Source organism: Chrysemys picta, chromosome 12 (assembly GCF_011386835.1).
Source record: "Chrysemys picta bellii isolate R12L10 chromosome 12, ASM1138683v2, whole genome shotgun sequence".
Lineage (NCBI taxonomy): Eukaryota > Metazoa > Chordata > Testudines > Emydidae > Chrysemys > Chrysemys picta.
In genome coordinates, this window is record NC_088802.1 from 40,704,021 (window position 1) to 40,984,749 (window position 280,729).

A 280,729-nucleotide genomic window follows, 5' to 3' on the forward strand; every position below is an offset into this window, starting at 1 on the left:
AGGGAGCACAAAGGGTGATTCCCAACCGCTGGGCCACGCACCCCTCCTGCCATGTCAGGCTTTGGGGGGGACTTGCTCTTCAGGCTCCCTCCCCAATCTCCAGAGAATGGTGGGGGTGGGGCACACCTGCCACTCAACTCGCAGCCAGTTGTGCCCACTCCAACCTACCAGGGGTCAAGCTGCTCCACAGCCCAGTCTCAGAGGGGCAGCCCACGCTCCCTGGTGGTGCAGAATGTCTCCAACTCAATGGGAGATTGTAGGGCTGCTGGCCTGTCTCCCCAGCCCCCAGAGGACTAACACCTCTCCCACAGGCTGTCTCGGGGCAGGATTTTAATTCAAAACTAAAACCTCACAAAGTAACACAAAACAAAGCTCTTACCCTGAGCAGCCCCAGCTGCAGAGGTCTTTCCTCTGCCCCTTTGCTCCAGGGTCGGGCACCAGCCTCTCTCCTAGAGCTCCCCTTCCAGCAGCTCTCTCAGACCTTTCTGGAACACACCTGACCCCTTCCCAGCTGGGTCTGATAATGGAACAGGGCTGACTGGCCCCAGGCCCCCAGCCCCTTAAAGGGGCAGAGCACCCCGTTTTGGGGATGGTGAGGACTGGCTGCTACAGCCAAGGCCTTCGTCTGGGAAACTAGTACAGCTGCATGAAGAGATGGGGACCCACTTGGTGGGGGGCTCAGCTCCCTCCCTTAGAACGTCCCTCTTTGGCCCCAGCTGTGAACGGGTTGATCCCTGCACACTCTGTTCTGGCACGTGACTGCCACAACATCAACACCCCCCAGAGCTACCTCACAGGGACGCTTGTCTCTGGTGCTTGATGTCATGCTCAGAATCCCCCCCCCCACACACACACACACTTCCACGGGACAGGGCTCCCAAGCTCTTACGAGTGCTAGTGGTGGGAATAGAATAAGAGACGTGCACCCGTTGGCATGTGTAGAACGCCTCCCCATCCCCCTCCCCCTTCCAAAGGCTGGACGGTGGATTGGACTGATAGAATCAAAGGCATCTTCCTAGATGTGTCTGGCACTGGAGCCTTCCAAGATCTGTCACCCCCACGTAAGTATTTCTAAGGAGATTGTTCCAAATAACTCCTCAGGAAGGACCGGTGGTTGTTTTGCTGCTTTAATTTGATAAAAAATATAAATAAATAAACCAGGACGTTAAAAGAGGATGAAACCCAAACCCAAAGGCTGCTGGTGCCTTGTCCTACTGAAGCGGCTCTGGGCTCCTCTGAAGTCCAGGTGGGCTTGGGTGTGGAAGGAGATGTGTCTCAAGAAAAAAAAATCCAACATGAGCAGATGGTCAGTCCCGGACGTTTGACTGGCAGACAAAACAACCGACAGAGTCTGACATCCAAAGTCTCGACATGAGTTTCCAAGAAGAGGAGGCTGTCCTGTCCTTCTTGGGTATTGCAGAAGCTTTGAGAAAAAGCTACTTGTTGCATGTGGCATGTCACAACACACGCTCTCCGGACTCCGGGAGCAGGGGGTGGAATCACAAGCAGTCCCTGCACAGAGCCACTTGTCCTTTCCGGTAATCGCGACATGGGCAGAGGCGCCGGTACTTGGTGCTGTAGCCTGCGCAGCTGTACAGCAGCGGTTCCTTCTGGAGGTAGCACTCCTGCACGTTTTCAGCCAGTGCTGGGTAGAGGTGGCTCATCTCAGACTCCGCGCTGTCACAGGCAATGCGAAGCCTGGGAAACAAATACCCCAAATTGAATTTTGCTGTGTCCATCTCTGCACCTGCTCGTCAGTGGGTTTCACGTTGGATCAGAATATGAGTTTAGGGAGGGCTGCTACATCTCTGGGGGAGATTTTAACATTGTTCTGTTTATAGAACATCCCTACTTCAAACATCACTGCAGACCTGTCCCTTGCCCACAAGAACACTAAGCTTAAGTGACGTATGATTCGCATAGTAAGTGCTTGGACTACATGTGTCCTGAGCAACCTGAGATCTGTGTGACCCATGCAGCCCAGACGTGAAACCTGTGAGATCACCCCAACCTATGTGTGCAATCCTCATGACCCAACCAAACCCCACATGGAATCCAAGTGACTGGCACAAGGACATATAATAGGCTCTCTGGGCCACACTGCACTTTCAGAGGGCCACATGCGGTTCCCACTGATTTCAATGGGAGCTGCTCCCATGCATCTGAGAGATTCTAGGCACTTGTGTGATACACATGAGGCGCATGTATCAGATCCTTGTGTGGGTTATTGTGAGAGGAGATTGGTCATAGGACAGGGATAGGCCAGTGGGATGGGACACCCCCCCATCCTGCTGACAGCAAGCTAACAACAGTCTCTGCACTCAGGCAGTGCCGAGTAGGCGCACCTGCAGAGCATGCCCTACCTGGAGAAAGGCAGCTTAACAAGTGAAGCTGGTCATAGAGCAGCAGGTGAGTTTCCCAAGAGGAGAGGCTGATAGAGACAGCTAGGGAGCCCAGTAGCCACGGGAGCCGCACCTGGCTAGTGACTTGTGCTCGCTTTCCCCCCTGCCTTGTTTAGGGCAGACAGACATTGCAGCCCTGAGTGGTGCTCTGGACGTCTGTTCTTCTCTGGTCCAGCTACAGGACACTGACGGAGCCGCACCAGGGACTGGAGGTAACTGGACTCAGAAAGGACCCTGAGCTCACCACCCCTGGGGAACCGCGAGCTTAACCAGGAGGGAAGGTTCCAGAGGGGACCCAGGGGCAAGAAACACAAAGAGACAATGGCCAAACCCAGGCTGAGAGCTTCTTGGAGTAGCACTAGAGGGAGAAATGGACTGGATGGGAAGTGAGATTGTCTTGCTTCCTCCAATCTGTAGGTAGAGCTAGAATGCTGGGGTCTCCTCTGGTCAGCAGCAGAATGCCCCTGGGTATCTCTGCGTGCCCAATGGCTCTGCCTAATAAACTCCGAGCTGAACTACTGACTCTGAATGAGCGATTTCATTCTGAAGGGGGGCGGGACGGAGCGGAGTGAGTGGAATCTGCGCTCCTGCTCTAATTTATCATATCAAAATGTCACCAGGACTCAAATTGCCTGCCTGACCGGCGTGACAAAAATGGCAATGCCTGCATTTTAATTGTCCACCATGCAGCATGGAATTGGGAGGCAGATTTATGCTCTATTAAAAACTTCACAGCCTGTGTGTTCAAAATGGAGTGTTATAGAGAAAGGTATAAAAGTGGGAGCGGGGGGGGAGGAGAGGGAAAGGTGTCTGAAAACTCCAAGATTTGTTTTGAAGCAGGAGCCCATTCGGCACAATTCATGCAAGTGACACAAATAGAGCAGTCTGTGCATGTCGGGTTGTGTGCAAAGGGCACTGCAATAGACCACAGGGAGGTACAGCCAGGGGAGCTGAGTTTGCAAGCCTGCAGAAAGGAGCACTGGGAGAACAGAACAACCTCGCCTTTCAGAAGGTCAATGAGGGAGTGTTGCCTAGCAGTTAGAATAAGGGCTTGCGAGACAGGATACCTGGGTTCTGTTTTTGGCTCTGCTACTGGCTCGGTGTGCAGCCTGGGGTGAGCTATGTGGGGTCAGATTCTCCGAGGAGCTCAGCGCCTGGCTGCTTCCATTGTGACATCTGGGGCAAGAATCGCCAAGGAGCTCAGCACCCACCACACCCGCCACATGCTGAGCACTCTCAGAACTTAGCTGAGCCATGTCTGCCCAGTGTGGCACTCTGTCCCCTTCTAGCGCTGACCAGGCCAACCAGCACTTGATGAGCCTGCTATGGTCTCGGCTAAGAAAGGGGCAGCTTTTAGCGTAGACAGTACAGGCTCATGTATAAAGATCCCGAGGTCCCAGGTTTGATCCGTGCTGCCGACAACCCATCCAAGGGGTCAGCATTATGCTTAAATTGGAGATGAGCCTGAGTGAGGCAGCTGATCTTTTCTGACTGTTCTGGCCTTACGTCCTAATTTTCAGAGATGCTTAGCACCCACGGCTGTCACTGAGGTTAGCTGGCCCTGGCCTGTGCAGCTCTGCCAATCAGACCCTTAACCGCTCTGTGCCTCAGTTTACCCATCTGTAATACAGGGATAATAATGTTGCCTTACGATAGAGGAGTGCTTTGAGGCATAAGGAAAGCATTGTAGGGGCCCTTACATAGGGGTGCTATAGCAGGGCAATGGATTATTATCACCCCATCATGCAGAGGGGCAAGGCAAAGGTGCGAGAGTCATACTCACTGGAGAAACACGTCCTTCTTGTTGAGAAACTCAAAGAATGTCGGCTCGCAGACCAGCCTGTGCTCCTGACAGGTCTCAGTGCAGGCTTGCCCAGCCTCAGACACCCACACCTGCATGGAGCTCACGGGAGGCCAGACATGGGGGGTGCTGCTGGCGTTGTACGACCACACAAGGTGAGTGGCATTTGGCGACAGGGTGAATAGGCTTGGAGAGCTTGGCATAGCATGGCCGTTGGGCTTCACTGGCAGAGGAGGAGAAGCTCCAGCACAGAAATCCTAGCAGGGCAGAAAAGGACAGGTCAGAGAGTGCCCCGCGGGATGGAAACGGTTAAACATCAGGCCGGTCTGAAGGGAAACACTTTCTAGGTTGCAGCTGGGGGTAGCTCTGCTGCCTTGGGCTCGGGTCCCTTCCACCAGCTAGAAGGTAACACCCGAGGGCCTCCCCAGGCAGTAGCTAGGGCTGCTGAATATATGATTCAGACTCCATTACTGACTCCTGCCCTGGCCTGGTGGACCTTCCCAGCAGCAGAGAGATCAAAGGGCTCTTCCCGCACTGCCGAGCTTTACGAGCGAAGGATCTTGGATCAGAGGCTGTTTCTGCTCTGGCTCTCCCAGGTTCCAGTGCAACCTCTCGCTAGGAGCCAGCTTACAGGGGGCCCAAGGAGCCCATGCAGCAAGGAAGAATGTTCCCTGGGGAGCCCAGCCTCTAGGGATTTGCTCTGATAGACACCCAAAGCCCTGCTTAGGATCTGGAAATAAACTAGGGTCTCAGCGATGAGCAGCCCCCTATTTCCCCTGGTTTTTGGGTGGCAGGGCTCCATACAGGGTATCTCTCTCCTTGTCACCAGGATGTACTGATAACTGCAAAGGAACATATCCCTGCAGATACGGAGCGACTTCTCACTCATCTCAACCCAGACAAGCGGTGTGCAGGGCTGCTAAGGTACCACAACTACAAGCACCACCTCGCTTCCCAGCGTCTGTTCAGGAAAGTCCCAAAGCTGCAGTTGGTGGGTTCCACCAGAGGATTAGGTAGAAGCATCCATGGCTCCTGCCAGTACCATGCCGGGCTCCAGCCAGAGCCACTGGTCCTTGACTTTCATGAGTCCTAAATCCCCTCTCAGATTCAGACAGCCACCAATAGTCCCTGGGGCTGTGGGCCCTGTCACTGGCTAGCTGGCTGTGTCCTGAGCCACCAGCGAATACGTATGCCTGACAGCTACAGTTGCCAGGTGTCTGGTTTTTGACTGGAATGCCCAGTCGAAAAGGGACCCTGGCGGCTCCGGTCAGCACTGCTGACTGGGCTGCTAAAAGTCCAGTTCGTGGCATAGCAGGGCTAAGGCAGGATCCCTGCCTGCCCTGGCTCTGTGTGGCTCTTGGAAGCAGCGACATGTCCCTCCAACTCCGGGGCAGCCAGGGGGCTCCGTGTGCTGCCCCCGCCCCAAGTGCCGGCTCCACAGTTCCCATGGTTGGGAACCATGGCCAATGGGAGCTGCAGGGGCAGCGCCTGTGGGCGGAGGCAGTGTGCAGAGACACCTGGCCGCACCTCCACCTAGGAGCCAGAGGGACATGTCACTGCTTCCAGGAGCCACCTGAGGTGAGTGTCATCCGGAGCCCGAACCCTGAACCCTCTCCCACTCCTCCAGCCCTGAGCCCCCTCCTGCATCCAAACTCCTGCCTGAAGCCCACACCCCGAACTGCTTCCTGCACCCCAACTCCCTGCCCCAGCCTGGAGCCCCCTCCCACACAAACCCCTCATTTTTGGCCCACCCCAAGCCTGCACCCTCAGCCAGAACCCACATCCATTCCTGCACCCCAACCCTCTGCCCCAGCCCAGTGAAAATGAGCAAGGGTGAGGGACAGCGAGCAAAGGAGGGAGGGGGGATGGAGTGAGCAGGGGCAGGGCCTCAGATAAGGGGTGGGGAAGGGGCGGGGCCTCATGGAAGAAGTGGGGCAGGGCGTGGGGCAGAAGTGTTCCGTTTTCAGCAATCAGAAAGTTGGCAACCCTACTGACAGCACACACAATAATCACTGGCTGCAGAGTCATCCAGGGGAGGTCGCTGGTGCTTTCAGACCTTGGGATTAAGATGGGATAGAGATCCTGGAATGCTTTGAATGAAGTGGTTTAGCAGCAACTGCTCCTCTCAGACAGGTCTTGGGCCTTGACCTACACGGTGACAATGCAACTCCCCATGCAGCCCTGCCAAGAGCTCACAGGCTGTGAACCTTGGCAGTGAGGGGATCTCAGAGGGTTCCCCCGGGTCTGCAGGAAAGGGGAGGGGTTCACAGGAGTTTCCTCTCTCCCCCTGTGTTTTGTTCTGGGATTCAGGTTTCACTGAGCTCTATTAGTCTGGTTTAGAATGAAACTACTAACCCTTCCCTGGAATCAGGGGCTGAGGAGACTCACTGCAACCCACCACAACTGTCCCCTGGGTCAATCCAGTCCCCCCACAACTCCCTCCCTCCCCAGCCAGGTCACTCCAAACCTCGGGGCCCTGGCTGGCTGAAAAGTGTTGTGACCCTCCGTGTCCCCTTTAAGGAACCTGCAGTTTGTTGCACATCTTTAAATACCGCCTGCTGGCCAGGATGCCTGGCTGGCTGCTTCCCCCAAGAGATGAAGTGGGAAGCCCAGTGGGGTGGGAGAGCGGTCACGGACCTGGTGCTGAATGTAAGCGTGAATCCGCTCCAGCATCCCCTCGCAGGTGTATTCATAGGGTACGTAAGGGTCCACCTGTGGAAAGGAAACAATAGGACATAGTCACAAGCAGGGAAAGACCCCTCCCTTCCCCTTGGCTTAGGGCGCTCAGCTGCCCACCACTTACAAAGCCAGCCACGATGCCTGCGGGAGGAGGAAAGTTACTGGGAGCTTGTACTCACAGACCAGTTTTCCTAATGGCTTTTCATGTTTCCTTGCACAGCAAGACCTCCTGAAACCCATTTCCAGGCCCATCTTCACTGGTGGGAGCAGCTAATGTCGGGTGTAAGGTGGGCACACAAGCACCAACCAGTGCTCCAAAGAGACGGCTTCCTGCATTGCTGCCTGCTCTGAAGTCTCCACCGGGCTGACTCCAGAAGCAGCGCGGCTGGCTCCCAGCAGGGGACAGCAGCAGTGTGGATAGGGTTATGCTCCAGTACTAATTAATCCATTCTTAATAATCGTTCACACTTTGCGCTAGAGCCCTGTGGGACCCAGAACTTCTGTTTCCTGGGACGTTCCACAATTGCAATATTTGTTTTAGTTCTGAATCAGAATGAAAAAAAGAATTTCCTGAGAAACAACATTTTCAACATTTTTTTTTTGTTTTAAGTCAATCAAAACAAAATGTTTCAATGTTGACTGTTTTATATTATTATTATCTAATATAAAATAAAATAAATTTTGGAAAGTCCTTAAAAAACCCAGAACGTTCCGTTCCAATAAGGAGCAATTGAAATTTAGTTGAAATCAACATGCTTCCGCAGAAAGTTTAGATGAGACGAATCAGTAGTTTCTAGCAGGAAAACATCCCACTGGAAAATTGCTGACCGGCTTTATTTTGCACGTCTCTAGCCCCTTCCACCCAAGCATCTTTTTCTGGGAGCGGGGTGCACCATTGGAGCAATCTGCTATCTGAATAGGCCTTGTCTCAAGTCTGCTACCCCGCCAAAGTTTTCTTGGGCACTTTCAGGGATGCTGGTGATCATCATGTTGGACCTGTCAGAAATGCCAACAGACACATGCAGCCATCTGCTACCAGGAGGCATGTGGATGGAGTAGGAATGTGAAAGATGGGAGCCCCAACAACAGACGGGCTCAGCAAAACAAATGGCTCTTCGTGAAACTCCCCCGTTCCTTTCTTTCCCCTCATTCTAGGAGATCAGAGCTCAGAATGTGGCAATTAAGAATCAAAGCAAAGCCTGGAGATTACACGTATGTGGAGTCCTCCCCACTCTCAGCAAAAGCCCCTAACCTTGGACAAAGCCTATGCTCTTTCAGAAGAGTGTGTACGGCTCTGAGCATAGTCTTGAACAAAAGATGTTGCGGATGGGAGCTTTTGAAGAGCTGATTAGTAATCAATAGCAGCATAATGGATTCCTAAATTTTGTGACACTGTAACGGTGAATGATCTTAACGATCTCATGCTACCTTGTGCTCCCCTACTGTCTGTCTGGTGTACCCGCCTGTTGTCTCTTAGCGTATACTTAGGCAGTAAGCATTTTTGGGTCAGGCTGACTTTTTGTCATATGTATGTACAGCACTTAGGATGATGGAGCCCTGCTCCCTGGAGGGGGCTCCAGGTGCTACCACAACCACCATTACAATATTTGGAGCTGCTCAAAGTTTGTGTCACAAAAATGGCCTTGATAAAGAAACAAAGACTGTCGACAATATCAAGATGTGCCATTTCTTGCAAAAAAAAAATATTTTTTTTTGTGTGTGTTTACCAAAACTTGCATTTTCTTACTGAAAACCGGGTTTTCAAACAGTTTGGGTTAAACACAGGATGGAAAACGTCCTGGGACGTGGGCTCATCTCAAACACTGCTCGGGTGCAAAAGTACCAGCAGGCTTCTCAAATGACCTGAGGAGCACACAAAAGTCTGGCTAGAAGACGAAACCTTTAAAGAGCCACCAAGAGCTGGATAGCCACGAGGAGAGAGACCAGGGTGCCAGCATTACAGAGCATAGGGCCTGGCCTATATGGGAGAGTGCTAACCTTGTAAGAAAGGGGACTGGGGAGACTGGGATATTCCCAGGATTGTAAGAGCAGAGTGACTGGAAAGACCGAGATCTTTAGAGCATTACATAGCACAGCAATGCGGCTATATAGTAAAATACAGGAAACTTGGGGCAGTGGGGTGATACTTTTAGAAAGGAAAGTGCATTCCCTGGGCCGGTACCTCCACATTAATCCAGACCTGCAATAACTGACATATTCTGTTATATTAGCACCACCCCCATCCAAACACCGTTGGCCACGTTTTTTTAAAGTGGGTGACAGGTGCTCAAGAACTTGGGCCTGTTTGGGTCCAATGGGTGTGCATAGAAATGTTGCCAGTTATCTGTGTTGTACATGGAATGAGTCTGGCAGGTCTCAGCCCAGTTCCTAGTGCACTGTGTCTATGTGACAAAAACCACCACAGCTGTCAGCACTAATCCAACACCTTTGCGGGCAGTCTGAGCAGGGGGGCTAAGGATTCCCTGGGCCTGGAGTCTAAAGCCATCCACCAGTATGGGTGAGGCACATTGACATGGCCTGGAGTCTAAAGCCATCCAGCAGCCTGCAGGTCCCACGTGAGGCACAGTGACATGGATCAGAGCGGAGAAACTTGCATGGCTGCTGTCCATGCCACGTAGGACTTCCAGCTCCAATGCTGTCAATGCAGCATCTCTCCCCAGCAGTAAATTCACAGGAAAACAATTCAATCTCATTTCCCTAGCACTGAATAGGGGCTGCACCTCAACAAAATGACCCCCTGCAGTGGCCTAGCACAAAGTGTTGGGGATGGGGGGGGAAATCCATGGAAACATTGAAACAATTTCAGATGCATTCAAATGCCATCCACCCCCACTGCAGCCTGAGACACCATCAGGTACATCCCTGTCCTTTTTGAAAGGGTCTGTCAGCTTAGGTTGCTCAGTGCTTCATGGAACAGGACCCCCCGTCAATGTCAGTTCAGGGTGCTCGGGGCCTTTGGGGATTTTTAGCCCAGTCTTTTTATTGCTACTGGCAAATATTCTGGGCAGGACCCCGCCCTCTCCATCATCGATGCCCAGAGGAGTTGGGGAAACAGGGAGATTATTCTCTACTGCAGAGGTTTTCTACCTTTTTTTCATTTGCAGACCCTTCAAAAATGTTGAATGGAGGTGCAGCCCCCTTTGGAAATCTTAGACAGTCTTTGGATCCCCAGGGGTGTGCGGACCACAGGTTCAAAACCACTGCTCTATGGTAATGACCACCTTTCACAGACTCCTTAGACATATTTCAGAGTAGCAGCCGTGTTAGTCTGTATCCGCAAAAAGAACAGGAGTACTTGTGGCACCTTAGAGACTAACAAATTTATTTGAGCATAAGCTTTCGTGGGCTCAGGGCCGGCTCTGGCTTTTTTGCCGCCCCAGGCAAAAAAGCAGCCGGCGGGTCCCCCTCCCCCGCCCCACGGGGGGAGGGCGGCCGGAGCCCTGGGAGGAGGGCGGCGAGCCCTGGCCGGGGCTCCGCTCTCCCCGCCGGCGGCCAGAGCGCAGGGGGCAGGGCGGCGAGAGGGCGGCGAGCCCCAGCCAGGGCTCGCTGCTCTCCCCCCGGCGGGGCGCCGGGGGGAGGGCGGCCAGAGCGCCGGGGGGAGGGCGGCGAGCCCGGCTGCGGCCCCGCTCTCCCTGGGGGCCGGAGCGCCACGCCGCCCCCCTCCAGGTGCCGCCCCAAGCACAAACTTGGTGGGCTGGTGCCTGGAGCCGGCCCTGCGTGGGCTACAGCCCACTTCTTCGGTTGCATCCGAAGAAGTGGGCTGTAGCCCACGAAAGCTTATGCTCAAATAAATTTGTTAGTCTCTAAGGTGCCACAAGTACTCCTGTTCTTTTTCCTTAGACATAGTTTGCAGACGCCCAGGAGTCTGCAGGCCACAGGTTGAAAAACCACTGCTCTACTGCATAAGCCACAGAGCAGGATCTCCACCTAGGGTTCAAGACAGCTCTAGGGACAAACTAGTGTGCTAGGCACAGCACCATGGCCCGAGGGGGTATGATCTGCCAGCTAGGGAGTGGGCTCAACCCATTATTAAATAATGTTTTGTAGTCAACTCTCCAGACTGGCAGCAGCTGAGCGCTGCCCTGCAAAGAAACCCACAGTGTGACGTTATTGACGTGAACTGTGACCGTAGAGATCATTGTTGCAACCAAGGTCCTGTAGTGGCACCAAATCTTGTACAAAGGAGGTCAAATAAGGTGTCTATAAAAAGGTTATGATTTGCTGGTTATGATTATGCTATCTGTATGCATGTATCATTTTTGTATTTAAAGTATTGGCTCTGTACTGTCTGTATTTAAACTTGTGCTATGCTTCGGGATGACACCCCAGACAATTTGGCACCAGCACTGCCTAGCCTGCTTGATGGCCCATTTAAGACCATCAGCCATACAACTGACCCATGAGAAAAGGCAGATACACCTTATGACTCAGCAAGGCATGCAGGGACATGCCTATGGAGAGAACTCTCAGGTTTCCAAGCCATGTGCAGGGCAGCTTGTGTGTGAAACAAAAGAAGCACAGGCCACATGGCAAGAGACTATAAAAGGCAGCTTCATCTTCTCCATCCTCTCTATCTTCGTTACAGTGGCATAGTCGGCGAAGCGGCCTCTGGCGGCAGGGCCGGCTCCAGGCACCAGCCCAGCAAGCTTGTGCTTGGGGCGGCACCTGGAGGGGGGCGGCGCGGCGCTCTGGCTCCGGCCACCGGGGTGAGTGGAGCCGCAGTGGGCTCACCACCCTTCCCCGGTGCTCTGGCCGCTGGGGAGAGCGGGGCCGCGACTGGGCTCGCCGCCCTCCCCGCGGCGCTCTGGCCGCTGGGGAGAGTGGAGCCGCAGCAGGCTCGCCGCCCTCCCCCAGCGCTCTGGCCGCCGGGGAGAGCGGAGCCCCGGCCAGGCTCTCCGCCCTCCTCCCGGCGCTCCGGCCGCCAGTGGAGCCGCGGCAGGCTCAGCACCCTCCCCCCGGCGCTCCGGCCGGTTGGGGAGAGCGGCCTGCGGCCGGGCTCGGTGCCCTCTCCTGCTGCGCTGGAGGGGCAGGGGGTGGGGGGAGGCTTTTTTGCCTGGGGCGGCAAAAAAGCCAGAGCCGGCCCTGTCTGGCGGGACACTACTGAGAGTATCAATTCAGGACAAATTGCTTAGAGTAGGGTAGTCACAGCCCAAGGCTGGGGGTCTGTACGGGGAGATTTTGGCAAACCAGTAAAGTGTCTGAAACCACTATGGCTTATTGTTAAAGCAACCTATTAAGCAGTCTCAGCTTGACCAAGGCAGGAGGGGAGGGCGTTTGGGGTGCCACAGAAAGGGCAGCTTGACCCCGCATCCTTCCTGATAAGAATTGTGTTGAAATTGCTGATACATGCATTTTAAAAGAGCAGGATGTGCCCCAGGAATGTCTATTGGGGTCTCAAGGCTGCAAACTCTGGAAAAACCCACACCTGGTTAATCAATAATCAGAAGGAACCTCTTGCTTGACCATTGAAACTGCTTACTTAACAAGTTTTCTTTAAGGGACATGTCACTCTATTACTAGTGTATAAATAAGGGGGAAAAGTTTGAGGTAGTTGGACTCATTTGGGGACTCTTTTGGACTCTTTTTGGACTTGCCCCCTGGATACATCTTGTGGTCCCCACCGACAGACGGAAGATTTGGCCATCAGAAGCCTGCCGCTGTGTCACTCGAGAGCCACACTCAGCTTTGGTCATTATCAAGGGTTGGGGGTGTTTTACTAATCTGTTGCGGACGTGTGTAAGTGCTTGAGACTAAGTAAAGTTTAGCTTTAAGTGAAAGCACTCTCGTGTTGTCCTGTTTGTGCCAGCCATCTATCGGTCAGAAGGCCGTGTCTCCCCTGATTTATTTCCTGATACCACCTCGCACAGAGTAAAAGTTACCAAGAGCTTTGGGTTGAAAGAACCCCAGGTAACAGGTAAGGCACGCCAAACCAGCCAAATAGAGAGGACTTCGGTTTTACCTCACTGGCTAACCAGAAGTCCTACAAGCAACTCCCTCAGATACTCCAGTTCCCTTGTATCACCACCAGCACCACTCCTTATGGGGATGAATGGTTATGAAAACCAATATCCCAGTAAAAGAAAAAAGGTTCCCCTGATTCCAAAGACCAAGTCCCAGACCCACAAATCATGCTGTTGCCAATCCTTTAGAATCTAAAATCTAAAGGTTTCTTCATATAAAGAAAGAAAGATAGATGAGAGCTAAAATTGGTCAAAGTAATCAATTACATACAGCAATGGCAAAGTTCTTGCTTCAGGCTTGTAGCAGTGATGGAATAAACTGCAGGCTCAAATCAAGTCTCTGGAGTACATCCACAGCTTGGATGGGTCATTCAGTCCTTTGTTCAGAGCTTCAGTGTAGCAAAGTTCCTCCAGAGGTAAGAATCAGGATTGAAGACAAAATGGAGAAGATGAAGCTGCCTTTTATACAGCTGCCATTCGACCTGTGCTTCTTTTGTTTCACACACAAGCTGCCCAGCACATGGCTTGGAAGCCTGAGAGTTCTCTCCATGGGCATGTCCCTGCCTGCCTTGCTGAGTCATAAGGTGTATCTGCCTTCTCTCAATGGGTCAGTTGTATGGCTGATGGTCCTTAATGGGCCATCGAGCAGGCTAGGCAGTGCTGATGCCAAATTGTCTGGGGTGTCAGCCAGAAGCATAGCACAAGTTTGAAATACAGACAGTACAGAGCCAATACTTATAACTTTAAATACAAAAATAATACATGCATACAGATAGCATAATCATAACCAGCAAACCATAACCTTTTCATAGACACCTTACTTGACCTCCTTTGTACAAGATTTGGTGCCACAACAGGACTTTGGTTGCAACAATGATCTCTGCGGTCACAGTTCATGTCAATAACGTCACACACAGCAGGAAATTTCAACAGGAAACAAGGCCCGCTGCCAATAAAGTATTCAATCCAACCTAGAGACTCCGAGCCCATCCAGCCCACTCACCTGCCATCTCCCAATACAAACGCCTCCTCCAGCAGCCAGGCTAGCACTGTGTAGGGACAGGGTTTCCTGCTGAGTTAGTGACCAGGGCTGAGTGGGACAGAACTCCTGAAGGTAATAATCCATTGATGGCAGAGCTAAGCTTGATGGGTCCAGGTCTGGTGTTGGGGTCAAGAGCAGAGTCTAGCAGCAGGAACTCTGATTGGCTCTGTTCTCCAGACCATTGCAGACATGCTTCATTATAGGGTCCAGTGTGCCATTAGTGCTGATGAGGAAGGGATTAAGGCGGTAGGTGGGACGCAGAGAGAGACACCAAGGAGCACCAGTGAAACATCTCAAAAGGTGAATAATCTTTGCGTCTTGTTTCCAGTTTTGCAGGCAATACATCATTTCCCCTCTGCTCCCCCCGCCCCTTCACCAAGCCCCACAGGGGGAAAATGCCTAATGGAGTCTCAATGGATATTTAACATTTGGAGCTTAAGCTTTATTGCACCACAAAAGACACGCTGTATGTAAAACAGGGCTTCTGCTGAGACCGATTAGCATTTAAATGGAAGCTATGATTAGCTATAAAAGTGAGCAGGGCTAAAGAAATAGCGGGTGGGAGAGAGCAGGAGGCTCTAGACATTAGGGCACACGGGAATAAAGGGTTTGCCGTGCAACTTTGGAATGAGACCAGGCGCCATGAAATTACTGAACAACGATAGCCCGGCAGCTGGCACCTTGCCCGCCTCACCGTGATTAATGCAGTCAACAGCACAGACACTTGAACCTGCTTTGCTGAACTTCCCATATTGCATTGAATCCCACTTTGTCCCACTGAGTCACTTTTCTCATTATCCCTCAGTTCTTCATCTGCTGTGGCTTGCGGTTTGACATCTTCCTGTTTGTTTTCTGGCCCTGATTAGCATGGCCCTAAACCCCACCAGCCCCCACAGCAGCTTGGCCTGTCTCTGCCTAAAATCCAAAGGGACGGCATCTAATAGTTATCATTAGCGGCAGATTATGCATGACAGAACACATTGATGGAGAAGTCACAGATGCGCAGCGCATCATGTTGCACCATCCCCTGGGATGTCCCAGAGGTCACCAAGGCGCTGGGCCTAGGAATGACTACAATAAAGCATGGCTTTATATTTTAACTGGGAGCAGACTAATGGATGAGAGAAGTGGCCGTCTCTTGTGGAGAGGAAGGGACAGGAAGAATGGAGTCCCATTGGCTCTCAAATGAGGTCACAGTGGTGCTGAGAGGCTCCACGCTTCGTGCTGATGGAAATATTTCTTTTGAAACATTTTTTTAATGAAACATTTTCATTTTCCTTAAAAACGGTCAGAAACCATTTCCCAACAAGCTCCACCCATACTCTGGCCAAGATCCATCTTCCTAAGACCCCCGGCCCCCAGACCATAAGCAGCCTGTGTTTTAAAGCCATCTCTGCAATTTTTTACTTTCTCTGGTTTGTGACGCTTTCACCTGGGGCTGGAAAGATCATTTCTCTCTCTGCTGATATTCAGTGGTATATGTGGTGGCAGAGTATGTTTTTTCTTTACAATGTTCAATGGTGGTTAGAGCTGGTGAAAGGTGCCACAGCCCAGGAGCAGGAGGGCCTCTGTCTACATGTGCCAAGTTGGAGGCAGCATCAGCTTCCCCTGTACCCTCCTCTGCCAATGTGCCTCAACCCTGACTTAGAGGAAGCTCCTCTAGGAGCAAGAAGGAAGTTCAGTCTTCATGGTCAGTTTAGCCCTTTGTCTCTCTGGGGGAGATGACCAATTTAAGTGCCGTTTTGGAGTGGACATTTTGTGACAAAGACAGGTGCCTCATATGAATTGGGCTGCGACCCACCAAACATTCATTTCACCCAGGCCACTGAACAGGTCAGTTATTACTGATCTGGGGCCAGGTTTGAATGGGTGATCCAGAGATTTAAATAAAAAGACTCTCCTCTCCCATTACTGATTCTCTGAACAAGCCAGTGCCCTTGTTTGGTGATTCTGATGGAGTGGAAGCAAACTTTGCTTTAGTCTTGTTCATACATCACGCAGCACAATAGCAATGGTGCTTCGAAACTACAGTGACAGGCACACTGTAGAAAACATCATTGTGAGATGTATTAGCAGGAGTGTTGTAAGCAAGACAAGAGAAGTAATTTTGCCGCTCTACTCCATGCTGATTAGGTCTCAGCTGGAGTATTGTGTCCAGTTCTGGGCACCATATTTCAGGAAATATGTGGATAGGTTGGAGAAAGTCCAGAAAAGAGCAACAAAAATGATTAAAGGTCTAAAAAACATGACCTTTGAGGGAAGATTGAAAAAACTGGGTTTGTTTAGTCTGGAGAAGAGAAGACTGAGAGGGGACATGATAATAGTTTTCAAGTACATAAAAGGTTGATACAAGGAGAAGGGAGAAAAATTGTTCTCCTTAACCTCTGAGGATAGGACAAGAAACAATGGGCTTAAATTGTAGCAAGTGTGGTTTAGGTTGGACATTAGGAGAAACTTACTGTCAGGGCAGGTAAGCACTCAAACAAATTACCTAGGGAGATTGTGGAATCTCCATCATTGGAGGTTTTTAAGAGCAGGTTAGACAAATACCTGTCAGGGAAGGTCTAGATAATACTTAGTCCTGCCATGAGTGCAGGGGACTGGACTAGATGACCTCCTGAGATCCCTTCCAGTTCTATGATTCTATGATTAGGGATAGATAGATAGATAGATAGATAGATAGATAGATAGATAGATAGATAGATAGATAGATAGATAGATCATTAGAGTAATGGAGATGGGAATTAACAAGTTAGGGATGGCCCAGGTAATTCAAAAGCTGTGGAACAAAGAGATTCCATGAGTCAATTCTCTCCGACTATGCATACCTAATCCTAATAAGCAGAAAACATTCAGCCACCTAGATTTTGGGTTTTTGTAGTCAGTCTAATACCAAGGGCTGTGAAGCAGGAAGAGGCTTTTGGCAGAGTGTGGATGCTGGGATGAAGCAAATGTATTTTCAGCAGCTCTGAGTCGGTGTGATTTCTGACACACCGCCCCCGTATTCTGTCTGCTATTTATACACAGCATTCAGCTTCTTCTCTCTGGATAGGCACTATCATTTAAATGAATGGCATATTTTTATCATGGATTATGAAACACTGCTGTCCTTATGGAGGATTCTTTCTACTTCCACTTTTAATCAGTAGAGTATTGGCAGAGGATTGATGTAGAGCCATTCCTGTTTCCTTGAACAGTTACTCTTACATCCTGAAATTTACAACTACCCACTCGAAAATCACAGCCACTGCCCAAAACGTACAACTGTCCACCACTTATGTTAATGTATTTCTTGCTTTGTGCACAAGTACCCTAATCGCAGTTCTCTCTCTCATAACCTTTCTTTAATGGTTGCTCAGATACTACAGTGATGAGGATAGATAGATTCATTCTTCACACATGGGTGATGCTGCTTGCTAACTCCCTTGTAGGGTAGGCAATGATGAGCAACATGCAACCCTTACAATGCTGCAAACTTATTCCTGAAAGGACGTACTTCCTGGAAGGAACTTTCAGCCCTGGACATTCTGATTTTCTGGAGCTCATAGGCCATTCCTGACTGTGACCCAAATAGCATCCCATTGCCAGAGGGCTAGAAGCTGCCTGGCAACTAGCAGTGAGTCTCAGCTGGCCTGACCAGCTTAGTGTATCATCCCAACTCACTGTTGTCATAATCTGTATCTAAATGGTGTCATGTAAAGTATCTTATGCGAACTGGTAATGCACGGGTCATTAATACTATGGTGTGGTGCATATGTAGGGGTGATATATGAAAAATTATAAATATGTGCTGGAAATATGTTCTTAAAATGTGGTTGGCAGGAAAGGCTTAAATCCCCCCACTCTAGACAAAGGAATGTGGTATCCCCCCTGCTTGAATGTGCCTCCAATGTAGGTTGAGCAAAGACACACAATAAAGGTACATTTACATAAAAGGTAAACAAAGCCACCAAACGAGGGAGTGGGGGAGATAACCACTTAACTATCTGGACTGCAAAAATTAACATGGCATCATTTCCCTGCTGGACACGGCAAGCTGAGCCCCCCAGAGGGCTTCCTGATGTTGAAAACAAAGATAAACTTTGATGATATAAGCATGGAGAAAAAAGTTATTTTGGTCTCCTTCAGCTGAAGAGAAAAAAAAAAACCTAGTGCTTCGAGCTCTGTGTTAGATCCTGGCTAAGAACTGGTCAGCCATGCTGGAAAAGCAACTGGGGTGAGAAAACTACTTGGAACAAAAGACTCTAGTTTGTTAAGGTAGGTTTTAGTCTTAGAAGCACATTTTTATCTTCATTTGTTTGTAACCATTTCTATCCCAATTCCTTCTATTTGGTATCACTTCAATAGCTGTTCTTTCTTAATAAAGGTAATCTTGTTTTATCACACAACCATCTCAGAGTAGTGTTTCAAACTGAAAGGTAAAATCCTCAGTCTCTTTAAAGGAGCAACAAAGCAGGCTGCTGGTGTGTCAGAGCTCTGAGCTAAAGTGCACAGCACAGAAGCACCCAAGGTTACAGGGCAGGCAGTGACACAACCCCTTATTGGTCTGGGTGAACCCCCAAAGCATCACACTGACCCAGTCTTCCAGAGGGGTATTGCCTCAGTGGGTAAAAATGGGATGGCGGGGGAGATGCAGCAGGGTACTTGTGCAGTACTCCTCCCCTGGCTCTGATGCATCTCTCCAGAGCTGGACTCACCTACAGTAAATAGTTCTAAACTAAGAGACGCCTACATTATTTTTTTCTGAAAATGCTGTTCCTTCATTTCACCAACAGTAAATCTCAGAATTATTTGTCTCCTTTTGAAGTACTTATCAAACCAAAACTCAAAAGGCTCAGCCTGGAGAGAAGATACCTCTAAGCAACTTCCTGCCATAAATATCTCAGCGAGACTGGAAATTACACCCATTATATCTAATTACAGGTGTGCGCGGTAATCAGTTTCGACATAATGACAGGCGCTGATCCTGCCTATGAATTATTGAGCTCGCCCTGGTTTGACTTGGGAACTTGGATAAAAGGATTTGATGGGCGCTTCTGAGAGTTTTTAAATAGTAGTTCCTTTCTCAGAGCAAATTGCAATTGTCTGTTTCACTCTCTACCGGCAGAATGCTGTGAATTGTTCTCTATTTTGCCTAACACAGATTTAAGGGGAGGCAGATTTTTCCCCCCCTTTTAATCCTGGCAGTGCCAAGGAAGTTCAGTTTATTCCTATTAATTATTTGTATTACGGCAGCACCAGAGATGCCCCCAACAAGATCAGGGCCTCGTTGTGTGAGGCACTGTATAGACAGTCCCTGCCTCCAAAATCTCAGCACCTAAAAGAGAGGTTGTAACAGGTGGATGAAGCAAGCCTGTGGTAGTTTAGGGGCAGGGAGAAGGTGGGTAACACATTATCCCGCTCCTTTTTCATGTATCCTCAGTAAGGTATTGAGAAGGGTAATGGATTATTAATGGGATACAGAACCTTGTACTGTAGGTTGATAGTTGGAATCTGTCCAGGCTAATTCTGGCTAGTTGTTTGGTGGCCTTGTTAAGGGAGTTGGATAGTTTTTCATCCCAGATCCCAGTGACATCTGTCCACATCACACACAAAAAAATCACCATGGGAACTAAATGGTACCTTTGGTGTCAGTCCCCACCAAGAGGCAAAGGCTTAAAAGGGCCTGGAGGTGGTTCCTCTGTCTCAGAACTGCAGCACAGTGTTCAGGCTAGCTGGCCCTGCAGCGGCCAGCGCAGTATGCTTGCTGCAATCGGTGCAGCAGGAATTCTCATTGATTTCCTCCTGGGGATCTCAGATGCTGCATGGTTCCTCCACGCCCCACGAGGGCACAATTTAGCCCTAAGTCTCTACTCCAGACAGCAGGGAGGGGAAGGAAAGTGACACACTAAAGCTGACTCAGCCTAAGTGGACAGGAGGTCACAATGAACGTGACTGTGAACCTGTTGGCTAACCCTGCCCTTCCTACACTTCAGCGAGCCTAGTCGAAGGCTATGGGACTACAAGGGTGTAACTTGAGGCAGAATCTGGCCCAATGAGGGCTGCACCTAGAGTCTTCTCCTCCTTCACAGGGAACCTGTCACTCTCGTGGCAGCCAATGTTCCTGTTGTCACCAACAGCGTGGCTGTCAACAGGATTCCAGGCCTGTCGGATATTAATTAAACAATTATCTTCAAGAAATTGGCACTCTGCTGCGGTCCAAGCCACACAATCCGAATTAGAAGCAGAAGGGGAAAAAAAGACAGGGAGTGAGTGCAAACAAGCCCGCAGAAAGATGGATAACATACGGGACACCAGAGCTGGTGCGGAGGGGATGAGTGTTTCGATCACAGAGTTAAGCGTGAGCAGAGAAGATGTGGTGGCGATGGGAGACGGAGGAGGTGGGCATGTGAGCAGCGGTGATGGTGAACAATCAGAACAGCAGTAGGAAAGGAGGAAATGCAATGGGCAGGGAAACATTGCCCTCACAGGTTTCAGAGTAGCAGCCGTGTTAGTCTGTATCCGTAAAAAGAACAGGAGTACTTGTGGCACCTTAGAGACTAACAAATTTATTAGAGCATAAGCTTTCGTGGACTACAGCCCACTTCTTATGCATCCGAAGAAGTGGGCTGTAGTCCACGAAAGCTTATGCTCTAATAAATTTGTTAGTCTCTAAGGTGCCACAAGTACTCCTGTTCTTTTTACTGCCCTCACAGAACATCTCTCCCCAGAGGTAAAAGTAACTTTAAGGACGTATCAGCACTCTGGAGTCCTGAGCAGGGCGTGGCCTCAACCAGAAGAGGTGGGGCCTTTCAAGATTTAAAGGCCCTGGGGCTCCAGCTCTGGCTTGGAACCCCAGGGCCTTTAAATCACCCCGGAGCTACCAGCTGCAGAGGCTCCCCACAGTGGCAGGGGCTCCAGGCCCTTTAAATCCCCGCGGGAGCGTTGCCACCACTACCCCAGGGCGGCAGGGCTCGGGTGGGGATATAAAGGGCCTGGAGCTCCTGCCACTGTGGGGAGCCCTGGGCCCTTTAAATCCCTGCCCAAGCCTGGCTGCCAGAGCCCCGGGGCTAGGATGACCAGATGTCCTGATTTTATAGGGACAGTCCCGATTCTGGAGTCTTTTTCTTATATAGGCTCCTATTACCCCCCTCCCTCTGTCCCGATTTTTCACATTTGCTGTCTGGTCAGCCTACCCGGGGCTCTGGCGGTGATTTAAAGGGCCTGAGGCTCCTCGCAGGGGCCGGAACTCTGGGCCCTTTAAATCACTGCTGCAGAAGCCGGTCCACTCCCGCAGGGTGTAGTTTCACCTCTGTCTCTACCCCAGTCCAGGCCTTGCTTCCCACTGCCAGGCAGGGAACAGATGGTGAAGTGTTAACAGAAGAGGCATCAAAAATCACCAGCAAGAGTTACTGTGACAGGGGGCAGGAGAGTCTAAGGAGGGAATAAGATTTCTTAGCTCTGCTTGGGATGAGATGCAAATCTGCTCAGCTATAAAGAAGGATGAGGATGAAGAGAGAAGACAGAGATCTGAGTGTAGCAGAGAGAGCCTAGAGCATTAGGCCTGCTGCAAGACGTGAGGCCTGAACTGTGAACCAAAGTCAGGGCATGTATTAAAGCAAATGCCTGTAAGTTCAGTGTCTTGGTACCGGTACTGCTGGCACTGCTAAAACGCACCGAATATGTAAACACATTCCAGCAGGCTTGCACAAGCACACCCCAATCTAGCACAAGATAAGATGGTTTGACAGAAGTGATGAACAGAGATATTTTGTCAGAAACATCAGGAGTAAAGTATCCAGACAGAAGTGGTGAATAGGAATATTTTGTCTGAAACAACAGGAGAAAGGAATGAGGGGAGGTAGCAAACATGCCATGAAACACGGAAGCTGCCACGTCGGTTGTTTAGCCCAGATTGTTTGTCTCAGTGTATAAATCTTGGGATACCTCGCCTTAAACCTTTGTCCGGCCTAAGGGGCAGCAGAAAGACCTGCTGCTGACTGAGCTGGTCCATTGTGACGGGCATACATGTTTTAGTAGCTACAACCACTGAGCAGGGGTGCTAATACAGTGCTTAGTCGACAATAAACCCGGCTGAGCACCTTCGCCACCGAACCGAGTCTGTGGTTTTTCTGGGCAGTTCTGTCGAGGTCCACTTAGCCAGCCACATATACAGAGCTGGGACAGCACGCAGCAAGAAGTCCCAGGCAAGCCAGACTGACAACACCGAGGAGGTCCTAGAACCAAATCCCCATTGACGTTCACTGGACACATGACCTGCCCTGGTGTTTGGGGGCAAGGGTCTCTCCGTTTCCCCATTAGCGAATGGACTATAAGGCAGGGAAAGGTAGGTGCAGCATGGATGGAAGTAACCCATGCAATGAGTCTGTGAATCTAGCGCATGCTTAGATGGCCGAGGTAGTGAGTCCCTCAGAATAAATCCATCTTTAAAGATTTTTACTGCAGTAGTGAGGTGTGAGTGTGTGAAAAGGTCATACGGAGACTCGTGGCTGGGACTCTCTGGGAAACCTCGCCAGGGATGTGACCGAGCCAACCCTACCTGCAGCGCATGACCTGAGAAGAGGAAGAGGTGGTGCTCCATGCTGAATGAGGAGTCACCAATTGCCTGATGTGCATGTCCAGTGTTGGCCAGGATGGTTTTAGAGAACAGCTGTGTGGGGTGGCTTAGGGATCATTTGTGGAGCCCTGTCTCCAGCTTGCTAGCGGTACTTTGAAATGTAACCCACTGCAGCCACCGCGGAAACAAGCCACCTGACAGGCAATCAACAGCTGTGGGCCAGAACTGGTGCAGAGCAGCAGCTGTGTTGCATCCTTCCTGACCCTACCCATGCTAGACGAACTGGATTCTAAACTCTCACCAGCCTAGAGTGAGCCAGATTGTCAGAAGAGCTCTGCGCCCAGTGTGCCCCCGGCGTGCTGAGCTCTGTTCCACTGGTGGGTGCCGAGCTCTCTTGAAAGCCTGCACACCTCCAGTGCTCCACCGGGTCCATCACCACACTTCAGTGGTGCAGCACAACTCCCCTTGCTTTGTGGGGCTGTACCCCCAGCACCAACAACCTACAGTCACACCGCCCTGGTTTCACCCCACTCTGCAACAGCACAGCACCTCCCTCACTCACCTTCGCTGCACAGGATGCAGTGGTGTGCCCGGGCTCATGGGAACAGAAGACAGGAGCCCCAACTCATCTCTGTGCAAGTGCGGAGCCCAGTGCAAGGACACTGCCCCCCTCCCGCCCCGATCCTGGGGCTGCTGGCAGCCCGTTCAGCACCTGGCACAGGCTGGGCAGCTCTGATTTATACGGCTACTGTGGGCTTTGCAGCAGCTGGGAAACAGCTGGGGTTTAGAATTTTCCCAGCCACGATTCCCCCATTCCTGGCACAGGCCTCCCCAGTGCACCTCGGAACGTCCCCTTTGCTGGGGGTGCTTGCCAGTGAGTGCAGAGTGAATGGAACCAGCCCCAGGACCCCTGGGGTGGGGGATGTGCAATTGCTTTGCACTGAAGCTGCAAAGGGGCAGCAGAGCAATGCAATGGTGAATGGAGCCCGCCGTTGTCAGACGGAGCATTTAGAATCCCAGGCAGGTACCTGAGGAATAAATGTAGAGATGGGATTTCTCTGCGGTGGGCTGAGTCTCCGAGAGGAATCGCAGCACCAAAGGGAATATTAAATCTCTCACTCAAAATAATAAGAATAAAAATCCAAACATCATCAGACAAATAAATAGAAAATAACACAATTGCCTAACAGCGTGTAACAGCAGACGGGGGAGATTTTAACCAGCTATTTTCACTGCAATGCTTAATATGCCACTCTCCCAAGCATAGCCTGAAATATATAATTTTTCATTATATTCCTGTATGTTTGACTTTAATATAATGAAGCCTTCTCCCTTCACTACACAAGAATATTGGCTCTATTATATTGCTTATCTGGGAACTATTTTTGACAATGTAAAAGCTGAAGCCCAAGAAAATGACCGCCAATGAAAACCTCTTTCCTTTTCTTCCCTCTAAACTCCATGTAACAGCTGTAATTCATCACCAGGACAATTCTTCCAGTGTCACATTTCCTGGTGGGCTGTAATTTGTCTCCCTGCTTTTTGCTCTCTTTTTGGCTACCTGTGACTGCCCACTGATTTGCTCGCCTGAGTTTATGGTGTTTGACGCCTCCTCTATTTGAGTTTTTATTATAAATAGGTCAGGAATCCTTAGTAACAATAAGCCCTGGGGAAAACAAGAAATTGCTAAGGATGGAACACAAAAAGGGCATCCATGACTTGTTACAGATGCTTCTGAATGCTGCAGTGCTGAGCCTGGAAGAAGGGGATGGGATTTTCCTTCTGAAACTTGAAAGTGAACACAACTTGCCTGAGATGGGGCTTTGTCACAAACTGAGCCAAGGCTCAAACTAAAATTCAAACACCTGTCCAGAGAACAAAGGTCCATTTTCCAGCAAATCTACACTACATCATGGCTTTGGAATGAGGTTGCCATCTGAATCTCAAATAATTTATTTGGGGGGGGGGAGTGTACATGCATCGCCACACGCACAAAAAATCCAGCTGTCACCAGGACTTCATCCTAGGGTTTGGCTACTAAATGACCAACACAGTAGGTGTCCTTCTAGAATGATGCTGCATAAGTTTTTCCTGTAATGTTCTGGCACCATGGATTGCCTTATTTACTTCCATGAGAGAACTTGTCGGCAGCAGCTACACTTAAGTGTGATTGGTCATAGAGAGACTCAGGCAGCGAGAACAAACTTTACTGGTGATATGCTAGATATCTAAAAAGAACTCAGTCACATATAACATTTCTTCAAGACTTAGCTCCAATACATTCAGCTAAACCAGGGGTAGGCAACCTATGGCACGCGTGCTGAAGGCGGCACGTGAACTGATTTTCACTGGCACTCACACTGCCACCGGTCCGGGAGGCTCTGCATTTTAATTTAATTTTAAATGAAGCTTCTTAAACATTTTAAAAACCTTATTTACTTTACATACAACAATAGTTGAGTTATATATTATAGACTTATAGAAAGAGACCTTTTAAAAACGTTAAAATGTATTGCTGGCATTTAAATTAGAGTGAATAAATGAAGACTCGGCACACCACTTCTGAAAGGTTGCCGACCCCTGAGCTAAACAGATCTAATAGCACTATCAGAAATAGTGCCATCTGGTGACCTTCAATAATCTTACACTCCTGTAGAGCAACGGTGACACCAGAGTGATGTTGCAGGAGTGGAGATGGCTATATTTCTATCTCAAGCCTATAGATTGAGATGGCTAAGTCATCCAAAACAAGTCAGGAAGAAACCGCTTGGATTTTGCAGTGAAAATAATCTGGCAATAAATTGTGTCCTGATAAATGATGGTGTGTGAATACAAGCTGGCTAATGGAGAGACTTGCGGCTAAAAAATACATTCCACACTTTCCTAATATTGCCACTCCATGTCAACAATTGCTGTGGTTGCTCCACGGATGTTATTCAACCATGAATGGGAGGGGAGGTAGCCTGAGTAATCATGAGTGGAAGGGAGGAACCAACAAGAAAAACTCTGTGGTAAAATGTGGTCCACACTTCAAATGTTTGTGAACCCCTCAGACAGACAGACAGGATCCGCTAGGTCAGGGGTTTTCACCTCTTCCATAGGATCCCACCATGTTCATGGCCCTAGAAACAGACCATCCTTGAGTGCACACCAGAATCTTTCATGCTAAGTCTCATGACGCTTCCATACATGTATCATGGCAACAGGGTGCATCTGTCGTCTCAGGAGATGCCCGGGACTGAGCTAATCCTTCAGTGAGACACCAGAGACAGGGCATGGGGGCATCCTGTGGCTTCTTGAGTTCGTCCAGACACTTTCTAGAGAAACCCTTGGAGTTGTGAGACAGCTACCCTAAGCCACCCACTCTCTTTCTTCTCCCGCTCTTTCCCCCACGGGATTTTGTTTTCTCTTCCTGCTGCAGCGAACATTATTTTAAAAACAAAATACCAGGGGAAATCTTGCAGCAAAAACCCATAATAAGGCTTTTATGCTAGGTCAATTTTTAGGCCTAATTGCCTTGACAGCATCTCTAATAAACCAGCCCTTAAAAAAAACAAAAAGAAGAAGTCGTCGCTGTGAGTTACTTTACATTCTCGCCCTGTTCCCAGAGAGTTTATAGAACATCTTTTAAAAGGAGCTCTAACCTGGTAAGGGATTAGCCCAAGAAGACACCTCCCAGTGGAAAAAAGCTAACAAGTCTCCTCCAGAGTCATGGCACGTTTTTAATAAAATTGTGACAGCTGAGCTGTAGTTTTTACTCTTTTAAAGCAAATTCAGTTCAATTCAACACTCACCGAGGACAGAGGAGTCTTGCAATGAGCTCTGGATCAGACCCTCAGTGCTGGTGAAAGACTGATAGCACCCTGATAGCCCTGAAGGTCTCTCTCAACGGAACAGATTCGGGTCAAGTCATGTCAGGACAAGCTTACCCATAATGCCTTGCCAATGTGCCTCACTCCAGTGACAGGGGTGGTCTCAGAGCACAAGCTCCAGCCTGAGCAGGAACAACTACACCAGGGGTAGTCAATAGGTGGACCGTGGGCCAAATCCGGATCAGCAGACACTTTTGAACAGGCTCCGAAATCTTTATATTTACTTATTATTATCATTGTTTTTATTATTATTTTCCCTGGAGTCTGGATCTTGACTCTACCTTGACCAAGAAATTTGGACCTTAAAAAATAATTGACTACCTCTAATCTACACTGATATTTGTAGCCCTGTAATGCGAGCCTCATGAGCTCGTGTCAGTTGATCCCGACTGTGCGACTTGCTGCCACAGGGGTATTTTTGCAGGGTAGAAGTATCCTTAGGAATTCAGGAGCCTAAATCCCATTGGCTTCCAGTGAGACGTAGGCTCCTAAGTGCCTAACCCACATTTGAAAATGGGCCTTAGACTCCTAAGTCTCTTAGGTACTCCTGAAAATGTTGCCCAGAATCTTTATCTTAAATGAATGTGTGTGCATGTGTGTTGGGATTCCAATGAGCCCAGCAAAAGCCTTTTATGAGAAACCTTTGTGTACCCAAAACTTCTCCCACAGTCACCTGCTACCGGACCAAATCCCATTTTCATTTACACCAATGGCAATCCAGAGTCACTCTGCTGACTTCACTGAAGTTCCTTCAGATTTACAGCGGTATAAATGAGAGGAGAAGTGGGCCTGGCTTTGAAGCAAAGATAAGTACACCTCTACCTCAATATAACGCTGTCCTCGGGAGCCAAAAAATCTTACCATGTTATAGGTGAAACCGCGTTATATTGAACTTGCTTCGATCCACCAGAGTGTGCAGCCCCCTCTCCCCCCCCGGAGCACTGCTTTACTGCATTATATCCGAATTCGTGTTATATCGGGTCGCGTTATATCGAGGTAGAGGTGTAACGTATTCATCTGTTTGAAGAGATTGTATTGTGTGAGCAGCACAAGGCTTTTGTCTTTCTTCTTTGTTCTCCCTTGCAGAGCTGGGAGTCAGTTTAATACTCATTAAGGTGAGAGACGAAGAGCACTAGTTTACACTTTCTTCAAACAGTTCTGCCAACGGACTCAAGCCCTGACCTGCAGCACCAACTGCTATTCCAATCTGAGGCCATGTGCCTCTCCGCCAATATCTGAATCCCTCCCCTGCAGCACCATCTGCTTGTCAAGTCTTGGGTCCCACACAGCTCTGCCACTCCATGTCAATCCTAAGCCATGGCACCATGGGCCTATCCTGGTCTTGAGCTTCCCTCAAGCAGAAACTGAGGCCAGAACAGGCAGTGGTTCTGTAATACACACTAGGATGAAAGACTAATAAACTCAATGTGACTTTACTGGTGATTGGCATTCATGGGCCTGATTCTGTGTTGTCCCGCACCTTGTGTCGTCATTTACTCCAGTGCAAAATAGGTGCCCAATCAGGATGGCAGCATTTTACACCCACCAGGCACTGGAGTAAATAACTGCACACAGTGCTGGGCACCAGAGAATCCATGTTTCAAAAGGTGAAAGGCTAATGCATTCATCCCCTCTGGCAACTGATTGAGTGGGCCCAAAAAGGAGAGAATAGACATTGTTCCATTTTAGTTCTGGAGAGAGGTGGAGCTCCTGGCATTGCTGGGTGAGATCTGATTACTTTTTTTTTTTTTTTTTGACACCCGTAGTTTTTTGCTGATTTTACACGGCTGATGGAAAGACGTGACCTCCATAATCCATCATGTAACACGCAAAGGATCTGACGCATGTGCCCTTTAAACACCAGCTCGGCAGCTGAGACTCTCTCTCTCCGGGAACATTTCACCAGCGCAGATGGAACAGAGTCGGTCAACGCCGCTCACTTCAGTTTTTGTCGACAGCTGACAGGAAGCCCAGCGGCAGGGACATAATTATTGAAAATTTAATTTTAATTGAGATGCACCTAATGACAAATAATTGTATATGGTGGTTTGTTACATTCTTTGCAATATTTTGGAGGAGGAGAGATGAGACGAGATCAAAACAAACTACAGCTTGCAAGTGCCCGTAACAGACACCAGAGATCCCACACCTAACAAACTGCTGTCATACGGGGACAGCTCAGGTATGAGCGCTAATAGTGTCACAGAGTCAGCCGGTTGTCAGCTCTGGTGCTCTGCTGCCTTTCAAAGAAATGCCACTTGGGAGCGCTATCCTTCAAGGAAGAGCACTGAATACATGGCAGCGCCTGGTGGTGCTGTCTGGCAAGCAGATGGTTTATCAAGTTCCCAGGGGCACTGGAACATCAGTCTGTTAGATGTTCTATCATCTAGAGCCACAACAAAAGATTCGTTTCTATTCCCTAGAGAAGCCAGACCCAGGCCCTTCCCCTATACTTAGAGACAAGCCCCAGTGGCATTTCCTACTGGCTACTTTAGATGGCACACGATCTTCTCTCTTTCTCTCCATGCCCATCTCATTTTTGCTATCCCTTGTTCAGTCTTTCCTCACACAGTAAAAACAACATGCCACTGAGCATCAGGAAAATCACAAAGGTCCTTCTTCATTTATCTATGCCCTCTTCTTTAGTGACCCTCCACTCCCAATCTTTATTCAGGTCTAATTTGATGGAACTCCAAAGAGAAACTTCGGAACTGGAATTAATATGCAAACTGGACACCATCAAATTAGGCCTGAATAAAGACTGGGAGTGGATGGGTCACTACAAAAACTAATTTCCCCGTGCTGATACTCACACCTTCTTGTCAACTGTTTGAAATGGGCCACCTTGATTACATTGGCCTCATTAGCACTACAAAAGTGATTTTTCCCCTCCCTTGGTATTCACCCCTTCTTGTCAACTGTTGAGAATAGCCCACTTCCACCTTAATTGAATTGGCTCATTAGCACTGACCCCCTACTTGGTAAGTTTCAGAGTAGCAGCCGTGTTAGTCTGTATCCGCAAAAAGAACAGGAGTACTTGTGACACCTTAGAGACTAACAAATTTATTAGAGCATAAGCTTTCGTGGACTACAGAAGTGGGCTGTAGTCCACAAAAGCTTATGCTCTAATAAATTTGTTAGTCTCTAAGGTTCCACAAGTACTCCTGTTCTACTTGGTAAGGCAACTCCCATCTTTTCATGTGCTGTATATTTATACCTGCCTACTGTATTTTCCACTCCATGTATCTGATGAAATGGGTTTTAGCCCATGAAAGCTTATGCCCAAATAAATTTGTTAGTCTCTAAGATGCCACAAGGACTCCTCATTGTTTTTACACCCAAGGAGTGTTACTGAATTAGGAATTTAAACAGTTTGAGATTTAGGGATATTTTTTAAACTGGTCATTCACTTTCTAGTGAGCGATTTCCCCTGGGGGGATGGACGGGGCTATGGAGATGGCTATGCACTACAGAACCAGTCCCCAGATCAATTGCACTCATGCTGAGTAACAATTAAAGAGTGTTGCCATCTGATGGCTGTGATGGGAGAAGTGGGGAGGGGCTCTCAATACTCCCCGTGATGGTGTGGATCAGCCTGACTGATAGCAGCTTCACCGAGGAAGCAAGGCGGAATGGGCCAAAGAAACTGAACAGATCTGGGCTGAGGAATATTGGCAGGGGAGCTCTACACGGCAGCACAGCTTGCTCTCTGGATGGAGGACTTGGATCTCTGCTGCTCTCAATCTGACATGAACACTACCAATTCACTCAAAAAAAAAAAAAAAAAAAAAGAACCCTTGAAGAATCTAGCAAATTCCCTGACTCCTGGTAGTCTGAGTCAGACGCAGGCCATTTTTTATTAAGATGCTATTTTGTGGCGTATGTTTTTGTAACAACAGGGACACCTTATTCTTCCCAAAGCAAATTGTGAGCAAAACGGAGATCAGCACTTTTCTCCCCTCCAGAAAAATTGACTTTAATAATTTGGACAACTTGAAAGGCTCCTGCCGCTGGGGAGGTAAATATTCATGACGGATACGTTTTAAAAGTCTTTGAGAAGTCGGCTCACGCAGCAGTTGCTGCATTTTTCAAAAGGCTTTTTTTTTGCTGAATTTCTTCAGCTCTTCATATTTAAGAGGGGGGATTTGAGGCTTTTCCTATTAAATTGTTAAATGCAAATAATAATAATTAATCATTAAATGCAATGCAGCAGAGGAACGGTAGGTAAAATGACCTGTAGCTTTTGCACACTTACATGGGGAGATACAGGGCACACAAAAAAAATACTACCTGCTTAAAGAGACAGGGTTGGCAGTTCCAGATGCTTGCTGTGGAATATCCCAGCACTGGGAAGGAGGATGCAGGGTGAGAAAATTGCATCCTGGTTAAATGAGTGGGTTTAACTTGCTGGCTGATGGGGAGTGGGATGTTGATGGAGAGTTGAACAGGGAACATTACTGGAGAAATTTTCAGAGAGTTCAGCTTCCATGCAGGAACCTACGTGCCAGATTTTCAAGTGCTTAGAGCCCAGCAGCTGAGGTTGTTCCATCAACTTACTTAGAGGTCTACATAGGAATTGAGCTCTTGGGAAATCTGGCCCCATAGAAGCGAAGCTTTGGTGGGTGAAACTCAAGAGGTGTGGAGGTTTGCTCCAGGTAAGTTACTACAGAGCCCAAGCTATCCATACCTGCTGGGCCGGATTCTGATCTCAGTTACACTAGTGTAACTCCATTGAATGGGGTCTTCAAAAGAGCCTAAGCAACTCAGGAGCACCAATCCCATTGAAAGCCAAGAGAAGTAGCCTCCTGTCCTGAGACACTGGGATTTCTGGCTTGCGTGTGTAAATAATTTCAGAGAGATGACTAGCCACTAATGCTGGGACAGTCACAGAGGGACACGTGGGCTGCTAACAACTGCTTGTTCTTGACTCCTGCAAATCCAGCCCTCTGTTCTCTCCATCTCAGCAACAGATGAGCTTATCTCAGTGTTTCAGTGAATTCTGCCAGCAATTACCTTGGTCCTCATGATGGTTTTGATAGCGGCTTCAAACTCCTCTGAGTTATTGTAGTCCACCGTCCACACATGAGGCTTCCCTATGAAGTCCTCCACATAGGGGTGTTGGGAGGACACCTGAAAAAGGAAACAAAAAATGAACTATGTGGCATTCCCTGCAGGAGGAGCTGTGGCCACACGCAGTGACCTCCCTGCAGCTAGGCAATGCGAAAGGTGAGCTGATGGCAGCAGGAACAGTGGTGAGAGCCAAAGGTGGCTACTAAAACCATTGCATGCAGAGATGGACCCAAAGTGGAACCTTTAATTCAAACCCACCTGCTCTCAGCCTTTAGGCTGATATTTTCAAACTGCCTAATGGTTTTGGATGCCTAAATCCCATGAAAATTAAATTTGCAAAACTAAAGCTGAGCATTCCTGTTTTCAGTGAGGACTCTTCCCCTCACATTTCCAGGTGTGGGGATTGCGTCCCATCGGCAGCCATTTTTCCTTCCTGTAGATCAATCTTCTTTCCTCTCCACCCCATGCATTTCTCCTTCATTTAAGCCTTTGCCGTCTGTCGTTCAGCCTCATTGGCATTGCTGCAAGGCAGCCAACAAGCACAGGTCGTGTCTTAGGAAGCAGGGCAAAGGGTGGAAGTTGAAGCCAGACTTTCAAAGAGGTGCACAGGTCAAATGAAAGAGTCCTGATGCAGAGAAGAGACATTTTCTAAACAGAAAGGAGGATGAAAACTGGCACTGGTTACAAAGGGGCTTTGAACCCAAGGAGGATGTGGAAAAGAGCATTTTATATAATGAGCATTATGCTTTGCCAGACGTGATCATGCTCCCCCAGCCCTTTGCCAGGGGAGAGGGAGACATAGTATCCTTTAGAGGTGGGGGAACTTGCACACAGATTGAGTTTTATTTTTGTTTTTTTTTGCCAAATGGCCTTAGGTGAAATTCTCCCCTCTGCAGAGGCGCCAGTGAAATCCCACGAAGCCCATAGGCTTACTGGGTGTCTAGTCCTTGGGCTGGCCTTCTTCCTGGGGGAACAGAGTTCGCCATTTGTGGGGGGTTTTGCATGTTTCAGCTGCTTTCCGGAGGGGGGCTGGCTTTCTAATCCACTCATGGCGCTGCTTACGCAGCCGCGCTGTGAATTGAAGCCTAGCTACTAACGCAAAGAAGCCGCAGTGGAGGCTTCTTCCCAGCAGGCTAAAGACTCTGCCCCTTGCCAGTTGCAGGTTGCAATGCAAAGCGAACCTCTGGGTCACAGCATTTCCCAAAGATGCAGAGCCGAAGTAAACCTGGCAGTGCATTGAGAAGAAGACAGCATCAGCTGAACCAAAGAGCAGGACCATCCATCGAGCAAACCAACGGACCCAACCCATTCTCCTAACATATTGGCCAATCAGCTGGGCTAAAACACAAAACCAAACCAAATATCTACCCTAAAGACCTTCAACTTTCCCATGATCTCAGCCCTCTCCAGAAGGCTGAGTTACGTATAAATAAAGAGGATGGTAATTAATTATCCCTCTCTTCTTTGCTGTCATCAGCACACTTCTCTCTAGTGAGAGCAGCTAAGGATGGCAGGCTCGGCTATTTTAATGACACAAATTGAAAGAAGGAGCAGCAGGAATGATTCCAACACCTTCCATCTCACACACAAACACACCCACGCACCATGCACACTCTCCGTAGTGGTCGCTCTGTTCACAGCTTTGCCAAGTCGCTGAGTGCGAACTGGGGCCCTCACAACACAACCTGCCTTACGCTAACATCAGCAAAACACAAAGAGTACGCGGGAGGAGAATTAATTCTACAGGAGCTAATTACAGCGGCCCTGCACTGCCTCTGCCTCTTGCCAAGACGAATGGCATGCAAGCGTACAGCCACCACACTGTAATGATGACAAACGGGCTGGCTGCCAAGGCAACGGAAGCACCCAACTGCCTGGAGAAGAGTGGCTGCAGAAGATGCAATCCAGTCTGAGAGCCAGTGGAAGGGGGGGCTATCCAGGGTGGGGCAGGATAGAGGACACTTTAGGGCGGATTCTAACTCACTTGGTAAGGAACAGCCTCAGACTGAAACAGAAGCTGAGAACGAGGTCCTTGATGTGGCCACCGGAGGGGCTTTCTCAGCGGGGATGTGGGAATTTACACTGCATTATCCACTTTATTAATAATACAAGGTTCAATTTTCTCAACCCTTTAACTTTTAAAGAGCTCCCGCTGCACTCAGATTAAATTCATAGCCAGTGGCAGGCCCAGGAGGGGAGTTTGCAAAAAAAAAAAAAAAAAAAAATCAGTCCTGTTTTAGAAAACCACAACCAGGAACAATTCAAGTTCAGATCCCAATTTATCTGGGAGCCTACAACCCCAGGTTTGGGAATGGGAGGGTCAGGCTGCAGTCTGTCTCTGGGGTAACCAATTGGGACATGGTTTGGGATTTTTGCAAAAGCCTCATTGGTCAGGTTTTGTTTTGCAGAGCTGAAATTCAAACCCAGGTCTCATTTTATCCATCTTCTCCAGGTCTGGAGAGGGGAGGAATCAGATTGGGAGGGCAAGATTGTGATCCCACCCACAGCTAACCACACCCCTGAACTGTGGGGAAAGTTTGCATCCAGAGCCTGATTTTTTCAGCTAGTCCACCCCTTTGGTTTGAATCCAAAAGCAAATGCCATGGCTCAGGCCAACCTGCAAAATTCTCATCACACAACATTGCAGAACCACTTGCCTCTCTTGATGTAGGCTTCCCCCTGAAGAATTCGTGATTGAGGGAGCTGTGTGGCGGATTGAAACGAGACTGCAGGAAAACACACCCATTGGCTATCGCTTCCAAAGGGGCAGGACCTTCATAGGGGAATCCAAATCCGATGAAAAGCTGCAGGAGGCAAAACCACGAACCCTGATGAGCTTGAGTGAAGAACACCATCGCTCAGACCCATTGCAATCTCATGCATCAGCAGCTCTGACTCTCCAGTTCACTAATCTGAACTGTCTCTCTGGTGCTCAGCTCTGCAGACCTGCAGGCTGATCTAACTGAACTCTAGGGCCAGGTCTACACTACCCCCCTAATTCGAACTAAGGTACGCAACTTCAGCTACGTGAATAACGTAGCTGAAGTTCGAAGTACCTTAGTTCGAACTTACCTTGGTCCACACTCGGCAGGCAGGCTCCCCCGTCGACTCCGCGGTACTCCTCTCGCCGAGCTGGAGTACCGCAGTCGACGGCGAGCACTTCCGGGTTCGACTTATCGCGTCCAGACTAGACGCGATAAGTCGAACCCAGAAGTTCGATTGCCAGCCGCCGAACTAGCGGGTAAGTGTAGCCAAGGCCTAGGTGAAGCTCTTTGTAGTTCAATTCACAATAGCTTAAATGTGTTATAAAGTTCTCCCCAAAATGATGTCTTTATCAAAGCTAAATTGTACACAGTACACCTTCACCCCTTAGTTTATAACAGAGACCATGTCATTAACATCAACAGAAGTTGTACCTCCTTATATCATGCTTGTATTCGTCCTACTGTTTCCACGTTGAAAGCTGCTGGCTTGCTAGATATCTAATCAGAATCATGCCTAAAATCATGCCCGTAGCAGCCATAGGTGGAACAGCAGCAACATGCCCGAGCTTCTCATGTCTATAGACCTGGTTTTATTTCCTGGTAACAGGATGAAGTGAGTTTGGGTATTTAGTGTGCCAGTGGGCGTTGTTGGCAGTCCTTACTCAGGAAAAGCCAAGGGCTGGAATATAATAGGGGGGTTGCATGCCAGTGGGTTGGCAGTGCTGGGAGTGGTCTGGGAAGTATGCACTTTGCCTGACTCTAGCAAGTGCTATGGTGCTGGGCTCAGGTTGCGACATCAGTACTGAGCATTTCAGGACCTAGTTATGCTGCTAATCAATCTCTCCACAGACCCCAGGCTCCTGGACAGAGCTAAGCAAATAGTGACCAACGTGTTCTGTGAACATTCAGTGGAACCCAACAGCAAACTTTGGTGTGACAATGGATGTGATATAATTCACATTTACTTTCCACAAATGCTCAATCTCACAAGCTCTAGTAGCGCAACTGCTTGCAAAAAACAAATTTGAACCCCAAAGTATGAATATTTCCCAAGAGACCGTTCCAAATAGTATATTCAATTGTCAAATTTAAAATCCAAAATTTGCACCATCTTTGGATAGTCACGTGGTATGGTTTCTCTTCTCTGATTGGATGTAATTAATCAACAGAAGGCAAACTACCAATCCAACAATCAATTTTACCGTTCGAAATTGGGGCTGTGTAAGCTGGTTTCTCAAGTCGTTTACCTGAGTTCTAGCTATGTAAATCACATGAGTTAGTTACATATGTCAGAATAAAAGTTGTGTATCCGGTTGTAATATTCAGAGTTTGAATAACCTGCAGACTAAGAGTTATTTGCTGAATAAATTAGTGAATGATTTTGAATAACAAATAGACTTGAGAACGTTGTGAACTGACCATGGACAATTATTAAAAAGGGGAAATTAATCAGATAAATTCGCTGTTGCGATTTGCTCAGCTCAGCTCCTGCATAATTACTGCAGTTGATGTGGCCTGCAAGCAAGGGCTTCAGTAGCACTAGCCTCAGCCTCCTCCAGCTAAAAGAGCTTCAGCTAATGAATTACACTTCTCAAGGTCCGCCTCCCCAGCAGCTGGTTATTTTATGGAGGAGTAACGTTGGACTTTGTCAGAAATCCACGTGAAAGGGCCACACCCCTATTTTAAGTACCTTGGCTTTTCTCAGAAGCTGCTGGAACTCGTGCTGTGGCAGAAGGCCATGGTTCTTGACAAAGGCTGGGACCTCCGGAGGACGCTGGGTTTCATAATAAACAGTGCCGTGGATCTCCATGTACTTGTTAAGGATGGCCAGGAACTTTTCTTTGCCCTGGGGGAGGAAAGCGAAGAAAATCAGCTGCATGTTAGCCCCAAAAGAGACGTATTTGATTCCCAAATGCCAAAATAAAGGGGTATTTCCTTATTCTGATCTCACCATCCTAGTGCCTTTAAGGGTACGTCTCCACTGCAGTGTCGGCCCAAGGTTCAAATTCAGGCTCAAGCCTAACTCTCTTTTTGTCTTCACACAAATCACGCTGCCCCAAGGTCCCAGGATCCACAGGACTGGAGGGTCTGAGCCAGAGTCAAGCTGGAACCCAGGGTTCCAGCCCTATTGCTTTGCAGTTCAAATGTGGCCCTGCTGCATTTGTGCTCTGGGAGTCTGCCAAAAATATCCCACAATCCCATGGGCTGACTTTCTTTGTTCTCCGGACAATCAAATTTGGTGGACAGTCAAGTTTTCCTGCACTGACCCATGAACAAAGAGCTGGAGCGGCAACATTTTGGGAGGGTGTTAGGAAGTCTGGAATATGGTTGGTTGGACTCAGGTCTGCGTATTGCAGTGTGGACACTGGAGCCCCGAGCTTCGGCGCAGGTTGGAAGATTCTTAACCTAGCATTGACACTCAGTGTCGAAGCTCAAGCCCTGGGTTCTCTAACGTCTAACCCAGGGTTTGCTGACTTGAATTCCACTTTACACTGCAGTGTAAATCCAGGGTAGACATACACTAAACGACCTCCTCTCTAGCAGCGAGGGAGTCTTTATGTACAGGAACTCGTTATTCAGTGTTCAGAGGGGTAGCCGTGTAAGTCTGTATCAGCAAAAACAACGAGGAGTCCTTGTGGCACCTTAGACACTAACAAATTTATTTGGGCATAAGCTTTCGTGGGCTAAAACCCACTTCATCAGATGCATGGAGTGAAAAAAACAGTACATGTGCTATAATGCACTCCATGCATCTGACGAAGTGGGTTCTAGCCCACGAAAGCTTATGCCCAAATAAATGTGTTAGTCTCTAAGGTGCAACAAGGACTCCTCACTGTTTTTACTGTTATTCAGTGGAACTCAATCTGCAGGGCAGGAGACCCTCTACAGGGCAGGCAGACTTTTAGGACTCCTGGACTGTAAATCAATTTCACTCTCGTTTAATCCCACTGAATGATGCGGGGTTGCTCCTCTTTGACATGGGTATGAGTAAGTTCAAAATCAGTTCCCTGAATCAGATGCAACATACCTGGGCTTTGGATATAGTCAGCCCCACAAAGAGAGTCTGCCTAAGAAATGTCATACTAGAACAGACAAATGGTCTGTCCAGGCCAATACCCTGGCCCTGACATTAACCAGTGGAAGCCACAAACCCTCTATAATGCAACCTCAGGTTACAATACTGCAACAGTGGCAAGTGGTGGGGAGAGTGTATGTTCCTGACCTCATCCAACGATCAGTTTATACACTGAAGCATGGAGGCTGAGATCCCTTAAAATTTGTATCCCCCTTGTGCAAATGCAAGTGCTATTATTCATATAAACACCTAATCCTCTGAAAAAAATCATAAGATAATTGCCTTAATAAACTACCACATCAGTGAGTTCCACAGGTTAACCATGTTTAAAAAAAATAAAATAAAATAAAATAAAATAAAAGTATAGTCCCGGCTGTATACAAACTATTCATCTTTCTTCCCAGGACCCTCTCCTTCTCCTCCCCTGTAGAATGGCTAACAGAAACAGATAGATTGGATGGAGAGTCATGTAGAAACAAAGGTGTTATCCATGTGAAATGCGTCATTGACCAGAAAGCTCAACTAGTTCTTTCTCCTTCACTGAAGTTATTTCAGCAAGACCAAGCAGACAGGCACTTTCTGTTACTGCTGCACCCTATGACCCAAGCGACAGCCACTCAGCTACAGAATGGCGTTCGTTTTCCATCTACATACATTCATGGCAAAAATGCAAAACTTCAGCATGTTTTATTTTTTAGAAGAGTGGGGGGATGGTATGAGGCTGATTAATCCTAGAGCTCATTTGATGTTACCCTTTAAGGATTGCATATAGCTGTTAAGGACTTCATTATCGCTTTATCAAACTAATAGCCCTGCAGATCAATACAGCACCATACAAGAATTCCAAGCATGGATTTCACTGAGATTATCTTCCCTGCTAGCAACAACAAAAGAGAAACAGCTTTCCCTTTGAATTTAGCTGTGATCAGCACTACACTCGGCATCTCTCTCTCCCCCTACTTATTTCCCTCTCCAGGCTCTTTACAAGCCTTGGGAGGAAAAACAACTTCTCAGCGGCATTAAAAGAAGAAAATAAGGCACAATCTACCTGATTGGAGGGCAGAGATGAAGGCGGCTGTGAAGGGCTGACGAATGTGGAAAGCAGGCCGCACAATGCGGCTGTTCCAATCCACAGAACCCCAGACATGCTCTGCTGATTAACCCACCTGACCTGGGGGCTCGGGGATTTAATGGAAAAGAGGCCATTTATTCACCCCCACTGTCAGAAGCAGCCTCATGGCTGTCAGTTGTATTCAGCTGAAAAGGCAGCTACGTGGGCATGGGAATGTGTTCTTCCCCCAGCCACAGTCTAATCCTGTGTGTTCCCACAGACATGGACTTTTACTGAGAGAGGAATGTGGGCCTCTGAGTTTGGATTGGGGTTGGCTAGGGGCTTGGGCTCAGGCCCATCTCCCTTTCTATCCATCTGGCACTCATCCGTGTCTCTTCTCTTTGGGGGGGGTCTCTGCTTTACACCACACTTTGCCCTATCTCTCTCCCTCCCAGGCCCACACTGTTGCCATCTGGCACACGGGTGGGACCCTCCTTGGTGGGGTTTGGACTCCATACCGAACCGGCAGCTGGAGAGAGGCCAAATCCTTTCTCCCCTTATTGTGCCCTCCCTGCCATCCTTGACGCAAGTTTCCCACCACCCCCATTCTCCTCCACAATGCTGCTGCAGAATGGCCAGCAAGGGGTACTGTTAAGTAACACAGAGCCCAGCTCACCACCCCACTCACTCCCTGTCTGAGAGCTGACAGCTGCCTCCCCTCCAAAGCTCCGACGCTCTGGTATTTCAGGGAAGGACAGAGGATGTGTGGGATTCAGTCTCTCCTCCTTCTGTCCCTACTGGTCCCTGAGGCAGCTTCCCTTTCTCTGTGCGTCTCTCTCTCTCTGGCTATGGACTTCTTCTCTCCAACTCTACATCCTAGATACTTCCCCCATCTTTCATTCTCAGTAGATTCCCCCATTCTTCATCCTCTGTTCTGGCCCCACTAGCCCTGTGTGTGGCATGAAGGACGCATGCAGCTCAGCAGCCATTGTCCTTTAGTTCCAATTCCAAAGCTCTATTGAGGCAAAACTCTCTGATATGAAGTCAGGGCATGTTATTCCCCAGGTAAGCCAGTGAGGCCCAAAGGGAACCCTCCGCATTCTATGAACTTCTGCCTCTCTCCTAGGGAGCAGGTCTCAGTGTTGCAGACAGATGGAAAAGCGTTGTCTCTCTATCCACCCATTGCAGAACGCTTCCCGTGCTGTAAGGGCTAAACAGCAGGCCCAGCTCAATACGCTGCCTGCTCTCTGCTGGCAAGTTTATCATTCTCACCAGGCACAGATCAATTGAACGTCAGGTATTTAGAATCCTCATGCCTTGCAATGTGAACAATGAGCAACACAAAAAGGCGTATTTACCAACATTGGAATAGCTGGGGCTGAGGTGTGATAAACAACAGAAGCCTAACAAGGAAGGAGCTGTATGTGTGAGTGCTACGTTTTATAAAGGACACTGTCTTTTTGTATGCAGCCAAACGGGACAGCACAATTCAGCTGACAGCTGACTGAATGAAGAGCAAGTTTCTAAGCCCAGCTCTGGTGACCTTGGGCAAGTCAGTTCCTCTCAGGGTGACTCAGTTTCCCCATCTGTAAAAGGGGGGTAAAAGTTATCTAAGGATTAGTAGCTGTAGTGTTCATGAAAGGGAGAGTCTGATAGCATTCGCAAAAGCCAGCTGTAGTATAGGCAGCTGTTGGTCATGTTCTCCCTCCAACAGTTCCTGGACTCTAACACCCCACGCTGCCCTGGCGGAGATCTCTAGGAGCAGAGTGCTAATCATACAAGGGGCTCTGCTGAGATCATCAAACTTGTCTGGACCTAATCAGAACCGGAATGCACCTGGCCTGACGTAAAGGACTAATGCACTATACCACTGCACCAGAAAGCCTCTTCCATGCAGTATTGCGTTATTGTTTACTGAGCACCAACAATGCACTCGGCTCTCTATAATACATAAAATAATGGGCCAGATGCACATTGACACCAGCTGAGGATCTAGCCCAACAGCCATCCCTGCCCCACAGAGCTTATAGTTGAACAGACGGAAGCCAGGATGCCCTGGAGAATCCAGGGACAGCCAGTACTTAGCAACTATGAGCCAATTCCTGCTTGCCTTACGTGAGCCCACTTCAGCAAAGCATTCAAGCATGTACGTAAGCCCCTCGCTATTCAGCAAAGCACTTGAGCATGTTCTTAGCATTAGGCATGAGTGTAAGTGCTTTGTTGAGAAGGGAGGGACTGCTGAACTGGGGCCACTAGTGGTCTCACTGTTTGCAATACTCCTATGACTAAAGTAAACAGGATTTGGTCCTACTTGACAGGAGAGAGCACACTCCATGTCTGGCTAGCACAAGAGTCTTCTGAAGAGTTTTGGTTATTAAAATATCTCTTAGTGTATGTTTTTAAAGCTTCTACAAAATACCCCTTGAGATTTACTACATTGTACAGCCCCTCTCCTGTGCACTTTTACATTAAATGTCAGAGCAGAGTTTAAAAACAATGACACATGGGGAGTGGGGTTATTCCAGAATCTGGGAATCAGAGGCATCTGAGAAAAGCAATTTTCACATTGAAATCTAGTGGTGGCGGAGGGCAGGTCTACACTACCACCTACGTCGATCTAACTTACCTCGCTCAGGGGTGTGAAAAAGACACACACCCCCCCCCGAGTGATGCAAGTTACAGCGACCCAAGTGCTGCCTACACTGGTGCTAAGTTGGCAGGAGATGCTCTCCTGCCAACATAGCTTCCACCTCTCGCGGAGGTGGAGTAATCGTGCCGACAGGAGAGCGCTCTCCCGGCGGCACACAGTGTCTTCAGCAGACGTTCTACAGCAGTGCAACTGCATCAGTGCAGCTGCGCCAGTGTAGACTTGCCCTGGGTCTCAAAATGTTATGAGTTCAGGTTTGGATGAAATAAGCACGCAGATGCTTATCTGCAGCTTAATCCAAATGATCTGAACTGCTTTGGCTGACAAAACTGAGCTGGAAATCGGATGTATATGGGCTTTCTTCCTTATTAGTGCTTCTGCTCCTGGTGCTTGATGGAAGCTAGAAGTTCAGAGGAACAACAACGAGGAAGGGTGGGAAGTTAATCAAATGTTTCTGAACTTCAAAAAGATTCTGTTTGAGAGATTGTATTTGATCCTGGGCTTATCAGTACTTGGCTTGTCTGCAGGGCCGGCTCTAGGCACCAGCAAAACAAGCTGGTGCTTGGGGCGGCACATTTTTAGGGGCGGCATGGCCGGCGCCAGAATGCTGCCCCTAAAAATGTGCCCTGGCCGCCCTAGCTCACCTCCGCTGCTGCTGCCGCTCGCGCGCCGCTGCTCCCCCTCCCTCCCAGGCTCTCAAACCTGGGAGGGAGGGGGAGATCCTGAGAGGCCACGGCGTGCGAAACAGCTGATTCGCGCGCCGCTGCTCCCCCTCCCTCCCAGGCTTGAAAGCCTGGGAGGGAGGGGGAGACTCCGAGTGGCCGCGGCGCGGGCACCGCTTCTCCCCCTCCCTCCCTCCTAGGCTTGAGAGCCTGGGGGGAGGAGGCAGGGCAGGGGAGCAGGGCTGGGGATTTGTGGAAGGGGCGGAGTTGAGGCGGGGCTGGGGGTGGGGTAATTAAAAAATTGGGGGGGCTGCCAAAATTGTTTTTGGTTGGGGCGGCAAAAATCCTAGAGCCGGCCCTGCTTGTGTGCAGGACATAAATGCTACAACTCAAGAGTAATACTTTGCGTTTATATTGCATTGTTCAACTCTAGACCTCAGGGGCACTTTACAAGGCAGGGCATCATTAGTCTCATGTTATAGATGGGGGAATGAGGCACAGAAAGGGGGTCTGGCTTGTCCAATGTCACACAGAATGTTTAATGTCAAATCCAGGTCTCCTGAGTCCCACCCATCTCCAGCTCCTTGGACCACACGGACTCTACCCTACCTACCCAGTGCTAGATTGTACAGCCCTTACCCAAGCTGCTGAGTATGACAGGCAGCCATCATCTTGGCCAACACACTGGGAATTGAACCGGGAGCCTCTGGAACTGCTGCTAAAGCACCAGAGTCAGCAGCTTGTAACAACGCCTATCTTCTGTCGATCAGCACAGAGGGGGGCTTGTCACACATACCCACTGGGTTACCTGAGTACTTGCTAATTTAGTGTAAATGAGAATCAGGCCCATTGACTTAAACTCACCACACAGGCGCACAATAGGTTGTCACTTAGAGTGGTGGGTGTAAAAGCTAACCAAACCACAACAGGAGTCCTTTACACCCATTTTGCACAGGTGTGAGGAACTACTCAAGATGCAGGACTGTGAAGAATCAGGAGGCAGGTATTTCTACCACGAGACATCACATCTGCCCAATCCTGACTGGTAACTAGGGGTGGTGGACCAAGCAACTGGTCCTGATCCGCCTCACAGACTGGGGGTTCTGGAATCCAGAGTTTGGATCCAGGCCCCTTTCTCCTGGGAAGCAAATTGACAGGGTGCTATTCCATGGACCTTTTACTGCAGCTGGTTCCCGACAGTGAAAGAGTTTTTAATAACATTTATTTAAAAATCCGTAAGAAGCAAAGAGGAGTGAGACCATGAGAAATCAATGTGGCCCACAGAATGAGGTGAGTGTTGGAATCACTCACTGTGAGGGAGGGTGTTAGTAGCCACGAATATTTCTGTGCCAAAAAAAGATTAAGTCAAAGAGCTGTCATTTACGGGGGGCGGGGAAGCCTAGCCATCAGCAAAAGGTCTCCTTACTGCAAGATTGGGCAGCAAGACAGAAAGCATGTGCTGGGTAACTTCTTGATACATGTAATTGTTGCAGGGATTTATATACCTGCGCTGCAATTGTGTGTTTTGAAAGGAGGGTTTGTTGCAGAGATATGCTGCTCTGTGGAACGCAGACTGCAGCACCCAGAACAGGCTGCGAGGACAGATTCAGTGGCGCTGGTAATAGAAAGGGTGGGCATGGGAAAGAAGGGAACCCAGCACCGTATCAGACTATAAACACCCACTGGTAGCAGTGCAGGTTTAACCTACAGACAATGCGAGCTCAATTGCAGATATACATTTTCTATTGATAATTTATATTTAGTCTGAAATGCACCATTAAATAAAGGAATAGAGTAGAGTAATACAATACCTGCAACTGGAACATCCCAGGGAGGTGCATGGAAGAAAAAAATCAAGAGAGGGTGACAATTAGCTCCTGCTTATGGATAATGGAAGCAAAAGCATTGAGCATGCTCCAGATAAAAGAGTGTGGAGCTCAGGCCACCCCCAATAACCAACACCACTGCTGGCTACACAAGAGACGGTAGGGCTGTTTTCTTTTAAGAGGGTGTGCCTGCTGAGCAGGGTTACAGCGGTGCTATTCGTCTCTCTAGCGATGAGGTGGTGTTGGAACAGGAAGTCAGTTGTCTGGCTCAGGGACGGAGTAGTGGAAAAGAGTTTTGCACCTACAGGCTCATATCTGACCCATGTCTGTGGTGACTAAAAGTTGCTGCCAGCTGATGACGAGAGGCAGTGTGGTTCGGTGGCTAGTGCCCTGGACTAGTACTTAGGAAACCTGAATTCTATTCCTGCCTGAGCCCGACCTGCTACGTGACCTTGCACAAGTAACTTCCCCTCTCTCTTTTCTCCTTCATCTGCCTTGTCCATTTAGATTGTAAGCTCTTTGGGGAAGAGACTGGCTCTGACTCTGTGCACTGTGTCCTGTTTGGGGCCTCTGCATGTGATTAAAATACAAATGCTAACAAGAAAGATATACCACCGCTAGATGGTCTCAGTTCAGCTCCTAAACAGCGAGTGTCCAGACCTTATGGTCCCATGGTTGGAAGCTGAGCCACTTCATAAGATGCCTGGGATACCCATTCTGTTTCAATTTGGCTCACTCACTGGAGCATATCAATGGGTCCATCTAGGCCAGTATCCTGCTGCTGACAGGGGCCAGTGCCAGCTGTCTGAAAAGAAGGTGCAAGAAACCCTGCAGTGCAGGTGGCCAGGGGATAAACTGCCCACATAGGAAGTTTCAGACAATAGGCTGCTCTCCCAAGGGAAGTGGTGGAAGCCCCATTGCTGGGACTCTTGAAAGTGGACTGGACAAGTCACTAGGGGATATAATCCAGGGAATAATCCTACATGGGCCAGTGGGAGGGATGAATTAAATGGCCAATTAGGACTTTTTTAAGCACTGATTTCTAGGAGTCTATGCACATTAGCCCAGATTCTGGTCCCTTTGAAGCCAATGGCAAAACTTTGGCTATTTGTGGCTATTTGTTTGTTACTGTGGACTGACCATGTCGCTGCAGGCACCCACCTTCCAGATGCTGGCTTCCTTCCCGTACACCACTGCCATGTTGCTTGCTTTGTTGGACTTAATGAACTGCCGCTCGGTCTCGTTGAGCTCCTCGGACACAAAGCCCATGAAGGAGTTGTCGGGAGTGTGAGCTACAGAAACCAAGGGGAAAAGAAACACGGGTTTGGCTCTTGCTAGCGCACTGAGGGGGTCTTCCAGAGGCCACTATCTGTCCTCCCAAAGCCTCAGCAACATGCAGCCTTTCCCCATTGAGGTCATTTATACTGAAGAATGAAACAGTTACCAGAGTCCACCGATGAGATGAAAACATTTCCAGGCCCTATTCCACGTAGCTGGGAGTTTAACTATTGAGCTGAGCCCTGGTGTCATGGAGGCACCGGGGATCACTGGGCTGAAATTCACCCTGTTTCTCCGTGACGGTCACAGGTAAATCCTAGGCTGGATCCAGGATTCCCCTTTGCCTCCTCCACCGTCCTATCTGGTAACAGTCTGTGTGCGTCCCAATCCCTGCTGAGCACCTTAACTGTGCGCTCAGCCCTCAGTGCTTCCCTCTCTGCAGAGAGACAGGGGGTGGGGGTGGGGGTGGGTGTGGAGGAGCTGCCTTCAGATGTGCTTCGCAGGGGAATGTGGGGTAGGGCTAATTAGTGCAAGGAAGAGTGGAGGTGTTTGGAACCAGTCGAAGGCGCAGGCCATGAGGCTTGGATTATTCCGTGGCACTGAGGCATTTTGAGTCAAGGAAAGAGACTCTGAAAGGTTCCTTGCATTAAAAAAAAGAAGAAAGAGGGAAAAAAGCAAACAGGAGCTATTAAAATATATGAGCTGTGAACTGCCTGCAGGTCTCTTTAAAATATAAGTTGCTTTTTAGGCTGCCAAATAGATTATATCAAGCCAGGGGGAAAAAATATTTGAGTCACAAAGCGTGTGATCGGTCACCAGGTTTACTGCCGACAAGTAAGGCTCCTTTCCACTTGGCAGATTATTGGATAAATCTGAAGCCCCAGCCCTTTCTCTAAAATCCTGCCTAGCCTTCTCCAGAGAGGCGACTCTCCCTCTGAAAATAAATTCTGTATTTGAAAAAAATATCCCTTGCGTTTCACCTCCCCACCCAACTCTCTCTTTGCTCCTTATCTCCACAGGCTTTTTTTCACTCTCTTCCCCTACTCGGATCAAGGCTGCTCTCTCCTGCATGCAAGGGGCACAATTGGGCAGCTGATTTCAAATCTTCCCTCCCCCTGGCATAACGCTGGTAAATCCCACCTGTGGTATGATGGGCCTTGCCGGCACGGTGGGCTCAATATGGGGAAGGGCATGGGACCTGTTTACACCTCCCTTTGAGAACGAGGCATGAAGCCCACCCAGCCTGAGGGCAGGATGTTCTTGTGGTTAAAGCACTAGCCTAGGGCTCTAGAGATTTGGGTTCCAGTCCTGGCTCTGCAGCTGGTTCCTGGGGTGAGTTGCTTCATCTTGCTGTGCCTCAGTTCCCCCTCTGTAAAATGGGGATAATCATCCTCCCTTTGTCTATTAAAGTGTGAGGCCTTCAGGGTAAGTGTGTGTATAGTGCCTAGCACAACAGGTCCCGGATCTCAATAGCAGCCTCTAGGTGTGCAGCCTAGGGGACTGAGCCCTAGACTGGAATTCAGGAGATGTTGGTTCTAATCCCAGTTCTGCTGCTGGGTAACCTTGGGCAAGTCCTTTCTTGTGCCTCAGTTTCCCCATCTATTAAATGGGGGATAATGCTACTGCCCTCCTTTGTAAACCGCTTTAAGAGCTACAGATGAAAAGCACGGGATAAGAGCTAGGTACTAATTATTGGGCAGAGAAAGAAGTCCATGTCCCTGCCGCTGGGCTGATCCAACTCCCCTTTCACGTTAGCCTGGGTCACCCAAACATGGCCCAGGTACAGCAGCTCCCTCAGCCTGCTGCTTTGTTTGCCATAATATCAAATTCCTTCTTCCCAGCATTCTCTCCCCTGGCTTTTGTTTTCTAGCCATAAAATCCCCCCGCTGCTGCAGGACGGATGATTGGTTTGCTCAGACAGCTCCCTGCAGAATCCCTGGGACTGAAAAATGGCCATGGCCGAGCAAAGTCCTTCACTCCCAAAAAACCTACGGGAGGAGGGGAATTGCTGGGGCAGATTGAGAACATAATTAGCAAAACAGTGGGAGTGGGACAGTAAAGTATTAAAGCTCATTAAAGTAACAGAGCCCATTAAGCAGGAGTTTCCTTGGAGCACATTGTCAAGGTTAGGGTCAGATGGAAGCAGCATGCATCCCACCCAGCATGCTTTGGAAAACAGCTTTGGGCTGTGGTGCAACATGGTAATAAGCCTAGTATCTCTTTTGTGTCCCAGGCTTGGTAGAGTGGGAAGGGGTGTTATTTTCTGGCTACATCCCACGTTAGGAGTCCTGTATATCTCCCGTAAGACTCAGAGGCCTCTCAAACATCTCCCCCTACTTTAATCCTACCAGCCTCAAGGGCACTTGATATTGCCGCCTCCATAGCTCTAGATGAGAAGGACTAGATGGGACTCCCTTGAGATCTTGTCAATGCACAGCTCAGCTGGCCAGAGGGCACACGGGTGGGCCATGTGAGATGCTCACCTCCCCTGCTTGCACAACATTTCCCAGCCGCTGCTGGCAGAGGGGGTAGGGGGAAGCCATAGGCCAGGGGACTGAGATGCAAACCCAGGACTGCTCCTGAGAAGCTGCTTACAAATGGAAATGGAAGGCCCATCCCTTCGTCAGTGCCAATTGGGTGTGAAAATGCACTCTTTTCAAGTGAACTGGACACATGTGAGCCTGCAGCTTGTGGCAACGGATAGAGGGAACAAGAGTGAACCTGAGTTTGTGGGATCTGAGCAAATCAAAGTCTGTTTTCTTTCCACTGCAGTTGCTTTGGGAGGGGGCGGTGACAGCGGTGACATGGGCAGTGGACTGGCAGAGTAATTCAGATACATCCGAGAACCTATTTGTGCTTTTTGTGCATTGGCCTTGGCCTGCAATGATAATCTAGTGATCAAGAAATAGAGCCAGGTAAAAAAATAAAAAAATTGGCAAATAGTAAATTTGCCAAAAAATACATTTTTGGCAGCACCGGAACTTTATGCAAATTCAGGTTGAAGTTGTCAAATACTTTTGGCCAAAAAAACCCTGAAAACAAAAAATTTTGAAAATGTCAAAATGTTTCTTTTTGAAAATGTTTGGAATCGAAATTCAAAGTATTTAATTTGTCCGGCACACATTTTTTTCTTTGTTTTTCATTTTGGTGAAAAACAATCAGCTTCGATTTGAAACTAAGCACATTTTTTTCCAGTTTGACCTCTGAACCACCAGATCAATTATTTGCTCAGCTCTCTCACCCAATCTGCAAATACAAAACAAATAAAACCCCATTAGAAACAATTACCAAACAAGGGATCACTTACGAAACATAGTCATGAACTGCTTGGGATTCAGGTTCCAGTACCCCCAGTTTGTCCGGTAGCCATGCAGAGTGGCATACTCCTCAAGGTTGTAGGCTGGCTCTGTCCCAAAGGTATCAATGACCCGAACGCGACACCTGCCCAGGCAAGAGAGCAAAGGGCAATGGTTATATTCTGCTCCCAGTCTGCAAACAAAGAGCATCAAGCCACAAGCTACAGGTTCGCCCTCTAGCATCAGCAGGCCAAGGAGAGGCTGTTAGTGCTGCTGAGGGCTTGAGCAGATGCTCATTGAGTGGAATGACTGCTTTGAGAGAGATCTGAGAGTCCTAGAATCCAGCCTGTGCAGGGACAGTCCCTCACATCAGTGCCCAATTACTGGTTTGAGCATCCGTGCAGCAAGTAGCATTATGTGCTCAAATGCATGTCCCATGGGACAATAGAGAGGCCAAGCCAGTGCCGTGTGTTTGAATATCAAGGGCCAAAGGCTTTGGTGAAGTGTACTGCCTTACCGCCTAAAAGCTGGAGGCCTGGGAAAAGACGACAATGCCGTCAATGCTGACAGCTGAGACAGATTTAGGGACTGTTAGTGCAAGTGCCAGTGGATTAATTACAATGGCTACAGCTGGGTGTGATGCAGATGGGCACCGAATAAGTTTTGCCTAAGCAGCTTCACCAATACAGGCCAATGATGATCAGCAACCTCTGCTCCTCCAGTCCTGGTCCCATACACTTCTGCCAATAGACTTTGATTGGCAATACTCCCCTACGCTCTGTTGTGGCGTTTAGCAATACCCCTGAGCTAGGGACAGTGCTGACCTGCACTGTCTCAGTGCAAGCACCAGGAGGCATTGCACCTCACCTGGCAGGCAGCAGAAGCACCCCTGGAACTGCACCCCTTCAGAGTATGCAGCTTATTCTCTCTACTGCTCAGTCACCTTTTGGGCAGTCGTGGGCAGTCACAGTAGCCAGTGGCTACTTGGAAGTAACTGGATGGCAGGATCACTGATTGGCCAATGAGAATTTGGCCTGATGATGTAATTTTTCCATCTTGAACGAGTGCCTTTGTTGTCTGAGTATATTGCTATGTGGACAGAGTGCTATGAAAAACAACAAATGGGCATTATCCCTCTGACTCAAGGAGCTGGATTAGGCTTCTTCACTAAAGCAGCTGTTTGTTCTTACAATTTACTCCAGAGATAGCCTGTGGAACTCATTGCCACCAGATAGTAATGTGGCAAAGAGCATTTTTAAAGAAGATTCAGTATTTTTATGAATAATAAGAATATTTGCACTTGGGACAAAAATTATAATGGGTAGAAACATGCTTCAGGACATAAACTAACCATTAATAGCCTGAGGCAGGAAGAAATGTCACCATAGGGATGGTATTGAACAACTGTCTATCCAGAGGGTTTTACACCTCCTGCAGTATCTGGTGTTGGCCACTGTCAGAGACGATACCAGACTAGATGACTATGGGTCTGGTCCGCTATTGTATTTCCTAGGTGTATAACTCAGTAATAAATTTGTTAGTCTCTAAGGTGCCACAAGTACTCCTGTTCTTTTAACTCAGTAACTATTGCTCTAAACACAACATGCTTAGGAACCTCTGGCATTAGCTATTGTCTGAAAAGGATGACAGATTAGATGGATGGTCAGTCTGTTCTGGCCTGGCAGTTCCTTTATCTCAGCAAATCTGGGATTCAAACCCAGGTCTTGCCATTAGTAATGCATAACGTTACCATTAGGCCAACAGAGAACTGGCATTGGGCATCCGCCTTAGATCAAAAGGGGAAACTGGAAGCAAAGCACTAGTCGAATATTCAGCATAAAGGGGGGAAAAGTATCCTAAGTGTCACCTCTGGAAAGGAAGAGATTCACTGCTCCCTGTTGCGCAGGCTTTACACCCACCCAACGTTTGGGAAAGCTATTATCTATCTCCAGGAGACATTTTAATGCTTTTCCAAATATCCCAGGAATGCGGAGGTAGGCATTACATGGCAAGAGGGAGGAAGAAAAGAGAACGTGGAAAGAGAGAGGAGAAAAAGCAAGTGGCACGCACAAAGCAAATGCATTTGTAATAAAAACAATAACACCGCCTGTCATCTTCCCCTCTAATAAAATTGTGTAGGATAGTGGAAGGGATGGGCGAAAATGTAATAAATAGCAGAACTATCAGTGCTAAATTAAATCACATACTTTGCAGGCTGCTGATGTACCACGGGGATGGTGACATTTGTCTCTCTCAATGGTAAAGAGGAAGGGAGGAAATGGGCTGTGGGGGGGAGGAGGAGGTTGTCTTTCTTGCAAATACAAAGAGATCTCTCTGTCCTGTTATGATGGTGGCAGATCCCACCTACAGCGTGCAAACATACTAGTTACACACATACTTCTCCCAAGGGTGTTTGCTTTCCCATTGGAGAACCTTAGAATGAGTTCTGATCTCAAGACAGTGGCAGGTGAGGTTGTGCTCCCTCCTTCCCGGGCATGTTCTGACAGCTGCTGGGAAGGTCTCTGGGCAATTTACCAGCTGTCATGCACATAAACAAGGCTGGAAACAAAAGGCTGAATTCCTCCTCCTTATGTGCTGGAGATTTATGGGGGGGCTCATTGGTAGGGGAAGGGAAAGGCTGCAAGGTCAGGGGAGTTTCAGCAGGTCTTGCCATGATAAAGAAAAGACAGAGCAAAGAGAGAGAGAGAGAGAGAGAGAGACAATTGCTCAGTGCTGCAAACATTTCCCCTCTGGGAATTTGGGTTCAAATCCTGGATGGGGTCAGATTTATCTTAAAAGGTGTCTCTTCCGAGTCTGTGTCTACACCCTGTGTAAAACTACCACCAATTTAGGCACAGAACAGCCTCATTAGGTTGAAGGACCGGAAGAGTTTAGGACTGGAATAGCACGGGGTGCTGCAATCAGGACTGAGGTGCACAGGCAGAGTTGGACTGGACTGGAGCAGCACAGGAGGGGGAGGGCTGGAGCAGTGCAGGGTGAGGTGCATTGGCAAAGCTGTGTGATGAAATTTGCAAAATCCCAGGCCACAACATGCCTTCCTCTAGGCAGAACTATTTGCCCCTCGTTTTCATTAGCGCTAGCGTCATTTGCTATTTAAAAGTAGAAGCAGAGAGGAAGAGAGTGATTTTTTTCTTACCTGTATTTCTTAAAGGAGAGCCCCATGTGTTGCTTCATTTGCTGGAGGCCATGGTAATCAGTATAAATGAGGTCAAAGGGCAAAGGGACAGTCAAGGGACAATTGCCACGTCCCGGAGGCACCCCTAAATTACTGAAGAGAAGGATTGATCAGCCATACAATATAAGCCCTTTCACCTGCCATAGCCCCATTTCCCTGCCATGCGATTTAAAAGTGCCATCAACTGGCTCCTTCCCGGATGTCTTGAACTCTGCTTTAATCACATGTTGTCACTGGGGCCCCGCATGGCCTCTCCCCCATGATTCCTACTAGTCCATCTCCCCAACTCGTTGCATGGGCAGAGCTGACTCTTAGGGTGTCCTCTGGTAAGCGGAAGCCTGGGATTTGCATTTACTGTGCGACAATGACACCGTTTCAGGGATGCATCAGCTGCATGTGTCCAGAGAAGCAGGGCAGGGAGTCTGGTAAGCATTGGGGGTGCGGGTGGGGGAATAAGTTACTGCCTGCTTATACATCCTACAAATCTCATTCCTGGGGCAGGGAAAGAGGAAGCAAAGAGAAGTCTGATCTGTGTTACTGAAATCATCACAGGGGGTGAAACTGCCCTCTGTCCAGAGGCCTATGCCCAATTTCAGTCCCACTTTAACTCTAGTTTGGGGGCTTAAGAAGGAGAGCCTTATGCTGGTGCAATGTCACCCTGTCATTCAGTAACTAGAGCTGGCCCATCTGGTGAAAAATTTAGAGATTTCGGGGGAGAGGGGAATGAAAAATTCATCCCAAATTGGGACAAAAAGCCAAAATTTTGAATCTTTTCTGGAAATGAAATTCCCATTTTTTTTGTTTGTTTTGGGTCCATCAAAACATTTTGTTTAAATTTTGTATCTTTTTAATTTTCTAATTTTTAAAAACTACAGAATAACATCAACTTTGAAAGGAAAAGTCATTTCAAATTGAAAAATGAAAACTTTTTGTTCCAAAAATGTGAAATCAGGACACTTCACTTAAAACAAAAAACAAAAAAACCAAAAAACCACATTTTTTTCTAAACAAAATTTAATCTAAATCAATAATGAATTTTGAAAAATATTCAAAGGTTTCAGAGTAGCAGCTGTGTTAGTCTGTATCCGCAAAAAGAAGAACAGGAGGACTTGTGGCACCTTAGAGACTAACAAATTTATTAGAGCATAAGCTTTCGTGGACTGCATCCGAAGAAGTGGGCTGTAGTCCACGAAAGCTTATGCTCTAATAAATTTGTTAGTCTCTAAGGTGCCACAAGTCCTCCTGTTCTTCTTTTTGTGAAAAATATTCAGTTTTGTCAAAACAGCATATTCTGATGGAGAACTCATGACAAAAATTTTCTGACCAGTTCTCTTATTAACAGCCATAGGAGGGTGACCTTTGTAGGCCCACATGGAGGGAGGCTGGACTATAGGCCATCTCTTCTCCCTCCTCTCCTCTTCTTTTGTATGGCTTGTATGCTGGGGACACTGGTGCCTCTACTACCCCAGGGTTTGTGCCTGGCCCCTGTAGGGAGAAGGATCCTTGGTGCAAGAATCCCAAATATGATCTGGCTTGCTTCTATAAACCAATCTAAAAGGCAAGTTGGTCTGGTATCATCCTGGAGCACCGTCTCTCACTGAGCAATGCTTAGGCCATGTCTACCATATCCAGGCTAGTGTAGTGCCATAGTGTAAACGCTTCCTATAGCAAAGGAAGGGGTTTTTCGATTGCTATAGCTAATCCACCTCTCCAAATGGTGGTATCTGGGTCAACGGAAACATTCTTCCATTGACCTAGCCACGTCTACACCAGAGGTTAGGTTATTCTGTTCGTGGGTATGACTTTTTCACCCCTGAGCACCACAACTATGTCAAGCTAACTTTTAAGTGTAGACCTGAAGCGTAGAATGAATTAATGAAGGACCACTCCAAAGCCAGCAAAAACAAGGATTTTCAATTTAAGGTGACTTAGCTGCACATAAATGCTTGCAACGGCTTCATTGCTCTTGTCACAAAGAATATAAGTGTTAGCTCGGTGTAGAACAGAAAGGGTCATCTGCGGATAGAACAGGCTCTAGTTTTATCACTTGTAATTTAGGTTCACTTCTATGGGCAATTTTCCACTAAGTGGCTGATCGGGGAGATGACAGGAATAGAAAGACTCTCGTCTCTGAGAGCCATCCCAAGAAGATACATAAATAAAGCAAGAAGCAGAGGCTCAGACACCAAATTTGGAGCATTATATTGGCCTGCAAGAGCTTTCCCGACCCTCCGGTACATACCTGCCAATCTAGCATCACAGTCCATAGGCTCAAAATTAAACTGGTGAAGGAGAGCCAACCCCAAAATCCTGACACGCCATTCAAAGGCACTAAGATAAATGAAAAGCTTGGGGCTAATCTATAAGGGATGTCAGATGTTTCAGATATGTGTGCACACGAGATCTCTCCACTTATCTAACCTGTGTGATGGGAACTTAAATGGGTGTTCAGATTAGTTACATTCCGATAACACTGAAGAGGAGGCATGGTCCGCTGGTTAAGAGACTGCTCTCACTTATGTTGTTCAGAGGCTAGCCCCCTGGTCTAGGGCTTAAGAGACCTGGATTCTAATCTTAGCTTTGCCACTGACCTGATGGATGATTTGGGGCAAGTCACTTCACCTCTCTCTGTCTTGTCTAATTAAACTATGCAATTTGCCGCACGGACTCTCTCTCATGTGCCTGGTACAACATGTGCCCTTCCTTCCACTGCAATACTAGAACCTTACCCCAGCCAACGTCCCTGAAGATGAGGGACCTACTCATGGAATAAAACACTGTTTAACACCAGGGTAGCACAATCTGGCCTACCGCAGGAGACTGAAAGTTAGGACTCCTGGGTTCCATTCCCAGCTCTGTCACTGGCTTCTTCAGTCTTTTAACCTCTTGTGTCTCCATTACCCCTAACTTAAAAAGGGTATAATATGAACTATAGCTCTGAAGGGTGTGGTGAGGAGTAATTAAAGTCCGTAAAGTTCTTTGAGATCCTTGGATGAAAAGTGTTCTCTAGAGCGGAGCTGAATTTAAAGGAAGAAATCCAGATCTGCAGACAATTTGAAGTTTAATTTGGATGGACAGCCACAGATTTGGGGAAAGAATTGCTTCTCTAGTCCTATTGTTTGTATTAGTGCCTCCGTTAAAGACACAGGAGCAGATTCTCCATTGTCCTGCGCACTGCATAGTCATTTATACCAATCCCAAGAGGGGGACAACCATTACCATTCCAATTACGGGTGTTTCACACCCCCACTGCACTGGTGCAAAAGGCACAGACCAATGGAGCTCCCGGTCCAGACATTCAGATGTACACAGAAATCAGGAGGGTGAAAATATATCCCTTCTAGGACACTGCACTATGAGTGAGGGGAGCTGGAATCTGTGTGACATGTTATTAACTTCACCTCACTCAGTCTCAATTTCCCATCTCTCAAATAGGGACAATAATCATTCCCTTTAAAGAAGGTGGGTGGAAGAAAAAAATCCATAAACCTTTGAGAGGTGTTCAGACCCTCCTGTGATGGACGCTCTACAAGGACCTAGTGAGCCAGAGAGTGGTAAAATTGGGACAATGACACTTACCCTTCTTTGTAAACTGCTTTGAGATCCTCAGATGAAAAGCACAGTAAATGCTAAGTCTGATTATTAGAATGAGCATTACTGCTATATAAGTGCAAAGAATTATTAGATTGCAACTTCTCTACATCTCTATCATTATACATTAAAAAACCGATTGGACTGTGACAAATGGAAATAATCAGCGCTATCATGGAGGAAAGACATAAAGGTTATCGGTATCAAAGAGCAGCAAGATAACATTTAATCTCCCTGTTTCCAGAATTGCGGCTATAATTCAGTACTTGCTTCAACAGGCAGCTCCATGACCTACAATATACGGGAGCTGAATCCACTGAGGATTACATAAACCGCAATTGATAATTAAGTGTAAATAACACAAAATCATGCAGCTCTCTGCTAACAAAGAAAGATCCACATTTCTAAATCAATACTTGAAAAGAAAAATACACGTTATGGGGTATATTGTGCTACACTTAGTCACAGGGGTGAGCACATCCTGGCAGACGCTGTCGCATTGAAGTCACCACTTTGTCCCCCACACGGGTAAGGGTTACAACTCTAGCTCTATACCAATTTTTAGCTGTCATGTTGTCCAGTTGTTGTTCTTCTAAAAGGCAGCACCTTCCTCTTTGGGGGCTTGGTGGAGATATTTCTGATTGACACTGGTGTGTGTGAAGGCAGAATCAGGCCCTTTTCTCTCTTCCATGGTGAAACGCACCCTTGTGCAGAGAGCCAAGACAAAAACTATGCGCCACTTAAGTCCTCGAAATATATTCATAGGTCTTTAAGACCAGAAGAGACGATTAGATCATCTAGCCTGGTTTCCAGGGCTTTAGTGGGTTTTAACTGCTGTTTGGTCCTCATTAGAGTTGATCAAAAAAATCAACCCCTTCACCCAAAATGCAAACCCCAACCCCTTCCTCCCCCTCCCAAAACCCAGCCATTATTTAGTTTCTAACTGAAACTGAATTAGTTCTTTTTTTTTTGTTGGGGAAAAGAAGCCCCCGCCCCAAAGACTTTGTTTGGGTAGAACGAAACATTTAGAATGCCCATTCAAAATGCCACTTCCATCCATTTGAAATGGATCATTTCGACGTTTCTCCACATGCTGTTTCGACATTTGCGAACTGTTGGTTTTGGGGGAAGCGGGGGTGACTGCAGCTGAAACTATTTGCCAAATTCAGCCCGAGCTCATGAATTGGTTTGGTGCCCCCCAAAAAACTGGATTTTTGGTGAATTAACTGTTCATCTAAAAATAACGGCCTGGCTCTAGCCCTCAGAGTGGCCCTCTGCTCTGGAGTGAATTTTTAAGCACGCCGATCGGGTAAAAAGGTGGGACATTTTCTTCAGTGCAGCTGATTTCCTGTTGGACATGACACCACAATGAAGCTCTCATCACAATACATGCGAGATGGGGTGAAGGAAGATCAGACACTAACTAGCCTCCACGACTGCTTGACAAGTACGACATCCTCTGCACAAGGCTCTGTTCTTAAACACTGTCCTCAAGATGATGTCCAGGCACCATGGCTCCAAACCCTGCTGAAGCATTAGCTGCCCCCTCAGTAAGCACGTGTCTTTGCATGACACAGAGTGGGCCAGCTCCTCAGCTAGCGCAAATCAGCAAACTCCACTGACTTTAATAGAGCTAAAGGCAGTGATTCTGCTTAAGATAAAAGCTTTTTATCAGATGGCTGTGCCCATTTGTCTCTCACGGGAGTGGATATCCCCAAACTTGAGGAGATATCTCAGTTCATAAATCCATGGAGTTTAAAGCCAGAAGGGACCATTAGATCATCTCGTCTCACCTCCTGTATTTCTCAGGACATTAAATTCCACCCAGGTACCCCTGTATTGAGCCCAATAACTTGGCTTGGACTAAAGCATAATTTGTGTTTGGCTAAAGCGTCTCTTCCAGTCTTGATCTGAACATCACTTGGTCATTTATTCCAATGGTTAAATCACCCTCCTTGGTAAACATTGGTGCCTTATTTCTAACCTGAATTTGTTTGGCTTCAGCCTCCGTCATTCTGCCTTTCTCTGCTAGATTAAAGAGCCCTCTAGTACCCAGGATTTTCTTCCCATGAAGGTACTTACACACTGTAATTAAACTGCCTCTCAAACTTCTTTCTGATAAGCTAAACAGATTGAGATTCTTAAGTCTCTCGCTGTATGGTGTTCCCTCCAGCCCTTGATCGGTTTTGTGGCTCTTTTCTGCACCCTCTCCAATTTTTCAACCCCCACAACTGGGCACAATATTCCAGTGTTGGTCTCACCAATGCCATACACACAGGTAAACTAACCTCCCTGCTCCTACTCATTACATCCGAGAATCACCTTCACCCTTTTGGCACCAGCATCACACTGGGAGCTCAGGATGAGTTACTTCTCCACTGTGATTCCTAAATCCTGCCAGTCACTGCTTTCCAGGCTACAGTCCCCCAGTCTGTAGGCATGGCCGGCATTTCTTATTTCTAAATGTATAAACGTGCTTTTGACTGTATTAAAACACATTTTGTTTGAATGGGCCCAGATTACTAAGTGCTGCACCTTGCTCTGGATGACTTCCCACGCCTCATCATTATTTAACACTGCCAATGTGTGTGTTTATCCACAAGTTTTCTGAGCACTAATTTTACATTTACTTCTAGCCGACTGGTGAAACTGTTGAATAGGGTTGGGCCCCCCGGAACCCCACTAGAGACATGCCCCTTCGATGATGATTCCCCAGTGATGACGGCTACCTTTTGAGGTTCATCCGTTGGCCGGTTCTTAGTCTATTTAATGGGTGCTTTATTGATACTGTATAGTGCTGATTTTCTAATCAGAATGTTGTGCAGTGCTAAATCAAACCCTTATAAAAGTGTAAGAATTTAATATTAAAGAATATAAAAGTCTATGCATTTACCTGTACCATCCAAACTTGTAATTGCATCAGTTTGTACTCTCATCAAAGAACAAAAGGTTTGACAAGACCTGTTTTCTATAAAACTATGATTACTTGCATTAATTATATTCCTTTCCTTTCTTAATTGAATCCTGTATCCGTTTTTCCATTAGCGTGCCTGGGACTGATGACAGACTAACTGGCCTATAGTTACTCAGGTCATACCACTTGCTCCTTTTGAATTTTGGCAGCCCGCTAGTACTCTTATGGAATTTACTTGGTATTCCAAGATTTATTAAAAATTAACATCAGCAGGTCACATTGAATGCAATGAAGCTCATGATCACTGGTCCCTAGGCAACCACCAACTTCCAGTCCAGTGATTAATTCATCTTTATCCATCACCATGAGATCCCAAACACTGTTATCCTGTGTTGGGTGCAATACCTTTTGTGTTAGAAAATTATCATCTGTAATTTAATAAACCCCTCCACACACACACACACACACACACACACACACTATAGACAGGTGCATAAGGAGTAACATCCCATTTTCCAGTTTGCTCGGCAGTCTGTAATAGACCATTACCAGTACCCTCCCTCTGGGCTTTGCTAGTTAGCACATTGATCCATGTGCATTAAAGAGCCTGTAGTGCTGACTCTAAAACAGGGCACGGTGTATATAATAATGAATAATCCCTCTCTCTGACTTTGCATTTTTCATGAGTAGATCCCAAAGGGTTTTACAAAGAAGGCCAGTAACATTATCCCTGTTTTACAGAGGGGAAAACTGAGGCACAGAGAGAGAAAATGACTGACCCAAGATCACCCAGAAGGCTAATGACAGAGCTAGCAATAGGACACAGGTCTCCTGAATCACAGTCCAGTGCTTTACCCACCCCTGCCCACCCTCTACCCTCTCCATCCTTGCTAAACAGGTTATAACCAGTGAGTTTAACATTCCAATCATGCAACTTCAGTCTGCACCTTCAAGTTATTTTTTTTATCCCTCCTTATTTAAACATTCTCTATTCAAGCTTTCATCATTTGCCAGTTAAGTCAACTAATTTTCTGCTAAACCCAATTTCACTCATGGTTGGAGTGAAATCTCCGCAAATTTTTCCTCATGCCGTGTACTACTGACGGCGCTTGAAATTATGCAAATAAAATTGATGAACACAAATGCCTTTTTCTCCGACAGCTTAGCCGAGAGATTGGTTTTAAAAAAAACCCGTTGATCCCCATATTCAGAACCACTTCTAAGAAACGGAATCTCACAAATAAACAATTGCCTGACGGAATCTGCTTTTGCTTGAGCTCCTTGTAAACCCCCTTGGCAGCTACCAAGCTCTGAGGATGACGTGGTTATGATTTCTCTGGCATGCACATTTGTATTGCCACAACTTCAGAGATTAGCACATTAGTGACGGCCAAGTTCGGCTCTGGTTTTGTTGATTAAATAAAGGATAATGCAGACAAACACTGAGGTTGTTTCCCCTTTAATTAAGCCCGTTAAAAGAATCATGTTCACCTATAGAGCTGTTCCTTTCTAGCTGCTCTTAGACATCTGCCTCTAACAGCTGTGCATACTCCAGAATAAATCTACAGCAGGTTCTTGTCCTGCTATTTTCCCCTTATAGGTAATTTAATCAGCCGAGGGATTTAGTCCCTTGCCAGAGGCCCTCAGAATTCAGATTACCACAGGTTATCTTCACATCCCATTGACCTATTTTCAAATTAACCCACGCTTTGCTTCCAAGTGATTGCTCCCCATACTGAAAGGGCCAGAATCAAATTGATCCTGGGGGTCCCTTCTGCAAGCCAGACCAATATTCTATATCATATTTAATTTCATCACTACTGCTGGCCTCTGTTCTCAGCAGCAGGCGGGCGTGCAGGAGGGGAGGTGGAGAAAGGGCTCTGCATGCCAGCAAGATGGGACACAGTCCAACAAGAAGCTTCCCCCTTAGGGATGGATAAAGCCAGTTCCCTCCCCCCTGCTGAGGCCCTGATTAAAGCAGCACTGGTGTGCGCATGAGGGGGTGAAGAGAGCCCACACACAGGGAGACTGCCTCCCCTACCCACAATTGCACCGCCTCTGCCCCAGCACGCAGGAGCATTTGGGAGGAAGATTGGGAGGGGCAAGGCTGGGGGATCCAGGACTAGATGCATCCAGTGTCCATGATGGCAAAGAGACATCCTGATGTCCTGGGGCTGCAGTGATATTTCTGCATCCCTGCTCTGGCTCCTACAGAGCTCTCCAGGATACACTCCAGTTAGTCAGACTGGGTGAAACTCACCCCTGTAAAAATGGCGAATATGAGGCTTAGGCCTCATTGAAGTCCCATTAGAACTTAAGTGGGACTTAAGAGGGACACAGGTCTTGTAGTGTGAATGTCACCCCCTGCAGTCTGATACAAATTTGCCTTAGATGGAAAATAGCTGGGGCCGCGTCCTCAGCTGGTGTCCACAGCTCTAAGAAAATCACTGGAGTTGCACTGATTTGCACCAGCTGAGACTCTGGCCCATTGTTTCTAGGTTGTAGGCTGAGATTTTTAAAGCCACCTAAGGAATCTGGATGTTCAGGTCCCCATAAATACCAATAGGAATTGGGCATGCAAATCCCCTGCATGACTTTGAAAATCTCAGCCTGGATCTCCGACATAAAATGAGCTGGAGATTTTGAGTTTATTTCCAGGCAAAGTCTCTGAACCTGTTAAATGGCTTTGCCCCCATCCTCTCCTGCCAGAGCTGAAGGAGCACATACTCCTCTCCTCAGAGTCCAGGAGAAGCATGTCAGTTTCATCTTGGCATTCGCCAGCATGAAGGGGCAGTTCCTGGGGGAGCATGGTCACTGAACTGCAAAGGTGAGCAAGGGGGTTTCTATCCCATTGGCTTAATAAGGAATGCAACAGATTTCAACAGACCCAGAGAGACTGAAATGGGCATCTTACCAGAGGGCACCATGGGGTATAATATTACCATCTAGCGGCTGGATTCTCCTCTCACACCAGTGTAAATCAGAAGTGATTCCACTGACATCAAGGGAGGCACACAGATGGAAAATTGCTGCAAGTGAGAGGGGAATCCGCCCCAAAGATTCATTTCTCATTTTTTAATGTTTGTCTGTGTTTGAAAAACTTCATCTGCATCTCCCCATCCCACCACCCCAATTCTCTTAGGCTCAAGACCTTTAGGAAGGTACGAAATTCAGAAACATGCTCCCAGCTGTAGGCCATGGCTTTTTCACGGGCGTGATCACTAGAGCAGTGGTTCTCAACCGGGGGTACGCATACTCCTGGGGTTACATTGAGGTCTTCCAGGGGGTCCATCAACTCATCTAGATATTTGCCTAGTTTTGCAACAGGCGACATAAAAAGTCTGTAACGAAGTCAGTACTAACTAAAATTTCATACAATGACTTGTTTATACTGCTCTATAGACTATACACTGAAAAGTAAGTACAATATTTATATTCCAATTGATTTTATAATCATATAGTAAAACTGAGAAAGTGAGCAATTTTTCAGTAATAGTGGGCTGTGACACTTCTGTATTTTTATGTCTGATTTTGTAAGCAAATATTTTTAAGTGAGGTGAGACTCGGGGACACGCAAGACAAATCAGACTCATGAAATGTGTTCAGTAGTCTGAAAAGTTTCAGAACCACTGCACTAGAGAACAGTGAGTGGAGCACATCACAGTAACTCTAACCAATGGATAAAAGGCACGCCGGGTTAACTTAAATGGCACATCTCGTGTTTTCTGCAAAACTAGTCACAATCCATTTGAACTGGAGTTTGCCAGCATAAATATCCCCACTGTGTGGTCTTTTGATCCCAGCTCTATGATTGCTGCTAAAAAGGTCATTATGAACTTGAGGGTTGTTTTTTTTTAATGCCTGGTACCTTGCTTATTTTTAAAGCAATCCACATAACAAAAGCATCTCCATGCACCACCAGTGTTTTAACTCCTTCTTAGCCTGTGATAAATCCTGTCCCCCACACACTGGCAAAGAGACAAAGTGAGGGAGTAATTGATTCATTCATTTCCCTGGTTTAAGGAAAAAACTGTTCTCTCAAAGCTAGAGCCAATGATGGAAGAATCATCCCTGGACAAACAAACTCATATTCAGCGCCACCTGCTGGAAGCAGTTAGACTTTGTTCCTGGAAAATATAGAGCCAAAGTAAGGCTTGAGCTGGGATTACTCACCTGAGTAATGAGAGCCCTACCAAGTACGTGGATAGCCCAGTCTCCAGTTCATCTTGTGTCCTTTGAAAGGGGGCTGCAGCTGCTGTAGGGGAATCACCTCCCCAGGAGAGTGTTATGAGAAGACTGACACTTGGTGCAACCTGCAGCATTGCAAAGGCCGTGTTTTTCTGAGCTGCAGGGATAAGCGGTGTCTGGCAGAGATGAATAATTTAGCAGCATGCTGGGAGTGGGGTAAACACCACCAGAATTAGGGAAAACCCAGCCCTCCTTTCCTTTTGGTGGCAGAATTTTTAACAAGGGGCTCCCACGCCAGCTGCCTCTAACACACCTGATTTCTCTAAGTCTTTGATACCAGAAATAGTCACCTCATTGGCATGCTTCCATTCCCACTGCTATATGCCAACTTAGCAAAGGTTGCTGTGTGTGAGAGAAAAGAACCTGTGCTCAGATGCTGAATGGTGTTTGACGAACATGAAGACTGCTCTTTGTATAGAAGATGTACCCCATGCAATCACTATATAAACAACATGATAATTATATAATAAGACTCTTATCACTTTTATAGGCAGAGGTTTTTGCAGCTGCCAAGGACCCAGTTAGTGAGCTAGCATTTGGTACAAAATAAACATATTTCATGAAGAAGTGCAATTTAACAGCTCAATGATTCCCGCTAATTCAGGCTCCTCCCTCTCTTATGGAATGAAACCACAAAGGTGGAAGGAATAACTCCTTTTTATTATTGACAATGGCAAGACTGTTTATCTGCATTCCTTGGGTGGGAGCTGTCAATAAATCTACCTAGCTACCTAGTCACAGAAACAGAGAGGCCTCTCTAATTATAGGAAACAGCTTTTGCAATTATCCTAGCCTGCAGGGCTTTCATTTTGATGTATACGCTCTTCATTTTGGAAATATGTCATTGTGGCTCTGTTGACATGTGGCCTACACAATGAAAACAGCTGTATCTGGCCAGGAAAGGGAGCAGCGATATCCCTGAAGGAGCCACGGAGGTTATCACAATGTGCCATTGTGTGATAAGATTATCTCTGAATAATACTGCTATGGCAATTCAGCACTGGCAAGTGGACAGCTCTGCGAATGGAGACAGTTTAGGGCCGGACTCTCACGGGTGTAACTCAGGAGTCAATGGAGCTATGCTGACTTACACCAGCTGAAGAGCTGGGCCTTAGGGTGAAATGCAGCCCTGCACAGAGAGTCACACAGTTGGATTTCTCCCATAACTTTGTGCTACTCTTTTATGGTTCGCATATAACTCCCCCTTCTATTATACCCCCAACTCTAATCATGCCGAGAGCAAGCTCTGTAGCACTTCCAGGGCAAGTAACCCAAACATCTGGAAGTCAGACAGACAATGGAGATCCTTTCAGAGAAGGATATGCAGATGTTCTGGCTACCCCAGCCAGTGGCAGAAATGGAATATACCGCACCCTCTGGCTCACTGGGACAGTTCCCTGGAACTGAGTCATAGACACTGCTCACGTGCTCAAAACCTTTTGACCTCACTGCAGTTAACCACTTAAATACTGATCTGCTCTGTGGTGCAAAGCACTGAACACATAAATGCAATCCTTCCACCCGACCAGGGGTCTTCTGCAGGGGCCAGCATACTCCCTACAGATTCCCATTCTTCTCTGCACTTGCCTGAGAGTTACCCTGCTCGAGGGCCTCCCAGAGGAGCCAACCTGCTTTCTAGATCTATATCTCCTCTTCCTCCCCACCTCTTCCCCTTTGATCTCCTTCCTGCCAGAGTTTCCCTGTCCTGGAAACTCTCTCCCCATCTGGGCTACTTGGCAGGATTTTATAATCACCTGATCAGTCTCCACTGAGAGGTACTGAGCAGTCACAGGCGAGTTGGGCCCTCCTCCCCTTAAAGGGCCAGCCACCCCAGGACATACCCTTGAGTCATTTAGGCATGTTTGGAAATCTCACAGACAACTCCAAACTCTTTTAGGTTAAAAGCTACATTTCCAACCATCCACTTCTTTTTTTCCTATTGTGGAAATAGCCATCTTAACCCTATGGTCCCCATTCCCTGTAGCACTTGGCTGTCCCATTCTACCACTCTTCCCTTGAGGACGAGACCCATAAAACTCACGAGCCATGCCGGAAAGGAAAGCAAATGAAGTCAGCACCCGTGTGAATCCTTTCCTGCTAGCACAGGATACCAAGGAATCATGGGCGCTAAACGGAATGCAGTGAGTGAGTCTGGAGGAGGAAGAGAGAGGCATGCTACGCACATCCAGCAATTATTTCAGAGGTTGGCCGGGAGGCGTGCAGCATGAAAGCTAGGCTTGAAAAACATTACTTGCAACTTACCAACATGCACTCACAAGCCGCCTCATTAACAAGCAAACTGGGCTTTTCAGAAGGAATCGCCCTTCTCCTCACCCCCACCCAGCAGTCACACACCCAATGGGCCTGATTCTTATCTCCACGAAGTCTCCAGAGCAATGTAAAGGCTTCAGTAACAACGAGAATCAGGCCCATTCTTCGCTCTTACGCTCTTCTGCATGGCCCAGTTTGTTTCCGTCTTGGCTCCATCTGAAGACGTTACCAGAAGCGCCCGTGTCCCCTTCTGACAGCTTTACATACACAAGATGCAAGTTATGGGGAAGGAAACTTGTGACTAATTGATTTGGCTTGATGCTTTCGCTTTTGTTCCTGGGAGCTGCAAATTATGGCTGATGTTATAATACGTCTAACAACCGCCCTATAAGCCACCGGATAATTATGCATGTTTCGCCTCCTGCCTGTCAGGATGCATAAGAGGTAAGCTAAGAAATTCAATGAGAAATGCAAAGGAGGGGAAAAGAGAAACACCTGCATATAATTGAAGTACAGGAGGAAAAGTAGCCTCTGCTAAGAGTGAGCAGCATGATTCAAGGATCTGGAGGAGCTATATGTGAAAAAAATGAGCCCTTTTTTTTTATTTGTATTTCAGTAGCACCTTGAGGCCTCTGCCAAGATCAGGGCCCCACAGCGCTAGGTGCTGTACAAACACACAGTAAGAAACAGTCCCTGCCCCAAAGAGCTTATGGCTTAAAGAAACAAGGCATATCTAAAAGATACACTCTAGCTTCAGCAGGAATTAATTCAGGAAAGCCTTAGTGCCTGTGTTGTAACAGGAAGTCAGACTAGAAAGATCACAGTGGTTCCTTCTGGCCCTTTAATCTAGGAAAGCAAACAAAGGGTGTGAGGGGAAACAGAAGCCCAGAGAGATGAAGTGACTTGCCTGTGGTCACATAGCAGGCCAATAGCAAAGCCAGGAATAGGACCACGTCTCTTGGCACCCAGCAAAGTGCCCTTTCCATTAGACTATGCCGTCTCTCTTATGAGATGGCTGATTGCGTCATCTGGGACCCGATCCCATTTCTATGGAGGTCAACAGAAAGTCTCTCATTGACTTTAGTGGGAGCCGGATCTGGCTCCTGGAGCTGGCGGGTTCACAGGTATTTCAACGATCACCAGTTTAGTTGTGAAAATATCTGAGAATCCCAGGAGTTATATGGCTTTTAGCACAAATTAATATTTGTCCAAAAATTCACGGGGCAGGGCATTTTTCTAGGTTAGTCACCATTCGCTAGTCACCATCCATTATTCTCCTCTTCAGAGTGTTACCCAGTCAGGAACCAGCCGCAATACCCCATCACTAAATTGGCCATTCACATCCCATTAAGGTCCTGATTCTGTGATCTGATCTGTGTGCGTGGACTCTGGTATCTGTTCATTGACTTCAGTGGGACTCCACATGGGTGCTATGGTCCTCCGGCATGGATCAGATCAAAATACTAACCCTTGGAGCAAGGGAGGGAATTGTGCCTCAGAGGGGTGACTCTGAGTCCCAATGTGGCTCCGGGGCTACTCCTGGGATGGTACAGTCTGTACACCCCCTTACCCACAGCTGTGCCTAAAAACCCAACTGAGCCCCACAATTATTTATTAGTATCATGTATTATTAACCCTAAGTATTCTATTCAGCTTCCCATTGCCTGTATCAGCAAAGGCTTTTCTAAGCATTCCTCAGATCCTCCACACAGCCCAGAACAGAAGTAACAGCGGGGAAGTTTCTAGAAAGAGCTAGAAAACACAGAAATGGCTCGCTGGCTCCACTCAATCCAGTGGTTTTCTCTTGGCTTTTACATGTGACAGGAGGGAAGATTTCTCAAACTCCCTGCTACACAATGCCAGCCCTGCAGCAAATTAAGAGAGGGGCAGGAAAAATTATTCTTTTCAAAGCCGCTGCTCAGAGAAGCTGCTTGCAACAGCAGAGTCCAGCATCAGCTCGAGCGGACTTGGCGGCACCAGAAAATTAAGTCCTGGCAGAGAAAACGACTGCCAAAGGGGAGGGGTTCCCCCTCCTGGTGGGGATGATGACAAGGAGAACTAACTGCTCTGCATGGACTGGAGATAAATTATAACGTGCAGACACAGGCTTCTCTCGGCCATTGCCCTGGACTAGGAGAGGGTACGTTGTTCTCCCACCAGGGACACTCACAGTAGTTACCCTAGCTGAGCCAGCACGCTATGGGCTGAGTCTCAGGCGATGCTGTGCCCCTGCAAGAGGGAAGGGGTCTGCAGCGCACATTAGTCCTCCTCTCTTTGCCTATCAAAGTTTTTGTGGTGCGGAGGAGCATTCCAGTGGCCTCTGTCCCCTGCCACACAGAGGTATGGAGCTTGGAGATCCCTGACCCAGGTCAGGTGAGGGGCAGCAGGCACTAAACGTCAGTCTCTTTGCAGCCCTCCTTGGCTGCAGGGAGCTCTACTGCCCATGCCTCTTTCCCCGGCATGGGGGTACGCCTGTGTCTCTCTGCTGGGTAAGTGTTGTATCCGACCCCTGGCCCCGGGGCAGATCCTGACTCTGATCTCTCCTTCCCTCACACAGGTGCTGTTGCCATATCTGGGAGGTTTTTTCTCTGTAACATCTCCAGTGTCCATCCCTCCCACCCCCAGTGCCAATGCCCCTGGCCAAGCTCCAATCTCCCCTCGCCTCTACAACTGCAGCCTTCTCCCCCCTGTCCTCCCAGACCTCCCTCCCGCCCCGCTTTCGAAATGCTGCTGGGAAAACCACCTGCTTTGCTTGCTGCTTGGGCCCTGTCCTGCCCTTCCACCGATCCCTTCCCCGGCTTCCTCCCTGCTCCTCCTCAACTCCGTTGAGGCAATCTGCACCCACAGCACACATGCCTGGAGCAGCCCCCGTGCATTGACAGCCCCTGGGTGTTGTGAAGGGTGTGCAGGGGGGAAAGGTTCCTTGTGATCGCACATGCATAAACCCTGCGCACAAGACACACTGTGCACAACCTAGCCCTTAGCTTGAAGCATTTCTGGATAGAGGCCTTGTCATGATCCCGCCTTCATACCTGTCTGCAATGCACTTCGTGCAGTGTGGGCACTAGACAAAGAACCAGCAGTTTAATTAACTGACACGAGTAGAAATCATTCATTATAATGCTAATTAATACATTGCTTCCTGAGAAGGCTCAGCCTGCACCTTGGCTCCTAACTAACAGCATGAAACTGCCTCTCTAGACCCCTCTGGATTTTACATGAATAACCCATTCCCAAGGACAGCAATTATCTGTGTCCTTTCGGCCCATCGGACGTGGGTAAGGAATTGTCCTGGGCAAACAGCACTCTGCAGGGAGCCAGTGTCTGGAACCCTGCTGGCTCCCACGTGTGCAGTCCCCTGCACGTGATGTGCCAGACTCGAACTGACAGGGATTGTGCCTGCAGTGCTGTTCTTAGAGCACCCTCTGCTGGAGGAGCCATCCAGTGGCATTTACACTTGCCTTGGAATATATGCCCTGAATGTCCAGGCCAGAGGAGAGAAGCTGTGCTGGTTTCCGATATTGGAAAGGGGAGACCAAAAGGTGACAAGCTTAGGCAACAAATCAGTCTCAGGAGGAAGATAAGGCATGCAGGTCAAGATGAAGTTCCTTTTTGACTTGGCTGCCCCACAATAAAATCCATTCAGAGGCAGCAGTCCCAGTTCCAAGCTGTATTTTACCGCAGAGAAAAAAGGGTACGCACTTTTGCAGCCAGAATCATAGAATCATAGAATATCAGGGTTGGAGGGGACCTCAGGAGGTCATCTAGTCCAACCCCCTGCTCAATTCCCAACTAAATCATCCCAGCCAGGGCTTTGTCAAGCCTGACCTTAAAAACCTCTAAGGAAGGAGATTCTACCACCTCCCTAGGTAACCCATTCCAGTGCTTCACCACCCTCCTAGTGAAATTTTTTTTTCTAATATCCAACCTAAACCTCCCCCACTGCAACTTGAGATCATTACTTCTTGTTCTGTCATCAGGTTTCACTGAGAACATTCTAGATCCATCCTCTTTGGAACCCCCTTTCAGGTAGTTGAAAGCAGCTATCAAATCCCCCCTCATTCTTCTCTTTTGCAGACTAAACAATCCCAGTTCCCTCAGCCTCTCCTCATAAGTCATGTGTTCCAGCCCCCTAATCATTTTTGTTGCCCTCCGCTGGACTCTTTCCAATTTTTCCACATCCTTCTTGTAGTGTGGGGCTCAAAACTGGACACAGTATTCCAGATGAGGCCTCACCAATGTCGAATAGAGGGGAATGATCACGTCCCTCGATCTGTTGTCAATGCCCCTACTTATACAGCCCAAAATGCCATTAGCCTTCTTGGCAACAAGGGCACACTGTTGACTCATATCCAGCTTCTCGTCCACTGTAACCCCTAGGTCCTTTTCTGCAGAACTGCTGCCTAGCCATTCGGTCCTTAGTCTGTAACAGTGAATGGGATTCTTCCGTCCTAAGTGCAGAACTCTGCACTTGTCCTTGTTGAACCTCATCAGGTTTCTTTTGGCCCAATCCTCTAATTTGTCTAGGTCCCTCTGTAGCCTATCCCTACCCTCCAGCATATCTACCAATCCTCCCAGTTTAGTGTCATCTGCAAACTTGCTGAGAGTGCAGTCCACGCCATCCTCCAGATCATTAATGAAGATATTGAACAAAACCGGCCCCAGGACCAACCCTTGGGGCACTCCACTTGAAACCGGCTGCCAACTAGACATGGAGCCGTTGATCACTACCCGTTGAGCCCGACGATCTAGCCAGCTTTCTGTCCACCGTACAGTCCATTCATCCAGCCCATACTTCTTTAACTTGCTGACAAGAATACAGGAGCTCTGTGCTCCCAAGCCCAGCTGAGATGGGGAACCACGGCCTGGCTGACTGGTAGCTGTTCTTCACAGCTTCATTCAGAGGAGTCTCAGGGGAGGCACTAGAGTCAGTTTAGAACAGGGGATTTTGTCAGTGCTAATGGATGTTGAAGCCACCAGGCTCTGTAGAATGGCAAAAAATGATGGATTACGATGCCCGCTGCTCTGTCTGAGTCCCCCGCTGATGAAAACAAACTTCTTGTAAACCCCGCCAGGACTCAGCTCGCTGTTTCTTGTCATTACCCATAAGAGCAAGCTCTTCATTACAAAAAAAAATTGGCATTAACTTCAATCACTCTTGAGTATACAGATATTCTTTAGGAGGATGATTTAGCACAGCACAGAGTGCGCCTGATAACCTGAAGATTTTGTGATCTGTGCATGCTGCTTTGAAAAGCCGCTGGGCTTTGCAGGACTATTATTTTGTTAAGCTAATTAGTCGGGAGCTAATTCTGTTCGTTAATTCTGAATGCTACATTTTTTCTACCCCTTCGCCCTGCCCCAATAAACTTTTCACCATGGATTGGTTCTGCAGTGGATGCTGGCTTAGCGCCAGGGCCAGCGCAACCCATTAAGCGACCTAGGCAGTCGCCTAGGGTGCTACATTTTGGAGGGCAGCGACCGCGGGGGTATTTCAGATGCGGGACCTTCCACCACCTCTGTGGGGGGCGGCATTTTGGGGCGGGACCTTCCACCGCCTAGGGTGGCAGAAAAGCTGGCGGCGCTCCTGCTTAGCGCTGCCCACACACTAATCAGTCAATGGAGTGACTTTGGGGGTTGCTTGTTTTTGTCTCTTTTCTTTGCATCACCCCTGCCTTCATCATATATTCACTGTCATTCACCCAGTGAGTCCAGGCCACTTTGTAGGGGGAAACATTGAGATGTTCTACAGAGCGGTTCTCCAAAGGGCCAGCTGATGACGCAGCTGCATCAGTGGTGATTAGAGCTGGGCGAATAATTGATTTTCTGGTGCGGTGGCACTTCCAAAAAAAAATCGGGGGGAAAAATTGAAGATTGAATCTGAAACTTTTTGGAATTTTCAGTGAATTGAAAAAAGGTGGTGCCGGGTCTGGCTCCCAAGTGGGAAACTGAAACCTGCGTCTCCCAGCATCCAGGTGAGTGCCCTAATCGATGGACGATAAGCGCAGGGGAAGTGGGACGGAGCACAATAGCACCCCCCTCCACTCCCTCTTGTGGCCGTTTTGTGAATGGCCAAAACTATTTGTGTCAAACTCACGCATGGTTTTGGGTCAACAGAAACTGCATTCCTCATCGAATAAATGATTTGTGTGAAAAATTTCACCCAGCTCCAGTGGTGAAATATGTATAATGCTAGAACCCCTTGCCCCTCCCCAGCCCTGTTTGCAAAGATCACATTTCCCCCTTGCCAATAAACATGCATTACTAACAAATGAATGATTAACACTGAGACAGGGTGGCTCAAGAGAATGTCTCAGAGCAGAAGATCAACTAATCCTTGCAAAATGAATGGATCCTAGATATAAAGTTGTGAGGCCCCATCACTTGAGTAATTTGAAATTATACTGCACAAAGCCCTATATAATGTACTTCAGTGAACAATCTGACATTTGTGGAGGGCCCAAGCTACATGAACAAATAGCTCTTTTCCATCTCTAATGTCCACTGGCCTGATTTTAGAAGACACTTCAGTCACTCAGTGCCGCTGACAATCCAGAAGACCCACTGAGTGAAATCTGGTGGGCCCAATTCTTGTTTACACTATGGCCTCTTTCTGCCACTCTGGCATAAATGGCATTTGCTTTTTAAGGCCTCTTAAAAGAGAATGAGGCCTGGCATGCTCAGAAGACATTTCTGGTGCTGTCACAGGTCTCCGTTCCCATCACCCCAATCCAGGGCTTGTCCAAAGAGGTCGCCCAGTGCTTTGAAGCAGTAACTCTGACCTGGCAGTGTTGTGTGGTGGGCTTGTGAAGTTTGCAGCCTACTCTGTGTCTTTGGTTTGCCAGCTCTTTGCCATGCTGGTGTTCCTCACCCCCCTCCATGTCGAACATGCCTCTCGCCGACTCATGATGAGTCCAGAAGGGCAATTCTACTACCAAACGGGGCTACAGAAGTGAATGCAATATCTTTGGGGCCTTTCTACATGGAAGCTGGGGGCGAAAGGTTGATGTTATTGCCCAGACATGGAACTGACTCGGCCAACATCTGGGTTATGGAGTCTGAATAGTGCAGTAACAGTGGAAAACTTCCAGATGTGGGATTTCAAAACTGCTCGGCATTGGTCTAACTCTGCTCCCATCCAAGTCAGCGGGAGCCTTACAGTGGTTTCCGATGGGAGAGTGTAATAAGGCTTTTGAAAATCCCACCCACACAGCTCCAGAAGGAGTCTTATCCACACCTCCAGAGTTCCCGCTCTGACACATTGTGTTGCTCTGCAGAAAGGACCTGATCCTGTACCCACCAATGGCAATGGCAAATAACCCAGGGGCTTCCATGGGAGCAGGATCCAACTTGAAGTTGCAGCTGAGAGGCTGACCAATGAGGGGTTGATTCATAAGAACGGCCATACTGGGTCAGACCAATGCTTCATCTAGACCAATATCCTGTCTTCTGACAGTGGCTAGTACCAGGTGCTTCAGAGGGAATGAACAGAACAGGGCAATTATCAAGTGATTCATCCCATCATCTAGTCCCAGTGTCTGGCAGGCAGAGATTTAGGGACATATGGAACATATAGTTGCATCCCTGATACATCTTGGCTAATAGCCATTGATGGACCTATCCTCCCTGAACTTGTCTAATTCTTTTTTGAACCCAGTTATACTTTTAACCGATAAAACATCCCCTGGTAATGAGTTCCACAGGTTGACTGCATTGTGTGAAGAAGTACTTCCTTATGTTTGTGTTAAACCTGTGCCTATTAATTGCATTGGATGACCCCTGGTTCTTGTATTTTGTGAATGGGTAAATAACACTTCTCTATTCACTTTCTCCACACCAGTCGTGATTTTATAGACCTCTAACATATCCTCCCTTAGTCGTCTCTTTTCTAAGCTGAACAGTCCTTTTACATCTCTCCTCATATGGAAGCTGTTCCATACTTCTAATAATTTTATTGCCCTTTTCTGTACCTTTTCCAATTCTAATATACCTTTTTTGAGATTGAGGCAACCAGAACTGCATGCAGTAATTAAGATATGGGCCTACCATGGCTTTATCTAGTGGCATTATGATATTTTCTGTCTTATTATCTATCCCTTTCCTAATGATTCCTAACATTCTGTTAGCTTCTTTGACTGCCGCCGCACATTGAGCAGATGTTTTCAGGGAACTATCTACAATGAGTGCAACAGCTAATTTAGATCCTTCATTTTGTATGTATAGTTGGAATTACATTTTCCAATGTACATTACTCTGCTTTTATCAACATTGAATTTCCTCTGCCATTTTCTTGCCAACCCTGTTTTGTGAGGTCCTTTGTAACACTTTGCAATCAGCTTTAGACTTAACTAGCTTGAGTAATTTTTTATTGTCGGCAAACTTTGCCACCTCACTGTTTACCCCTTTATGACTATACTGAACTGCACGGGTCCCAGTACAGATCCTTGGGGGACCCCCTCTTTACCTCTTTCCACTGTGAAAACTGACCATTTATTCCTATCCTTTGTTTCCTATCGTTTAACCAGTTGCTGATCCATGAGAGGTCCTCTTATCCCAGGACCACCTACTTTCCTTTGAGCCTTTAGTGAGGGATCTTGTCAAAGATTTTCTGAAAGTTCAAATAAACTATATCCACTAGATCACCTCTGTCCACGTTTGTTGACCTCCCCTCAAAGAATTTTAATAGATTGGTGAGGCATGATTTCCCTTTACAAAAGCCTGTTGACACTTCCCCAATTTATCATGTTCATCTATCTGTCCGATAATCCTGTTCTTTACTATAGTTTCAACCAATATGCCTGGTACTGAAGTTAAGCTTACTGACCTGTAATTGCCAGGATCTGCTCTGGAGCCTTTTTTAAAAATCAGCATTACATTAGCTATTCACCAGTCATCTGGTACAGAGGCTGACTTAAGCAATGGGTTACATACCACAGTTAGTAGTTCTTCAATTTCATGTTTGAGCTCCTTCAGAACTCTTGGGTGAATACCATCTGCTCCTGGTGACTTATTACTGTTTAATTTATCAATTTGTTCCAAAACCTCTTCTACTGACATCTCAATCTTGGACAGTTCCTCAGATTTGTCACCTAAAAAGAATGGCTCAGGTGCGGGGATCTCCCCCATAACTTCTGCAGTGAAGACTGATGCAAAGAATTCATTTAGCTTCTCCGCAACAGCCTTCTCTTCCTTGCGTGCTCCTTTAGCACCTCGATCATCCAGTGGCCCCACTGACTGTTTGGCAGACTTCCTGCTTCTCATGTACTTAAAAATTCTTTTCAAAGATTCTTTTGCAGCTGTTCACCTTGCTTTGCCCTTGAGCTTCTTGTGCTATTTTTGACAGCTCACACCAGCTGCCGTGCTTTCCTCCTTCAGCAGGAAGAAGGGAAGGAAGGAAGGAATGGGCTTAACGAGCATGGAGCTACTGCCTTTAAAACAATGCCAGTAAAGTCACTGGAGACGCAAACTGGAACTGAAATGTCCATGGCACAGTGGGAGGAGCAAGCCGGCCTGCAGCACACCTGCATCCGCTCTAATATCGACTATTCTGGGGGCTTTGTTCGGAAAGATTCTAACTGTGAATGAAATCTGAGTCTGAAACAACCAAAGGGGGACTATGCTGTGTTCTCCTGGGCCAGACCCCTGGTGAGCTTCACCTCCCAGGGCCTCCCAAGAGGTCCGGCCAGAATCTTTCCCTAGCATGAGGTTAATTCAGAAACCATAAAAGGCCTCATTCACCTCTCCTTTACACTAATTTTACACCGAAGTAACTCAACCAGCTTCAGTGGAGTTACTCCTGATTTACACAAGTATGATTTACTCCTGGACCATAGTCTCTCTGCTCTACACACCTCAGTCCACTAACCCCCGCTGTCCTCTCCCACTGTCTGAAGGACATGATGCAGAGCTGGTGCTTGAAGGAGAAGTGGCTAGCTCCTGGGGGTGAACCTGGAGCAAGCCTGGGCCTCATACATAACCAGACTCACAAGCGTGACCCTTGGACAGAGGCTGGCTCCTCTGCCCAGTGCAGGTGGAGGACAGGGGAAAGTGAGAGAAGGGGAGCTGCTGGCATGGCAGGGAGCTGCTCCCCAAGAACCACAGGGACTGATGATTAGTGCTAGGGTAATACAGGGGGCAGATCTTCAACTGGTATAACTGGCGTGGAGCAATGGGAGGTAAAGCTCACAGGAGTCTGACCCAGGAGTGTACAGGAAAGTGCCCTTTTGGTTTATTCCATTGGAGCTATGACCATTTACACCAGTTGAGGATCTGCCTCTGGATGTCTCCAGCCTTGTCTACATTGGGGAGTTCAACCACTGGTGCCCAGTCTAGGGTTGCCAACTCTCCAGGATTGTCCTGGAGTCTCTAGGAATTAACGATTAATCTTTCATTAAAAACTATGTCATGCGATGAAACCTCCAGGAATACATCCAACCACAACTGGCAACCCTAGACCAGTTATGGTGCAATTGTATCAGTGGAAGGCCCTAGTGTAAACTATTATAAGCCAGGATTTGCAATGCAGCTGCTCACCCCTGCTGGAAGCCAGGATGAACTGTACTAGTGCAAACCATGGCTTTGCTTGTCTGCACTAAGGGTTTACAGTGCTGAAATCAGGGTGAATTCCCAGGCAAGGCCTAAGTCAGCACATGTAGCGTCATGCTCTGCAGAGTCTTTCATCCGACAATCTCACAAATCTTCACTGAGCCTCACGATGCCCATGTGAGGGAGGTAGAGAGTACTACAGCCATTTTACATATGGGGAAACAGAGGCACAAAGAGCTGGAAGCAAATGGCGCAAGATAACACAATACGTCTGTGATAGCTGAGAATAGAACCCTGGGGCCCTGACTCCTCATCCTCCAGACTACACCGCTTTCCAGGAGAGTGGCAGGGTACGACAGAGAGACCTGAATGTGAGGACAATGGGAAAACAAAGTGAAGCGTCTGGCTGCTACAGACATTTCTATGGGATCTCACACAGCAATCCCAACAGCCACAGCCTAATGGTTCAAACTAATCCTTGGACACCTGGAGGTACAGCCGTCCCCTGTTCGCAAACAACAGCCCATCAGACAATGCCAGCCTGCTCCCAGGGGGACTCCCGCTCTACTGTCTGGGACCATTTCTTTGGGCATCAACATGGTGCTTACCTCTGCAGCTCTTTCAAAGAAACCGTGACTTTCAGGCTGTGTCCCAGAACGAAGAGGGCAGCTAAGATATCTGCCCATTGGACCATCTCGCCCAGAGGTCCCCCCTTCAGCACCCTGGGGCTGAAAACATCCCCTGACTCTTCTGTCAGGAAGCCGATGTGAATCAAGATCTAGAGAGAGAAGGAGAGAGGATGATGCTCTTGTGGCCCAGGCAACATGGAATGTGGCTGTGTAGTCAGCACTCAGACATGAGGACGGTGTGTAACAGAAACTACGCAGGGAGCCAAACTCTAAGGTCCTCACTTGGGTTTTACTCAGTCTTCACCCAGGCAAAACTCTCAGGCTGATTCTTCCAAACTTGGGTGCCCAACTAAATCCATGTTTTGGCATCAAAGCAAGAAGCCTGCTCTTCAGAGGTGGCCAGCTCCTGCTGCCCGCATAGACTTCAATGGGCATTGTGGGTGCTCAGCACCAGCTGGGATCAGGACCATTGACTACAGTGGGAGTTTTGCCTGAGTGATGAATGAGAACGTGCTTCAGCATTTAGCCCATGGACTTTAGGATCGGTGAGTGACTTACACAAGGAACAAGAAGCCTTGGCATTGTCTGTCTCTACGCTCAGCCTAGTGCAGGTGGCTGGAATGCTGATCTAGTCTGCACTTCCCCATGAATGACACCTATCACCGTCTCCCCAGCAATCTCCAAAGGCACAAGCAGTATGTGGCTACCGAATCCATACCAGCCACTCAGTCTGGCTTTCAGCTCAGCAGAAGCTGGGGGCTGAGGTGTTCTGAAGGTAGTTAGGAGGCTTGCACATGATCCGCTAAGGCCAACCAAACTCATTTCCCCAACGGACACAGGCTAGACGTGAAGGGGATTTCCGTACACTAAAGTGCCCTTTCCCACTCACCCTGAACAGCCTCCAGTTTACTGCTCTACAGTTAGTGCAACTGGTTTTGGAGGCAAATGCAAAGGACTCGTCAGCCCACGACTAATTCTCCCTATGTTCATCTTTCACCTGTTTTTGATCCCTCCGTCTGCCCTTCAGTTTCTGCGCCAGGCTTTGGGTGGCCAGAAGCCACTGTGAGGCCAAGTGCCGGACTCTCTTCTTCATGAAGATCAAGGATTCCTTGCCACTCCCGATCAGCTCAAGGAGGTAAGAGAGGTTGCTCCGAAAAGCTGCCTAGGAAAAAAAAGAGAGTCTGCTTTTTAGGCTATGTCTACATGACGAGCCGGGGTGTGATTCCCCTGCTCGTGTATTCATTTAACCTCTCATCATGCTAGTGCTAGGAGAAATAGCAGTGTAGCCACAATAGTACGGATAGCAGCAGTGAAGGCACAGCTGAGCTGTGCTGAGTACAACCCCGTCTGAAACTGGCCTGGCTGGCTCCTTTCCTGGAGCAAGTACAGTCATCCTTTCGCTGATCTGTCCGAAACACATGGGCAAGGTGATCTGAATAGTAAGGGAAGGTCAGCCCTTAAGTGTTACACAGAAGGAACTGCACCCTTGATTGGCATCAGCTCCCCACTTTGGCTGTGTCAGAAGAGAGTCAGAGAGAAGAACAGACTTGCAGAACTGGAATGGGTCTTGGGCCCTGCAGGGAGCGAAGTGAGATTAGAGGAGCCCAGTAGGAGAGCAAGAGAAGAGTCTCAACTTCAGGACAGTCCTGCTTTAGGTGGGAGCCTAGGCCGCCCAGCCTACGGCTAAGTGGGACTTCTTTTTGGGCCATACAGTCTCCTCCAGAAGTGTCCATGGAACCCTGGAAGTAAACGGAAACTCCATTCCTGAAATTACAGAGCCATGTTGACAGCTGAGAGCTCCAATATCTTCAGGTGAAAGATTTGGCAGGTGAAGCATTTAAAATCTCCCATAGGGATTATGCCAGAGCAAAACCTCAGTGTTCCCCATCCCATTAACCGACTGGGGTCTCCTGATTATCTGCTGGCTCCCCCAAGGATAAATAAACTCTTTCCCTGGCACTGCAGGCTACAGAAACTTACATCCATGCATGGAAACATCTCTAAGTGGGCAGCAGTTGATCACTGGTGCCACTGACCAAGTGCACTCAGGAGAACACAGGTCAGTGTAAGAGGACTATGCTAGTCTCAGCTTTTACTGTAGTGGTGCTACTGCCCTACTATGATGGTGGAAGAATGGCTAGTGTTAAGGTTAGAGATAAATGCATGTGCTTGGGGTTTACAGTGCCACAGTTTCACCCAAACAAATGCTAACCGATCTCCAGTCTGACATGGACATAGACGCCATCCGTAATACAAGGCTCTTTGCACTGATAGAACCTCTAATACAGATTTTCTTTAGGCACCGTTTGTAGCTCGTGACCTTTCTCTATCTCTTGCCTGGAGACGTTGAATCCAGCAGCCCATAGAAGAATAAAGGAGGGTGCTGGACTGGCACACAGACCCTCACTGCCCTTACCTGCACTCTGGGCGGTGGCTTTGAGGATGGCATGGCTGCCGTCTGATTTCTCCAAGGCAGCGGAGGACAAAACCACTCAACTTCGCTGAGGTAGATGAGGAACGAGCATTCTGTGCCGTCCACGCCGAAAAATGCATAGCAGGGGTCGGACGTCCACCTGGCCCTCATCCACTGCAAGACAGGCAAAGACACAGATTAGCGGGGCGAGCTCTGCAAACCCCACTGCTGGAGAACTATGCTTCGGGCATCTTGTGCAGAAATCTAAGGATGTTCACTAGGTGGCCACTGTGAACCCTGTCACATGCAACCTTCCAGACCTTTCTACATGGAACCTCGGGGGCAGGGGGAATAAAATGGAAGGAAACACACAAAGACTTATACTTCCCACATCAAACAGCACTACTGGCTCACTTCCAAACATGGGCACCACAGAAGGATACACATTTGACCTAGGATTATTAGCCTCCACAGTAAACCTAGGTTCACACAAACACAACTGCTTTGTAACCAGCTTTGCCATGAAAATATAAGCGGGAAAGTAGTGTTAGCATAGAGGCCTCAGGTTCTATTTCTGTTCCATCTGCTTTCTTCTATCTACATTACAAAAGATCCCATAGCACTTTTCCATGTGAGTAGGAGTTTGTCACACTATTCTTGGCCATAACTTGTGCAGCTGGCTTATCCCTATAGTGTAAGTTTCCAGGAACATGTGGCTTGCTAAGGAATTATATATATTTATATATGGAGATATACTTATCTCATAGAGCTGGAAGGGACCTTGAAAGTCATCGAGTTCAACCCCCTTCCTTCACTAGCAGGACCAAATACTGTCCCTGACAATTTTTTTTTTTTTGCCCCAGATCCCTAAATGGCCCCCTCAAGGATTGAACTCACAACCCTGGGTTTAGCAGGCCAATGCTCAAACCATTGAGCTATCCCGCCTCCTAAATCATTCCTTAAAATGTAAATTTATTTAACTATCAGAGTGTAATACTTTGTCCTACCCGCAGGGGTAACGTATAGGACCACCCTTCTAGCACTAGGACTGGCTGAAAAACAAGAATTCTGTTTTGTGAAAAATATCAAGGTTTTGACATTTGTTATCGTTCCACATCGGAATGAAAAATTAGACCTTTCAAAATGTTTCATAAAAACCCACAAGAGACCTAGATCCGAATAGCCAATACCCCAGTGTTTAGGGCACTCAGTGGGAAGTGGGAAGCCCAAGTTTAAGTCCCTGGTCTGTCTTGTCTCTACTTTTAACCAGAAATTTCATCCTGGATCTGAGAAACCTTCCCAACAAAAGTTGCAATGAAAACAATACGCTTCCACGAAAGTTTCAGTTTTGACCAAAAAAAAGTTTTGTCAAAAAAATCCCATCCAGCTCTTATTAACGCATCATCAGTGATGCATAGTATAGAAGGATTGAATGTTACCGTTGTGCATATGTATAAAACATTGCCTTTCCAGTGGTATTACTGACATAATAGGCCAGAGCCTTAGCTGGTGCAAATCAGTGTAGATCCATGGAGAAAGCCACCTATTTGAAATCAATGAATCTATGCTGAGTTACGCCAGCTGAGGATCTGGGCCGTGGTCTTTACAGAGTGTTTGGTCAGGACCTCCTCAGCCATCACATTGGGAAAATAAAGATCGAACACAGAGAATTTGAACTGACACTGCCTTCTTGATTTGAGGTTACACTCAGCTTTGGCCGGAATACCTGAGGTCTCCAGTGATGCAACCACCAATGCCTGGAACAAGGGGCGAGGAAATTCAAAATAATGATATACCATGGTACCTCCTTCTTCCTGACCAACTTCCTGAACTGACCTCCAGGTTTCATAAACTCTGGGAGAATGGGGAGCCGAGAAGACAGAGATCTACTAGACTTCCCAAAGAGTGATTTTGCATGGAAGAGAATACACGTAGGACCTCAGCGCATATCTCTCATCCTCTAGAATTTGCTTGTGCCAGCCTCTTTCTAAATTTAGCTACAAAAACGAATCCACGCAGGAGACAGGTCTCCGTGCCCAATATTTAAAACTCACCAATCATCCAGACAGGAGATCGCATTACTGCTTTTGGCAATTAAATTACACTCAAAATTTAACCAAGGCATGGAAGAAGATGGAAGAAAACGATGGTTAGCACAGGGAGAAGGGATAATGTAACTGTGCTATCCTATTAATAAGCTCTTTAATATTTTTTCACGTGGACTCAGCAAGGCATCATTTTAAGTGAAGTCTGAAGTAGGAGGCTGGGCGAGCTTTTAATTAGTTCGTGTAAAGTTACTGTCTTCCAAAGCAGCATCCTGCCCCAGGCCAAATGCCAAAGCTACGCTCAGGTGCAGAGAGCAAGCGGTGTTAAGAGTTGAGACCAGTGTCACATTGCCTTAGTGAGATACAATGTCCTTTGTGATGCCTACATTATTTCCCAGACCCTCGATAATGCTCCAGATTTAAAAAAAATAAATACATGTGATGGTTCTTTCCCTTACATGGCTTCATGCTTAAATAATTCACCGAGAAATAAAGGCAGGGCCATATTAATCATGGAAACCCAGTGGACTGTAGACAAAGGATGCCCATCTCTTTGTCCACCCTCAATGAGTTGCTTTGTTCTGCGCTCTCCCTCCACAGCACACGCACCACGTGATCTGCTGCCTGATCCTCTAGTGCACTCTGAATGGGAGCATTATGTTCTCTCCTGTGTGAAGGGTAACCGAACCAGATATAAGTTTACACAATGAGAGAGAGAGAGAGAGAGAGAATTTTACTTGGTTTTAAAGAGATCAGCAGACATTTCCTAAACCATCCACCCTTTGGATTGCTGCTTCTCCAGTTTTACCCTGGCAATTGCTTTGCACAGTTGCCGACTTTCACCCGGTAAATAAGCACCCCGACTTTCATAATAAGCCCAAAATCAAGCTAATCCCATTTCAAAACAAGCCAATCCCTAAGAACCCCAACACTCCATGTGACTAGATTCTCCTGGCGTGCAGTCTGGGACTGTGGTGGGCCCGCTGTGCACCCCTGACTCCCCCCTTGCCCCTGCTTGCCGGGAGCCAATCAAAAAAAAGAAGCAACAAGCTACAAGCAACAAGCCAAAAACTAGCCAACAAGCAACTCAAGTGAATTAAGCCAAAAACAAGCCCAATTTCTGCATTTTTTCCCATGGGTTTAGCATGTCTGTTGCTTTGTTGCCATTGGCAATGGCTTCCGTCCAACCATTTTTTTGCCCCAACCATTAAGATCTATTTTTAGAGGAGCACAGTGGGGGGAAAAATTAACTCACCAGGCCCTGAAGTACAATAGAAGACTCTGCTCTCCATAGCATTATGAAAATCTCTACTTAGAAGGGAAAGAGGTACCATGCCCATTGGTATTTGGTGATCTGATCCCAGGAAGAGGGGTCACAATTTTATTCATAAAAATGGGGATTAACCCAGTCTGCACCTAATGGGAAAGAAGATCTCTATCCCTTCCTGGCTGGCGTTGGGTAAGAGGGTTGTTAGGATGGAAATGGCATCTCTCGCAGTCCTTGGCTTTCTTCTGACCATAGGAAACCACCTCAAAATCAGTTTCGGTGTGTCTGACTCACCTCCACTTTTCCAGAGCAGTCAGGGTATTTGGGGTCCCTGGGCACCTCACACTGGTCCCGTCTGCCTTCTATCACTGTGGAAAGAGAATTCAGATACAGGGAGAAGTAGAAAACTTTTAGAATAGTGGAAACTCTAGAACTTGGGGGGCAGGACACTAATCTGTGGTCAAGGTTTGCCATTCAGTTTTCACCACCCAAAAATCAATCCTTCTGACTTGATGCAATTGAGCAGCTGCTAGTGGTGCATGTGACAAAGGAACAAGCCTCCTCTAAAACACCCTGCCAGCTTGAATGAGCCTGAGTGAAACCTGTGGAGTAGGGAAATATGCACATGCTGTTATACCCGTGGATAGAATCACTGGAATTTATTGGAACACTGCAAGTACCAGCTCCAGCACAGAGACAGAACTGAACATCCTGCTAAAACCCCCAGATCAGATACAACAACATAAAAACATAGAAGACAAAAACTTAACATTGAGATAAGGATACAGCACCACCTATTGGTGGAGGTGCCTTACAATACCCATTTTCCAGAGAGGGAAACTGAGGCACAGAGTAGTAAAGTGACTTGCTCATGGTCACACAGGAAGTGTAGTAGGAGCCAGGAGTCCTGACTTTCAGTCCCTACTCTAAATGCTAGATCACATTTCCCTTATATTGGCTTTTTTTTTTTTTTTTTTTTTTTTGGTTTGGGTTGATGCTTCTGTTGGCTTGTATTTCTCCTGTTCTTTTAGCCCAAATTCCAGGGCATTTTCTAGAGGGGGGAGCAACTCCAGTTCCAGATCCAACCTCTGATCACTCCCTGTACAGTCTTTTAATAATCTGTAAATAGGCTTCTGTATCTAAAGCCGTACTTGACAGCCTTCCAGGCACAAACTGTAAAATTGCAACGAACAGTCCCACTGAGCAGTCAAATATAGAGCTCGCCCCTGGGGCGAGTGCTGCCAACACGTTCAGGTCAATCTGTGCTCTCAGAATAGTTTACACACACACAGAGTAGGAGTTCTGAAACAGGCACTGACAAACAACACAGAGTGGGTGTAAAGCACCAGATCTCCAGTGGGACACATGCACTCTAGCAACCTGCCTAGAGAGAGGCCACCCAACTAACTAATGGTGTTATTAGTCCAGGATCTATTTTAACTACAGGTGGGCCCAAAGAAGCTATGTGCACTCTCTTTAGGCTTTGGGCTCAGGGTTTGGGTTCAAGGCACAATTGGGGCTGACGTCCGGGTTTGTAGCTTATGCTGCCAAAATCTTCCAAACTGTTCTTGCAAGATTTAAGCCCCAAGTGGTAGAACTCCTGCAAGAATTGATCTTGGGGAATTTCTGACATCTTGAATTACAGAAGTCTTATGAGACAAGCTGTTCTCATATTTCAGCACTATCTGAAGTAGAAATTCGGCCCCTTCTGGTTTTGGATACAACAATCTATCTATCAAGGTTTTTATACTGACACCCCTCACTGCAGGTCACTGAGGACCTATGCACCGCTACAGGCTGGGGATTGACTGGCTAAGCAGCAGTTCTGCAGAAAAGGACCTGGGGATTACAGTGGATGAGAAGCTGGATATGAGTCAGCAGTGTGCCCTCGTTGCCAAGAAGGCCAATGGCATATTGGGCTGTATTAGTAGGAGCATTGCCAGCAGATCGAGGGAAGTGATTATTCCCCTCTATACGGCACTGGTGAGGCCACATCTGGAGTATTGCATCCAGTTTTGGGCCCCCCCACTACAGAAAGGATGTGGACAAATTGGAGAGAGTCCAGAGGAGGGCAACGAAAATGATCAGGGGACTGGGCCACATGACTTACGAGGAGATGCTGAGGGAACTGGGCTTGTTCAGTCTGCAGAAGAGAAGAGTGAGTGGGGATTTGATAGCAGCCTTCAACTACCTGAAGAGGGGGTTCCAAAGAGGATGGAGCTCAGCTCTTCTCAGTGGTGGCAGATGACAGAACAAGGAGCAATGGTCTCAAGTTGCAGTGTTGGAGGTCTAGGTTGGATATTAGGAAACACTATTTCACTAGGAGGGTGGTGAAGCACTGGAATGGGTCACCTAAGGAGGTGGTGGAATTTCCATCCTTAGAGGTTTTTAAGGCCCACTTGACAAAGCCCTCGCTAGGATGATTTAGTTGGGGTTGGTCCTGCTTTGAGCAGGGGGTTGGACTAGATGACCTCCTGAGGTCTCTTCCAACCCTAATATTCTATGATTCTATGACTTTCCAAATATTTAAAATACACAACAGTAATCTCCTTTTTTTCCTTCCCCAGTAGGTAGGAATAAAATGCTTGATGGGGGAAGTGGGGGTACTTATAATGTGAAGGTTAGACTGAATCTGAGTTTGGTATTTAATTCTGAGTGTGATTAGATCCTTGGTCATTCCTACCCCTTGTGGAACTGAATTTCACAGACTAGGTTTTGCTCCTCTGAAGTTCTGTCTCCTGCATGCTCAAGTCTCCCCCTATTGGGTGATTCAGTAGACTGTCATTGTTGTGAGAGACCATGGCCTCTTATATACTGATTCCCTTCCCAGAATTCCTTGCTGTAAGCCTGTAAAGCCTACAAAGCCTACAGATCTCATCAGCCCTGGGAACTACAACTCCCAGAATTCCTCAAACCAGGGCCTAATTCAGGAACAGGGCAGAGCTGGACCTGAATCCCTTCTAAAAGGGCCACCTAACTTTTTGGGTATGTCTACACTATGAGCTAGGGGTGTGCTTCCCAGCTCGCACACACATACTCACACTAGTTCTTATCTGAGCTAGCGGTAGCCCAGGCAGCAGAGGCATGGCCTACTGCCCCAAAGAGGTACCCGCAGAGTTCATGTGCGTTTGTACTTGGGGCGACTAGCTTGAGCCATTGCTGCTGCAGCCCGTGGTACCGCAGCTGCACCGTTATTTTTAGTGTGCTGACTCGATGAGAGCTGGTGCACGTATGTGTAAATGAGCTGGGAGTCACACCCCTCTAGCTCCGACTGTAGACGTACTGCTAGATAGATGATTTTGGTGTTGCGAGCGCCTGTTAATTAGGAAGTCGACAGAGATGGCTAACTCATTTTTCACTGAGCAGCTATCAGATGGTAACAAGTTTCAGTCATTACTGACCTGGATCAAATTCGGACTGCCATCCATTATTGATAAGCCAAAGAGTAAAGAGAAGAAACAAGACGGGGATGCAATAAGATATGTACAACGTGCTCCAATTGTTTTCTTTAACATGCTGCCAATACCCAAGCAGTTACTCACGCTGTTAATGTTAAATAAGGTCTCTGCTGCCCCTGTTCATTAGGAATCCTGGCTCCACAATACAGATGGGCATTAAACATTGATATTAGGACATGAACGGACAATATTTTACTGCCTCATCTACACCTCTCCTGGTGTCAGGGGGCCAGGCGGGGCTGTTCGGAGTATTGAGCTTCCACGGCTGGAGGAAGAAATATTAGCAGGATGATAAATATTTCATACTCTGGGGACGGGCTGAGTGCAGGCTGAGGAAGCCAGCACTGCTTTGCTCGTGCCCATCACATTAATCTTGGGTTTTTTTTAATCAAGCGCATTTGCAATTTCTAAAGATCTGGCATCGAGTCAGCAAGGCAACGGCTCCAGCTTCAAGGGAAGACAAAGGGGCGACAGTGTGACATGCAGTGATCCTAGCTTGCTTTGTTAAAAGGTGTTTATTGAGAAGATCACTGCAACACCCAGGCAGATCATCACGCTTCTAGGGAAAGCTCCTTCCTCATCCTCTCTCTCTGCTCCTTCCTGCTCTAGAAGCTCTTTTGAGCTCCACCCCGTGGAGCTGAGCAGCGTGGGGGAGCAGGACTGTGCAGCCTCTCTTGCCAGCCCTACTACCACCAAACAGTTCAGCCAGCTGGGCTTCAGGTGCTTCCATTCATTCAGATTGCTGCCCGCACCAGCTGCAGATGAAAGACCCAGTGGATGTTCTGATTGAAATCCTCAGCTGGCTCCACTTGGCCAACTAGGGTTTGGAACAGAAGTACAAGCCAGGTCTCTTTGGCTACGGGTTCCTGGTGATATCAGTTCTCCAGAAGAAACCAAGACCAACTGGGGAGTTCTAGGGGTGCCAACTGGAATTTGCACTGTGGCAGGAAAGAGGGAGAGAGCTAAAGAAAGGAAGAAGGGGAAAAAAAGGAATGAATGGGCAAGGCTTAAAAAGAGGAATGTAAGTGCTCACCCTCAGATACAAGACAAGGGTTTTGTATTGTGTCTACTGGGGATTATTGTCTTAGGTAGATTAATATTAAATAAATGTATTATAGCTGCCTGATTAAAAATGTCAATAAACGGCACTGGGAGCACAATAATACACTCAGGATGTGCATTTGCCAGCCAATGTACACACTCCAGGAGCGCGCTGTGGTATAAATTGCAGCAGAGTGCCTTAGCACACCCGGGGGCACGTAAATGGGTTTATGAACATGCACCATGCTGTGTGTTAATGCTTACTTAGAAAACGGCTTTGCAATTCCGAATATCGGTGTGACAAGCCGCCATCTTGGTCAACACCCCGGGGATTGAATCAGGAACCTCCGAAGCTGAAAGCATAAACTGCTACAGCTTGGGCTAACATGTCAAGGCTTGCTAATGGGGACTGTAACAGACTCGTTTCCTCTGAAGAACAGGCCGAGAGGGGAACACGCTCACCAGCAGTTTAGATCAGCTGTAGAACATAGTGCTTTATTCATTAATCCCCAAAGTCTCTTAGGCAGGGGCGGCTCTATGTTTTTTGCCGCCCCAAGCACGGCAGTCAGGCAGCCTTCGGTGGCATACCTGCGGGCGGTCCGCTGGCCAGGCGGATTCGGCGGCATTTCTGCTGCCGAATTGCCACCGAAGCTGCAGGACCAGCGGCTCTCCCGCAGGCACGCCGCCAAAGGCTGCCTGACTGCCACCCTCACGGTGACTGGCACGCTGCCCCCTACGGCTTGCCGCCCCAGGCACGCGCTTGCTGCGCTGGTGCCTGGAGCCGCCCCTGCTCTTAGGCTCTATCCTAGTCTAGTATTCCCATGTACAGGTGGGAAAACTGAAACAGAGAGGTTAAATGACTTATCCAAGGGCACCCAATAAGTCCAATTGGCTGTCAGAGGAGTGATACCGCACCCACATCTGTAGCACCCAGTAAATGATGGATTTTTTCTTATTTTTGCTAGATGTGAGCTAACCATCTCAGATAAAATAACCCCCCACCATCACCACCACCACCACTGATCTTTGGTCCAAAATGTGAATTGAACCAAAGTGAATAATTTGGGAGATTTGAAATATTCTGATGTGTTTCCTCCATGTTTTTCCTTTTTTCTGTGCCTCTGCATTTCCGACTTTTGGCCAGGCCCAGATCCAGATCAAGCTATGCCCAAATCCCACAAGACAGAGTGTTCCACTTGGGGTCAGGAGATGTTGGCTCAGAGGATCAATACTAGGAGAGACAGTAGTTTAATTCTGAATCAGCTCACTAGTAATTGAAAGCAACCAGTGCTCAGTTGACACCATATAACTGTGCTAGGCAATACACAAGATAGAGCTATCTAGCAGCTGTTCAGAAAGTGAGAAATGAGTTGGGGGTCTCAGTCCAGTCCCCCCTGGACAGGTATCCACTACACCAATTACTGCCCTCTAGCATAAAAGATAAGGCCAAGATTTTTAAAAGTGCCTCAGGTTTCAGAGTGGTAGCCGTGTTAGTCTGTATCAGCAGAAAGAACAGGAGTACTTGTGGCACCTTAGAGAGTAACAAATTTATTTGAGCATAAGCTTTCGTGGACTAAAGCCCACTTCATCAGATGCATGCAGTGGAAAATACACTAGGAAGATATATATATATATACACAGAGAACATGAAAAAATGGGTGTTGCCATACCAACTCTAATGATACTAATTGATTAAGGTGGGCTATTATCAGCAAGAGAAAAGAAACTTTTGTAGTGATAATCAGGATGGCCCATTTCACACAGTTGACAAGAAGGTGTGAGTAACAGTAGGGGAGGAATTAACATGGGGAAATAGTTTTTAGTTTGTGTAATGACTCATCCACTGCCAGTCTTTATTCAGGCCTAATTTAATTGTGTCCAGTTTGCAAATTAATACTAGTTCTGCAGTTTCTCATTGGAGTCTGTTTTTGAAGTTTTTTTGTTGAATAATTGTGACTTTTAGGTCTGTAATTGAGTGACCAGGGAGGCTGAAGTGCTCTCCGACTGGTTTTTGAAGGTTATAATTCTTGACATCTGATTTGTGTCCATTTATTCTTTTGCGTAGAGACTGTCCGGTTTGGCCAATGTACACGGCAGAGGGGCATTGCTGGCACACGATGGTATAGATCACATTGGTAGATGTGCAGGTGAACGAGCCTCTGATAGTGTGGCTGATGTGATTAGGTCCTATGATAGTGTCTCCTGAATAGATAAGTGCCTCCGTTTTTGAGACACATTAAAGCTTCTGCTTTCTGAAAATCTGGCCCCTTTAAAAGTTATTTCAAGTTGGGCCTCCAAAAAGTGAGAGACCCAAAGTCACTATTCCCTTTGGAAACCCATAGCCCACGTCTCAACTGAACTATGCAGACTGAACGCCTCTTCCAGACCTAGCTCCGGTCTCGCCAGGTGAGGGTTGAGGCACATTGATGATGCAATAGGTGCATTCAGCATTGCTCTGGCCAATGGCGCTCCTACTCTGGAAATCCCTGCATTTCACTAGCACTACATTCACACTGAGCCAGACAGAAGTAGTAGCAGGAAACTTGTCAAACAGCCCATTTTCCTAAGATATCCAACCTAATTTTGCAGACACAAGTGATTTGGGTAACTTCAGCTCAGCATCCAAATTCCTGGGTCCGTATCCAAACCTATTGTGGTTGGCTTGTTTCTGCAACATCTGTACAGCACTTAAGAGTTCCTGAGGGTGTGAACCTGCCCAGCATATAGAATCAGTGACTGGGCAGAAACATCAGGGCACTCTTACCTTTCCCATTCATGAGGCTGTTCCGGAGAATCTGATCTACTTTCACTGCAATGTCAGAGACATTCTGAGCAATAGCTTGGATCCTCTCCATCAAACCTGCTGCTGGCTGGAACCTGCAAAGTAAATAAATAAACCCTGAGAACACAATTCCTTCCTGTAAGGCGTCCAAGCTTGTTAGAAAGAGCCAGGAGTTCTTTCTGCCTAAATAGCGGTTGTTCTTAGGTGGCAAAATAGGTCACCAATGGGAGCAGCACTGATGGTGGATATAATGATGGACTAAACCTTCCATTACTTGCTCACTCACAAATTCCATTTGCTTCCATGAGAGCTTAGACTGAAGCGGGGAGGCATAGCTCAGTGGTTTGAGCATTGGCCTGTTAAAGCCAGGGTTGTGAGTTCAATCCTTAAGGGGGCTACTTAGGGATCTGTGGCAAAAATCAGTACTTGGTCATGCTAGTGAAGGCATAGCGCTGGACTCAATGACCTTTCAAGGTCCCTTCCAGTTCTATGAGATAGGTATATCTCCATATATTATTTGGCACATTGTTATTTCCTGCCCACCTGCGCATGCACTCACACACAAAATGCAAATACTCATGTCAGCTGGGGAAACTTGTTTTGCCTAATTTCAAACTTTCTCAAACAGCCTGTGTCCAAAATTCCTTCCTAAAGGTCATTGGGCTTGTGGTCTGCTTAGGGGACGCTGTAAAAAAGGATGTAGATAGGGCAAATCCAGGAAAAAAAGGTGAAAAATGAAGGAGAGCACAACCAGAGAGACACACTCAGGCCAGGTCTACACTACGGGCGGGGCGGGGCGGGGCGGGGCGGGGCGGGGTGGGGGGAGCGTCGACCTAAGATACGCAACTTCAGCTACACGAATAGCATAGTTGAAGTTGTGTATTTTAGGTCGACTTACCTGGCTGTGAGGACGGCAGCGAGTCAACCGCTGCTGCTTCCCTGTCGACTCTGGTTCCACCTCTTGCTGCGGTGGAGTTCCGGAGTCGACAGCAGAGCGATCGGGGATCGATTTTATCACGTCTACAACTAGAGGCGATAAATCGATCCCCGATAGATCGATCACGACCCGCCAATCCGGCGGGTAGTGAAGACGTGCCCTCAGAGAAAGAGGCAAAGGAGCAGAGCAGGGCAAGAGAGAAGAAAGGCTACAATATATAGACCATACACAGGGCAGCTGCTTGGGTCAAATTGGCTTTGCAAGTGCTAAAACCAGCTTGAGAGCTTTACAAAACCTTAGCCACCACAAGTCCCATCCCTCCCCCAACAGCTCAGCTGGTAACCTGAATGAAGGTGCAGTCACAAGGCATTCCCTGGGAAGTGTTGTGTCATTAAAGAGTAGGGACATGACATTTTTGCTGGGGAGTTAAATGGTTGCCAGAATACAGTTAGTCTTTGAACAAATAATTACTGGCACCCAGGTGTAGTGACCTATGAGAAAAGATTCTGATTACAATTCAGCCAGTGGAATTTGCCATGTAATCATGGAGCAGATGCTAATGACGTGATTAAGCTATTTTGAGGAAAGGTGCAGGAAAAGGTCAGTCCTGCCCAGAGTGCCTGCCCCTTAGTGAGGAATTACAGCAAGTCCCCCAGGCAGCATTCATCCTTCAAGCAACTGATGAGGAGCAGCAGACCAGGGTGTCTGGGCCCCAGAAAATGGAGGGATAATCTATAACAACCCCAGTGGTCAATGGGAAGGTTCTATTCCCGCTCCTCCTGGGTCAGATTCTGACATCCCAACTTGCGATAGGCTTCATTCAGAAAAGCACATAAGCATGTCCTCCATTTTAAACCCATGCTTAAATTCCACTGATCTGAATGGAACTTAACCATGTGTTTAAGTGGTTTGCTGAATCAGGACCGGCAATCTGTACCACACATGCTCCACCAATGGAAATCAATGGGCCTTATTCTCATTCACACTAAGGCCCCAATGCATTGCTTTGGCACCTTATATGGATGGAAACAACAGAGCAGTGCATGAACCTTGTGCAACACACGCAAAGAGGACAGAATCTGACCCTCTATGAAGTGTCGCTCTTGTGACACATGTGACGTGGGCCAATCTTTCCATTTCAAACGTTCTGCTCTCTGTTCCCACTGCAGACGATAATATCTTGATGAGCTTGAATACCACAGTCAATCATTTCCCCTTCCACAATGTCAAGGTGATAAGATTTTTCTCCAGCTATGCAGATGGTTTAAAAAAAAAAAAAGGAAAATGTCATAACTTGTGAGTAAAACCAAAAGGGCAACCTTGAATTATCACAGAACAAAAGTATGCCCTGATTTCGGGTCCTTCTCACTAAACTTTTACATTTGTTCTCTAGCGGATCAGTGAACCGGAAGCCTAGGATTTAAAGTGCCTCTGTCGTCAAGGCTAAAAACCCCACTAGTTTTATGAACCCACACTACTTCAGTTGTTGATTTAAGGCTGTTCTCTAGCAGCAAACGACTCACATTTTTCCTTCCAGGATGGTTTATGAGCATTGATATTGGGCCTTCACACTTCCATAGGGGAAACCACATATCTTGACATGCAAAACAACAACAACAAACAACAAAAAAACCCTATTTAAAATCCAGAGGCTGTCCCTCCCCCATGCGGTCACAACCCTGTGAAAGGATAAATCAGGGGTCAGCAACCTTTCAGAAGTGGTGTGCCGAGTCTTCATTTATTCACTCTAATTTAAGGTTTTGTGTGCCAGTAATAGGTTTTAACGTTTTTAGAAGGTCTCTTTCTATAAGTCTATAATAAATAACTAAACTATTGTATGTAAAGTAAATAAGGTTTTTAAAATGTTTAAGAAGCTTCATTTAAAATTAAATTAAAATGCAGAGCCCCCCCAGATCAGTGATCAGGATCCGGGCAGTGTGAGTGCCACTGAAAATCAGTTTGCGTGCCACCTTCGGCATGCGTGCCACCTTCGGCATGCGTGCCATAGGTTGCCTACCCCTGGGATAAACCAAGGGTCTAAATTATACCTGCCAGCTGTTTTAAATGCTAAAATCAAGAGATTCTTCCCATGGTTTTGGCAACGTCTGCCTGCCCAAAGAACACAGGGCCAGAGCCTCAGCTGGTGTGCATCACCAAGGGGCCATTGACGTAAAACTCCCCTTGACATTGACAAGGGTCGAGTTAGGCAAGCTCGGAGGGCTTCTGAATACCCCACACTTAAATTGCAACCATTATCCAGTCAGGGAGCAGAAATCATGCTATGGAATCATAGAAATGTAGACCTGGAAGGAATGTTAATAGGTCATCTAGTCCAGTCCTCTGCACTGAGGCAGGATTAAGTATTATCTAGACCATCCCTGACAGGTGTTTGTCTAACCTGCTCTTAAAAATTTCCAAAGGCAGAGTTTCCACAGCCTCCCTAGGCAATTTGTTCAGTGCTGAGAGTTAGGAAGGTTTTCCTAATGTCTAAGCTAAATATCCCTTGCTGCCATTTAAGTCCACTACTTCTTGCCCTGTCCTCCGTGGTTAAGGAGAACAATTTATCACCTTCCTCTTTAGAACAATCTTTTACATATTTGAAGATGGTTACTAGGGTTACCATATTTCCACAATCAAAAAAGAGGACACTGGGGGGGGAGCCCTGCCCTAACCCCACCCTAGCCCTGTCCCCATCCACTCTCTCCCACTTCCCACCCCGACTTCCCCCCTCAGAACCCCCAACTCCCCCTGTTCTTGTCCCCTGACTGCCCACTCCTGAGAACCCCCCACCCTAACTGCCCCCCTAGGACCCTACCTGTCCCCTGATTGCCCGCATGGGTGGCAGGTTTGTAGAAATTTTGGTGGTGCCCAGAACCCGCCCCCCCCACACCTGCCTAAGGCTCCGGGAGGGGGGTTGGGTGGGGGGAGGAGGTCTGGGGTGCAGGTCCTGGGCTGGGGATTAGGGTGCAGGAGGGGTGCAGGGTGCAGGCTCTGGGATAGAGTTTGGGTGCTGGGTGCAGGCTCTGGGCTGGGGCAGAGGGTGGGTGTGCAGGAGGGGGTGAGGGGTGCAGGCTCTGGGATGGAGTTTGGGGGTGGGAAGCGGTGCAAAGGGAGGGGGTGCAGGCTTTGGGAGGGAATTTGAGGGCAGGAGGGTGTGTGTGGGAAGGGGGAGGGGGTTTGGGACGGAGTTTGGGGATAGGAGAGGGTGCAGGGGTGAGGGCTGTGGGTCTGAGGATGAGGGGTTCATGATGCAGGAGGGGGCTCAGGGCTAGGGCAGAGGATTAGGGTGCAGGGGGATGAGGGCTGGGGCTGGGGGGGTTGGGGCGTTGGAGAGGGTGGAAGGGCAGGGGAAGGGCAGCCTGCCTTGCCATTAGTGGATGGGGAGCACTAGGACTCAGGGGCAGCAGACAGCAGTTGCTGCCTGGAGCAGGGTAGGAATGTGCACAAGCAGGCAGGGGAGAGGGGCGCGCTGCTTTCTTTCAGCCAGGGACGGGGGGGGGGACCCGCGGGGGGAGGATGCACGGAGGGGGGGTGGCAGGTGGAGGCCAGGGCCTGCTCCAGGCAGGGCCGGGGGAGAGACCCAGCTCCAAATATTGCTGGAGCATGGCCCCTGGCCCTGGATATTGCTGGAGCTCGGGCACCACAAGAGAATATAACCCGCCTCCCCCCTACCCCATATTCACACCCCCACCCCAGACAGGCCTATCCAACCCTCCCCCTGCTCCCTGACTGCCCCCCGGGACTCCTCTTACTATGCCCATGCCGGTCAGATGCTGGCTCCACGTGTAGGCAAAACATGCTGTCGGGCTGCAAGCAGCAGGGGGGGAGCAGGGGAGGGGCTCTGGCTGCTGGAGGCCAATGGGAGCGGCTCAATCAGGCCCAGCCGCCCAATCACCACGCCGCACTCTGCATGGAAGGGAGGGAGGGAGGGAAGGGGTAAAAATCCCAGACCTTTTAACCTTGTTACCAATTCCTCCTGGACGGCTATTTAAAGACACAAAAGCCGGACAGGTCTGGGGAAATACGGATGGATGGTAACCCTAATGGTTACCATGTCCCCCCTCAGTCTTCTCTTCTCCGTATTAAACAAACCCATTTTTTCCCTGGCTTTCCTTGTGAGGTCATGTTTTCTAGACCTTTCATCATTTTTCCCATTTGACCTAGGCAACCAGCTACACACCACTGGTGGTGAACAGTAGAAAGTAACAGCTTGCAAACAAGTAGTAGGTCACTCCAAGAATTCAGCAGTTACTTATGAATAATGGGCCCAGTCCTCAGGTGCACTAAGGCCCATATGGATCTATCCACCTGAGAACTCCCCCCATGTAAACCCCTCACAGTCTCAGGCAAGAAGAGCATGGAAAAAGGAAGTGGGACATTGATGTAGCAATTCTGTGCTCCAGCCATTCACAACTGCTTGATTGGCCTCTGGAGGCCATAGGTAATAGATGTATTAAAACAGTCTCTAACTCATCCCTCTGGCTGCTCTATCACAAGCTAAGGTCTGATCAGCTCCAATCAGAATTAGGGAGCCATAAAGTGTATGTCTACATTGCACACTAAGTCCGGGCTCTGAATCACGTTTGAGTCCAAGCCCTGCTTCTGTCCACACTAGGGTTGCCAACTTTCTAATTGCACAAAACTGAACACCCTTGCCCTGCTCCCTTCCCGAGGCCCCGCCCCTGCCCTGCCCCCTTCTCCGAGGCCCTGCCCCCCACTCACTCCATCCCCCCTCTGTCATTCGCTCTCCCCCACCCTCACTTATTCATTCATTTTCACCAGGCTCGGGTAAGGGGTTGAGGTGCAGGAGGGGGTGAGGGCTCCGGCTGGGAATGCAGGCTCCAGGGTGGGGCCAGAAATGAAGGGTAGAGGGTGTAGGAGGGGGCTTTGGTCTGGGACAGGGGGTTGGGGTGCAGGGGGGTGAGGGCTCTGTTGTGGGGCTGGGGATGAGGGGTTTGAGGTGCAAGAGGGGGGCTCCAAGCTGGGGCCGAGGGGTTCAGAGTGTGGGAGGGGATGTGGGGTGCAGGCCACGGGAGGGAGTTTGGGTGCAGGAGGGGGCTCAGGGCTGGGGCAGGAGATTGGGGCACAGGAGGAGGCTCAGGGTGCAGGCTCCAAGCTGGGGCAGGGAGTGAGGGTGCGGGCTCCGGCTGGGGGTGTGGGCTCTGGGGTGGGGCATGGGATGAGGGGTTTGAGGTGTGGGAGGGGGCTTAGGGCTGGGGCAGGGGGTTGGGATGCTGGGAGGGGGTGCGGAGTTCAGGCTCTGGGTGGTGCTTACCTCAGGCAGCTCCCGGGAAGGGCAACATGTCCCTCGGCGCCTAGACAGAGGCGCAGCCAGGAGGCTCTGCATGCTGCCTTCAGCCGCAGGCACTGCCCCTGCAGCTCCCATTGGCTGCGGTTCCTGGCCAATGGGAGCTGCAGTGGTGGCGCTCGGGGTGGGGGTAGCACACGGAACCCCCCGGCCACTCCTAGGCCTAGGAGCAGGGGACACGTCCCCCTTCCTGGGAACCGTGTGGAGCCAGGTAGGGAGCCTGCCAGTCCCGCCAACCAGACTTTTAATGGCCTGGTCAGTGGTGCTGACTGGAGCCACCAGGGTCCCTTTTCAATCAGATGTTCTTGGTCACCTGGCAACCCTAGTCCACACAAATCAGTCTAACACCGGTCAGCAAGTACTCAGGATCTGGGTCCTAGGACCCTGCTAGGATGATGGGTCATAGCCTGAATCCAGCTAGGACTTGGATCCAAACCCTTTCATTTTGCAGTGTGAACGCAGCTCAAGCCACAGACCTCAGACAGAAGGTCTGCATGGTGCAGTATAGACACATTAGCATGGCTATGAGACCTGGGTCTGGCAACTGTAAACCCAGGTTTACAATGCAGTGTGGATGCTCAAACCCAGACTTGGAAACACCAAGCCCACAAGACCAGGGCTTAGTGTGCACTGAGGACATACCCAAAGGATTAAAGTCACCTTTGTCCTCCATCTCATCTCTTGTGATGAGCACAGTTCAGCCAGACCTGAGATACGGGGTCGACAAATACCTTCAAATGAAATCAGGATCAGCTCCCAAATGAATCGCCAACCAGGCAAGTACTATAATAATGAGTCAGATTCCCAGCAGGTGTAAATCCCATAACTCCAGTGGTGCTGTGGTTTACACCATCTGAGGAGCTAGGCCAGTATTCATGCCCAATAGTTTGACTAACTCTACTACCGCGCAGTTGTTCCTTCAACAAAAAGAACTGAAGCCAGAGATCTTGGATGTAAAATGTATGTTTGATTATCACCCTCAAACAATGCTTTCATTTCTCTTTAAACGTTTCTCTTTTGTTGTACTGCAAAGCTGTCCATGAAAGCTGCTAAGGAAATGTAAACTGAAGTGACTAGGATCAAGAAGGCAAAGGAATACTCTCCTCACTTTAACTATTTTGGAGCTGAAGAATGTCCATCATGATTCTTGGAGTTTTGCCACATATTAAAGCAATGAACAACGGTTGAAAATGTTACTTTAAACCAAATAAACCAAAATCTTGTGCCAGTTACATGTGCTATTTTGCCACACTGGTTCAGACACGAGTTGATACAAAACAACCATTTATTACATCAAGATATTTCATCCAAGTGCCTGAATTTGCATCCAGCATGCAGTTTAGAAACACTTTGATTTAAGCTATTAAACAGATGGCAAGAAAGGTTAAGCATAAATTACTAAAACTATCATTAAAATGATTTACAACTTGGGCAAGAGGACTAGAAAATAAAATATTTAAACTGGGAACCGCATAGAGATAAAAGGGTTTCGCTGTAGCTTGCTGGAACGTTATGCTTTATTGATAGTGACTGAAGACAATGAGAAGAAAAATGTAAATGGTCTACCCAGGTTAGTGATAGCAGAGTAGGATAGGGAATATTTAAATACTATTATTCACTACTAAAGAAGTGAAGGAGTTTAAGAACTATTCGCCAAGGGTGAAATTCACCCCGTACAGAGGGTTAGCACGAAGCCTACACACCACTTAAATATCACTTAAACTCTGTTTTAAGTGCTTTCACCTATTATCGAATGTCATTAATCTATGGAACTGACTACTGCAGGGGGTCATTGACATCTGTCAGACTCCATACAGGTTCAGGGGTCAGGCTGCATTACATTATTGCATTATTACAGGATCAGAACCTACATCAAAAACTGTGGCTACAATTTTTAAAAGGCTGTATAATTTCATGACTGGTATTAATTGGCCCAGATTTTCCAGGATTGTGGCCTTAGACTGGAAGCTCTTTGGAGCACGGAGGGTTGTCTTAATTCTCATTTCTACTAAGAGCAGCCATTTATGCAGGTAGACCAGCAGTGCAAGTGATAACCAGGACTCTACCCTAATCTTTGTATGTTAAGGGCCTAGAACAGGGGTGGGCAAACTTTTTGGCCCAAGGGCCACATCTGGGTATGGAAATTGTATGGTGGGCCATGAATGCTCACGAAACTGGGGGTTGGGGTGAGGGAGGGGGTGAGGGCTCCGGCTGGGGGTGCAGACTCTGTGGTGGGTCCAGAAATGAGGAGTTCAGTGTGTGGGAAGGGGCTCTGGGCTGGGGCAGGGGGTTGGGGTGATGGGGGGAGGGGCGTGAGGACTCTGGCTGGGGGTGCGGGCTCTGGAGTGGGGCTGGGGGTACGGGCTCTGGGGTGCAAGAGGGGGCTCCGGGCTGGGACCAAGGGGTTCGGAGGGCAAGAGGGGAATCAGGGCTAGGGCAGGGGGTTGAGGCGTGGGAGGGGGTCGGGGTGCAGGGTCCAGGAAGTGCTTACCTCAAGCAGCTCTCAGAAGCAGTGGCATATCCCCGACTCCTATGCGGAAGCGCAGCCAGGCAGCTCTGCATGCTGCCCCATCTGCAGGCGCTGCCCCTGCAGCTCCCATTGGCCGTGGTTCCTGGTCAATGGGAGCTGCAGGGGCGGCACTTGGGGTGGGGGCAGTGTGCGGAGCCCCTTGGCTTCTCCTGTGTGTAGGAGCTGGAGGAGGAACATGCCGCTGCTTCCAGGAGCTGCGCGGAGCCACAGTACGCGCGGAGCAGGGCAAGCCCCTGACCCCGCTCCCCAACTGGAGCGCCGGAGCAGGGTAAGTCCCAGACCCTGCTCCCCGGCGGGAGCTCGAGGGCTGGATTAAAATGTCTGAAGGGCTGGATGCGGCCCCTGAGCCATAGTTTGCCCACCCCTAGCCTAGAACAATGGGGCCTCGATCTCCGCTGAGCACTCTGAGCAAATAATTGATTTTCCGGTTCAATGATGAAACAAAAAAAGAAACAACAAAAAAATTTGTTTTGTTTTGTTTCAAACTGAATTTGTTCAGTTTTTCTTGATGAAACAAAAAACTGAAAAAAATTTGTTTAGGTCAATTCAACATTTCAAAATAAAATTATCTGTTTCTAAACAAAATGTCAAAAAATTCATTTAGAAAACGTTAAAATGAACCATTCTGACTTTTTAAAAAAATGAAACTGCATTTTTCAGAGAATTTGCTATTGGCCGAAAAAGAATTGCTCACCTCTACTTTTGATGGCATAGCCGGATTCTAAATATTTCCTACACCAGCACAGCCAAAGGGATAACCTGCTTCCCAGAACACCAGTGGGCAATGAGCTTTTTAAAAAAATGCTTCTGTAGTGAAGATATAAATCCTACCAAACTGTGCTGGGGATTTGCCAGCGAGTGAAACTAGAGTAAATTACTGTAGGTTTTCTAGGATGAATTTTTCCCTGGGACCTTAAAAACGTTTACTACTGCAAATATAGTACTTTTACTTCTAACCATCCACATTGATTTTACCTTTATTATTTTTAGATTTATATTTCCTTGTGTTTGATTAAGATTCAGATCACAATGTAGTTTATAAAACACCATATACAGTATTTATCTTGTTTCAAAAACTCCTATGAAAATATATCTTTCCCCACTGGCAGATCATTTTCGGGATAATGTAGCTTGAGGTCGATTGTTCCTTTACTTTTTGAAGGCATTAATTTGGTTCCCCTTGCTTTGTCTCATGCCTCTGACTTTGCAGCACCTGTTTAGTTATAGCACATTTATCCCTTTGCAAGGTACTGTATATTTATTGCCTCTTATAAAATGAGCATTATGAAAAGATGAATGTTTCTATTTGTGTGTTGTCTTGATAATACAAACCCTAAACATACTTGCTTCCTCATCTTGTACGTTTAGCTATTAACTGTTGTAAGCAATGATTTTAGTGAGATCAACACACATGGAAGTAATGTCGGTATTTCCAAGACAGGACATTGTCTTAGAAGGTATCTGATGATATTAACAGTTGTGTAGCAACATTCACCAAAAGATCTCAAATTTCTCTTCACAAAGGTGTGTGTTAGTATCTGCTTTTTCAAAGATGGGGAAACCAAGGCACAGAGCAGTTATATTACAGGTACAAAGTCATACGGCAACTCAAAGTAGCAGAGCTGGGATTAGAACCAAGAAGTCTTGACCCCTAGGCCTCTGCTCTAGCCAGTACACCACACTACACTACCACCTCAAACAGGGACAAGTAGAGTGAACCAGTACATGGGGCACTAGACTGGGAGTCAGGCGACCTACATTTCATTCTCCACCTTGCCACCTGTTTGCACTGTGAGTGTTCCCTAGTCGCCTTGCCTCTCCGTGACTCAGTTTCCCTCCCACCATAAAACAAGGATAATGATGCTCACTCATCTTTGCCAAGTGCTTTAAGAACCATAGATGAAAAAGGCTATATAAGTTATAAGCATTATTATGTTCCATAGAAATAATAATAAATAATAATAATACCCAACTCTTACATTGTGCCTTTCATCTTTAGATCTCAAAACCTTTTATCGAGGAGGTCAATATAATTATTCCCATAGGCTTCATCAAATCAATTTCACACAAAAATATTATAAAGCAGAGTATGTTTCAAATACGTGTTTCAGTAGCTCTGTATTCTGCAATAAGCTTCATCCTATCCTATTGAGATGAACAGCTCAATCTTGTCTCCATGAACATCTGCTTGAATAAAGAACTAAATTAGCTCTGGCTGTGTTTGCGCTCCTTCCATACTCACTTTCTGCAAACATTCTAGCGAACGTGTTCCATGACAGAAATGTTCATTGAAACAGCTCGTTTTCAGCAAATATTAGATGACAGGCACTGAGTCATTTTTGAACATTTTTGATACTAAGAGTTACGCTCAGCCAAACAGGGGAAAGAAACAGTGTCATGTGACGTGTATATCCAATCAGAACTAATCAAGCAGCTGCTACTGTATACAATTCCAAGAGTCACTTTACTCACAGACGTAGTCCCGGTTACGTTAATGAGACGACTCCTCTGAGTAACGTTACTCACGTGAGTGTGTTTGCAGGATTGAGCCCCAGCACAGTTGAAACTTGAGTTTTCCATCTAAATGGTCAAAACATTTTGAAATTTTGGTGGGGAAATGTCCATAAAATGTTGACTCATTTTTGGACCATCTCTCATATCAAACATCTGCAAAGAACATTCCACACAGCAAAATAAATTTACTGACAATCCACACTCAACTATTTTTCAAATCAGTTTAAGAAAATCATAAAATAATTCATGACCAGGCTAAGGCTAAATTCATAGACTAATGCCCTGATCCTGCAATGGACTGTGGGGACAGACCCCCCGAGTCCGAGGCAGTGCTCCACTTACTTCTATGGGATTTACGCCCATGAGCATTACACACATGTATATGAGTCAAGATCAGTCACTTGGATGGGGTACTCACAGTGCGTAAGTCTGTAAGGATTGGGGCCTTGGATACATGTGTCAATCCTTTGACCACAGAGGGGCTCCATGCAGCCTCGGGGCTCTATATAGAATCAGTTGCGGGATCAAGGCCAAAATGAATTGCTAGGAGTTATTTGCTTATCTCCAATACTGCAGGAGTTAAAATCTCAATATTTCCTACCTACCTACACTGCATACATTACACTATGTATATGTCTCTATACTCTGTGCTTTGTATGTGGCTAATCATCGTCAGCGCTAAACACGTGTTCTTTGAAACTGTTTTTCAAATAAGCAACTGGGCTACTTTTTGTATAAGTTGCTGTGGCTGGGCCATAAGGAACTCGTCCTCTGGCAGGCAGTGGGAGGGTTAATGGCCACGGCACATATGCCTGATCTTACTCCAGGGACCCCAGCTAGGAGGTGGAGAATCAATCAGAGCAAATTACTCTGTCCCCTGAGTCTGTAAGAGTGGGGTCCTGAGAGCTCCTGGCTTTGGGGCTGACCTGGGAGCAAGTCTTCCCCATGGAAAGAAAGCAGTCTGCAGGATCCCATGATTAACTCCAGTGCACTGTTCAGTTTGTACAGTGACCCTTAGCTAGGAGAATCTCTCCTGCCTCCATTGATTTGCTTCTACTTCACTCGGCCTTTAGCTTCCTTTGCCAGTTACATATTTTATATACACGTGGAATCCGGTGGCTGGAACCCATGGGACTGGATCTGCCCATGTGACAAACCGGGGGAGGGGGAATTCAGGGCAGAGGGAAGAGATTCCAGATGGAAACAGCACTGATTTATACATATGGGAGGAAGGCAGAGAATTATCCCCTCCCTAAACTATCTCCTGGGTTGCTATGATCAATAGCTCCCCAGCCTGGGGATGCACCACTCTCTGTCTTCCACACGGTACATTTTAGTGTGGTTTGCATGATTATTTGCTAACTGCACTGCAAGGCATTATCTCTGCCTCCGCTGGCAGCTTTGAGACATTCCTGTGGCTTTCTTCTGCCTCCCCTCCAAACTGGACATTTCACTAATAAGAGTCCAGCACTGGTCTCCAGTCTGTTAGCCATGTGATGATGCTCAGACATCCAGTGGGGCTGCCACTCTCAAGTGGTCTTAAATCAGAGGCATCTTAGAGCTGACTGAGGATTCATTGGTGCCGGAGTCTCCTCTCACTCTGGTGTAAATCAGAAGTGACACCACTGCACTCAAAGGAGTTATAGTGGGAGAGGCTACTCAGGACACTGGTATCCCATCACCCCAGTGCTTTCTATTCCCCTTATCTGACTTTTGCCCCCATTTAGCTGGTGCTCTCCAGATCCGCTGGCTGCAGTTCAAACCTCCCCAGCCCAGTGGGGTTTCTGCTCAGGGCCAGGCCTAGAGGAGGAGAGTTCCTCGCCCAGCTTAGTTTGCCAACAACAGTTCTGCACTGGAAGGCGGCTCGGAGGTGTTCGTTTGTAAATTATCTGAGAAAATGTGACAAGCCCTGGCTCCAAAGGGCCAGAATCGGCGCTTTGCCACGGAATGCTAATGTGTAGAGAAGCCTAATTCATGCAGCCTTGTGATAAATGGGCTCCCGGCGCACTGACACATAGGGCTGAAAGCAAACAAAAATATAGCCAGCAAGGGAGGACTATTAAGGAATTAGTCTGAGCAAACTGAATTGGAGGGGATGAGGGGGAAGGCTGGGTAGTGCAGCAATGATGGGAATAAGGGGAGCCCAGGCATGGGTGGATGAATGATACTAATTCAACAAGCTGAGAGCAAGTAAAGCCCAGATACCAGGATGACGGGTATTTTAGAGGCAAGGCAGCCTGGTCTAATGTCTAGGGCATTAGACTGGGACTTGAGAGACCTGAATTCTATTCCTGACTCTGCTGTTAACTTACTACGTGACCTTGGACTGTTCCCTTCCCCTCTCGGTGCCTGTTTCTCCTTCCAGCCTTTGCCTGTCTTGTCTATTTAGACTCTGAGCTCCTCCGGGTAGGGACCTTCTCTTATGATGAGTATGGGCAGTGCCCAGAGCAGTGAGGTTCTGATCTTGGTTGCGGGCCTGTCAGTGCTACTGTAACGCAAATAATTAGTGATCATATAAATACCCATGCCGGTCACAGCCCTTCAGTCTCTCTAGGTAAAATGGGAATGAAATAAGTAATGGTGCCTGCCCAAGGGCCACAGTGTGATTCGACCCTTAGTACCCAGTAGTCAGCGGGAACAAGGAGGCGGAGACATGGGCTATCACCTTTCCCTTCCCTCCTTGAATGAGAGAGCAATTTACCAACCATACCCAGGGAAAATCTCGCAGCCCAGAGGCCAGGGATCTCCTCAGCTTTGTCTCCTTTTTTCCAACCCCTGCCCCAGGGTGGGTAAGTGGAATTCCAGATGCTAGAATTCTGATGCAGTATTTCCCCTAACTAGGTTGTCTTAAGCGCTATCTAGCTAACTCCGGGCAGAGTTTCTGCTGGAGAAGAAGTGACAGTGGGAGCTGAAGGGAAATGACTGGCTCCCGTGTAACCTGAGCCACATATGTGTTTTCTTTCTTCCTCTTGACAGAATGAGTCTATAGACCCCGGGGAACAGGGCAGGAAAGAGACAGGCTGGGAGAACATTCACTGCTGCATTTTCTAGTGTCTGGCTTTGGACATCAAGTGATTTATTTATTGATACATTTATTTATTTTTGCTGTTACGCTAATGCAGACCCTGGACTGTGTGCATTAAAACCAAAGAGAGGTTTACCAAAGAGCAAATTGGGTTACCAGAATAACACCACCACAAAACGTGGGCCACAGCCCACACTTCCTAGCCAACATCATGTCTTAAGACAGCAGCTAAAGGATTCCTACCACCAACTGAGCACAATTCTGCTCCGCCTCCATTGGAAGACCTTGAGTACAATTCTTCTCCACCTTTATCTTTGAGCAATTTTTGTCAGACCTTCCAGCAGTCACTTAAGACAAGCTTCACTTAACATGGTACTTTACGCAGCCCCTTTTCATTTGGGGATCACTATGCACTTTACAGCCATTAAATGAACCACATGAAACCATCAAATGACCCCATGTGAATTACAGATGGGGAAACCGAGGCAGTGGTTGGCACATCCCAGTCATATATCAAGCTAGTGCCAGAGCCTGGAGTAGAATATAGCAGTTCTGACTCACCAGCCCCTTCATCGGAGGATCACCAAGCACTTTGCAACCATCAAGGAATCCACATAATACCATAGGGAGGTAAACTTGGGTGTAGCCGAGACATAGAAGGATATGCTCGGGTCACACTCCAATTTAGGGCCAGAGCCCTGAACAGAACCCACTCCCGAGTCCTGCTCTATAATGCTTTTTCACACTGCCTTTACCCCGGTGCAGAAACAAGTCCCTGAGGTAGCTGGAAATGATGATCAAGGCTAAGCCACATATCGGGGGAGATGTAACGTCTGGCAGCATTGTATCTAAAGCCAGACTATCAATGGCAACAATTTAGAAATTAATAGAGCCAAGCTGGCAGGCAACTGGATGCAGGAATGTCACCCACTAAGTGTCATTTTGTAAGACTTTAATTACAAGGGGAAGCTGGAGTCATGTAACTATTACAGAAACGAATGCTTAAAGCGTGAGGAAATTAACTGAACTCTGGCAGTAATTAAGCCTCAAGCTGAATCGTCATTAGCAAATGGTATCTTGCTCGGGCCATGCATACGGGGGAGGGCACCAAACAGTGATGTCCCCATATGCGCCACATCCAGAGGTGATGGTTCAGCACTACCAGGCAATCAACCTTCTTGACCTCATCTCTGTCACTTCCAAGGAGTCCCCACCCTCCGTGTGGCTCACAAGGCTGGATATAATTTCCAATGCAAGCTAATATTTCCCTCGCCCAGTAAATAAGCTCTCCAGGATGCTTCCATAAGTAGTTTTAATTTTGCTTCCCTCTGATGATTTACGAGGGTTGCATTCAATTAACAAGGGTATTGATTTTTCTGCAGCTGGCCAGCATGCTGACTTAGAGAGATAAAAGGTTCATAATAAACCAACAACTCCTTCTCTGACACACACTTTTTTTTTGGGGGGGGGGGGGGGGGTCAGCAAGGGAAAATAAAGACAGCCATAAAAGATGGAAGGAGACTTAGATGGACACAGAGTTTCACAAGGTACAGTATAGAAGCCAAACTCCTGAGGTGGTGCACTCAGAGACCAGAAAGGGGACAGAGACGCAGCTAGCCCTGTACCTGTGACAGCCATTAAAGATCCCATGGTATTTTTCAACAGAGTAGAGCTGTGCACTTGATGTCCTAGCAGAATTCCAGTGCAGGTAATTAATTACATTCTGTTTACTTAAATTCCCCTTGCAGTTTCTTCTGGAAAAGCCACTCTTCCTGTTCAAGAAACCCTGGTTGTGCAGTGTGGCTAGATGAGGACTGCTGGCATGTAGCCACTTTAGAGGTAGCTGCATTTCAGTGGGGTGTCTGTGAAGTGATTGGTTATACAGATATTCCATAAAGCATCTGGAGGTCCCATTCTCATTCTTCTCCATGAAGGTGCTCTATAAATTTGAATTGGGATCTGGTTTCAAGTAGCTGAGCACATTGTAAAAAGCAATGCTGATACAGTGAGACTGTGTGTTGCTGCTGTTCCAGTTTTACAGCATGGGGTGAGAAATTGATGTGTCAGTATCATTAACCAGAAATGCTAAAAAAAAAAAAAAAAAGCCCTTTGAAATTAACACAACTTAATTGCATAATCTTCAAATGACACATGAAAGATCAGTCAGTGGCGCTCACAGGGACAAGCAGCAGGCTAGAGATGTAGGACTGACTAGTGGTTATAGCACTAGCCATGTCTTGGGAGACAGGGTTCAAGTCCCAGCTCTGCCACAGACTTCCCAGGCAAGTCACTTAGGGAAACTGAGGCACAGATACACTATCTGTAAAATGGGGCTAATAGCACTTCTCTGCATCACAGGAGTGTGGTGAGGGTAAATAAATTAAAGCTTGTGAGGTGCTTTGTTACTATAGAAGTACCGAAAGACAGATTAATCTAAGTGCACCAGGAAGTTTGCAGGGTGCTGAGCTGGGCTGTGTTTGAACAAAGAAAACTTGCCCATCAAAACATGCCTATAGAAATGATAGGGCTGCAGAGAACTTCCTCGCCCACTGGCTAAGCACTCAGTACAGCTAATCCCAGGTGTACCACCTACTCTTTCCATGGATGATGTGTTGGGAAGGATAAACGAAGGGAATTAAAAATCCCGGCATGTGTAGCAGGTCCACATTCCCCTTTCAAAGCCATCCTCAAGCATTTCAAAGACAAATACTAATGTGGACACCGCTGCTTGGGGAAAGTTGCGGAGGCCTGAACGGAATGGAGAAGTGCAGTCAGGAAAGAAAGGGGCATCTCTGAAGAGAGCAGAGTTGGGAATCTCAGACTGAGAATGGGTTGATTATGAGGACTCCAAGCAAACTGCTCTCCCTTGCCCACCGCGATAGTACTATCTGACTCAGCATAGAAAGGGGACAATTGAGAAAAGCCAAACAGATGAGCCTGCCTGGGGCTATTTTAAATTTTGCTCCCAGCTACTCCTGCTATTATGGCAGCGGGTCCTGTGGGATCCCGGTCCCACAGCAGGGTCTATATTAGTCCCACGCAGGGCTCCACTGACAGGTTACAAGATACTCCTCAGTGAGACAAATGTATAGCAGACAATGAGCCATTCCAAAACCACTGTGCCTTGTAATGAGAATAATACTTTGTGCTTCTGTTGAACCTTCATGGGAGGATCTCAGATTTCTGCACAAACATCAAGACCTGCAAGACCTCTGAGAGAGAGGGAAGGAGGTATTCAGAAACACATGACTTCGGTACAAAGGCAACAGGTGTCTCAGAAATACGGAAGATTTTTTAAAGCTGAAGCAGAGCCATTAATAGAACCCAGGAGTCCTGGCTCCTGCTTCCCTTCCCTAACCAGTAGGAAATACATTTGACTAGAATGTGGGGGGAGAGGGACTTTCCCATTTCTCTGGATCATCAGGTCCGCTCAGGGCAACCAAGTCAGGGGACCTGAAGCAGTTGCAGAGCTGAGACTGGCACAAAGTTTTGTAATTCTTATTGTATTTAACCCCTGTGCTGCCGGCAGACTGTGCAGCTGCTTCAGACCAGCAGGACTTACTAGGGACAGACCTCTTAGACTCTCTGCACCTTGAAGTCTTTAAACCACGATTTGAGGATTTCAATAGCTCAGACACAGGTTAAGGGTTTGATACAGGAGTGGGTGGGTGAGATTCTGTGGCCTGCATTGTGCAGGAGGTCAGACTAGACGATCATAATGGTCCCTTCTGACCTTAAAGTCTATAATTCTATGATTCTTCCCAGGGGGAACACAGAGACCCAAAACAAAGAGAGAGCTTTAAAAAAAATCCTTAAGGCAGTAAGCTTACAGTAATACAGGATTCATTTCCAGAAGGACAGTTTGACCCACGTGCTCAGCCTGAAGTCAACAATTTGGATTCAAAGAACCGACAATAATAGAAATGAGGGAATTATGTGGGCCCCAGGTATACCGGGATGTGATTGCACTGAGTAATTCTAGCTGGCCTGCTTCCCCTGTGCAGGCTATTGTGTGTGATATGTTATCACACGGCCTCATAGTGTGCTAGGGGTGCCCGTGGGATTAAGTATTTGTGCTTCTGTTAAATGTTTTATTTGTGATGGTTCCATACTTGTATTTCTAGATTATATTTCTGTGTTTGCATTCAGATTTGCTGTAATGCTTCAGCTCTTTGTTTCTATTTGTATTTGGGTTTATTTTCCTGGTCCATTTGAAATCCCTATGGACACATACATGAAGCCGTTACAATACAGGCTCTGGTTTTCCACCATCCAGGAACCCAAACAGTAGGAGAAGGTCAGATCTTCCATTATTCCAGTCTCATAAATGGTTCTGAGGCAGTGAAATGCCCATGGGAAAATATAAAGGCAACACAACAACAAATACGTACCAAAGAGAACACAACTAGACATGCCCTGTGCGCGTAGCCTGAAGATGCATTGCTCATGGACATTAGACAGTAGCCCTGTCAAGAGGTGCAAAGGCAAATGATGATGGGTAAAAGAACATCAGACCAGTAAGGAGTATGACTGGCCAGGTGGATGACCTTAGGGAAGCATATATTCTAAACATATATAAACAGAGCTGGTCGAAACTCAGAATTTCTGTTCTGCAGGAAACTCTGACATTCAAATCAGAATGAAATTAAAAAAAAAAAATCCAAAATTTCATGCACAACGACATTTTTGAAAATGTCTCGTTTAAGGTCAATCCAAACATTCCATTTCAATAAACTCAAAGTGTTTCGTTTCTATTTAGAATTTTTAAACCTTTTTACACTTTCTATATAATAAAAAATAAATTTGAAACAAAAAATCAAAACGTTCCATTTCGACCTTATCAAAATGCAAGAGAGAAACCTGATCCTCAAGTGTCTGAACAGTAAGGGCATTCCAATCTTTCTCTGACACCACCAAAAAGTATCAGTGGCCATCTTGAAACGTTATCGTGGTATATATGAGCACCCATCCATTAGGATCTTTCCAACAGAGGTCACCAAAAGGTCATCAGATTTCAACCACTCAACTGCCCTTTTAAACTTAAAATCTTGAAATCTGATACCTATGTATTGTGGGTCTTAAATATGACCATCATAGGTCAATAAAAGGCCACCAGTCTTTCTAAGGGAACTGTGATTGTTCAAAAGCCATTTGAAGTGATCCTCTTAACGTTTTGTATGCACTTTCCCAAGAGGCTCTAAATACAAGAAATATCCGAGTTGAAATGTGATATTTCTATACTACATCATCAGGCTGACAGTTTGCCAAAATACTATTAATTTCTTCTGCTGGTTGTGAAGCCGCTGAGACGGAGACATGAAAGTCATCTGAAGTTACTGGTTCTATTCACCAGCTATTAGCCAAGAAAATCATCAACGGTGAGCGAGTCTACCACATATGCTGTCATGAATATTCATGAATATCCCTACAGTGGATTACTGTTGACACGTGTGTATAGAGGACAGGGAGTGCAGGTGGTTACACAACACTTTCCATTATATATAAATATAAACTACATTTTTAAAAAACATTAAAAACAACATTACTTAGGTTGCTTAAGCCAAGAGCTAAAAAGTCAGGAAATGCCAGACTTAAGGTTGTCCATGCAACTTTCATTAGATCCCCCTTGTGTGCATGCATTATGATACAGGCTTTAATTACATGATCATATACTACTTTTTTCCACCAAAATAACTGTCAGAAAAGTTTTTTTTAAACAGGAGATATTAAGCAACCTTAACATAGTGCTTCTATGCCCTCGATAACACAGATGTGTGTATTATCTTCATCTCCTGTTTCCAACATCAAGGTTGGGTAGAGCTGCCTTCTATCGGTTTCTTGTCTTAGGTACCTAGACTGCCAGCCACCTCCCATTTTACAGATGGGAAACTGAGGCAGAGAAAGGCTAAGTGACTTACCCAAGATCACATAGAAACTCTGCAACAGAACAAGGACTTGAACCCCAGTTGCCCACGTCCCAGGTTAGGGCCCTAACCACCAGACCATCCTTCCTCATAAATCTGCATATAGACATGTAAATATAAATACAGGGACAGGTGTGCATATAGCTGTGTCATAAGAAATTGCATGATTCTGAGACTGCTCTGAAAGTTTGACTGACACACGATTTGGGATATGTGCATTGTTCACAGGTAGCAAAGTCATAACAGGCCGCAGGAGGTTATCCCTCCCAGGCCACACCACATCGCCATGTATTTTGTTTGCAACACAATTTAGAGAAAAGTTACTTCAGGCTATGTCTACGTTGCACGCTTCTTTCGGCGGCATATAGATATGTACTCGGGTAGCCCCCCTAGCCCGGAGAGAAGTAGCAGTGTCGACGGTGAGGAATGGCTCAGGCGAGTACAGTACAGATATGCTTGAAGGGTGTGGGTATGCACTGAAGACATACCCTCCACAGCTCTCTACTTGTCTAAGCCGTACCTTCTCGCTATGCTGCTATTTTTAGCACAGTCGTGTCCCACTGCCTCCCTGCTGCTGGAACCTTCCCCCTGCACGGAGAAAGATTCCAGCAGTGGGGAAAGGCTCTGGCAGGGGACAGCAGTGGGCAAAGGCTCCAGCTGAGCCTTTTCCCACTGCCTTCCCCCTGCCAGGGCTTGTTCTTATTGCAGTGAAAGGCTCTGGGAGCTGCTGAAGCCTTTCCCCACTGCCTCCTCCCTGCCAGAGCCTTTCACTGACCCATGGAGCTACACACCAGAGCGTGGACGCAGCCTGCTTTTCACTGCGGCATGTAGCTACACATACCCTGCACACCACCGCAAATGGGGTGTAGTGTAGATGTAGCCTCAGACATCTCTTTAGATGTCTAACGTTTTTATGAGTGCGCTTTCTTAAACGTGGAAGTTCAGGTTGCTTTAGTCACCATTTCTGCAGGCCTTGGAGTGACAGAAAAAATTAGTATTAATAAATGTTGAAAGCCTTTCAAAATGATGTGAAATGTCTTTTGAGTAAATCATCATGTCACACTTGGAAGGTCTGATGGCATCTCTCGAGCTGTCAGTGTGAAAATGGATGCAGCATATGTATCACTGGGGAGCTGGGAATGCCAGCTCTGCAGTGGGATGTAGCAAGTGTTGCTAGTCCTGGCAGTGTGCGTCTATTTCATTTAAAACCCATTTCTGTTCCAAGGGTGAATGGTACCAGCCGTGGACCTCAGACTAGAATAAATGTCAGTCTCTACATTTTATTTGATCCTCCTTTGGGTTGAGGATAGAGGTTGAAACTACAGAAGGATGGTCTTGTGGACAAGGCTCTGGGCAGGGACTCAGGTGATCTAGGTTCAATTTCTGACCACCACAGACCCCCTGTGTGGCCTTGAGTCCTTCAACTCTCTGTAAAACAGCGATAATAATCCAGTATCTCTACTGCTTATTTAGATTGTAATTTCTTCAGGGCAGGGACTGTCTGTAACTATGGGTTTGTACAGTGCCAATACAACTGCTTTTCGAGTTTGGTTGAGACCTCTTGGAAATTACTGTAATACTGCTGCCATTATGACTAATTTTCTCATTTGGATTATAGGTGTATTCCTGGAGGGGAGAGGTTAGAAGGCTGTTTTGATGAACTGGTCAAAGGTGCAAAAAAAAAAAAAAAAAAAAAAAAGCAATTGATTCCATAGTGCCAGTGGTTGATTCCAGGGTGGCAGAAATAAATGTGTTATATAGACGTGTGGTGATAGAAATGTATTATATAGACATGTTGTAAATGTGTGTATGTTTTCTCTCTTTCTCTATCAATATCCCCACACATGCTCCTCTCTCTATCTATATCTGTAGATCCAGATAGATCTGTTTTTAGTAACATTTAAGCTAGTGGGATTGTAATGAAAAGAACAGTTGAAAGGTATCAGTGTGTCATTGGGATTTGATGGGCTCCATTGGTCATGGCTGATTACTGCCATTACTCAAAGGGTTACTTCCTGCCTCTCTTCCTTGAAACCCAGAAGGCGGCAGGAAGGGAGAGAGAGGAAAAGCCAGAGAGACTTTTAACCCAGAGGCAATAGCGTCCAGACAATGCAGAGAAGAAAGAGGGAGGAAAAAAATCTGAGCAAACCTGCAATCTTCATAATACTCTGCCACTCAGTTATTTGCTGCTAACTTAATCAAAGCTTAACTTCAAAGAAGTCAGCAGCCACATTAAGTGGGAATATGGCCTGAGTCTTATTTAAGAGCAGGGCTGGACTAGGGAACTGGAATGGAGCCAAGCACCAGGCTCTTATGGGCCTCCTTCCCCTTTCTAGTCTCAATAAGCTTTTAACCATTGTGTTGTGAGCTCTGTGTGCATATCTCCCTGGGAGGGGAAAGGCCAGGAAAAAGCGAGGAGAGATAGCTCCCTGTTTCCACTGTAGGTGGGGAAAATAAGATAATGGTGAGGGAGGGCGAGTGGGCACCATGGATTTAAACTCCATGTAGCTGGTGATAATCAGAGGCTTAGCTTGCTAAGACGGCCTACGGGGAGCTGTATTACAGGCAGGGATTCAAATGTTTTCCGATTTCCTGTCTCCTCTCTTTCTTTCTCTCCTTCTCATCCCTACCCCTCCCCTTTCCATGGCTCAGCAGCCTCTCTGCGAACATATGGTCATGATTATTCATATTATCGCAAATGCCTAAAGGCCCAGTGAAGATCAGAACCCCGCTGTGCTAGGCGCTGTACAAACACATCATAAGAGGCAGTCTCTGCCCTGGAGAGCTCCCACTTGTGAAAGGGATAGTAAATAACGAATAGATGTTTTAAGAAATGACTGTTCAACAATTAGACGTTGTTACAGAGTCCAACCGATTGACAGGTGGCTTATAATCCTGGCTTATAGCTATTTATAATATCTTCTATCAACGTGCTTATAATGTTCTGTAACACATGCTACTCGCATCTGGAGGTTGCTTGTAACATCTATCAATCCTTCTTAAATGAAAGTTTAATATAAAGGGTGACCTATTTAAGAATGTTACATTCTTTCTTTTAAAATGTTAGTTTAAATTAGAGGGGGGGCACCTGATTCACAAAGCTGGGATCCGGAGGTGTTCCCCTCTAGGAGGGGGAAGAATGGCCCAGTGGACAGGGTGCTAGTTTAGGACTTTGGAGAACTGGGTTCAATTCCTTACTTTGCCACAGGTTTACTAGGTGACCTTGGCCAAGTCACTTAGCCTCTTTGCATCTCAGTTGTAAGAGGGGGATAACAGTACCTAATTTATATGGCCCTTTAATGGACTTATCCTCACAGCACCCCTGTGAGACACAGTCGTGCTATTATCCCCCTGGTACATGTGGGGAACTCAGGCACAGGGAAGCTAAGTGATGTGCCCAAGGTCACACAGGAAGTCTGTGGCAGAGCACAGAATTGAACACAGGTCTCTCAAGTCCTAAACTAGCCCCCTAACTCTGGGCCATCCTTCCTATTGCCCTACTTAATAGGAGTGTTATGAGGATGAAGGCATTAAATGCACTCCGATACTACAGTGACAAGAGCCATATAAGTATCATAGACAGGGAGTCTGTTTTGGGTTCAGCTCTGGTTTAAATAAAGGGCGGGAGGGGAGAAATGTTTTCACAAAATTCACAACAGTTTAATGGAATCCCAAACTGACAGACAGACAGACACAGAGTTCTAACAGTTTCCCATGGGCTCTGCCACTGCTGCTCACAGCAGCCCTGCCTGTTGCTCCTGACCCCATGCAGGAGCGGCTTTAGCGTGGATTCAATGGCACCCACAAAAAGCACGAAACCAAGGGTGCAAAACCAGGCACACATACGCTTCTCCTAGCCCAGTGCAGTGGGGAGGCCCTAGGAGAAGGGGGTTGGAAATCGAGCCCACCCTGCATTCACCCCGCTGTGGCAGCTCCTGTCCCACAGGGCTAGGCCTGGCTTCCTGCTCCAGGCATTGCAAGCTGGCACATGAGCTCACCACGCCACTCAGGTTTGGCCTGGCTGCCCCTCTGTCATGACAGAGGGATGGCTGGGTCAAACTTGGGTGGTGCTGCAAGCCCATACACCAGGCCGCAATGCCTGGTGTGGGGAGTTGAGTGCAGCCCCATGGGACAGGAGTTGCCCTGAGCGGGGGAGTGTGGGGTGGGCTTGCTTTGCAGCCCAGAACTCCCCGGGAACCCCTCTCCACACCAGGCTGGGATTAGGGCTGCAGAGATGGGGGAGAGGGTGCTGATACGGAGGACAGTGCCCCTTCGGCAGTTTACTATAGTGCACCCATTGAATCAAGAGGCTACATTCGTCCAGCACCAGGTAGTGGTAATGTCTGGTTCGCGTGGCTACATTCTGGCAGCAGTAGCTCTGCACCTGAGAAATTATTCCAGTTCGAGAGACTCAGGCGGGGAACATGCTTTTACTGGGGATGTGCTGAGCCGCCACAAAAGAACAGCAACCCGGCTAGTAGCAGCAGCATCCCCTAAGCTCTCATTGTCTGGATCCTGCGAAGTACTGAGCATGCCCAGCTCTCACGGACAGCAATGGCATTGGAGGGCACCAGCATCTCGCTGGGATCAGACCTTTCAGTGTGGGATCAATGAGCTCCTCTCTTGTAAACGGAACCAGGTGGGTTTGGAGGAAGGGGTTCCCTGATCCCAGCCGGCTTCATTCCCGCTGCCACTGACCTGTCCGGAGGAAAACGTGCCTCCTCCCCTTTCCGGAAGTCAGTGCTATTCTCCAGCCTGGCTAGTACGTCCATCCTCTTCACCATCATCTCCAGCATGTCGCTCATCTTCCGCAGCACCCCTCTGGACTCCAGCGCGCCCATCACTGCAGTCACACAAAGAGCAAGAGAGAGGCTAGAGCAGGGCTTGGCCCTCAGGGGGACACAGTCATTTGTTTTGTCAAGATGGGAAGGAGCGGGTCAGCGACCGTGAAAGTGATGGATTATCAGCACTCGCCTGGGCCAGGGAGTGGGTGAGATGATGACGTGAAAGCTTCCCTAAACATCCCTGCCCATGCATCTCAATCCTGGCCCACAGCAACCCCTGCTATTCCTAGTCTGGGACCCACAGCTCTGCCAATCATGACTGCATCCCCCTACCACCTGCTCTTCCATTCCGAGGCTCTCCACCCACAGCCCTGCCAGTGTACCTTAATCCTGGTCCACAGCATTCCTGGCTATTGCAGCCCTGGGTTACAACACTAGGAATGCACCTCAGCAGTCAGATATCAGGTCTCCTGATCTGTACCATCCCGGTGCTATTTCACTAGTGAGCACTGAAGGGCTATGGGGTTTTATAAATATAAACCTGGATTCAAATGTAATTTGGTCACAAGTACAATGAGTTTGCTGGTCTCAGTCTAGAGGCCGTGTATTCATGTTGCAAAGGCAGGACACAGCTTGACCTAATGGGCTGTCTTTGCTCATGTCACCAAGAGATGCTGCTTCCTAGAATAATCAAGCAGACGTGTGGAGGGCAGGGATGGAGGGGGCTGGAACTCAGGTCCTGCTTTGCTCAGGTGCGCCAGTCTCTATACGGAAATGCATCTGCCTCTTCCATGTAGCTGTCTGGAATTTTGACTTGGCAAAACTCCACTCAGAACACAGGCCCAGTTGGGTCACCCTGGATGGAGCATTCCACCATACAGCCCTTGGTAAACACCTAGATATTGTCTCATGCTTCGCTTAGTACAGTATTGACATCAGTGAGTCCCAGGAGGTATCGGCACCTCACAGAATCAGGTGCACCCGGGGCAGCCAGCTGGTGTCTCCTGGAGGCAAGTTCTGTGGGGATGTTTATGATTGATTTCTATTGCTCCTACTCTGGAATGGTTTGAAGTATATTTTGGCAAACAAAAACAGACCAAGGGTAAAATTTTCACATGAACCTAAGTGACTTAGGAACCCAACTGCCATTTTCAAAAGTGACTTGTGGCCAGATTCACAAGGGGATTTAGGCACCTAAAGAGGCATGCAGGCACCTAGTAGGGTTTTTTAAAATGTCTAAGCAGGTTAGGTGCCTAACTTCCAAGAGAAGTTCCCCAATGGGTCCAATGGGAGTTAGGGGCCTACCTTGCCTAGGCATTTTTGAGCATCCTGCTAGGTGCCTATCTGCATGTTTAGGCACCCAAGTACCTTTAAACATCTGGCCCTTAGGATCCAGTGTCCAATTCAAATCCAATGGACTTAGGCTCCTAAGTCACTTCTGAACATGAACTTAAGAACAGTCATACTGGGTCAGACCAAAGGTCCATCTAGCCCAGGATCCTGTCTTCCAACAGTGGCCAATGCCAGGTGCCCCAGAGGGAATGAACAGAACAGATAATCATCAAGTGACCCATTCCCTGTCGCCCATTCCCAGCTTCTGGCAAACAGAGGTTAGGGACACATGCCTGCCCATCCTAGCTAATAGCCATTGATGGACCTATCCTCCATGAATTTATCTAGTTCTTTTTTGAACTCTGTTATAGTCTTGGCCTTCAGAACATCCTCTGGCAAGGAGTTCCACAGGTCGACTATACATTGTATGAAAAAAATACTTCCTTTTGTTGGTTTTAAACCTGCGGCCTATTAATTTCATTTGGTGGCCCCTCACTCTTGTGTTATGAGAAGGAGTAAATAACACTTCCTTATTTACTTTCTCACACCAGTCATGATTTTATAGACCTCTAACATATCCCCCCTTAGTTATTTCTTTTCCAAGCTGAAAAGTCCCAGTCTTATTAATTTCTCCTCATACGGCAGCCTTTCCATACCCCTAATCATTTGTGTTGCCCTTTTCTGAACCTTTTCCAATTCCAATACATCTTTTTTGAGGTGGGGTGATCACATCTGCACACAGTATTCAAGATGTGGAACTTAGGGTTCTAAGTCACTTAGGTGTTTTGAAAATTTTGCCCCAACCGTCCATCCAGCTCAACAGCAATCTGTCTTGGAAGCTCAAAAGGAAGCCATAACACTTACCTTGAAAACCAGCCCCATTCCAATGTCACCTCAGTGAGTAATGCTATGTTATTGTATAGGGGAGAATTTCTTCCTAACCCCAGCTACAGTTCAGCTAGTGGGATTGGCAGCCCTTGGGACTGCAGAGTCAATATATGTCTAGCTCTTTAAAAAAACATATCACCATGTTATTTCCTCACTAGTACCCTGCAGCAGTGAGTTCCACTGGTGAATTCCACTGATTTCTTAGGCATTTCCTTTTATCCCTTTTAACCATACTGCCTCCTATAACTTCACTAGTGCTCCCTTTTTCTTGTAGACAGGGGCAGAACAAATAGGATCTTTTTTTCCCTAGATCCACCAGGCAAGGGGCCAAAGCTCCTTATTTCCAGCCTTGTCCTCTCCCCTTTTAGTGACCTGCAGTCCCTATTATGGAGCCAGTGGAAGGGGAATAAGTTCCTATTTCATCTCACTTCAGTTCACTCCAGGCTGGTTAAAAAACAACAACACCCAAACAACCCTAACTAATCCTGTTCAGCTTATCTCCTCAATTCCACACCTGTGCACGCTTTAAAAGGTACCACATGTTTCATTTACGAAGCAGCAGGAGGCTAACAGAGGATGCTGGGTACATCAGAAGTACACTGGGCATCACGGATGGATATTTAAGTTATGCACATCTTGTCCCTTTGAAATGCAAACCTGGGATCTAGATTTTGAACACCGCAGAACTCCAGGCTGTGGGGAGGGGGAACTTCTGAGCTGGGATTTTGGTTGGCATCTGGGCTTCAGCATTGCTCAGACTTCTCTCCCCCCTCCCCTACAAAAATCACCCCTTGGTGTCTACTGCACATGCCTTGTGCCTGTCATGTCTCACATGCACTCATATTACTGACAATAGCACGTCGGCACTGCCAGCCCTGTGGAGCCTGTCCGGGTGAGGAAGAGCAATGGTGTCAGGCTGCCTACAGAAGGGGCGACCAACGTGCAGGCCAAGGGCCAGGGTACGCCCTGCAGCAGCTCACTCTCTTTAACCGTAGGGAAAGAACATAGCTAACCAAGGCAGCCTTTACTGCTGGTAAGGTCAAACAACAAGCAAATTCCGTTCATCAAGGGGGGACAAAGCCCAGCCTGTGTCTGTGTTCTCAATTTTATAGTCAAATGATAGGCACGTATATGCATGTTAGGCCACACCCCGGGGGAAGCTGGGAACTTGCCATAGCTGCTCCAATGTTGTAAAGACCTTCCCTATGCTTTCTTCTGACTCGTGCATCAGCCACAAGATCACCCGCCTCTACCACCTGAGGTTAAGGAGAACTCTTCTGACAGTGAGTAAGCAGCAGGCTTACTTGGGCTAATTAGTAGATGGACATGATCATACACACTAGGATGTTGCAGGGGCATCATTTGCTATGGGAAAAGGGGGCAGTTGCTCCCCCAGACCTTGGTTTGTCCCCAGACCTTTCATTGGTTTATACGCTCCACTTCTCCCCTGCCACCCACTTTGCAGGACATAATAATATAATCCCATATAATGTTCTATTTGCTGACATAGTTTTGCCCTTCCCCCATTCTTCTGTCATGTGATGCTGACAGATTTGAAAGTCAATGATCAGGACTAAGAAGAGGGCATTCATAAGTCATTTTTCCAAACATCAACACTCTTTAGAGAGTCATATTGATACAACAGATAATAACTGTGAAAGAGCCATTCGTCAGCAGGCTGTAGACTGTAATCTGTACTGAATGAAACCTCCACAGATCCACTTGATAAAATGCTTGCTCCAAAACAGCCTAGTGAGTACATGACATTGTAAAAAGTCCTTAAGGGGGATTTACAAGATAACCCTCAGCAGCCATTGTAAAACTGTTACTGAGCCCTGATACTCAGCCCCGAGACGGTCACCTACCTTTGACTGAGATTTTGTGCATTGACACACATTTTATGATAGCATTTTAAAAAAAAATCAGATCTAGAAAAAGCAAACAAGTAACTCAGAAAAATAATTCCTCTCTCATGTGGGTTCAACCCAGCCTCCTCACCCTAAATGTTCAATGCATTAATTATGTGAGAATGCAGCGGTACCTCTTCTGTTGAAATCAGTGGGTGTGACAAGTCTCAGGCTTCCTGCAGCTCTGAAAGTGTACCCACATGGCTACGTTTGCAAACAGCAGAACCTAAGTTGCATCTGCAAAATATTTGCATGGGCAAAAACATGATTGCAGAAAAGACACATTTTGGGGGGAGCAAAATAGATCACCAGACTGGAAATAAGACACAGATTTTTCTCAATGAGGATAATTAACCACTGGAATAATTTCCCAGGCTGTGGTGGATTCTCTCTCACGGGCAATTTTAAAATAAAGATCCGATGCTTCTGGTCTAGTTCAAACAGGAATTCATTCATGGAAATCCTATGGTCCCTACTCTGCAGGAAGTCAGGCTAGATAATCACAGTGCTCCCTTCTGGCCTTAGAATCTGTGAACTGCAAGTTCAGTGTCACATGGATTCATGGAACGTGTCATGCTTATGCACACACCTGTATGCAGTTGTATTGCTTATTTTCACAGTGGCTAGTCAGTGCTGAGGTATTGGGTTCATCACAAGCCATGAATTATTAACCACCTAGAATTGCCTAGAGACAAAATGCATAGCATTAATTAAATGCCTTAATACCACCTGGATTTTGCAGAGAGCTCCATGGGGGGGCTGGAGTCTGCCCAGGTGGAGTTCGGAGCAGGGTCAGAGCTTTGAAGAGCTTCCTAGGCTGTCAAGGTCTAGTTTGCAGAGCTGCTGAGGGCCTACCACACCCACTGACTTCAGTTACAGCTGCAAACACTCGACCCTTCTAAAAAACAGGCCTGGCTATGTGTCTCAAGCTGGGCACTCAGCATGAAGGGGCACGTTTGCAAAATGTGAGCCTTAATAATTGGACTGCATTTTGGTGAAGGGCGTTCCAGCTGGGTGCTTTGCGATGCTTTAACCAACAGTGGCCTGTCAGGCTTCCAAAAACCAGCTTCCCACATCAGAGAGGAGCTATCCCTGATTGCTTCCTCCCGCACATGCTGCACAGGCCCAAGGTCACGGGCACAAATCACAAAGGAGAGGACGCGGGCTGGAGTGAAGAAGGTTAATTTTCTTTACCACATAAAACATTTGGGAGAAGCCCTGTTTTGTGGCTGTACTGGTGAGGGCAGGAATTTAGGACACAGTGGAATAGCTCAAGGTGGGAGACAGGTAAATGTAGACGTAAAAGCAGGGATGGTCGCTCCTAATAGCAGCCAGTGGAGACGAAGATGGATTGCAGCCACCACACTTTTACGTGTCTCCGGGGGAGGAAGGGGGGGGGGGGTAAAACCTCAGCTGAGCGGGATTTCTCAGAGGGGAATACAGCTTGAAAATGCAATAGCTAGACAGCCTGGATGATTCACTGTGGCTGCCACTCGGGGCTGGGCTGTCGCCCTGTTTTATGACTGGATTGTGTTTGTTTAATTAGAGGGGCTCAGTTAACATTGCAGTTCATTTGAAATCTAAATGGCTGCTTGCAAGGCCGAGGCAGAGCAGCAGAGCTGTCCCCCTACAAAGACAAAGAGACACAAAAAGAGTCCGTCACCAGCAGAGGCAAATCGCTATTTAAAGTCCTTAAACAAGGAGGTGAAGCTGGGGGGCAGGAGAGAGGTATTTTTAAGTATGATAAAGGAAATGGCTGTAATGCAACTTCCTTCCCAAAGGAAGAACAAACCCAGCTGGTCCCTTTGCTCTTCCTGGGGGGTGACTTTGAAGGAGAACTACACAAAAAGTCAGCCCTGATACGGCAAAGTGAAGAGGACAGGAAGGGAAGGAAAATACCATTAGATAAGTACATATATCTGCCCAGTCTGGAGATCTGACCAATGTTGCACCTATTTGCATATTACATTTATTGATGGGTTTTTCTATGCCTCTAACTCATCACCTTAGTCTGAAAGCCTCGGGAACATTAAAGATTTTCTTCTCTTCATTCTTCCCCTTCCCCCACCCCACTGAGGTGGGTCAGTATTAGACCTGTTTTGCAGATGGGAAACTGAAGCATGGAGCTATTATGGGACTGGATTTTCCAATGAGTTGCACTTACATTTAGGCACCAAAATAAGTGGCCAGGTTTCCCAATGTGCTCAGCATGGTTGGGTGCACACTGGAGCTGAGCTCTTTAGAGAATCTGTCTTCACAGGGCTCACCCAAAGCTCTTGCCATCTGACAGTGACTCTCCTGTGTGACTGAGATGAATCATCCAGGTTGTTTAGGTGATACACTCCTTAGGGCAAGGGGCTGAGTCTCCCTTTCTATTGTACAGCACCCTGCATGCTTAATCATACAATATCAGGGTTGAAAGGGACCTCAGGAGGTCATCTAGTCCAGGGGTTCTCAAAGTGGGGGTTGGGACCCCTCAGGGGGTCGTGAGGTTATTACATAGGGGATTGCAAGCTGTCATCCTTCACCCCAAACCCTGCTTTGCCTCCAGCATTTATAATGGTGTTAAATATATAAAAAGTGTTTTTAATTTATAAGGGGGGTCACATTCAGAGGCTTGCTATGCGAAAGGGGTCACCAGTACAAAAGTTTGAGAGCTACTGATCTAGTCCAACCCCCAAACATGTGATCAGCACAACCCAGATGGGACTTGAACCCACAATCCCCAACTCTGGCAGCTGATGCCTTATCCATTAGGCCACTGGGTGATACTAGTGACATGCTATATAAACCACCTGTGAGGAAAGCAGCTGTTTTGCTCCCCAACCCACCTCTTCCACCATCAGAGACCCAGTCGCCCTCCCCTGTGTTGGGGTGTGACTGGCCATTTCTGCAAGCGCAGCTCCTAGCAGACTGGCATCTTCAGGAGAGATGTCGAGAGGCTTATCCACTAGGATTGAAACATCAGTTCGGAAAGCTCCACCGGCTTTAGAAAGTGCTTCTGGGAACGGCACTGGCACAAGCGACAGATTAAAGAGGGCAAGTGAGCAACAGGCAGTTCCCTGCATGACACACACACACACACACACATCTCCAACTGCAAGGGGGTGGCAAGACTGCAGGGCCAGGGGCAGCCACTGTTTGCAGATGCCGTCTCTGTGTATGGATTATAATTGTATAAGCCAAAACCTGGATGAGTTCCCAGGTCCTGGGCAGTGAGAATAATACCCTCTGGCAGGTAGAATATTTGATGAGAACGCCTATGAAAATCAAATCAACTTGCAGCTAAGTTTTAGCCTCCTCTCTCCCATCACACACTTGATTTCATTGGGCTCTGCAGTCTGCCAGAATTTTCCCGGTGGGCAACAGCTGCTTAGTGAGGAGGATAAAGTGAGCTCCAGATCAGCCCGTTTGAACGGGGCCAGAGCAGGCTGTTTGGACAGGGTGGTGTAGGACACCTCACTACACACTTTCTACCTCTGCTTGAATGGGTAGGGTGGCTGTGGTTTATCCAGGAGAGGAACGAGGGTGCTTTCCATTTCTATGCCACTGTTAGCCTAAATCCAGCCCCTGGCTACCAATTCCAGCAGGAAGAAGTAAATTTATTGTTATTAGAGGAGCACTTAGAGACCCCAGCCCCACTATGCTAACTAAAAGGGATAGCTCAGCGCTTTGCGGTAAAGCTACTAAACCCAGGGTTATGAGTTCAATACTTGAGGGGGCCATTTAGGGAACTGGGATAAAAATCTGTCTGGCGATTGGCCTTGCTTTGAGCAGGGGGTTGGACTAGATGACCTCCTAAGGTCCCTTCTAATCCTGGTATTCTATGAAAAGGCAGCCCATTACTCAAACGGCTTCTACTCTAAATAGCAAAGATTATCATTTCCTCTAGACTGACCAGAACAATTAAGTGACTTGCCCAAGGTCACATAGGATGCTTGTGGCAGAGTAGAGGGCTGAACCTATCCCTTCTAAGCGCTGTCTAGTGTCTTAGCCACCACTCATTCTCCTGTGAGCTGGAGCACTAATTTAGCAGATATATTAACCCAATCGGTTTATAATGATCCACTTTCACAGACATTTTTGAGAGATTTCAAGACACCTTTCAATAGCAAAACTCCCCAGGCTGCACTGTCAGAAACTGAGGGGAGATTTGCTCCTTTAAAAAAAAGGAGGGGAGAGGATATTAAAAACAAACAAACAAACAAACAAAAAACCCTTCCCTGGATAGTCTTATCATGCAGCACTTTCCCTGCCAGAAAGTGAGGGATCGAGGTGGGACACATCCCCCTCCCCTGAGTCTCTAACAGGCAAAGTTTGAAGCTCCCCCATGCTGAGGGTTCTCTGATTCTTTGGGTTTTGTATCAGCAGCTTAAGAAGGATAACAAGAAATATTGGACGTTTCTTGGCAATGTTATTATGGCTCTTGGAAAGTGTGTCTCATTAAAAAAAAAAACAGAGGGGGGGAAAAAGTGCTGAAGCCGCTCTCTTAAAACGCAAGAGCCAGGATTAATTTGCTCTAAACCTGAAGCACAGTTCTGGCCACCCGCAGAACTGATGCTCAGCTGGACTGACAAAGGAAGAGCAAATCAAGGAACACCAAAGGGATTTCTGCAACGCAACTGGAGCAGGCAGAACGTGTTTACCAGCCAGGAACGTAGCTCAAAGGGTACGTCCACACTGCAGCTAGGGGCCTGCTTCCCTGCGCGGGGAGATAGACACGTGCTGGCTCTACTCAAGCGAGTGTGCTAAAAATAGCAGTGCAGCCATGGCCGCAGAGCTGGTGGCTCAGGTTAGTGGCTCAATTACATGGACCCAGGGGGTTGGGCTAGACAGTACATGGGTGGCTAGCAAGAGCTGCTGCCCATGCTGGCATGGCCACGCTGCTATATTTAGCCTACTTGCCCAAGCAGAGCTAGCACCCTCCCTGCTGCAGTGTAGACATACCCAAAGAGACACCCTCAGGCAAATGTTTCGCATCTCCTTATATAGGGATCCATTGTGGAGTCACCCACAAGTCCTGTGCAAAGGGCAGCATAGAATTGTGCAACCCCAGAATCAGAGCAGGGAATGAATTGCCTCATACACTATTGTGTCGCAGTTTGGTGCTTGGTTTCCTCTTTATTCCAAGGAGGGAAGTTAAGTTGCATGAGATCTTTCCTGGTGCCTGGTATGGGAGGGAGTCAATGCTGTGCTTCCTCCCTCCTGCCCCTTGAGCTCCCAGCCCCCACATAGAGGCTTCTCATCCCTACCCTCTGTGACCCATGATGCTGGCAGAGCACACAGTGTGGGAGAACCTTACAAGCTCCCCTGCATGGGTGCATACCACAGCTCACAGTTTAGCCAATGGTGTTATACAAATTTCCACGAAAGATAACCTGCAATTTTCCTGCATTGTCTTTCCCACCATCACACTGAACTGTAACATCACCGTCTGAAAGAAGCAGGAGGAACAGCCTAATGATTAGAGCAGGTCAGACATGTCAATACAACAATGTTCATTGTGGAACTAGATCCTTTTGCAGTTGGGATGAAATTCATCCCAGGGAGAAGAGCCAGCTCAAGGTCTATGCACCACTAGAATAGGTGCAAAATGAGCCTTTTATATAGACTTTGTGCTGTCCCTCTACAGTGGAGCGAATTAAATTCACTCTCATTGAATACAGTTTGGATGGCCATCCTCAGCCTATTGGTGGGTGAACAATTCACTGTGAATAATCAATCATGGCCATTTGTGCAATGATTGGTCATCTTAGTCACATGGTATTTCTTCTGTTTTTCTATCTAGAAGGATGCAATGTTCTAAACAATCAAATAGCAATCAAGGAATAACAAATAAACTGCACTTCCTGTTACACACTTTGGGGCAAAAATTAGTTGTGCTGAAATGTGTGAAAGGATCGGGGTTTGTAGACATTTTCGCCAATGGTGAAAATCACTGTGAACGGTGAAAATTCATCAGTAGTTACTGAATCTTCACGAATAACAACTAATAGGAATCCAAACCCAACTCAACACAAATGTTAGCTGATCAGGGTTTGGGGTTTTTTGTCACTATTCAAACAGCGCCGCTAAATACAAAGGAGAAAGCTCCTAATTAGCCTTGCTAATCAACAACAATGGTAAAGAAAACACATATAGAACTGCATAATGGATTAATTGGAGTTTGCAAAAGTCTGGCAGTTTTTTGACAGTTCCCCCAAGTGGCAGACACTCTTTAAAGGCAATCACTGAATCAACAGAGTTTTTCATAGCTGTGCTATGAAATAATGATTGCAATCAATCACATTTTACTGTATCTCATGAGACATGCTAGTCACTGCAATGGAGGGAGGGGCGTTGTTTATGGTGCTTCAAGGGGGTGTATACTTAAGTAAGTGGATGGCATTGGGAAAAAAGCAACCATGTCCTAAGTGCCATGTGTATTGAAACATACAATAGTTTCCCTAGGAAAGTGTTGGCATCTTAACAGTGTTGAAATTTGGACAGGCCAGAGCACTGGATAATATATCAAAGAGAACAATCTTGTGGAGGAAATGTGCTGGTGCTGAAATGGCCTCTGAGACATGCACCCCTATGCAGATGTCCCACTAAGGCCTACTCATGTCCCATTTAAACCTCTGAAATGGGGGTTAGGTAGGACACCGCTGTCTCTCTGCACAAGGGAGAATTTCACTCCCTGTGTACAGTAGGGGCACAGACATAGCAGAGAGGTGGCCAGCCCCTTGTCTTCCTTGGACTGCCCCGAAAAAGGTGGGGAAGTTTATGTAACATCTAGAAACAGAACAGCAAGGTAAGGGCAGCATGGCTGAGACCATGTAGAAGCAGAGAGTAGCTGAGAAAACTCAGTGGAAGACAGGATGGCAATGCCTACAGCACACTGATGAGGAGACTGGGTGGGTTGCCAAAGCCAGAGGTGATCGATTGACTGAGCAGCATGAGTATCTCTCTGTTCCTCCACTCCCAGTTGCATCATGTCCTACTGCAATCATTCCTGTTGTAGAATAGCGGAGGAACAGGGATTCAGAGGTCAGACACTCCTATGTTCTGTCTAACCTGTGTTAATAGAGAGCGGTTCTTTCAAGATTACATATGGGTTTAAGATGGACTTTCAAAAGAGCCTAAAAGAGTCCAAATCCCATTGGAAAATTCAGTATTATCTGGGCGTGTAACTCCCTTCAGCATCCTTGAAAATCCCAGCCTTGGCTTTTCTAATTGCTTGTCCCATGAGCCACTGGTACCTGGAAACTGCCTGAATTCTCAGAATCCCTTACCCCTGTACTGCCCACCCATTGCAGGGCCAGTCTCCTCGCTCTGCACTGAGGATAGACCAAGCATTGGCTGATTAGCATTCAGCACCATGGCCAGGGACCGAGGGAGAGCGTATGGACCAGGAGCCTGTGAGCAAAGGGAGATAGTAATAGGGAAGTTGACATTTCCTAATTACATTATGGACTTTTGTCTAATAGATTCCCCACTCCTTCCTTGCAGATCTCCCCGTGCTGCCAAAGGCACCAGATATACAGCAGGGCCACAAGCATTTGATTTAAAATTTGCCTTTGAACCCAAAGCTGTAGTCAGTTTTGGGGTGCCAGGGAGGGGACAGGGGAGGATTCCCACAATTGTCACAGAGGAAGGGAAACTGCTGTCTGCTCACTTCTCCTCAGGCTCAGTGACTAAGCCACTCCCCTTCCCCTCTTATTCCCCCAGCCTCAAGTCACTCTCAGGTTTTCTGGCCTGCTGTTAGGCACTCAGACTGACAAGTACAGGTGTCATCACACTCATGCCTCCCACATAACATTGATAGGTTCTTCAGTTCCTGTTATGCCTCCAACAGCAGGTCATGGTCTCTCAGCGGGTCGAGAAGTGGAAGAGGGTGGCAGAGTGAGCCCCGTGTGCTGTTCAAGATTGCCATCAGCTTTCTCAGTTCATCAATCAAGCACTCACACTGCGCTGCATTGCGGGACATGTTCTGTCCCCGCACTGTGCCACAGTGACCATGGATGCAGCAGTGGGCTCCACAGTGGTAACTGTAGCCATTGAGGGTTGTTTTTCAAAAACCTATGGAACTCCCTGTGGCAGGATGCCATTGAGTCAAATACAGAGACCTGACTGCTAAAGAGGACTGTAGTGAGGTGGAATGGCCTCCCTTGGAGCTTGAGGGAGAGACCACTCTCTGCCCTCTTGGGAGGGTGGAACCAGGCTGGGCCCGACCCTTGTGCCAGAAGCAGAGAGCCAGAGCAGGAAGTATAAGAGGCCTCCAGCTCAATTGGGCAGAGCTAGGGAAGGAGTCAGATGCCTCTGCCTTGCTGTTGGCCCCTGGACCAGGGACCGAGCTGCCCCCAGAGGAGGAACCACCATCTGCCGCATAACCCGAGGAGCCGGAGGACCCTTGGACTACTGAGTCCTATCCCTGAAGTAGCCCAGGGAAACCAGGCTTTAGTCTGGTTTTGCCGTCAGAGCGCGAGTCAGCGTATGTTAGCAGGATCCCCGCTGACTCAGTGGAGGAACCAATGAGAGCTGTGGAGGATCAGCACCTTTGAAAATCAGGCCCTAAATCCTGTGTTGCTTCACTACTGAGCCATTGCTAACTCCAGTGAGGGGCAGAGGGAGAGGCCTGACTCTGCTGTGGTTTTCGTTACTCCCTCGCGTGAGGTTACAAGGCTGGGGCATATTTTCTTTTTGGCCTGCAAACCCTCCCCAAATAAATGCGGAGGGGGTGGGGCTGCAGCCATCTGGACAAGGCAGCCCGTGGAGTCTGGTTGGAAGAAGCCTTATTGACAAGTAGCTATGTGAACATCCATTTTGTCGATACTGGCTGCTCAGAGCTGAGGCCAAGCTGAGCCACCGCTGAGAGGGAGTTGGGCAGCGAGTAGCACCTACGCCCCTTATCTTCCCAGCACAGTTCAAAGGGACTAAAACACCCCCTGACATTTCAAACACGGCTACACAATACTTCTCCGACGCACATAACATGGCTGATTGGTTGTTGACTCTCTTACAGACATAAGTCATATTCCAGTCTAGCTGTCCTGTAACAGCTGAATGCTCCAGTACAAGGAGGGAATTTGTTCCGAGATGCCGTGACATTACTTATGTCTGCTGAAAATACCAACTGCATTAATTCCAGTCCAAAATATTATCTGGGTTTTTTTTTTCTTAAAGGGCACTGCCATCTTATATTTACCCCCCAAATGTAGGATTTACTAATGAGGAGAAGAGTGCTCGGGGGAAAGGGCGTAACAACAGTGAATACAAATAGCCCAGGAATAATACAGGGTGAGCAAATCACAAGTGAAGGGCAGCAGCAGAGCTGTGGGGCGTGAGGAGAAGCCCAGAACTGGAGAAATGCAGTTCAGGAGTGAGGGGCATGAGCAGAGCTGTGTGGGTGGCCCGCACGGCACGTGCCTGAACTCTGCCTCACGTGAACCAGTGCTCCCAATTCCTTACATCCTAGCTTTACCCAGAGATATACGAGTCAGGCTCTTGGTTTGGAAACTGTCAGTGCCCCTGTCACCACAGCTAAGATACGGTCCCTTTGTCCCCTTCAGGCCCTGCCCATGAATTTCGTGGCTGGCTGCAGTAAGTCTGGCTGAGGGACGAGGCAGGTCAGCGTGGAGGGAGAATGCTCCGCAGGCTCTCCAACTGCTATGCTCTGTCAGCAAGCTGCGCCAGTTCCACCAGCTGGCGGTTCCCTCCCTGCCGACTCCCATCTCAGGCACAGCCAGCTCAGAGCCAGTAACTTGGCTCTTCACCACAGAAAGCTTGGCCTGCCTCCACAGAGACCCTGCCAGGGTTCAGGCCTCTGGCATAGCAGGCTGATATGCCCGAGTGCTTTCCCATTCGATCCCCTTTGGTGCCGGATGTGTAGCTCCTTTCCAACTCCTGTCTCCCAGCATCTCCCTCAAGTCTTTGGAAAGGAGAAGAGTGCCCAGGTTTATGCACCAGGATCAACTTCAACCCACCACCACACTGATACTGGGACATCTAGCCCATATCATGATGGTGGGGAGACGCCATTTCCCAAGTGTGTGTGTGTGGGGGGAATAGAGATGGGGGGAGGCCATCCCCTGAGTTTGTGGGGGGAGGATAGAGGTGAGGTGATGTCATCCCACAAGTGTGCATGGGGGAGGATAGAGATGGATGGATGCCATCCCCTGAGAGTGTGGGAGTAGAGATGTGGGGAGATGCCACCCCGAGTGGATGGGGATGGCTACAGAGATGTGCAGGGGAGAGTTTGACACCTCACCCTGATGCTGACTGGCAAAATCTCCACAGGGGGAGCCATGGAGCTGGGTATGACAGCCCTCTCAAAGCGACATCTGTGACTGAACATCGGTTTGACAGGCAGTCAGAGAAATCCATCCTGCCTGAGTGACGCGCACTGTCGCGGCCCCAGCAAAGTGCTGTGTTTAAAGGGAAATGGAGAACACCCCGGACTGTAGCAGGCTTGACGCAGAGACAACAGGGGCCTCACTCTTTAATCTCCACCATGAGAACTCCCATCACTCACCCTTGATTGCTGGTCTCTCGCCTGCTGTCAGCTGCAGAGATGCGCTGCTTGCTGGGCCCATGACGGCACAGGCCTCTGCGGTGTTGGAGATACTAACAACAGGCACCTGAATCCTCTCCTTTAGCACAATCATTCCAGCAGACTGTGGTGATGGGCTGTCTGCAGCTGCTGCGAGCTCTGCAGGCTCCCAACTCTGCTCCAAAGCCCAGCCTTCAGCTGTCTGAGAAACTGCTCCAGGCAGGGATAGGTACCAAGAGCAAGGCTGTGCTGGGGCAGATGCTTCCTGGCTGATCCACAGATAAAGGAGGAATTTTCTGCTCCTACTTCAATCACCCCATAGTCCTACCGCTGCTCTGCTACTTGGTTTTGCTCTTATTTTCAGTAGCTACGCAGGCTTTATTGCCGTAGCATTGAACCACTCTCAATCTTTAATGCAGTTATCCTCCCCACTCACCTGGGAGGCAGGGCAGTGTCATTAACCCCATTTTACAGATGCAGAACTGAGGCACACAGAGACAGTGACTTGATCAAGGTCACATAGGAAACCTGGGGTGGAACATGAACTTGAACCCAGGTTTTCCAAATCCTAGGCTGGTGCCCTAACCACTGGGCCACGCTGCCTCTCATGGAGAGCCAATGCTTCAGAGGGACCTGCCATCTTACAGCAGTAGCGGAGCCCTCACCCACCAGTCCCCTTTTTTCTCCATCACTGCTTTGCTTGGAGTTTCTCGCTATCTGATATTACTTTGTGCTTTCCCCCTAACATTGGCACTTCTTTGTTTATTTTCTGTATTGATTTTGACTTAAACAGATTGGAAAGACCAAAAGAAGTCACCTAGCCAAAGGCTCTGGCCATCCTGACAAATAATCCATTAAAGCCACAGCCCATAAATAACCACAGCAAACCCAGGGCCGCTCCCATTCTCTCTCCCTACCCCCAGCAACAATAAAAGCACCCGGCAGTGAGGACATAACAAACAAAACCTCCCCTCTCGGATCTCAGCCATCCTCCAGCACCCATCCCAGCGGGTGAGCTTTGCAGTGTCCCCTCGAGGAGTCAGCCCATTGGGGCTGTTCTGGACGGAGGATGGGATTCAGTTCCAGTCCTGAGAGCCCTGCCTGCAGCTCTCTCTCATATAAACCAAGAGGGCTCCTGTTTGAATGCTGCCTCTTGCTGATCACAGCTAAGGCTGGATGGAATGGGGAGAAGGTGGGTCATTCAAGCAGGCGTGTCCTGGGTCATTTAGGGTTTTGGAGGTCAAACATCAACACCTGAAGCTCCACTCAAAAATCCACCAAAAGCCCAGGCAGGTCTTGGAGCATTGGTGCCAGATGATAGCCACTGGCCACATGCTGCACCAGCCTGAGTCTCCAAATGGATGTCAAGTGTAGCCCAATTCAGGGTGCATCACACTAGCCTGAACTGGAGGGGACAAAGGCATGTATTACTGTAGCGAGGGCTGCACTAGAGGACACAGCCTCCAGACTAGACCCAGATGGGAACAGGCAGTCCTGCTCACCACTCCTAATTAGGTTATCCACAGGCAACTGGAAGCTAAAGAGACTCAAACTGCCAACTCCAGGGACCAATGGTGAATGGGCACTCTCATCAGGGGGCTGATATACATCATCTCACCATGCTCTTTGTTTGCTTCCTCCACTTCTGTCTCATGCAGACTGACCATCCATGCCCCAGCCTCACTGAAAGATCTTCGGCCACAGCCTTTGAGTGGGACAAAAGTCATACAGAGGGGACACTGCAAACACCTCAGTTGAGTGCCTTTCCTCTGAAGATCTCAAAGAGCACAGTGAACCTCATTACCCCATGTAACAGAGGGGGAAACAGATACAGAGAAGGGAAGTAACTGTCAGTGACAGAGTTAGCAATAGAAATCCCCTAACTCCCTGCCCCCTCTTTTAGCCACTAGACAACACTGCATCAGCTTTGGATAGAAGCATCCAAACTTAAGGGAGGGGTGCAGAGGGAGGGCTTATACAACCTAAGCCTTTTGAGATTTGCCATCAATATTTATATACAACTATGCTGAGAAAAGACTGATCTGTTTAGCAGGCACAATAAAGCAGGAAGGCAGCAAAACTGAACAAAGAGATGCGCGGCAGGGCCTGCATACTAGCAACATTGATTCGCACCTGTAAACTCCCGCAAATCAGCTTGTGGGCCTGCTATTTAAATTGACTTTTCACATCAGCTATGGATGTGCCATTAATCTATTGCTGAGAGTCACTGAAATACATTGGCAAGTAGTCTGTTCCCTTGCAATTGGCCAAATTAAGCAGACTTAAGCTGGCTATGAGCAGTGTTGAGTAAGTGAAATATTCTCTCTCTTCCTCTCTGTCTGTCCATGCTATCTATCTATCCATCCATCACCATTGCCCTGTCCTCCAGTACAACCAATGGAAACAGATAACTTCACTGGATCATTCTTGCTCCCTTTGTGTGATGATTGATGGCTCTGCTGCTGTTACTGCCTTGTCCTCCAGGTACACTGGGCACAGTGCACCTGCTGTCTTGCCCTGTGCAGATACATCACTGGGGAAATACTATGCCTGGCCCCTCAGAACCTTTCTGGCAATAACTCACCACAGACATGAAGGGCAGGACTTTCAGAAGCACTCAGCTTTGGCCTGATTCTGCTCTCATTGAGCTCAGAGGATAAAAACCTCATAGGTTTTGCAGGGAGCTGAGATAGACTCACACTGAGTGCTGTTGAAAATCCCACCCCAAATTTCCAGAGAAGAACAAACTGGCACCATCTTTAGCATGGGCCTTCATTCAGCCAAGCGCTATATTCTGCTCCCTCGAGAGCTAGCATTGCTCCACACCTGGAAGGAGGAACCCAGCCAATTAAAGGACCTCGCCCTTTATATTTGTACTGGGATATTTAGGCTGTTATGTGCCAAACTGTGCTGCCACTGAAGCCAATGGCAAAACCCAGGTTGTCACACTGGGTCAGTTTGCAATGGCTCCATGAGCCAGTACTTCCCCCAGTGGCTGTATGTTGTGCTCCCGAACATAATCTTTCATTCTTAAAAGAAGTCTCTAGTCCTAATGAATGCAAAGACAAGGTTTTTTGCCTCTTCCAATTAAAGCATCTACTATTAGTCCATTGTCAGAGACAGGATCCTGGATTAGATGGAGGCTGGTCTGATTCCATCAGGAAATTCCTGTGTTCAAATGTAACCCAGTGTAACTAATGAAGTGATATCTACCTGAGTATGCATGCAGCCTGAAACAATAGCTCAAAGAGGTGTGAGGTGACCCTGTTTATCTCAATAGGGTGTTTATTCTGAAAACTAATGATGCCACATCAGTCAACACTTAACTATTTCAGGGTTGATCAAAGCACACAGCTAAGAAGAGAGAAAATTATATTATCAAGATCTGTTCTACCTGCTGTGTATGGCATCACATTTGGGTGTCATGAATGGGTGGAGCATGAGTTACAGGTGGAGCTTCGAAGAGTATCACCAATTTTCCCAGCTCTTCATTTGAACACCTGGATAAAACTTCCATTGAGTTAAGAGAGTATATTATCCACTGAGAGTAAAATCTTTGGGGGCAGGTACCAGCCTGTCTAGAGGCATTCAATAAAGAATGGATAATTAATACCAACATGGAAAGCAGCTGTACTCCATCGTGGCAGGGAATGTGAAAGGAGGGTGACCAGGAGAGCAGTTAAAGTGACAGTGCAGTTTGAGGAGAGGACACTCTCTAGATGGAGACAATGCCAGCTGGCACTGGTATTATTATTTTATTTATTACTGTATCAGTAAGACATGCCAGCCAGAATCGGGCCCTCATTGGGCTGGACACTGACAGACACATAGGAAGAGACAGTCCCTGCCCCCAAACAGTTTACATAGTGAATAGACATTGGGGACAAAGAAAGGTTTATTACTCCTGATCTACAGAGGGGAGCCAAGGCAGATAGAGATTAAGGGGATGTCTACACTGCAATCAGAGGTGTGACTGCAGCACCTGTAGACAAACCTGTGCTAGCTTTGATCTAGCTCACTTGAATAACAGTAACAGTGAAGCCGCTGCAGCACAGGCTGTACAAACCCACCCAGGACCCTGGGGAGGTACTTGAGTGGTTCTGCCCACCCATCCGGCTGCAGCTTCACTGCTATCGTGATTCGAGCAAGCTAGATCAGCGCGAACTCGGGAATGTCTACACCTGCCACAGTCTCTGACTGCAGTGTAGACATACCCTGCCTGACCTTGCCACTAGGGGAGTCTAAGCCACAGCCTTGCCTTGAAGCCTGGTCACTAGTGCTTTCATCACAAGACTAACCCTTGCACAAGTGATGGTGGACAGCAGAAAAGTTTCCCACTTATTCAAACCTTTGGGCTCCTCACCATCACTGCTTCTCCAGCAGACGCATCCACCTGGCTCACAAATCTGTCGCTGTAATTGGGGTAGCCACAGAAAAAGCTCCCGACATTGTTTTTCCGACGAATAACTTCACCTCTTTCGGTGCTGGCTAAATTGAAATGTATTTAATATTAGACTACAGCGATATATCTCCACGCTAACACATGTTCGCTCCATATTTCCATATAAATAAGAAAAGCCAGGAAGCTGAGCAATACAAATGGACTCTTACGTTTATAGAGAGGGATGTTTTCATTACCGCTGTGCAGGGAGAGCTGGTTGGCTTTTCTCCTCCTTTATTACTTCGCTTTTTTTCCTTCTCTCTCCTACCCTCCACCCCCAACACACACACACAATTATAGACTGGAAACTGAATGAGCCCCAATCACTGCAGGTAACTGAGGCAGCCGTGTCATTCCTGAGAGGAGCTGTCGCTTGGTGTTTGTTGGCAGGGGAAAATTAGCTCAATTGTCTCCCCTTTTCATATCAGCTCCAGGAGGCCAGCGAGGGGGGAGGGGAAGGCTGCTTGTTAGAGAGGATGCGGTATTGCAGGGAACATATATTATTTTCTCCTCCCCGATGGTGTCACTGCTACTTCACATGTGCAAAAAGTGAGATCCTGGCCCCATTGAAGACAGGAGCAAAACTCCCCTTGACTTCAGTGGCCTGGGATTTCCTGCCCCCTGCCCCCCAGACTGCAAAGAACCACCTCTGGAGGAGCCTAGCAGGGATGGAAGATTGCTCCCCACGTCCCCAACGTGCTGTAGCAATGAGCAGCTCCAAATTTCAGCTCCTGTGCTCTCCCCGTCCAACCTGCTACTCAGCCATTAGCAGGCAAAAGGAGACGACAGCCATGAAAGGGTTGGGGGGGGGATGAGTAGAGGGTTTTCATCCTTCCCCACCCGCTCCATCCCTTGCATTCTAGGCCCGTTTCCCTAGTATGGGACCTCTGGGGCAGCCCCTCTTCACTCAGCAGCCTGAACTTCCAGCCCCCACCCGCTCGAGCAGTGAGGAAGGCTCATGTCCTGCACCCAAGGCTGGGTCTCAGTCCTAGGGCTGGCGTGTGCCGTGCGTGCTCTCGCTGTCTGTCACCCGGGTGGAGGGTGAGCTCTCCGGCAGTTACAAGCCTGTCCTGAGCCATCTCGGGTCAGAGTTGGGATGGAGCATCCTTCCATTCAGGCTGATATCAGGAACCCAGCTATTCACTCGGCCTCTTGAAGGCAGGCTGCATGTCCCAGCCAGGTGTCCCCTTCCCACTGTCGCACCTCGCTTTATGTCTCCTCCCCCTATCCATCCAGGAGGCCAACTTTCACCTCCTGCAGGTCCCCTTCACTCCCTAGTCCTCTCCTCACCCGCTCGCATTCATTACCTGCATGACGGATGTACCTATGGAGCTTTGCTTTGCTGCCTCCCATTCAGAAAAGCCCCCACGGAACAGGCACAACGCAATCGGCAGCCCTGCAAGACCGGGGAGCTGTCTCCTGCAAGGTCTTCCCCAGCTCGTCGCTGCTGTCCATTCGGCCTGCCAGCCACACACACGGCTCAGGGGGGCTCCAACAATCCCTGACCCTCGTACTCTCATGAGAGGCAATCACCAGCCGCTGGGCAAGCTCGGACACTTCCTCCGTCAGACCGCAGCGAATTCACTCCAACCTTCTTAGTTTTGCTTGTGGTTAAACTGTGAGGAGGAGGGTTGCAGGGGCTACTGAGATGCTTAAATGCAGCACCGTGGACGTCAGGAACGTTCCCTCTACGCTGAACTCGGACAGTGGCAGCAGTTCCAGGAATGCTGCCCCCGGGGCCTGTACATCACGGCTTGAAATGGAACCAGACCCATCTTTGCTGAGTTTTCCAGCCATTTCTGCTCTTAGCAAAAAGCACAACACAGTCCCTGGGCCAGATCCTCCATGGATGTAAACTGATACAACTCTGCTGGCTTCAATGGAGCTATGCACATTAACATGATCTAGGAATCTGGCCCCAGTGTCTTTACAGCCTGAGATGGAAAGCCCTTGGGCCCCACACTGCTTGGAGTCATTATAAAATTCCATGGCACTTTTTCCCATCAAGGCAGAGGTGAAAGCGCTACTGTCTTGCCCCAGTTCCAGTTTGATCAATGACCTCCTACCAACCGAAAACCCCTCCACTAGTCTCAACTTGAGAAGTCCTATCCTAAGGTGCTACATATCTCCCTTGGTGCCTGATCCACAGAGGATGACAGTCTGTTACAGCCCCCCCACTACACAGCCTGCCTCAAGCTTCGGAGTCATGCTTTCAACTCTGGAGTGCCCCAGCTCAATCTCTGGTGCGCCGGCCATCCTACACGCACCTTGTGCAGCAGATCCAGACACAATCTAGTGTAACGCCAACAGACCCCAGTCATCTATCGCATGAACTAAAAGCCAACTGGCTGTTAGCTAAGGCTGTAGAACAGACTCATTTTCTCTCTCTCTCTAAGTGGTCTCAGTGCCACTAGAAGGTACAGAACACCACAGCCAGGAGGTGTGTGGGTTACACTAGCACAATCTGTGCATAATCATTTCTTAAAGTGACTGTTGTGCTGGTGCAATGCACCAGGTTAACCTCCCCCAGCAGGTGTTCATTACATAGTTATACAAGGGCAGCATCAGCTTCCCCACCCCACAGCATCCCACCAATGTGCCTGGGCCCTGATCCACTGGGACTAACTCCAGAGGAGGGGATAGCGCTGTCCCCATGGCCCATTCAATCCTTGGCTTCTCTGCAGAGACAGCCAGTGTGGGAGTGAATGAGTACCAACTGTGACGGCGTTTTTCACAACATGGGCATCTATCCAAGAGAAGTTGGACCGAGCCCAGCAATTCATCCCACCAAACAACTATCAGATCATAATGACTTTCAGGCACTACTGACCCAGGTTGGGTTTTATTATTGTTCTTAGGAGCTGATATACCAAGGGCAATTAATTATAATGGTGTCTAATGCAGCTGGGAGTCAAGGAACAGTAGTCTGGCATCAGAGAGAGCACCGTGGCCTTGGAGAGAAAGGGAAGCATGGGTCTGACTGGCTCACAACACAAGCAGCCTCTCATCCCAGCTCCTCTCTGTCCAGAATCTCCCCCTGAGGTCCGGTTCAGTTTCCAGAGTACTGGCCTTCTCCCTGGCAGACACCTGACAGGTACGTGTTACACAGGTAGGTGTTTGTGTTACATTGTTTTGGCATTAGTAAAGTCAGAACTATCAGCACACAGCAGCTCCCATTTGGAAAACCTGGCCCTGTGTAGTATTGTGCAGAGAATTGACAGGGATGCGCGAAGCCCGGCAGTAAGGAGATAAAATGCACTGGGCCTTGTGCCACTAGTAAGTGGAGTTTACAACTCAATGAGGTCACCAGTGAGCTGAGGTTGCTCCGGTCTTAGCCTGCTCCCATTTGTCCACATATTAAAACCAGAGTATAATCCATCACTTTTGGCAGCCTATGCTCATGAGAGGCGTATAGGTAGAGTGCTAACTTGGGGGGTCTCAGCAAGACAATTCCCTGAAGAGGTATGGTCTGCATTTATTTTGTGGAGGGAAGGGGCATTGTGTAAGAACTTGGGCCTTGTACAAGAAAGCACGATGCCAACATGACTACCCTGTGCCAAGGATTCCTTTCTAGCACCACACAGTGTCTAGCAATAAAAATGAACACAGCCCCAGGGCACTGGGGGAAGCAATACAAGATCTAGTCTCCATTCCTCCCATGTCCACTCCCTATGGAGCTGTCCAAATCAAGCAACCTGGAGGCCGGATTCTGCTCTCCACAATACCAGTGAAAATCCAGAGTAATGCTACTGAAGTCAATGAATTCACGTATGACTGAAGGCAGCATCTGGCTTGGGACGCTGAAGGTCAGGAGCACTGGCTGAGCAAGGTGAACATAGAATCATAGAATATCAGGGTTGGAAGGGACCTCAAGAGGTCATCTAGTTCAACCCCCTGCTCAAAGCAAGACCAATTCCCAACTAAATCATCCCAGCCAGGGCTTTGTCAAGCCGGGCCTTAAAAACCTCCAAGGAAGGAGACTCCACCACCTCCCTAGGTAACGCATTCCAGTGTTTCACCACCCTCCTAGGGATATAGTTTTTCCTAATATCCAACCTGGACCTCCCCCACTGCAACTTGAGACCATTGCTCCTTGTTCTGTCATCTGCCACCACTGAGCACAGCTGAGCTCCATCCTCTTTGGAACCCCCCTTCAGGTAGTTGAAGGCTGCTATCAAATCCCCCCTCATTCTTCTCTTCTGGAGAACAACTGGGGGATGGCGTAGGTCAGGGTGGAAAGGCACTAGCAGAACAAGGTGGGACAGGGCTCAGAACAAGGACACAAGAGGTTTGGTCAGGCTGCATTGAGGTGCATTTCCAGTGTATTGGGGTGGCGGCGGCGGGGGGATGGGAGACGACTTAAGATTGGAAGAGCAGAAATTCTCATAGCTGGTGTCAAGGTGCATTAACAGTCCAGAACCAAGTTATCAGGAGAACGACAGTGCAGGTCAGGATAGAATTGCAAATTAGCAGTGCTCCAGCGGGGACTCAGACCTGGAGCAGTAGAAGTGCTGAGCTATAATAACAAAAGCAGCGGGGATGCAGAACCGGGCTAGCAGGAGCACAGATGTGCAATAGCAGAGCTGTTCAAAGGGAGCTTGCCCAACTCCTGGCCACACACAACATGCCCAGTCACTTGTTTTGACTAGCATTACAAAAAAAAAATCCCTGGGACTCCTGCTTTGACAAAGGCAGCTGCGGTTCCCAGCATGGCAGTTTTATTTTTGAGAGCACCTGTCTGTCTCCGGGTCTCGGTTGGAATTTTGATTTCAGAGCGAAAGGGGCAATAAAAGCAGAAAGTCCATTAACGTCCCTGCTGGCCTTAGAGTGGTGGTTGCTGATAGCAAGCTGATGGAAATACCATTTGAGTTTTTTTTACGAGCTATAGAAAATCAATTAATTGATTTAATCGTTCCCATGGAATTGTTGCTTATGAAAATAATGAACTGCCCCAGGCCAGCTGAGGAAGATTCGTCTTCCATCCCTGGCGCTGGCAGAAAGTGCTTTCCTATTCAGATGTTTCTGTGGGGAAGGGCTGCAGCTAGAAATGCCAAAGGAGCTGTGCAGTTGGTGGGGGATGTGTGTGACCGATACACACAGGGACAGAGCAAAGCGTGTGATTCAGAGCAGTAGAAACCACTGTCCAGCAAGCCTCTAAGAGCTATCTCTCTCCCACAGCCCACCTCAGATGGTACTAATAGCACCTTGCCTTTAAATAGCACCTTTCATCTCCAAGCACATTCCAAGCCATAGGCCAAGGGCTGAAGTCCTTGCTGTCATGGAAGTCAGTGAATAAGGACTGAGTAAACATGGAGAGGCAGAGCACAGCTGGTTCTGCGTAGATTTAGAAGTGGGGAAAGGGCACCAGAAATTTGCTCTCCCCTTGCGTGCCTCTGCAGGGGCCAGTCACCATTGTAAGAAGTATTCCAGGCTCATACATTTGCACTGCCAGCCATCACAAAGGAGATGGTAAGGTGATGGCCCCAAGCCATCCTTTCCCTCTGCGCTGGCCAGCGAAGCTGAATGGGACTGGGGAAAGCACATGTTGCACCCTTTGAAATGATAACAACCTATTACACTGAAGAACAGCTCCTTTCATCCTTCAGAACAGTTCTTGCTAAGCCAGGTAGAATTGCTCCAGAGGGTCCCAGTGCAGCATGGCCCCTCTTCAAACAAACACGCGCACATGCACAGACTTAACAAACACAATGGGTTAAAGCCCCAAACTGGGCCTGAGTTTGGACCTCCTGCTTCGGCCCCACAGATCAACCATTTCCCCACATAAATGAACCCACCTCTCGGGTGGGACGCAGCAGCTGTTTTAGAGCTTACTGGACCACGTCGCCACAGCTTAGCCCCGCAAGTGAAGATGCAGGTCATATCCATCTGAACTGCAGGGGGAATTCAGGAAGGCTGAATTTATAGATTCTGAGGCCAGAAGGAATCACTGTGATCATCTAGTCTGACCTCCCGTATAACACAGGCCAGAGAGCTTCCCTAAAGAATTCCTAACGTGTATGTAGAATGTAATTAGCTGAGCTGAAATTCTGGCTAGGATGCAGGAAATAGCTGTAAGTGAGATGTTTTTTCCATCCCAATTTGCTGACATCAGTTTAGGACACTTGCATTAACACGTCTACTCTTTTAATAAGGGCAGTGGGACTTTTAACTCTGAAAAGTGGCTGCCCAGAAGGGCATCGCTGTACTCAGTAGCCTGCTCTCTGAGCATGGTCAGTCTTAAATGCTATTTTAGTGATAGAGACAAGCTTTCCCTGCTTTTTACTCCTGTTAGCCCTTCAGAGCCAGGGCAGAGACACTGAGCTGCCTGTTAGTTCTTCTTGTGCAGCCTTAACAGAACTGTGCATTACGCTCCAATCATTTACATCAGCAGTGGGCCAGCCCCTCCATTGGTGAAAATGGGCATTGCCCCACTGAAATCAATTGAGCTATGCAAATTTACAGCATCTTAGGATCTGGCCCAATACGTTTGCACAGGTCCCTAACTTGAAGACAATGGAGATGTACTTGGCTGCAGATCCTTTATAAAGGTGACAATGCGGGAGATGGAAAGAGTCCAGTTTGACTCTGGGAGCCCAAGCTGAGATTGCAGGGCTAGAAGTTAGAGGAATCCATTTTGTTATTTGTAAAGGGAGCACATTTTATGAATCACTGAACGACAATATAAACTCGAAACCCCATAATGCTGTTTTTACCACATTAATTTTCCATAATAGAACAGCACTTTAACTGTAAACTTTTACATTTACATTTAAAAATCCATTTTAAAAGCTGTGTCCTAAATACACTCTGACTGCACACGTCTCTCACACTGATTAAAATGGGTATTTTATTATTATATAAAACACTAATGGATCGACTGGGGGCGGGGGGAGAGAGATGACGGATGCAGGATTTGCAAAAGCACCAGTGTGTCAGAGGGGTGCTGGTAGCTAGCAAAGGCATTGTGATACAAAAGCTAAATAACAGAAGCGCCCTCGACTCACTGGAACGTTAGGACACGTCCCCAGCAGTGCTGATTTTCACATCAAACTGAAGTCACATGAGCACAGAGATCGGCCGTTCCATCTCCTCAGACCAAGAATTGGGAAATGCAGGTGCAAGAGAAGGACTGGTATATTCATGAGCAACCACAGATGTTTTGAATTTTTCAATTAAATACCCAACCGCTAAATTTAAAGTGTGGTTCTGCTCTGAAAAGTGAAGGTGGAAAAATGACCCTGTCCTACTTTGCCAATCTGTATCCTAGATGTATTCAGTAACACCTGCAAACTTCAGGGACTGAAATATGTTTTTACTGCTTTTAATTCCTCTTAGCCATGCAGAGTCAACACAGCTGCAGGAGAAGGAGCTGGAATTTATTCTGGCTCATGCATATCATCAAAACTGGTAACTTCGTATCAAATTGCAGAATCTGTTTTGTTGGAAATGCATGAGCCAGAAAGAAGCCAGCTTGACTCTCAGATCCCAGTGTGAATATGCAGGGCTGCTAGCTAGTAGAAAAACATCTTTTTAATTGTGAACTAAGCAGATTTGAACTGGAGTCAATCACTATGGAGCCTCATGGTGCCATTTTTACAGACATTTTTCAAAGCAAATCATACTTTAACAATCATTAAAGAAGCCTCCCAGCAATCCACAGGAACAGTGGAATAAGCCATTATTGCTGTTGTATGTGGCATTATCCCTTTAAGATCGAGCCCCTGGAGTGATTTAGTATCTGCCAGAAGCAGAGATGAAGCAGGGCCCAGAGTTATTCAACATTTTAAATCCAGGAATCCCTCTCCGCTCTTGTCCTTCTCTTTGGCTATATAGATTCAGGCATTTTTCTGAGTTCTCAAGAAACCAGACAAAGGGCTGCAGTGTGTTTATGCCTAAGCCTGCATGGGATGCTGCATAAATATCTTCTTTAAAGCCTCTCCCTGGAGTGGTGCATGTTTATAGCTGATCAGAACACAACTCCAACATCACAGCACTGTTGAGAAACCTCTGCACTAGCTTGGGAAGCCAGGAGCATCACTGTACTCCACCAGTAATCTGTGTCTTCCCCCTGATCTTGCATCTACAGCTTCCAACCTGAACTGGGTCTGCTAACGTTTTGTATTGTACTCCCAGAACTAACAGAGCCATAGCACAGCTGCCCGTGTCTGTCTTCAGTGCTTAGTTTGCTTCTCTCCATCCACCACATATAGGTCAGTCTCTTAGCAGCACCCAGACACTCCCAGCGAGACTAAGTATGGGTTCCTCCACTAATGCATCGGATGGCTCCCCTGTTCCTCTGAAACTCTATTCATTTGGGCTATTAAAGATATTACATGAATAGATTTCAGGATTAACAACGTTGTAATGGCTAGAGCTGGCCAGAATTTTTTCCCCCCTGCAGAAAATTTCAGCTCTTCATTGAAAAACCAAAAACTTTTGATTCAGAAATTTTCAATCAATCGAAACCCTTTGTTTCCATTTGTGGAACCAAATTCAAAATTTTTACTTTGGCGCAGTTGGACATTAAACTGAGTCCTCCAAAGCCACCATAGAGCATTGTGGGCATTGTAGTCCCCGTGCTTTATGTCTCTTCTCTTGACGAGGTGCCACGGTGCATCATGGGAGATGTAGTCTGGCTGGGAAGCCAAGTGCAGCCCATGGAGGAGAATGGGGGCACGAGGCATCCAAACTACAACTCTTGTGAAGCACCATGAGATTCCAAATTAAAATGTGGGAGGGTTTAGGCAAAACAATTTTTTTGTGTGTGAAAAGAGTCTTCTTTCCATTAAGCATTTCAACTCTCCATTGAACAATCAACACCCAAAAATTGAGAATAATTCTGAATTCAAGACATGAGTATTTTTGTCAGACGACTGATCCAATCAGAAACAGCATATGACCTACTATACAATTTGAATCAAAACAACTTAAGTTTCAAAGTTAGATACTGACAACAAGCTGCTTTTGACCCAACTACAAACAGAATGATTCGCCAAAGCTATTAGGCAACTAATTTCAAACAACAAAATTACTTTGGAGAAATAATAAACTGATCGTGGATAAATTGAGAACAGAGAAAGAGGAGAAAAACATCAAGCTAATTATTTGGCCAGCTCTGTCCATTTATCTACGTGTATTGTCCTCAACACTGTAGGATCTGGACACCTGGTTATAGAGGGTTTTGCCACATTGTTCCTTTCCTGTGGCTCTGAATTTCCATGGATTTTAATTGCAGCCTTACAACTCAAGTAACTCACTGAAAATGTAGGGAATTGTGTGTGTCTTCAGAGACGGGGAACTGGCATGTAGATGTGCTAATACTGAGCTCATTTTTGCTGCTTAAATCCTTCCTCATCCTCTTCCCCATGATGTTTTGTGAGGACCCAAAACTGGTTAGACTGTGAGGAAGGAGATCATGGAACCAACTTAACCCTAAGCAACATCTTAGGCTTCTGCTGGCCCCAACCCAAGGTCCTGCCAAAAGAAATCCACACTCCTTCATGGAAGCGGCGTGTGAAAAGAGACAAGGTGGTTCCAAGCATTGACACTGAGCCTGATTAAATCAGCAGTTCAGGCTGCCAATCAGCCACAAATACCCTCCTGTATCTGCCTGAGATGCACCGAGCAAAGGGGTTGTGCTGGCGAGGAGAAGTCATTTTTTTGCCCCCCTCAAGCAATCAAGCGAAGGAAGGGCAGGTTGGGGATCGCCAAAGATTGCTTGTGTCAATCACCCTAATAATCGCAGCCGGATTAAAAAGACACTGCGGTATCTGCAAACTGTTTCCTTTCAGGCAGCAGATGTTTGTTTAACGGGCAGCTTGTTTGTGCGCAGCGCCTGCACGTCAAATCCTCCCTCGTCAATTATCGACTCGTGTCTACAGCTTTGTGCTTCTTATTTACAAGGGCTGGTTTGGTCCTTAGCATCATAGAGGAATTAGACACATCCTCAGACAGCATGGAGTCCACCCCATCGTCAGGGGGCAACGCAGACTCCCCCAAGGGAAGGCATATTAAAGCAGCACCGCGTTGGCGCTAATCCGTCTTTTAACTCAATCAGTCCTGACTAGCAGCTGGCAAACACTATCCTCTGGTGCAGACCAGTGGTTCTGAGGTACACTCCATTCCAATTGTCCTTTCATAAGAAGCTGCTGTCGACATAGAAGCACATTCTGTCTTTAACCGAGGAAGTAAGATGCCATCCTGCTTTCACACTCTTGGTAGATCTTAGGTATTTCTAAGGTGCCTCTCACCTTCATCTCTCAGGGCCTTGGTATTTATTGCCCCTTTCATATCACATGGCCCTTGCGATTATTTTTTTTAAACAAGAAAGTTTGGCCCTGCCTACACTAGAGGAATCAGTATGAGAAGAAGAGCCCCTTTCATGCCAGTGTAGCTACAGTGTAAGGGCGAGTGCAAAGAGAGCTGGATGCCCGGAGCAGGTTTTCACAACATGGGGCTCTGTGTCCTGTCTGTTCTACCCTCCCAGCACTAGCTGGCTGCTGCTATAATAGGGCTATTCATTTGTTCTAGCAAGGGAAGGAGAAATAACACCGCTGGCCCAATCTCCCACCAGCCAGGTGTGGTATCAGGACAGACTGCCACAGACTGACCCAGCCGAGCAGAATGCCATTTATCTAGTTATCATTATCATTTCCTGGGCCCATCCAAGCAATAGCACATGTTGCCCTAGTGCATGACAAATGGCAATCCCTTTATTTAAGGGCAGTTATTTATTACACTATCTTGACCGGACCATAGGAAAGCTCAGACAGGTCAGCGACCCTTTCACTGAAGGCCCCCAGCTGTACACTTAATTTAAAGGGACATTGACAAAGCAGTGCAGCTCAGTCTTTGACCTCTGGTGCCTCCTTATCTTTATCTTTCTGCAAGTTTCATTAAAGAAAAACAAACCAGGTGTTAAACCACACAGAGCAAAGTTGTGGCGACAGGCTCTCCGCTCATGCACCATGGTGGGGAGGGGGCTTGGGGACCTTATGGGGGAGAGAAGTGTGTGTGGAGATGGAGATTAGCGTGTCTTTAACGGGAGGACGATGGGTTCTGTATTTCTGTTGGTCGTCACTCTTTGTTGAGACTTCAGGGAGCTGGAATAACATGAGCACCAATCATTTCCTAGTGCTGTAATTCCTGAGTGCTGGAAATGCCTAGCAAAATCCTGAGCACCTTTCAGGATTCAACCCTTCACGAGGCGATGAGATCTCCTGTTATTTCTACTCCATTTATGGCTTCCTGAGGTATGAAAATCCCAAGAGAAATAGAAGCACAAATGCAGAGGTATACAGCTTTATTGCACAGCCCTAGACACACGCGCTCTCTCTCTCTCTATTTATATGTTCATTTGCTGGAAGAAATTTAGTTTTAAGCAGGTGAGAATCCAAGCCGTGGAAAAGCAATGACAGTGCGGCTGAGTGTAACTGCAGGGGCAGATGGTTAGTACGGCAGAGAAATGGTCGGGGTATTAGATTTTAAAGAAACGAAAGGACACACTTTCTGCTGGAGAATACAAGGGAATGTTGCAGTGCACAAGTATGCAGGCCTACTGTCTGTCATTAACCCTTTCACTGCTCTTCTGTGTCCAAATATGTCAGACTAGCATGGTTGAAAACTTGGAGACTAAACATTTTTTGGTGGAAAGAGGCCCTTCTCTAAACCGAAATGTTTTGTGAAAATATATACATTGCACCAAAGGTGTCCAGGGGACGGTTTCTCACAGAACATGACATTTTGATCCAAACTCCCCAAGGCATTTCGACACAATTTTGTTCCAATGCAGAATGAAACCTGATTTCAAAGCCTCAGAAGTTTTCCCGGAATGGAATTGTAACTGGCCCTCTGTCAGACATAAGCCCTTGGGCTTTCCCCTCTCTCACCTTCTGATTGCACCACTATGCAATGTTATTGCACCACTATGCACCAAAGCCTACAATCAACCTCTGCTGACTTTTCCTGCGCATATTCAAGAAAGGTGAGGAAATGCTGGTGAGAGAAGGAAATAAGCTTTTAATTTTCATTCCATTTCCTTCCCTTCTAGATAAGATTTTCTAGTTCCCTAGGGGGATGCTGAACCTTGGAGACTGGATGAGCTGGATGCAAGCTCCTCTGACATAATTAGGAGTTGAAGGTCAGGGCAGGTGTCAATGGAAAGGCAGTTGTCCCTGTGTGTATTCCATAAGGACTCTCATTTATCCTAACTGTCCAGATCCTGAATTCATTTACATCAATGCAATCTCTGAGCCACACCTTTGAAAGCAGGGGGTTACTTTAGATGCATTATTCTCTGTACTGTGATAAGTTGCCATTAGGTGTTACCGATTAATTCACCTACCGCAAAACTGGCCCTAGGAAGAGTTAAGATGCCACATAACTGCAGCCCGGAAGTCGTTTGAGAGGCCGAGTGGGTTAATTCACTCTACCTCGGCCAACACGGCCACGCACTGAAAACTGCCAAGCTCCTTTGTGCTGAAAAGGCTCCAGAGCAGGGAAGAGAGGGAGGGTTAACGGGAAGGTCATGGAGCCTCAGATGAAGAGTTCCTAGGTAAAAAACACAGGGAGGCTGTGAGCTGCAGCACAGCTGCTGAGTGTGAGAGATCAGCTTTGGCGTGGGATCATGCAGGCATCCCTAGAGAGAGGCCGTGACAAGAGCTGCTTCTCTAGGACAGGTTCCTGGCTGCTACCAGTCCTATGTCAGAGAATGGGGCTTGTGTACATTTTATAAGTAAACTCTTAACACTATGAAAATAGCTGGCTCCGGGTCGCTGATTCAGCTCCAAATGGGAAACTGTCCTGTAAGGGCCCTAAATAGTAGCTACTACGCAAAGGAGCAACTGTATTATGGTCGCACCCAGAGGCTTCAGTCAAAATCAGGGCCCCCTGGTGCTAGGTGCGGTACAAAGACAGACAGACCCTGCCCGACCCACAAATGCTACGTCATGTAACAGCCTGGTGGGGCTTGAGCCACCAGGGGTGTGGTCAGACCCCCCCAGACACACCGACCACCCACCCCAAGGACCTTGACACTGCGCAGTCATTCAAGAGAACACGCTTCTCCCTCTTAAAGGAGCCACAGTCAGCACCTCACAGTGCCCCCTTTATTTCCGCCAACTGCCTTGAGCCATCTCGCCTGGTGCCAGCCAGTGGGATGGCTTTAACAAGCATGGGGTGGCTGGTACAGCCCAGCAGCATGGTCCCCAAGCAGTAAGGGTAGGATCTTGCACTCTAAGTGGTGTTCAGAAAGACACGGGCCATTGCAATTCACAAGAGTTTGAGCCATGACTATTTGGAGCCTGTTTCCACCGCACTGACATCGGCTTCTATGGGAGTTGAAAGAGCAGTTGTAGGGGCTGGCGGCAGCAGCGACAAACCTATTGTAAATTTCAGCAGCTGGGAGCTAACAACTACAGGGTTTAGGATCTGCTGGGGGGGAAATGGGAGAGCTCAGGTGATTAGAGAAAGGAACACAGGAGCAGAGAAAGGAGCCCTTTGCCATTAGGATACAAGGTGGAAGCCAGCCCAAAACAGCGGTGACTGAACATTGCTACCATTGGTTGGTTGCTCCGCACCCTGTGTGAAGTCAGGCTGGTGGTATCTGACTGGGAACTGGACATCACTGAACATGGCTTCCTCCGGGGCAGTCTCCGTAGAGAGGCCAAAGATTTACTTGGTGATGGAGAGTGAACACCTGTCGCATCCCTAGCGCTGGTCCCTTCGGTGGCAGGTTGAGGCAGGGACAGGGAAGCTGGCTGCCCAGTTCTGTGGCTAGAAGGCTTCCGCCTGCAGGGTCGTTATAACCAGTCCTGAGCTCACAAAGAGAACAGATCCCCTGAATGGCTTTTGCTATCCAGCCCTGTGTCCTAAGGGGTCCTCAAATAGAAACCCCAGTGCCGTGCCCCAGGAGCGCCAACGCAGCCATCAGTCAGAGCTGTCAGAAGGAGCCCTGTGGTCTGAAAGGAAAGCCTCGGGGACCAGCCTCGGTGGGCTCTCTGAGCGCCAAGAAGACAGATTCCATCTGGTTTTAAAATTGGACGAGCTGGGCTGACGTTCCAGGCTCCCAGACGTGACTAGGGGGAAGGAATGAAAATAAAGAAGCTTTCCATCTAAGTCAGCGAGGTCAGAGGCAGAGAAAAATTAGTCTTTTACCAGCCAACCGATGCCCTTCTGTGTCAGCAATCTGTGACTCTGTCTCTTGGCTGCAACCCAGCACTGAAATGAGCCAAACTCCCTTCGGAGCGTCTTTTATATATTTCAGAGACAGTGCTGCATATGGCTGATGGAGGTTATAGGCAAGAGGTCTCTCGGAGGGGGACTCTCACATCGCAGTGTGGAACAAGCACATTTTCATCTCGCTGAACTTCAACGAAATTTAACCCCTTCATGCCCTGTGGCTCAGGAGAGCCGGCAATGCTCATGCTTTACGTGTTAGGAAGCCCACCTGTAGGCATGAAAGGGTTAATTACCTCTCCACGCCGATGGCTGTGCAGTAATTATAATAGCTGTGTGTTGAAAAGAGCTAATAATCCTTAATGCGGATCTTATATTTATAGTTAGCCTCTCATCCTAATGGATCTTAAAGCACTTTATTAACTGGCTGTAAAAACGATATCTATTATGTAGAAGTCACTTCACCTACCGCAAAAGCACAACTAGTTCTGCAGTATGTCAACTGCTAAACAGTGCCCAGCAAAACTACACCATAGATTAAGACAGCAAGTGGAAAGGATATTGGATCCAAATTCTAACTGCATAGAGAATTTCAGGGATACAGACTAATTTCCTGTGTTGGAATTTGGCCAGAACATCAGTGCTAACACCCTAATCTTAAATAACCACTGAGGACACAACATACCTGAGCATTCCACTATAAGCTTAGGTGGCATCCCTCCCTCTCCTGATGCCTGGAAAGGGACACTGTTTGAAAAGCCCGTCATATACTGACATCCCCAGACCTGGCCCCATGCTGTGAATTTAGACAGCTGTCTCAATAGGAGAGAAGCGATCTGGGGACAGTCCCTTGGGGATGCACTCCTTTTGTGCATCCGATTTCTGCTGAATGGCATGTTTGCTCCACAGACAGCGACAACTGTGCCAAACCTAAAGACTCCTCTGGCAGATCCAGCAACTCATCACGTTCCCATTGACAAGGACCATGCTGTGGTCTTCAGGGAGGTTCTTATATAGGCAGGGGAGCAAGCACCTTGGAGAGAAATTGCAGGTTACTCAAACATTTGCCTACTGGGAACCATGTCTCCTGGATACCAGCCCTCCATTTGCCATCATGCAGATCATCTCCTTTCCAATCCACCATCTCAACTTCTGAGACAATGACAGTAACTGCTTCCACTGGAAAATGATTTTTGAAAATCTGGCCCCACATATTTTCTATAGAGTCTTGCACCCACCAGCTGTCATTCTTCTCCATGGGCAGCGCTGGGTGTTGAGCCGTTCTGAAAGCCTGGCCAAAAGGGGAGCAGAGCTCTTTTGAAATCCTCTCTCCAGTTGTGGGTTCTGGGCATTTTTGAAAAATTGGCTCTCAATGAATTTTCAGGATGGGATTTTCAAAAGCATTCAGTGATGGCCTAATTCTGCTCCCACTGAAGTCAATGAGAGTTTTACATTTGGTTTCAATGAGGGCAGTGTTTGGCCAACACCAAGAGCTTTTGAAAAATCTCACCCTTAGTGGCCTACATGTCCAAAGGTAACCCCTGAGGTTGGGTGCCTCTGGTTTTTTGGAGTCCCAATTTGAGACACCCAGGCTCTAATTTTCAGATATCTGGGCATGCACAACATTGGCTGCAGCCCATTGATGGAAATATTTGCAGTCACAAACTGAAGTGATTTGGAATTGCGGGTGCTCGGTGCTTCAGAAAATCAGGCGTTGGGTGGCTCAAGCTGGGCACCGAAATACTGAGTCACCTCTAGCCAGTGAACACTTTTGAAAATGGAAGGCAGTTTCATTAAGGAAATCTAGCAGCTGGGCACAAGGAAAAGGAGCCAACACCATGTGACAGGCTGGCTCTCAGCAGGACACCACCCCACTCTTCCCCCCTGCAGCCCAAGAAGTGTTCCACGGACCACAGTTTGAAAGCTGCTGCTCAAGGCCCCAGTTCAGGAAAGCACTTAAGCCAATGATTAACTTTAAGCATGTGCTTAAATCCCATTGACTTCAGCATTTGTGTAAGAGCTTTCCTGAATAAAGATGCTGGCCTGAATTGGGCCATAAGAAAGAGACATGAAAGCGGATGTGATTGCTCTTTATAAATACATCAGGAGGGCCAACAGTGGGGGACGGAGAGAAGAGCATTTAAGTTACGGACAATTTTGGCACCAGAACAAATGAGTCTGACCTGGCCATGAATAAGTGCAGGCTGGAAATTAGAAGGTTTTTAAGTCATCAGAAGAGTGATGTTCTGGAGCAGCCAACCCACAGCAGTGGAGGCTCTGTAATAATTGAGCGGGCCTACTTTAATTGTGAGCCTAACTGGTGGAAGATGGGTGAAGATTCACGAATGGTCACAATTACCGTCATAAAAAATTGTGTGAGAAAAAAAATTGCGAGACAAAAAGATTTAAACAGAGGTTCTACTGGCATCACTCCAGGACTATGTTAAGATTATGATTGATAAACAAGAGGAGTGGAGGACTGGAAATCAATGGAGCAGAATTGGTGCTTCTGAAATTAGGCCTAATTGGTAGGCAAAATAAGAGGATGGACCACTCCACCTCGCCTTTTTGGGGGCCCTTGAAGAAAGGCTTGCAGGGAGGAAAGGGTGAACTTCTGCCACTATCATGGCTCCAGCAGAAGGATTTTTACTGGGACACCCAGACCTTGCCATCATTGCCACACAAGGACCCCAGCCTGATACATGTGAGATCCTGTTCTGACTTCCCCTCCCTTGTATGTCTCCTTCCATTCCTCGTTATCTTCCTCTTGTCCTCTCCCTCTCTCTCTCTGCTTTTCATCTTGTCCTGAAATCAACCGTACTGCACGGCACCAGCACAACAACAAGATGAGATGGCCCAGCCAGCTCTGCTTGGCTGAGAAGGACCAGTGAAGCAGAGACCTGACCTGACCAACCAGATGTCCCTGACTGGGGAGGTGAGCCAGGGTCTAGAGCACAGCTCTAGTGACCAACCTGCCAGCCCCAAGCATCCATCTGTGACTGACAAGCTGCCCTGTATCTTCAGAACATCAAGATGTATTTCCCCCATCTTTACTATCCTCTTTCTTCTCTCCATTCCAGGGCCAGCGCAAACCATTAGGCGATCTAGGCGGTCACCTAGGGCACTAACATTTGGGGGGCGGCAACCGTGGCGGCCGGCTCTTCGGCCGCCCCGGTCATCGGCGGCATTACGGGGGCGGGACCTTCCGCCACCTCTGTCAGGGGCGGGAGCTTCCGCCGCTTAGGGCGGCAAAAAAGCTGGCGGCGCTCCTGCTCCCTTCTGTGTCTGTTTTGTCAAAAGCAGGAAGCTGTCTGTCATCCTCAACTCAAACTTAAATAGAACTAATCCTTTCTTCTCCACCAAGAAAGGCTGTTTGACAGAATAAGAGATGTTAACCAATATTCACCCTCTTTAATAAGAAAGAGACTGATAGGTTTGGATTAAATTTGTTTGCATACTCACTCAAGTTTGGTTTTAATAGTTTTTGCCATGTTTTAACTCTTCTCTTTTTGTGTATTTCAATTAATACATTTCTACCCTTTGACATGAAGTTCCTAGTATGTGTTTGCCATGGTATTAAGCAGGCTCAGGTCTCTGTAGTCCAAACTTTGTATAAAACTGTTTAAAGTTGGACAGCAACACAGACACATTAACACCTTTGATTCTTTAGGCCCATTTATTCCGTCTATATTATTAGAACAGGAGCATACAACCTAACTAGTTTTAAGATGGAGCTTGATAAAATTTATGGATGGGATTATATGACAGGGTTACCAGCAATAACAGAGGCTTGGAGTTGATGATCCAGGAGGTCCCTTTCAGGCCTATGCCCTAAAACCACCATATTAGAACAGACTTATGATTACGGCTCCATGTATGTCACAGAGGTCATGGACTCCAGAGGTCACGGAAAGTCACGTGACTTCTGTAGCGGCCAGTGTGCCCGAACACAGGGCCGCCCCGGGGACAGACTCTGCAGCCAGCCACTCAGCCAGCCACACCGGACATTGCTTGAGCTGCCCGGGGACAGTCACACTGGCCGCTGCTCGGGTGGCCCCAGGGACCACCTGAGCAGCAGTCCCGGGGGTGGTGGGAGCAGCCACAGCTCAGGAGCCCCCAGCAGCAGTCCCGGAAGTGGCCGGAACAGCAGCAGCAGTGCCCCCCAAGAGCAGTGGCTCCCCTCGGAGCCCCCCCCAGCAGCGCTTCCCCCAGCAGTGGCCCCCAGCAGCCCCCCGGGGGCCCGCCCAGCAGCGACTCTCCCAGGGGCCCCCCAGAGCAGTGATTAGTCAGGGCTATTTATAGTACAGGTCATGGACAGGTCAAGGGCATGAATTTTTGTTTATTGTCCGTGACCTGTCCATGACTTTTATTAAAAATACCCATGACTAAATCATAGCCTTACCTATGATCCATCTATTGCAACAGTTTGTCTCTAGCATTGGCCAATGCTTATTGCTTCAGGCAATGACATACAGCCACGTGCAATATGGGGGGATGTATTGTACTAAACTCTAGGGAGATCTCAGTTGATGGTCATTAGTTTGTGCCCTGATGTATGAGGGTGAAAAGCCTTTTTAATTATAACCTAGCTAGAGCAACTGCAGGTTGTGACACACCGTACCTCAGAATGGCACCCTGAAACCCCCCATATTCATCATTCATATATGGTGGTGATATTTCATACAAAGCATGCCATGTCAAGTATCATATGAAAGGTCATGATATGCTGAAACCCGCTGTTCTGTCCAAATATGTGTATCATTAATGTGTATAACGTTATGAGATTTTGCTGTATGGCTGTTACTGAAATATGCTGTAAGTTTGCTAGTGACATACAAAGGACCCCCGCCCAGGAGGGTGCTCCACGACCATTAAGTCAGCAGGGGAGTTGTAATCAAGGGATTTACAATTCAATGACAGCTGCTCAAGTCCAGACACTGGGGTTTACTCGATCACTATGACTCAGCAAAGCCCACCAGGACATGTCTGGGCAAGTGTCTTCCAGGCACATGGATGGAGGGTATAAAATAAGGAAGAGTTGCAGCATGTCTTGGCCTTTCTCCTCTCCCATCTATGCTGGCAACATCAAGAATGCTGAGAAGACAAAGATTTCATCTGAGGAGTCTGCTCCAGGCTTCAGGGGAAAAGTCTGTATATTACGAACTGTAACATCCAGTGGGGTGAGAAAACTGTTGATCTAAATACTGCTATCTTTTATGCCTACCACTTATAATCACTTAAAATCTATCTTTCTGTAGTTAATAAATCTGTTTTATACTTTACTTAAAACAGTGTAGTTAGGCTGATATGCTTGGGAAATCTCAGCTCAGGTACAAAGGCTGGTGCATGTGCTCTCCACGTTGAGAGGGGGCGGACTGGGTAATACACTTACCCTGGTCAGGCTTCTGACCAGCGCAAGACGGTATAGGCCAGGGGTGCAAAGCTGGGGAGGTGGGGGGGGGGGAAATGGCTGGCACCTCTCTATTGTTAGTTCTTGAGTCGCTGGGAGAAGCATTTACCCATGTAACTCAGTTGGGTGTGTCCCTGCCTGTGGATGTCTGTGTAAGTGCAGTACCTGCCAGAGGTTTGCTGCTTGTCACAGCATCACAGGGTGAGAGGGAGCCCAGGCTGGTGGGACAGAGGGCTCAGCAGTACACCAGTTCCAGGTTGCACCTCAGGGACCCTGTCACACAGATGATATTCTGATCCATATCTCTTCATTTTTTAAAACTTACTATTTAACTCTGATAACATCCTGTAGCGGCGAGTTCCACCAGCTAATTATACATTGCAATTGAAAACAAGAGACAGCACCTGCAAAGGGCAAAGTCCTGATGCCAGAGAAGGCAGATGGAATTCTAATGACTACCCTGATCAACAACAGTTTGAGCTCTTGCAATTATCTCAGATCGTTAAATGATATTTTTTGTTTTAAGGCAAAAACTCTGCCCCGAGACAGCTTTTCCCAATGGTAGAACAGCAAAAGACAAAAATAGACTCAGGGGGTGGGAGGGACAAAAACAAAAACCTCACACATTTTAAGTTACAAGGGGGGAAAATTAAGACTCTCATGTCTAGGACCATTCCCAAAGTGTCATCTATATGCAAAATTTTGATTGTTTTCTTTTTTTTGTTTGCAGAACCAATTCTCTCAGTGACCATTTCAAAACAAAGGAAGCTCCCAGTGTTTATTCCAAGCTGAGGATTAGGAGAAAATAACTTGCATTTCAGAAGGTGTTTTTAGAAAAAAGCAACAAAGTCGCTGCTGTTTCAGATCATCAAGAGTAGAATCCCTCTGAAGACTGATTATTGGCACATGGGACAAGCTCATGGTTCTTAGCGAGAACCGCCTAGAAGAGGACATTATAAAGTCAACAGAATTAACTGGAGGACTGCAACAGTCTATTTTTCCGCTTCCCTTCTTCTGCCGCATTTCTCTCTTCGTTTAAGGTTTGATTTGCTGTTCAGATGGCTCTGAAGCCGAGGAGGCTTTGAGGTGAGTCTGAAGCATTTTCTGACACTTCCTCCAGCTACTTCATTTCACCCTTTTCACCCCCTCTGCCTTCAGCAGCTCCCACACAGACTCTCAGCTCGCACCGGATGGCAGTGTGTGACTAGGATGGCAATCTTTATGAGGGGGAAGCGTCCAGTCCCAAGCTCTACTATAATGCTCCATGATTTAACTTAAGGCTGCGATTTTCACAGTTGCTTTGAGGAAATAGATACCCAGCTGGACTTCGGTGTGCAAATCTCTTAGAAGTAGGGAGACCAGATGTCCCGTTTTTATAGGGACACTCCTGTTTTGAGGACTTTTTCTTATACAGGTGCCTATTACCCCCCCACCCCCGTCCCGTTTTTTCACAGTTGCTATCTGGTTACCCTACTTAGGAGGCTTTTAAAAATCTCAGCCTAGATTTCTATGGCAAGTATTGTATTTTAATTAAATCCTGGGGTTAAATCCTGACCTCACTAATGGGATTTCTCTCATACTTCAATGGGGCCAGGATTTCACCCTAACAATTTACTTAAAACCAACATAAGGTCTGATCCTGCACCCCTCACTGACATGGGTCATGACAGTGGTCCTAATACTGCAAACAGCTAAGCCCATCAATACATTTACTCATTGAACACAAAGTAAGAGTTCTGTACATGCATATGTGTCTGCAGGATAGGGCCCAAGAAAATGACTATGTGAATAAGGTTTGCTCATGTGATTAAGGATTGTAGGATCAAGCCTTGTTATCGAACAGACATGTATTAGATACGTAATGGGCAAACCTGAACACACACAACCATCATTTTATTTATAAAGCAACACAGACCCCAGCGTATTTGGAGGTGGGGCTGCTGCTCAATTAAATACAATAGTTATAAATCTATAATGAGCATCTCTGAAGGGCCCATTAAATCAGGAACTTTAATGAGCAAACGTGGAGAAGAAAAGCACCAGGTACCTTACTCTGCACTCCTCATTCAGGCAAAAAAACCCATTGAAGTCCATGGGAACTAGTGGTGCTCCGCGCTTCTCTGGATCAGACGCTAGGGGCCTGGTTCAACATGTGCTTGAGCCTTTTACTGAATCAGGGCTTAGATGAGTTAATACATCAATCCAATGTTGTTAGAAGGACAGGAACTGCACTCTACAAGGGCCAGCAGTAATTAATGCAGCTAGTCAGGAATTGTGTGTAGGAATGACTTTTCCATCGGGGAAAATCGAAATGATGGCTCCCTCGCAGCCTACCTGGAAGGCTCCTAACGAGTTCAAAAGCCTTCCAGGTGAGCAGCTGGCAAGCCAAAAAACTCCATTTCACTTCTCTCAAAATTACTATCAGGTGGGTACCCAAATGATTGACAGACCGTACTCGAGGAGTAGTTATTGCTGTTGAAGAGTAATGGGTCACTGAGAAGAGACAAAGGGGAGCAGATAACAGTCTTCAAATATGTTAAGGGATGTTATCAAGAGGATGGAGATCAATTGCTGTCCTACCTACAGTGGATATGAAGTAGTAATAATGAGCTTAATCTGCAGCAAGGGAGATTTAGGTTGGCTATTAGGAAAAACTCGTACAATAAGGGTAGCTAAGCAATTCATAGACTTCCAAGGGAGGTTGTGGAATCCCCATCATTGGAGGTTTTTGAGAACAGATTGGACAAAAACACCTGTCAGGTTACTTGGTCCTGAGGTTTACTCAGCACAGGGGACTGGACTCGACGACCTCTTGGGATCCTTTTAAGCCCTACATTTCTATGGTTCTGTGAAGGTGCAAATTGCTGGGGTGCCGCTTACAAGGCCAGTGACATTAACACACCTCTTTGCACTTGGCTTCAGAGAATCATTTTGCACTTACAGCAAGTGTTGCAACTAGTGGTATCTCATTGGGATCCGTAATGCATGTTAATTGAATATCTGTTGAGGCTTGATAAAACTGTAATGAGATATGTATCCATTTCTGTTATGGTCAACCCTCTTTACATTAAATGCGCTCTTAATAATCCATCACTCCTCATGCGCATACAGGCCCTCTCTCTGAACTCTACATGAACTGCAGAAGTCATATACCACAGGACCTGATTCTGGCCCTACAGGCATTGGTGGAAATCACGGATAACTCCAAGCTCAGCAGAATTACCCTACTGCAAAGCCAGCAAAAGCAGCTTCAGAATCAAGCCCCAGTTTTCGAAAGGGTCAGCCTCCCACTGAGTTACTGCATTTTGTGCCCACATGGAGTTTTGCAGGGGCAAATAGCCATTGGTGTTGGCATAGCAGCACTGTGCCCAGCTCCCTTATCTCCAGGCGCAGTCACCTAGTTAGATATTTAGGCATCAGGTACCATGGTGATGGGCACAGTACAAGAACATGAATAGAAGAAAATATCTGAGCCCTATGAAATGCATCCCTGAATTACTTGTGCCTGACAAGTCCTGGGAACAAAAATCAGAGGCCACTTCTGACGGTCAGGTCCTCACCAAAGAGATTCATTCATACACTGGAAAAGCTTTTGTTTATGAAATTCTGTACACATTGCAACCTCTCAAACAAGAGAAATAGGGAGACAACCACGTCCACAATCAATACACTAGAAAGAAGTCAACAGAGGGAGGGGGCTTAATTATGCTCCAAATTACATGACATAAAGCCGAAGTAAGCCTATTGACTTCAGTGAGTTTACACTGCTGTTCAATATCTTCGTCAATGACTTAGATATTGGCATAGAAAGTACGCTTATTAAGTTTGGAGATGATACCAAACTGGAAGGGATTGCAACCGCTTTGAAGGATAGGGTCATAATTCAAAATGATCTGGACAAACTGGAGAAATGGTCTGAGGTAAACAGTGCTCCACTTAGGAAGGAACAATCAGTTTCACACATACAGAATGGGAAGAGACTGTCTAGGAAGGAGTACGACAGAAAGGGATCTAGGGGTTATAGTGGACCACAAGCTAAATATAAGTCAACAGTGTGATGCTATTGCAAAAAAAGCAAACATGATTCTGGGATACATTAACACGTGTGTTGTGAGCAAGACACGAGAAGTCATTCTTCTGCTCTACTCTGCGCTGGTTAGGCCTCAACTGGAATATTGTGTCCAGTTCTGGGCACCGCATTTCAAGAAAGATGTGGAGAAATTGGAGAGGGTCCAGAGAAGAGCAACAAGAATAATTAAAGGTCTAGAGAACATGACCTATGAAGGAAGGCTGAAAGAATTGGGTTTGTTTAGTTTGGAAAAGAGAAGACTGAGAGGGGACATGATAGCTTCAGGTATCTAAAAGGGTGTCATAAGGAGGAGGGAGAAAACTTGTTCATCTTAGCCTCTAAGGAGAGAACAAGAAGCAATGGGCTTAAACTGCAGCAACTGGAGGTTTAGGTTGGACATTAGGAAAAAGTTCCTAACTGTCAGGGTGGTTAAACACTGGAATAAATTGCCTAGGGAGGTTGTGAAATCTCCATCTCTGGAGATGTTTAAGAGTAGGTTAGATAAATGTCTATCAGGGATGGTCTAGACAGTATTTGGTCCTGCCATGAGGGCAGGGGACTGGACTCGATGACCTCTCGAGGTCCCTTCCAGTCCTAGAATGAAAAAAACATTTGGCCCTGAGTCTCTGAGTTCCTTTCAAGTAGTTCTTTCTCCACTATCACCCACCTGAAAGCTGCAGGAAAAGTTACTGTTAATTTGAGCCAGTAGGGACTCTCATTTCTGATCTGCAGTTCCTCCACAAGCTCTACAACTGATGGAGAAAACCAAAAGCAAGTCTCAACCAGTGAAGAAAAACTTTATGTTGAATTCTTTACTGAGCTTTCTAATTAGGTGATAACTTTCCTAGACAGAGCTACAGAACTAAGACCCAGGGATATAAGAGTGGATTACGATTGACAATTTCCATCAGAGTCAACATTCACTGCTTCTCCCAGATACAGGAAAGGGGAGCAAATCTTCATCTCTTCCTACCTGCAGCTACAAGAAAATTGGACCATTACAATAAAAGCCACCCAACAGATTGTGGGTAAGTTTGTCCCTATACAAAGAGCCCATGGAAGATTCACCACTTAAGCCCCAGGGTTTGATGGTGACCCAGTGTGATGAAGTGAAGTTTTTCACCTTGTTTTGTTGCATGTGAAGCTTACTATCCTATACTAATACTGTGTGTACCTCAGTTTCCCTGTATACTGCACCAATGCCTACATAGTGGGAATTGGGTGTGTGACTTTTGCTGAAGCCCTCAGAGCAGGTGAGGTTGCCCAGCTGCCTGCTCGTAAGGTATGGCCGATGCCCTTCGTAACCTGAGACCCAGGAGGGGGAGGCGACCAGGTGACACTTTGCCAGGAAGCAAGACAAAGACCGGAGGAGGAGCAAGGGGTGTTGCAGAGGCCAGGCAGCGGGGTCCAGGACAGTCTCCTGTCTGGGACTTGGAGAGGGGGGAGTCCAGGGTGTCTGGCCTGGGGTCCCCCCAAGATAGACTTTGCTGAAAGTCACTGGTTTCTGTGCGAGCAAGCTCTGCTCTACGCTGTGTACCTGTTGACTAATAAACCTTCTGTTTTACAACGCTGGCTGAGAGTCACTGCTGACTGCAGAGTTGGGGTGCAGGGCCCTCTGGCTTTCCCAGTAGCCCCGCCTGGGCAGACTCGCTGCGGGAAGCGCATGGTGTGGAAGGGGATGCTGAATGCTCCGAGGTCAGACCCAGGAAGGCCGAAGCGGTGTAAGCTTCTTGCCCTGGCGACAGTGTGCTCAGAGAGAGGAGGCTCCCCCAGAGTCCTGACTGGCTTCATACAGAGCCGGTCCAGAGCATCGCCCCGGTGACTCCGTGACATCCAGCACAAGTGTAACTCAGGATTAACTCTACTGAAGTCCAGAGGGTTAACACCAGTGCAAAAATGGTGCTAGCAAGAGGAGGATTAAGGCTCATGACTGAGCATTTTCCCTCACTTCATCTGCTAGAATCTTTGAAATGACCCTCTCCAGAGAAGGGCTGTGCCATGGGCTCCTAGGAAATGGTCCGGCAGAGGGCCTGTTGAATTTATTACACCAAATTCTTCTCCCAGGTTTAATGGTATAAACTGGAGGTCATTTCATTCAAGTCTAGGAAGGCCCTATGGTTCTACACTGATGTAACCAAGAATAGAATTTGGCCCAGAGAACAAACTCCGTGGGTTGAGGTGTATTGTAGAAAGGGAAGGAAGAAGGGGGTGGACTTGAGTTTCTCTCATCCTGAAGATGAAGCAGTGATCAGTTCCTTACCATACAGTCACTAAGCCAATTACAGCCACCCGAGGAGCTATGGGAGACTTAAGTGGTACATGGCCAGCTGCCCAGGGCTGAATTTCCTTTACTGCCGAACCGACTTGTTTTCAGCTGTGCTGGTTGTAGGACGGGGGACACTTCACATCACCTCTGCACTTCTCCAACCCAAGGGCTGCAGGGAGTCAGTTCAGAGTTTGAAGGTTGCTTTAATTTACAAACACCTGCAGCAGCCTCCAGGAGCTGATACTTCAAGGCTGCAGAGAAGAATCCCCAGCTAGCAACTTAGGGTGTGTCCACACTGCAAAAGAAGGTGTGTTCTTAACTTTCCTTAGCTGACACCAGTTAGCTAATTGGTTAAAATAGCTGTGAAGACACAGCAACTCAGCTTTTAACTCGGGTTAGCAGCTTGGTTCAAGCCTATAGGGGAACCGGGGATTGCATTCTAGCTGCTAACCCAAGCTGCCATGTCTTCACTGTGATTTGAACCCACATTAAGACCACACCTTTTTCCTCCATGTAAACAGACCCACAGGTTAGCTGTTAGAGTGGCACAAAGAAGCCTTATTGTGACTAAGGAGTCTAGGCAGCTGGTGATCAGACTAAGCTGGGATGGCTGAGGCTGCCAGTCTGTTGAATGAGGGACCCTGCTAGAACCGGTGTTTAAATATAACACTTTTCGCTACTTTGCCTGGAAGGTGCATCCCAAATGGGTTAAGGTGCTTGGAAGAGAAGTCTTGCTGGGGGGAAAAAATCAGTCACGCAGCAGCTGCCGACAAGAGTGTACTCTGACTCCAGCGGTTATTGTTACAAAGGCCACTACATGGCTAGTGACCACATGACATGCTCACACCCACCTGCAGGAAACATGGGTCTGTCTCTAAAGGGAGACAACTTGACTTCAGTGAAACGTGCAAGACAGAAGGGGAAGGCACTGATCACCCAGCGTTCTATTGCTCAGGCTACCACCAGCCAAGTAAACACTAATCCCTGGGAGAACAGACTTAACGGCGTTCATGATGGGAACAATTATGAAGGGGGTGGGGAGAAACAAAAACTCCTTTGTACTCTATCTGCCAGGGAGAAAACCAAGACAAGCGCCAAAGGCAGAATTACATGTTAATCTCTTTTGAAGTCAACTAAGCAGTTTACCGGCACCGGCAGAGTTTTAGAAGCCATCTCCCTAGCCCCTCTATACAAATGCAACTAACAGGACGACCTCTTCAATTGACCCAAGAGACAGATTTAATCCTGGAAGGAGTACAAGGAGCTCTGGAGAAGATTTAATCCATCTCACTTTAGCAACTTCATCCCCAGGGGAGACTCTTCTCCCCCATAGCTGGGCTGGCATGCAGAACGCCACTTTAATCAGCTCTCCCAGGGAGGAAGCGTTGTTGTGTCATTTTACACAGCAAACAAAGGGAAAGGGATATTATTTGTGTTTTCTTTTTTGCTCGGCTTCAGCACATGATGATTCAAATGCTGGAAATGCTGAGAGGGAAAAGACACAGTGAATCTCATCACAGCAGGGGCAATGGGCCAAATTCAGCCCAGATGGTGTAAGGCGATGTCACTGATGCTTCCCTGCACCTGCTAATCCCCAGATGACCTAGTGGGGAGCTCAAGGCAGGGGAGCGCAGTCTGCGGTACTGCTGCCTCCCTCCCTCCTGCACTGTTTTCTGCTGTACAGAGGCAGATTTAGATTTCACCAGGGGACCAGCTCCTCAGCTGTAGATCACTGGAGCTCCACTGACTTTGAAAGCGTGACTCTGATTTACACCCAGGACCACCCGGGGGGGGAGGGGCGGCAAGTGGGGCAATTTGCCCTAGGCCCCGGGCCCCACAGGGGCCCCCACGAGAATATAGTATTCTATAGTATTGCAACTTTTTTTTATGGAAGGGGCCCCGAAATTGCTTTGCCCCAGGCCCCCTGAATCCTCTGGGCAGCCCTGTTTACACCAGCTGGGGATCTGGTCCAGGAGCCCTGATTTTTTGAGGGGGAGAAGGTGCGCTTTGATTAGTACAGGGATACCCTAGCCACGCCCACTCCCCAGCCCAGGGTTGTGCGGAGCTCTCTGCAGCGGAGAGGCCATGGCCAAGTCCCACTTCTCCTCCCCACACTGACTTTCTGCCTCAGGGGCTTCTGCAAGCGAGGTAGGCCCCCGGCTGCATTTAGTCCAGGTGCTGCTACCTCTCCCTCTATCCTTCATCACTTAGACTCCTGGCTGAAATGGGGGATTTTAGTCTGAGGCCCCCCTCACTCAATTAATCAGGGGGTGATGTGTTTATCACCACAGCTGGGAGAGAGCATGTGTGTGTGAGAGGGGAGTGTCTTTCCTTTGCTCCAGGACTGTCTTCTGGCCTGACATCCCAGGCTCTGGATTGGGCCACCTCTCTTGAAAAGTTCTCCTTTCCCTGCTATTTCCTTTGGACCCAAAGTACTTAATTGTCCAGAGGTAAATTGGAACAAAACAAACAAGCAGCTGTTTTTTATCCAGAGCTAAATTCAATGACCTGAGCAACCTGGAGCATTCTCTGTGATGGACTTCAGAAAGGTCCAGCAGAAACTCCATTCAGCAAGTAGTACTGAGTGACAATACTCAAATACAACGCACACATAGGGTTGCTAACTTTCTAATCACACAAAGCCAAACACCCCCGCCCCGCCAATGACAGCTGCAGAGCTGACACTGGGGCCTGGCCACCCCAGCACCTACGAGCCGCAGGGACCTGGCGGCCGCTTCCGGAGGCAGCACGGAGGCAGCGCAGGTAGGGAGCCTGCCTTAGCCCTGGGCCCCTGCTGCGCTGCCAACTGGACTTTTAACGGCCTGGTCTGCACTGCGCCAGGGTCTCTTTTCGACCGTGCATTCCGGTCAAAAACCAGACACCTGGCAACCCTACGCACACCATCAGAACAAACTCTCATTAGTTGATCAGTGGTCATGAGGGCAGGATATTTCTACTTAGGAAATGCCGATTGGCCCTTTCACGGGGATGACGACATGTATCATATAAGCTAGCACTGTCTGCCCACCTGTCCCCCTGTCTGAAGCTCCTGCTACACTCTTTACTGTAGCAAAACCCCCACTGATGTCACCAATAGATTTTAGTGGATCAAGGCTTCTGGAGTGTGGCCTGCTACATAGTACCGCCACCACACGCTCATCCCACTAGTTAGTGCATGTAGGCCTTGCTGGAGCCCTAGGCATAAACTAAGAGTATGAAGCAAAGTAGGCCATGTCAGTAGAGTAACACCAGGTATTGGCTAACCAAGTAAGCGCATCTAACCAGAGAGGATGGTACAAGAACACCCAGAGTTCTCAAATAATCACATACACAAATTCCCATGAGATTATACAGGAACACACCGACCCTTTGTAAAATAAGAATGGGATGACAGGATAATGGATGAGGAAGTTTTGTTTGAACTAGCAGGTACAAGATACCAGGGTGATAACAAACAACATGGAGCATAATATGTCCCTTATTTGTATCAATGTATAAAAGGAGAAGTCATGGGAGGAGCATACATCTGCTGAGGGGACAGTATCCTGTTTGCTGACTGAGCCCTTACCTTGTATCAGGCACATGTGTTAGTGTCCCTATGAGCTACTGGACAGGGCGCTAGTACCGTGCTTTGCGGACAATAAACCTGGCCGAGCACCTTCGTCACTGATCCAAGCCTGTGGTTTTTCTAAACAGCACCGAGGTCTGCTGAATCAACATGCTGTGCACTCTGCTGGTGTGGCTAACACTGGAGCTCCAAGAATAGCAGCATTAACAACTCTGCAGCACCAGCAACATGCCACAGCACTAACAACATGCACCATCCTCAACTCCCCATCCGCGGTCCCATCCAGCACCCAGTTCTCTCTCCATCCTCCCACATTTCTGCTGCACTGCAGCCCCATCTCCTGACCCCTCAGTCCATTATGGGAGGTGAATAGGGGCAACAAGAACTCACCCCACAAACAGATGAGCAGGATCCCTACACAGCCTGGGTAGGGAGTGGAGGGTGGATCAGGGCAGGAGGCAACCAGAGGTTGGAAGTGTCAGGAATACACAGGGGTGAGGAAAAGAAGGGAACAGGTTACATCCCTTCAATCCTAGGATCTGCCCTTGTGCAACATTTCTCCCAATTAGCTTCTCCATTAGAATCAGAACCCTTTGACTATTCCCTCTCCATCCTCTATAGAGTACTTTTATGGGTATTAAAACGTAACACACACACAGTTGATCCCCTAGTTTCCCATCATAGTGTCTCCTTTTGAGACAAAAAAATTGGCAAAAAGGTCACTCGCCACACTTCCACTCCCTGGAGACCAAACCTGTCTACAACCACAAAGCCTTCCACAGCCCTGAGCCAGAGGCTCCGGTGCTGTGAGCTGACACAGTCAGTGGAGCTATACCAGCATATGTCAACTGAGAATCTAGCCCCTTGCATTCAGATCACCCAGGTTCTCTATATACCAGGTGCCATCACAATGCCTTGCACCAAACACTGCTAGAGCTTCATGGTTTACATCCCCCTCCATACACTTGGTAATGTTCTCGAGAAGGCTTTGCGAAAATGCCAGTCTCCATCTGATTTCCTCCCTCTCTGCCCTCCTTGTTTATGGAGCGTGTAATGACAAAGAGTTGAATGGAAATAGTCAAGCAGCCCATACACTTAGCATTTCAACCAATTCAAGATCTATGGCTCTAGAAACACAGGCCCCTACCCAGTAAGCCAGTAGAGGGAGCTATTAGACATGGGTAGGTCTGTCATACTCTAGCAGGAAGCAGCAACAGACAGACATTGACTAGTGCACTACCACTTCCCTGGACTCATTATCCCAGAAGAAGCATTTATTCCCATACTAGTCACAAGGAGCAAAAAGCAGCACAAGTTCTCCTCTTTTAAAATAGTTTTCAAAACAGTTAAAATGACAGTTACCTTCGGTTCTGATGGTGAAGGGAGAGTCTCCCAGTCTTTTGGCTGAAAACTGGCCTCCCAAAGATGTCATTAAGAAGCACAGGGTGAAAAATCCAATGCCCAGCACAAATATCCTGAGGGAAGAGAAAAAGAAAAGATAAGGTGAGACACAATCAGTAATGGCTTCTCTGCTAAACAGGTTGTCCCACCAGTTACTAGTAAGATATGGGTCTCTTCACTCACAGGCCCACAAGTCCTGTGGTCTGATTCTCAGCAAAACCCCCTCCACCCAACACCCCCTCGAGAGCTCACTTGCACCGACTTTTCTTACTGAAAAGTCAGTATGAGAAAAAAAGGGGGGGGCGGGCATTGAGAGGTGGAATGGGCCATCGTGCCGTGTACCTGAACTCTAACCCTCAGCAACTGATTCTTAATCCTGGTCCTCTTGGCCATTCAAAGAGGATTGGCCAAGTCACCAGTGTTGAGGAAATACCAAGCCAGATCAGACCAATGGTCCATCTTGTCCAGCAGCCGGCCAGGCTTAGAGGTGCACTAGGCACTGAACAGCTCATTGCTGTCAAGACTTAGGTGGCTTTGAGTATGCCACCTAGCAGAAATTTTGGTGCCTAGGAGACTTTACTGACAGAAACAAAAGCACCAACAGAGCGTAAGTGCCTACTGGGTTAGCTAGTAGCCAAGTGGGGGTTCTGAAGATCTAAATTTTGGACCTAGGCACCTCAAGTGGCAGTGCGGCATTTAAATCTCTTTGTCGATCGAGCTCTTTATGGTTGGCTTATGCCCTGAAGCATGAGGGCTGATATCCCTTGTAGATATGTTGCCTCTAATGACCCTGTGGATGCTCTCATTATTATCCATCCTCTACTGAATCCTAGTGCGTGGCCTCAGTGATATCTTGTAGCAGTGAGTTCCACAGGGTGATTATGTGTTATGTATGATCACTCTTAAATGTATTGCCTTGTAATTTCATTGGCTGTCCCTTTGTCCCATTTTGCATAGTTGTCCACTGTTATTCCCTTTCTCTCTCCTCCCTAGGGGAATCTGTCCAGCCAATACAATTTGAGCTAATAAACTAGAGGTGAAAGGCTTCACTTTCTATTCCCAAAGCCTTAGCCATCCAGCACCCCTGTTAAAAGGTGTTGATGAGCACTGTACAAATGCTTACATTATATATTAATGAGAGGCAGCATGGTCCACAGGATAGGGTGTTACCAGATTTGCCCGTTACTTTGGGGTATGCTCATTTATTAGGGATACTCTTCTGGGGCGGGTTTCTGTAATTCTATCAATGTACTGCTTGTGTTCTCATACGGAGCTCTACTTCTCCCTTCTGCAAGTTCCCTCCCAATGGAGCTATCCTGCAGGACCTAGGTTCCCCAGGGCTGGGTTCGTCCAGCCCCAGAATGAGACGAACACACACACATTAACAGAGCACCTCTGAGCGGACTGGATCAATCAGCATTCCCAAGCTGACCCCTTATATGTCCCTGGACTCAGCAGGCTGGGTTGAGCAGCACTTCCAAGCTGTCACCCTTATATGCCACAGGCACCGCACTGGAATAGAGTACACCTGAGCCGGCTGGGTTGAGCCGCACTTTCAAGCTGCCACCCGCATATGCCACAGGTTCAGCACGTCCCTATCCCCACTTTCATGTTACAGTTGTTCTGGTAGTAATGCACTTGATAAGCAAACCCCACAGGATTTTTGGGCGCTGCAGGGATCTTTAGCTTAGGTAAAAGGAGCGTTGCTGCACAGCAAATAGGGAAGCCAAAAACATGAGAGAGAGAGAGAGAGAGAGAGAGAGAGGGAGGGAAGCAACCAGCTTAACCATAAAAGTTAGTTATTGCCAGGTAATAATCGTACAAGGAGACCCAAACAAACAAAACAGTTACAATATTAAATCTAGCTTACATTTGATTACAAAAGTCAGGTTTAGAAAACTACAACTGATCACACATGTCAGGGTTAGAAAGCTATACCTAGAGTAGAAAAAAGAGAGAGAGAGAGAGAGAGATGGATTCTCACCACTCCATGAACCTTGAACCGGTCGAGGTTCCCCGGTGGTGGTGGTAGCTGAGGGTCTGGACTGCTGGCAGAGCCCCCAGCATGATCAGTCAGGAGAAGATGAAGTCCCAGTGGAACGGATGCAGATTTTGGATCCAGGCATCAGAACACTTACTTGAGCATGGGTAGGGGCTTTTTGTAGGGAAACAACAATGGTTCAAGGGAGAACACTAGATTTGTTAATGAGTAAACTGGGGGCTCAAGGGAATGTACCAAAGTTGTTTTGTTCAGGCTAGACAACAGGAACTGATCATTCCTGGCTATGGGCGGCGTTCCTTCGAGGGAGCTCACAGTGCAATTAGGCAGCTTCAGTATTTTGGATACCAATAAAGGATTTATTACTAGAATTGGTCTGATAACTACTGAGCTGGGTATGTGCAGGCGTGGGTTCATTAACATCTGGAGCAGAGATCCCCCACCATGCAGTGCTTCCCTGCTTTTCTGGTCCCAGAGTTCAGTGCGGTTCTTGCCTTGGAATCTCTGTTCTCCATTCTGTATGCTAATGGAGATGCCTCCCTGTCCTGTCTTCGATGTGAATGAGGCTAGGGGAGTTGCCTTAATCCTGTCACCCTTGTCCAGAAGGGTTTAGGTGTGTCCCCCATTGCCTTTTCACTGCTTTTTGTAAGTCTTTCTTCTGATCGGTTTTGGTTCAAGCAGAGGCTGGGGGCCGGGGGGTCCTTTGTGAGTCAGACAGGCTGGATACTGTGCCCTGGTTCCCCAAGAAAACAGAACTGACAGGTAACAAGGGCACCAACCTAACAGACCAGAGTTCTAATCTTGGCTCTGCTATTGAGCAGTGTTGCCTCTCTGTGCCTCTGGTTCCCCTCCTACCATTTGAGTGTCCTAGCTAGTGAGATGTCAGCTTTTTGGTGCAAGGGTTGTCGCTCATCAAAACTGGACAAAAGTTTCTCCCCCAAACCTTTTTCTGGTAAAAATGCAGATTGGGTGACACTTGAACATTTCATGAACTTGTACTGATTTCACAATTTTTTTTAAACTAAAATAATGTTTTAAAAATTCCAAAACATTGTTTCAGTATTATCAAAATGAAACATTATGGTTTTCTTATTCAAAACAAAGTCGTTCTGAAATTTCCTTTATTTGTTTTTAAAAACAACATTAACAAAAAGTGTTCAAAAACTAAATGCAGTGGTTTTGCTCAACTGAAACAATGTTTTTAACCTTTTGATTTGACCAACATTTCTTTTTTCATTGGACCTGAAACAATGTTTTATTATTAATTATTATTATTATTGAGAATTACTAGCAAAAAAGGTTATTCAAATAATTCTGCTTAGGATATATTTGTACAGTGCCTAACACAATACGCCCTGATCTCAGCCAAGGTCTGTAGCTGCTATCGTAATATAAATTCTGAGATACTCAGATTTTCATATTGAGAAAAACTCCAGAAAAGGAGACTTTGCACCTTTCCTTAGACATTCACAGCTGTGCACAATGACTATAAAATACTATTTTTATTTGGAACTAAGCTGCCATCAATTGCATGAACTATCTATTGTGCTCAGCTTTGCAGTCTGGGGGACAGGCAAGACACGAGGCTTACAGGGTGACATTCCCATTCACAACAATCTAGCTGCTGAACTAAATTTGAAATGAACACCTCAGGCACCACAATTGCCTTGTTTCCTCTTTGCCTGATTCATTCCACTGAGTAGACTGGGAGCTGAAGTGGACATTATTCTAACTGGCAAGGAACTAGGTCCCTGTCTCCACTAGATAAATGGAACATACTCAGTGGGACTAAAAAGTTGTATGTGGCACAGAAAAATAAAAAAGCATTTTCTCAAGCCAACTCTATATTTTCAGAGATGTGAAATCTCTCCTCTATTATTCCAGTTCCAGCAGCCAGCCTGATACCCTTCAAGAGATGAATTAGAGGTCAAAACACAGAATCTATTTGGGTGGCAGCTGCATTGTTATAAAAGAAAAACTGAGCATCTTCCAAGTTCCTTTGAGTTAAAGACTTTCCTCAGTAGACAGCACCCTTACTCAAGCAGCAAGATTGGGTGGGGAAGTGAAGAACGAGACACCTAGAATTGGCTGGGAAATGTATTTTATTTTCCACCAAAGATTGTGAAGAAAGTGTTCATTGAAACTTTTAATGGGAAATTTTCATTTAAAACTCCTGAAAAACCAAAAGCCTATTTTTTTGGTCTTTTATTTGTTGAAAATTGAACGTTTTGGGTCTTTGGTTTTCATTTACTGTGATCCCAATTTCCATTTAGTCAAAAACCCATCTTTTGTTTAAATAAAAGCTTCAACAAAAAGAAAATTGACCCTCTGTAATGAGACCCAAGGATGGGAGTGAAGGATTGAAAACTAGGGAGCCTCGTCATGAATACAATCAATGTGGCGGAGATTTTCAGAAGTGACTAGTGATTTGCCCAACCACTGACCTCCTAAATGGGCCTCATTTGCCGAGGGCAGGTGTTCAGCCCTGTCTGAGAATCAGGCCCCTTTATGTCATCTCAAATTGGATGCTAAAATAGTGAGCAGGGAATGTTCAAAGGCACAAAGTTCAGTTAGAGACACAGCTCCCATTGACTTTGAGGCACCCCAAGTCACTTTTGACCATCCTGACAGACCATCAAGGAGTGAGGCCGACTGGAAGAGCTTTGGAGATCCCGTGATGTTTGGGGTCCCAAAGAGAAGAAAACTGGCTTCTGTTCTCAGAGGAGGCTGAGTCAAGAGAAGGGAATGGTTTGAGCAGCCATTCATCACTAGGAGTACTATGGGTGTCTGAAAAGCTGAAGGAGGAAAGGGGTAGGGTGGTCACTCACACGTTCCCAGAATACCAGATATACTGGTACTTCTGGGAATGGCATGCGCCCAATGCTGGTGTGACCTGGCATGCATGGCACATAGAGGATGCCATTTCAAAGAGCATACCACCGCACCCCGCACCAACATGACATTGGACCCACCCACATGCAAGATCATGCTGGCAGGGGTGAAGCAGTGCACTCTTCAAAGTGATGTCATAAGAGCATGAGAATGGCCATACTGGGTCAGACCAAAGGTCCATCAAGCTCAGTATCCTGTCTACCAACAGTGGCCAATGCCAGGTGCCCCAGAGGGAGTGAACCTAACAGATAATGATCAAGTGATCTCTCTCCTGCCGTCCATCTCCACCCTCTGACAAACAGAGGCTAGGAACACCATTCCTTACCCATCCTGGCTAATAGCCTCTTACAATGGCTATTATATTGGACAAACTCATGCCCTGTTCTGTCTGAGTCTTGGATGAGGGATGAACCTCAGAAAAGCAGGACTATCTGGTATAAAGCCAGACGAATGGCCTCCCTAGATGAGGGCCCCATCATGCTAAGTTCTGTACAAACACAGGCAAGTTTACAACCTAAGCTGATGACTAACATAATGAAGGGGAGAGAGAATTGATGAGATATTTCAGTCTATAAATCTCCACCTAGGAATTTATATGCCCCTTATCACCATAATGATAGCATCTCTCCAGTGTCAATGAATTTTATCCTCACAAAGCACTACGTGGTAGGGAAGTGGTATTTATTATCCCCATTTTGCAGACAGGGAGTTGAGGCAGAGGGCAGATTAAGGCTGGGATTCCTAAAGGAAAGTAAGGGTGTTAGGTGCCCAGCTCCTAGAGGCCTATTTGAAAACCCCAGCCTATGTGACTTGCCCACAGGGCCGCCAAGAGCCGGTTCGGGCCCTGGTGAAAAAAAATTTTCGGGCCCCCAGCAAGGGCGGACTGGCTAAACAGGGCAGAGAATGGGGGGAAGCCGGGCCCTGGGCCCCCTTCTGGACTGCCGGGCCCCGGTAATTTTTCCCTGCTTCCCCCCCCCTCTCGTTGGCCCTGCTTGCCCACTGTCCAAGAGCTCAGACCTGAACCCATATCTCGAGTCCCAGCCCAGTGCTCCAATCACAAGGCCACCCTGTATGGATAAATACCCCCATACATGTGCTCTAGCTCTATAACCACTCACTTTCCCCAGCTGCCTCTCAACCCAGCTGTTTTCCTGGAGGCACTCTGATAGAAGCAGACCTCGAGAAGGGATTTCTGTGCAAAGAGGGTAGCAGCCTATCGGGTCAGCTCAGAAAGGGAGCTCCATGCACAAGGGGTGAGGAAGAAAATGCAAAGACACTTGTAGGCGGCAGCAGGTGGTCAAGGCTAGCGTCTTGGCAGAGTGGGAGCAGGGAAAGCAATGCAGTCAAGGAAGAGAGGGAAGGGCCTTGATGGTTAGGTCGAGATGGTGAAGGCTGCCCATGTGATGCACTAATCTGGCACATCTCCTGGGCTGTCTGCCCTCTTCCAATTCCTGGGCTGTGCTCACTCCCTCTAGACTGCCCACCTTTGTTCCGAAGGGGAAAAAGCAAGCACCAGGACTGAAGTGCATTGGCAGAGTAGTGCGGCAATCTGAACCATCTCCGAATCCTCTTTGTCTGCACCTGAGGAGAGCTGTACTCTGGACTACCAGGGCCAAACTCAGCTGCATGGTAAGAGATGAGACATGTTATACCCTGGCCAACAGCTGATCTGATCAACCATGTAAGATGCAAAAAAGGAGCATAACTCCTGCAGATTCGGCACTCGCGGGGGTGTACATTGATTTGCTATCCTCTTGGAACCAAGCTGAGCCTTGGTCTAAACTCCCTTTGAAAGCCATGGGAATGGTGCCTGCTTACGGTAGGGCTGAGTGTGCCCTCAGGTTCTAGGGACATAGGGGAGCCATTGGTATGGCACTCTTCCAAGGGAGGCCTGGTGGCTAGGGCACTGCCATGGGCCTCAGGAGATTTGGGTTCAGTCCTGGACTCTGCCATGGACTTCCTGCATGACCCTTGGCAAGTCACTTAGGCCCAGATCCTCAAAGACTTTTAGGCCCCTAAATTTCTTTAAAATCCACAGGAGTGAGGAGCCTAAATACCTCTGAGAATCTGGGCATCTCTCTGGGCGTCGTTTCCCCATTTGTAAGCTACGGTAATAATACTTTCCTGATTCCCTCTCTTACAGCAGTCTCTTCTATGGAGTGTGTAAGCTTGAGAGGGTAAGAGGGACTCCCTCTTACTACATGTCTGTTCTACAGGCCTCTAGGCACAATAGTAACAAAAATAATAGGAATGCCCTGCTGCAGCTGGAGGGCGGTTTTAATCATCTATCCCTTTTCATCCACTGCAGCCTTCCCCTTTCCTCTTCGTCCCCTCCCCCCGGCATACTTTAATGACACATTACCTGGGGGATTGGAGTTTAAATGATCAGAGCTGATCCTGCTCATCTTTCAAATCCTTTCTATTGATAATGTCTTCATCATTATGCAAGGCCTTGTTTATGCATTTTAATTTTCATAATTATGATCTGGCAAGGAGCGATGGTTAAACTCCGCATTTAATTAACAATTTAGACCATGGAGGAAAGAAAGAAGGAAAAACCCTCCACAATTACTGAAGAAAAAAATTCAAAGGGGCCATGCGTTCTAGCATCTCATTAGAAGGAAAAAACTTCAGTTTCAAATGGATTGCAGAGGAAGGGGAGGAGGCTCAAGATTTTAGGTACTTAAAAAGAGGTACCAGGTCAAATCCTAAGTCGGTTACTTGGGAGAGAAACAGCATTTAGCTCGGTTCGGATTTCTCCTAGGAGTAAGGAGATTCGGGGGTTTCGCCCTTAGTTTGTAGGCTGTCTCTTATTTTGTTCTGATTTTCTCCCTTTCTTACTGGGAGGAAGGGTGTGTGTGAAAGGCTCTCCATTCAATCGCGCATCTCCATGGAAGTTTGGACTGCAGTTCTGTGTGCTGGCGCCTAGTATTGGGGAAATGGCCAAAAGATACCAGGGGCCTGAGTGAACCTCACACTGGTGTAAGTCAGAATTATCTGCATTGAAATCAGTGGACTTTCACAGTAAATGAGAGCTGCATCAGGCCCCGTTTCCAAAACTAGTCCATTAACTTTACCTGTTGTTGAACGTAGAGTTTTGACGACCATGTAGCATCTACATTCCGAGCTGGCTGTTCATCACGTGGACTGTCACCACATGTTAATTTAATTCAGGATGCTTTGATTTTACAAGGTTGTGGTGACAATTCTACCTAGGATTCTACCCCGGGACTGAAGTATTCACAAGCCCCTGCTTTAGGACTATGTCCAGGAGGAGAGTGCCAAGTTCTGCCCAGTTTATTTACTGTCAGTTTGGAATAACGGCATCGTTTTTAATAGAGTTATTGAAGATTCACACAATTATAACAGAGCAAAATCTGGCCCTGGGGATTTGTATTCTGATGTGCTATATATCATTTGGGTATCCTGGAAACGCATGCAGGAAAAGGCTGCAGCATCCTTTGAAACCATGAGCTTTCCATGGTCCTGAAACACCAGAGGCCTCTCAGACTGGGTCACCAGACAGCAAAATGCTAAGGAGCAGCATTAATCCTCCATGGGAACAATGCATTCTTAGCCCTGGTTTACACTGGGGGGGAGATCGATCTAAGTTACGCAACTTAAGTCGAAGTACTTAGATCGACTTACCATGGTGTCTTCAGCGCAGTGAGTCAACTGCTGCCGCTCCCCTGTCGACTCTGCCTGCGCCTCTCATGGCGCAGGAGTACAGGAATCGACGGGAGAGTGCTCAGGGGTCGATTTATCGCATCTAGACTAGACGCGATAAATCGATCCCCGCTGGATCGATCGCTGCCCGCCGATCCGGCGGGTAGTGTAGACATACCCTAAGCTTCTGAGGAAAGAAATGGCTTTTCTACTTACAAGCTTTCACGGCACTCCTCTTTAGTTCCCCAAAGAGAAGCATAGAGATGGCTGGGGTAAGGCACTATAGTTGACTTGTGATTAACTTTTGGCTCCATCGGGTACTGCTGGGTAGAATCACTCATTGAGGTACCTTTGATTTTGAAGTCAGACACATTAGAAGTGAGCCATTCACACAAGTTTCTATCAAGAAATCCTCCTCTCCATTATTTGATCTCCTCCTGCTATGTTTACAGAGTGCTAGCAATCAGCAACTCTTCTCCATTCCCAGGGCACGCTCACAGATTTGGGACTTTTCCCTCACGACACTAAGCTTATCCGGAGGATGATTACTGAATTCAGCCGAGCGCCACTTTGATTTCAATGGGCCAAATCTCCAGTTGGTGCCTGGCAACTTCACTGATGCTATGCTGATTTGCACCCATGTGGATCCAGCCCACTGACTTCAGTGGAGATAAGCTGATTAAACGCCAGCTGACATGTGGTCTCAATAGATTTAGGTGACCACTATGGACTGCAGACCAGCCACAGTACTACACAAAGCTGGGGGGGGGGGGTTGTCTAGATTCCAAGGGTTTGCCTACACTGCAGCACTAACTTAAGTGTGGATAAGAGCAGCCAGCTGCTCTTGAGTTAGTCTAGCTCACGTGAGAGCATCCACACAGACGTTTGGATTAGCAGCACATTAGCTACGTCCCCACTGCATTACTAGTGTGAGCATCAACAGCTCTCAAGCGTCAACCCACACCCCCAGCAGCTTGAGATTAAAGCACCACTTAACTTGAGCTAGAGATTTAAGGGAGCACTTGAATCACACCTCGAGCTAAAGCTGCAGTGAAGACGAGGCCTAAGAGCATATGCAAGTCTCACCACATGGTCGCTACATAAAATGGTGGCTCGGGATCTGTAAGGGCAGAGTTCAAACAACAGGGTGTGCCACAGGTGAGGACTGAAGTGCGCTGGTAAATTGGTGGAGGTAGGGAGAAGTAGGGCTAGAATAGGAGAAAAGTTGCAGGTCATAACACCTTTAGCTGATCTGTGGGATGCTCAAGGACTAGACTAGCAGGGGGTGAAGAGCATCAGCAAAGCTGGGGGGCAGGGCTTAGACCTAGAAAATGAGTGGGTGCTGCAGGTCGGGCTTCCCTCACCACCTCAGTCCTACTACACTGGTGTTATTAGCCTTTCAGTTCCAATGCTTCAAAATATTCCCACCAAACACCATTACTGATGAGTTAAACCAGGGAGAATCCTTGCCACCAGTTTGTCTAAATGATTGGGGGGGAAACACCCCTGAGGTGCTTTAGCCACAGTCAATCACATCTATTTTCCTGTGATATACAATCTCAAGGAAAAAACATCTCTTAGAAAAGCCTGATTCAAGTCTCACACTGGTTTAACAGCTGCGTAACCCTATTGATTTCAATTGCTCCCAATTTACACCAGCATAAGAGCAGAATCAGGCCCTAGCATACTGAGAACGCTGTCCAGGTACCTGAGTCTCTTAGCAAGACCAAGCCCCCAAACTGGTCACCTGGCCCCATCCCCAAATCCCCACAGACATTTCCCCTCCTGTTCCAGTCTCAGGCCTAATTTTAATCAGACTTGGCCAGTGTGCTATGACTCATTGCTGTTACCCCTACTTCAAGCCTTATTCCCAGGACACTGCTAGAAATGAGATTTCCCCGCTCCCAGAGGGGGAGCCCCTTCCACTAACTTCATCTTGGTGTTTAGCAAACATATTTATGGAAGTGAATGAACAGCCCCTCTCAAAGTGGCGCTGGCCCCGTCCCCCGCTGAAGGCAGCCGCCGAGCCCAGCACAACGCCTTGGGCGCTGCTGTTCTATTAAGCAGAGTGTCATTCAACAGGAGCAAAAGCGACAGCTCTAGATGACGGCTGCGTATAGTGTTTGACACAACTGGCACAGCTCGTGAATTGCTACAGAGTAACCGCCCTCCTTTAGCCCCCTCCCTGCTAGTTCAGGGTGTGCCCCAATCCACCTCTGCTCCATCCATGAGTGTTGCGTCTGTTAAGTCAATCAGAGTTTTGCCCTGGACTTCACTGAGGGCAGGATTGGCCCACAGCAGCGGAATGAGGATGAGGGATAAGGGAATTGCTCCCACCCCCTCTTCAACATGCAGCCCAACTGTGGTTAGGCACCTCTCCCTTCTCTTCTATCCTCCTTCCAGGAGGCAAGCTCTGCTATCCAAAAGCAACTGCCCTACAGCACAGCCTCACCGGCGTGCCCCTTCTACCCATTTGCTATCCCCCCAACCTGCCTGCCATCAGATTGGAGACAAAATCCCTGCCAAGCCAACGGGGAGGTACAATCCCCTTGCTGACCCACTCCCAAGTCCTAGCAGAGCTACCTGTCCCACCTGTTTGCCTGGATGGTCCAAGAAGGTGGGCAGTCCAGTGATTGGGGCACTAACCTAGGAGTTGGGCAACCTGTGTTCAGTTCTCAGCTCTGCCACAGACTCCCTGTATGGCCTTGAGCAAGGCACTTAGCCTCCTTTGTGTCTCAGTTCCCCATCTGTACAATGGGGATAATCACACTCCCGTACCTCTGAGAGGTGTTTGGAGGATAACTACATTAAAAGACTTTGAAGTGCTCAGATACAACAGTGGTGTGCGGGGGCAGATAAATTCTTTAGACAGATGAAATTTCAGCAGCAATAATTCTCAAAAGCTATCCCATGTGAGAAAAGATAACCCGACCCTCCCTTCCATCCCCCCAAACCCCATTTCCTTTGGCCAAGTTTAAAACCCAGCATCCTGGTTTGTGAAATCCACTTTGAATGCTTTTGTGTTACTTGGACCATCAGAAAGCACTGTGATGGGTTTGTTTGGATTCAGACCTAACCTTTATATTTTTAATTCCTCACCCATAAGACACAAACAAACAATGCCCTTTGGAGGCTGGAAGTGCATAAAGCATGACTCCTCAAATCAGTTTTAAAGAAAGCACACAAGCATTAGAGAAGAGTTTGCATGTTAATGGACAGTCCACACACACACACACACAAAAGACGTACAGCAAGGAGTTTATGCAAATCAATAGTCACAGAATCATAAAAACTTTGTAGTTGTTGGGGGGGAGGAAATTAATAAGTAGAAATGCATAAATTCAGGTGGGGAGGGGAGCTTGGAAGGTCTGACTTTGGATAAGATTCTGCTCTTGGTTACACGTGTGAATCCGGAGAAACTGCATTAACATCATTGGATTCAAACCAGTGTCACTGACAGCCAAAGCTGGCTTTTAATTTGTATGCATCGATTCCCCAGTGGGTGCAAATATCACCAAGAAAAATATTAAAAACCTGTAACTAATACACAACTGATATTAGCATTACAAATGAATTAGCAGGCCAGGTACAGTATGCAAGAGCCATACATCAGCTCCCATCAAGCTGACTTAAAGGCAAACTTGCTTGATTCTTGACATTTCAATCTGGGATTGATTCCCCTGGAAGACAGAGAGGGCTAGGAAATTTGTTTAGATGAATTATTCAATTTCAGCTCCCTGATGCTCAACAGAAAGATGGGGGTGCAAAGGCTGAGGGTGGGGAGGGACAATGGTAAATAGAGCAATAAAAAGAACTTTACCTAAAAGGTCTCAAGGTGACAAGACATCTTCTGATCATTATTTTTCCATCCGAATTGACTGTGATCATTGTTCAAACTTATATAAGAAATAAAAAGGAAGCAACCCGACACTTTAGCCAGCCATACGCTGCCGTTACACAGTGCCCATGGTTAGGACGATTTGTATACAGAGGTGGGGTAAGCACCCCAAACCAATCCAACTTCACCGAGAGGGGGATTAGCTCTTCTGCTCCAGGTAAGCTACTTCTCTTCCAATGGAGCAACCCTGGTGAATGTTTGTCTGCTCTGGATGAAATAGATCTTAACAGAGCGAGCACGACTGAACCAGGTTCTCTTGCGGGATTTTCTTATTCACATTTTGGAGGCAGGTTGTCGCAAACGGCAGCACTTCTGTCCATCCATCTCTCCCCACAGAAGATGGAGCAGCTGGGAGACACCTTGACTCCTTCATCACATCCACTTTTTGCTCTCCTTCCTGTTCGCTCCAGATTTCACCTTAATTGGAGTCAAATGCCGGACACCCACCCCCCTACACACATACACAAACCAGCATTCAGCACTTCCAGCTAGTTGCTGTCCTCTGGGAAGGCTTCCCAAGTCAAAAGTCTGCACTGGTCTGGATTCCGATGGTGTTCCCAACCCTCTATGTCCACAGATGTGATATCAGAGCCAGCTCCATCCCATCCTGGGAGCTCCCTTGCACAAACCTAGGTATCCAGCCCCTTGCTTTAATCTGAGCAGGCACTGCATTGTTTCCACCGGAGAAGGCTGCACTGCTCCAGCTGGGATTGGCGAAAACCTTCCTGTTAAATTGTGGATTGGGCACCATCTAGTGGTAGCCATGGGATGGCATCGGTTGCCTTCTGTGAAGGAGTGATTATGTTGGTAGGGCTGATCCAGCAGCTATGCCGGCTCTTGGAACTTCTTCGCTCCAGAGATTTCAATGTTTCCTCGGCTGCAGACCTATATTTTGAAATCTCACCCCCTTACATCTTTTACCAAGACAACTGAGCCCCCATCCCTATCAGTGAACTCCTAAATTTTAATAGCAACAGTAAATCTCACATTAATAGAGTACCTTTTATCCTAAACTGCTTCACAAACTATCAACAGCAAGCACCTCTAAAATGCAGCCACCTCTGGGGTGAAAGACAGCAGTCGACCCAAAAACCACCAGGCGGCATAACAGATGGCAGGGCAAACCCCTAATCTGATGGAAAGTGCCTGGGGATACTTAAAGCATGGAGCAGAATGGCCTTGAGTCCAACTCTGCCTCCCTCACATCAGTGAGGTCACTGGGACTGCTCCTGTTTTACACTGCTGTAAGTGAAATCAGAATCCATCTCCTTGTCTAGTCAAGTTTCATCCACAGAGGCCCTCAGCTGCTGATGCACAGGGCTCATTGCGTCTGTGGCAATGAGATAGACCTGCTGATCTTCTGCATTGTTAATAAGAGCATGGCCCTTTGCCGTATAGAAAGAGTAAGATTGATCAGAGAGGCAGCACAGCTGTACCGGTCACCTCTCACTAACCAGCTATCAAACACGTGGAGCGAAAGCACTTGAAAGGGAGTTACTACAGATTTACACCAGCGTACCTTGGGGCAGAACTTAGCCTGGCAAGCACATATGTAACACCGACAGAGCCTGGTCGTCGGCGGGCAGGATTGAACTTAGGGCCTCTGGCGCTTAGTGCATGAGCCTCTATGGTGCGAGCTAAAAGCCAACTGACTGTTAGCTAAGGCTGTAGAGCAGACTCATAATCTCTCCCTCTCTCTAAGTGGACTCGGTGCCACTAGATGGGACACAACACCACACCCAAGAGGTGCGTGGGTTACACGTACATAGGTTCTCAACCTTCCCATTGAGTAGCAGCCACCATTAGTCCTGCCTCAGTGCCGGGGATTGCACTTGCTGACCTAGTGAGGTTTCTTCCAGTTCTCTGTTTCTGTGATGAAAGTCACCTTAGCACGATGTGATAATTAGTCACATCGTTATAGATGGGCCTTTGTAGGACTTGTTTGGGAAATGGGAAATACTTTTAGTAAGAACATCCTATGCTCACGGAAGGGACTAGACCTCCAGGAAGGGACGATGGCAGCACTGAGAGCTACAAACAGCCGGAATTTGCTGACCTTCTGAGCATACTGTACAGCTCATCTCTTGGGCCAGGCACTGGCAGGAGCCTAAGGGTGGAATCTCTCTAGCTGGGAAGGATCAGGAGGGGTTTGGAGCCATACTGGTCACAGACTTGGAGATCAGCTGATGTGTGGTGTGTTGGGAAGAAATGAGGCAGTTGCTGCTTTGCTCAAAGTTTATTGTGGATCACCCATGCTCTTGTAAACCAAGGGTGCCCAGAGTTCGGGGAGGGGGGTGTAAAGGGGACACGAACTCTCTGACGTGAAATTTAAGAGCAGACTCTCAATAAATAAAATGCCATTTTACTCCCACCGTTGCAGAGAAGACTGGCTCTCACTACAGTTAGCAGAGTCCTGGCCATGGATGCCTGCCCCTCCCTCTCAGATCCAGTAGAAGGAAGGCCCTACTAATTCTATGGAAGCCCCCTCTCAAGGGAAAGTGTTGGTTTGGGTGGTGTCAGAGTGGAGCTTGAATTGGTGGAGGGGTGATTTCCCACAGATAGAGCTGTAGACAGCTGGTGCCAGTGTAACCCCGACAGATCCCCGTTGTCGGCAGGGAGGATCAAACCTGGGATCTCTGGAGCTAAACGCATGAGCCTCTACTGCATGAGCTAAAAGCCATGTGGCAGACGCCAAGTGGTCTCAGTGCCACTAGAGTGAGCAGAGCACCATACCCAGGAGGTGTGTGGGTTACACCAGCACCCACAGGCTCGGTCATGGGCCAGCATTCTACTGGGTGCCTCAGAGCAGCGCTGAGCGCTGATAGCGCCGTTGGCTCACAGAGCACGTTCAGGTACTGGATTAGAGTGGAGCTGGTGGTATTGCTAGATGAGCAGCACTAACAAATAGGCAGCCACGCAACCCAGAGGGAATTCTGCTCCAGTGGTTTATGGTGCCACCCAAAGCCCCTGCTGGAATTATGTCTTTGCATAATTGCTTTATGTGTCATTTTGATTGCCGCATAAGGAACCTACAGCCTCGTTATGTACAGTTGGATGTAATTTTCATTGGCCTGATCAGACCAGTTCTGCTTCTGCATACCCAACTAGCCCACTAATGAGCATTTCCTGTATGATTGTGAAGCATCCCAGGAGGTGGAATCAGAGACAAGATTCACTAACTAGAATTAAACAAAGAGGGGCAAGTTGTGCCTCAATTTACAATGACTCAGGGTGTGAGCCTGGGCACAGCTGGGGGCAGAGTCTGGCATACTGAAGAGGCAAGCTCTTTGGGGACCTTCTCTTTTCCACCATGTGCATGTACACCACCTTGCACAAGAGCACCTGATCCCACACTGGTGCCTCTTGGTACAGCTAACAGTAACAACCAGGGGACATGACCCTTCTGTAGAGGATGTGCTTCCTTCTATGAATGCATGCCTCCTTCCTCCTCTACATCCTCCCTTCCCCATTCACCTGCTTTGCTTTTTTCACCCCCGAAAAGAAGTTTGAAAACTATTTCCCTTCCCCAAAATGGCTTACCAAATGCTTTTCTGCCGCTGCTTTATTAATAGGACAGTCACTGCAATAAGAAGAACACCCACTCTTTTATAAACTAATTGCAGGCTTCCTGCACTTACACAAGTGCCCCACATTTTCCCCATTAGGCTGATCACGGTAAAATGCCATGTTATGACTGCCGTGACATCGCAACGCCTATTTCCATAGAGACCTGGGGCATCGACTCTGTTCCTGTTCATGCAGCGTAAAGCAGGAGTAACACTACTAAAGTCAGAGTGCCACGGATATACAGGCACCGTAAGCCGCATTGCAATCAGACACGTGATAGTTCAGATCAGAGACAATTGAAAGTTTTCCATCAAAACATTTTTTTCTAATTAAAACATTTTTTCCATCAATAGAATTTTTCATTATAAAATAACCCCAAAATTAGATGTTTCAGCAAAAACCTGAAAATGTTTTTGATGGACATTAACTAGGGCTGGCAATTAGTCACAGTTAATTCTCACGATTAACTCAAAAAAATGAATCACGATTAATCACAGTTTTAATTGCACTGTTAATAAATTTCAGTTGAGATTCTATTAAGCATTTTGGATGTTTTTCTACATTTTTAAATATATTGATTTCTATTACAACACAGAATACAAAGTGTACACTGCTCACTTTATATTATTTTTATTACAAATATTTGCACTGTACAAATGATAAAATAGTATTTTTCAATTCATCTCATACAAGAAGGGTAGTGCAATCTCTTTATTGTGAAAGTGCAATTTACAAATATAGACTTTGTTACATAACTGCACTTAAAAACAAACAATGTAAAACTTGAGAGCCTACAAAACAAGTTTGTTTACATTTACAGGAGATAATGCTGCCCTCTTCTTATTTGCAATGTCAGCTGAAAGTGAGAACAGGCATTCAGGTGGCACTTTTGTAGCTGGCATTGGGAGGTATTTACATGCTAGATATGCTAAACATTCATATTCCCCTTCATGCTTCGGCCACCATTCCAGAGCCACCATTCCAGAGCTCATTAATAAAATAATGCGATAATTACTTAGTGACTGAACTCCTTGGGGGAGAATTGTATGTCTCCTGCTCATATATTTCGGATGATGACCCGGCACATGTTTGTTTTAAGAACACTTTCACTGCAGATTTGCAAAGACGGTACTAATGTGAGATTTCTAAAGATGCTACATCACTGAACCCAAGATTTAAGAATCTGAAGTGCCTCCCAAAATCTGAAAGGGACAACGTGTGGAGCATGCTTTCAGAAGTCTTAAAAGAGCAACACTCCGATGCAGAAACTACAGAATCCGAACCACCAAAAAAGAAAATCAACCTTCTGCAGGTGGCATCTGACTCAGATGATGAAAATGAACATGCGTCAATCAGCACTGCTTTGGATCATTATCAAGCAGAACCTGTCATCAGCATGGACGCATGTCCTCTGGAATGGTGGTTGAAGCACGAAGGGACATATGAATCTTTAGCGCATCTGGCACATAAATATCTCGCGACGCCAGCTACAACAGTGCCACGCAAACACCTGTTCTCACTTTCAGGTGACATTGTTTTGTTTTTGAATGCGGTTTTTTTTTTTGTACATAATTCTACATTTGTAAGTTAAACTTTCATGATAAAGAGATTGCACTACAGTACTTGTATTAGTATTTTTCAATTCACCTCGCGTTTTTTACAGTGCAAATATTTGTAATCAAAAATATGAAGTGAGCACTGTACACTTTGTGTTCAGTGTTGTAATTGAAATCAATATTTGAAAATATAGAAAACATCCAAAAATATTTGAATAAATGGTATTCTATTATTGTTTAATCAAGCAATTAATCGCACGATTCATTTTTTAAAATCGCTTGACAGGCCTAATTCTTTTTGCTTTCTTTCTAGAGTTAAAAACGTAGTTTTTTAAAGTGAGATCTCAGACGATTGTCACATGATCATATGACTCCGAGAGCTGGGGGTTTCAGGAAAATACTGAATATTTGGAGACTCAATAAAATCATGGGAGTTGGCAACACTTCATTAGCTAGCAGCACCTAGAGGCCCCAGCCAAGATCATGACCCCACTGAGCTAGGAGCTGTGCAAACAATTCCTGGCCCAACAAGCTTACAATGTAGCTAAACAAGACAGACCAAAGGATGTGGGGGGGAAACAGGCACAGAGAGTGGAAGGCTACACAGCAGACCAACGGCAGAGCAAGGAACAGAGCCCAGGACACTTGACTCCCACTCCGTTGTTGCCCTGTGCACTAGATTACACTGCCTTCCTAACAGCCTGCCACAGACAGACCCTTCTCCTCACCAGCAACAACTGCCTCAGTGAGGGCAGGGGACACTAACTAGAATCTGATTCTTAGCAGCAAGCAAGTTATTTGATCCCCTATGTAAGGGGAGTCCCAGCTGTTTCTCAGCATCTCTGAATGTAGTTACTTCAAACAAGGCACAGGGCAGGACAGGGCTGGATTGTATCGTCAGAACCACAGGGAGTAGCTGGTTCAATGTGCCTGCCAACACACGTTACAGAAGTCTGGCAATTAGAACTGCTCAGCGGAGGAGACCCAGGGCTGGTTTTTTCAGGGTACTGCATCTTGTACAACCTAAGAACCACTAACCTTGCTGCTATAGGAACCCAATGGAAGCCTCCCCGCTTGTGCCCAGGCTTTCCCACAATAGTGCAGAGGCCTGCCTCCCCAGCCCAAGGACTGACACCATACCCTATCAGGCCCTACCTGCAGGGCACAGTTTCAGACAAAACATCCAAACAAGGGCTGGTCTATACTGGGGGGGGGGGACGACGGGAATCGATCTAAGATACGCAACTTAGTCAAAGTATCTTAGATCGAATTACCTGGGGTCCACACGGCGCAGGATCGACGGCCACGGCTCCCCTGTCAACTGCGCTACCGCCGCTCGCTCTGGTGGAGTTCTGGAGTCGACGGTGAGCGCGTTCGGAGACGCGATATATCGATCCCGGATAAATCGATTGCTACCCGCCGATATGGCGGGTAGTGAAGACGTACCCAAAGCAGTTCCTCTATCCACCCTGGGCTACAGCCCCACCCTCACTACTCTCCGTTCTAAAGGAAGACACCTTTCCCTTCACTCCTGATGCTTTAGAGTCTGCCACAAGAGCCCATCTCCATCCTGCAGCAACTGTGCCACTTGCTGGCTTTTTTAATCACTTGCTCCCTTCCCAGCTGGGTCTGATAATTGAACTGGGCTAGCTGGCCCCAGGGTCCCTGACCCTTAAAGGGGCAGACAACCCTGTTACAGCCCTCATTCTCACAGATCCATTCGCACAGAACACCATACAGATGCACACTCTAAGCATGCATCTTAGTGGCCAAGAAGGAAGCATGTAGGGTGACCAGATGTCCCGATTTTATAGGGACAGTCCCGATATTTGGATCTTTGTCTTATATAGGTGCCTATTACCTCCCACTCCCTGTCCCGATTTTTCACACTTGCTATCTGGTCACCCTAGAAGCATGAGAGCAAAAGCACTGTAATCATTTCAGTAATAGGAGGTGACCAGCAGTGCTTCTATATCCTGGGAAATTTCCCAAAATCTGGGAAATTTGTGAGTAAAATGTTTTGAATGAAAATTCCCAATTTCCCAAGTTGAAACATTTTACTCACAAATTCCCAGGTTTTGGGAAATTTCCAGGGCCGCTCGGGGTTGGGGGGGTAAGTGGGGCAATTTGCCCCAGGCCCCGGGCCCCGCAGGGGCCCCCATGAGAATATAGTATTCTATAGTATTGCAACTTTTTTTTATAGAATGGGCCCCTGAATTTGCTTTCCCCCAGGCCCCCTGAATCCTCTGGGTGGCCCTGGAAATTTCCCAGGATATAGAAGCACTGTACAAAACTTATCTGGGAATTTTTCACCAGATTTGGGAAATGTTTAGCGCTAGGTTGGGAAAAGTTGGCATCCCGCTATAGAAGCACTTGTTGCTCCGATACTCTGGGGATGAGGGCCAGCTTGAGACAGGCAGCTTGAAAATCAAGACGGTACTGAAAGAGCATCAGAGAACCCTGGGCCTCTTGGTTTTACACCTGTGAACTCCATTGGCTTCAACAGGCTCAATTCTCTTTTGCACCTGGGTGAGTGAGAGCAGGACTGGGCCCGTTTTGTACACTGGAGTTATTCCTGGTATACACCAGGCTGAGAGGCAATGCAGTCAGGCCACCATCACCGCTAGTAATAATAATCAGGTAGAGCATTCTGCCAAAGGTTGCCAGGTGCCATTCTGGCAGCCAGGGATTGCCTGGGAAGTAAGGAGCTCTGGCCACATCTCCTTTTCCACACTCATGTTCCGTGCATCGGTGCCAGCAGGGTGGCGGGAACAGAAACAGCCCCAGTATCTCTCCCCCTTTAAAGGAAGCGCCTGTGCGGACGGCATGCTCTGGTGGCTGGCTATGCTTGCTTAAGGGCAGCTTGGTGCCAGCAGAGCAAGACAGAACTGTCCCTGCCCAATGCACTGGAGGATCCAGACCAGATTGTAAAAGAAACAGCAGAAGTGAGAGGAGAATGAGACCAAACACCACACAGATCAAATGCCCAGTGAACCAAACTCACCTGAGTTAATCCCAGCAGAACAAGCGAGGGTCAGAACACACATCAGAAGAGCCTAGAGTAAGCTGTCTCCTGGGCTTTGCAGAGTACCGGGAAGGCCATCTCATGGCTTGAGAAGCATCCCTGCAGCACCTGGCAGAAGGAGCTGATTCTACAAATTAGCTCAAGTCAGACTCCAGCCTCTAATTGTGATCGCCCTTGGGTTTGACATATTGATTGGGAGCCTGAGACTGCTCAGGTTCCAGCTGGAGACAGCAGACAGACGAAAAATCTAAATAAATAAATAACAAGCAGTTTATTGTGTTTGAAATCGCCATTTAATGTGCTTTCACTGTGGCTCCAGACAGCATATCAAGAGGCAATTGTCCATTATCTTATGCGGGTGTGTTGAGGCATTAGTAATGTCATAACAGCACCCACTGACAATGTGCAAAAACTCATAAACACTAACATTAGCCAGGAAACCTAGATTTGCAGGCACATCTCCATGGTGCAATGGGGAAAGCGGGAAGAGGAATCAAACGGATACAGTTGTTTCTCTGATGCATATTTCATGCCTGGTGTTTCAAAACATTTAGGTTAATCCCAGGGGTGAGAGGAAATATGTCTGATTTTTATTTATACGGGAAAGGGCATTTTTCATGTTTTCAGAACAGCCTGGGAGATTTGGTGGGAGAATTGTTGCACACACTTAAAACAACACAGCAAACAGAACATTTTTCCAGCCCAAAGATGTGACAGGGAGACTATTGCTAGTGCTTCACGTCTCTGGGCAGCTGTGGGATCACCCATGAAATGCCCTCAAATTGTTACACAGATCCCAATATATAAATATAGGTGTCTGATCTGCAATAATATCAACCCCACGTATTCAAAAATCATGGGTCACTGAGACCGGTTTAAAAACCATGAGATTTTTAATACAACAACAATGAACTTTTGCTTTCTGCCTGGCTTCTGAGTCGTGAGGGCACATGCAGGTCACGCTTTCAAGCTTTTCTCTGCAGCCATTAAGGCTAGAAACATTTTAAAGAAACAAAAATAGCAAGCTGAGATTCTCACCGAATCGCTTGGCTCCAGGAGCTGACGCTTTCAGTGAAATATCAAATATTGCGAGACTTGCACTCAAATAGCAAGAGTTGGCACTGCTGAAATTGGGTCCTCGGTTCAGCATATGAATGCTCAAATCAGCCCCCAGGCACTGGCCATCCCCAGTGACTGCCAGCACCGATTCTTTATGGGCCAGCAAGTTCAGCAAGGTACTTAATCGCATGCGTCAGTCCAGCCCTATTCAGCAAAGCACTGCTATGTCCAAATGGCGACTTGGATGAGGGACTCTCCAATTCCTTTTGACTTGCTACCCAAGCCAGGATTTGAATTCAGGTCTCCAGAGGCGACCAGACATCTGTATCGTCCAGCCCTCCCTCAGAACACATTTTCCTGATGACAGCCTGTTTCTAGCCTTGCAGGGGAACTGATCAGCTGTTGCTTTTCTATTTCAATAGGCACTTGAAGTGCCATATTCTATTTATACCTCACTTATGTAAGCTTGCCGGCTCGGCTGCTGCTCAGTGTCGCTTTCTGGCGTGGTGGGGGAGCGGGTGCCGTAGGAGGCCTGATGCTTCAGGAGACTCAAAAAGCTGGCAGTGGTGGAAGCTGTTGTCTATGTATATTCCTGTCTGGCCAGGAATAGCAGAGGGAGGGGCAGAATGAAAGCTCCAGCAATGCCAGGCCTGTCATTTCTACTCATGACATACCTGAGGCTAGAGAGCCTGGGGGATTTTAGTGTCCTCTGTGGGGGTGGGGAATGGGGGGATTGAGGAACAATCTAGTGACCTATTTGTCAGGGGTCCCCCAGCCAGAAAATAAGGAATATGCATCCTGAATATGCCCAGAGGAGGAAATGTCCCCAAAGTTTCAGCATATGGCTATTGCTGATTTGGTCTCTGGAATGGGTGTGTGTAGGAAATCTACCAGCATCATCTTGGGTTGGTCACATGGAGGGGAGGATCCAAGTTCAAGGTCCCATGTTTGGGCCCCTTATTCTCCCAGCCTTTGGGGCCTGGGAGCATCTCCTTTGGCGCTGTAGCGACCCCCTCTGGGTAAATGAAGGAGTAATGCTGGCTAGTTCTGGGGAGAGCAGCATCTGCCCCTCCTCACCCAAGGAAAAGCTGTTAAGTTTCTGGGCTGGGGAGAGCAAGTAGCTGGATACAGGGTTGTGGGTTCTCAGTGAAACTATCTTCTTCAGTGACCAGCTCCTGCTTGCCAGCGGGTGGCAATGTCTGTGTTGGATTCAGAATGATCCAGAGCCAGAACCTTCTTCCTAATCTCTGATGCTCACTGGGGGAGGAAAAAAGAGCGGCATAGGAAGCACGGTTGATTTCTCTGTGGCTCCGGTGGGCTTTGTTGTTGTCATTGTTCTAAACTTGACACAAGGCTGCAGGTCACGTCACAATGATTTCACCCTGGATCCTTTTCTCCAGCCTCACTTACACACAGCAGCAAAGAGAAGTCTGTCTAACAGTCCATAGACAGAGGGGTGGGTTCTGTAGTCCTGGTTCAGGGAAGCATAGGCCATGCCAGCTCAGCCCATCGTGCGGAAGAGGGGCAGGGCTTAGGTAGTCAATCACAGTGCAGGACAAATCGCCAAAGGGATGAGGTTGAAAACAACATAAAGGCCTAAAAAGCTTCCAAGGGAGATTGTGGAATCCCTGTCACTGGAAGTATGGGAGACCAGGTTGGACAAACCCCTGTCAGGGATGGTCTAGGTTTACTTGGTCTTGCCTCAGCACAGGGGGCTGGACTAGATGATTTCTTGAGGTCACTTCCAGCCTGACATGTCTATGATTCTGTGAAAATAATTCTCCAGCCTATTGGATGAATCCTTGTGCAGGAAAGCACCCCACAAAAAAAGGGCTGAATCCCTAGGGTCAATTTGCCCCTTGCCCCATTACTTACATTTGCTTCGGCCTATGCCTTGTGCAGGGCTGGCTCTTGCTAGCAGCATGATATGGTGGTTAGGCTAGCCTAGGACTTCGGAGAGCTGGATTCAAGTCCCCGCTCTGTGTGACCATCGGCAAGTCACATGATGAGCTAGGGCTGTGATTGCCCTGCTTAGGCACAAATACTGGGAGTCACTCTCAGCCAGCTAGCGTGAGTACAGATAGCAGCGGAGCTGAGGTAGCATGGCTAGCAGCAGTGGAGACATAGCTGATTACAAACTTGCCTGACACTGAAGCACTCCTCGAGCTAGGACAAGGTTGTGTACCTGAGGAGGGGACTCGCACTCCTAACTCATAGAATAGACCAAGTCTTAGCTTACCTGTGCTTCACGTCCCTCTCTATAAAATGGGAACAACAGCACAGCCCTGCCTCACTGGGGTGTTGTGAGGAGAAATCCATTAAAGGGTGTGAGGTGCTCAAAGTAACAGGGGCTATATGAGTCCAATAGGTAGTATCCCAGATCTACAGGGTAGGTGCTGTGCCCCCGGCTTTGGAACAGTCTCTAGGAAGAGCCCGTTCAGTGTGCCAGACCCCCATGGGGTCTCACTCTTCCTTCAGGGAAGGACACAGAGGCTACCACCTCCTTCCACTGAACCTCTGGGTCTCCAGCACATCGTGAGCTCTGTTCAGTGAGTCCAACTGAGACCAACTCCTGGTAGAGACTTGTCCACTCTCAGGGCTTAGTGCACCTCCCCAAGCATTTGCAGTGACACCCAAACAACAGTGTCAAAACGGACAGGGTTATTAGACAGCTGGAACACAGCCTAGGAAGTCTTTAGAGCAGCATAGAGAAAGGAAGGCTAAAGAGTAGGCCATTCTTTTGAGCCCAGAGCCCAGCCAAGCATTCAGACTCTCTTTGTCTCTCTCCATCTCACCTCCTTGTCAGTTCCCAGGTGAAAGTCAGACTCCCTCCAACAGCCCTAAGAGACATACCTATAGGCCTATGTCTCCCAGCCTGCCCTGAGAACACATAAACCCTTTTCCCCCTATGAGTAACAATGCAAAATATAGGGGAAACTAGGCATACATGGGATTCATAAAAATATTACAGAAAATTCCTCACAGAGAATCTACTTCATCACAGGTAGAATTTCACCTCTGATGAATGGTTTGGCCAAATCCATTGTCCATAGGATTACTTTTTTCTGGCCAATGAAAACAACATCACATTAACCAGCTGTGGAGGTTCTCTCTATGCATTCTGGGAACAATCTCTCTCAGTCCCTGTTTGATGATTCCAGCTGATTCCTGTTCCATGGGGCAGAACTGCTAACGATGGTTTGTTATTAGAACATGCAGGAAATTCTCTCTGAGGAAAAGCATTACAGGTGCATTCTCTCTCTTCACTGCACCACTTGGTGAAAGTTAATCTTAATTAACTACCACTTCACTGCTTCTTTAATTTGATAAATATAAAATCCAAGCACAGTAATAAAGTGATCAATCATCTCCTATCGAGGCAGCCCACAAAGCGATGGCCCCTAAAATCAATACTTTGAAAAAAAAATATTATTATCGTTACAAATTAGGCAGCGTCTGGGAATGGTGCAAATGGAATTAACAGCTGGTTGAGATAGAAAAGGCCAGACTTCCACAAGGGGCTTAGATTTCTTGCCCAGGCGCATATAGGGAGAGAGACATCATCTCTCATTATGTATAGCAGAAAGATAATGCACTAGGCAACATGTCAGAGAATCATAGAATCATAGAATATCAGGGTTGGAAGGGACCTCAAGAGGTCATCTAGTCCAACCTCCTGCTCAAAGCAGGACCAATCCCCAACTAAATCATCCCAGCCAGGGCTTTGTCAAGCCGGGCCTTAAAAACCTCCAAGGAAGGAGACTCCACCACCTCCTTAGGTAACCCATTCCAGTGCTTCACCACCCTCCTAGGGTCCAGTTGTTACAGCAGAGGAATAAGAGCCAGCACTGTCTGGTTGTAGTCCCAGCTTTGCCACAGTGTCACTGCAAGCAAAATTCACCTCTGAGCATTAGGTCAGAACAAGGCCTATGCTAAGTTAAGTTCCATTGACAGCAGTAGGCTCCTTTGGGTTGGCCTTCTGGGCAGGAGTGAATTTTACCCAGTATGAACTTGGTCATGTCACTCTTTGTGCCATCAGTGAAATGGGGGTAAAGCTATCTACTCCACAGGGGAGTTGTGAGACTTTACTAATACTTGTAAAGTGCTTTGAGATGGATGCATACTCACTCTTCTTTCTCCTTGATCTACAGTCATATCATCCTATGTCCTGATGGAACTTGTCAGCATAAACTGACATTGGTATTGCACTAGGAGATGAAGCATTTCAACACCATGCCTAAAAGAGACTCATCTCCGTATCTATTACACTTTGCTACTTCCTTCTCCTCCCTGCTCGGCTAACACAGCAGCACGTGAGCCTCCAGCCAGTCCTGACAATAGATCAGTGCACCTGCTCAATGTACTGTGCTTTCCAAAACTAGAGTGATGGATTCTGCACACGTTCCATTTTGGAACCCCTTCCCCATCTTAGATGTGCTGCACCTTTGTGCAAAAACAATAACATAGAGAATTGTAACAAAACAATAAACTATAATGCAATAAGACTGGCTGCTTTCCTGAGCTCTACCTACGTACAATTTTGCTCTTGAGATAGAAAATAGAACTTGATTGTGGGAGCTATGAGGGCCAAAGGCTTTGGGCATTGTATCATGTAGTCTCAGCAACTTCTTTCTCTCCTGTGTGAGATTTTACTGTTGTCACCCCGAAGAAAGGCGCTAGTAATTTATAAAAGCCAATTTAACCTGAAGCCGTTTGGTCACTGGTTCAGTTTCAATAGCAAAGTTCAAATTAGCGTCTAATGCTATGTCTGAGAGGCAGAAAGGCACTTGGGCTGATTCCAACCTCCACTGCACTGGTGAAGGTCAGGTGTGATCCCACTGGAGTTGATGAACCAGATTGTCATTTACACTGATGTTACTACTCTGGCACTATAAAAGGGCCTTTAATGGACACTGGTGTCCTCCATGGCCAGCACAGAGTCAGTGTTAGGGATATACATATGGCCCTGCTCCCAGTCCCCAGTGTAGAGGCCAGATTTCACCAGTGCACTCTGGCTATTCTCTGCCTCCCAGGGCCCAGGGGAAATAGTGTAAGTGAGCGTATCCGCAAGGTTGCTCGTACTTACACCAGGGGCCAGATAGGCTGCTGAACACTCCCAGAATACTGGGAGAACAAAGGTGGCTTAAAGCCACCATCACCTCCCCCTCCTCCATCCCTGTGCCACGCTTAGGAACCAAGGAGCTGAGAATGAGATCCAGTAGAGCCACATTGGTGTAAATCAGACGTAAGAGAGATTCAAGCAAAGCCTTCCACTCTCTCTGCAGCAGCATTGTCCCCAGATCAGCCCATCTCTGTGGTGCTTTATAGTCTAGTTGTCCAGGAAACACCACTGAGATCTGTCTTTTGATAGGAGAGAGCATTTGGCCAATGTTTGTTGTTAACAGATTCAGCTGATTTGTTTTCAGGAGGTGTCTGGAGAGCACTCTGGGTTTTATGAGTGGAGGCACTTCTGCCATAAAGTAGGGGTGTCATCTGCAGCATAAATATTCCATGTGGAGAAGTGAGAGGTATTTGTATATATCCTGCTATATTAATCGAAAGCGAGAGGGCAGCTAGCCATTCGCAATTCGAATTGAGTCTGTGTTCAACTCCAGATTTGGTTCAGGCTAGAGGTCCAGGTTTGTGATTTTTGGCACAAGATAGCAGTGGTGCTGGAACGGGAGAGGGGTGGGCAGGGCCGGCTCCAGGCACCAGCTTGGCAAGCAGGTGCTTGGGGCGGCCATTCCAGAGTGGGGTGGCACGTCCAGCTATTCGGTGGCAATTCGGCGGACGGTCCCTCACTCCTGCTCGGAGCGAAGGACCTCTTGCCGAATTGCCACCACAGATCACGATAGCGGCTTTTTTTTGTTGTTGTTGCTTGGGGTGGCAAAAACCCTGGAGCCGGCCCTGGGGTGTGGGGGGTGGGAGGGAACCACAGCCCTCCCACTTTTTGAAAGTGGATGGGCCTTGCTCCAGCTGGGGGAGGGGGGGCCTTGGAGCCGCAGCCCCACCATGGTAAGAGTTGCACAGGCAGCTGTGGGGAGCCGCACGGACCCTTCACCTGTCCTGGGCAGGGCACCTGGGATGCGGGGACATGGGCCAAGGGCTGCTCTCGGTGGGCCCCCCACATCACAGGCAGGTGGAGGGTCTGCAGTGGCTACCCACCGCTGCCCACCCAGCTCTTATCATGGCCGGGCTGTGGCTCCAAGGCCCTGGCCCCCGGCCTGAGCCAGGTTGGGGAGAGCCATGTGGGCAGCTGTGGGAAGGCTGGGTCCCTCCACCTGCCCTGGGCATGGGGCCCAAGGTAGGGTTACCATATTTTGTGCCTCCAAATGGAGGACACTCCACGGCCCCCGGCCCCGCCCCCAGCCCCGCCCAACCCCGCCCCCTCCCCAAAGTCTCCGCCCCCTCCCCTGCTTCCCGCGAATATTTGATTCGCGGGAAGCCTGAAGCAGGTAAGGGGGGTGTGGGGGGAGGAGGCGCGGCCCAGGCTGGCCCCCCGGCGTTTCCAGCCTGGGTCGGCTCGGGCCCTGGGCTGCCGGCCCCGGCCAACCACCCCCGGTCCGCCCAGCACTGCCGGCCCCCGGCGGCCCGGCGCACCCCCCGGCTCCCGGCCCCGGCTCCCCACCGGCCCAGCTGACCGGCTCCCCGCGGGCCCGGCCGATCCGGCTCCCCGCGGGCCCGGCCGACCCGGCTCCCCGCCGGCCCGGCTCCCCGCGGGCCCAGCCGACCCGGCTCCCCGCGGGCCCGGCCGACCCGGCTCCCCGCCGGCCCGGCTCCCCGCCGGCTCCCCGCGGACCCGGCTCCCCGCGGACCTGGCTCCCCGCCGGCCCGGCCGACCCGGCTCCCCGCGGACCCGGCTCCCCGCCGGCCCGGCCGACCCGGCTCCCCACGGACCCGGCTCCCCGCCGGCCCGGCTCCCGGCTGACCCGGCTCCCCGCCGGCCCGGCTCCCCGCGGGCCCGGCTGACCCGGCTCCCCGCCGGCCCGGCTCCCCGCGGGCCCGGCTGACCCGGCTCCCCGCCGGCCCGGCTCCCCGCGGGCCCGGCTGACCCGGCTCCCCGCCGACCCGGCTCCCTGCAGGCCCGGCTGACCTCCCGATTTTCCCGGACATGCCCGGCTTTTGGGGATTTCCCCCCGGACGGGGATTTGAGCCCCCAAAAGCCGGACATGTCCGGGAAAATCCGGACGTATGGTAACCCTAGCCCAAGGGGCGGGACATTGGCTGGGGGTTGCTTTTGGCCCCACCCCGGGCGGGGGGGCTCCCTGGCCCCGGTCTGGTTTCCAGCTTGGCCAGGGTCTCTGTGGGAAGAGGAGGTGCAGAGCCTCAGGAGGGGTGGGGGCCCCTGCCCCCCCCACACTTTTGGGAAGGCTCCGACACCCTTGCAAAAATAGCAGAAATCTAGTGAGATCAGCTGTGTTGAGCAAGATTTCTGCCATCTAGAGCCAAGATCACACAAAACACCTGTTTTCCTGTGACTTCAACCACTACCAACCTAGGTGGAAAACAGGCTGGTTTGAGTTTTGGATCCAACTTGAAACCAAAACTATATGTGTGAGCTTGGATCTGGGGTTTGACGCCATCCTCCTCTCCTTGAAATTCAAAAAATCTTGCATTCAGAGTTTGGGTTTTAAGCCAGCATCTACCTGTCTTAGGGTTTTATATTGCTACCTCAGGATCTGATCTCTAATAGTATCTAAAGGAAGGATAATTGCTCCAGAGTGCTGGGCCCTGTACAGACAAGTGAGTAAACAGTCAGTCCCTGGCCGAAAGGGCTCACAATCCATACAGCAGACAGGATGCAATAGGTGGATGAAAGAGACAAATGGGCTTGGGGGAGTGGGTTGGGAGGATGAGATAACAATAAAGCAAACAGAGTTCAGTGGGCAAACAGTATTCGTAGCTTGCCATTTGCCTAATCAATGCCAGATAACCATAGTTGTGACTAATGCAGTTTTATAACGTCAGGAATAAGAGCTCGGGGTAGAAAACTGTCTTATTTGGCTTTGTTGCTGCTTACACAGCTGCTTACACAGTGATACAAAACAATCAATCATGTTGGATCCACAACCCAGCCAGAAGAACCCCCATTTCCTTCTCTCATTGCAACAATTCAATTTCAGGATCCATTTTCTATCTAGGTCAGCCTGAGGCTTTTATACCAAACCCTCCTGGGTGGTCCAGCCATTGTACAAAAATTCTGGATTTCCAGCTGTACCAAAAACCTTTGTTTGATCAATAGATGAAACCCACATCCAAAGCTGCGACCGACAGCACGTACCATCCCGGCACCTTGAGAGAGGCAGGAATTGCACTGAACATGGACGCAGCCTCCTGCTGCATAAGAATGAATCTATTATAAAAAGCCAGCTGTTCGCACGCTAGTGATGCGAGAGGTTTTGGCAAGAACAGAGAGGGTCAAAGTCAGACAATAATTATTCACCTGTGATGGATCATGCTTTCAGTGAAGGCATAACATGTGCCACTGTGCAGTACAAGGGCATTTCACTTAGAATTAAAGTCAAATAGGAAATATCTGCTAAGGGATGAGTTCTAATATTCTCCCGTTGGACATTTTATTCATTTAGCATCCAAGCCATTAGGCCCCAAAGATTTTTAATATCCATTGCTTTCAGTCACTTCCTCGCCTGTCAAATGACCTAAAGCAAATGCAGCCAGATGCTGTCTTGATTGAAAGATTTTTTTCTGGTTTTAAAGCAATCTCCGGGACGGCTCCATCCAGCCATCCTGCTAGGGGCTGAACACCCTCAACAGCAGTGGAAATTGAGGGGCTTGGTATCATGCAGGATTAAGCTCTGAGGTTTTCGGTGTGATCATCCACTACATATGCAGGTTGGTGTGTGGAATTACCGACTGGGCACATTCACAATCTACATGTGGAATTGTTACATTGTTCTCAGCAAAATTTAATCTGCTGGGGTTGGGGAAAAGGGGGCTAATGTAGATGCCAAACAGCCTGCCAAGGGTCCAGGCAGGAACTATTCCGGATGTGGTAGAATCATTTAAGTAGATAAATTCATGGAGGTTAAGTCCATTAATGGCTATTAGCCAGGATGGGTAAGGAATGGTGTCCCTAGCCTCTGTTTGTCAGAGGGTAGAGATGGATGGTAGGAGAGAGATCACTTGATCATTACGTGTTAGGTTCAGTCCCTCTGGGGCACCTGGCATTGGTCACTGTTGGTAGACAGGATACTGGGCTGGATGGACCTTTGATCTGACCCAGTATGGCCGTTCTTATGTTCTTAAGTAATAAGTTACACCTGTCTCTAGGGACAAGTTTACCTCTGTGCTTAGAGATGCCAGTGATAGGTGCCTTACAAAAACCAGAGAGAGAGGTTAATTGTATGGAGCGCTGCCACACCTCTCAAGCCTACATATATGTTCCCCTTTTAATAGCACCGGTCCCTATCTTTCAGCAATATTGGCCATTCCTCCATCCTGTCCCTGCAGAAACCTCTCTTGCCCCAATACAATGGCAAAATGAATGGTCAGAGAACACAGGTTGAAGTAATAGAGCTGAGCAGCCTGCACCAGCCTGGCGTCCAGTGGGTGTGCATGTAGAGTGTAACTTGCCCGTTGATGGACAGGAGGCGGGGTGTGCACACCCAGCCCATAACTTACACTGTCGTTTACATCACTGCTGTATTTGGCCCAATGGTTTCCATCAGAGATGTACCATTTTATTCCCACCTGTAGTTTGCTTGCTGTGTTCAGTGTATTTCTATGGAGTTCAGAGGTGCACTGCTATTTTCACACTGTTTATAACCATTTCCAGTGAGGGCAGGTTTGCAAGAGACCCTATAAAAGTGGTTTCCTAGTAGTGCATGACCTATAACTAAAGGCCAAGCAGAAATGTACTGGACACATGGGGATATTTTAACATAGGGCCCCGTAAGACAAAAGCTTGCCTGTTAGAGTAGGATGCTTAGTACAGACTTCACCTCTACAAAGTGATGTCGCTAACAATTTCCCATCCCTCGTAAGTTTTGTTTGAGATGATCTGAGCCAAACCAACAAAACCACACAGGTCAGTGCAGGTTGTCTTGGGAGACATCAAGGATTCCAGTCCCACCCCGGAGCTTTCACGCAGCTGCAGTGGTGGGGACACGCTTCTCTTTGTGACACTTAGACCAAAAGGGATGACTCATCGAGGGAGCCTTTCTTTTAGGTATCCTGCCTGAGACCCTGGGGCCTAGTTTTCAGAAGCACTGGGTACCCACAGCTCCCGTTGAAATTATGGGGGGCTCTGCACCCCTGAAAGCTAGTTGTAAGGTGTCTCAAGTTGGGCACCCCAAGAACTGAGGTGCATTTTTGAGGGAGAACTTTTGAAAATCTGGCCTAAACTATTTCACAAGATGCATAAGCCAAGTTGTCCCTCCAGCTGGAGAAGGAAGAATATCTGTTAACTTTGATAGAGTGGGAATTTTCAGTAATATTTTTTTGATCCCCATGTGGGCCTCAGTTTCTCCTGTATGTTGCATTGTCACCGGGGAGGGGTGGAGGAGGACTGTTTGCTCTCAAGGTAGGCTAAGAGACATAGGTATGAATGTTGCCTGACCGTCTGAGCTTGAAATGGATCATTAAAGAAAGGACCAGCCCAGGTCCACGCCATATCAATGGAGAATCCAAGAAGATAATGACAAGACATTGACACCTAACAACCAAGGACCCAGAGGGAGATGGATTTCCCAACCTCTCAGCAGGGAAGCTGTGGAACATCTCCCAGCTCAAGAACAAAGGACTGGAGAGGTGTGAGCTGAGGTACAACAGTTGGCTGCTGGAAGGAGTTGGGGCTCTCACCTGGGCCTTGACCAAGGAGGTCAGACTGAGAGACACAGAGCCTGAATAATGGCATTCACTACATCTTGGCTGGGCTCCAGGCTAACCAGAATGGTCTGTGCTTAACGTTTCTTTCTCTATACTAACCTAAGGGCTTCCTAGGCTATGTTCCAGTTGACTAATAAACCTGACTATTTTGACAATGCTGTTTGAGTGTCACCAGTGGTAGATTAAGATTTGGGGGGGCCCCTGGGCCAAAGCAAGTGGTGGCCTCTCCCCACCCTTTCTGCCTGCAGTCCCTGCTGCCCCCCACGGCGTTCCTGCTGGGGATATAGAGTCACGGTTCGGAGGCCTGCCCCGCTCCGCTCGCCTGGCACTCCCACGCCCTGACCCGGCTCCCTGGTGGGAGTGCCGGGCAGGCAGAGTGGGTATGGGCATGGGAGGTGCCCATTTTTTCAGGCACCCCCAATTGGCCAGGTATGGGCCCCATTTGCCCAGTGACTAATCCGCCACTGAGTGACACTACACACGCTTGGGGAGGTGCATTAAACCCTGAGAGTGGAGAAGTCTCTAGCAGAAATTTGTCTCTGCTGGACTCACTGGGCAGAGATCATGGTGTGAAACAGGCTTGTTGAAGCCCCAGGGGTTCAGTGAAAGGAGGCACTGGGGCCACATGGCTCACCCTGTGCAGGAGGAGTGAGACCCCGTGGAGGTCTGGCACACTGAACAGGTTCCTCCTAGGACTGTCGCAAAGCAGGGGGCATAGTACCAGTCGCGTGGATCCATGACAGTAACCCAGTAATTTATTCCACAGGACACACATATCTTCAGTTACAATGGTAACTAAGCTACACAGGTTCCACTGTAACTGCTGGTCCCTGGACATGACTCTGTGGAATTACACTTAGCAGGTACAAAAATAATTACCATATGCTGAATAACTCTGACTTAAACGATAGATATAACCATGGCTCATATATCCCACTGGAGCTTTGCATGGAGGGGGATGCTCAGCAAGATGTCCCCCTGCCTGCCCGCAAAGTGAAGTACCCACTCCCTGGTACTGTCCCCACCCTCCCTGGGACTCCATGGACTCGACTCTCCTGAGGCTCTGCTCCCGGCCCCAAGCCTGGGGTCCCAGCTGTAGGACCCACACCCAGGGCTGTACTCCCAGCCTTGCACCCGGGGTCCCAGCTTCAGGACCTGCGCTGGTGCTCTGCTCCCAGCCTTGCACCCGGGGTCCCAACTTCAGGACCTGCACCGGTGCTCTGCTCCCGGGCCCAGCTGTGGTGCCAGTCTCAGCCCCCTTGCCCCCGTCCGTGTCCCCTCACCCTCCCGGAGCCATGGCCCAGTCCTGGCCCCAGCTCTGGGGAGAGGGGGCATGGACAGGCGTAAAGGGGTGCGAAGGAAAAAGTTTGGGGACCACTGGCTTTCAGCACCCCCACTGTAAAAAGTGTTCCACCGCCGCTGAGCAGAGGTGTGGGGGAGAGGGCTGTGCACTACTGCAGGATTATATTACGCATAGGCGGAATCATTTGTCCCCTGCATTTCTGGCCTCAGTCCCTCCTTGTGAAGCAGACAGACCCTCTCCCTCTGAGAAGAGAGTAAGCTCCTGTGTTTATGCCTGGCTGCTCACAGCTCACACGCTGAATCTTCACATTCATTTCTGGAAGCTCACTCAGCCTTGATTTGATTTAAAGTGACCATGCCCTGAGAGCACTAATCTCCATGTCAGAAACCATAAGTATTTCAGTGTCCATTTGATAAACAATGAGAATCAAGACAGAGTGAGTGAGTGTAAAAGCATCCAAGAGGTGGCAGTTTGCTCTGTGATTTCTTATTGTCAGCTGCATCCTGGTCTCACAGGCATTTAGGGGAGAGATGGACTGAAAGCCTTCAGAGGTCCCCCTGGATTCGATGAGTTCGTTTTGCTGTCATTGCGGGACAATCCCATAATCTTGCATCAACCTAGCGCTGTCTGCACTGGGGGCTAGATCGGCTTAACTACATTGCTCAGGGGTGTGGATTTTTCACATCCCTGAGAACTGTAACTATGTTGATTTAACACTTAAGTATGGACCAGGCCTTACAGTGTCTTTGTGCCATCTAGGTTAATCCACTTTCACTTGACCCATGTAGCGTGGAAGAAAAGCATCGACCCCGGGAGCTAGTACAGCACAGCTATTGAGCAACAGCTATTCTCAGCTAGTTATCCGGGCTTTTTCCCCTTGTAGACAAGTCCCATTTTCAAAAGTGACTTGAGCCCAGATCTTCCATCAAAGGTATTCAGATGCCTGTGCCGGAGCTGCCATCCAGCAGGCCCCCGTATCCAGCAGCTGTGCCTCAGTTTCCCTCATGTTCTTCCATCTATTCTGGCTGGAGCGGCTTCACCGTCTGGCCAATGCACATTCAAGAGTCTGACCCCTTCCAGAGCCCCTAAGTTCTTTAACACAACCAACAGAACTATCAAGACAACTGACTCTTCCTGCTCAGTTGGGCTCAGGCGGCCTTGCTTTCACTCAGGCGATGGTCAGCTACAATGATGTCTTCACAGCTGCCCTCAAGGTCCTGTGCCGCACTCCACCCCTGCAGTTTAGGGCTAGCACAGTTCTCTGCCTTCCTCAGGTTCAAGCAGGCAGCTCTTCGTCTTGCTTCAGGCTCACCCCAGGAGCACACTGGCTACATCTCTGCCCTTCCAGCAGGTCCCTTCCCAGGGACCACAACACCCTTTCTCCAGGTCTCGTCCCCATTGTCCACCTCTCTCCTCTTTAAAGTCCATCCCCTTCAGCTGACCACACCCTCCCCATGTGCAATCAGGGAGGTTACTAGAACTAACAGGCTCCCTTAACCCTCTGGGTGCCTATGTGGGGTTTATACTCCATCACAGTGACTCACTCTCATTGATTTTATAGGGAGTAAGGAAACAAAATACCTTTGACGATCTGAGCCTTCAGACCCTAAATCCTCTTGGCTTTCAGAGATCCTTAGGATCCTAGAGTGCCTAAGTCACTTTTGAAAATGGGATTTAGGCTTCTAAGTCACTTGGGCATCTTGAAAATGTTACCTTCAGTCTCATCAAAAGTCAATAGGACTTCAACTCCTAAGTCACCTAGATGCCCATAAGCTGACCATGACCCAAACCATTGCCGTTACAGGCAAACCTTGCACTGCAATGACTCCGGGCAGGTGAATCCACTCCAGCGCTTAGGACCCCAGCCTGGCAAGCTGTATCATTCACCCCAGAGCTTGACCAGAAACAGTGGTGAAGTGGAGCGCACTGGCCCCATTCAGCCCTGGTGTAAATCTACTGACATCATTGGTGGGAGGACCCAAGTACTGTTTTTTTTAAATATGCAACCGGAAGCCAGGCAGAAGGGGGGGGACTAGAGAAAGTGCTGAGGAAAAATACTGCCATGAAGCAGAGAGACGGTGCTTTAGGAATAACCCTGCCCTCCTTATTCTAATAAAGTGTCTGGTTCAGTGTGCTGAACAAAGTGACTTTTTCCCTGATTTTTTACCATTGGCATCGAGCAAGTTGAGTGACACATGTTTACACTGCACCTGAATTTGACCCTAAGTATGCAAAGGCCTGAGCGTCGTCTAGTGGATAGAGCCATGGATTGGGACTCAGGTTTTCTTCTCAGATCAATCACTGGCCTGCTGAGTGACCTTGGGTAAGTTGCCTCCCCCACACCAGGCCTCAGTCTCCCCATCTCTAAAATGGGGATAACAACACTGACCTCCATTGTAAAGTTCTTTGAAAGCTACTGATGAAAAGTGCTCTAGAAGAGGTAGGTATTATTGGCGTTATTATTAGATGCAGAAGGAAAGCAGCTTCTGTGGGTTCTCAATAAAGTAAGGTTTGTGATTTAACGCCTCTGCCATTGTTCTCTTGTAACCAGAGGAGGACATGACAAACACAACCAAATACATGCACACCCTTGAGAATAGGACTTTCCCAGAGAGATGCAGCATCCAAACTATTCTTCAGGGGACACTACTAACAAATCTCTCATCTGCAGACAGAATAGCAAGGGTGCTACAGATCAGTAGACTTATAGATCTGAAGAAGAGATCTGTGTGGCTCGAAAGCTTGTCTCTCTCACCAACAGAAGCTGGTCCAGTAGAAGAGATTACCTCACCCACCTTGTCTCTATAATATCCTGGGACCTACACAGCTACATCTACACTGCATACATAACCTACAGCATGGCAGTTATAAAGGTCAGCACAGATGCAATGGCAGAGCGATGTAATGGAAGTTTGCAAAGTGCCTGCCGTTACTCTACTGCCAGCACTATTATTCCTTTTCTTTTGTTAGCAGTAAGTTCACTTACTGAAATAAATAACAGAGTTAAGCATCAGTGTTTGGCTCCAAACACAATTACAGAGAGAGAGGGAAGGGAAATTGAGTTTTGCCTTTTCTGGCCCCCGCACATTTTGCATACAGTGTTAATCAAAAGCACAACCGTCCTGGTGAACAGTGGAATGAGTTAAAATGAGTGAAAACCTTAGGATCTGCTTTACCTTGAAGAAAGGTTTAGACACTTCCTTGCTGCAAAGGGAAAGAGCGCAGGAAAAATAAGAGCGGCAATTAGAGAAAGATGTGCAGAGAATTAATGGGGGGAGGATGTGCTTGTGTGTTCCATTTTGTGCAGCTGGCTCTTCTATTCCTTCCCGGCATTCACACAACTAGGCTTCCCCAGCGGGGCTTTAAACACTCTTTGGTGAGCAGCTCTGACAAGCCGTGAGGGCGGCTCACAGATCATTACTGAATGTAGCAGCAGGGCCGTTCTGCCCAGTTCGATCACAGCATGCAGAGAGGAAAGCCGAAGCAGGAGAGGACGAATTGGGAAAACCGAAAAGGAAGACAGATAGGACAGCAGAATGGAAGGGAACTATTCACTATCAAGCTGAGTGAGACATGCTGAATGGGGGGAGAGAAAAGGCTCCCTGGACAAATGACTGGCATGGTCTGTTACCAGAAAAAAGCATTCTCTCCATTTGATAAGAGGATGTTCAAGACTAAGACCCCTAGTAACCAGTTAGAGATGGGACCAAGCCATGGGATTCTGAGTTGGATACAGATCGCCAAGAATTCAGACCCAGGGGTTTGGGTCAGGCCCATCCCCCGTTAGAGATCTCATCACAGCAAGTTGAGGTCTTCTTCCTTCTTTCCTTGTCACACTCAGTTAACCAGCATCCTCCAACTCAGTGCAACCTCCACTCCTCAGCCATTGAATTAGCATGGCAAGAACACTGCGCAGGGGAGTGAAAGATAAAAGACGGCCTCGGGATCTCTGTGTGAATATTAGTATGTTTCATTGAATGTAGACAATGGAGGCCACCTCCCTGAACACAGGAATCAAGTTAAGCGAATAGACTCTTCAAAGCAGCAGCTCCCTTTCTCCACCCCTCCCGGGGAGAAAGTTACACCATGTTTAGAGCTGGTTGGATATTGCCATGAAGGGTTTTTGAACATCAACTCCAAGTGCAAACAGCTGTTTGATTCGACCACGTTTACATCCCTTGTTATTCACTGTGAACATTCAGAAGGGGGGGGAGCTCTTCCTCCCCCAAAGACCTATACTCATTTGCAAAGGAAGGTATCTATGCACGCAGTAAAGTATTCGCTATTTGCTAGTCTCCTGCTTAAAACATTTCAGTCATCCAATCAGGGGGCAGGAGCAACAACATGTGATGCAGGTCACTGTTATCGGGCACACTCACCCTTAGAGCGCCCCCTTGTGTCAGTGCATAATGTAGCTGGCATCCTTGGCTCCATCACCGCCTGCAGGCCATCTGCTTCTTGCTGGGTCTTCCATGGCTTGGCCCTTCAGGGGGCACTTCCAGGGCACTCAAAGTCCCAGCTGATGTAAACAAAAGGTCCTTTGTCCCTCCTGGACCCAACTCATGCTTCTTCCTCACTCTTATCAGGGCCCTGACTCCCCAGGCTTTTCCCCACCGGACGTTCAAATACAGCCTAAACTGGTGCTTCGCCCCTGCCAGGCTTTTCTTCTATTCCCTCTTTCTTGTGGGCCCCAGCTCAGGGTCCCCCCACAGTTACCTATCCTGCTCCCCCGTGGGTCTCTTCTGTTCCCTGCTCCCCTTTTGGAACGCTGACCCCAGGGCTGCCTCTCAGGACACCCGGCCCTTTGTCCCAGGGGCCCAGCATAGGAGTTAGCTCTACTCTATGGCTCAGATCTCCAGCCACAGGCAGCCCCAAACTGCTGGGCCTCTCCAACGGCACCCACCAGCTCTCTTCCCCCAGCTAACAACCAGAGGTCCCCTACGCTCTCCCTTCTGACAGTCTTCCTTTGGGGCTCTCCCTGTTATCTCCAAGCCCTAACACGGGGCCCCTCCCCTTCTGGAGCCTGCACTGCTAGTCCCAGGCTTTCCCCAGAGAGAGCACACTCCTTCCTCTCACCTGCAATCTCCTTCCCAGCTCAGCAGCTTCCTAGTTATACTGTCCAGGAAGTCTTCTTCTACAGCTCAGCTGCTCCCTGGCGAATTGACTAATGAGCCACCACCTAGAGCACCTACCTGCTCCCTGGTGTAGTTGACAGGGTCTTCATGGGCCAGTTAGAACCTGATTCTCCCTGAAGAGTCATGGGCTCCATGACAGAGACCAATCACATGCTATGTAAAAATAAACAGTTGAAGCAAAGAGTTCATGAAAAGCCTATAGGCTGGTAAGTTAACTGAACCTGCAGACTGGTCCCAGCTCAAATTTTGACTCAGGCTGGTTCCTAGTTTATCTGACTCAGTCCTTGACCCTTCGTGTCCTTTGACGCTTCTCAGGGCCAGCAAGGCTGAGCCGCCCCGCCACACACACACACAAATGCAGTCTTTGGGACATGTGGTCCCCAGTTCGCCGGTCTCCCTAGATTCACACAGTGCTCACACTCACTGATCCAGCCTGTTTTGCTTCTGGATGGGTCTCCAGAATGAAGAAACCCTTCCTCCCACCATGAGGCACCATTTTTGGCTTCCGGTATGTCTCCCATTCTCCAGGCCCCTCATCCGTCAACAATGTTAATTTACTGATGAAAACCATAAATAAACAAAGATTATGCTTTGAGAATGCCAGGGGCATCCAAACAGCAACCAACCTCCCATATTGCACAGCGGGTTTCTCTCCAATGGAAGGAAATAATACATTTGAAAAGACAAGGGGATTTTAATCAAGGGACCTGAACAGGAAAAATGGCCACTTGGCCACCGTCCCTGGTTCCAGTTTTGTGCCAACAAATAACTGCACTTATGATGGGCCAGACACTGCAGAGTCCATGTTTGTACAAAGGAGCATTTACTCATGTGAGCAGTGCCATTGTAACCAACAAGTAACTGCACATCAATGAGTAAGGGCCACAGTATGGCCTCAAAAACAGTTTGACCGGGTAAGCTGTTGAGGATCAAACCCGTAACTAGTGAATTAGACAGCACATCCTGCAACACTTACTCAAGGCACAAGTCAATGGCCTACTCTGATGAGTAAGTGCCACTGGGTGCAGGAGGGTTGCAGGACTGAGCGCTAGTTTATTGTCCAATACTAAAATATCAATTAATTAATGAAATCATATCTACTGACTACAATAACATCTGACAGTACAGACTCTGGAGTGAGTCCGGCCACATCTAAGTTGTGTTTGTAAATGTGTATGGAAATATGGGGAGAGGGCTGGTGTATGTGCATGTTTACTATGTATACGTACATGTGATTGTATACATAGGGTGTGTATGTGCCAATGCCAGCAGGTGTGTGTGTGAGTGAATGTTCAGACATCCATGCATGTGTATACATGCATTACATACATACATGCATGCAATCATAGGAGCTGGACCTAGAGGTGCTGGGGGTGCTACTGCACCCCCTGGCTTGAAGTGGTTTCCATCATATACAGGGTTTACAGTTTGGCTCAATGGCTCTCAGCACCCCCACTATACAAACTGTCCCAGTACCCTTGTATGCTGTGTGTGAGTGTGTGAGTACACCTAGACAAACTGCTCCCCTTTTTGGCCTCTGATCCTGAGTTACATCAAGGCATCTAATCCAAACCAGACACCCTTCAGTCATTTCCCATAAAATCACAAGGAAGAAAATTGTACCTGGAAATCAACGTTCTGAGGCAGCTGCACCTCTGCAGGAAGTAATTGATTCTGAATACACTCCCAGGCTGAGTCTGGAGATGAGCAGAGATTGCAAACATAAACCTCTGTAAAGGCAAAACATCTGAGGATCCTTCCAAGTGTCTGTCTGCTCAGTGTAGATGCCAGTTGCCTGCTGTGAACCAAACAGAGTCTGATCAGGTGACATTCATATCATCTGGTAAACACCATTGAAAAAATGTGCTGATGAATATTGTGCTTTATGAAAGGGAGGGGCTGAGTGCAAATCCAGGCACAATGCAGACAGGCACCAAACTATACCCACTTCCCCTACATGGCTCTGCCAGTATAACTGTGTCCTAACTACAGCTCCCTTTTCTGTACCCATCCTGGATTGGCACACAACTCTGCCAAGGCATCTCGGTCCTGCCCTGCAACCCCCACTGCTATTCCACTCCTGAGGCCTCTATACATGCCCAATTCTGACCCACAGCAATTGCTGCCATTCCAGTTCCAAGCCTTACCTGAGCAAAAACTACCAACCACGCTGAATTGCCTGGAGCTGCATGGCCAATTTTTGATGTGGAGAAAAAACATTTAGAGACTAAGTTGAGACTGAGACCGTGCAACTCATTTTCTTTGGTGACTGATCTCCAGTAAAAGGCTGCTCTGTTCTCATCCCTGGGACATCTAGGCCATTCTGATGTGAGCTTCCTTAAAAACAGTCCTTCTTTTTTGCCTCAGTTTTCAAAAAAGTTAGGCAGGTCACTATGCATGAAAAACGTATGCAACCATGCAGCTGGTTTGTATATGTAGTTACCATGATTGTACATGCAAATCAGGTTATTGCACAGGCAAATGTTTCTAGTCAGCTATAAAGACACTCACTGAGGCTGGTCAAACATTTTCCAATAGCACTATTTTCCTTTGGAAAATGTCAATTCAATGATCTTGAAACTTCTGGGGGAATGTGTCGATTTTGATGACATTTCGTTTCCGAAAAAAACCCTAACCAGTTCATTTTAGTACAGCTCAAACATCATGTTTCGACCTTTTTGTTTTACAACAACTTTTTCATTGTGACTATATCACCTCTTATATTATAAATGTCAACACTGAAATGAAACATTCTGGCTTTCTCAAAACAAAACATTTTGATCCTCCCAAAACTTTTTTTTTTTTTTTGAGTATTTCCTTTTGGGAGAAATTCCATTATCTTGGTTTTTTTGTTCCAGTTTGGAAAAAATCAAATTTTGATGGAAATAATGGATTGCGCTCACTCACGTACCGTAATGAACCATGGCCACAAATCCACAGGCACTTTGCCCACCTCTCAAGGATTGAACCAAAGCCCTTCGCTGCCCATGCAGTGCCCTCTAGATGGCTGGCCTTTAGATGGGCTAAAGGAGCTCTTCTTTAGCTTAATGAGCACACAGCTATGCTTTTTGTACCGAAGGTCCCAGATTCAATCCCCACTGATGACCACATATGTGTATGCAGCCACATTTGTTATAGTTACGCCCCCCCACAGAGACACATACAAGTCAAGCAAAGATTGACCAGCTCTGACTTGTAACACCATTTGGTTTGTAAAGGGAGCTGTTTTCTGACCTGTTGCCCTGAAATTGTGCGCTACACATTATGTGACATGGAACGCCTGCTGCCTGGTTAGATAGAAAAGCCATGACAAAAAGCAACCCTGCATCTGTAATTACCACCAGCTTCTGTATGCATTCTGACAAGGGCAAGGTTGGGGAGGTTGGTGCTTCCTGCTCTGCATGGCCATGTTGGAGAGACTTATTCATGACCTCCCAGTTCCTTAGACCTTGGACAGGCAGAGGCTGAGAGCTCTGTGGATGGAATGTGAGCATGGAAAACCTCATGCCAGCTGATAATGGCACCTTCAGCCACCTAAAGATCAGCGCTTGTGGGCTTCAAAGTCAATCCCATTTCACCCTCCTCAGCCAGGGTTGTGCCCACAATGCTGAAGCTACTGGAGGACATACACTGGACTCCACAAGAAGCTCCTTCCCAGGACAAAAAGCACATGAGGGAGGGATAGCTCAGTGGTTTGAACATTGGCCTGCTAAACCCAGGGTTGTGAGTTCAATCCTTGAGGGGGCCATTTAGGGATCTGGGGCAAAAATTGGGGATTGGTCCTGCTTTGAGTAGGGGGTTGGACTAGATGACCTCCTGAGGTCCCTTCCAACCCTGATATTCTATGATCTCATGGTAGAGCACTGGACTGGAACTCAGGAGTTCTGGTTCCATACCTGACTCACTGCGTGACTTTGGGGAAGTCACTTCACCCCTCGGCCTCAGGTCACATGCCTATAAAATCTACCTCATAGACTCATAGACTTTAAGGTCAGAAGGGACCATTATGATCATCTAGTCTGACCTCCCGCATGATGCAGGCCACAAAAGCTGACCCACCCCCTTTCCCTTGACTCAGCTGTTGAAGTCCCCAAATCCTGTGATTTAAAGACTTCAAGTCACAGAGAATCCTCCAGCTAGCGACCCCCGCCCCATGCTGCGGAGGAAGGCGAAAAACCTCCAGGGCCTCTGCCAATCTACCCTGGAGGAAAATTCCTTCCCGACCCCAAAATGGCGATCAGTAGAACCCCGAGCATGCAGGCAAGATTCTCTGGACCCTTTCCAATTTCTCCACATCTTTCTTGAAATGCGGTGCCCAGAACTGGACACAATACTCCAGCTGAGGCCTAACCAGAGCAGAGTAGAGCAGAAGAATGACTTCTCGTGTCTTGCTCACAACACACCTGTTAATACATCCCAGAATCATGTTTGCTTTTTTTGCAACAGCATCACACTGTTGACTCATATTTAGCTTGTGGTCCACTATAACCCCTAGATCCCTTTCTGCCATACTCCTTCCTAGACAGTCTCTTCCCATTCTGTATGTGTGAAACTGATTTTTTCTTCCTAAGTGGAGCACTTTGCATTTGTCTTTGTTAAACTTCATCCTGTTTAACTCAGACCATTTCTCCAATTTGTCCAGATCATTTTGAATTATGACCCCGTCCTCCAAAGCAGTTGCAATCCCTCCCAGTTTGGTATCATCCGCAAACTTAATAAGCATACTTTCTATGCCAATATCTAAGTCGTTAATGAAGATATTGAACAGAGCCGGTCCCAAAACAGACCCCTGCGGAACCCCACTCGTTATGCCTTTCCAGCAGGATTGGGAACCATTAATAACAACTCTCTGAGTATGGTTATCCAGCCAGTTATGCACCCACCTTATAGTAGCCCCATCTAAATTGTATTTGCCTAGTTTATCGATAAGAATATCATGCGAGACCGTATCAAATGCCCTACCAAAGTCCAGGTATACCACATCCACAGCTTCTCCCTTATTCACAAGACCCGTTATCCTATCGAAGAAAGCCATCAGATTGGCTTGACACGATCCGTTCCCCACAAATCCATGCTGGCTGTTCCCCATCACCTTACCACCTTCCAAGTGTTTGCAGATGATTTCCTTAATTACTTGCTCCACCATCTTCCCTGGCACAGAAGTTAAACTAACTGGTCTGTAGTTTCCTGGGTTGTTTTTATTTCCCTTTTTATAGATGGGCACTATATTTGCCCTTTTCCAGTCCTCCGGAATCTCTCCCGTCTCCCATGATTTTCCAAAGACAATAGCTAGAGGCTCAGATACCTCCTCTATTAGCTCCTTGAGTATTCTAGGATGCATTTCATCAGGCCCTGGTGACTTGCAGGCATCTAACTTTTCTAAGTGATTTTTAACTTGTTCTTTTTTTATTTTATCTGCTAAACCTACCCTCTTCCCATTAGCATTCACTATGTTAGGCATTCCTTCAGACTTCTCGGTGAAGACCGAAACAAAGAAGTCATTAAGCATCTCTGCCATTTCCAAGTTTCCTGTTACTGTTTCTCCCTCTTCACTAAGCAGTGGGCCTACCCTGTCTTTTGTCTTCCTCTTGCTTCTAATGTATTGATAAAAAGTCTTCTTGTTTCCCTTTATTCTTGTAGCTAGTTTGAGCTCATTTTGTGCCTTTGCCTAGTTTCCATTTTTCATATGACTCCTTTTTATTTTTTAGATCATGCAAGATCTCATGGTTAAGCCAAGGTGGTCTTTTGCCACATTTTCTATCTTTCCTAACGAGCGGAATGGCTTGCTTTTGGGCCCTTAATAATGTCCCTTTGAAAGTTGTTTTTCCCCTCAGTCTTGATTCCCATGGGACCTTACCTATCAGCTCTCCGAGCTTACCAAAATCCGCCTTACTGAAATCCATTGTCTCTATTTTGCTGTTCTCCCTTCTACCCTTCCTTAGAATTTAAAACTCTATGATTTCATGATCACTTTCACCCAAGCTGCCTTCTACTTTCAAATTCTCAACGAGTTCCTCCCTATTTGTTAAAATCAAGTCTAGAACAGCTTCCCCCCTAGTAGCTTTTTCAACCTTCTGAAATAAAAAGTTGTCTGCAATGCAGTCCAAGAATTTGTTGGATAATCTGTGCCCCGCTGTGTTATTTTCCCAACATATATCCGGATAGTTGAAGTCCCCCATCACCACCAAATCTTGGGCTTTGGATGATTTTGTTAGTTGTTTAAAAAAAGCCTCATCCACCTCTTCCACCTGGTTAGGTGGCCTGTAGTAGACTCCTAGCATGACATCACCCTTGTTTTTTACCCCTTTTAGCCTAACCCAGAGACTCTCAACACTTCCATCTCCTATGTCCATCTCTACCTCAGTCCAAGTGTGTACATTTTTAATATATAAGGCAACACCTCCTCCCTCTTTGCCCTGTCTATCCTTCCTGAGCAAGCTGTACCCATCCACACCAACATTCCAATCATGTGTATTATCCCACCAAGTTTCAGTGATGCCAACAATGTCATAGTTGTATTTATTTATTAGCACTTCCAGTTCTTCCTGCTTATTACCCATACTTCTCGCATTTGTATATAGGCATCTAAGATACTGGTTTGATCTTTCCTCCGAGTTTTGTCCTGACCCTCCTTCCTCTCTGCCAAGATAGCCCACATTCCCTCTCGTTTCCAACCCATCTCCCAGGTCTCCATGTTCCCCACTTACCTGTGGGCTTTGCTCACCTGTCCTCGTCCTGAACTATCTGTATTTAGAGTGGCAATGGAAAATGAGCAGGCATTTAAATACTGGATAAGACTATCCTTTAAAGTAGGTTCTATTTGATCTCCCAAGGGCATCATGATGCTTAGTTAGCCGATGCTTCTAAAACACTTGGAGATCCTTGAGGACCAGTGCTATAGAGTGGGAAATATACAGAAACAAGACCAGCCCTCCACTGCAATTCTCTAGTCAGCCCCCAGAGAGTTGTCAGAAAGTTTCTGAGTGAGTGAGGGGATGGTTTGTGGTCCAGCACTGCTGGTATTGGTTACAGCATCCTCAGTGTGGAAATCAACACCCTCTTTCTGTATTTAGGGTATGTCTACCCTGTGAACAAAGGTGTGCTTGTAGCATGGGTAGGCATACCTGGGCTAGCTTTAATCTAGCTAGCATGGGGCAACAATAATACTGTAGATGTGGTGACACAGGGTTCAATATGGGCTAGTAACCAGAGTACGTACCCAGGCTCCCTGGCGAGCTTGTATTCTGGTTGCTATCCAGTGCTGCAACATCCCCACCACTCCTGTTATCCAGGCTAGCTAGATATGGGCTCCAATCACACCTTCACTTGCACACTAGCCATTCTCCCCGTGGCACAGGGAGGAGTGACACAGCCCAGATTAGGAGTGAGCCAAATCTACAGCCTGCAGTCAAGGCGTTAGCAGCAGGCTGGGAAAGGGACGTTTGTACCTACATTAGGCAGATTAAGAGGGAACCGGCGTGTTGAGCTTCAGCTATAATTAAAGAAATTAAAGTCCAGGATTAGGAGAGCAGGCGCTCTCAAGCCTTATAATTAGGGTGGGAAATGTACTAATGCTAAAAGGGAGTCGCTGCACCTGCTGCTGAGATTTCTAATGAGTACAATATACTGTGCTCTCCCTGCTGTGAGCCCATTATTCCCCCAGCGCTCCCTGGCCTTGCAGCAGGATTAGTGCAGATTGTCTCTGAGGCAGCGTCCGATAGCTGTCCAGGAGGATGAAAAGGACATGGCCACTGTCTGTCCCTGGTCTGGGTGGTGCTGGAAACTGTTTACATTTGAACATATAATGTGTATTTGAGGACTCAACTTTCACGCCTAGAGCTTAGGAAGGCAAAGGTCTGTGTTAGCTCTGACGTGCAAAAGCGAAGGGGCTGAGTCTGTGAGGGGCTGAGCCCTTGATTTCAGTGGGAGCTGAGGGCGCTCAGTCCCTCACAGGGTCACGCCCGAGGAAAACTCCATCCATGTGGTTCAGTTAGTGGGCTGAGCCCCTTTCCCCTGCTGGTGAGGAACTGGGAGCCAGCCTGCCGCACCTCCATCATGTAGCACCCTACCGCAGTGCCTGCTGCCCAGAGCCTCGGTCTTTTCTTCATCTTCATCCCCTTCTGCCCAAAGCCACAGATCCCACTCCACCTCTGGAGCTCCCAGCTTGCTTCAACTCCTCCAGCTAGCTGGCATCCAAGAGAGAGATGAGGATCCCTCTAACCAGTGGGCAGAACCACTCCTAGTTCTGTCCGAACTTTGCATTCTGGGCTACGTCTGAATGGGGGAACCCTCTCAAACCCCAGGCTGAGGCCCAGTGCCCCTAAGGAGCAATCCTCCCAAACTCCAGGCCAAGCCAGGCCAGGCCCTATACCCAATGGGGTCTTTATCCTTGACTCCTCCACCTGAGGCATCTGTTTTGCCTTCAACTCCGGGACTTGAAAGTGACCGTGCTGCCAGAGACATGACTACGAAAGGAGCTGCAGTTGACAGCGGCTGTCCTAAGCAATGGCAGAATTCCCTTGGAACATAGATTTCTGCCACTGAAGTCAGTCAATCATTTCCAGTAGGTCGAGCGTTGCAACACCAGAAACCAATAATAAACCGCAAAGAAAGAATGAGCTGCAATCCAGGGCAGTTATCATGGAGGCAGCAGGGGAAGAAAAAGAAACCGACATTAGAAAAGTTGGCTGCATAGAGATGTAATCTAAACAGAAAGACCTTCCAATGGAAATGTCAGAGGGACCATGGGCTGTGCTGCCCCCCTACACTCACCTGCCAAGCAGGACTCAGTGAGGGACTTGGAGGACAGGAGACAGGCCCTTAATTGTATATTGGTAGGTATTTTGGTGAGCGCATCTGGGTGAGACGGGAAAGATGCAGACATTTCTGTGTTTCCCAAGAGATTCAGGATTTTGTCAGAGAAACCAATGAGAAACAACTGATGTGTCAGTGGGGGCTGCTTATCCCCCCAAAACAGACCCACACCCATACAGACATTTACCCAGACAATGGCTTTTGTTTGCAAACCTATATTTTACACTGTAAGAAAGAGGGACACAGAAAGACTGACAGAGAAAAGGAGGTCTACAGCTGCCACTTGCCCTGCAGATGTTGGAGCAGCGGAGCCTGTACTAGGACCTGGGCTGGGCTTCAGCTACAAAATTCTGATGCAGATTGTGAACCCCCCCAGAGATCAGGGCGGTGTCCAGATCAGGTTCTTGGCTCTGTCTGTTATACAGAATGAGGGGTCATTTGCAAAATTCAGCTCTGGCTTTGGGTTCTGAGTGCTGTGAAGTTGCGGGATTTGGACATCTGCAGGCAACTGTAACGCCTGCCCGCTCCTAAAAGAGTAAAATAAGCAAGCAGGGGCAGCCCGCCGGTTACTGCAAATGGGCTCTGACTAAATAAATCTTCATGTCAGAGGCTTTGGCGGTAGAGCCTTGCAATTCGTTTGAAACAATCCCTGAAACTTTGTTTCATGGTCCAAGTCTTGCCTGGGGGACAGTTTTTATTTTAAAAAACCCTGGTTGATGTACCGGTTGCTGCTGAGAAGCTGACGGATTTCAATGCTGCCATGAAGGCTTCCTCCACACTGAATGCTAACTAAACAAAGACAGCCAGCCCAGCTGCTCCATCTCCCCTGGTGCCAGGGATGGCCTGGGGTTTCAGTGTTTGCTGCATCAAGCTAGAACAGACAAGGGCTGCAGGAGCATAACACCACTGACATCTAGGCAAGGGGATATTTTTACCATCCCCTGAAAAAGCACAAAGAATTTTGTTTGAATGCAGGTCAGTTTAATGGGGACTCGTGTTAGAAAGAACGAGCTGCATAATGTGCTGGTGCTCCAGGGAGAGGGCAAATCCTCCTGCCACCCCACTCAGAAATCTCTCCATGGCCTGGCAGCGTGGAAGGGGGATCTGCGAACGTCACAAAGGCAGAACGGAGCCAGGTTTCAAACGCTGAGGGAGAAAATGCCTTTGAAGGAAAGGTGGGGCTAGAAAATGCCCCAGGGTTTTGTGAGGATAGTGGGGAACGTGGCAGGAGCAATCTGAGAGGACCCTACCTTCTTAGGGCCCATCTCTGCTCATCTGACTCAAGGAGTCCCAGGGAGCCCACTTGCACATATAAGGCATGCAGGATTCGGCACCTATGTGCTACAGAAATCCAGGGTGCTGTCCATCCAGCAGCTGCCCTAGCACACCTGTGACACACCTTGCACCCTCATGGAAAAGTGCACACAGGCAATCACATGTCCATGAGAAGACTACCCTCCCTGCTTGTCTATGCCACCATCATGAGATCAGACACCAGAGCAATCTCCCCGGTGCAGTGCCAGTGTAGACAGCTCCAACAGTGCAAATAGTCTCCCACCCATGGCACATTGGTCACTGCTCAGTGGCTTTCTGGTCTGCTTTTGCATGTGCCAAAGGTCCCTTCCTCATTCAGATAACTCTGCACGCACCATGGAGCTCATTTGCATGCTCTTTTGCCAGTATCATCTTCTTCAACATTGGTCTACTTCAATCTACTCCATTTGTCACTAGCCAGTCTCAGAGGGAGCCTTGCTATGAGCCTGCTGCCAGCTGGCCACTAGCCAACATGCATGCCTTAGTTGATAGAGATCCAGGCCCAGCTGGACTCGGTGATTCAGAACACCAGCCTATTGGGGAAAAGTCAACACACCTTTTGTAAAGGGAAATCACGCCTCACCGATCTATTCGAATTCTTTGAGAGGGTCAACAAATATGTGGACAAGGACGATCCAGTGGATATAGCGTACTTGGACTATCAGAAAGCCTTTGACAAAATCTCTCACCAAAGACTCTTAAGCAAAATAAGCAGTCATGGGATAAGAGGGAAGGTCCTTTCATGGATCAGTAACTGGTTAAAAGACAGGAAACCAAGGGTAGGAATAAATGGCCAGTTTTCAAAATGGAGAGAGATAAATAGAAGTGTCCCCTAGGGATCTGTACTAGGACCTATGCTGTTCAACATATTCATAAATGATCTGGGAAAAGGGGTAAACAGTGAAGTGGCAAAAATTGCAGACGATACAAAACTACTCAGGATAGTTAAGTCCCAAGCAGACTGCAAAGAGTTACAAAGAGATCTTACAAAACTGGGTGATTGGGAAACAAAATGGCAGATGAAATTCAATGTTGATAAATGTCAAATAATGCACATTGGAAAACATAATCCCAACTATACATACAAAATGGTGGGATCTTAGCTGTTACCACTCAAGAAAGCGATGTTGGAGTCATTGTGGATAGTTCTCGGAAAACATCTGCTCAATGTGCAGCGGCAGTCAAAAAAGCGAACAGAAACGTTAGGAAAGGATAGATAATAAGACAGGAAATATCATAATGCCATGATATAAATCCATTGTATGCCCACACCTTGAATACTGCATGCAGTTTTGGTTGCCCTATCTCATAAAAGATATATTAGAATTGGAAAAGGTATAGAGAAGGGCAAAAAAATGATTAGGGATATGGAACAGTTTCCATATGAGGAGAGATTAAAAAGATGGGGACATTTCAGCTTGGAAAATAGATGACTCAAGGGATATGATTGAGCTCTATAAATTGTGAATGGTGTGGAGAAAGTGAATAAGGAAGTGTTATTTACCCCTTCACATAACACAAGAATCATGGGTCACCCAATGAAATTAATAAGCAGCAGATTTAAAACAAACAAAAGGAAGTATTTCTTCACACAATGCACAGTCAACCTGTGGAACTCGTTGCCAGAGGATGTTGTGAAGGCCAAAACTATAGCAGGGTTTACAAAAGAATTAGATAAGTTCGTGGAGGATAGGTCAATTCATGTCTATTAGCCAAGGTGGTTAGGGACGCAACCCTATGCTCTGGGTATCACTAGCCTCCGATTACCAGAAACTAGGAATAGACGAAAGGGGATGGATAACTCAATGATTGCCTGATCTGTTCATTCTCTCTGAAGCACCTGGCATTGACCACTGTCAGAAGACAGGATACTGGGCAAGATGAATCATTGGTCTGACCCAGTATGGCCAGTCTTATGTCCAGTTATCCAAGTACCTGGTGGTACTGGGCCTCACCCCGGGCAACAAGCAAGGCTGTGAAAAGACCTGAGGGCCTTCCAGTCCATCATAGGAGGGTTAAGACATTTTGGAGTGAGGTCTAGGATCAATAAGGGTAAAAAGCTGACCACAGAGACAAGCGTGCAGGCAGGTGCTATGCAAGATCATCTCAACCAGCTCTGCCAGTGCATCTCGGTCCCGACCTCCAGCACTCCATTAGATATCCCAGTCCTGGGCTGGCGCTGTAAGTGCACCTCCATTCAGGCCTGCGATACTCCCCCTCCACTAGCAGGACCGTCTTGAGTACAGATTGATAGTCCTGGTTAATGGTGATGTCCACAAATGTCTGCTAACGCCTGGCTGAGGCTGGCAAACATTGAACACACGACCACATCTAGATTTGAAGCAAGGTCTCCAGAAACAAAAAATAGGCACATTCCCCACCCCCAGTGGGATGGGAATAGCACAGAGGGAACTGCCACTATCCTGGCAAAGCAAGAGCCCAGCTTCGATGCCCTAGATTGCCACCTTCTCTTTTACGAGCTTGTTATAGAGTCCTTAGTGCTAAAATAAACTGCTGTATTCCATGCAAAGTAGTTTCCTTTCCCTTTGGATGCATCGATGGCCATATTCAAAGCGAAGGCAGCGAGAATAGCCCTATGCATCACAATTCAAAGGGAGTGATATATCTTCATTTCATGTCTTATTATTCAGTTCTGCTCCCTCTGTTTTTATTTGGCTAACGAAGCCATGTATCACCGCTTCACGCCGGCCTGGGTTTTTGTTTCGCACGCAGGCAGCTACGGGAAAAGAAGCCGCAATATAATGACGCGCTTCAGATTTAATTTCTCTTCTCACCCCCTGCCCCAGCCTCTCCCCCACCCCCCCAAGAAGGGGAGCTGGGAGTTTTATGAAGCAACAGCAAACGTACAAATGAGGTGACACAAGCTCTCCGCCTGCAGCCAGCGCTCAGCAGGTTGCGTTTCTCTGCTGCTTATTAATCCTTGTTCATTATACACAAGCAGGGCATTCATGTGTGTCGTCTTTGCAGTGTGAACCCTGGCACCTCATTTCCCTTATCAGAAACTTTCTCAGATAACGGGGAAGGCCTCTGAAGTTGCTGCGGCTAATTCGGCTAATTCTCGTGGGGGGAAGGGGGGAAGGTTGGAGGGGGGCAAGCTGATGTATGAAATGATCATCAGTAACATTGTGAAAGCCTCAGATGAAAGGGGCTATGAAATGCAAAGAGCCTTACTGACATTAGTGAACTTAGTCTCGCAATCCTTCCCCCGCTCCTGTCAGGCAGGGAAGTATCTTTATCCCCCTTACACACAGGGGGGAAATGAGGCACAGTGAAGCTAAGGCCTAACTTTTCAAAAGTGCCCTTGAATTTTGGGTGCCTCCTTTATTGGGTGCCCACCCTGAGACCAACTGAGCACCCACAACTCTGGTTGATTACATTATGAACTGCGGGCACTGAGCACCTCTGAAAATCAGGCCCCAGATGTTCCAAGCTGTGCACCCAAAAGCTGAGAAACCTCCAAATTAGTACGCCTGGGTGACTTTCTCCAGGTTACCCAGAGAGTCAGCGGGGAGTAGAGCCCATGAGTACTAGCGCCCAGTCTCCTGATCAAACCATTAGACAACACTGCCTGCCTGCTCATGCACACAGCGATGTGACCTGTCTTTATGTGTTTCTAGAGCTTAATGGCTGGTGCAAGTAACTATGGCAGGGGGAAAAGCAGAGGAAGTGCATTGCAGATCAGGACTGAGACACATTGGCAGAGCTCTGTGGTTCCAGGACCGGGATAGCAAGGATTGTGCAAGCTACCTGCAACATGGCAGCTCATGCTAGCTAATGACAATTTATGGGCTAAGGCAGACGTATGCCATTTACATAGAATCATAGAATCATAGATTATAGGACTGGAAGGGACCTCGAGAGGTCATCGAGTCCAGTCCCCTGCCCGCATGGCAGGACCAAATACTGTCTAGACCATCCCTGATAGACATTTATCTAACCTACTCTTAAATATCTCCAGAGACGGAGATTCCACAACCTCCCTAGGCAATTTATTCCAGTGTTTAACCACCCTGACAGTTAGGAACTTTTTCCTAATGTCCAACCTAAACCTCCCTTGCTGCAGTTTAAACCCATTGTTTCTGGTTCTATCCTTAGAGGCTAAGGTGAACAAGTTCTCTCCCTCCTCCTCATGACACCCTTTTAGATACCTGTAAACTGCTATCATGTCCCCTCTCAGTATTCTCTTCTCCAAACTAAACAAACCCAGTTCTTTCAGCCTTCCTTCATAGGTCATGTTCTCAAGACCTTTAATCATTCTTGTTGCTCTTCTTTGGACCCTTTCCAATTTCTCCACATCTTTTTTAAAATGCGGCGCCCAGAACTGGACACAATACTCCAGCTGAGGCCTAACCAGAGCAGAGTAGAGCGGAAGAATGACTTCTCGTGTCTTGCTCACAACACACCTGTTAATGCATCCCAGAATCATGTTTGCTTTTTTTGCAACAGCATCACACTGTTGACTCATATTTAGCTTGTGGTCCACTATAACCCCTAGATCCCTTTCTGCCGTACTCCTTCCTAGACAGTCTTTTCCCATTCTGTATGTGTGAAATTGATTTTTCCTTCCTAAGTGGAGCACTTTGCATTTGTCTTTGTTAAACTTCATCCTGTTTAACTCAGACCATTTCTCCAATTTGTCCAGATCATTTTGAATTATGACCCTGTCCTCCAAAGTAGTTGCAATCCCTCCCAGTTTGGTATCATCCGCAAACTTAATAAGCGTACATCACAGCTTCCAATTGCATTCCCGGGAGGCAACATTTCTCATGGGGACTAAGCATTCAGATACTACTGTAGATTAGATAGATAGATAGTCTGGCCCCTTTAAAAAGTAGCGGGGCTTGGATCCAGCCAATCCCATTGCATGACCTGGCCCCCTTAAGGAATAGGTGTTTAAGAGAGCAGCAGACAAGCTGGGAATGGAGTCCAGGTGCTACCTCCTAATCAGGATAAAAACCCACTACACTGCCCAAGGAAGGAGGGCTGTAGAATCCTTTAACCAGGGGGAAGGATTTGGGGACAAGGAAGACTATATTTTTATAAGGAGTTACTAAATTGACCCCCTCCACCCCCCAGGAAGAGGGATATTACTTCACATCCTTTGGACTGTGAACAAGTTATATGGGAGAAGCAAAAGGAAACTGAGGATAGCATACCTGCAGGGCCAAACCCTGCCATGAGGGGGCATGCTACGGGACAGTACCTTGCCACAGATAGAGAGATAAGCAGGAACGATAGTCTTCTTCCCCACTGCGCCTTTTCTTAGTGCATTTCTTGTCAGCGTGCTACCGCATCAGCTCTTCTAATGATCCTCACAAGCTAAATCCTGCTTCCAGTTACACCTGGAGAGTTAATGGGGTTATACCAGTGTGAATGAGATCGGGCTTTTGTCCTTTGGGTGCACTGATCAGTGTATCAATGGCACATCTATTTTTGGGATATGTGGGGCCAGGTTTGCAAAGGAGCTCAGCCCCATCATGATGCTGAAAATCCTTCCATATTTTTAGGTGCCAAAATGGGAGCAGAGCTTTTTTGAAAATCTTGTCTACCAGGCCAGTTCCACTCTCTGACACACTGGTGTGAATCTGGAGTAACGCAGTGAAATGAGTGGCACCAGTGAAATGAGCCCGGTAGCTATAGTGCAGGTAGGAGCACTAGCAAAGTGAGTCTCAGATTGCTAGCTATTTACAAGGCTGACCTGGCCTATGAAATTCAGCTCACTAAATGCTCCTGCAGGTGACGGAAATTGGGAAAAAACCCATCTGAACCGTCCCAAAAACCGTCTAAAATTACACCAGGAAATAATATACATCCCGACCTATTGAAATTCATAACAGAACAAAGTAAAAGCTCCAAGCAGTGGTCTGAGATCAAACAAGCAGACTATACAAAAAAAATTTAAAAAGCTTTTAAGACCCTCAGACATTTAAATCTGATAGACCGTATAAAGAAAAATGTTCACTTTTCATATGCAGTGAGTGGAAATCATTTTAGATTTTTTATTATTATTATTATTATTATTATTTTAGACAAGGGTAGGCAAGAAATAAGCATATTTCAACCCAGTCAAGAGTGAAATTAAGTTTAACAACAAAGCGAATTCTATTAGCGGAGGCCCAGCAAAAAAATATGGATGAATAGAAAATTCACAAAGGCTGAGAAATGTGTCAGACAATGGCAATATTAAGAATTAAAAGCGACTTTGCTTCAGTGCAGATAATGTAACCGCCTAATGATACACCTCATAGCTAATGTGTTCCCTTCGCAAATAAATATTGTAAAAGCTCAACAGTGTAGAAGATGATTATTAAGTTTTGCACCATTCCTAACCAAAAAAGAAAAAAGAAAAAGTGATGTTTTAGGTATGCAACCATAGGCCTAACTACAAGAATCACTTGGCAACTGACAAATCAGTGATGGAGGAATTAGAGATGAAGAGTTGAATAAAAAGCCAGACGTTATCGAATATATAATGGGCAACACCCTACATAGAAAACATTCAGATTATCAGTGTAGGTGCTCATAGGAGCCCCATCATTGTGGGAACTGAGTGCCTCAAATATATGAAGAAATTTACCCTCCCCATGTCCTTGTTTATTAGGACAGTATTACTATCCCCATTTTATAGACGGGGAAACTGAGGCACAATGCAATGAAATAGCTTGTCCAAGGTCACAGAGAGGAAGGATGAGCTTGTGGTTTAAGCACTGCAGTGACCCTTGTGAAGTCTGGTTTCAGCTCCTGTGACTTTGTTTGGGCCAGTCATTCAACCTCTCTGGTCTGTTTAGACTGTAGATTTTCAGAGCAAGGATTGCCTGTCTACGCATTTGTACACTTCTTAGCTGGTGCCTCTAAGTGCTACTGTATTACGAATAATTAATAATAATTCAGATAAAGCATCCACCTATTTCACAGCTTCCATGTTAATGGGAATTATATTCGTGTGTGGCACCGGAAGTCACATCATCTGGGAAGCCTGTGGCAGTGAGAGGAATGGAATCCAGATCTCCTGGGTCCCAGAGCTCACTGCCAGAACCTCCCCTACTTCAATCCCAGTGATAAATTACCACAAGTCATAACTGATCAATGTTTATTCTCCTGTTTCCTGTCCCCACCTCTAGATATATAATAATGGATCTTATCTACTATTAAACTTCATCCAGGCCAAGTCATGCCAGAGCTGCCTGCTCTGAAGAGTGCTGAATTAATCAACATGGCTCTTCCTACGCAGGATAAAGACTTCTATCCAACATGAAATGTTCTCCAATCAATAATATCATGATTTGCAAGAAGAGGCTTTCTGAATCAAATTCTAGGCAGATCATATCGCTGTGTCCAAGGCAGCTCCAGCCTGCATCCCTCCTCTTTCTCCTTCTCAAAGGGAAGGGATCAATAACAAAGTATGCAAACTCTTTGCCCGATTCCTGTGCAGTTAGACAGCACGCACTTCATTAGAGCGTGCCGTTCAGTACGAGCGCTTGCTCTGGGTTGGGAGTAAAAATTTATGTTCTCACCGAATGGATTTTTCATGACTTTTCAGAGAGAAAAAATGAACCTCTCTGTGATGTCGGGCTTTTTTTTTAATTGAATTTTAGTGCCGGTGAAAACCACTCCTTTAACATCCCTGGCGTCTGACATTTCCTGTTTGCATACAGAACAGGTACAGCAAAAGGAAGCAATAACACAAGCTTCTCTCCCTGCACCATGATGCTCCAATCCTGGCCCCTATGTACCACCTCTGGTAGGTCAGGGAGGTTCATAGAATTCAAGGCCAGAAGAGACCATTAGATCATCTAGTCCAGTGGTTTTCAACCAGGGGTCCGGGGTCCCCTGGGGGGCCGCGAGCAGGTTTCAGGGGATCCACCAAGCAGAGCCAGGGTTAAACTTGCTGGGGGCTCAGGGCAGAAAGCCAAAGTCTGGGGTCCTGAGCCCTGCCACCTGGGGCTGAAGCAGAAACCTGTGCAACTCCGCTTCACAGTGCCCCCTGTGGCATGGGGCCCTGGGCAGTTACCCTGCTTCCAATCCCTTCACGCTGACCCTGGCTTTAATATGCAGAATACCAGTTATTGTGGCACAAGTGAGCCATAGAGTTTTTATAGCATATTGGGGGGGCCTCAGAAAGAAAAAGGTTGAGAACCCCTGATCTAGTCTGAGCTCCTGTAATTCACAGGCCATTCACTTTCACCCAGCTGCCACTATAATGACCCCAATGGCTTTGGTTAGACTAAAGCATTTCAATCCTCAGGAGATTCAACTGGTGTGTGCTGCAGACAGAGACCAGGAGAGACCGAAGGCCCCTGCAGTGGCAGGGAACTGATATGGGGAGATAAGCCCAGATGATCCCAGTAGGCAAATCAGACCCCACGCTGCAGAGGAAGGTGAAAAAAACACCAGTCTGACCTAGGGTGAATTTCCTTCCTGACCCCAGATCTGGTGATCAGTGTGTCCCTGAGCAAGACCCGCCAGCCAGGTATCTAAGAAAGAGGATTCTCTGCACCACCTCCCAGCACTTGTTCACCCACCCGTTGTCCCATCCCCAGCTGTGGTCAGGCTCTAGTTTGTCCTGGTGGTCCATGTAGTCCTTGATCTCTGCAGAAATTGCTAATGAAGGGGTCACAATTAGTATGATGAATTATTTGTATTAGAGTTGGGCCTAAAGAGCCCCATTGCACGAGGCAGTGAGCAAACCCAGAGTGGGAAACATAGGGGAGGGATAGTTCAGTGGTTTGAGCATTGGCCTGCTAAACCCAGGCTTGTGAGTTTAAGCCTTCAGGGGGCCACTTAGGGATCTGGGGCAAAATCAGTACTTGGCCCTGCTAGTGAAGGCAGGGGGCTGGACTTGATGACCCTTCAGGGTCCCTTCCAGTTCTAGGAGTAGGATATCTCCATATATTATTATTATTATACACCTTGCCGTGAGGAGTTGGTCATCTACATAGACAAAGCGTGGGAGGGGAATTAACATAGAGAGTTGAAGAGGCTTTACCGAAGTTACAGAGCTGGGAACCGAACTGAGCCTCCAGATTCACCGTCCACCAGCCCACGCTGTCTCTGCAGTGGTGGTTTTGGATATCGGCCTAGTGACAACTGGGCTGAGCCCTCCCCAAAACTCATTTCACACCGGGTCACCCAAAAACCATCAGAGGGGAATATCTTACAGTAACTCCCAACCTGCTCCGAATGCAGGTCGGTCGCCTAATGGTGTGGGGCTCCATAGCCTATTACCAGTCTTCTGAGCAACCCAGTTCCACAATGAACCTTTTGTTAATGAGACACTAGAGGAAAATGTTACATCAAAGATACTGCAAGATGAATAATGGATATATTTGGCACTTGCAGGCATCCGCTGCAGAGGCCGGGAGGGATAGAATCAGTAAACAGTGTATTTTATACCAACGTGAATCCCCTCCATTATGGAGATAAATGCAAATTACAGCACAAAGAATGAGTGTGGCAGTATACTTGGGTGCCTGTTGATTGAGAAATCATAGCATTTGTACTCCAGCTTTAATAAAACATAGAGGCTTTTCTTTCTGGTGATTAGATTTGTGAGAGGGAAAGGCATAAACTATTGCAGGTTTTAAAGGGCAAACCAGCTATAAAGGAGTATAAAAGCTTTCATCACCCTTGTGGGATGAATATTCCTTTGATAGGCCACACTGAACAGCCATCAACAGGCTGCTCTGGGTATGCTCAGTATCAGGCACCGCACACCGGTTCTGAAAGGGTTCATGTTGGTCAGAGAGGCCAGTTAACATACTGGCTGCACCTGGGGAGTGGTCCAGGTTTGTGGGATCATGAAGACCAGCTGGGTGGTTAGTTTAACAGGAAGCACAGATTAGAAAGAGGGTCCAGGCAGGAGTTTTGTGGTCACTTTCTGGAGTTGGGCAGTAGGAGGACTTGGCCCTGGGATCTTCTCCTGAATAGGGAAGTCTGGGAGGCAGCCAAGAGAAACACAGAGTGGTCACTGGGTTGGAGCAGACTGTGGTGGGAAACCCTGACAAAAGAGAGATATTTAACTGAGGAATGAAAGGTTGAGTCTGAGGAGGGAAGAAGTTGGTTTTAAATTTTGGTGGTTTTGGTTTGAGCTTTATTGGAGAGCCCTGAGAAAAGGGTGAACCTAGAGAGGTTGTAGGGAGAAGGCCTGGGAAGAAGCCCGTGGAGGCAGCAGGGGAAGGTTGGATAGACAGACCTTGCCTGTTCACTATGGGGTCCCTGGGCTGGAAGCCAGAGGAATCTGAGGACCTGGGCTCCCCTATCAGCCACTAGAGAAGGTGGTAGGAAGGCCCTGCTCCAGACATAAGCGGGTAAGGACAGTCAAAATCCTGAGCTAAGAGGATGCAAGTAGCAGCGGGCCTAGAGTGAGAGCTGAAGACCTACAGTAAGGGCATAGGACTGTATTGAGGGGCTCTGCTACGCCAGAAGAGGCAGAATTCAATGTGACCTGGCTGAAGGGCTGAGTTATGGGAGGAAAGACCACAGCAGGGTCAGACCAGCTGTGGGCAGGGGGTGCCAGATGGAGTGAGCGCTTGCTATGTCATGCTCAGCCAGAAGGGGGCAGATCAGTAGTGAGTGAATACTTCTGAAGCTGGCCAGACCCCCAGCAGCTTCATTAGGCTGAAGGGGGCTGACTCCAATCTCCCCTTTTGGTGGTACAATAACAAAAACAGCTTGTAGCCAAGGAAAGAATAATCCTGCCTCTGTGACAGCTGCTTTACTAGTTATTCTATGGAAGAGAATGTACCCCATGAGCAGGGGCAGGGAGGCAGCCTGATTTACTATAGGGTTTTGGGCAAATCACATAACCCTTCTGTGCCTCAGTTTACCCAGCTATAAAATGAGGATAATGTGGGGAGAAGGTCATTTCTTGTTAGACATCTGCAGCTGAGTGGGGTTCAGTAAGGCTGAGCGCCAGATAGATTAAAGAATCGAGCAAGAGCACATTTATCAAAGGAATGTGCCAAAAAAAATTGGGAATGGGCCTCTCCCTATTCCAGTGAGCTGTTGAAATGGATGGCAGCAGCAGGATGGGGCCCTGGGTAGGTTTGCTCTGAAAGGAGGAACATTAGGAAATCCATGGGTTAGTCTTTATGAGCTTGATCCTCAAAGATATTGAAATCAAATGGGAGTTAGATGCCTCTATGTCTCTTGAGGAGCTGGGCCTATGTCACCAGGTTGGTCTACCTGGCACATTGCCCTAAGGTTTAACTAGCCTGGATTACTGGCTTTGTCCTACACTCCCTTTGTGAACATGGGGAAATCACTGCCCCTCTGTATGTCTCCGTTTCTCAGTCTGTTTAATGGAGATATGACTTCCCTACCACACATCTTGATACATCTTTGCCAAGCTCTTTGAGAGCCTTATTGGAAGATTCTGTGAACGTGCAACATATCCTCATTCTGTTAGCTTTCCTGGGAAGAGAGAGGTGATGCAGTGCTTCACGACATATCTCCCAGGCTGTGTGTTGGGTAGGCTGGTGGCACAAGGGGAAGTGGAGGGCTTTTGGGGAGAAAACAATTCTATTTTTAATAGGAAGTGGCCTAAATTTTAATCCATCGCTATTTGCATCTGCAAAAATGGATGTTTGGTTAAGGCTGGGCTGAAAACTGAGACCTGCTTTTCACAGATACCAATTTCAATGGGGCTTCATTGGCAATCAGCACCTTTTAAAAATCAAGCCATAGGTGCCTTGCCCAGGTTAAGACAGCTGATTAGTGTCAGGGTTGGAATTAGCAATCAGGAAGGCCTGGGTCCTAGTCTAGTGCTTTGACCACTGTACTATACTGCCTTTTGCTAGGAGCTGTTTAACTTTCACCTGCTATTTAACAACCACGCTGCCAACAGGGCAATACTAACACAAGGCCAGTGTAGATAGCTGGGCAGCAGCATGGCAGAGGGATTGAAATCTTTCTTGTTCCCCTGCAAGCAAAAGGAAGCTCCTGGTGCACTGAGCCAACAAGCGTGCATTGCCTGAGTCCCTGTGACCCTTTGCATTCTGCTGAGAAGCAGGTAGGGCACAGGTGGGAAATTTATCCTTTGTGACAAAGGCAGGGAAGCAGTTGAAGGCCCTTCTCTTCTGCAAAGCAATTGAAGGAAGCGGCTTCAGTCAGGTCCTTGGTGTGCTCCCACCACTTGGTCAGCTGGCTGGGGGATTGGCAGTGGAGACAATCTGATGTCCCTTGGACTTTATCTCATCCAGAGGTGGGCTTGAGTTGCACTGATGTGAATCTGAAGTGCCGCAAGCCTCAGGGGTGTTTGAATCAGGAGTTTGGTTTGGCCCATTATACTTTACCTACCTACCTCTCTAATCTACTTCTATCTCTCTCCCTGTCTCATATCTATCTACTTGTTTAATCCACCTATCTATCTAATATCCACTTACCTGTCTAATCTACTTACCTACCTATACTTGACCTCTCTGTGCCTGTTTTCCTTCCTACTGTGTCCGCCTCGTCTATTTAGATTGCAAGCTCTGTAGGGCAGCGACTGCCTCTCACTACGTGTTCGCACAGCACCTCACTACTGCACTACAAATAAACATAATAGTAAGCTACCTACCTATGTTACCTCAATGCTCTCCTTCACTATGGTATCTAAAGATACAGAGAGATGAGCCAATCACAAAGTTGGGATTGGGATCCGGACATAAATTTCCCCGTGGTTTGGAGTTATTTGGATGCAGGGGCATTGCTCATTTCATCATCCCCCTTATTCTTCAAAAATGTTGGCAGAAGGCCCTGGCATTGCTTCCAAGTTTGAGTCCCCTCCACATCAGTGCAAGCATCTAAGCACTGGGTTCAGAATTGAAAGTCTGAAAAGTCTAATGCATCAAATCTTAAAGTAATTACACTGCCCTAAACCTTTATTGGCTGTCAAGATTAACTTCCCATCTCTGGCAAGCTGGCTCCACTTGCTCCTTCTCTGCAGGATTCACAATTTGAATATGAAGACAAATGAATATTGATCATCCTGGAGATTATTAAATGGGATTTTTCTATTTCTTTTTTGCAATTTAGATTTAAAAAAAAACCCCAAGGTAATGTCACTAAAACTGTTGTAGGAGTGAGAGAGGGGTTCACTAACCACTCTGTAAGAGAGAAGCAAAGGATCACAAAACTCCATTTACACCAAAGCCTGTTCCCTGTGAAGTCAATCACAGAATTCCCACTGACTTTGGTTCAGTGGGAACAGACTCAGGGCATTAGAGAAGCAGGAGCAATTTGCTAAACACTGGTAAAAGCAGGGAGTGATTCACTAAAACACTGCTGAACCAGTCATCCAATGATGTTTTGCAAAGGCATCATTAAGGAATAAATAATAATGATACCTGATGCTTATGAAGTGTCTTTCACCTGGAGAATCCTATCGTGCTTTACAAATTGTATATAACAGGGCCTCTCAATCACCACTGAATTGCAGGCAATTCTGGGATGGAATGCAATGGGCATTCTGCGCCACCAGGAATATAGCAGGAGGTGCTGGGAGAGGGAATGAAGAATGTCATACCCGACTGACAGTACAGGGAAATGTCCTTTCCCAGATTGGTATTTGGCCAGTGCAGCAGGTCTAACGCTCCTGCAAATGTATGATGTCACATTTCTCTAAGTAATCAGGCGGAGTCAGGGCCAAAATCTGACGTCTTCTCAGTAATGGGGGAGGGAGATTGCTGTTGTTGCTAGTGCAGTGTCCGGAAAGGTCTCAGATGCCAGTGAAATTACATCCAGAATATAATGGATGACACTGGATTTAGTTTCTCACTCAGAGAGACTCTATCTGCCTCCATGTTTCTCTGAAGCCTACTTCCTCCTTGTTCCTTTACTTCCTGTTAGCTATATGCAGTGTCGACAGTTGGCACTATGCCACAAGGCAGCCTTTCCTCCTTTCTTTCAACCTGCCACAGTCCACGTTTTTTTCAGTGTGCATTTCTTTGCACTTATCAACACTGCATTTCATCTGCCATTTTTTTTCCCAGTCACCCAGTTTACTGAGACCCCCTTGAAACTCTTTGTAGTCAGCTTTGGACTTAACTATCCTGAGTAAGCTTGAGTAGTTACTGCTATGACTGACAGATTGGCCATCCCTTCTTTGATACTCACTCAGAGATGCAGGTTATGGAAGCCATCTTGAAGCCCTGCATATCTGAATTCACATGGACTTTGCAAAACCTAGGGCTGCATTCAGGGGGAGAAAACTGTCAGGCCTGGTGGTGTCTGAAAAGGATGGCAAGCTTGGCACTTCTATTACTGTTCAATCTGGATCACTTCCCTTTGCTTCTGTTGCTTTCTTATCTGCCACACTCCCAGCTTTGTGCAGGGCACTGAAAAACAGAGTAAGCATTGCCTGGCAGGGGTCCATGTGGGCATAACAATACTCCATCTAGAGGAGAAGAAGAGAATTAACAAACTGAAGAACAAGTCAAAATAGCATCAGCTCTGCAAAAAGATTAAGTAAATAACCAGACTCTCTTCCCCTAGGTCCCTCACTCATAAAAAAGAGGTGGGACGGCTCTTCAAACACCTGCAATAAGACGTCTGCAGTTATTGTTTTGTCTCCTAGAAACTGGTAAATAATTCAAAAGAACTTTTTTTGTTTTGTTTTTCATTTTAATTAATCCACGTAGAATTTAGTCCTCCCTGCACAATCATTTCAGCCCGGAAACAGCAGGTACAGAGAATCTCATTACCGAGCTTAGCAGCCAGATCCTGGAGCCGTTATTAATAGAGACTTCATTGCTATGAAGAATTAATAAAACCCGACTATAAGAGGGAGAAAAATGCTCCATTACGAATGCGCTGCCCTCTGTGTTTTAGACTCAGAATATAACACTTTCGAGACCGCTCATGCTGAGAGACAATGCGCTTTCCTGTTTGGCAAAGGTCTGAGGAAGCAACAGAGAGTTTGTATTCAGCAGACTGTGCATTGCCATAATTAGACTACTACTTTCATTTCAGCTGGGATGGAGTATGCAATCTGTTCAGCTGCTTTAAGTAAGAAAATGCACGCAGTATATGAGGGGCAATGCTTGTCTCTAAACTCAAGCTAGGACTGGGAGAGCAAAGTCATGGTACTGATGGCTCTTGTAAGGATGCATGGTCTGGCTAGAGCAGGACCTGAGAGTCAGGAGAGCTGAGCCCAGATTGCATATTCCATGGCAATATCAGGGTTGGAAGGGATCTCAGGAGTCCAACCCCCTGCTCAAAGCAGGACCAAGACCCAACTAAATCATCCAATGATCCCCGTTAGTGTCGTAGCTGATCATCTCACAATCTTTAATGTATTTATTCTCACAACACCCCTGTGGGGGAGGGCAGTGCTATTATACTTTTGGCCCCCGGCAGTTAATCACCCTGTGGGTGTTCCAGTTGGGAGCAGAAAGTGGTGGCAGTCAGGTATTTCTTTGATTCTTTACAAAGAAAGTACAAAGCCATGTGTCTCTGAGCGCGGAAGGAATCAAATAGCAGGACACAGCTTCTTTTGCTCACAGCACCAAGAGCACTTTTTCAGTCAGCACCCATGGCCCAAAAATCTCTCCTCAGGTTTCTTCCAGGATCAATCACCATGTTTTTAGGAGTTCCTCTTTGCTGTCTCTTCTTTTTGTTTTGCCTTCACACCCACCATCCTGACCCAAAACAATACACAACAATAGCTCCTGGGCAGGTCCCCGGTCTCCTTTTGTCTTAGCTTTGGGCTTATGCTTACAGTTATGTTAAGTGCAGGGTGAGTTCACACATATCAGCCTCAAGGTTTCACCCTGCTCATAACAATCCCCATTTTTCTGATGGGGAACTGAGGCACAGAGAGGCTAAGTGACTTGCCCAAGAACACACACTGTCTGTGGCATAGTAGGAAACAGAACCTGGATGTTCCAAATGCTAGGTTACTGCCCTACCCACGGACCCATCCTTCCTTTAGATCCATGACACAGTGCTCTGGGAGAACTGAAGATTCCCCCTGCAGAGTTTCCCTAGGATCTATTGAAGGAAGAGGGTTTACTCGCCTGGAATGGGCAGCGGTTCTGCCACCGAAATGCACAAGATGTGCCGGAAGCCAGATCCATCTGTACTGAGCTCTCCAGTCCTCCATCTCAACTCTGGGACCCTCCTCTGGCCCCCCCTGGCAGTGCCGATTCCCCCAGCAATTCCTGCTCCCGGCCTCTGCCCAAGGAGGTTTGCTTAGCACAGGAGTCGCAGAACAGATAATACAGCCTATAGCCTCAAAGGAATTACTCCCAGTTTACTCCAGTGAAACTGACAGCAGTAGCTGATCCTCCGCTTTTACTCACTCAGGTCCATGTCGATGAGAGCTGAGAGCACTTCACACCTTGCAGGATCAAGGTTCTATGTTAATCACACAGAGCGAGGGAGGGATGTTTCTGTATCACGCAAATCAAAGCGGGATTCCCAGGCAGCATTATGCATGTGTTCTGGCATCCAGAAAACACCTTCTTCATTAATAACAGATGATGGGTTTCTCCTTGCCTCTGGAAGGCAAGTAAGTCATTGATCAGACAGCATTTAATACACGTTAGTTGCCTTAACAATGAGCTAGATTCTCTGCAGTTCTCAAACTTCATTGCACCGCGACACCCTTCTGACAAGAAAAATGACTACATGACCCCAAGAGCGGGGACCAAAGCTCGACCCCCATCGTCCTAGGCAGGGGGAGGGGGCAAAGCCCAAGGACTTCAGCGGGCCTGTAACCTGAGCCCCACCACACAGGGCTGAAGCCCTCAGGCTTCAGCTTCAGCTTTGGCCCTAGGAGGTGGGCCTTGGGCTTGGGCTTTGGCCCTGGGCCCAACCAAGTCTAACACCAGCCCTGGCGACCCCATTAAAACAGGGTCACCACCCACTTTGGGGTCCCAACCCACCGTTTGAGAACTGCTGACTAAGTGCACCCCAAAATCAATCCCTATTCTCTTTATTCTCCAAAATAAGAATACAGTGAAATATCCGGGGTTTGAAAACAGCCAGTCAGTGCTTTGGAAAGGAGAGCCAATGGTGGCAATTTACTAAGAGCCCAATTCTGATCCCCGCACTCCCATGTCCCTGGTATTTCTAGTGGAGTAAGATGCTGTCCAGTGGGAGTACAGAGATCAGCCCTTGGCCATGCATCTGGAGTAGATTGTTCCCTGCTTGGGAACAGCCCCACATAAGGGACAGGAACCCCCGTGAGGTCCTCCTCCAGGAGTTTCCATTAGCTCATTTGTCCAGGGTGTGAGGGAACAGAGTCCCCCCAGCACTTCCTTCCCATGCGCAGAACAGCCCGGGGTTCAGCCACGAAAACCCACAGAGCTCGTACGATCTGCACAGACTTAGTAGAGCTGCTACAGACAAGAGCCATTGGAACAGACCCCACACTCCTCTGCATGGCACCACAGCCCCCAGGGCATCACAGCCATGAAGTGCTGCTGCTAGGGGCTCACCTGAGGTCACTGCCCCCAGGATATGGGGCAGTTCCACTCCACAGAGGGAAACCACCTAATGTAATGCTGACTCAGGATTAACTTGGGCCGGTTGGCCTGCATGGATCGCTAGGGGGAGGATGGTACCATGAAGGATGGCAGCCACCCTACCCCCAGACTTGCCCACACTTGTCCTGCCCCCTGTCCAGATGCAGAGCCCAAACCCTAGAGAGAACCTGCCACAGGGTGAGAATTGGGAACCATGGCACAGAAACTCCCCACAGCCATGTCCACTGGGCTTTCCTCCCCTCTGCCTGCAGAGGTGGATAGCTGCAAGAGCAGCCTGCACCGGACTGCAAAAGTAAAGTCTCCCTGAGAGAGCACCATACAGTGCTCACCTGTACCAGTCTCCAGGAAACCACACAACACAGCTGCCAACAGCAGAGTCCTTAGTGGTTTAAAGGTGCAGCACACTAGAAACAGAGGTATAAAAGCTACCAGCCAAACAGACTGTATCCGTGAGCAGAATGTCTGGAAGGAATGATCCAAGCCCAGCCTGTGGGGGAGAGGAACCATCACACCAGGTCTCAAGGGTGGGAGAGGACTAAGAAGTGAGGGGGAAAATTGACTGCCCCAAGGATTCATGGTGATGGGGGGATCAGTATTCAGTATTAAAGGACTGATCCTCAGTGGCCCTACACCTGTACATAAACCCTGTGGCCTGAAGTCCCTAGAGAGTAGGGACCTGGCTATTGACACCTGTTGGTGAAAAGGAAGAACAGCCCAGAGCTATTTGAGAACTCCAGATGGACAGGGACTCCATAGGACGGGGAGCTCTCTGCCGGCCTCTGTTGGCGAGCAAGGGGAATGGACTGAGCGGGCCAAGCCTCATTTGCATTTCTATTATGTGACAGTTTGGGACATTTTGGTAAAAGTTCAGCTAAGTTTTAAGTTTGGAGGTGATGAAACTTTATTATCCCCATTGGAAAACGAAGGGATCAGTGAACTGCATCAAACATTTCTGGAGTGAGAGGTCACCCTGACCAGGAGTGTAGTCTGGCATGGTTGGGTAAGGGAGCCAGGCAAAGCTATAAAGGCAGTAGTAGAAAAGGGATGTTATTCTTTATTAGGAGTATTTTAGTTATGATAAGGACTGTGATAATGATCTTGTGTACTACTGATCCCTCAAGATATTACTGAGAGGGGTAATGATACTCACATAACTTGTGCTGAAGCTGTAGAGTGTGCTATTCTAGCTGATTGACTCAGGTGAGGGCCTTCCTATCCAAGCTGTAATTACTTCGACTGGGATAGGTGATAGAGCCCCTAGAACAACCCAGGCAATTCTTCCCTTTGGGGCTGCAGTGGGACCTGCCTGAATTTTGGACTCTACCAACACTGGACAACAAATGTAAGTGGGGAGCAGCAGAGATGGGGTAGTGGGGAGTGGCTAGCACTAAAATGTATTGTCTCAGCCATTCACAATCATGAGAGCAAGACTGAGGGTTAAGCTATTGCCAAGACTCCCGAGTGGGGGTGGGAGGGTCTTACCTAACAGAAAATGTTGACTTATTAATTGCTGACTTTCCCATGTTGATTCCATGCCCCCCTCCCCACATAAAGTTCTCTTGGTTTGTAACCCCTGGACTCAGTGTGTGAGAGTGGGGAAGTATGGCCTATCTAAGATGCCCAGGGGAGGTAATTTCGTTTTTCCAAGTTTCTGGCTGGGGGCTCAGCTGGTGTTGTTTAAGTTTTCAGGAGGGAGCCCTAGATAATTGAACCTGGCTCTTTTTTGTTGCCAACAATGCCTGGTAGAGGGGTTATATATATGCACACAACTCACACGGATGTAAATGAGCACCCAAGGTGCTCGGCAACAGAGAACCAGGCCCTAAGACTGTGTCACGGGTGGATTGGGCCCTGTAAGAGGGAACTGGTCAAGCCCACCTGCACTTGTGATGGAGCCGATAGAGGGAAGGTGGTCTCTGTAAAGGGACAGAGAGGAGCAGGGAACAGGAGGAGCAGGTGCTAGCAGAGACTGTAGAAAAGCTGCAGGAGGTTATTGTCGAAGACCCACGAGTGGAAGAAGAGTTTGGGCCTGAAAGAACACTCCAGCTAGGAATGGCTGGGAGTGGCTGGCTAAAAGCAGGGAACAGAGTTGGACTTTGTAGACTTTATTTGGGGACTTTGCTATTCATAAACCCAGAACCTAAGGAGGAATGTTTGAATGGAGAGAAGCCTGCGTGTGAAGTTTATGGAGGTGTCTGGAAGAAGGGAAACTGAGGCAGGGCACCGCAGAGCCACCCCAGCCACGAGCAGATGCTCTGGAGATGGCTGACCCAGTTACAGACTGCATTACAGAGGGAACCTTTATCCCAGTCGATTTTGTATGCATGGCATGCCCATGTAACGAATCACAGGAATGACAGGACACAGTTGTCCTGCTATTTTTCCCCCCAGTTGGAGTCTTTTCTTCCAGTGTGCTAAAGCTCATTGCTATGGGTCCGCACATGAGTTCAATCCGCATTCAGCTGCACTGGGGTACACTGAGGTGTGATTCACTTAAGCTCCATGGCATTTTTGCTGTGATCAGCTACACTTCTACAAACAGCAGTACATCAATAAGCAGCTTTAATTAGCAGTGTTAATAGCAGTGGGACCGTGGGGTAGCCCATCATGGCAGAAGGAGAGAAATCTGCAATCCAAAGAGGAGTGAGAGGAGGGGCCAGACCAAATAGGATTCTCGGGATCCTATTTTCCTGTCACAGGAGAGTCAGTAAGTCATTCATATCCAGCGGGTGGGGGAATGAAGCCCTAGGAGACCATGGGTAATTGCCAGGGAAATGTAAACCCCATGCTGGTTATCCTGAATAATTCATGCAGATTTTAGCATACATTCATGTTTTATGGATGAACTATAAAGCCGAGGCCCTGACCACTTGTGATCATAAACCACCTCCTGGAAAGATCCCGTATGATAAAGTGGTACAAAGCTCAGGAGGGGATCTGGAGCTAAGTATCTGAAACCTGGGCACTGGCTGTAAGGCTCTTAGGGTGCGTGTCGAAGGAGGTGCACTTTCCCACGTGGCTGGGACAGGTAGATTTGCTGTTCAGTAAAAGTGTTGCCTCAAAAATGAATCCCTTGGGATCTCAGTAAGAGAAAGGGTGCCGGCCTTGGGGGAATCCCCATGGAGGATTCCTTCCTGACTCTCTCCAGAGCTCCTCCACCCATCCCCACAACCACCCACAGCCCCCAGAACCTCCACAAAGCGGGTTCAGACCACAGAGGGGGAAACTGGGTAGTTTAATGCTGATTAGGTCGGTCCCATGGGGCAACCAGGAGAGCAGCTGTCTGCCTGGATTCGCCCTCTCCTGATCTCCGTGGATCCCACGTGTGACGCACTCTCCTATTTCACAGACATTTGCATCTGCAGAATCCTTGTCCTCTGGGCCTGACACCCTTAAGTGACTTGCCAAAGGCCACAGAGGGAACCTGTGTCGGAGCCAGGATTAGAACTTGCTTGTTCCTGACTCCTGGATCAGCACCTTGGACTATTTTACAATTGTGTAAACTGAAGTACAGGGTGAGTCAGCCACCTGCTTAGAGTCACAAGGGAATCAGCAGCTGAGTTGGAAAACAACCAACAGTCTTGGCTTCTGGTTTTAGAATTGCACCTCTAAGATACAGAAAAACTGGCCACTGGCCATCCCCCAGCCCCAGCCCTTGGGGAGCCTTATCACTGTTCCCTCCCAGGAGCTCCTGCTTTCCCCTTCCCAACTCCTTACCCCTCCCTCAGGTCTATCTGCCTCCACCGTCTCTGGCGCCAAGCAATGCTGCTGTAGGTCAAGAGCCTAGCATGCTGAGCAGGACCTGGGTGCCGGCTGCATTCCCAGCCATGCGACATGCACGGTAGTTACAAGGCACCCCGCACACACACTGCTTAGAGGCAACATTGGGATAAGTGGGTGGGGGGGGCAGCCAGCCCATTAAAACTTTCCACCAACAACTGGCAAGTCAGTAGAAAAACCAGCCAGGTGGCTACTCTATCTGGTCTCCAAGCCCTATGCCACGCAGGGTTGCAGTACCAAACCAGTTTGCCCTGGTGGTCCTCGTTTGGCCTGGCCGCCCCTCTGTCGCTGGGCCAAACCTGAGTGGTGCTGTGATCCCGCATGCCAGGTCGCATTGCCCAGAGCCAGGAACCAGGCCTAGCCGGGCTGCCGCTGTGAGGTGAGCACAGCATGGGCTCGCTCTCCAATCCCCCCCGCTCCAGCTTCTCCTCATGGTAATTTGTTTGGAAGGGGAGGGGGCTCTGTTTGAGATTTTACCCCGAGCCCCAAATCCTCTGTGTGGCCCTGTCCAGGCTGTGGCAGGGAGGACACATTTCCTCAGCAGACTCCATCAGCAGGGAGGGTTTCCATGGAAATGACAGCTGCTCTCGATCACAGTAACCCCCGCAGGAGGGTGTTGGTGGGAACGCAGCCGGCCCTCGCTGCGGTCGCTCCCCACCCGGAGCCCCGCACCCCTTCCTTTGCACAGCCAGGGAGAATCCGGCCCTAGAGCTTTGTACAGTGGGGAGGAAGGGGAAGAGACTCGTAGGCCTGACCATGACGTGTACTTCAGCTGAGAGTCACTGATGTCCAGGGATACCTCAGGCAACTCTGTGAAGTGGTAATTGAGCGGGAGCCTTTGGCAGCTGGAAGCTCGTGGGCTCAAAGGCACCAGGCTGGGAACTGTTTCGCTCTGGTGAAGGACACCAAGGGGATGAGTATTGGCCATGGACATGCACTCTAACTTCCCTGCTTTCCCCCCTTTCCATCTGCCTGGTGATGGCTGGCACATCTAACACGGCCATCCGGGTGGGCAAGACAGATGCAAAGAGCCAATAGAGGCACTGCTCAGGTTGTCAAATCAAGCTTGAAAAGCCAGGCATGAACCAGCCCTTACTGTTCTGCAGTGTCCCCTGCACCGCTAGGCCAACGCTCCGGTATCACACTACCTCCTGCAGAAAAATACACACGCGCCGCTCCTTCTAATGATCCTGTGTGACTGACCCTTGCCTCTTTGTGGCACTTTGCCAATAAAATGCCTTCCTCCAGTCTTCAAAGTGCAGCTATGCAGGAATCAGAAAAGAGAGAGAGAGGATACTGTCCAATCCCCAGGTAAATCTGCGCACTGGCAGAGCTTATGTTTGTGTAGCACCTTGCGTCCTTCAAAATCCAAGAGAGCTTTAATGTAGGCAAAGGAATTGCTACTCAATCAAAGCAGAGGACAGTGAAGGACAGAAGCTCCTGAGGCATCTTCCTAGGTGCAGTTGAAACACAGTGGGTGGGGAGGATGGAGGTAGGCAGGGTTTAATTACCCAGTGTCCTGGTGCTATCATCTGTGCCCCTGCTTTTACACAAAGTGCTGTCACTGGATTTTTAGTGGTCACGACATTGGTTTTTCAACTCATCGAATTGGCAGGCACTTAGCCCCATGCTGGCACACGGGAGGACTGCAGACCTCAGAGGGTAGAATGTCACAGTTTGAACCACAAATACATAAAGGTGAAAATCTGACCACATCAATGGAAAGTGCCAGGGGCTTTTATTTATTTTTTTTAATTGCTTGAGAGGCAGGAAGGAATTTAGCTAAATTACTCTAGATTGCAGTGGCATCAAGGCGAAACAATTAACCTGGATATTTTCCAGGCATGTGCCTTTCCATTTTACTTGTACATTTGGAGCCACCTTGTGATCCTTGTGCTGTCATTGACTAGTGACTTGGTCCACAAGTGGTGCCATTGAAGAAAACTGGAACTACACGTGGAGTACGGTACTCTTCAGCACAAGCAAAGGTATCAAAATCCATCCCTTAATGTTCTCTTGTTAGCCAGGATGACTTGGACTCTTGTACATTGAAGAGGGGATCTGTGGAGGGGAGGGGAAAACAGCATTCTGTGAACTAAGCAGGATACAGTATGACTGACTCACTTTGTAACCGTCAGCGGCTGCATTAACGTGTCTCTGCCTCGGTTTACCTGTCTGTAAAGATAGCAGTGATGTCACTTCACCATCTTGTTAAAAGCACTGTGTGATCTATGGATGAAAAGGGCCATGGAAACATTAAGATTTCGTGTTCCTGTTAATCGTAACAAATAATCCCAATAGAAAACTTGTCACATCCCTGCTCAGAATGAAATTATTTATTTTCAGCACTAAAATTATCTTTTCAAAAAACCTGCCTCTGCAAGGGAAGAGGGAATTAAAGCTAACCCTCCAAGAAATCGCTTGCCCTGAGAACCTCCCGGTTAAGTCTGCCCTCCCATGAGAGAGCTTCCCCGCTATGCTGCCTGAGACAAGGTGCTGAGGGGCAGGAAAGAAATCAGTGACTATCATCACTTGGGGAATGCTTCCCAGCGGCCCCAGAATGAGCAGGCACCTGTAGCCCTGGCCCAGGCATATGGGAGATGCCAATAGAGGAAGCAGATGCTCTTGAGCTGACACTCCTGGATGGAAGGCAGAGGCTGTGCTTAATTACAGATAACTGCAGAGCCAGGGGTATAATGGACAAGAGAAGCTGTAATGAGAAGGGGCCTTCGCAGTCACTCACAGGCTGCTGGAGGTCCCATGGAAACATGAAGAGTCTGCTCTCAGTGCCAGCTCTCACCAGCTAAGGGGGCCGGTGCTCGCAGCTTCTCTGGGGTGGCTGTCCACTCTGCTGGGCAGGGGCAGCATCGGAAGTGGCTCTCAGAGCCAGCCATGGGTCTCTCTGGTGAGCAGCTACTGGAGAAGGATGGGATCGCAGCTGGGTGGATTTGAGGGTGAGGCTGTTGAGAGGCAGGGTGGTGGGCAGGATGCTACGTGGCCAGGTCCAGGGCCGAAGGGGCAGTTCAGCCTATCTGGGTGTGAACAGGGCCTGCCCTGATCCCGGTGGAGAAAGTCATGTTAGATGCTGAGGCTGGTTCTGGACATTTACCCTCCTTAGTCTCTAGCATGAGAAACAGCTGGAGATGCCTACGAATAAAACCTTCTCTTAGGTATGAATGGGATTCAAGGACATTGGGTTCAAATAGCACATTCAGTTAGATCCTTTGAAAATCCAGGCATGGGGGTGGTGTGTGCACAGGCCCTTCTGGGGCTTAGGGGAATCACGACAGGTCCCACCCACCAGTGGTGCTGGAACCATTTTTATAGTGGGGGTGCTGAAGGCAGGAACCCTGTACTTGGGTTGTTATTACTACTTCAAGCCAGGAGGTGTGGCAGCACCCCCAGCACTCCTAGTTCAGCACCTATGCCACACACCCACTAAATGGGGAGGGTTCAGCCAAATGCTCCAGCTCTTTCACCGCCTGCCTCATTTTTCCTCTTCAAGACACAGGTTCCAGTGTGTCTGTAGCATCTGGGGCATAGTACAGGGCTGTGGCACCAGGCTCCCCATGCAAAGAGCGCCTAGGGTCAGTTAAAAGAACAAGGAGTACTTGTGGCACCTTAGAGACTAACACATTTATTTGGGCATAAGCTTTTGTGGACTAAACCCCACTTCATCAGATGCATGCAGTGGAAAATACAGTAGGAAGATATATGTACACAGAGAACATGAAAAAATGGGTGTTGCCGTATCAACTCTAACTAGACTAATCAATTAAGGTGGGCTATTCTCAGCAGGAGAAAAAAAACTTTTGTAGTGATAATCAGGATGGCCCATTTCAAACAGTTGACAAGAAGATGTGAGTAACGGGGAAAATTAGCATGGGGAAATAGTTTTTACTTTGTGTAATGACCCATACACTCCCAGTCTTTATTCAAGCGTAATTTAATGGTGTCGAGTTTGCAAATTAATTCCAGTTCTGCAGTTAATAGCTGGTCACCCAGCCCTAGGAACTTCCTTTCATCAGAATGGGAGAAATGCCCTAGAGCTCTGTGCAAACAGTCACGAGGCCAGCCCCTCTCATGCAAGGAGGCTGCACGTATGTGCATGTCCCCATAAGGTGCTGATGGGTGGGAATCACAGTGGGCGTCAATTCTCCCACCACACACACATTTTCCCACTGGAGAATAGTCCACCCGCTGCGCTGCTAGAACACACATGCATGCTTATGAATAATGATAATAAATGGCCTTCTAAAAGCACCTTCCATCCAGTGATCTCGGCATACTTCACTGACACTGTCTAGCTAAGCCTCACCTCTCCTGTGAGATAGATGAGTATTCTTATCCCCATTTTGCAGATGAGGAAACTGAGGCACCAAGTGATGACATGACTTGCCCATGGTCATGCTGAAAGTCAGTAGCAGAGCTCAGGAACCCTGACTCCCAGGGTGTGAGTCTCAGTTACTCCCTTGCTGAGGTAGGGGCAAAGAGTGCTCCCTGTGTCCCAGGGCTGTTCTGGGCCCCGTCCAGCCCCTTCAGGGCTCCTCTAACTTATACTTTGCTTCCAGAGGACCCCCGACATGGCGCCTATGCCAGGGACTGGGAGCAGGGCTGGTAGAGAGCCCGTATGCTAGTTATCCCTGGATGGGGAGCCCCCCTATAAAGGGGATATTTTAAAGGGGCTAGAGCAGCATCAGGGGACTTTGGTGTCACTGAGAATCAGGCCCTCAGTCTCTTGCTCTAAGCGCCAAACGCAGCACTGCCTAGAGCCTTCCCCATGGATCACCCAGATGCAGCATGGAGGTGCAGGGGCAATGGTGTCTACTGCCCATTTGTTAGCTGCCTTCAGACAGGAGGCCATTTGTCTTAGGCCAGCATGGGAATACCAGTCTGCTGTACCAGCAGCACTCCCAGTGCGGGCGCAGCTCTTCCGGCAAAGCTGTGCTCTGACCCAGGAGAGTGCCGCACAAGTAAAACAAGCAGTTCTGGTAACCAGCGCATCTACGCCCTCAGGGATCACACCTCCTCATGCCCTGGACAGACAAAGCTGTGCCAGCCAAAGTCTGTAGTGTTGACCCGGCCTGACTGCAGACAGCACTAGAGCGAGGTTGTGAGTGCTGCGTTCGGAGTCTGCGGCCCCCTGCTTGGTTTTCTCCGCTTTCCTGTGGTTCTGGGACTGAGGAGTAGGGCAGCGTACAGGAAGCCTGGGAGGGCTGGGCTGCAGTGACTGCCTCACTCCAGGGGAGGAGCACACGGGGGAGAGGGGGCTCTTGGAGCATCTTTTTTGATGTTGAAATGTGCAATCTTCAATGCTTTTAGCGCTGGTATTGCCCTTTCAAGTGCAATTGGGAAGGATGCTCACCTACTGTGTGCTCTAAGCATGAGCCTCCGTCTCCTTGGAAACAGAGCTGCAGTAACTGGCGGGGGGGGGCTATTATTTCCCTTTAGAAGACATGTGAAAATGAGTTCAGGGTCCCTCCGCGTTCATCTTCCCCCTTGATATCCCTCAGCGGCCAGACAGAGACCAGGATGTGCTCCCAGTCCCTCCCATTCCCCAGCCTTGATGTGCCAGGCAATGAATGGCACCAGCAGCGAAAATGACTTTTCTTACATGGTGGATCCTCAGGGCGAGGGTTTACTGTAGGGATTAGAAATGAGCCCAAACCAAAGAGCTGGATGTGGACAAACGTCCCCTGACCATAGGGATACTCCATTCAGAATCCAAGTCCAAACTTCTCAGACGCCCTGCAATATGCCAGTAGTCCCTTTCATGAGCACTGAAGCTAGGACAGGATCAGGGCCGGCTTTAGCAAGAGCGGGGCCCGATTCCTGGGGGCGGGGCTTGCTGCAAGCCCCGCCCCCAGGACCCGAGCCGCGCCGCGGGGGGGGGACGGGACGGGGGGACCCGAGCCGCGCCGCGGGGGGGGGGGGGAAGACAGGGGGGACCGAGCCGCGCTGCGGGGGGACGGGGGGACCGAGCCGCGCCGCGGGGGGACGGGGGGGACGGGACGGGGGGACCCGCACCGTGGGGAGGGACGGGACAGGGGGACCCGCGCCGCGCCGTGGGGAGGGACGGGGGGACAGGGGGACCCGAGCCGCGCCGCGGAAGCCGCGCCGCGCCGGGGGGGGGGGACCCGAGCCGCGGGGACCGTGCCGGAGCCAAGCCGGGCCAGAGCCGCTGGGGCCTGCGGGAACGGACCGCGCCTCCCCGGAGCCCTTCTCCCGCCCCCACCCCAGCTTACCTCGTGCTGCTGGCCCGCCCCTGCTTCGTCTCAGACTTCCCGCGAATCTCTGATTCGCGGGAAGCAGGGGAGGAGGCGGGGCGTGGAGGAGGGGGAAGTGAGCTGGGGGCGGGGCGGACAGCTGCAGCGCAGGGCCCTCTTGGCGCGGGGCCCAATTCAGCCGAATCGGCCTAAAGCCGGCCTGTCACAGGATTTAGGCAGACCCAGAGTGATGACCTTAGGCAAGACACAGAGGTGAGAGGTAAAACCAGAGGATCAAAGGACTTTGCCTAGGGAAAGCATGCAGGAGAAAAGAAGGGAACTGAGAACAGAGGCCAGGAAAGGTGGGAGAGGCTAGAAGAGAAGCCGCTAAAGGACAAGGTGAAGGGGTAGCTAGTAGCTAGTAAGTCCCCTATCATCTGACGGGCTGGGGCAGGGCGCACCCTCCTTGGATGCTACCGGGGTGGCATGAAACCAGTGAACCATGCTCAAGACTGTGAAGTCAAAATGTCAGTCCCTGTTCTGTTCCTCGCAGGATAATAAAGGCTGATGAAATGCAGCAATGTTTATATTAGGATAGTGTGGGGGGATTTGTCACATGGGCATCCTGCTGCCGCCCCAGCTACCGCATGTTAGTAGTATCGTTAACATTCATGAAGGCTTTTCCTCTTGATGCAAAGGACTCAACCTGCCAAAAGATAAACGTCTGAGGGCGCCCTTTAAAATGTGTGAGAAGGACATCCAATAAAGGACACCACATTTCTCTATCCCGGGCAGATTTGCCTTTGATCTCCGTTTCCTCGTTCAACAGTCCTGACAACTAATTTCCCTTGATAAAAGCTAAATAAGGGGCCAGGTGGACTTGTGTCTGAAATGAGCAGTGGCTTTCTCAACACAGGATGTGCAGGAGACAGCAGGGGTGAAAGGGTTTCTCAGAGACACAGCATGATCTTCCGACCTGTATCCTGCAATCTCCTTCCAGAAAACTGCCCCCTCCAGCTCTGCCCCCTCCTGTCACCACCACCATGTTCTGAGGAGATGGGGTGGGAAGACCCTCCTGCATTGATGCAAGGAAAGAGGCTTTGAATATACCCAATATGGCCTTGTCCACATTACAACCTTTAGCCGAGTTAGTAACTAGTTAGTGGCAAGATTGGCGCTAAATGTGGTTGTGTCTGTACACCACATAGCTAATAAATATTGTGTTAGGAACTGTGCCACCTAACCATGACCCCTGTTCGGCAAATCATCAACTTTCAATGGGGGCTTGAGTCCATCCCTGTTCAGCAAAGCACTGGAGCATTATTTTGCTTAATTTGAAGCTAGGACTGGTAAGAAAGTTTTTGTTGAAACAGTTTTCCATTGGAAAATGCTGTTTTGTCTAAGCCAATTTCTTTCCTGCAATCATATCTATTCTGATGAAATTTCCCACAAAAGTTAAAAAGTTGAAACAAACATTTTATTTTGAAATGAAATGGTTCGGAAACCAAATTTTCAGAATGGATTTTTTTTTAATTTGTTTTGTGGGAAGTTTTGACAATGTTTGGATTTGTTCTGATTTGGACCAAAAACAAATTCCAAAGCGTACGGTGAAATGGAAATTCTAGATTTCAACCAACTCTGCTTGAAGCACATGATGTCAGTGGGCCCAAAGTTGTGCTTAACGTTAAGCACTTCGCTGAGTTGAGGTCCAGGCCTAGGCTGGCAAATGGTGGTTGCCTTGAAGCAGATCATAGCTTGGGTTTTTTGCAGGGTGGATGACATCTATCTATCTTAGAGTTTTACACTGAAGCCCATCGCAATAGTATCTGAACGCCTTCCATATAAAAGGCATAGGAGTAGTGAAGCCTCTAGTGGACTTCCTAGAGTCTTCAGAGTAACAGCCGTGTTAGTCTGTATCCGCAAAAAGAAGAACAGGAGTACTTGTGGCACCTTAGAGACTAACAAATTTATTAGAGCATAAGCTTTCGTGGACTACAGCCCACTTCTTCGGATGCATATAGAATGGAACATATATTGAGGAGATATATATACACACATACAGAGAGCATAAACAGGTGGGAGTTGTCTTACCAACTCTGAGAGGCCAATTAATTAAGAGAAAAAAAAACTTTTGAAGTGATAATCAAGCTAGCCCAGTACAGACAGTTTGATAATAAGTGTGAGAGTACTTACAAGGGGAGATAGAGTCAATGTTTGTAATGGCTCAGCCATTCCCAGTCCTTATTCAAACCGGAGTTGATTGTGTCTAGTTTGCATATCAATTCTAGCTCAGCAGTCTCTCTTTGGAGTCTGTTTTTGAAGTTTTTCTGTTGTAATATAGCCACCCGCAGGTCTGTCACTGAATGACCAGACAGGTTAAAGTGTTCTCCCGCTGGTTTTTGAGTATTTTGATTCCTGATGTCAGATTTGTGTCCATTAATTCTTTTGCGTAGAGACTGTCCGGTTTGGCCAATGTACATGGCAGAGGGGCATTACTGGCACATGATGGCATATATCACATTGGTAGATGTGCAGGTGAACGAGCCCCTGATGGTATGGCTGATGTGATTAGGTCCTATGATGATGTCACTTGAATAGATATGTGGACAGAGTTGGCATCGGGGTTTGTTACAAGGATAGGTTCCTGGGTTAGTGGTTTTGTTCAGTGATGTGTGGTTGCTGGTGAGTATTTGCTTTAGGTTGGGGGGTTGTCTGTAAGCGAGGACAGGTCTGTCTCCCAAGATCTGTGAGAGTAAAGGATCATCTTTCACGATAGGTTGTAGATCTCTGATGATGCGCTGGAGAGGTTTTAGTTGGGGGCTGAAGGTGACAGCTAGTGGTGTTCTGTTATTTTCTTTATTGGGCCTGTCTTGTAGGAGGTGACTTCTGGGTACTCGTCTGGCTCTGTCAATCTGTTTTTTCACTTCAGCAGGTGGGTATTGTAGTTTTAAGAATGCTTGATAGAGATCTTGTAGGTGCTTGTCTCTATCCAAGGGATTGGAGCAAATGCGGTTATATCTTAGAGCTTGGCTGTAGACAATGGATCGTGTGGTGTGTCCTGGATGGAAGCTGGAGGCATGTAGGTAAGTGTATCGGTCAGTAGGTTTCCGGTATAGGGTGGTATTGATGTGACCATCGCTTATTAGCACAGTAGTGTCCAGGAAATGGACCGCTTGTGTGGATTGATCTAGGCTGAGGTTGATGGTGGGATGGAAATTATTGAAATCATGGTGAAATTCCTCAAGGGCTTCTTTTCCATGGGTCCAGATGATGAAGATGTCATCAATGTAGCGCAAATAGAGTAGGGGCGTTAGGGGACGAGAGCTAAGGAAGCGTTGTTCTAAGTCCTAGAGTCTGTGGCTCTCCTTCCTTTTCAGGGTCAAACCCCTGGTGTGGGCTTGTTGGGGAAGTGGGAGTTTGGTGATAAAAGGGGTGTTTAAACTGTGAGTGTCACTTATGGTGGAAAGGCTTTTTCAAAGAGGACTCCCAGGCCTATGCACCCGGCTGTGTCAGCTCTCCTTCCTCACAGTCATCTGTGCAGTGGGACGTCTCAGCACACATTGCCGCATACCTGCTTGAAGGCATCACTCTTGTATGCGTGTCCTACGAGCACTCTGTCCCCTGCTGAGGCATTGCGGGCCAACGCAGCCCAACTTCTCACAGAATGCACTGATACAAATAGAAATCCTGTTCTTTTTGCGGATACAGACTAACACGGCTGCTACTTTGAAACCTGATACAAATACAGTGAGGCAGGGATGAATCTACACACACCATTGCAACGTGGCTGTGGTGTGAGGAAACACTGGGGCACAGGCACAGCTCAGCTGTGTTTGTTGTAACCGAGTCGGAAGAGAGCATCACAACTGAAAAGTACTTGTAAGCTGAACCAGAGCCTTCGTTCCACTCCCTCCAGTGTGTGCGGCTCTGTTAATGACCAGGGTAATTCCACCAGGGTAAACCAATGCAGTCACAATTTACGCCAGTGCCACATGTCTATGCTAAGGGCAGCAAAGCCCAGCTGCACCGTGTAGCTATGCCAGTAGCACAGACAAGGCTGGAGGGACCCGACTCCATCAAGTTTTCTCTCTGACAGACTCTGATGCCCCCTCCCTCACCATGTTACTCTTTGAGGGTTTTTTAAAAGAACGCCAGGAAAAATTCAACTGAGCCAGGCCATCTCTGCCTGCAGCATGTTTCAAGAGCCTTCCTCAGAAGGAAGGCCAGAAACCCGAGCTCCTGAAATGCTGCTGGCAAGGAGGACAAAGATCAGTAGTGCTGCTGTGCATGGACACTGTCCCCAGCCTTCATCTATCATTTACAAACCATCTGCACGTGTGCCGAGCTTTGCCTACAAAGAGGAGGGGAGTAGTAGATAACATCCTCCCGTCAATAAGTGTTAACTGAACAGGGTTACTGTAGCATGGCATTGATCAGGAAATGGCTTGTAGCCATGTTTAATGAGCATGTTGTCTACCCAGTGATGAGTTATAGCATTTGGTTTATCCAGAGACAGTCACCTCAAGTTGTTTATAGGGAGATGGGTCATCACGGCATCCGTGATTTATACAGATAATGGGTTATTACAGAAGCTGCGGGTTGTAAGGAGCAGGATCATTATAGCCTCTGGTTTATAAGGGTATGGGTTATTAATTATAGTGTGTGGTTTGTATGGCATACAGCTTGTTATATCACTGGGGATTTATAATGATATGGGCAGAAATCCTCACCCCACTGAAGTCAGTGGAAGCTTTGCCATTGATCTAAATGGGATCCAGATTTCACTCGTAGTTTATTATTGTGTAATGCCCCCAGATGGGTCACCTATGGGCACTGAACCTGGGACCTCAAAGCATGGGCCACCTTTGCTTGAACTGAAGGACCATGTCCACTCATAAACTACTATATACTCTAATGACCAGAGGGAGAGACAGAGCCACACAGAGTGCCTGCCCCGTGCATGGGGTACACTTGTAGAAGAATTATTATAGGCTATGTCTACACTACAAGTTAGGAGTTTGATTCCCACTGCTCACGTACATGTTCTTGCGCTAAGCTCTCGTTGAGCTGGCGTGAGTATAAACAGCAGAGTAGCTGTGCTACCACGGCTAGGTACAGCGGAGGCTCAGCTGGGCCATGCTGAGTACGTACCCACCACCATGCCTCTGCTGCCACCACTCGTGCTGCCGCCGCTACATCCTACTAGCGTGAGTATGTGTACGTGAGCAGGGGAATCAGACCCCTAGCTCGTAATGTAGACACAGTCATAGTAGGAAGTTGATAGTGTTTGGAGTATTCTGTTTGTGGGTATTAAAAGCTCATGTAAAGAGCGGCACACAAAAAGTCATTTGTGTTGCACCATAACAACAAAACCAATCCCAGGAACGTGTTCTTGAGCGCCATCTACTGGCACTTTACCTGGTAACTATTCACATACGGTGTAACAGACCTCTCTTTTTACACAGCTCCTTGTAACGGTCACCATTAAAGAGAAACCACAGATTAGCAGCTAGATCAGACAGACAGACATGGGTTAATATAGCATGAGGTTTATATGGTTACAGGTTCTTGTAGCTTGTGGTTTATAACTGTCGGATGTTACTGCATGTAGTTTGAGTAAATAATTTGCACACGACACTTCACGCGTGACAGTCGGCAGTGCAGGGCTCAGACTAAACACATGTACAGTGTAGGCCACTTCTGTTTTGTGGTACTGCTGTCCTGGTGGATGGCAGAGAACGATATCTCCACCATCATTCTGGCATCTCCTTATCTCTTTCTCTTAATGTCCCAGCGGCCACTGTACAAGTGCCCCTCTAACAGCACAGCAGGGACAGAGTTTTTGTCATGGCCATGGTTAACTTACACCTGTGAATGCCACCTCCAGGGGGCACTAGGGCCAGCCTCCCTTCTCCCTGTTCCCAAACAAGTCCCCAGCTGTCTGCTGGCATTGTGTCACTCCAAGAGGGTGCCCTTCACTTAGGGCTGCAATCCAGAGATGTGCTGGGCACAAAGGCAACTTCCACAGATGCTCAGCAGCTCTCAGGATGTGGCTCTTAAAATCCAGCTCTGTCCAGTCAGAAAGGGCCTGCTCTGGGACTGAGCCTGGCACTGCAGATCTCTTGCTCTCAGCAACATTGACTTCATAGTACGTAGAAAATTTTCAACCAGGCCTACAAACTAACAGAACAGTTTTCTGTCAGCAAATGCTGAGTCAACTAAACCAAAATGTTTCGCTGGAATGTATCAATTTTGTCAACATTTTTGGCAAAAGATTATCAAAATGTTTCATCTTAATATGGTTGGAATTCTTCATTTTGCCTTTTTATAATATGATCATCAAAACAATAACGTTGAAACAGAGGAAGGTTGTTTCGCTATTTCCTAAAGAATTTTTGGGGGGAAGTTTTGATTCTTTGTTCCCGTTTGGGACAAAAGGAAATTTCAAACAGGCGGGAGTCCTCACTGAATGGAAATGCCGAGTTCTGGCCAGCTCTGATTTTTGGTGTTGAGGACATGTCTGTTCTTCCTGCTTACTGCTGCCCGGTGCTGAAAGGTGGTTTATTCCTGTGCAGGTTGCCGGAGGTTCACTCCCCCAGAAAAGATGCTTCTGTGGGTTAGCAGCATAGGTGCTGGAACTAGGGGTGCTGGGGGAGCTACCGCACCCCCTGGCTTGAAGTGGCTTCCATTATACAAGGTTTACAGTTTGGTTCAATGGCTCTCAGCACCCCCACTATAAAAATGGTTCCAGCACCCCTGGTTAGCAGCATCCGCTGCTAAGCAGCCCTCTGTCACAGATACTATCGAATGTAATACATACTGATCTGGTTCTACTGAGGCAAGAAAGCATGGCATGGAAGAGTGGGGTGCTCAGATATTTGCTGTATTTGCCCACGCACCCATTGAGAGGATCCAGGCTTTGTCATTTTCACTGCCATCTAATTATCGATCCATAAAGATACTTATTTCTGCCTTTGCAATCAGCTTTCCTTGTGGCCCAGGCAATGGGTGTAGGGTTGCTGCAGGGCTGGCTTTTCTACTGCCTTGCTGGATGCAGTGTGTGGGAGTGTTTTTTTGTTGTTGGGGTAGGGGGGCGTTTTCCCACATGTAAGCAGCACACATGCATGGTGGCGCCAGCAGACGCACAGCAATCTACTAACTATGGTGCGCTGGTCACATGGCTGGGAGTGCTGCTGGCACAGTACCCAGGTCCCGCTCTGCGTGCTAGGCCCTCAACATGACAAAACGGTGGCAGCTCAGGCTCCTACTCCTCTTAGTGCCAGGGATCAAAAAGCAGGACAGATGGGGCTGAGGCTTGCCAGCAGGGAGGGGAAAGGAGAGAGGACTATGGTGAGGGAGGCAGGTGCTCCTGGGAGAGGATGGTACTGAGGCTTCCTCTTGGGCTGAGGTTCTTTGGATGGGATGGGTGTAGAGGTTCATGGGCCAGGGATGTTTAGGCCTGGGTGGGGGAGGTGCCGAAGAGGGGAAAAGGAAGGTCAGGCTGGGGGGACGGGAGCAGTGTCTGGTTTTTCTGAGTCTCGGAGACGGCAACCCTAAATGGGTGGGAGGAGAATCAGAGGTGGTGACTTGACCAAGGTCACCCAGAAGATCGGTGGCAGAGTTAGGAATAGATCCCAGAAGCCTAACTCAGGCTAGTGTCCTAGCCACACTGCACACAGGTTGGGTAGTGGTTTGATTCCACTGATTTCAGTGAAAAGCAGCGAGTTTATGTATAAAAAGCAAAATCAAGTCAGTGGTGTACACAGGACCAAAGTAGAAAACACACACACACACACACCAACAACAACACCTAGGGAAAATTCCTAGCATTTTTTGTAATGTTTAAGGTTATTTTCCCCCATGCAAATGCCCACTGACCTGTCTCCTATATATTAGACCTACACAAAGGCCCAGATTCAGCCAAACACTTATGCATGTGTTAAACTACTCACATGCTTAAAGTTAATTTGTCCAAGGTACTTCTCTGGCCCCCAACACTGGAGTATCTGAGTGCCTTACACTCTTTAACATTTATACTCCTCACCCCGGTGAGGGAGGGATGCATTAGCACCTAGAGCTGAGCAAATCATTGATCTTTTGGTGTGGTGTCTGAATTAAAAATATCCAGAAATTTATTTTTTATTTTTTGTTTCCAAACAAATGTTTGGGGTTTCTCTTGACAAAATGAAAACCAAATACAGTCTGTTCATGTCGAATCAAAGTGTCATTTTCTAACTGAAGTGTCAAATCAAAATGTTTTGACGTTTCCCAAATTTTTGTTTTTCAGGATAGTTTTTTCCTGCTCCCCCAAAATGAATTTTTTTTCAGCAAATAGTAAATTTCCTGAAAAATGCGCCCATCTCTTCTAGTATCCAATATTACACTGTGAGGGTCAGAGAAACTAAATGACTTTGCCAAAATCACACAGGAAGTCTGTGGAAGATCAGGAAATTTAAGCCATGTCTCCTAAACCCTAGGCCAGAACTCTAACCACGGTGAATTCAATGGGATTTAAGCATATGCTTAAGTGCTTTGCTGAGCTGGAGCCCAAGCAACCAGAGAGCACTGCAGCAATGAAGGGAAAAACATATGGGAATGAGGAGCCAACTTCAAACTTATAAATGAGCTTTTTCCTTTCTCCAGGATGCTGGCTCCTGTCGAGCCAGCAATCAAACCAAAGAGCTGCATCCAACTGTGGGGCGGAGGGGGGCGAAACACATCCTATTAAAAATTATAAAAACCACCTTGACAGAGCTTTTTAATGTAATTAAAACCCTATTTACAAGCATGCCAAACGTTTACTAATTACACAGCCACTTTATTCTGTAGTGCCAATGAACAGAATAATCGAGGTATGTAATGGCGCGCTGACTCACCACTGTGGCACCTTCTGCGGGTTGCTCTGGGAATTAGCTCTTGTCAGCTGTGAAGAGCCCTCTGCGTGTGGGGTCTCGCCCGTTGTCGCTCTGCTGTTTGTCTGGGACCCGCGTTGCTCCCTGGCTTGCAGCATCCTCTTCTGGACACTGCCCTCCGGCAGTGCCCACTACTCGGTTCTCTCCCCTTCAGGTATCTGCAGTCCTCAGTCTGCACCTGCCCTCGTGGCCAACTGCAGCCCCAGGGTCTAGCCCCTTGCCTCGGGGGCAAGACACAGTCTGTATCAGGTCTATCTCCTCCACAGCCAGGTGCAGTATACACGGGGGGGGGCAGGCCCGCCCACTACTCTGGGTCCCAGCCCAGGGACCCTGTGGCGGCAGCCATGTCCTGCCCTCCTCCTCCCCCCTCTACTGCTCGCGCTCTCTGGGCCACTTCCCTTTGGCCCTTGCACCTTCTCGCCCCTTTCTTTCAGGGGTCTCAGCCTGGCAGGTATCAGGCTGGAACTTTCCCTCCGCTCCCCTGAGCCTGCCCAGCGCTGCTCTATCTAAGGTGCTATCCCTAGCAGCCAGTCCTCCTCCCTTGCTAGTCAGGGACAGATTCCCTCACCTCTCTGCTGCAGCCTTTATATACGGCTCAGCCTGGCCCGGATGGGCTGCCTCTTTCTTGGCCGTGATCCCCACAGGCCCTTGCTGATTGGCTGCTGGTCTGCGCAGCCTCTCTGGCCTGTTCCAGTGCTTTTTCTCATGGAGTGGGGGCAGCCACCCCACTACAAGGTACTTCCAGTGAATTCCAGTTTTTAAAGAAATAATTATTTGATAGAAAATGAGTTACTAAATTAAACTATTCTTTACCCATCCTTTATTCTGGATGTGTGTGGGGGGTGTTTTTGTTGTGTTTTTTCTTTCACTAGTGTTAACTCAGTTGTTGCCCTTACGCCCACTCTTGCCCACCTAGGCTCAGTGGTGATTTCTGTGACAGACAGACTACATCCTGCTTGGGCTCGGCTAACCAGAGTGCTCCAGCCCGGGTGCTGATCACCTGAATTGCCCAGAAGACGTACCCATAGAAAGGAGAAACTGGAAGCAGATTGCAGCTAACTGATTTGCCCAAAGTCAGACAGCTAGTCAGGAGCAGATCTGTGAATGAACCATTTCAGAGTTAGCCTGGGGTTCAGAGCCAACAGGAATTAAACCCAGGTTGGTTCCATAACTACCTGCCAGCTGCTGCCAAATGTACCAGGCCTGTCCTGATTTCCCTTGGAATTCAGACTGGGACTGCAGCGCTGGAGTGAAAGGGCCAGCAGAGAAAGCCAGCCTCCTAGAAGCCACTGTCACGTGTGGGCACTGGCTGGCAAGCTCATCAAAGAGAGCAAAGATTAGGTGGGCCATGGAGAAGGGAACGCTCCCTCCCCGCAAAATGAGCCCTCCTGGTCAGGTTGGAGGCATAGAGCAGGGGTGCCTTGCTGAGGCGACAGTTCTGAAGTGAGAGGAAGGACTTCAGACTCCATGGCTTCCATTCCAACTCCTTGATGTTGTTTAGTGAAAGGAATGTAGGCCCGGCTCACCCCCTCCCATAGGAGAGGCTGCATCGCCCCCTCTCTGCCCATCCCAACTCCCCCACCCTCCTCACCCTCACTCTGACAACTGAAATGGGCACAAATGTATGCAGAGTTCAAAATAAGAAATTAGCAGGAGACTGAGCAGCCCCATTTCCTATTCAAGGATCTATTTCCAATAGACGGGGGGTGGTGTAAATCAAGGTATCTCCATTGAAGTCAGTCTGGCCCTACAACACTAGCCTATTATTCTACAACAGAACTTACTATGAAAAATAAGTCAACCTACACATGTCCATTGCTACGGAGCATAATATAGTTAGAAACACAAGGCCCAGCTGCTCAGCTGGTGTAGATCAGCCTAGCTCCATTGCACACACATACATAAACTCGCAGCATCATATAATCAACTCTGTTGTTAACACGGAACAGAATCGATTGTTCCAGTTCTATACACACAAATGTGTCGTTCTGCTCCACCTCATGTCACCCCACAAGGAGACTAAGAGCTATGATGTGACTCCATCCCTCCTGAAATCTTTTCTGCACACTTAGGCCCAGATCCCGCAAACACCGGGGAAGGGTGGAGGATAGAGGGGGTGTCATCCTGTTGAACTCATTTCTCCTCCCTCGGTGGGCAAACTCAGCTGGATCTGGTGCAATCTCACCTCGCAGAGGTGATCAGCGCACAGTGCATTCTACATCTCCCCGCTGTTAAGCATGGCTGCTAGCAGGCTTTCTTTCCCTACACTAGTAGCCCAGGGCATGTGTACAACCAGGCTTTCAAGTTGGGACCAGACTTCCCGAAGACCTTGTTTGATTTTAGGCACCTAAGTGAAATTTTCACAAGCCAGATTTTTACAAGCGCTCTGCATGTAGCAGTTTCTGTTCTCATTTGCAGCTGCTGGTTACTGAACTCTATTGAAAATCTGACCCATTGAATGGATAAAATGCAGTGCTGCCATGCACCCGGCAGCAGCATCGTCTTCCTTTAGATGGCAGACGTGCCACCCGGATTCCAACCCCCACAAAGTGTGGCAAAATTGCGGTTTAAATTTAAATCCAAATTTTGCATCTCTCCTTTACACACTGGCTTTCCATAGAACATCAAATCAGGATCTCAGTGCTTATCTTGAAGGCACTCAATGTCCTGGACCCACAGTACCTAGAAGATCGGCTAAAGCTCTGGGATGAAGACCGTGGTCAACACCTTCACTCCTTGGGCTCAAAGGAACTTTCTAGAAGAAGGGTAAAGTTCATCTGTGCAGCAGACAGAACTTTCCTGGGGGATGGTCTGAGACTGTGGCATGAACTCTGCTCAGAACTGAGGGCCAGTCCAAGTCACGTTAGCTCCACTCCAAGTGCAAGGCACGTTTCTTAGACCTCCCCTTCTGCCAGGGCCCCCAGCTGAACCCAGATGCAGCTCCTTGCCCTCAGCTGAGTCAGCTAATGAACCTGGCCTTCTGAAAACTCCAGCAGGCACCTTCTTAAACCCTTGTCTACTCGGATTGTAAACTCTTCAGAGCCGGCTCTGTTCCTTACTACATCCATGTACAGCACCTAGCACCGGTGGCCCCATTGGCGCAGTAATGCAATCAATTAGGATGCACAGTGACTGCAGTGCCAGCATGAGCTGCAAATCTCTGCTTTTGTATGTGCAAAGCCCCTGGACTTTAAGGGTTAAAGTGGAAGGATGCTGTGTTCAGAACTTGTTCACAAATCAGCTAATAAAATCCTGCTCTTCCCATTCAGCAGCGGCAGAACTGTTATAAATAAAATGGAATGTAAGCAGTCTACATCTGCCTCCTCCTTCTGCAGATGGCACACAAAGCTACTCCTGGCCAAGGGCGCCTCTTACTCACCCTTCTGTGTGCTAGAGTGTACGGCACTCCATTCTACGTGGGCACATAAACCACCTGGTGCTTGTTTTTCGTCTGAGGTTTATGTACATGTTTCTCAGCCCACCAGATCCACTGGCTCCTTCAAAGGGGAGGCACAGACTTCTCTGCAAGGCCAATAACCCGAGATAGCACTGTGTCCTCATTCGAGGGGGAGATGGAGATGGTGAGGAGGAAATGAGGCTTTTGTGCATACAGCTAGCTTATTACCGACTCTTAAGTGTGGCTGGCTTCTTGGGCCTTTGATAGCAGATGGGGAGTCTGATTGCATTTGCTGATAATGGATTAGGAGGCTTATCTTTGATCTTAGCTTTCTCCTGGTTAGCCGATTTCCTGAGGGGCTCTACGGGTGAGGTGTTAGATGAGATTTATTAAGATGAACTGCAATGGGAGCAGTGGGCACGACTTCTGCAAAAGTCCCTTTCTCCTGATGCACGTTTAGGATTGCCGGGGGGGGGAGGGGGAGGGGGGAGTTGCCCATGTAAATAAAGCCAGAACCCCACATTGTTGGGGAATTTTAAGGGACATTCCTCACAGTAACTGCTCCCTCCCCATTGAGGATGGGCAGAGCTCTAGGGGGAAATTATCAGTCATGTGGCTTTCTTACCAGCCTGTCCCCAGCCTGGATCGCTCAGCGTCCTAGAGAACTTTGCCAAAAGTCCGATGCGCAACCAGAATTTTCTTAAGGAGGGGGCCCAGGGAGAGGTCTCCTGTCCCGGGATGCCCTGCAGGCATGGCTCGGCTTGGTGCATGGCTTGCTGAGGGCAGACCCAGTCAGGGGCAGGCTTGTGGGTCTGCAGCCAGGGAAGGAAAGTGCTGGGAGTTGCTGAGCCCAGATCCCAGTGCCAGGGCAGGGCACAGCCCGGAGAATGCAGAGGGAGGTGTCATGCAGTACTACAGGCCCTAGCACCCCACCCTCCATGGAAACCCTGGGATCCAGATTGCGAGCCCACTCCTTGCTGCTGCCCCACCCAGGGCAGGAGGCTTGGGAAGTGCCGAGGCCTCCCAGCCCAGCCCACAGCACCGGGATTCTGGCGGGGGCTCCAGCCTGCTACCTTCTGTACAGGTGGTGGGTCCCCAGTCACAGGTCTGCCCTGCACTGCTGTCTCGGGCATGTCTGGGAGGGGAGGCCGTAGCTGCAGGGTCTCCGCTCAGAGCCAGATGGGAGGGGAGGGGGCTGTGCCCCCTGCCCCCTCCCTTCCTGTTGTGCCCCATTTAAGAGTATTTGACAACATTTTCAAACGTAGGTGCCTAAAGTCAGGCAGGGAGGAGCCAAAGTCCTATGTACTTCTAAGGAGACTTTGACTTCTAGTGCCTAAAGCAAGATTTCTTAAACACATTTAGGTGCATAAATCCCATGGGAGCTAGGTGCCTAAATACCTTTAAACAGTCTGTCCCAAAGTCACTTTTGAAAATGGAATTTGGGCACATAAGTCACTCAGGTGCTTTGGAAACTGTGACCCCTAAATAACAGCAGCTGGCCTTGCCGAGGTGCTGAGCACGCTCGGCTCCCCCTGAAACCAGCGGGGAGCTGCCAGGTGCTCTGCTCCCTTGGAAATGGCCCACTGTTCTTTAGGGGCAGAGCTTTAGCCATCTGAATTTGAAAATGTTGCTCACTGTCTCCAGCAGCGTTCTCTCTTATTTCAGACAACCTACAGCTCGATGTCTCCAGAAAGCGGTCACAAAAACAGCAACAATGTTAATGACCAAAGGGACATGGCCACGGGCCCCCAGGTATGTCCCTGGGAATACTCAGCTCCACTGTGTGCTCACAAAATGAAGCTCTCAAAGAGGTATCTTTGAATCCACCGCAGTACAGGGAGATGAGACACATAGATCAGCCCTTTCAGCCCCGAGAAAGTTGGGAGGGGAAAGAAAACTCAGGCTTCAGAATCTTCCTGATTTTCCTGCTCCAGCAGGAGCATTAGTGCATGAACAGGGGTAAATCACCCTGGTCAAATCCCTCCTGACATATGACACCCCAAATAATCTCTCCAGACCTTTCACAATAAGAAGCAGCTCCCAGCTGCCTACTAGGTACAGCATCCCCTAGACTGGGCTCTCACAAATCCTGGGGAAACCATCAGTTCTTAATAACCTTACATCCGGGGAGCAGACAGTTCCTTAAGGATTAAAGTTGGTAGTAGAGTTCTCAGCATATCTGGTTACAGCCAGAATATCCCATTTATAGTCCCTCCAGAGTCCTAAACGCTACCCTGCTAGCATGGTGTGGGTACCCCATGTCAAACTCGAGCAGCTCCCCATAAAGTTGAAACCTAAACCAGAACAAGAATCCCAGATAGCTGCACCTACATATTAATTATAATTAATACTTTTCTATAAAGCAGCAATAAGTGCAGTGTGAGGATTTTAGTAATATCCCCATCTTGCAGATGGGGAAACTGAGGCAGAGAGAGATACAGTGACTTGCTTAAAGCCAGAGAGAGAGTCGGGATAAGCACTTGAGAGTTCCAGGCTCAGACCGCCAGACTGACACCATTAAATTAGGCTTGAATAAAGACTGGGAGTGGATGGGCCATTACACAAAGTAAAACTATTTCCCCATGCTTATTCTCTTCCCCCCCCCCCCCCCCCCCACTCCCCAGTTCCTCATATCTCCTTGTCAATTGCTGGAAATAGGCCATTTTCATTACCACTACAAACAGTTCTTTTTCTCTCCTGCTGATAAAAGCTCACCTTAACTGATCACTCTTGTTACAGTGTGTATGGTCACACCAATTGTTTCATGTTCTCTGTGTGTGTGTGTGTGTGTGTATATATATATATATATATATATATATCTTCCTACTCTATTTTCCACTGCATGCATCCGATGAAGTGGGTTTTAGCCCACGAAAGCTTATGCTCTAATAAATTTGTTAGTCTCTAAGGTGCCACAAATACTCCTGTTCTTTTTGTGGATACAGACTAACACGGCTGCTACTCTGAAACCACCAGACTTGTATCTCTTGTGCCATTCAACCACCCTGAAAGTGCTAGCTTTGCTGCTTTTTATTTCAGCCCTGGTTTTAAAAGGCGGCCGTGTCTCTTAGCTGTTTACTAAGCATTACAAAAAAGAAGGGGCCAGAAGGGGGGGGGGGGGGCGGGGAGAGAGAGAGGGAGAAAGAAGTGATGGGTGAGGGGGGAAAGAAGCAAAGGAGGGGGAGGAGTGAGAGAGGAAAGCTAGGATGATAAATATGCAATGAACTCGAGTCCAGATGGGGTTTTTACAGGCACAGCTCAGCAATGCTGGTTTTTGCCGCTAGGGAAGTAAACTGCCCTGTTTGTATTTGTGTCACTCTCAAACCTTCCAAAGGCTTTTAGCACAAGTGAGGTGGTGTAGCTGTCTCAAAGGGCTGTGCAGCTGGTGGGCCAGGGGCTTCTCCTTGGAAATGTTGGGTGTGGACTTCGGGCCGGATCCTGTGCTGCGCCTCTCAAGGTGTACTCACTTTTCCCACTGGTCCTTCCCAAGGAAACGGTCAAAACCTAACAAAAACACAGATCCCTCCCAGCGTGGGTTATAACATCTCTGACTAGCCAACAATTTCCATCACCTACAGGCTCCTATAGTCCCTTTGGGTTTTCTTTAAAGATCTACAAATTCCTCTTTCTCTTCATCTGATGAAACAGCACATCTGGAGACTTTAGTTCTGCACAGAAACTGAAATCCTTCGTGAGTTATTACCAGTTGAAGTGTATGCCCATCTTCTGCCTCAATACAGTATGGGGCTAAAATATTTTTTATAAGTCCTTGTATTTCAGTAACACCTAGAAGCCTCAGCCAGGGACTTCATTGTCCTGGGCACTCAGCAAATGCTTCCCCAAAGATCTTATAATTTAACTAACTAAATAAGTAATTTGTAAGACTCTCTCAGGCCCTCGAGTCTGGTGCCTGAGCTATATAAATATATATGGTCCCAGGAGGGACCAGCTCTGATTAACATAATATTTATTAATAGCAATAGCAGAGTTCTGAGGTGCTAGAGTGAATGACTGTTTGATGATGTACCACGTGTGGGGGCAAACTGCTGTTCCAATTGCTTTGTGCCTCTTCATCCATTTAGCTTGATGGGACTGTTTCACATCACAGGCAAATGTTTCCTTCAGTTCCTGCGTTGGTTTTGTACCAGCCCAGGCTTTGCTTTGAGCTTTGCACTCATGATCTATCCACGGTGTCAAGTATCAGGGGGTAGCCATATTAGTCTGTATCTACAAAAACAACAAGGAGTCCGGTGGCATCTTAAAGACTAACAGATTTATTTGGGCATAAGCTTTCATGGGTAAAAAACCACTTCTTCAGATGCATGGAGTGAAAATTACAGATGCAGGCATTATATACTGACACATGAAGAGAAGGGAGTTACCTCACAAGTGGCGAACCAGTGTTGACAGGGTCCATTCGATCAGGTTGGATGTATTCCACTCTCAATAATTGATGAGGAGGTGTCGATTCCAGGAGAGGCAAAGCTGCTTTTGTAGTGAGTCAGCCAATCCCAGAGCCTATTCAAGCCCAAATTAATGGTGTTACATTTGCAAATGAATTTTAGTTCTGCAGTTTCTCTTTGAAGTCTGTTTTTGAAGTTTTTTTTGTTGCAGGATGGCAACTTTTAAATCTGTTCTAGAATGTGCAGGGAGATTGAAGTGTTCTCCTACTGGCTTTTGTATGTTACCATTCCTGACTGTCCGGTTTGGCCAATGTACATGGCAGAGGGGCATTGCTGGCACATGATGGCATATATCACATTAGTAGATGTGCAGGTGAATGAGCCCCTGATGGTGTGGCTGATGTGGTTGGGTCCTCTGATGTGTCACTAGAGTAGATATGGGGACAGAGTAGGCAACAAGGTTTGCTACAGGGATTGATTCCTGGGTTAGTGTTTCTGTGGTGTGGTGTGTAGTTGTTGGTGAGTATTTGCTTCAGGTTGTGGGGCGGTCAGTGAGAGTGAGGGATCGTTTTCCAGGATAGGTTGTAGATCGTTGATGATGTGCTGAAGAGGTTTTAGCTGGGGCTGTATGTGATGGCCAGTAGTGTTTTGTTATTTGTCTTGTTGGGCCTGTCCTCATAGACTTTAAGGTCAGAAGGGACCATTATGATCATCTAGTCTGACCTCCCGCATGATGCAGGCTACAAAGCCGTCCCAACCCCTTTCCCTTGACTCTGCTGTTGAAGTCCCCAAATCCTGTGGTTTAGAGACTTCAAGTAGCAGAGAATCCTCCAGCTAGCGACCCCTGCCCCATGCTGCGGAGAAAGGCGAAAAACCTCCAGGGCCTCTGCCAATCTACCCTGGAGGAAAATTCCTTCCCGACCCCAAATATGGCGATCAGTAAAACCCCGAGCATGTAGGCAAGATTCTCCAGCCAGACCCTCATTGGCCATTGATACTATTTACCAGCGATGGCACGCTGTTTATTTGACTAAAATCACATTAGCCCATTAAACCATTCCCTCCATAAACGTATCTAGCTTAAGCTTAAAGCCAGACAGGTCCTTCGCCCCCACCGTTTCCCTCGGAAGGCTCTTCCAATATTTCATCCCTCTGACGGTTAGAAACCTTCGTCTAATTTCAAGCCTAAACTTCCCCACGGCCAGTTTATATCCATTCGTTCTCGTGTCCACATTAGTACTGAGCTGAAATAGTTCCTCTCCCTCCCTGGTATTTATCCCTCTGATATATTTAAAGAGAACAATCATATCCCCCCTCAGCCTTCTTTTGGTTAGGCTAAACAAACCGAGCTCCTCGAGTCTCCTTTCATACGACAGGTTTTCCATTCCTCTGATCATCCTAGTGGCCCTTCTCTGTACCCGTTCCAGTTTGAGTTCATCTTTTTTAAACATGGGAGACCAGAATTGCACACAGTACTCCAAATGAGGTCTCACCAGCGCCTTGTACAACGGAAGCAGCACCTCCTTATCCCTACTAGATATACCTCGCCTAATGCATCCCAAGACCGCATTGGCTTTTTTCACTGCCACGTCACATTGTCGACTCAGTCATCCTGCGGTCTACCAGGACTCCGAGGTCTTTCCTGTAGTAGGTAACTTCTGGGTACCCAGACGACAAAAGTAGGCTTCAAGATCACCGCAGAACTGTATCATGTTCATGGGGGTGGTGGGGCAGAGAGTCCTCGAGATAGGACAGACTCTTCCGCCGGGCTAAGTGTGTGGTTGGATAGATTAACAATATTGTTAGGTGAGTTGAGGGTACCACTGATGTAGCCCCCTGTGGCATGTTGGAGGTTAGATAGTTTACTGTCCTTTTTCCTCTGTAGAGAAGTGAAATGTGTGTAGTCGGTGTAGTATGTCGATTGCAATGGATTTTTTACCTGTTAGTCTTTAAGGTGCCACCGGACTCTAGGGTGACCAGATGTCCCGATTTTATAGGGACAGTCCCGATTTTTGGATCTTTTTCTTATATAGGCTCCTATTACCCCCCACCCCTGTCCTGATTTTTCACACTTGCTGTCTGGTCACCCTACCGGACTCCTTGTTGTTTTTATGATCTATCCAGATACTTATAAAGGCCTCATCACTGTAATATTCATGATCTCCCTAAAATCTCCGCGGATCACTTGAACTTGGAGAGGCATAGTGACTAGTGGATAGAGCATTGGCTGGGAAGTGAGGAGACCTGGGTTTTGTTCCTTGTTCTGCTGCTGGGTGGCTTCTGGCAAGCCACATCACTGCTCTGTGTGTCATCTGCAAGATGGAGATGATAAAGATGCTTCCCTCCTTTGTGAAGCACTTTGATTTCTCTGGATCAAAAGAGCCAGGCATTATTACTGAACAATGAGGTTATAACGCTAATGAAGGTGATTCTGATGCCATCATACACCACCATGCCCCCTAGCCAGACAGCTTTGTTCTCACAGGGTTTTTTCCCACTGTATATTCTCTGGAGCTGGTCGGGAAAAACTTTTGGCAAAAATGTTCATCAAAATGTCAATTGTTGGTGGGAAAAAGTGACAAACTCATGAAAATCTCCTTCCTCTGCCCTTCTTAAAATGCCTCTTTCCCACACCCCAATGGGGGGGGGGTCTTCACTTTAAACCTGAAGGGCTGAATTCACTGCCATTGCATACAGGTGCAACGTCAAAGACGTCATTAGAGTTGCTCTTGCTTATGGTGAACTTGGCTCAAAGAGGTTAAAGATCTCAAGGGGAAACTACACTTGTGGTCTAGGACATTCTGTTGGGTCAAGGCTGCGGTCTCTGCATGAGATCCTTCCTCAGAACATCATGACAGGCCTCTCATTGCTTGGGATATTCTGTTAATTTCAAAACCAATTTTCCCACCTCAAATAATTCCCTGCCTATAGAGCCTGGGATTCAAGTCCCAAAGCTTTTGAAAATCCAGCTATTTCCTGTCTGGAGGGAGGAGGGGGGTTGGAGGGTGGGAGGTGGGGGAAGGTGTTTCCTACTAGTTAAAGCAAGAGACTACAAATCAGGAGTTCTGAGCTCTGTTCTTAGCTCTATCACTCCCTCACTTTGTGACTCTGAGCAAGTCATTTAACCTCTCTGTGTCTTTCATCAAGGGACAAAAACCCTCTGCCTCCATTTCCCAACCTGTAGAAGAGGGGTAGTTTTACAGTAGAACCTCAGAGTTACGAACACCAGAGTTACGAACTGACCAGTCAACCACACACCTCATTTGGAATTGGAAGTACACAATCAGGCAGCTGAGACCCCCCAAAAAAGCAAATACTGTACAGTACAGTACTGTGTTAAACGTAAACTACTAAAAAATAAAGGGAAAGTTTAAAAAAAATTTGACCAGGTATGAAAACTGTTTCTGTGCTTGCTTCATTTAAATGAAAATAGTTAAAAGCAGCATTTTTCTTCGGCATAGTAAAGTTTCAAAGTTGTATTAAGTCACTATTCAGTTGTAAACTTTTGAAAGAACAACCATAACGTTTTGTTCTGAGTTATGAACAACCTCCATTCCTGAGGTATTCGTAATTCTGAGCTTCTACAGTACCTACCTCCTAGGGGAATTGTGAAGTTTCATTAAATAATAAGAAGTAACTCTTTAATACAAACCTTTTTATCTATAGATCTTAAATCACTTTACAAAGGACAAGGAGGTAAGCATCATTATTCCCATTATATAGGTAGGGAAATTGAGACCCGGGGCAGTGAAGTGACTTGCCCAGTGTTGTCCAGCAGACCAGGGTCAGAGCTGGGAATAGAACTTGGTCTCTTGAGTTGCAGGTCAATGTTCCATCCAGTAGATCATGCTTCCCCCCTCATCATGTGCTTGTACAGTGCTTTGAGATCATCAGACAGAGCTTCTGTGACGGGCATTTTAGCACCATTCGGAGAATTCCAATCTGCCATGCACATCCAGGGCATTGCATTTGGCAGCTTGCAGAATTAAGCTAATACGAGAAGCAGATAGCTTTATGCCCGTCATGGCATTTCAAAGTGAGCAATTAAGTCATATGATATGAGCAGCCTTGGGCAGGAATCCAGGCTAGACAAGCTGTCTGGCTGCACCAGAGTCTCTCCTGTTAATAAACAGCAATGGCTTGTGGGAAAGGGGCTTCTTATTAGCACTGGAGACAGAGAGCGGCTGCCATTGTCGGAAACAATGAGAGAGAATGAGGAACGAAAGGACCAGACACGCACATATCTTTGGAGAGCCCCGGGGTCCCTGCATGGATCTGGGGAGAAGGCTGGGGTGGCTTGGAGATGGCTGAGCCCCAGTCCCCATGGGCACTAATGAACCTAATAAACATGAATAGAGTTCCAGCCTATAGTGAAAGAGGGGAGCTCAGCTCCCTGGCTGGGTGCCTAACTCAGGGAGCTCTGCTAAGGCAGGGGGCTATGGGGCCTGTGCCATCGCCAATGGGATTAGAAGGAGAAAGGGGCATCTCTAGGTCCTCTCATTTTCACTCCAGGGAGCATTTCCCAGGTTGGTAATTCAATTGGTGCTGTCTGCGCCCAGGTGTGTTACAGCAGCTCCTGACTTGGAGAACAGCACAAAGCAAATGCTGCCCAGCGACTCTCCATGCTGGGGGAGAACAACTGACTCTCCCAACCTGCTAAGAATGCTCCACTGGGGCCCAGCCCGCATTTGCTGCTGTATCATGCCAGTGTCTGCGTTTGAAGGGTGGATGCAGTGGGGCCGGCGGAGTGGGGCAGAACCGTCTGTGTCAGCCAATGGTGGGCATCTTAGGAGCTGACAGGCCAAGGCTAGACAATGTGAGGGGGAGGGGGTCTTTCCAGCTGTTTGCCCGAACTTTGGACTCTAGTGATCAGGCCCCTTTAGGCAGACTAGCCTATCACACAATCTCAGTGCTAGCCTTGGAACAAAAAGCCAGGCAGAAAGCTGTCCACAGTGATACTCTCCTCACTGCCAGCATGCAGGGAGGGATGGAAAAAGACCGTAAGGCCTACCACACACATCTCAAGCACACAGAGGACTGTTTTATTCCTTGGAGCCTTCCCTTCCTCAGCTGTGTGGAAGCTCAGGATGGAGAGGGACCTTGGCAAGAGCACACTTGGGGAGACGAGGGCAGACGCCCAAGACTTGACTTTGATCAGAATGCTATTGAGGTGAAAAAAAAATCATTCTGTAATGTGTGTTGTTCCCTTAACTCTGTGCCTGAAAACATCTGGCTGCAAAGACAATGTGAAAGTATCTGGTCCCTTCCCTTGGTGCCCCACAGGAGCCAAGGGTGGCTCGGACTGAAATATGGCAGCAATGCAGATCCCATCAGCAAAGGGATCAGTGAATGTCATTCCACTGACTCCATAACTAGGGTTACCATACGTCCGGATTTTCCCGGACATGTCCGGATTTTTGGGCTCCAAATCCCCGTCCGGGGGGAAATCCCAAAAAGCCGGACATGTCCGGGAAAATCGGACATGCGGTCGGCGGCTCGGGTGCCTGGCCGGGGGCTCGGGGGGCCTGGCCGGCGGGGCCGGGCCGGGGGCTCGGCCGGCGGTGCTCGGGGGGGCCCGGGGCCGGGCGGCTCGGCCGGCGGCTCGGGTGCCGGGTGCTCGGCCGGCGGTGCTCGGCCGGCGGTGCTCGGGGGGGCCCGGGGCCGGGCGGCTCGGCCGGCGGCTCGGGTGCCGGGTGCTCGGCCGGCGGTGCTCGGGGGGGCCCGGGGCCGGGCGGCTCGGGTGCCGGGTGCTCGGCCGGCGGTGCTCGCGGGGGGCCCGGGGCCGGGCGGCTCGGCCGGCGGCTCGGGTGCCGGGCCGGGTGCCGGCGGTGCTCGGGGGGGCCCGGTGCCGGGCCGGGGGGCTCGGCCGGCGGCTCGGGTGCCGGGTGCTCGGGGGGGCCGGGTGCCGGGCCGGGCGGGGGGCTCGGGTGCCGGGCCGGGCCGGGGGCTCGGGGGACGGGCTGGGGACCTGCGGTGCCGGGGGTGGGCCGCGCCTCCTCCCCCCCACTCCCCCTTACCTGCTTCAGGCTTCCCGCGACTCAAATGTTCGCGGGAAGCAGGGGAGGGGGCGGAGACTTTGGGGAGGGGGCGGGGTTGGGGCGGGAGCGGGGGCGGGGTTGGGGCCCCTTTAAAGTGTCCTCCTTTCGGAGGCACTAAATATGGTAACCCTATCCATAACCAAGTGCCACTGGCTCACACCAGGGCTGTCTCTGGTCCCAAATGTCTGATATCTAATCTCATCTGTCCCCAGGCACTACACCATGCCCATCATCATATATCCTCCTTGGTACTTGCTGTGAAACCTACCAGCCCCAATTGTCTGAAACCCAGATGCTTATAACTGCGTCCACACTAGGTGCCAACTGAGCACATTGCTTGCTCAATGGGGATGTGATTTTTACACTTTATAATCTAAAGATCAGAATTAAAGGGTGTCCAACATCTAACTGCATTTAGAAATATTAAAAAGCTGGCCTGGCTACTCATGAATGGACATCTGTGCCCATCAGGAAAGTAGCTTATACCGTACACGCAGGTAGAAAATTTGTTGTTGCACATCAATACACAGGCCAAACCAATTGTGTCTGTCCCACCTCCATTTCAAATACCAGCGTTTCAGCCTCCCCTTCATTTCCAGCATCATGTTTCCATTTGGTACAATGGAATGGCAGCTGTCCTGTGGAGAGGCCTGGGCTTGGGGGACTTGGGTCAGGGAGATGAGCGTTCTGGGGTTCTGAGGCCTGGCAAGCAAAAGGGGACTCTAGTGACCCACAGCCTGTGGAGTCTCAGCTCCTGTGGCCTGTTGAGGATGTAGATTCTCAAGTCCTGTGACCTGTCAGGGATTCTTGAGCCCTGTGGCTACTGATCCTTGGACCCTAATCCCTCTTGGAGATGGGGGTGAATTCTCAGGTTCCATGGCCAATCAACTGCCATCTTCCCATTACCACAGGTGATTGCCCTGTTCTCCTGTCTCCACAGATGGGTGTTCTAATATCTCTGTCATAAGACCCTAATGCCCCGCCCCCCCCCCCAAAAAAAGGGGGAGCAAAAAACACTCAGGGCCAATGAGCATTTGGGAAGAAGAACCATTAACTATGACATAAGAAGGGCCATACTGGGTCAGACCAATTGTCCATCTAGCCCAGTATCCTGTCTTCCGACAGGGGCCGGTGCCAAATGCGTCAGAGGGAATGAACAGAGCAGGGTAATTATTGAGTGATCCATCCCCTGTCATCTAGTCCTAGCTTCTGGTAGTCAGAGGTTTAGAGACACCCAGCGCAAGGGGTTGCATCGCTGACCATGTTGGCTAATAGCCATTGATGGACCTGTCGTCCATGAGCTTTTCTAATTCTTTTTCAAACCTAGTTATACTTTTGGCCTTCACATCATCTTCGGCAAAGAGTTCCTGAAGCTCTGTGTGTGTCCTGTGATGAAATACTTCTTTATTACCTGTCATTTATTGAGTGTCCCCCATTTGCGTGGGGCTGCATACTTTGGAGAAGAAGGCAAGGTGGCTGCTCAAAAGAGAGTCTGTATAAAGCTACCACCCACTTGGGTTGTCAGTAGGGTTTGAACCCAAGATGTTCAACACTGAAAGTGTAAGCCTCTACTGATCCCTGCGGGCCTTAAAAATCTATGAATCTATTGCTTGAGCTAACTGGTATTCTCTTCCTTAGATCAGCCAGTAGACGGAGACAGATCCACACTTTGCTAGGGTGAGTTTTGCCTGTAAGGATGTGCTATTTGATCCTTTCTTGGAGCTTGTCTGCATGCACATGTTGTACCGCTTTAACTATACCAGTTGAGGCGGTACACCACCCCTAGTATGGACACAGTTATAGTGGGATAAAAGGTACCAGTATAGCAAGTAGCTCCCAACCAAGATACACACATTTGCAATAACTGCCAAAGATCATGCAAATCTTGGATTGGACTATTCAGTCACATGAGACACTGCAAACCATCTACATCATCGGCTGCAATTCCCACCGTCTTTTGCAGACTAAAGAATGCCAATAAAGAAAAACAATTATTCCTGTATGGGAAGAGGAATAAGCTGTACTGGTATAAGGCACCTCTCCAGCAGTATAACTGCGTCCACGCTAGGGGTTGTACTGAAATAACTACGCTGGTTAAAAAGTCACACCCCTACCCAGCATAGTTATATTGGTACAAAATCTGTATGCAGACCAGGCCTTAGAAGGTGGGGCTAAGCATGAATCTAAATGGGTTTGAGCCCCCGAAGGCTGGAGGACTTTGAAATCATTTGATCACAGCCTGTTTACTCCTTAGGCTGCTGTTCCTTGGGCTGCCACTCAGCTTTCCATTGGGATGTTGTCATGGTTACCAGGGCCGGCTCTAGGCACCAGCAAAACAAGCTGGTGCTTGGGGCGGCACATTTTTAGGGGCAGCATTCTGGCACGGGCCATGCCGCCCCTAAAAATGTGCCCCGGCCGCCCTAACTCATCTCCGCTGCTGCTGCTCGCGCACCGCTGCTCCCCCTCCCTCCCAGGCTTGAGAGCCTGGGAAGGAGGGGGAGACCCCAAGTGGCCGCGGCACACGCACTGCTTCTCCCTCTCCCTCCCTCCCTCCCTCCTAGGTTTGAGAGCCTGGGAGGGAGGGGGAGACCCCGAGTGGCTGCAGCGCACGCGCTGCTTCTCCCTCTCCCTCCCTCCTAGGCTTGAGAGCCTGGGGGGAAGAGGCAGGGCTGGGGATTTGGGGAAGGGGCGGAGTTGAGGTGGGGCCGGGGGTGGGGTAAGAATAAAATGGGGGGGAGGAGGCTGCCAAAATTGTTTTTGCTTGGGGAGGCAAAAATCCTAGGGGCGGCCCTGATGGTTACAGGGCTAGTAGTGTCTGCCCCCTTTCTGCTTTCTCTGAGTGCACCCACAGCAGGTTTTGAGCCTCTTCCCCTTACCGGACTGGGGTGGAATCTCAGAGCAGGGCCCAGTCCTGCTGCACCATGTACCCGCTGCCTACCATCCTGCAGATCCAACGGGGTTCGGGGCATTTGCCTTTCCTCCCCTTTGGGAGCCTGTGACCAGTGAGATTGACTATCTGCTTTCTTGAGAAAGTACATTCATTAAGCACGTGGAACAAAATATCAGAGAAAGTGGTTTTAGGTTGTAGGAAAGCAGCCTACTCACATATTTAGCCTCCACTAATCTTTCGCTTCACTATAAACTATATTAAATTGGCTTTCCTCTAAAGTGAGGGGAACAGCACAGAAAGACATTCTCCTCATCAACTCCAAATCTCCTGTCTGTGACAATGTCTCTCAAAATGGCTTCTCCCCAGCGTGGTCCACCCTATTCAAACTGGTTTCAGAACCATTAAGCCTGCTTGCTCTGGCATTGGCTCCTAATGACCCATTGGTCTCAGGGAGTTGTAATCACTGGTCTTGTGTCTGTATCTCACCTGTGGGGGGAAGGTGTTGAAACAGTCTGCCTCCCAAACATACCACTCCTCTCATTCTGGGACCGCTCAACAGTGCTTAGCAAACTCCCCTCCATTCATTACTGGTGTCTTGGTGATGCCCAGGGCTCGCACTATGGGCAGCAGCTTAGCATGTCATCTGTTTGTATTCTGGACATGAGGGTGTCCTTGCTTCCGCTTTCAAATCCCAAAAGAAGGGGGTGTTTGGCACAGAATTCACAAGTCACCTTGAGCGACAAAGTTTTGCCGTTAAAACTAGGATCCAAACTTAGACACCACTTAGCTTTGCCAATCTCTTGTGTTGAGGCTTCACCCTGGAGCCTGGCAGGACAGGCTCGTTAATTCAAATGGCTGCAATTATCTCTGTACTACATAAGCGGGGAGGCTAATGCAGCCCAGAAGCATTATCGGCCCCACAGAGTAATAAACTCAGTCAGTGAGAGCTGCCACAAAGAAACATCAAACTGGATAGAACAGGACTGTGCCAGTCTCGGCTAATCGCTCTTTGCAGACTGCCACACAGAGCTGGAACAGGACTTGGGTTGGTCAGTAATATCAGGATAATTTAGAGGATGAGAAGCGTAGCTGTTCATGGAGCATGTTGCATTCTGGGACATTCATTCCAGTGTAGCAGAGTGTTTAGATACGGCAAAAGCCACCTCTCTCTTCATCAGCTTCCTGAGTCCTGTGCTCTGAGACAGCACTTTTCAATCAGTAGATCTCAAAGGACTTCACAAAGAAGGTCTGTATCATTATATGCCTTTTACAGATGGGGAAACTGAGGCACGAAGAGACGTGACATGCTCAAGATCACCCAGCAAACTAGTGGCAGAGTAAGGGATAGAATCCAGGTCTTCTATGTGCTATGCACTAGTCCACCCTGCCTCTCCTTGGTATTAAAGGCCTGTTCCAAAGGCCACTAAATGAAGATTTTCCATTGACGGGAACCAATGCAGAGATTTCCCATCTTACCTTGGTGCAGGGGTGTCTTGCTTGGTTTGTAGAGTTGCTGAGTACTGGAAACTCCCATGGACTGAGTCAGTGGGAGTGGCGGGTGCTTATCCCCCCACGAATCAGCTCAATAGCAAGTGCCCCCTAGCACAGAAGCAACAAACAGCAATGCTGCGTTAGGGTATGGTCCAAAGCCTGCAGAAATCAATGGGAGCCTTTTCACTGATTGCAGAGGCTTAAAGGAGTGGGAAAAGGCGTAGGTCAGATTCCCGATGCTGTTAATGGCTGTAGCTAACTATACAAATCAAAACAAATAAAGAACTATACTCTCCAATTTGTTTGTATTCTCTGCACAGTTGTTAGCGGGACCCCAAATATACAAATCAAACCTCCAGCTTCAACCATGGGCCTTATTGTCATCTCTCTCGTGTACAGCATCACACACACTAACTATCCTTAACTAGGAACAATCATCATTACTAACAACCTATATAAGTATATGGGAACATACGAATTGCCAGGCTGGGTCAGAGCCAAGGTCCATCAAGATCAATATGCAGTCTCAGGCAGTGGCCAGATCCAGATGCCTGAGCGGAAGGGGCAAGAAACTTCATAGTAGGCACATGTAGGACAATCTGCCCTCCATAATAGGTCCCACCCTGGTCTCACAGAGTTAGAGGCTGACATTTAAACCCTGAAGCACAAGGTTTAATATCCCTTCCAACATTTTTTTTGTCATTAATTATGATAACTCCGGATATATGGTCGTTTTATGTTTTCGAAGTTCTGTGCAGGCAGCAGCTAATATTTAACATTCTGTACTTCTTACCACCTCTTGGTAGGGTTGCCAATTTTGGTTGGCTGTATTCCTGGAGGTTTCCTCACATGACATAATCTCTAATTACAGATTAATTTTCAATTCCTGGAGACTCCAGGACAATCCTGGAGGCTTGGCAACCAAACCTCTTGGTGCACCAAAAAACTGGCTTACTAAACCAAGTGTAACCTAAGCTCCAAACCCAATGCTTCTGCAACGAAAGTTGCCATGGAGAAAAAATATCAAACAGAACAGTTGGCTTCCAGTAAAATATTTTTTTTTAGTTGCATTTCAGGAATATGCTGGTTGATAACCTCCCCGAGTTACAAGGGAGGCTTCTTGTCAGAGCTGACCTGAGTTGGATTTAATTGAAAGTCTGCTGCTGGCAGTGGGAGTGAGATATCTGAAAGGGCACCTTGATGGCATAGTGTAGTACAAAGAGCAGCTAGAAATGACAAGCGGAGCGGAGACCTTGTATTCTGGAATAGGGGGACAGACACTCCAGTGAGTGAACAGCACCCTCTACAGGCCAATCCAGGTAAAGCAGCCAACAGTGGTAGCCAATATTTTCAAAAGTGATTTTGGAGGCCTCAGTTTACTGGGACTCGCCATGAGATGCGGTGCTGCGTGCCCAGAACTCCAAATAAATAGGAACAGCAAGTGCAAAATGCGCCTGTTAGATTTTATTCAGTTAAAGTAAACCCTGAGCCACTATTCAGCAGTCAGCTTTTTAAAACATTAAAATGCACAAACGCAAGTACCATATGAACCAACTCTGCATACAAACCCTCATAGGTGCTGGAACTAGGGGTGCTGCTGCACCCTCTGGCTTGAGAGCAGCTTCCATCATATAGAGGGTTTACAGTTTGGTTCAATGGCTCTCAGCACTCTCACAAATTGTTCCAGCGCCCCTGCAAACTCCACGTTCAAGGGGTGCTGCTAGGCCAAAAGGCTTGCCTCCAAGCTGTGCTTTAGACTTGGGGCCCCAGTTCAGGGTATTTGTCCAGTTTGCATTCCCAAGATAGCAGCCCCTCTAATAGCTTTTTTCTTAGCCTCCCTGCCCCCCAGTGTGGAATCCCCTCCCTGAAGAGATCTTGGTTCATTCAGAACCAAATGTGAAACTCCTCTTTCTCCATACCCTGTCTCCACCCCCATCAGCAATGATAACCCTAATAACCATCAAAAACTACCCATCGCTACCCTGCAGTGGACAGCAAACCACACAGTGACCAACTGAACCACTCAGCTACCACGGTGATTAGAACAGCATAGATACACAAGTAGACAGGGCACTTGGTACAGGCTTGAACCCTTGTCTTCTGCCTCAGTTTGCCATCTTCTACAGTGGATGCAATAACACTGACCTAGTGCCACAAGGGGAAGTAATAAGACGTCACTGTGCTTTCAGTGCCCTGGATAGAAAGTGCTATCTGCATACAGAACACTATTATTGTGAAGCATCATGGTCCAGAAGCCTGAGCACAGGATTAGGTGGCAAGTGGTTATGAGTTCTAATCCTCATTTTGCTAGTGATCATGGGAAAGTCACTTCACCTTCTCTCCCAGATTGTCCTAGTCTGTAAAATGGGGTCATATTTCTCTACCTCAGAAGGGTGTTTTGAAGATGAGTCAGCAAATGCCTGTACACAGTGCTTTGCAGAAAGCGCAGTATGCTGATAGAGCTATATTAACCCTTTAATTCCAATAGAGGAAAACATGTGCATCAGGCGCTTTAATCATTCACCAGGAAATAATCCCTCTTACTCTTTGTTTCTAAAAACAGTCAGAGGCTTGCAGGAGAATATTGCATTCCTGGCCACCATGCTTTTAGTTGGTTCTAATTTATCTGGCTATTCCAGCTTCTTTCTATTTTGACTCTATTCTAGCTCATCCCAAAATGCTCCAGCCTTGTCAATGTTGGAAACGGGGTTTAACCTTTCATGGTACAGTGTTATCCTCCACTCATTTCAAAATAAGACGAAGAGGAGAAACAAACCCACCCCAGCTCATTCCATGAGTTTAAAAGGTAACACAGAGAATCATTTTTTACTGCGTACAGCCCCAGTCCTGCAACAAGCCCCCTGTAGAGAAACCCTTGTACCCACACAGAGGCCTACTGAAGAAAAGGAGCTTCAGGCAGGTACAATGGGCCATACACACACACAGAGTTCTTTGGAGAATTAGGACCTATCTTTGCATTATGCCAAATTGTTTCCACCTGCCATCTCTTTATTTTAATACAGTGCATTAGAATTTAGTAACTGACCTATTGTTTTAATAGGGAAAATAATCTCCTGCTTTATTATATTTATTTGTGTGCCACTAGCACCTAGAGGCCCCAGTTGTGCTAGGCGTTGTACATTCCATATGGATTTTAAATAAGCATGTTTATCATGCATTTACCTGCCAGACTGGAGTGAGCCCTGAGCTGTTCTGGTCTATTGAGCCCAGAATGTTTGCAGCCACCTGCATCCAGAAATCTCGGATTCAGAGACAGCTGCTCTACTCTCTTCAAGGGAGTGCTCTGGCAATGGAATTGGAGATGGCCTCATTCCGGCACTGCACTATGGATGTTGCAAGAGGGGCTTATGTAATGGGTGGGAATCACTCAAATATCTTCGAACTTACATCCATTTTCCTTTCACAGAACCGCCATGATACTTTTTCATCATATTTGCTGTTTGCCCCAGCTAGTAGTGCTGAACCAAAGGCTTTGTGCCCTTGTGAATCCAAGTTTATCTTTCCCTTTGATCCTGAAGTGAAGCCAGAACTGGAGATGGGAAAACCCTGAAAGTTTGGATCAGAACAGACTTCTTTAGAGCACAGATGCAAGGTTTGGGTTTGACCCATGAGAGCAGCTTTGCAAAACTACCAGAGCTATTCATTCATCAGCCCAAGCATCAGAATTGACTTCACCCTGCTGACTGATAATGATGGTGCTGATGGTCTTTCAGCAGTCCTAGTGGCTGATCCACATAGGTGGTTAATGAGTTTGCTGCAGCTACCAGTTAGGGACCTTAGGGCTTGATCCAAAGTCAGGTGGAGTAATGCCATTACCTTCAATGGGTGTTGAACCAGGCCTATAGTCCTTTAGGTCAAGTAGTAGAGACTTGGAAAAGAATGGGATGGAGCAAGCTAGAAGTTTAAAGGTCACCTGCAAATAAAACCTAAACACTGAGAGAATCACTGACATAGGGAGATGAAGCCCCAGCTAACCAGGCTTTGGCTCAGGCAGCACAGAAGTACCGTCAAAATAAGCTTTTAAAGAAAAATGGTGTTCCACAAAAATCATTGGGCTGGTTTTGGGTTCACTTGAGCCTCCCCCGAGCACATCATCCTGGGTTGTCACAAAACTGGCCAGATGCGGGACTGGAGCAGTTCAGAGAGACTCAGGTAAAATGGGATTTTCTTTGCGTCCATGAGTGCATTATTCAAACTTCCCTTTTGCACTGTTCCATAAGTGGGGAATTAAAAAGAGGAAAAATAAAACCACTCAGTAGATGGACTTGCCAATTTGTAAAGGTTTTTTCCAGGGGGCAGTGGCTAACAGATGAGATCCTTGCAACAGGGTAGTTCAAGAAAAACTGGTGTTCCCTACAAAACCATCTGATTGGATTTCCAGGCAGCAAGCCCCAGGAGTCTGTGTGCTAGCTCCCCTCCCCCCCACCATTCTGTTCTATACCCACAGCACAGACTAACCTTTTAGGCACAGATCTCATAAGGCAGCAGTTCTCAAACTGTGGGTCACCAAGGCTGGCGTTAGCCTTGCTGGGGCCTGGGGCTGAGGCTAAAGCTGAAGCCCAGGCCCCACTGCCCAGGGCCAAAGTCCGAGGGCTTCAGGTCATAGGCCCCCTCCCTGGGGCTGAAGCCCTTGGGATTCAGCTTTGCCCCCACCCCCCGCCCGCAGCGTAGGCGGGCTTAGGCTTCAGTCCCCCTTCCTGGGGACAAGTAGTAATTTTTATTGTCAGAAGGGGGTCACAGTTACAATGAAGTTTGAGAACTCCTGTTGTAAGGTATTCTAGCTTGGCAGATTCCTGCACCTTCCTGAGCCCCACCTGCTGTGCAGCAGAAGCCAGGCTATCTGCCTGTTTGGTGTCTGTGCACTATTCATGATGGCACCAGGAGCGTACACAACGCAGGGGGCTGTGGTAAAATGCTGCCTCAGAGTCAGCAAGGGGAAGCACACTTCTTTTTTTATGCATCCTGTGAAAAGATGGTGTGTACGATCCTGCGGTTAAATGTCTCAGAACAACATAACAGCTGATTAAAATGAAACTTCTGTTTAGGATTAAGACGATGTATCAGTCTAGATTATATCAAGGACGAGGCAACAGTTTGGGCACTATCCCTTCCACCACTATCCTTTGAGGCAAGAATGGGATGCAACCTCATGCTCAGGCTGACCCTAAAAATCTCTGACTGCTAGAAGCCAGGAGGAAAGACAGGCGTGGATTTCTCCAGAGTTCCCTTGTTCTATACACTCCCTGCTGCTTGGAGACCAGATCCTGGGCTAGACGGCCCATTGGTCTGACCCAATATGGCTTTTCTTATGTTTTTAAGAATATATCAGGAAGCTTTTGCAGACATGTGAAGCCTCCTAGCCTAAATCCCCCGAGTTGCTCAATGGATCGATCCAGAGCAGCTCTGCTGCCTATCACTGACATGCTATAACACAAAAAATAAAATAAAAAAATGTAAGAACAGGAGCCTGCTGGCTAGGAGGGATGTGAGGCATCGGAATAGGAGTGTGTGTGAAAGGTGCTTGTCTGGCTAGACTGCTGGGAAAAACCACTCTTTGCACACTGCAGCACTAGCTATAGTAATTGCCCTCTCTCCAGCAAAGTTTGACAGGCAGCTTCACTAATGAGTGGCATTATATGAAGCGTCTGAGAATTCCTCGCCCCTTGGATGAGTTATCTGGGTAGCACATTTGGAACCTCGGGCTTCTATATTGCACCAGTTCAAGCTGTCATGTCCTCCCAACACCTATGATGGGGGCTTATTTGTTCGCTGCAGACTCTTGAAAGCATTTTATTGCCTTGTAATCTTTTAAATCTGATTTTTCTTTGTATGAAATGAAACTCAGCCTGCAGCCCCCTCAGGGTCATAGATCTAAAATCAAATCACAGCGATACAAGCAAGGAGCCTTAAGGGAGGAGTTAAGGACTAATCCTGCAGAGTGCTGAGTGCCTTATGAGTGAGACTGAGTGCTCTCAACTGCCACTGATGTCAATGAGAATAGGGAGCGCTTTCAGCACCATACAACGAATGCTCAGTACCTTCCAGAATTAAGCCCTCATAAAGTATAATGATTATCATCATTCACAGGCTTTGCTGGGTTTAACTAGAGCTATTGCTGTTAAACTTCAGTGTGTTCACTCTGCAATAATATACACAAAAGAGCAGTAAGGACTTTGTAATCCAATGGTAAGGCTTGGATGTTTCAGTTTTATTTCCAGGATTTCACTCCTGTAGTATTTTCTTTTAAAACTTTAAATTTTGGGTTAATTTGTCATTCCCATTGGTGGATTTAACACTGACTGATGTCCTAAGTCCTACGTGATCTAACAAGGTAATGACAAGTGTCAGCTTCCCACCACACACAGGCTGTTGGCTCCGACTACAGATGAGGAATTGCAACTCGCTGCTGTTTCACTGTGGGGGAATAGCGTCCAATTTTGTTATGCTTCAAGTTTGAGGCATTGATACCCACATAGGGACAGATGCCTGAAAGTTAAACATGAGCACACTGAAGTGTAGTCCCCAGCCTGTATTAAATTGGGCCTACTGACATTGTGATACAGTACTTGTTTCTATCATTTCTTTTTGCTGCTACTGTTATAAAATGCATACTGTGAAGAGTGGCAGTCTATAAATTTAGGATCAGACAATGTGGAAATTTTATCACAGGGGAAAATATTTAAGAGTCCATTGCTATCCTTTTGCTGCCTTTCTCTCTATCAGTCATTCCCGGTTGAGTGGGGCATGTACGTGTGTTTTAAAGAAATAACAGAGCTGCATCCCACAGCTTCAGAGACTTCAAGCCAATTCTTAATTGGGGTCTCAAACCTCCACAATTAAGACAAATGCATTCAGTCCATCGCTGATGAAGCACGTTGCGTACATAGGATTCCTTCTATGCTGTGTAGTCATAGCACTGTCACATTGCAGCCATCAAACTTCCAGTCAGGAAGGCACCCATAAATTCCCTTTGGAGCCCTTCATTTCTTTGTAATTGACTAGAGGAGCAAAGGGGATCTGTGATGGAAACTGAAAATTGGGCATGTGCCCTTGACATATGAAGAAAGCCTAATATTTCTTCCCCTGGGTGTTTTTTGGGTCAGTTTGCCCTGACTCTTTGGTGACTGGAGACTTAGCGAAGTGACAGCATCACATGACAGTGAGAGTTGAGCAATTGAGAGAGTAAGGGATTTTTAGATACATTGTTTAAAATGCTTTGGGCCAGACATAGCTGACAAGCAGATTCTTCCCAGCTCTGTCACTGATTTACTGTGTGGCCTTGAGAAAGTCACTTCACTGCTCTGGCCTTGTCTTCACTTGGAAAAGAGGTGCATTTTTACCATCTTTTTTTCCTAGTGTGGATTCACCTACTGTTTCCCCTCCCACTCTTGGACAGTCTAAATAGACAACAGAACCACAAAGTACCTACCACAATGGGCCCTGATCTCAGTTGGGGTCTCTCGGTGCTACTGTAATGCCATTTGTTTATGTACATACGTGACCATCATCACTATAGCATGAGCACCTCACAATCATTAATGAATTGTATACTCATAGGACCTCTGTGAGGCAAGGAACTATCCCCAGCTGTAAAAATGAAGCTCAAAGTACATTAAGCAACTTGGCTCAGATCATAGAATCATAGAAGATTAGGGTTGGAAGAGACCTCAGAAGGTCATCTAATCCAACCCCCTGCTCAAATCAGGACCAACCCCAACTAAATCATCCCAGCCAGGGCTTTGTCAAGCCAGGCCTTAAAAACCTCTAAGGATGGAGATTCCACCACCTCCCTAGGTAACCCATTCCAGTGCTTAATCACCCTCCTAGTAAAATAGTTTTTCCTAATATCCAACCTAGACCTCCCCCACTGCAACTTGAGACCATTGCTTCTTGTTCTGTCATCTGCCACCACTGAGAACAGCCGAGCTCCATCCTCTTTGGAACCCCCCTTCAGGTAGCTGAAGGCTGCTATCAAATCCCCCCTCACTCTTCTCTTCTGCGGACTAGATAAGCTTAGTTCCTTCAGCCTCTCCTCGTAAGTCATGTTCCCCAGCCCCCTAATCATTTTTGTTGCCTCCACTGGACTCTCTCCAATTTGTCCACATCCTTTCTGTAGTGGGGGCCCAAAACTGGATTCAATACTCCAGATGTGGCCTCATCAGTGCCAAATAGAGAGGAATAATCACTTCCCTCGATCTGCTGGCAATGCTCCTACTAATGCAGTCCAATATGCTGTTAGCCTTCTTGGCAACAAGGGTGCACTGTTGACGCATATCCAGCTTCTCGTCTACTGTAATTCCCAGGTCCTTTTCTGCAGAAGTGCCGCTTAGCCAGTCGGTCCCCAGCCTGTAGCAGTGCATGGGATTCTTCCGTCTTAAGTGCAGGACTCTGCACTTGTCCTTGTTGAACCTCATCAGATTTCTTTTGGCCCAATCCTCCTATTTGCCTAGGTCACTCTGGACCCTATCCCTACCTTCCAGCACATCTACCTCTCCCCACAGCTTAATGTCATCTACAAACTTGCTGAGGGTGCAATCCATCCCATCCAGATAATTAATGAAGATGTTGAACAAAACCGGCCCCAGGACCAACCCCTGGGGCATTCCACTTGATACCGGATGCCAACTAAACATTGAACCGTTGATCACTACCCGTTGAGACCAATGATCTAGCCAGCTTTCTATCCACCTTATAATCCACTCATCCAATCCATACTTTTTTAACTTGCTGGCAAGAATACTGTGGGAGACCATATCAAAAGCTTTGCTAAAGTCAAGATATATCACGTTCACCACTTTCCCCATATCCACAGAGCCAGTTATCTCATCATAGAAAGCAATCAGGTTGGTCAGGCATGACTTGCTCTTGGTGAATCCATGTTGACTGTTCCTGACCACATTCCTCTCGTCCAAGTGCTTCAAAATGGATTCCTTGAGGACCTGCTCCATGATTTTTCCATGGGCTGAGGTGAGGCTGACCAGTCTGTAGTTCCCTGGATTCTCCTTCTTCCCTTTTTTAAAGATGGGCACTATATTTGCTTTTTTCCAATCGTCTGGGACCTCCCCTGATCGCTGCGAATTTTCAAAGATAATGGCCAATGGCTCTGCAATCACAACAGCCAACTCCCTTGGCACCCTCGGATGCATTAAATCCAGCCCCATGGACTTGTGCATGTCCAGCTTTTCTAAATAGTCCTTAACCTGTTCTTTCACCACTGAGGACTGCTCACCTCCTCCCCATACTGTGCTGCCCAGTGCAGCAGTCTGAAGCTGACATGGTCTGTGAAGACCAAGGCAAAAAAAGCACTGAGTACTTCTGCATTTTCCACATCATCTATCACTAGGTTGTCTCCCCCATTCATAAAGGTCCCACACTTTCTCTGACCTTCTTCTTGTTGCTAACATACCTGTAGAAATCTTTCTTGTTATCCTACACATCCCTTGCTAGCTGCAATTCCAATTGTGCTTTGGCCTTCCTGATTACACCCCTGCATGCTCGAGCAATATTTTTATACTCCTCCCTAATCATCTGTCCAAGTTTCCACTTCTTTAAGCTTCCTTTTTGTGTTTAAGCTCACCGAAGATTTCTCTGTTAAGCCAAGCTGGTCGCCTGCCATATTTGCTATTCTTTCTGCACATTGGGATGGTTTCTTCCTGAGCCCTCAATAAGACTTCTTTAAAATACAGTCAGCTCTCCTGGACTCCTTTCCCCTCAGATTAGCCTCCCAGGGGATCCTGCCAATCAGTTCCCTGGGGGAGTCAAAATCTGCTTTTCTGAAGTCCAGGGTCCGTATTCTGCTGCTCTCCTTTCTTCCTTTTGTCAGGATCCTGAACTCGACCATCTCATGGTCACTGCTGCCCAGGTTGCCACCCTCTTCTACTTCCCCTACCAATTCTTCCCTGTTTGTGAGCAGCAGGTCAAGAGAAGCACAGCTTCTAGTTGGTTCCTCCAGCACTTGCACCAGGAAGTTATCCCCCACACTCTCCAAAAACTTCCTAGATTGTCTGTGTACTGCTGTATTGCTCTCCCAGAAGATGTCAGGGTGATTGAAGTCCCCCATGAGAACCATAGCCTGTGATCTGGAAACTTCTGCTAGTTGTCCGAAGAAAGCCTCAACTACTTCATCCTCCTGGTCTGGTTGTCTGTAGCAGACACTCTCACCGCGACATCATCCTTGTTGCTCTCTCCTCAAAACTTGGCCCAAAGACTCTCTCAACAGGCTTTTTATCCAGTTTCACACTGGTGCTCTGAGCAATCAAACTGCTCTCTTACACACAGTGCAACTCCTCCACCTTTTCTCCCCCGCCTGTCCTTCCTGAACAGTTTATACCCATCCATGACAGTGCTCCAGTCATGTGAGTTACCCCACCAAGTCTCTGTTATTCCAATCACATCATAGTTCCTTGACTGTGCCAGGACTTCCTTGTTTCCCAGGCTTCTTGCGTTCATGTACGGGCACCTAAGATAAATAGCTGATTGCCCTACTTTCTCAGTATGAATCAGGAGGCCTCCCCTGTTGCATCCTCCTCCTTGTGTTTCCTCCCAGTATCCCACTTCCCCACATACCTCTGGGCTTAGGTCACCATTCCCCGGCAAAACATCTCTGGTCAAAGAATCCAAAGCCCTCTCTCCAACACCACCTGCATAACCACACATTTACCTCTACAATTCGATGGTCCCTACCTGGGCCTTTTCCTTCAACAGGGCGGATGGACAAGAAGTGCCTCAGACTCCTTTATCCTTCTTCCCAGAGCCATGTAGTCTGCAGTGACCTACTCAAGGTCATTCTTGACGGTATCATTGGTGCCCACGTGGAGAAGTAGGAAGGGGTAGCGGTCCAAGGGCTTGATCAGTCTTGGCAGACACTCCGTCACATCCTGAATTCTAGCTCCAGACAAGCAGCACACTTCTCGAGTCTCCCGGTCTGGACGGCAGATGGATGATTCCATCCCCCTTAGGAGGGAGTCCCCAACCATCACCACCCAACTCCTCCTCTTGGGAGTGGTGGTCATGGAACCCCCATCCCTAGGACAATGCATCCCAGACCTTCCAGTCATTGGGGATCTCCTTCTGATCCATTCCCTCAGATAACTCTTCCAAACCAGTCTCCATCATAATACCTGTGCAGAGAGCCTGAAAACGGTTTCTTACCTCTATATGCATTGGGGGTACAAGGGTTCTCCTCTTTCTTCTTCTGGAGGTCACATGCTGCCAATTTCCTTCCCCGTTCTGCACTGCCCTCTCTGATTCTTCAGCATGCTGTGCCAAACACTGACTTCTATCCAGAAAGTCTTCATTTTCTCTGATGCAACGCAGAGTTGATACTTGGGTCTCTAGTCCTTTAACCTTCTCTTCCAATATGGAGACCAGCTTGCACTCTGTACAGACAAAGTTGCTTCTATCCTCTGGGAGAAAGATAAACATGGCACACCCCATGCAGGTCACAACAGCTGATCGCTCACTATCCATAATGTCTTCCTTCTAAGAGCCTCTTCAGATGTTGTATTTACTGCTCACAGAAGCCTGAAAAGCAACAACAATCTGGGGGAACTCCCAGGCAAACTCCCTGTGTTTGCCTGACCTCTGTTCGCTGCTCACTCGGTTTGCAACTGACTGCTTTTTTTTAAAAGGCTGCTGGCTCTGAAGCAGTTGGCCCGGATCAAAGCCTTCCCTCCAATCAACCACTCAAGGCCTACCTGGAACAAAGCACTCCCAATTCACACTTTTCAAACAAATAACCTCTGGGTCAAACAATCCCTGCAACTAGCTCCAGTCAAACAAGTGATCACAGCAGACCACAGCAGATCACAAAGGAAGTCTGTGGCTGAGCCAGAAATGGAACCTATATCTCCCACAGCCCTATCCACTAACATCCTTCTTCCGAAGCAATCTCCATTGGGGCCTGTAGATGTTACTGTGACACAAATAAATAATTCCCAGCACTCCAAAGATGATCAGCCCCTGTTGGCTGAGGTAGCCATATGTGGGCCCAAAGAACAAAAGCTAGGTCCCTGTGTGACAGTGCAGACAGTCCTATACGGCCCAGGACCGGCAATTAAATCTGCTTTTAAAATGGCTTCTTATATTAAAAAGGAGGAAAATCAGTAGATTAGAAACTTCATTCACTGCTACCAGAAAACACTTAGGTCCCAGTGAAGCACATTTCCATTGAACGTACGTTTGAATGACTTGCCTGTGAGAATGTCCTGCCTGCAGTGGAGGGAGAAACCACATTTCAGCTTTCCCTGGTACAATCATTTAGCACTGGAGAAGTTAACAGAGCTGTATATCCCATTCCTTCTCCTGCAATCATGAAATAAATAATGATGTATAACTATGAGGCTCTTTCAGACAGGTTATTATCTATATATTTTTTTCTTTAAAAAGATGAATATTAGAAACAAACCCATGTATATCAGCCATTACAATAAGATGAATGGCCCTGACAATAAGCAGAGACCATTACATTTGCTATGCTTGCTTAATTGGAGCTAATTTCAATAAGTGACCTTAACAAATGGGTATTTTCCTTTAATATGACAGAATGAGTAATTTTTCATTTGAGGCACAAACCTCCTTTCTATATTTTTTCCTTCATGACATAAATGTGAAGTGCGAACTCCAAAATGTCCTGAGACACAAATGGCTTTTTGGAAAGAAAACAAATCTAAGAGTCTATTTTGTTGATCCCAATTCTTTTCAACAAATAAAAGGTAACTGTTTTGAATACAGAGATTCAAGGAAGGAACTTAAATATGAAATTGCAGAACTACTAACTGTGGTATGTAACCCATTGCTTAAATCAGCATCTGTACCAGTTGACTGGAGAGTAACTAATGTAATGCTGATTTTTTTTAAAAGGGCTCCTGAGGTGATTCTGGTAAGCCTAATTTCACTACCAGGCAAATTGGCTGAAATTATAGTAAAGAACAGAATTATCAGACACACAAATCAACATGAGATGATCTGATAGATGTCTGGGAATGGGTGACAGACAATGGATCATTCGATGATTACCTGTTCTATTCATTCCCTCTGAAGCACCTGGCATTGGCCATTGTCAAAAGACAGGATACTGGGCTAGATGGACCTTTGGTTGGACCCAGTGTGGCATTTATGTTCTTATAAAATCATGAATGATGTAGAGAAAATGAATAGGGAAGTGTAATTCACATAACACAAGAACTACAGATCACCCAATTAAATTAATAGGCAGCAGCTTTTCAATAAATATAAGGTATGTTGATAGAAGAGGAGTTCATTAATGGCTATTAGCCAAGATAGTCATCAATACAACACACACATGCCCTGGGTTTCCCTAAACCTCCAAACACCAGAAGCTGGGACTGGATGGCAGGGAATGGCTCAACTGTTCATTCTTTCTGAAGT

At 47.8% G+C, this 280,729-nt stretch overlaps 1 protein-coding gene across 3 annotated transcripts; it reads right to left on the minus strand.

Moving 5' to 3' along the window:
- Positions 1-1,111: 1,111 nt before the first annotated feature.
- On the minus strand, positions 1,112-176,746 carry MGAT5B (alpha-1,6-mannosylglycoprotein 6-beta-N-acetylglucosaminyltransferase B). 3 transcript variants are annotated; one of them, XM_024101714.3, is made up of 17 exons: positions 176,012-176,746; positions 163,596-163,708; positions 113,561-113,705; positions 88,607-88,719; positions 81,638-81,711; positions 78,035-78,205; positions 76,616-76,780; positions 75,598-75,767; positions 51,382-51,513; positions 48,236-48,369; positions 44,812-44,942; positions 36,079-36,234; positions 34,062-34,208; positions 31,348-31,464; positions 6,841-6,915; positions 4,186-4,460; positions 1,112-1,698 (listed from the first exon to the last, which is right to left on the minus strand). In XM_024101714.3, the coding sequence occupies exons 1-17, from the start codon at positions 176,077-176,079 to the stop codon at positions 1,500-1,502; spliced, it is 2,385 nt and encodes a 794-aa protein (XP_023957482.2). In that variant the 5' UTR covers positions 176,080-176,746; the 3' UTR covers positions 1,112-1,499. The 3 variants fall into 3 exon arrangements, with proteins under 3 accessions (XP_023957482.2, XP_065419461.1, XP_065419460.1); XM_065563389.1 differs by lacking the exons at positions 163,596-163,708; positions 176,012-176,746 and adding an exon at positions 117,908-118,040; XM_065563388.1 differs by lacking the exons at positions 163,596-163,708; positions 176,012-176,746 and adding an exon at positions 117,732-117,877.
- Between the last annotated feature and the right edge of the window lie 103,983 nt (positions 176,747-280,729).

What these genes read in the sequence shown, in the direction of transcription:
- MGAT5B (XM_024101714.3), bottom strand. Translation starts at nt 176,079, where the DNA reads ATGATCACAGTCAATTCGGATGGAAAAATAATGATCAGAAGATGTCTT. An exon ending in CTTCACCATCAGAACCGAAG is followed by an intron (nt 113,706 to 163,595) that starts GTAACTGTCATT and finishes GTGTGACTGCAG; the next exon opens with TGATGGGCGCGCTGGAGTCC. An exon ending in GGAAGCCTACATCAAGAGAG is followed by an intron (nt 31,465 to 34,061) that starts GCAAGTGGTTCT and finishes TTCCTTTTTCAG; the next exon opens with GTGTCCTCCCAACACCCCTA.